General features: G+C 44.1%; 9 protein-coding genes across 11 annotated transcripts; 3 read left to right on the plus strand and 6 right to left on the minus strand.

Moving 5' to 3' along the window:
• Window positions 1–20,231: 20,231 nt before the first annotated feature.
• Window positions 20,232–28,866, minus strand: YWHAH (tyrosine 3-monooxygenase/tryptophan 5-monooxygenase activation protein eta). Its single transcript, XM_084271969.1, has 2 exons — window positions 28,467–28,866; window positions 20,232–21,656 (listed from the first exon to the last, which is right to left on the minus strand). The coding sequence occupies exons 1-2, from the start codon at window positions 28,551–28,553 to the stop codon at window positions 21,000–21,002; spliced, it is 744 nt and encodes a 247-aa protein (XP_084128095.1). The 5' UTR covers window positions 28,554–28,866; the 3' UTR covers window positions 20,232–20,999.
• Window positions 28,867–35,458: 6,592 nt separating this feature from the next.
• Window positions 35,459–48,962, minus strand: ANHX (anomalous homeobox; the record flags this gene model as incomplete). Its single annotated transcript, XM_084272060.1, has 11 exons — window positions 35,459–36,040; window positions 37,581–37,599; window positions 39,486–39,573; window positions 43,723–44,021; window positions 44,294–44,426; window positions 44,887–45,073; window positions 46,010–46,133; window positions 46,344–46,468; window positions 47,095–47,369; window positions 48,209–48,582; window positions 48,952–48,962. 11 exons carry the CDS (start codon window positions 48,960–48,962, stop codon window positions 35,459–35,461), a joined length of 2,217 nt encoding a protein of 738 aa, XP_084128186.1.
• Window positions 48,639–93,319, minus strand: DEPDC5 (DEP domain containing 5, GATOR1 subcomplex subunit; the record flags this gene model as incomplete). 2 transcript variants are annotated; one of them, XM_084271958.1, is made up of 42 exons in its annotated part: window positions 48,639–50,121; window positions 50,579–50,661; window positions 51,683–51,743; window positions 52,797–52,968; window positions 53,929–54,098; window positions 57,950–58,174; window positions 58,455–58,563; window positions 59,541–59,673; window positions 60,115–60,192; window positions 60,976–61,127; window positions 62,701–62,763; window positions 65,468–65,576; window positions 66,391–66,524; window positions 67,372–67,591; window positions 68,450–68,617; window positions 68,769–68,886; window positions 69,947–70,107; window positions 70,651–70,807; window positions 72,142–72,207; window positions 75,166–75,263; window positions 76,925–77,060; window positions 77,578–77,781; window positions 79,318–79,541; window positions 80,514–80,634; window positions 81,356–81,392; window positions 81,899–81,968; window positions 83,139–83,212; window positions 83,305–83,366; window positions 83,847–83,981; window positions 84,842–84,916; window positions 85,228–85,331; window positions 86,112–86,184; window positions 86,578–86,647; window positions 87,214–87,275; window positions 88,214–88,292; window positions 88,630–88,699; window positions 89,203–89,252; window positions 89,922–90,005; window positions 91,227–91,312; window positions 91,774–91,820; window positions 92,449–92,536; window positions 93,262–93,319. In XM_084271958.1, 42 exons carry the CDS (start codon window positions 93,317–93,319, stop codon window positions 49,826–49,828), a joined length of 4,782 nt encoding a protein of 1,593 aa, XP_084128084.1. In that variant the 3' UTR covers window positions 48,639–49,825. The 2 variants fall into 2 exon arrangements, with proteins under 2 accessions (XP_084128084.1, XP_084128083.1); XM_084271957.1 differs by having other exon boundaries at window positions 70,651–70,834.
• A 1,527-nt stretch (window positions 93,320–94,846) lies between these two features.
• Window positions 94,847–111,417, plus strand: PRR14L (proline rich 14 like). Its single transcript, XM_084272034.1, has 9 exons — window positions 94,847–94,887; window positions 96,274–96,783; window positions 98,305–98,386; window positions 99,270–104,943; window positions 108,218–108,274; window positions 109,055–109,223; window positions 109,506–109,612; window positions 110,335–110,406; window positions 111,065–111,417. The coding sequence occupies exons 2-9, from the start codon at window positions 96,319–96,321 to the stop codon at window positions 111,339–111,341; spliced, it is 6,903 nt and encodes a 2,300-aa protein (XP_084128160.1). The 5' UTR covers window positions 94,847–94,887; window positions 96,274–96,318; the 3' UTR covers window positions 111,342–111,417.
• A 4,975-nt stretch (window positions 111,418–116,392) lies between these two features.
• LOC311198198 (serotransferrin-2-like) lies at window positions 116,393–129,363 on the minus strand. The gene is made up of 17 exons (XM_084272097.1): window positions 129,290–129,363; window positions 126,915–127,078; window positions 126,088–126,187; window positions 124,848–125,024; window positions 124,217–124,379; window positions 124,050–124,114; window positions 123,225–123,382; window positions 121,850–122,036; window positions 121,533–121,681; window positions 121,224–121,314; window positions 120,857–120,925; window positions 120,380–120,562; window positions 119,967–120,123; window positions 119,113–119,195; window positions 117,987–118,171; window positions 117,417–117,603; window positions 116,393–116,668 (listed from the first exon to the last, which is right to left on the minus strand). The coding sequence occupies exons 1-17, from the start codon at window positions 129,339–129,341 to the stop codon at window positions 116,619–116,621; spliced, it is 2,220 nt and encodes a 739-aa protein (XP_084128223.1). The 5' UTR covers window positions 129,342–129,363; the 3' UTR covers window positions 116,393–116,618.
• Window positions 129,364–133,927: 4,564 nt separating this feature from the next.
• On the plus strand, window positions 133,928–159,157 carry PISD (phosphatidylserine decarboxylase). Of its 2 annotated transcripts, XM_084271981.1 has the most exons (8): window positions 133,928–133,992; window positions 137,452–137,546; window positions 141,573–141,748; window positions 155,026–155,262; window positions 155,386–155,524; window positions 156,347–156,493; window positions 157,627–157,787; window positions 158,111–159,157. In XM_084271981.1, the coding sequence occupies exons 1-8, from the start codon at window positions 133,943–133,945 to the stop codon at window positions 158,333–158,335; spliced, it is 1,230 nt and encodes a 409-aa protein (XP_084128107.1). In that variant the 5' UTR covers window positions 133,928–133,942; the 3' UTR covers window positions 158,336–159,157. The 2 variants fall into 2 exon arrangements, with proteins under 2 accessions (XP_084128107.1, XP_084128108.1); XM_084271982.1 differs by lacking the exons at window positions 133,928–133,992; window positions 137,452–137,546; window positions 141,573–141,748 and adding exons at window positions 150,704–150,915; window positions 153,070–153,235.
• Window positions 159,158–159,932: 775 nt separating this feature from the next.
• SFI1 (SFI1 centrin binding protein) lies at window positions 159,933–188,981 on the minus strand (the record flags this gene model as incomplete). The annotated part of the gene is made up of 32 exons (XM_084272061.1): window positions 159,933–160,686; window positions 161,049–161,183; window positions 161,694–161,796; window positions 162,509–162,632; window positions 163,338–163,479; window positions 164,120–164,426; window positions 165,039–165,134; window positions 166,042–166,283; window positions 167,262–167,450; window positions 167,803–167,877; window positions 168,144–168,218; window positions 168,627–168,787; window positions 169,350–169,446; window positions 169,865–169,955; window positions 170,602–170,678; window positions 171,096–171,191; window positions 171,928–172,003; window positions 172,264–172,442; window positions 173,303–173,384; window positions 174,353–174,450; window positions 174,830–174,922; window positions 176,046–176,116; window positions 176,557–176,718; window positions 177,722–177,878; window positions 179,044–179,146; window positions 179,411–179,528; window positions 181,076–181,167; window positions 181,471–181,578; window positions 183,697–183,768; window positions 184,813–184,998; window positions 187,649–188,088; window positions 188,610–188,981. The coding sequence occupies 31 exons, from the start codon at window positions 188,979–188,981 to the stop codon at window positions 161,076–161,078; spliced, it is 4,392 nt and encodes a 1,463-aa protein (XP_084128187.1). The 3' UTR covers window positions 159,933–160,686; window positions 161,049–161,075.
• A 977-nt stretch (window positions 188,982–189,958) lies between these two features.
• Window positions 189,959–212,198, plus strand: EIF4ENIF1 (eukaryotic translation initiation factor 4E nuclear import factor 1). The gene is made up of 19 exons (XM_084272114.1): window positions 189,959–190,027; window positions 190,599–190,722; window positions 193,938–194,011; window positions 194,790–194,917; window positions 195,921–196,207; window positions 196,819–197,020; window positions 198,246–198,421; window positions 200,809–200,944; window positions 201,267–201,446; window positions 203,536–203,765; window positions 204,935–205,006; window positions 205,380–205,563; window positions 206,033–206,112; window positions 206,466–206,605; window positions 206,765–206,849; window positions 207,865–207,997; window positions 209,163–209,501; window positions 209,700–209,864; window positions 210,308–212,198. The coding sequence occupies exons 2-19, from the start codon at window positions 190,627–190,629 to the stop codon at window positions 210,547–210,549; spliced, it is 2,949 nt and encodes a 982-aa protein (XP_084128240.1). The 5' UTR covers window positions 189,959–190,027; window positions 190,599–190,626; the 3' UTR covers window positions 210,550–212,198.
• Window positions 212,199–213,296: 1,098 nt separating this feature from the next.
• Window positions 213,297–218,564, minus strand: DRG1 (developmentally regulated GTP binding protein 1). The gene is made up of 9 exons (XM_084271913.1): window positions 218,468–218,564; window positions 218,118–218,241; window positions 217,284–217,459; window positions 216,823–216,892; window positions 216,234–216,403; window positions 215,410–215,540; window positions 215,024–215,191; window positions 213,916–214,038; window positions 213,297–213,430 (listed from the first exon to the last, which is right to left on the minus strand). Exons 1-9 carry the CDS (start codon window positions 218,507–218,509, stop codon window positions 213,331–213,333), a joined length of 1,104 nt encoding a protein of 367 aa, XP_084128039.1. The 5' UTR covers window positions 218,510–218,564; the 3' UTR covers window positions 213,297–213,330.
• Between the last annotated feature and the right edge of the window lie 5,392 nt (window positions 218,565–223,956).

The raw sequence follows: 223,956 nt of genomic DNA on the forward strand, positions 1-223,956 counted from the left end.
CTAAAGTAATGGGAAACTTCAGAAAGAGACAATTTCAAACACAGAACAAAAGACTGCCCCAGTGTCTCTTGGCTCAGAACAAAACAAAACATTAAACACATGGAAACAAGATCTAATAGATAGGCAGGAAAAAAGTAAGTGGAAATAGCACCACAACATACAATGGAACAATTAGTGTGAGAGACATCTCTACAAATCATATGGAAGAGAATTGAAATGAGTAAACAAGGTGTGCACTGAACCACTACAGGTGCCCTAGGGTAGAAAAGAAGATAACAAGCCTGCCTTTGTGCAAGACAGGCTTGTGTAGAAAACCCAGTTTAATTTCTCTCCTTTGTTCAGCCACATCACACCAGGATAGATCAGTGCAAGCAGGACTCCCCAACAGCTATTGCACCAGGGTGAGCATAACTGGATGTTAGGAATGTTAAAGTGCTGCTGCTTACTGATACTCAAAATCAATGTCAACACCGTACTACAGAGCATCACAGACATGTAGAGAAGGTCACTTCTATAAAGCTTGCAAACCAGTACGCCAGGCAGGTTCATCAGCAAATGCTGCCATCACTGCAGCATTCAGCCACTGGAAAGAAATCATTATTCCTAGTTTAACAGAGCAATCAATACATAGCAACTTTCTGCCTCAGAACAGGATTGCTCTCTGCTGCATCAATGACACAAGGGTAGAAAGTATGACACAGTTATGAATAACCAGCTAAAATCCTTGTTCTCCACGAACTGAAAAGTAAATTGATATCCATATGACTCAACTGCTCAAATAAATACATACCCTCCCTTCCTCCTGTACACATACAGACATTCTACTTCAAAATTATCAATATTAACTCCAAATTTAAGGAGCATCACACTATGTTCTAATATGGTATAAATATATTCTTCAGGGGAAAATTGCCTGGAAGAATTTTCTGCCTGTTACTTTGTCCAATGAAAAATTTGGTTTTGTGCACCTGGTCAAAGACAATTGTTGTGTCACAATTTTGTATTCATGTTCTTCATCTGCTAGGAAACCAGGTCTAAAATTTTATTTTAGATTTTAGGTCTAAAACATGACTTGAATTACATCTACCAGCACAGCATCACAGCATCCCTATGTTTACAACCCTAGAAGGTGAAGGACATAAGAAAACATAATTTCCTTGGGATATTACACTGTCCAAAGTTACAGCAACATCACATAAGAGAGAACTGAAGCAATTTTTAATGAAAATTAAAAGTTGCCAATTGTCCAAACCCTGAATTATTAATAATTTGAAGCGGCACGAGCACATTCATCCATTAACATTGACAGTAAGTAGCTTCATCTCAGTTCAAAGGTAGCAAAAAAAGAAATTAGAGCCCATAATGGGCAGACTTGCAAGTGAGAGTTACAGTCTGCTACAGCTTTAGATGGTATGCAAGCTGTAAAGATACCGACAACCAGAAGACTCCCGAGGCTGCAAGCACGCACATCAGCGCCGGAATGTGCTCATGGCCATTCAGAGAAAAGCATTTCTTCCACCTTTATTTGCATATATAATAACATGGGCTGACAGCCTTCTTTTTTATTAACTCAAAGAAAATCAGGTTTTATTGGATGACTACAGATATCTCTGCACCTGCAAATGAAGTAACACCACAAGGAAAACAATAGATGTCAGAGATTTTGCCTCCAGGTTCCACATAATTTCTTGAACTGCACACGCAGATCTGCTAATCCTACTCTTAGGCAGCTTCTGATGGCTGCTAAATTAAAGGATAGTGATTTGTCCACACAAATTAAGAACATTGGATGTAGGCTGTAGTGGTGCTACCACTCACAGATTCATTTCCCTACATTCAGGAGAGAGTAAGCTCTACCTATAAGTACTGAGCTGTTTATTTTTAGGTAAAACATAGAAACACCCCTACACAGGATCTATTTACTTATAAAACATACAGTATCAGCAATGGAAGATAGCTTGAGCTGTTTTTCCTTAACAGTAGAAGAAAAAACAATGCAAATCTAAAGTCGATGCTTTCTACCACTCTCATCCCTTTAAAAATGTGAAACCCATGAGGTCTGTTCCCATGCTTTGGTTTTTGAACATCATTCCAACTCCCTGCATTAAACCAAAGAGCACTTGGCATGGTTACTGCGTGATTAAGTTAAATACTCCAAGAACATAGCACCTTATCAACCACAGGCATTTCGAGAGGCTTAACGGTAACATAAAATTCAAGAGCTGCTGGGCTCTGGAGCTGGTTACCGAGGGCCAGCACGGAGAGCGTGTGAAGCTTCCACGTGAACAGCTGAAGATACTTATCACAGAGTAATAATGATCCCAAAGGGCACAGAATTGCACAGGTTGCAGGTAGGCAGGGGCAAGGTGCTCTTTTATAAAGGCACTGTACTATTCTTTATTTAGGAAAATATAAACATATTAAAATGAACAAGTGTTGCTTTGTATGTTAGCTTCATACAAGATTTTACTATATACAGAAATTTATACAGTTGGTATAAATTCCTCTGAAATTATTCCTTAAACCAGTATATCGTCCTACATATAAGCTTATAAATGCTATATATACTTTAAAACTTAATTTTTATATAAATTTACAATTTATATCTAATATAAGCACACTGTAATAATTTGTAATCCCACTGTGCTGAGTCCAAAGGTTTTCTGATACTATTACTTTTAACTAAACTGTGATAAATACCAGTAAGGCAGAATAAAATCTATTTATTCTCTGCAAGTGTTATGGGCTGGGTGGGGGCATGAATTTGTACACTTTTCCTACCAAATCTACATAAGAACAACGAATAACAAAAGGATAGAGCAAGAATTCTATGCTGTCCTTTCAATAAATCAAAGGATTAGCAGGAAAGAATGAGACCAATCACTCATTTAAGACAGAAAAGCAGGTTGGGCAGCACTTTTAGCTGGGCTACAGGTACATGTCTCTACAGACAGGTTAGTTTATTCCAAAACACTCTAACCAGGCACTTCAAGGCGCTCAAAGATTAGCTAACAAGAAAAACAGAAGCTACTATTTGTTCAGTTTCTTCTCAGCCACCAGCAGTAGAGTCTTTCTCTGCACTAAATGACAAACCAGTGCTGGCTACATCCAGCTCAGGGGGCAGAGACCCTGGTCTTCTGTAGCAGTAACACCGAGTGTACTTTCCTAGTCCCAGCACTAACACACATCACATCTCCATGGATATCTGTCCCCAGACTGTCTGGTTGTAAAGGGGCAGCTGTGTAGCCTTCCAGTCTCTTACTGGAAACGCTGTTTTGTGTCAAGAGACACAAAATCCCCCACTAGGAAGATACTTATAGATTCTCTGTTCTAATTGTTACTACCACTGTCTTAGATATTGTATTTCAGAATAAACCAGAGTATTGATTCCAGATAAGCAGGCAATGACACATCTTTCACCTGTGCAGCTATAGGGCACATAAGAACATTTTGTGTTGGCTACTTATTATCACAGAGGAACTCTTTAATGTAATAATTCATAATCAATACATCTCTGGGGTTTTAATTAAAAAGGCTGAATCTCGGAGTACAGTACAGAGTGAATGCTGTGAGCACAAAGCTCTCCAGCAGATGGAAGCATTAGTCAGTGCAAGCCGAGCTCACATAGCTCACAGGACTGTGCTGCAGCACTGCCTGCAGCCTCCCCTACTACACCCAGAGCTTTAACATGTGATACCCAAAGTGGTCGACACTGGTGGAAAACATATCCGTCATTCTCTACCAGCAGGAGATCTCCAGTATTGGTGTATCACAGCACACAATTATTGTTTAAGTATTTACAAAAACCTGACATTTGGAGGCAGGTAGCTGGAATCTGAATCACAAACCTGACTGCGGGTTCCAGGCAAAATTTACCAAAAAACCCATAAGCCCTAGTAACTCCCCAACATTTAAACACAGTCTAACTTGTTTCTTTCTTTCTTTCTTTCTCATATTTTAGCAATAAATGTAATCCAAATGTAAATGTTTAAAATATACCTAAATACAGTAAACTCAAGTTGCCCGGTATGGTGCTGAAATAAACCAAAGCCAAGCTCAGCTAACAGGAAAAGTAACAGAAAGGGTCATTAGTAGCAGTAGGATCAAATATCCCTTCCCTTATCAATGCAAAATATCCCGTACCAGTAACTGTAAGATTGTTCCAGCTCATTAGAGCCCAGGAAAGTTGTGTGATTACTGACCCATATTTCATAGTACTGCTCAAAATGAACAGAGCAGCCTGATTTGTGAACACTGTTATCAAGTTGGAATGTAAGGGTTTACACACAGGTCTGAAAGACAGGCCAGTGAGTACTCGCATCTCTCACCTGTTAGGAACCCCTCAGCACTCACTGGCTGCTGCTCCCTGACTCCATTCGCTGTTCTGTCTCATTGCCATCTGACCTCGCAATTTCCTGCAGCCCTACCTAGTCACAGATGTGAAACACCATTTTCTTTTGCAGTTACTTTGGCACAGAGGCTGAGCTCACTCTGTGCAGTACACTGAACAAACAGTTCTACAAATAGTATTTTTAAAGTACTCTAATAAAAGGTTTTTACTACTTCACCCCAAACCTGAAAAACCCCAACCCTTATCCCTTTGTTTCACCCCATAACTACATCTGGGAATTCTGTTCCCCACTCAAGGAAGTTATGTTTTCTCTTCCCAACTCTTCACCTAGTTCTGCCGAAACTGAGATTCTACACCTAATTCCAGCCTCCTCCCAACATTTCAGGAGCCCTAGATTTCAATCAGTACTTCAGGCACTGAAAAATCCTCAGATATCTGGCCTGCCACCAGCACTCACCATATCTTTGATATTTCAGTTGTCTTGTTTTCAGCTCAACAGTGACTGGAAGGTTTTCAACCCAAATGATGATTTTTAACTATTCGACATGTGGGGACAGTCACTCTTGCATGTGCATAATTTCACAAATATACATGAGACAAATTCACTTCAACTGCAGGAAGTGAAGAAAAGCCATTTTTCATAAAAGCTTATTTATCCATAGAACAAATTATTTGTGTGTTTATACACAAACCCAGCACTCTGCCAGAGCTACTGATCTGGCATCACAACATGGACTTCTGAAACGTGGTTCTAACCACTACTTACACTGCCATGTCCTTACATAAAACACAATCAGCCTCACACACATGCTTACACATTGTTTTATGTACTCAATAAGGGGTGACAAACTTGTTCCTGTGTACCTTCATTCAGCTTTAATAGCTGCCTCCTACGTTTTATTTAATATCTGCTTCACTCTCATTTCTTGGAACACTTGGAACACTTGGAATTACTAAAACAAGGCCGGTACATTTCCAGCAAGGATGAAAGAGAAAGTGGGAAAGGCAGGGAAGAAGTGGAAAACAAATTACAGGCAGACAGAGCCTGGTGTAGGTGAAGCAAGCTCAGGCATTTGACATTCACTGTACTGTCTCTGGCATCAGCTTGGGTAATAACTGGGCTGGGCTATTCACCACAGAAACAAAACCAGAAAAAAAAATCAAAGAGCAGTAGAAGATGGAAATCCATCTTACAGAGCAGCACAGGACAATTGCATGGCTCTAGGATGTGCAGTTTTTGGGATGGTCCAGCTTTGGGACAGCTCTGAGGTGTACGGCCTGAGCTGTGCAGTTCGGTGAGAAACTGCATCATGTATCACCAATTCCATTTATTTCAGCTATAAAAATTCTATTATTGTTATTTCTCTCTCTGCTGTCCTAGTAAACCATCCTTATCCCAAGCAAAGGTTTGGCTTTGGGTTTTTCCTTTTCCCCTTCCCCCCAGGGCGAGGGGCTGCGGGCGCTCAGCTCCGGGCTGCAGCAGAACCACCGCACTCTCCCATCGCACTGTGACGTTCAGGACAACATTCGACAGTAGAAGCAGGTGAGCAGGATCCCACAAAGCAAGGGAAAGCAGCCCGAACGGAGCACGTGATATCAGCAAAAGAAATGGGGTCTTTGCATCACAGGCAGACCTCCCAGTAACAGGAAAATATAAATAAAAGCCTCTTCTTTATTCCATTAATGGGAACATTTCCTGGCGCTGGTCAGATGACAACCCCCGTTTTCCCAGTTATCTCAGCCAATCCAGTAACCATGGCAACTGTCTCCAGTGCAATGACATCATACAGTTCCCTAGGCAACTGTTCCCAGTGCAATGACATCATGCGGTCACCATGGTGATGCTCCATGAGGCCAGGAAGAAAAGTATTTTAAGTGGGAAGATAGGTCAGGGAGGACAAAAAAGGACTCAAGGAAGAGCAGGAAAAAAGATAATGGAAGTGAAAATACAAACCTTGTGAGATGCAAGGGGAAGGAATAGAAGGCAGAGTGCAAAGGCAGACAGGAGACTGGGATAAAGGAGAAATTTGGGGAATTTAAACTACTGTTTGTTAAAAATCTATATCTTAATTCCATTATCTACTTTGATGAGACATTATTCAGGTCAGAGTTGGTGTACCACAATATGCACGGTCACATGAAGCTTAGACATGGTTTAAATGCTGATTTAGGGGAGACTCTTTTGGCAATCCATAGGAAACTGCCAGAAATCTCCAGAGGCACTACATGGAATCACACTATGTAGAATACACTAGGTACTTTTTTAGTACATTTTCTAATATATTCCCATTCTCTGACTGACCAACTACTCAGGGGCTCTGTCACAGCGATGCCAGTAACCAGATGTTCCTGCCATGCCTGCACAGGCCCCTGAGGAGAAGAGTCCTTTGCCCTTCTCTTTCTGATCTTTTTACTTGGAAACAAAAGAACAAGAAGCTGGACAACTGACAAACGAAAATCTGTTTTCTATGGACTTCACCAAGTAAAGAGTGTCTCCCTTCTTTTTCATTTACCAGATCTTCTTCCAATTCCATTATACTTTCAAATGCTTGAATTTGCTGAAGATAAATATCCTTTCTAAATTCAATTCTGTTCTAATTCCGGGTAGCCTCAGCCAGCAGACAACATTACTACCAGCTTTATGTTAAATGGCTATAAAGCCCCTGGGAAAAAGCTTCTTGGCAACAAAACGCTGGCAATATTGACAGAGAGCATTTTATCGGTGTACACAGCCTTGAGTGAAAGATAAGCTTAAATAAAAAAAAGGAAAAGAAAAGGGTAGTGCTTTGGCTTGCAGACTAAAAGCTTAGGACCATGGTCTCTGGAAGCTTCCAAGTCTACCTATCACATGGTATTTTTCTAGCCAGCAAGGCATGGTCACATTCTCACTAAAGCAAAACTTTAATTTAGTTTAATTGGCACAGTAATTGCCCTCCACCACTCATTTCAGGAGGAGTCAATGTAAACTCGCATGTAGCAATTGTGACTGTAACACAGTAATTAGCAACGTAATGTTGTAGCTGTGACATCTACTAAAAGTGACTCGTTTTTAACAGGTGAAGCCAAGATGAACCTCAGTCGGTCTATTCAGAGCCAAATCTCAAGTAACAGGAAGATTAGAAACCTGCCTATTTCCAGCACAGCAGTAGATGCAACGTTTGTTTCAGGCTAATCCACAAAACACAGAATCTCAGGGGTAGCAGAATGTCCATAGTTCGGCTGCCTCTGCATTTCACCCTGAAAGCACTTTTGTAGATGAAGGATGCTGTACGGTTTGTAGCAATGAAACGTTTTTCTGCTCCAAGACCTCATGCAGACTGTTGCTGCTATTCAGACAACATTTAATAGGCCAAGCGCTTTCAAAATCTATACACAGACAGGCATTAGGGTCTGCCTCCTCCAGAGCAGTGCATTTCAAGAGGCAGCCTTACTGCAGTAAATCTCACAGGACTTTCATTGCAAAACTCTGCAGTCATCAGGCTGGAAACGTGCCAGGTGCTTAATCATGTGCAGCAGTGTGAGAACCGGGAGAGAGAAAAGAAAACTCTCCCCGATAAGAAGCATTAGGAAGGATGTGGTGGCTGAGGGAGGGAAACAGGAAAAGGGGAGGAGGAGAGGAAAGGGAGAAAAAATATCTCATGCTGCGGCTGAGCAGAAACACAACCACCAGAGAGACATTAAGTAAGGCGAGCATCAGTTCCCCAGAGTTGTTCTTCAGTCCTCATACTCTTCCTCCCTAAATCAAAAGACATTGGCAGAACAGCTAACTGTGCACATCTCCCTCAGCCACCAGGCTCAGCTGGGCATTCTCTTACATTGAGAGCTCCTACCCACCAGTTACATCTTCATGCAGTAACCAAAATGTATTTCTTCAGGGAGAGTGGGGGAGGAAGGAAATCTTGGCAGGGTCAGCACAAAGTGAAGGGAAAAAATCTGCTGGAGGAGAAAACAAGTGGGAAATGGGGGGGAGAGGATTGGTTTGTGGTGTTTTTCAGGCTGAGCTGTGAGACTGAAGCATCTGTATTAACGAATGTTTCAGGCCACAGTCTTATTTCAAAACCAGTGGGGAGATACGAGGTGAATTGATAATGTCCATCAGTTTCACTTCTGGTAAATCCCTTTGCCAAGCTATGATACACACCACCATTAAGTCAAACAAAATGAAATGCTGACAGTCGACTTAAGAAACAGGGAAAAACACAGGGTAATGACTAATGGCCAAGTGAAAGAAGGGGGGGGGGGGGGGGAATCTATTAGCTCTTTTGAACGTGGTCCCATAAGTCATAAAGAGTAATACATACAAATCCCTAATTGCTCCATTACCACAGTAAGTGCTGTGCTTTACAATCGCACATACAGGTGTTCTGCAGTCATTAAAAACAAGAGCAACAAGAGCAATTCTGCTCTGATTAATGTAAGACAATAAAGCTCACAGAAAGGGTAAAACGCAGCTCACCAATACAGACAATATAGTGATTCGTAACAAAACACTGCAGGTGGCTTTCCCAAAAGCTCTCAGTTCAGCCTAAGCCTAAAAAGGTCATTGATTAACAAAAGTTGATATAGCACCAAAAAATGAGCCAAAGTAAGACTTACTTCTATTAAATATGAAACAAATTAGAAGAGCAGAAAATATATTTCTCAGCAGGAACTAAAGTGTTGAACAAGATATCTCCTGAGTATTCTTGACTTTGTGTCAGCCCATCCACCTGCTAATTAGCACCAAGGCATTACTGTGATTGCATTAGGATAACAGGATGAATAATTCATAACACCTTACCCAGAGATCTGGCACCTCAGTGGTTCTTAATCAGTTCTCAACCCCAGGATTCAGCACAAGTTTTATGGTAAAATTAACATCCATACACATATATTTAGTAAAAATGTTCAGTGTGTTAAACACAAGTAACACTGGGTTACTACTCAGCTAAAGCTGGGCTTTACTAAGTTAGTAACAGTTAATCCTGTCCACTCTTAGACCAGGCAAAAGTCATGGCACTAATATTGTGTCATATCGCTTAACTGTTGAGTTCTTCATTCCCAGCAATATGTCAGCAGACAATTTATGGTAAATTCCTACACCTCTCCTGAGGACAACACAGTGTAATAGAAGATTTTAGGACAAATCATTTATTGACAAAATGCCAACTTTACTCACAGGAGATTAGAGTTTATCTGCAACGATCATTTTATCAAAAGATCTGCTTTAGAACAATTGATTATTCCAATCACAAGGTTGGCATTATTCTTTATTAAATACCCTGGTAAATCTATCATAGATTTCCAAGCATACAAATGTTTTCTTTGTATGGGCTGGCTGTATTCACCATCAGAGCTGGTCTTAATCTATCATTTCACAATTCAAAGAAAAGAGCAACAGTGAAGACGTTCCCCTGCAACTCAGCCTCTGTGATTTAACGATGTTAAGTGTAGCTCATTAAAAACTGGGCTATTATCTTTTTTTTTAATTTGCATCTCCTTTGGATAAGAAGAACTTGACTACATAGTTTCATTATCATACATCCCTTCTTAAGTCCTGAGCATGTCAGAGTTAGCATAATAATGCAACATTTTGTTGAGGGCAGAGGAAAAAAGCAGCTTTTACAAATTAAGAGGAGATTAAAATAACTATTTCCTAACTTAGTTTTGTGGAATCATCAGTCATTTTTTTAAAAAAATGAACACTGACATGAATGAAGGTTTAGAAGGACAAGCAAGCTACCAGACAGATGATTGGAAAAATGAGAAAATATTTAATGGAAAGAACTATCCCCACCATTGGGATTTCAACTTTCCTCTTCAGGAAAATGATGTTCAACTGTCAACGGAAAAGAACCTTCAAAATTTAATTTATATGAGCAGTTTATAGAACTTGCTCCTATTTTTTTTCTTAGCTATATCAAACATTAAGTCAAAATAGAGCTCATACTGTAACAGGTAGCAATGTTAAAATTTTATGAGAAATCTTATAATTTGCTGATAAAGCAAAATTTTTGCCCCAATGATTTTGTCCAAATCAGCCTTATAATGAATCAATAGAAATTTTAGATGTGAGCTTTTATAGATTACCTTCCATCCCAGTGGCTCATAACAACTTGAAACATGAGGCATTTCCATTTATTGGTTACTATTAAACAGTTTTAAATATCTGTAATTAATGATGTTTACTGCAATGTTGCATACTTTGCAGTGTACAAAAAAGAACATCTTTAGCAGGAAAAGAGAAGTGCTGGGTCAGTCTCAAGGCAAGGGAATCTCAGCTGTGAAAACCAGGAGAATGAATCAGTAGTAGTACCAAAGGATTGTCATCTATTAACAATGTTGGACTTTGATGATACTTGTGACAGTAAATGTCTCAACAATCCAGATCCTTCCATACCATTTGATAACCCAGAGAGGCTTGACAGGCCTTGTTTCAGAAAAGGCAAATAGCAGTCCTTAAAAAGCTTACAGTGGCATGAGTAAGAGAGGCTCCCACCCTTTAGGGACATGCTGCAATGCACTGGCCACCCATATTGGCCAGCAAACAGACACTTGGAGTGAGCAGTGCCGCTCCCTGCCAAACACGGGCTGAGGCTTTCTGCTGCCTTCTCAGGGTTTGGGATGCAGAGACAGGAACAGAGGGTTGCTCCAGTACAGCTCTGGTTGCCATGGAGACAGGAAGCTGCTACAAATGGTCCCCAGCCATGTGGGATTGTCCAGCATGGCACAGACACACCTCTATGGCACACACCAAAAACTGGAGTTATCTCTGTGACATTTTCAAGTCCTAACACTGCTAATTCCAGGACTCTCCTGGACACAAGGACTGAAGTTCCAATTAAAAATAACTACCTGAGATTCTGAGTTGTTCTGGGAAACAAAGTAAACACAGGGCAAACCCAACTTTCTCATTGCAGAGGGAAAACAGTCTCCATTTAACTCAGCAGGGAAAACACTACTCAACCACTTTGTGACTGCACACACCTACCTTGCCTCTGCCCCCTGCAAGACTCAGATGTTCCTTTGTGATGCTGAGGCAGCAGCAAGTCAAAAGGCTTGTTAGCTAAATGTTTTTCTTACAACCTCTACAATCTCTGCTTCCTTCCAATGTGTGTGCTGCATGCTTGGGAGAGAAATCAGCACTTCACTGAGAGCTCTCCTCTTTCAGTAGCCTCTGAATAAGCATCATTCCTCAGGCATTCAAACAAGGATGCAGTTCTCAAAATGCCATAGCTTTTATTTACAATCACTGCAGATATAACTGGGTTTCCAGCACAATATCGATGTAAGTCATGTGGACAGTGTGCTTTGACCCATTTCATCCCTTAAACATATTGGTAAATCACATAATTCTTCAGAGTTCAGAGAGTTCAAATGCTAATAGATTAAATCCTAAAGTGGAATCAATCACATTATCAAATTATGTGAAAATAGCTCATACTAATATAAGTACATAATTGTACATAAGTGATTTCTTAATGATTACCTTTATAAAATGCTTTTACTTCTGGAATACTCCCACTGCTTTGTCCTAATGCACTCTGGGGTTTACAGACAAATACCTAACCAAATAAGAAGAATTTATCAGGCTATAATGTTTGAGTTAGGACAGACCAACTTCACTTGTAATAATTAGTTAAAATAATTTAGATTAAGATATGAGACAGCATGTAACACTGAAGATTCAGAAAAAAAGAAATATGCATGCTTGAATTATATATATGTAATATACAAAAAATTTGTATTTATAATTATGTAAGATTAGTTCACAATTGGCATATAAGAAAGAATTATAACATATTTAACCTTGTGACTAATGACAAAATGGAAAAAGCACTTGTACCTGCAACACACAGAAAGCTACACAGCTCCCTGCACAGCAAAGTGCTGCAGTGTCTTCATTGCCTCCAGGTTGCAACTGCAGAAAACAAACAAAAAAGCACCTTGCTGCCAATAGGCAAGCAGTACTGATACACACTACTCTCTTTTTATGAGGAAGGCATTGCTTCATTATCCACTTATTCTCAATCCCCAAGCATCTTTACTCTACAAGAACATTGAAAAATTATTAATTTTTTTTCCTGCCATGTTGTTCCTAAAAATTCTACCTGTTTCTCTCCTGTTCTTTTCATTCCACATCTCTCACAACTGTTCCATATAGCAACTTTCCCATAAATTCCTCTTCATGCCCTAAATTAGCTGTGATGTAAGAAAAAAATCTGACAGCATATAACCAAAGTGGGGAGCAACCAGGGAAAAGAGCCAGAACACATAATTAGAAAACACATATACTCTACATGTAGATATAGTATATATAATATATATATATATATATAAACAGTCCATCTTCAATTCCCCAGGCTATACACTCTTTGGGGCAGTGCACTTTATAGTATATTTGAAGTTTTAAAATCTGGCTACTCTACCTGTACCTTACAGCAAAGCACTGATATTAAATACTTTCTCACTTGATTGCATTTACAATGGCAGAGAAACAGTAACTGCACTGGGCTGCTTCCTCCAACTTGAAAAATGTGTTACAATAACTGTGCTATATGTTAATTCTATTGCTTTCAGTATGCAGCTTTCATATTTCTAGGAAATGTTTAAGCATCTAATTACACTACTCTAAAAATAAATCTTAAATATTCATGAAAATTTAAAGCTGACAATTCAGTTTGCATAACTGGCTGATGGAATTAATTCCTACTCTGTGACAGTGAAATCAATCTGTACAAAATCTACTTCTATGGAACACTCAATGTCCCCGTGTACATAACCTTCTCTGTAGTTTTTCATAGTAGCCAGATACTATTTTACTTTCATTTTGTAAGTATGTGATGAGTACAATTAGCCAGTCAGACTTTACTATTATTATTGCCTCCTTACCTACCAGGCCTCACACTCAGGACTTACAACTGGCAGACACTTCACACAGGACATCATCCATCAGGTGAAGTACCTGTTGCCAGTTTCAAAGACAAAGCAGGTCATTAAAACTGATAGTTCACTGAATCATTTTAAAGCAAACATGTAAACATATCCAGTCATTCAGTGAAAGTTCAGAATACATAAGTACATTGTGATTTTTAACTCTTGTACACATGTGTAACTAAGGAGTCAAATTTTATTTTTATAGGAGCTTAAGTTTAGTTAATAAAACAGCAGAAGAAAGTGAAGGAAAACAACTGATAAGGTGACTGTGTAATGAAGAAGAAACATGCTGAGTTTATATACATTATTTTTTCAGCATATTTATGACTACATGATATTTCTACCTAAACCACTACCATTTTTTTCCTTGAAATACTGTGAAAATCAGACCAAACTCATTAGGCATCCAAAGAGACCAGCATACTGTATGTAAGTTGGGGATAGAGCAGTCTTTGGACTGAAGAGTGCACAATTTAAACAGATGAAAAAACAAGGTAAGCAAGGTATGGATATAAGCAAAATGTAGAATGTACTACTTATGGAATGGTTCTGACTTTTCATACGGGATTTAACTTCAGCCTAGAGTACAAAGAATCTGTATGTTGAGAATGAAGCTCTATTTCTGAACATGTGACCGATTCTTCAATGAGCAGCCACTGAAAAATGACACAGGTAAGACTGCGCTCCAACTGCCCTATATATTTTGAGGAAAGGCAATGTCAGATGTAAGCTCAAGGACACAAAAGGAGAGTGCTCTATTGTATAAGACTTAAAAACACTGAACATTAGTTTTGCAATTAAGAAACAATGCTGCAATATAGTTATTTTTAAATAATAAAAAACCCAATCACAAAACCAATTAAATCTTTCTTCATAAGCATAACAAAGGTCAACTTCTAACAAAATTCATCCCACTTCTCTCAGACATGGACTCACTTTCTGTCCACTAAATCTCTCAGAAAAGATACTGGGGAGAATTTGCATAACATATGTATTTTAAAATATAAACTCAAGTATTAACAAATATGAATTTCAATGGGATATTAAATTAGCATTTGATATGAAATATAATATATTGATACTCAATCTGAAACAATAAACAGAAAGCAATTATTTCAGCTCTGGAACAATTTCTGCTGAAAGGAATGGCTATGTAGTCCAAGGAGACTAAAAGAATGGCTATATAGTAAAAAAGAGATCAGTTTTCCTGGAAATAATATGATGGATTTAAGGCCAGTCTACTAAGCATGTCTAACTGTAAAAAGTGAAATTATCAAAACATTATCGAAGATGAGAAAAAAAGAGGGACCAGTTCACTCTGCATTTTTGTTGCTCCTGTTATGTAATTGTTGACTGAATTTTCTGGTTTTCTGTTTTCTTATCCAGAAGAGTAATTGCAAGAATCTAATATTTTTCATATATTTCCTATGTATGTTTAACTAGCAGAGGACTATTACAGTGATAATTCAGATGCTTGCAAATTCTAAATCAGTTTATAGTCTTGAAACAGGATACAGTCCTCATTCATGTTTGACATTTTATTACTAAACAGAACAAAATACAGAATTAGATTACAAAATTACTTTCTAAATTTTTCCATTATAGTGTTCCCTTTCGTGGAAGCAGTTTTTTGCATTTATCATACTCTCCTGCAGCCTTTTTTGTCTCACCTGTCTCTGAAATAGCTCTTTTCTGATGGGATTTTTTGATATTCCAGTGCTTAATCTTGGTCTCTCACAAGCAGAAGACAGACTCCTTTAACTCCTAGAGGTCTCTTTCTTCCTGCAGCTTTTCTGGAAATATTTGACACTTATCTATCATCTTCATGCTACATAGGCACAAGCATAAAAATCAAATGAGAAGCCTGAATGATCGTACCTATAGATTATTTTCTTGCAGACTCGACCCTGTTAAGAACTGAGTGCAAGCACAGTTACCTGGGACTAGTTTGGGAAAGGAATTGTATCAATAAATTACTTGCCCGCTTGGGGGCATGCGGGTAAAGGTAGTTGGAAGCCTGACTAATCTATAGAACAGCTCAATTTCTGACACTAATTAAAAATCTACCTGGCCTGACCTCAGTGTTCTGAATACATCTTAATTTATCTCAGAAATCATTAAGTCTCAGAAATTAAACTATCTGCATTTATGTGGAACTTCAAGTACTCTGGGCTTGGTCAGAGAAAGCTCAAAACACCCAGTCAACTCTGAGCTTCTTCAATGAACCAAAAACACATCCAAGTATTTTTCATGTTGTTACACTGCTTCTAATTAACTTTTCTTGAGCAGCTATGTTATATTAGCTCAAATACATAGTACAGGCAGAATTAAAAACCAAGACTCCAAGGCACTGAAATACTGTCCCTGTTTTCTCTCTCTTTAAACTCGTGGTGGTTCAGCCCCAAACAGTGACTGAGCACCACATGCTACTTGCTCACTCACTCCCAGAGAGGAAACAGTCAGCCTCCTGGGCTGGAGTAAGGACAGTTTACTGACAAAGTCACTGTAAAAGGGGAACAATAACAGCACGTGGCAAATTTCACTTACACCCAGTGATAACACAGAGTACCTTACCGACCCAAGTACTGTATGTGAGGACCAGCTCTATGTGGCTACACTCAGACTATCTTGGAGACACCCAGAAGCACCCCTTCTGGGGAAGTGATGTCAGGTGTGGAAACAGCCCAGGCTGACTCAGCTCACCTGTGCTAACTCAGCTCACCTGTGCTGGCTGCTTGGGGAGGTTGGTCCTGGCCTGGCCAGAACAAAACTCCAACTGGTTTGTTGAAAAGTTTCAGGATGGTCTTGTACATTAACATTGGTTTTCACCCTTCTGACTTTCCTTAAGCCATCCTCATGTATGACAATCTGGAGTGTCCTAGCATAATATTTTTTGGATTACAATATCACAGCCAGTTCCAGCTGCTGAAAGAAGGCCAAGGGAGTAGGTCAGGAAGTACCCTCATGGTCCATTGGAAATACATTTGGCTCTAGGAGTCAGTCCATCCAATGTACAGGTTTAGGTCACAAGTTCAAGTATTAGGGATGGAATGCTATAAACAAAAGTTGCATGCAAAGGAAAGGTAACAAGGAAAACTATTTTCAAACTTACAGTTATACCAAAGGAGTCACTAGAAAAAATGGTTACTTACCAGGGTAAGTGTGTTTCTTTGATGCATGCTATCCACAGAGATCTCAATCTCATTATTCTGCTCAAGGTTTGTGCTTGCCTAAAACCAGTGTTCTTCAGTGTCATTGCTTACCTTGTACAATAAGCTCCTTAATACATACAGCTAAGTTTAGTTTCTCATAGCATTGGCATGTTGTTCTAGTGTGGGATTCAAAAGGGTGTTTGTATGTGTGCACTCTAAGACAAGAAAGCAATTGATTATATAAAATTTGAACATATTTGAGCCGATCAGGATATAAAGTATCACTGTCCCTATAAAGGCCCCACTTTTAATTTAAGGTCTGACTATCCCTTAGCTTTCAAGCTCATACAGTACCACATAAAACATTGCTTTACTAGTAGCAGCTATCAGGCTGCTAAAAATTCAAGGATACCCATATACCTTGCTAATATTATATCAACACTCTCAGAGTGATTTAACCTTTCACCAAGGTTTGCCTGTGAAAAGCATGGTAAAGATTGGTCCTGGATGAGAATAATGCTTCTGTAACCAAGATAACCCTCACCACATTGAGATGAGCAAGCATCCCACTATGCCTGAAATAAGGAAAAGGAAGGAAAGCTCCCCGAAGGGAGACACTCAATTTAAGTCTTTCCATTGGAATTACTCCTGCTTCAAAAAATGGTGTGAATGTCAACTAAGCCCTTTTGGTAATTACATCAAGTGTCTTCAAATAAATTGTGTGTAGCCTAAGATTTTATTTATATTAGAAACTCAGAGACAGAAAATGTGACTTGGGCTTCTGATGTAGAAGCAAGAACATGGATTGCTTTGGAGCCTTTCTCTTTCTCACGCTATAGAACACTCTCTACTGACGCCTAGCAAAAAGCAACATGCTCTCTGCCACTGGATCATTCACTGACGAGTAGAGAACATGGGATAAGTATCTGCTCTCCTACTGAGAACATAGTGCTATACTGCAAGCAGCAGAAGCAGGTGAAAGAATTTGACTTATTAGATTTCCTAAGCCTCATGAGGTGAGTGATCATCAACTTATGTGGAGCAACTGTGTCTGCTGACACTTGGTTTATGAACACCTAACAAGGACAGAAATGTTTTCTATGCCACAGAGCACCCAGAGCAATAATATTTGATGAATTTCCTAAGAAAAATGACAGATTATTTGAAAATTATGTATTTGCCCTCAGGGAAGCATGCACTGCTACAAAGCTAGATCACACAAACTAAGTCTTTTGACTGTATTAACGAAGCCAGAACTACTTCTGAGATTGTGACCTTGTGCACACAGTTACTTGAATACACCCAGTAATTTCACTCTGCCTTTAAGCTCATCACCCTCAAAAGAACTTGGTCCTCACTCAGGTATACTGAGATTGTAGCTTCAATGATCTTAATCCCACAGGTGGCCCAACACAAACACTGCTTGCAGGAAACATAACCTGTCAGCTATTCTCCATGATGAATTTCAGCTCTTCCATGTTTCAGAGGGAGATAGTCTATAAACTTGGGAATCTCCTCCTGTTCACCAAATTCTACCTTTCTAGGAACACTTGAGAATAAGCTGCCTGCATTCAACAGTTTTCTGACAAAACTTTGTACCACTGTGGTGAGTTTTATGCCAGGACATTCAATTAGGAAGCTCTTGATAATCCTAATTCTGCAGGAAGCTCCTCTGAAGATCTTGGCACAAGGTATGAATTTCTTAGAAGGCCATTGCAACTTTCCAATCATCTCTAATTATGCTAGTAGATCCTGGTACAAAGCCTATAGTTTTGAAGGATCGATCACCTTTAGACAGACCAAGCATACAAAGACCAGTAGGCAATACCCCACAGTCAGCAGTCCTATTTTCCACCCCCTCCAGGATCACTGAGGGCCTCTACATTCACGAGTGCTCAGAATGCCTTCAGTCAACCAGGCAGAACGTGTGACATGATAGGGTCAAGAGACATTGTCAAGAAACAATGAAGGAACTGCAACTTTTCACATAGCTTCTTAATATGCAACTATCTTCCTATCTGTTGATATTTATGGCTGTAACAGATCTATCCACTGAAATTTTATACTGCTTGGGAGCAGGGAATCTGCCCTTCCAGCAGAGTAGAATCTACTACTCTGCAAAGCAGAATTTAATACTTTATGATACCCAGTAAAGGTTTACCCAGACTAATGGCAATACAGACAACTACAGCATGCTGACTGGTCTACTTTATAAATGTTTCTACTGGGAACTGCACCATTTTCCAGAACCCCTTTGCTCTCGTATCCATTTTGGATCTCATGCACCAGGTCAATAGCTAATCTTCAACTGCCTAGTCCAGAGATGTCGGAGACTTGCTGGCTTTCTTGCACAGTAATAACGCGCAGTTTTGTACCAAAGAATCTGCACAAGACTAAGATGAGTAAGGACTCAGCTTTTGAATTAACAAAGACAGGAGTATTTCTATCAGCAGGAAGAAAATAAACTAGCAATTTATTTTCATTCACTAGCCAGAGTGTTTAACCGCAAAAAAAAAAGCAGTCTTATTGCCAAGTTTTACCTTCCCTCCATGGGGGCAAGTAAGCAGATTTGAGAAAGGAAAGGAAGTGAAACTGTGGGAATCTAGGAGACAGGTAAAGCCCAAGTGACTATCACGGGCCAAAAGATTCCTGCAAGGGTTCCTTGCAAAAAGGGGAACTGAAAAACAGGGACTCGTACCCTGCTTGATAAAACAGGAGCAAATAAGAGAACGTGACCTCCAGAATAAGCCCTGACAGGCAGTAGTGATTTATATTAAGTATATACTTCCAACTACAGTAGGTGAAGCACCTCAGGATTATACAATAGCACAACATGAAGGATCTGTATTTTCACCTTCTTCTGATGTTGCATTAGTCTTTCAATTGTCCTTAAATTTGCTGATGTAATAAAGCTAGAATTATCTAAAAGGCAATAGAATATATAAATACACACAAATCTACCGTTTAAAATTCTAATCCTCCAGACTCTTATAAATAATCATCTTGCTGCTTTTAAAAACTGTGTGTAGTTGTTGCAGGTATTCAAACCAGTAATAGTTATTACATAAATGAAAGAAAAATAGATTTAGGTAAAACAGAACTTACATGACCTTTGAGCTAGTTCAGGTGCTGGGAGCAGTCTGGATACAGCGATATCTAACTGTTAAGTTTTCCTCCTTCTGTCACATACCATTACAGAAGTATGTATGGAACCAATACAGACACACACTAACTGTTGGGGAAAAAAACAAACACAAAACCAACATAAACTTGGGAACTAGAGCTAAGTTAACTAAAATAGGCATCCTTTAAAGATTAAATACTGGCTTTATTTGAAGCAGGTAAATGTGAAATAAAAGTAACTAGGATTTTCATGTGTAAGTAAAGGTGATTTGGTGGTTAGCACTTCAGAACAAAAGGTTGAGGGCACAATAGCTGGAAGCGAAATCAAGTCTCTACATTGGAACGAGTAACTTTCTTCACAAATGTTCAGCTCCAGAGCAGAATTGTGTAACAACTGCTCTACCAAGCAAATAACCAAATGTACCACCTTAACACTGCTTTAACACAGTTGAGTCATAGAACATTCGAGATGACCGTGGATGTGTTTGGGCTTTGTGGAGTTTGTTTGGGGTTGGGTTTGGTTTGGGGTTTTTTTTCCCCCTTGTTCTCAGCATTCTGGGGTTTTGGGTTTGTTTAGCACGTGAGAACTTCTCATTAAACTTTTGATTGAATATGTTTTAACCCCGCAGTGATGTGTCAGGTAACTCAGTCTCTCCTCTGAACAAAAGACAGGACAGCTTATGTAGAGATAACATCCCTGAAGCAGCATTTTATTTTATTCATTTAATTCCAAAACATTTAATTTAGAAGTCTGGCATCTCAGTCATCCATCTTAACATGGGCCAATATTGACATAGTGTTGTCAGAATACACAGACAACTAAACAGCCAAAGAGTTTACAAAAAATAAATTCATGATTCTTCAAAACAACTGCAAAAGGTTACAAGTATCAAAACTCTTAGGTCGATGCACTGCATTAAAAGAAACTGTGCACATAATTCAGAGGCAAGAAAACCCAAATTGCTACTGAAACCTCACATTTCAAACAGTTTATTGTAAACTGATGAACAAGGTGGTCATTTCACATCAGCCTAACTGTTTTCATTGACAGAAAAAAATTTGGGGTGGCTAGTTTACTCTGCATGCACAAAATGTACTGCTTAACAGAACTGTCAGCTCATTTCAAATGGAAAAAATTTAACTGGAATCTAATTATCTTCAATAACTTTCCACTCTTTCCCGTATTTTCCAATCAACAGGCAAACTAAAAATGCCTCATTTACTATGCACCTTTCTGCACTGCTCAAGTGCAACTAATAGGGCAAATAAACCAATCAATCCATCAATGCCCATGAAGACTCATATGTAACTGCTTCTTGGTAAAGTGAACAGCAGATCTGAACAGCTGTACAATACAGATATGCTTAGCACTAGATATTTAGTGTGACTGTGGCAAGGAAATATTGGTGACAATGAGGATGGTGAAGTGGATGAAAGAGGGATCAGAGGAAAGCTTTTTAATTGTTGCCCTCTCCTGCTTCTTCATCTTGCTGATCACTCGTCCACAGAGTGAGGTTATCTCGAAGTAACTGCATGATGAGAGTGGAGTCCTTGTAGGAATCCTCATTTAGTGTGTCCAGCTCTGCTATGGCATCATCAAAGGCTTGTTTGGCTAAAAGGCAGGCCTGCTCTGGAGCATTCTGGATTTCATAGTAGAACACTGAGAAATTGAGTGCCAGCCCCAGCCTAATTGGGTGAGTGGGCTGCATGTGCTCTTTGCTGATTTCGAAAGCCTCTTTATAGGCAGCTTCTGAAGCTTCCACAACACTGTTCTTCTTCTCTCCTGCAGCAACTTCTGCCAAATAGCGGTAGTAATCCCCTTTCATTTTCAGATAAAAGACCTTGCTCTCATACTGGAAGTCATTGCAGTTCTTGATCAAGTATTTATCTAGGAGAGCCAAAACATCGTTACAGACTGTCTCGAGCTCCTTTTCTATCTTCTCCCTATAGGCTTTCACCTTCTCCAGCTTCTTCTCATTCCCATCTGCCATAGTCTTCTGCTCTATGCTGCTGATGACACGCCAGGAAGATCGTCTAGCTCCAACTACATTCTTGTAGGCCACAGACAGCAGGTTTCTATCCTCATTTGAAAGAGGCTCATTCAGCTCAGTTACCTGAAAACACAAAGATCAAATTTAAAGGGTTTACCTTAATGATGAGCATGCAAACTTCCTTTAATACTTCCAGCACAAAATGCAAGATTCAAAATTGTTTCTAGATCCCAAAATTTCATCTGGACAGGAATGACTTTGTAACATTTAAAGTCTAAAACTGTTTCTGCAGTCAAGACATAAGAGTGAAAACCCCACGGTTCTGTTGTAATAGAACATGTATTTAGAAGCCATAGCAAAGCACATTCACTGCATAAAAGTGAGCCAGGCTTGTGTAACAGAGAAGCACTCACAGCAGGAAGGCTCAGGTTTTTTAGGAAGTCTGCTAAAATTATGCAGACTACCCACTTAGTGATTAATTTAAATGTACCTAGAATACCAGTTCTATGAATCTGGAGCACAGCGCAGGCACTGGAAACTGCTGCAGTTCTTGCATTTCTTTCCCCTGCTGCTTTCTCTCATTCAATAGCGGAGACGGAAGAGCTGCAGACATTATGACTAAGCTCTGCATAGTACAAATGGAATTAGTGTTTCATAGTATCTTTCATTCACTTAGTGAGCACTTATACAATGTTATACAAACCTTACCCTGATTGCTGCTAGCTGGTGGCTGCAGACAAATTCTAGGGTGAGGACATGAAAGATGCTGCATAGAAACAGAACTGGGAATTGAGGCAAAAAGCTGTGACTGGCTCCAAATTCCTACTGCAGAAAGCTGAGACAGAGGCAGGATAATACTTCTAATACTGTATTTAAGCCTATTTAATTTGCTGTGTTAATTTATTCTATTTTTTCAAAATTACAAATATGAAATTAAACTCTCAGCAATTAGGACGGGAAATGCAACTCTACTACTTTAAGCATACTCCATTAAAAGTTGTCAGCAGAATTCCAAGGACATGTACTTTGGGTGAAAGTAAACTCATCCTTACTCAGACACTGCTAAAATCATGAACTATTTCTTTTAAAATGTGCATATTTACACTGCTTGACAAGTACCAGAAGGTTTACAACTAAATACTTACTACAAATAAGTCACAAATCTTTACACTATTTGAGACTGCTGGTATAGCCAGTGGACCATCCAATAAAGGTGCAACTTTCAAAGTCTAAAACATAATTTACATTCATTATAACAGTTACAGTAAGAGAGCCTGCATTATTTTCTTTTTTCTTAAAATACTCTAAATCATTATTTTTATGTCCAAAATGCCTCTTCCCCACAGGTCAGGAACCTAAACTCCCCAAAGACACTGCACTGCCTAGCCTAACACATTTAGAGACAATCTGCAGAGGGGGAAATGCACACGAATCAGCTCTAACATCATCTTCATAATCATCTTCACAGCTTCCAATCTTCATCCTCCCAACTATCCCTGCCTCAGCAATCTCCACTACAACCCACCTATATAATTTTCTCTAGTAGCAATATTAAACTCCTCAAGATCTAAAGGCTCAGCTCAGAACTTTTTCTTCCCTATTAGGGAGCACTTGCTTTCAAAGAAATAGTATTACCAAAAAAGATTAATAATCTCTTGGCCACTGATGGGAAATGTTGCTTGAAAGTTCATTGCAAGTTCCTAAACACAGCAGTTGATCTAAAGGAGTCAGTAATGTTTTGCTAAAACTTAAACATCATCTAAGCACACAAATAAATCCTTTTTTTCCTCATGTGTCTTCATTATCTTCACACTTTAAAAAATAAGATCTGATAATATACTACTGAGCTGTATTACCCATAAAAATAAAAACTGAGTGTAGAGAAGTATATAAGACACAAAAATAACTGAGGATGAGACTTAATGGGACAGGACAATAGAAATGCCACCTCCTAGCTTTGCAGCCTAGACCCCAACAAAAGAAATTAAAGCTACAAGACAACTGCAAACACAGGTATCCTAATTCTTCTCCTGATACATCACCTCTATCTTTCATCTCATGCTCCACTTACCACCTCTGTTCCTGACCCTCAGATAACTGCTAACAGAACTTACACTGACATAGCAAGGTTGAGCAATAGCAGGGAATACTAAAGATATATTAACACAAAGCACAACAGGGAAAACGTCACCTTTTGGGACTAACTGCAGAATAGATCATATGTGGAAAAAGAATGTTAACTTCTGAATCAAAACAGGAAGAAATCTGATATAAGGTTAAGAGGCTTAAAGAGACTATTCCAGATCATCACTAGATTGCTGGAAATTAATTGCCAAGACTTACAAGCTCACCTTGAAACCATTCCTTAAGGTAAAAAGAAAACATTAACAGAGAAGCTAATTCACAATGCTTAGATGTTTACTACCTTTAAGATGTATCAGAAGTTACTGGAAAATCAGCAACTACCATCAACTCAAGCCCATGGCAACTTCTTCCCCATACTAGCTAAAAAATGCTGAAACTCTATGTAGGTATATCTAAAAATCACATTTATCTCCCTAACACCTGTATTACAAGAAACCAGACTCAAAGGAAAGCAGGTGAAATTATGAGGCTGTCTGCTTTATCTATTTCGGATACACTAGCAAAGCTGATAAAACCAGACAGGCTTCTCTTCACATGTGGGAATGATGCAGAGAAAAAAGAAAACTTGAAATGCTGAAGGAAATTTATTCCTTCCTATCTTCCATTCTACCTATAGCATTTCCTTAATAGAACAGAACTTGGAACGCAATATTTTATTTTTACATTTTAAATGTAGACATAACTTTCTTATAATGTCTCTTTTTCTTAACAGAAGCTTTTTAAAGATGAAAGCCAATTGTAATATGACTTCAAAGCAGTCTTTCCTTACTTAGATGCTACTCTATACTTCCCTTATGCAAACACACCCCTCTCTCACCTAAATTTGGCATCATTTTTCTTCCTGAGCCAGACTATGGAGCTGAACACGGAAACTGCTAGTAATTTACATTCAGACTGACAGTCTGCTTTATATAAGAATACAACCCAAATAATTTCTCTCTGTAATACTTACAGGTATCTCCTCCTCTTTCAGTTAACTGGGAAAAAACAGTAGTTTATAAACAGAATCCTGAGTATTACCCTGGAATCCCTAACTACACATGCAGATGAGCGTGGCAGTACCGCATCAGCTCAGAAATTACTTCCATGTGTATGATCCCACATAGGCCATGCCAAGCGAAGTCACTTTCACATGGAAAACACACAAAAGTGAACATTGCACATTTGACAGCAGATTTATGACACACTGTCAGATTACCTAGTAGAATTTGACCCAGGTCAATTGAATGTTTGTGATTATACTTCTGTCTTACTAGCCAGAGCATTTAAGTCACAGCTACAGCCAATTCTTAGCAAGCCGCTGCAAAAATGACTGTAGTTGAGCCAGTATAAAGTCAGGTTTCAGTATTAAAACTCTCCTGATAGAAACCTAAACACTCCATGACTTTTTTAGCAAATAGAAACCAGACTAATGAATTTAAACCAGATCAGTTTCTTGCATCACATGGCTTCAGTGTTTTACACATCAAGCATGGAAAGTTCTATAGCTAGATTTACTGTACAAAACCACAGTAAGGCATCTCAGAGCAGGGGATATTGTTTGCATTAAAGGTTTCTCTTTCCTCCCTCCTACACACACACTTCATTAACCTAAACTAGACACTGATATGAAGGATAACTCAGCAATACAGTACTAAGCATATGGAACATCACAAACTTTCAAGCTCATTTATGTACACAGATAAACCCTGCAAATTAAACTAGAACCTCAAGCTACTTTGCTTAAAAAACTTTAGATCATTCCAAGACTTAAATTTATTTCACCCTGAGTAGTATTTCACACATGACTAACTTTAAAATTATACCTCTCATAACTCAGATTCATCTTACCCATTTTAAGGAGCGATCCCCTTACCTGCCATATAGCTATACTAGAAAAGCAACATCAATTAGAGCACTACATACTAGGGTTAATACTGTCTGAAATACTAAGGGTTTAACTATTTCTGGAATGTATCTAAAACCAAAGGTACTCAATGCTGTATTCTAAAGATGCTGGAGTATTTTTTGCATTGAGTGAGAACACTTACACTAAAAGCATGTCTTTCCTCCATGTGTTGAGAAGTAATTTTTTACCTACCGTATGGAGTTATTTAAATAGTTGGAATCCTGGAGCAGCATTTAATGCAATGAGAATGCCACACCCCTTGGAAGAATGCCATTTAGTAGAGAGATGTTTACATATGATTGCATTTTCTATTAAAATAATTTTGGCCGAAGAAGCTAAACTCATTCATTTATAACAGCAAACCAAGCTTTATTTTCCTTTCCTGTCTACACCTCATAAGCCAGAATACTACAATTCTTCCAATAAAAAAAAGATTAATACCAACAAAAAATGTATTATTACTTCCTTACTTAAGCTAGAACTGCTACTTTTTCTGGCTTTTCTTTAATAGGAGGAAGTGATGGGACTGAAAAATAAGTGTTTCTCCAGCTTTGCACTGACAGCTGAAATGGCAGTCTTGTCATACTTGTGCTTCCTTCAGTGCAGTCTCAGAAACCATGCAACTGTGCTTTTGCTAAAATAGTCCTTGTTACTTTGTTTTAGGACTATCAGGTTGTGGCTATCAGGTATTGTAAATGTGTGGTGACAAACATTTAGAATGAGATTATCCATTCAGATCTTTATTTACACTGAACGCACACTACTTTCATATGGCACCTTTAAAAAACCAGATACATTATAGTCAGATTTTTTTTTAAAAAAAGAAACTTTCCAAATCAAGATTTTCTGCATTGAAAATAGATATCTGAGTTTGAACACTGATTTTCTGTTGAAGAAAAGTCTAACATCCCTGGAGTGCATGATTATTTGAATATTATTCTACATGGATTAAATAATTAATAGCCATTATTTACAGTCACTGATCTAGAAGGGAATATTAGCTGTGTGAGAACAAGCAGCCCACATAACATTTCATAGGAGCTTATGCTCCAACCTACAAAATCAATTTCAAAGAGCATTCTAGAAATTGCCCTGTCAGAGTGAACACCTGTGAAGCCAAGTAAGCCATCAGTGGTACATTATAAGCATGCAAGAGCACAGGAACAGCTTAAATAGGGAAAGTGTTGCCTTTAAATTCAGCTCTACTTTTTGATTTTTTTCAGTATCTATCATGTAACATTTCATAAGTGCTCATGATTGCTCCCATACAAAGTGTTCTCAAGCTCCCAATTACAGAAGCTCCTCCTTACACAACTTACTCTAGAGCTAAAGTAGCATTACAGAAGTGAATACTGAGAACTTAAGATGAATAAAAATTGTATTGTAATTAGGACAGTTTAAAAAGACAGCTGGGCATACACACTAGTTACACACATTTTATTTACATGTTTCCTGAAGGATAGCAACTGCATTCTGTTTCAACATATGTTTAGAGCACCATAGTTGAAAGTGGACAAGAGTGTCTTTTTACTGCCCTTATTTAAGGGACACGACATACATGGCAGCCCCTGAACGACACCAAAAGGATTGATTGTTACAACAAAAATGTGAACTCCATTCGAAGCTGCTCTTTCAAACTAAAATCATCTCGTGTCTTGAAACAGCAGTACTCAAGGGAAGCTGTTGGGGCCTTTGGTGTTCACGAAGGACAGGCAGATCAGCAAGAACAAACCAACGGTAATCAGACACAGCAAAGACACTGCAAAGCATTTACTGGCATTAAGATTATGCTTAACATTCAGGTGGTAGGAATACTTTGATTTTAAGAAAAGGACTAGACATAAGAAGGTTGATCATTCTGCAATTTTATTATGTATCAGTACAGACAGGTTAGCACAAGTGAATTTCATAGCTTGGTTCTGAAAGGAACGGAATTGCAACTGTAACTGAAGTGTTTAAACACATGTTAGTATTCAGCTAGGTAAGGAATGCACTGAAAATTTGTTACCCTACAAAGAAGAGGCAGCATTGAAGCTTGGGTAGCGCTCTCAGTGCACTGGACATCTTTTTTACCCGGATGCCACACTACTACACCATCTTTAAGCCAGAGCACTGATGTTTGAGGATGAGGCCTCTATTCGTGCCTTTTATCGCATGGCAGAAGAAGCGTCTAGAAAAGGAAGGGGCTCGTCTTGGCGTGCGCGGTTCCTCCAGACACCCCCCGCCCCAGCGGGCATCTCACCAGACGGCACCCCCACCCGCTCGCGCGTTCCAGACTCCCCCAGAAGGGGAAACGCACCCCAAGGTCAAACCCGCCGCCCCCACCGGAGTGCGGTGTGTGTGCAGCGCGGGAGGACGGACCCCATCTTGAGCAGGGGCAGAAAAAGAATCCCCAAGGTTCCCGCCGCGCCGAGGGAGAGGCGGGCAGGATTCAAACTGCGGCACTGCGCGCCGGATTGGCGGCGTTGGGGAGAGAAGCGAGAGGAGGGCATGGGGACAGCCACACCCCCGGGGCAGGGACAGCCAAGGGAGCGGGAGGGCTGCAAGGGAGCCGTTACGAGGAAATGAAGAAAAAGCGAGAGACAGAAATCAGATTTTAAAAGGGGGAATCTATGTTCAGTTTGGAGCGGCTACCGTTTGTCTCATCTCTCCCCAAAGCAGGTAGTAACGGGCACCGCCCCACACGGCGGCGAGGTGTCCCAGCGGGATGGTCTGGCTCCTGCTCCCGCCCTCCTTTCTTCACCGCGTCGGGTGGGATCTGGCGGCTCGCATCCTCCCCGGGACCCAACTCCGCCTCGGACTAGCCCGGACTTCCTCTCCCTCCCTCCCCCGCCACTACCCACCCTACACACTCCTCCCCGGGTACGACCCACAGCCGCCACGCTACCAGCCCCACTCACCGACTTCATGGCCGAGGCCATGTCGTCGTATCTCTCCGCCTGCTCGGCCAGGCGGGCTCGCTGCAGCAGTTGCTCTCGGTCCCCCATAGCCGCTTCCGTGGTGGCTGCTGGGCTGGGCACTCTGCGCCCCTCAAAGAGAGAGGAATGGGGAGGCAGGGGGCTGCGCCTCGGAACGCGCGGCTGGCGCGAGCAGGGAACCTACAACGGAGCCGCCACCTCACGTTCGCTCTCCCGCTCTCAGCGACCGCCGGGCTCGCCTCAGCCGCCGCTCACCCGCCGGCCGCGCTTGCCAGGCGACGGTTGGCGCCTCGCGCTCACGGACCGCGGCAAGGTGGGCAGCCGCGCGCTCGCTGCGTCCCCTCCGCGGCGTGTGCAGCTCGCGCCTCTCCGCCCGGCTCGGAGCCTCGCGCTGCTGCCGGCGGCTGCGCCTGCGCGCTAGGAAGGCAACGAGGGGGCGGAGTTGAGGAGACTGCAGGGGAGGGGAGGGGGCGCTGCTCCCCCGCGTTCTATTTCTAGGTGACGTCACTTGCTATAAATAGCTATCCCGGGGCGCCGGCTTGGGGGAGGCGCATGCGCGCTGCGAATGCTGCATTTTACTGCTGCAAAGGTGGAGGTGGGCGGTGGGCGCGCGTATTGCGGAGCTTCAGGACGGGCTTTGGGATTGACCGCCGCCTCGCCTCTCCCCTCCCGCCTGCGCTCCGTCCCATGGCGCCTCGCCCGGGGAAGCCAGCGGAGCACGGCTGCCGCTCGGGTTGCGCTCGGTGGGGAAGGACGCGCCGCTTTCGCGTGTCCGACCCTGCCTCTGCGCCATTACTGCTTTGTGCTGCCACAGCGAGCGGGGTCCTGCGGCGCAGGCACAGCTGGGTGTCGGGTCCCAGCTGCTCGGGTCCCTGGTTGTAAGGGAGGCAGGCGCGGCCCAAGTCTGCTGCCTCGCCCAGGCGGGGCAACTGAACTCCGTTTTACTACGAATTTTAATCTGTCATAGTCAAGCTCTTCATAAACTGACAAGAGCACTGGCCTTCCATAAAAATCCTCTCAAATGGCTTGCTGCTCATGACTCCCTCGTTACTCACACATTAAACCATAGATTTACTCTCCCTATTCAACCCGCAGTCAGCATTTAATCATCAGGGTGCCACAGCCCGTATGGGGAGCTGCTGTACACCTGAGTGAAAGCTTTGCTCGCTGTCAGGCAGCACCCGTACCCCTGTCAGCTCCCACCGAGCAGGACAGCGTGCACGTGAGGACATGCTGGAGGCAGGGGACCAAAGGCTGGTCTCACCCATGACACTATTCCCCTGCTATCCTCGCTACTCTTGCACTGTTGCAATTGAGTAAATCCAGTCCCTCGTGTCAGCCAAAAGTGCTTAGCCTTAACTCTGCCGCTGCTGGCTCTTGTGCATGTCATGAAATATAAATGCTGCAGTTAGTTTTCAAAGGGACTAGAGGAATATTGATGATATTTTTAAAGGCCATACGTAAACATTATGACAAATAAGAACAAATGGTGATAAAACATGAAAGATAAAAATTATGTTTAGCAGGGTATAAAGTGATTGCCAGAACATTCAGGAACTAGCTCTTTGCAGCACACACTTGTATGTACATACTGGCAAGCTGCACAGTGCCTTTTTCCTAATGAGATTTTATTTTCACTGTTCCTGAGAGAAGGCAGTGACATATAAAACCTTAACAGAATGGATCCCAGTCTAAGGCATTGTCATCGTTAATGCAAAACTTGTACTGCTGTTACCTAAGGATGAAGTCTTGTCTGTGGACAACATGTTCTTGAAAAGGTATTATTCAATATAAAAATAAAGATTTGAATGTATCAAACACTTAGGCAAGAATGGTGAGAGATGAGCCAACTCAAAACACTCAATACACCACTCTGGTTTGGAAACTTGAAGTTGTAATGTCATCTTAGTAGAGACTGGTCAGTCTGCAATGCATTCCAAGAGTTCAGAAAATTTGTAGGGTCTACAAAAAGCTTTCCAGGCTCACACGGCGGTTTCAGACTCTCAAGCAAAACAAATTACAAAGTATTTTTAAAAACAGTTATTCACCCACCAAACCAGGCAAGCTGCATTAATCTGCCAAATATATGTGGATATATCTACACACACACAAAAACACTCTCATTAAATGCTTTTGGTTTTCTAAATCAAAGCATGCCTGTAAAATGGCTAGTTCTCAGTCTAAAGCATCTCAACAATTCTTAACCTTGAATCCACAAGGTGGTATGTCACCTCATTGCTCTATAACCAGATACATGTCAAAATCCAACAGTTGCAAGGAGAAGTGCTAAAATAAGTGCTAAAATCTTGTACGCAGCATTTCTACTGCCTGACTGTAACCTACAGAAAGTGAAGAGATTGCATTTCACACATAGAAGGTCTGTTGGAGAATACCTATGTTCTCCTGCGCGTTCAGTGCCTAGTGCTCTGGATCTTCAGCTGTAATAGTGGCTCCATGGATCTAAACAGGTACAAATAAAAACAAATTAGAGCTCGTGCAATGTGTATTAATCCGCTACAGTATTTATAAGCTGAGTAATGTCATCTTAAAAATAAAAATGGAAAGGAAATGGAAATTTCAGCAGGCTTTTTACTAGAGTGCTGAATGGGGTACAAAACCTAAGGCTGCGGTTCCCCTGCCGAGCTCAGATGCCAGGCATCATACATGACATCACAGAGCACCGCGATTCCCAGCAGAGCTTGGCAGGGGCTCAGAAATACTGCTGTCCCAAGGCAGGCCAGAGAGTTGTTGGCAAAGTGACCACACCCAGCAAGAATTTGTAGATGGAGAAGCTTATGGTACTGAAAACTGCACCATGACCTAAGGCAGTGGCTCTGCTCCACAGGCATATCTGATTATTGGACAGCACCGATGTTCCACAAATAGCTCTCTGCTGAAATGCCATTCTAGTTCACTGCTCGGCTCCACAGGGGCACTGGGGACACCAAAGCAGTCTCAAAGGGCGTCTCCCCAGTGCTGATGTTTAGCTGAGGGGACGGAGCTATGAAATCCACTGGTGAAGTGGAAACACAAGGAAACTACCCCATGGCAGAAAGCCTCCCCAATTCCTGAGGCTTACAGAACTAAAAGCAAAGTCCCTGCCACTAACATCCTCCTCATCCCCAGAGTAAACAACCTTCCCTCTCTTCTCTGCAGCAAGGAAATGTTTTATTTTAAAAATTGCTAAATAAAAGTCTTGGGGACAAGACACTGAAAAACAAAGAAAAGAGAAGGAACTACCAATTGTTAGGGAAAGTTAACCAGCTTCCACATCACAGGACAGGAGGTAGACATGGGTATGTCAGAGAAGAAGACATGGACAGTTTGTGGGCATCTGATCTTGGAAACTGCATGAGTGGCACTTATATGGGGCATGACGTTCAGATAGTGCTGTAAGGACAGATTGTTTCACAGCCTTAGGACTGTCTATATTTTTTATTGTTGTAATCCTGGCAGCACACACACACATATAAACACACACACCAGTAAAGTGAGATAAGTGTGCATCAGGGAGGAAAGGTGTTGTAACCAATGACAAGATCAGAACACGAGATAAGAGTGGGTGTAACTGAAGTGTGATGATTCTTTCCCAAACCACAAGGGACTATAATTTCAATGATATATTTCTAGTCAAACCATACACTGCAGTTTAACAAGCAACAGAACTCTCTAGGCTGTCACAGTGTGTGTGGAAATAGTCTACTATTTGTCATATTTCAATTTCATATTAATCTTGACTCATTCTCACAGAACCTCCCTCATAATTCAAAGGTAAAATCTAGAATGGAAGGAGAAAGATTACACTGCCTGACTGCTGCTCTGAAGCAGTGGCGTTTGTGCCATGAACTGTGGTAAAGTACATTGCATATCTATTGACTAACATGGGAAAATCCTTAAAACAAAAGGGCAGTGATTGGTAAAAAACCTACAACGCTCTTGCTCCCTGATGGGAAAGGTTAGGTCTGCACACTGAAACCAATTTGGGATCACTGCGATATATTTAATACCCCTCAGCACGCAAGGCTGCATGTTCCAAATCCTGTGCAGACATGAGTTGATAAATCCTCAGAACTCTCTGGCAAAATGTGCTATTTTCAAGTGCTTGCTCATTTCAGAGTCCAGCAAAGAATAAGCGTTATGTCTGAATAAAAGATTATGGCAGTGTTTTTACTTGCCAGAATGATTCAGGGATATGCACAGGAGGCTGTGAAGCATGCTCAGTTGTGGGGGTTTCTTGAAGCAGCAAGAACACAGAAGCTAATTGAAAGCAGCTTTAACTCTTCATGAGCTGCTTCAGACCACAGTGTTTGCTAGTCTTGTCCAGATCTAAGAATGTGGTTTGATTCTTTATGTAATCAAAGGAAAGTAACTAGAATGCATAAGCATAAACAGGAAAACGAGAAAGGCTGCTTATCAGAAGCTGTCACCAAAGCACCATATTGAAGGAAAGCTCTACACGCAAGAAGAAAATCCCCCAACCTATGTTAATACTGAAAGTAAAAAACCCAAACCAAACAAACTCGAATCCTACTACATCCCAGGGGGGGTCAGAGGTGCTGAGCACTTGTAGCCTACGGAATTTAAATGTCCGGCATCCACAGATCATAATTTTGATGTCCCACATTTCCAGAACCACCCAGAAGACGCCCCACGCTGGGCATACACAAATAAGGACTCAGCATCAGCAGCCAGATTTAAAAAGCCCAGAATTGTCTTAACAAATTATTTTTTAATGCTCTTCAAACTTAACCAAAGTGGATTAGTTCTGACTTAGAACTGGATTAAATCCCACTGAAAATGATTGATCTGAAATGACCTTTCACTGTAGAACATAACATGAAAGACTTTGGGGATAAGACTAATGAAGTGCAGAGATAAAACAAATGCTTTTGCCAACATTTTCAAAAGTGGCCTTTTATCCTGGGTGCCCTACTTGAGTGGCTGCAAGTGCTCATATCCTCTGAAAATGAGGCCCCAAACAAGTTGAGCCAGGCACCCAGAGCAAGAGACTGCCTGAAAACATTGGCCTTGAAGTTGTACCTCCTGACATTTGTCCCGAGTGGGCCTCAGATGCACCCATTCAGTAGCTGTGACAGCTAGTGGAGTTGTCAATAGGCCTGAAAACAGGGAAAGTTCTCATGCCATGAATCCTCTCTAGTACTGTATCAAATGAGTTCAGGGAAATTCTTCACTGGCAGCTGCCATGCAGGTCCTTCACATAGCCACCTCTCTACCACACTTCTAACTTACAACTGCTGATGGGCAGCAGCTCAGTCTCTGACCTCAGACCCTGCTGGTCTTAGGCATGTCTGCTGAACTGCCAAGTTCAATGGCAGCACTGAAAACCATGCCTACTGGGAAAGTTTCCTTTGTGCCTCTGGGACAGCCAAAGCAACAGAACTTCTGAAAGGACCTCTAGATTTCCATCTCCTTTCTGTGATCCATTAACACTCTTTGGGTCCTTCTATACATTTTAAGATAAAAATGACTTGGGTTTTCTTCTATCTAGGGCAAGCTCTTTCCTTTGATAGGCCATGACATGTTGAGGAGGAGGAATGACAACAGCAGGTACAGCACATTCAGCTCTGGGCAGGTCAGCCACGTGCTCAGTGCTTCTAATTACAGCTCCAAGGAAGAACAACGTAAACACATCCAGAGCTTGCTACATATGGTAGGATAGGGAAACCAGAACACGATGGGGATGCAAATCACACCTAGGAAACGAGAACAAGACAAGACACAGACTGAATGATTCAAATGCTAGCCCAATGTAAATACAATATAAAGAACTCCACTACACCATCCTTCAAAGACTACCTCCACCCAGCAGCACAGGCAGAGGCGGCCAGCCAAATACTAAGCATCACTGGTGTTCAGCAGGGATTCATTTGATCTCTTCCTCTGCTGTATAGCTATGCATCTGATCTGTTCTAGCTCATGGATGCGGAAGCAGTAGGCTACATCTGAACTCTTCTCAGCTACCTGTAAACTCAGGGTGGTAGAGTCCCGGGAGATCATTTGCAGGTACAGCTTGCAAATTTTTGCCCAAATGCAATTAGCTCCTTAAAAGTGTTTTGTGCAGATTCAATATGCAGGTGGAAAGGATGCTAGTGGGACAGAATATACAGTATTTCAACCACTAGACTTTACATCTCTTAAAGAGGAACACTTTATTTTGCTGAAATTCACATATCAGGCTTTGAATCACCATACATAAATTTCCAGAAAATAAGTTATTTCATCTGGGAAATGGCCTAGAAAATTCAATTGTCCTCCAGAGAACAACTGTACCAAATTTGGAAATGAAATTCATTAAGTGAAGTGCAGGAGAGAAAGTTCTAATTCTGCTTTAGTTACAAAGCCTTTTTCAGATTTAAGTTTGGGAAAGAGAGTCTCCTAGTTCTGGCACTCCTTAGGAGTTCTGGTGAACTAAGCTCTCCTTTTTTAATTAAACAGTCAAAACAACCGTGTTCTTTAACTATTTACAAATTTACAAGGCCTTAAGACACTTGCATTGTTAAGATGGTAGAACAAAGGTCAGTTATCTCCAAAATCAAAATCCCTGCATTCCCTAGCATTGCTTTCTTCCAAAATCGTTTCATTTTGAATGACAAGTATTTCTTAACAGGTGGAACAGTGTTAATCTAATGTTTATCCTCTTCCCTGGCAAGGAGCGGCACTAAAAAGGAACTGAAAATATATCACCTTGTAAGAGCAGCATCATTCCTCTTTACAATACATCAATCTTCAACAGTAGGGAAACGTAAGCACCCTGGCTTTCAGCCGCTTGTATGACATACCATTGACTAGCTAAATCACAGTAATCACAGTGACATGTTGTATCATTAGGGGTGAGAAATAAAATACTGTGTTTGGGATCTCACACAAAAACCTACCAAGATCCAGCGCGAATTCTGCTATCGGGCTGCGGCTCCTGTGCGAAAGCCGCGCCCCTGGCTGGTGCGTGACAGGGTCTAGCGGCCTTTCCACCGCAGCCCGCGCCCACCACAGTGCAAACCCTCAGCAAATGCATTTAAGGCAGCGTGGCTGAGCCCGCGGTACCTCTCCCCCGACTCAGCAGGAGGGATGCCGAGTGTAGCTGCCTCCCGCCCCTGAAGGGTTACTGCCCCGCCGCTCCCCCAGAACCGCGAGCTTCCCTCAGCCGAGGCGGCCGCGCTCGCTGCCCTCCCCACCCTTCGCGGGCCGCCAACGGTCGCCGCGCGCCACCTCAGGCTCCGCGCCTTCTCTCCGCTGTTGCTATGGCTCGGCGGGAGGCAGCAGCCAATCAGAAGGCGGGAGGATATATTTGTCGCTGTTGCTACCGCCGCGGCGGCAGGGCGGACCAATAGGGAGGCAGCAGTAAGGCGGCGCGAGTCTGCCGCAGCGGGCGGGCGGCGGGAGCAGCGCGTGGCCGTGTCTGTCAGTAGCGGTGGCTGCTGCGGCGGAGAGGGGCGGTTAGGTGGGAGCGGGGTCACCCAAGGCCCCGCTGCCGAAGAAGACAAGGGTGCGAACGTTTGCCACTGCTGGTTGCCATCCTCCGGCGGCAAGAAAACGGCCTTCCAAGTGAGATACACCAAAATAAAGGAAGCTGCAGGGTCTGATCACGCACAAGTCAACCCAGGACATTTGAGTGCAATTAAACCACTTCACACCCTCACACCTTAAAAATTGAACCCAGAGAAAGGGTAGTTTGTAACCTTTATTTGCTAACTTTATTATAATAAGGCACTGGAGGCATCTACTTACATATCTCAGGGCAGGAATTTTGGCATGGATTACCCCTTTTGCAATACAGATTTAAACCCCAGTAGTAATACTTAAGGAAAATACGCAAAAAACCTGCCCCTGACTTGCAGCATTAGTTTAAAACCTGCATCAAGGGTCTGCTTTGCTACTCATGCCTTAATTCTCTCATACACAATTCTGCTTTTTTCATCTCCAAGAAAAATAAAAACCAGGGCTCCCCATCCGTGAGCAGCACAAGATGGAGGAGTGTAAGAGGGGGCGCCTTGAGGCTGGGTGAAGAAAAGTACCAGGCAAAAGGAACCAAGTTGCGCAGGCTCCCCAGGAGACCTATGACACAGCTGACCCTTGCAGAGTAAGCAGCCTTCAGCCAAATCCAGTGTTAGCCCCACACTTAGTATGGTGTGTATGAAACAGAGTCTGCACAACTCACGCTGCTTCGCAGGGCAACTCGTCGCAATAGAATGTGCTTGCCTGCTGCTGCCTGGTATCAGACTGCCGCAGACCACCTGAAGAGTGACACAATTGCCTCAGCAGTTTCAGTCCGTCCAGTTCTGGGGACTGAAAACAGATCAAGAGGGTTCAGCAGCTCCCACCTCCTCCACTTCCTTCCTGGCCAGTCTCAGTTGCAGGTAGTATTAAATACCGACAACATTTGTATGGCCTCCCCTGGTCCTGCAAAAACACTGACTTTAGAACTGAAAATTCTGCCATGCTCCAGTTTGCATCATCTGTGGCACTATGGAGTATGGAACACTCCACAAATTATCCCTATCAGTACAATGGAAATCCAGGGATGAGACGTAGCAGTATTTTAGCAGCACTTAATGCAGACCTTATTTTCCAGGCTTGAGAAACAGTTACCCAATATCCACTGCTAGTAAATGTAACTAAATTTTACTCTTTCTGAGTACAGGAACTTCATTTACCTTCATGATGTAACGAAGGACTCAGATGTGACCAGTGCTGTGTGGTAGAAATATACAACTGCCACAGAACCAGTGACATCGTATTTTTAGCATCTACGGCACAGCCTCACACTGCTCCAGTAAAAACCCACACAATGCACCTTTGTTTTCCTATCCTCTGCAAAATTCTTAATAAAAAACTCTCACAAATACAAACTTTGCAACTATCAGAAAAAGCCTTCATCCTTCTACCCCACTCTCTGTTCATCTCCATGTCAAACCCCTCATTCATTTAAAAAGAAGGGGAAGAAACAGGAAAGGATGGGGTGTTTCCTGGGGAAGTGCAGACCACACCGAGCATCTCCGCAGGCAAGTCACATTCGTCCGCTGGCTGAGAATTCAAAGAGCAGCCATGCTGCCCAGAACGTGTCGGTTAATGGGTCACCAACTGGATCCTCCAGGACCTGAAAGACACAGGATGGAATCAGAGCTTCACCACATACGGTCTTTAACGATGTGGTCTTTAACAATGCGATTCATTGCTCATGGTGGAAGGGCAGAGTAGCACAAGAGGGTGTGGTGGGAGGGGATGTCAGTGGTTATGTGCCTGAAGGGACAAAGCCCTTGTTCCCCTCAAAGTTCAGGTAGAGTGATCCATCTGCACAGGATGTGGGTGTAAAAATGACAGGGCACAATTCAGCTCCTAATAATTCAGAGAAGAACAATTCCCTTCCCTTTGTCCAAGGCATTAGCTCTGATAAAAGCAAGTAAATGTCAGAGGGTAAGACCAGCATGAAATAATGAGAGAGATCACCTGGACTAAGTGAGCTCTGTTCAGAGAGGGAAAGAAATGTCTCCAAAATTAATTAATTTTTTGCTTGCTTGTTTTGTTTTATTCTTATTTTGGCTCTGACAGGATGCATACCTACAAATGGCAAATAGGAAGTCATGTATGGACAAAAGGAAGAGTACAGCTGTGGTTCAGACATAGGAACCAAACATCTGCATATTCCTGCAACAAGCCCAGGGTGAGTCGATTCGGCAAGAAACAGGGTGCCCAGGAAGTCTATAGAATGCTGTAAAATCATTTCCCATTCAAGCTCTTTCTTTTCCTACAGCACACATTAAAATATGCAAAAATTGCTTTTCTGAATTCCTGAACTGAGTAATTATTGCAAAGATCTGAAGATGTCCCCTTTTGACATCTGCAGGCAACACAGGGTCTCTTGGTCCCCAGCCCACGTCGCAGTGAGTGTCATGTTTCCGTACTGTTGCAAAATCAGTGCAAGAATGCAAAATGGCAAGATGAAAACTAGCTACAGAGACTGCATGCTCTGGAAATCTTAGAAAAGGCTCATTCATTATTAATGCTCAAAGCTTTCCTACTCATCTGGCTCACATTATGGCTGGTAAAAAGGCCACTTTCCAAGATACAGATCTTTATATTGATGCTTTCAAAGGCTCAGAAGAGGTTCTGTTACTGCCCTCAGAGCTGCAGCCGCTTCCTATAATGAGACCAGCAGATACAGTCTCCTGCTTTGCAAAATCTCTTTTTAAAAGGTTTTCTCCAGCAGCTTACACTGCGAGAGAAACAGAAATGGATGCTAACTGACTGGGAGACCAACACGTGTGAAGCTGAAAAATAGCTCAAGGGCTAGATAGGGCTTTCTTGGGTCCTATTTTTAGGTAACATTTAATTTGGAGATGTGTTCCCATCCCCTTGAAAGCACCAGATTTCTGACTTCTATTCTCTACTGCCTCAAAATCACCATAAGAAGGCGTGCAGACTGCATCCAGATCAAGGAAATAACTTCTTTTGTCATTTCCTATAATAATACTGCTTGGTACACTGCTACCAGCCATCACTGAACAGTCCAAAATCCCTTTTCCTCATCAGTAACACAGACTTGGAAATGAAAATTATGTGAAAAATTTTAAGACGTCTGAGAGCAGAGTCAAGCTCTGCAGAAGCCCCCAAAGTGGAGGACCCCCAAGCAGCCATCTCCCTCCACAGTGCTAGGTGAGCTCTCCATTGCTCAGAATTTAAACGACACTTTGGGTCTGCACAGGTTGCTTTAGCCACCATGTCAACGACACACTTGGTAAAATTATGGTCTGATAAGCAATCCAAGTGGGAGAAACCTCCACAAAGCCACCCTTCCTTCTAGCATCTTCTGGATGCTACCCAGGAGATGCCCAGCTTGCTCTGGATTCCAAAAGGTATGCTTAGATCTGACATGTTTCATACGAAATGCGATGCGAGATTTCACACCTCCTGTGTGAGAGGTACAGCTGCATAGCATGCACAGGGCTAAGCTCCTTTCCCTGCACATCAGGTGTGTCCTCTTACCTGGCTTTGTCCCAGGGCTTGGCTTTCTTCCACACAAGGTGCAGAAACAGGTGGGCACTGCAGCCTGCCAAACACCGTCTGACAGGAACTGGAAGAAAAGATGATATACAAATGCATTTATAGTTATGCTCTACTCCCTGCTTACTGTGATGTTTTGCAGCAGGACAGGAGAGAGGCAAGACAGAGTTCTCCTGTCGACAGACCTGACCCATTTCTCCAAATTGTTACAGCTGGAAAATACAGATTCTGCCCTGGGAGGCCTAGCCTGACCAGGAGCAGCATGCAGGAGTGACATCTCACTTTGCAGCTTTCCTTATGTCCCCAGAACACTCTCCATAAACAAAGAGATGGCTACCAAGATGTCTCTTTCCTGGAACAGATTTTAAAAACACAGATCTTACGAGTCAAAACATATGAACATGTGGCTTTAGACATAGCCACAACATTGGCTGTGATTCTGATGTGGCTTTTCAAGGCCACTCTGGGACATGGCTGTTCCATCCACACCTCCCTTGGGAGCTCTGCCAACCTCTCCAGAGCGCTCACAGTCTGCGGGCACTGGGTCAAGTAGGAGACACTGGGTACTTGAGGATGGGATGTTCTCTCCCTTCATCACCAGCTCAGAAATATCTATACTCAAATAATACTGTCCATACCACTTCCAGGAACAGCCAGACCTTCCTTGGAATGGCCCCCCTGTTCCAGCAATCAGTCTTGGGCCTCCTCTGGTGGAGGCTGCGCTCAGGAAATTGCATTCATTAACAATGAAAGGGACCAACACTGTCCTCCCCCAAGAATCTGCCTCACCTTTTTTCATAGCCCTCTGACAGTGACATGCACAATGTCCTCAGCAACAAATGCTGTCATTTAATTACACAACATGCCAAAAAGCAGCCTCCTTTTGTGCGTTTTGAACTTGCTGCCAGCCAGTGTTGGGGTGCTGGGTTATCCAGAGGGAGGGCCTCACAGCAGGAGGATTCTTAGCACATCAAGGTGGAATCCCAAAAATGCCAGCAGAAGCAGTAAGCTGCACTGAACATCTCAGCACTGACATTTCCTAAATCAATATGCTGGCTTATAAATGCTGTCTGTCTTGCTCCATAGAGTTGTGTGTGTGCTTTCCTGTTTGAAATGGGGGGCATGAGTTATATTCCATTCCCAGCATGACCCATTAGCTGGGCTACATTCCACCTGTCCCAACTCAAGGATACACCACCACTATCTGTAAAGGCAAGCATCTGTTTGCTGTCCCACAGGGACTTCCAGTTCACTAGCTGGATCAAAATCTCCTGTCAGGCAGCAGGAGCAGATGGAGACAGTCAGCTTCCAGCCTGGTTCCCCCTCACAGTCCTCTAGATCATAAGAGGTTTGGATACAACCCAAGTGCGTAGGACCGGCTGTAAAAAGCCCATGGAAGAAATCAACAGGAATTGTTTAACAGGCTTTCAGGCCAAGTCCTTTCCAGGTGAGCGCCTTCAAAAATGAGACAAGGGTCCTTGCCTGACTTGCAGCTCTACTGCTGCACTTAGGAAGCAGGGAGCCACAGGTACTGGCAAGGCAGTGAGAGCGTAACACTACATCCACCCAGGTGGGCAATGATCATGGATAAATAATGCCCTTCTCCGTGCTTTCCTCTTATTTGTAAAGCAGTGGTAACTTCACAGCCCTGTCTTTCCAGGATAGCAGGACTCACTTGCCTTACAGTTTAAGCTGTTGACCCCTTCATGAGTCCCCAGATGAGTGATGCTTGTTGCAACATTATTGCTGAAGATGACTCCGGTAAACACAATACTTCTCTCTTATCCAGTAACTCTGTTATCAGGCAGAGCCCTCTAAAAGGTGATATTCATTCCCATTCACTGAGCAGGGATCTTACCCAAGACAACCCACACAAGGTCTCCTGGCTTTCTAGGGAGAAACTGCAAAAAGCCCAAGATGAAGTTGTAGCCCAAGCATCGCTCATTTCTGAGGAGATTGCTGTTCCATAGTATCCACTGCATTTTGGGGAGTTCAAGGTTTTGGGAGGAGCTGGACTGGGACACTAAGCAGGGCTTACAAGTAGAGCTCAAATAAGTGTATCTTCACCAGAAGGTGTACACGAAGCAGCAAGTCCTGCCCCTGCCAGGAATACGATAAAGGGTGTGTGGATTCTTGGCAAAACTGCCATACCCAACAAGGAGACATTCACCATAGACTTCTACTGGTGCAACAGATTTTAAAAATAAACATGAGCTCACTCTACAGTCAGAACAGGCAATTTTAAATCCAGCCAAAACATTGCCAGCAAGCCTCACTGATCTCTCATGATCTTTAACCACTGTTTAAAAATGCGAATCCTAAACCACAGACTGAGGTGGGTTTATGATCCCCAGACCTGGGTTCTCCACAGCAATTCAGAGCAAGGAGTCTGACATGAATGTGAACAACTGTAGGCACTAAGCCAACTGGGAAACAGGGGTAAAAGGCAGAGATGTTTTTACCAGGGAACTGGAAGGCAAACCCCCCCCTGATCTTTATCTCCAGTGAATCACTACCTTCCCTTGTTGCTTGACAAGCCACAAAGTCTCTCTGTGCCTTTGCTCCCTCATCCCTAAGTGGGAATAAAACTGCTTCTACCTACCTCCTTTGACATACTATTGACAGTGCTGAACAGCGTCAAGCAGAAGGTTATGAAGTGGGGCTACTGCTCCTGCTCTGTCTAGCAGATCAGTATATTAAAGGAAGCTCATAATGTCTGTTTGGCAGTGTTTAATTTTTATGTAACATTCTGGAAGTTGTATAACACATGGAAGATGGCACGGATTTTTGTTGTTCTGCATTCTGTGAATTTATCTCAACTCCCAGAGAAAACCTGCAGTCTGAAACATTTGTTGCAGGGGGAAAACAGGACAGAACAGTGCCCGTCTTTCTGTCTTCCAATTTGGAAAGCTTGCACTATGGAATAATCTTGTCATGAGGTTATGAAGCTACAAACCCTATTTTAGGACTAAGTACGGGCCCTACCAACCCAGCCCACAGAGCAGCTCTCACTGCATCACTATAGGGTATGATTTTCTGCCAAAAAAGAAAAACAAGCAAACAGCTTATAAGCTAAAGCTGCTTTAAGGAGAGGGCTTCACAGCTTTTCTGATGAGGCCTGTTCCACATCTCCTTTGTGATACGCTGTAAGACGCACACACACTTACACAGCATTTCCCATTTCCACTGCACAGGCACCAATATCTACAAAATACGATGGACACGAGGACAGAGTTAGGCCCCTGGAACAAGATGCACCACCAAAACCTTTTGGTCAGTCTCAAGTGTCAGGACAAGGCTAGACCCACAGCATCATCTTTGCCTCTACTTTTGCAAAGCCCTGTGCTTTCCCCGCTCCCTTTACCTGTGGGGAAGAATAGATTCCAGGGTCCCTAGCTGTCCTTCTCTAAGGGTGAAGCTCTCAGCCTCTAAATCTGACTGCTGAATGATTCTTCCTGAACTGGCCTCAATACAGCCACCTTGGGCCACTCTGCTCAAGGGAGCTCTGATACCTGCTGAAATAAATGCTTGTGTTAAAGACAATTACAGACAATGCCCCCAACTTCTAACCCAGCTATTCTTCCCCTCCCTGCTCCAATTCACCAGAGACTGGGTGAATGGCACTTGCAGCCCTTTCTCTACTGTAGAGCTACAGCAAAAGCAGGCAGGCATCACTCATGTATCCTCTTAAGGCTCTTCTGAAGAACAGGGAAAAGAGATGGGGGAATGCTGAACAGGACTGGACAAGAAGTAAACAGAGAGAAAGAACAGCAGAGACGAGAAAGAAGAGTGAGAATGTGTTGCTGAAGACGAGCACCATGTCACAGCACAGAAGTTCCCAGCATCTGCTCAGGTAATCTCTTAAGAACGACAGGCATTTACAAACCTAGAAGCTTACAAACTGACAAGGTGAGCAGACAACACCTGAAGGGACTCTTCAAAGGGAAATGCTAAATGAATCCACCTTGCTGGAAAAGTGTCACCTTATGGAAACAGTTACAGTTTAACCAAAAGAGTAGGTAGGAATGTCTGTTCCCAACACCTCAAATCAACAGGATTTCTCACTGAGCAACTAAGGGAACTCCAGTGCTCAAGATAAGCTCTGCTCCTATTTGTCATGACATGGGAAAACCACGTAAGTGAGCACAAGTGTTTACAACAAGGAAAGAGAAGCTTGGAAAACTCTTAAGGTCAAAGATCTGGGGGAAATTTTACTAACCTTCTACACCTGGGGTCCACATGGAGCCAGAGACTCCTCTGGTGCTGGAAGGGGCCTGCCACATGACCAGCTGCTCATCTGGGTAGGGAAGGGACGCGCAAGAGCAGAGAACAAAGTTATCCAGCTGAGGGATGGCATCAGTACCACTTGCTACTTCTCTGGGCTGCAGAACAGCAGAGTTAAAACAGGTTCCTGGTTCCAGCACAGCCTCAGTGCAAAAAGCTACAGGTTGCTCTGCACTGTGAGTGGCCAAAGCTTTGCTTGTCCTTGCTTCGTGCAGCTCAGTGCTCTGCAGAAAGCTGTAATGATGGAGAAAGTAAATCAGCCAGACATGTTGCTTTGCAAAGAGGGGGCAACCCCAGCTAAACCTTTGAATCCTGCCTTTGATGGCAGGGAGATTAAGTGCTAGATGTTCTGACTGCCTGATGCAAGGCAGGGACCATTTCTGTCTATGGAGTCAGAAGACCTAAATCATGTACCCTGGGAACAGACATGAAAGCCGGTTCCCTCAACAAGTTTAAAGGTGGTTTCATCGCTAAACTATCCCTGTGAAGACTTTTTCATACATCACCTGGATTCCAGCATCTTTAAATAAGTTCCTTCAGGAGGTGTATCCAGATCTGCAGCTGACTGCTCCCACCCTGGGTCACAGGGTATGAGGGTTATCTCCATTTTCTCAGAGCTGATGCCTACACAAGATCCATCTGAAAGGTGCAGGCCAGGCAGGTGAAGGAACACTAACACTCCAAAAAGCAATGAAACAAGTCTAATTTGCCAAATGCAGCAAGACCCTCTTACTCCCCATGACTGAAGTTTGGTCAAGATTCTGCAAAGGGGCATGGAGATACTGGGTTTTACTGGAGTACTGCCCTGATCCCAGAATCTGAGCTAAAGACTGCTGCCTCCCATGTATTTGTTTTCATTTGGTGCCCCTGAGACACCCATCTCTCTTCACCTGTCCTTGTACAGGCCTCCTTCTAAGGAGTGACAGCCTCTAGCCAAACAACGAGGCACTCCACTGAAGCAGAGTCCTCCAACATCCATTTGATCCATTGGCATACAGCTACTGTTCTGGAGAAGGAATATCCTTCCCTTCCTGAGGGAATTTAAAATTGATTTTCAGCTTTCTGGACCACATCCCAAGCCCATTAGGAAAAGACAAACCTGCAGTTTGTGGAGTGTAGGATCCTTTATCCTGCTGCTCCTTTGTATGGTAAGTCAAAGCCCTCTCAGGACAGGAGTTGTTGAGCTTTTCCATACGAGGAAGGGATGATTTTTGACGCCGACGATAATTTGCAAACCAGTTATAGACCTGAGTTGGCTGCAGGTTCGTGTCCCGAGCCAATCCTTCCTGTAAAGCCATGTGCAGGGAGAGATCAGGGGAAACAGAATAAACTTCATCCAAATAATCAGTCTTTTCCCCTTTGTTCCAAAAGCAGACCAGCAAAGGAACCTTCAAAACCAGAGACATTTGTTTCTTAGGTCTTCGATAGATCTGCGTGGATCCCATTGAAGAGACCGATTTATAAACTCAAGAGCTGCAGGAAAACACACATTCCACCCCGCTCCACCAGGTAACTTGCTAAAGGAAACCATATACTACTATTTAAGAGTGCTGTATTTATGTGTTACTGCTTTGTGAAAAGGGTAAGAAATAAACCACCTTCACGCTGCAGAACTATTCACCAGACCATCTTGCCTCGTCTAAACGAGGGTGTTGGAAAAATTCAGCACCACAGAAGCAGACTTCAAAGTCCAAAGCCTTCACCTTGCAAGGTAATAATCAACAAGGATCACTGAATTAATTCAGATATCACTTTTATTACAAACGTGTCCCTGTCCAAATAAGCAGACACATGCATACATCAACATAGGCTACTGTGTTTGCAGATTCTGTTAATTTAATGTGATAAGTCAGTACAAAATATATTCTGGTAAGCAAAGTGCAATTTTATCCAGGCTATAACTCAGCCAGGCTATTTGTCACTGTAACATAGATGGCTGTTTCCCAGCCTATGCTCAATCACTACAAAATTAGAACTGTTAAAAGCCAACTGAGGGGCTTCTTTCCCCTGACCCTTTTGTCCAACACAAGTGAAATTATTCAGTGTGAACTTAATGATTTTTTTTAAGGAAGCCTTTAGTAAAAGATCAAATATTGGGAATTCCAGTCCCACTGGGGCTTCAGAAAACAAGGATTTTGAATGAAACCAGCTATAGACCCATGACTGCAGAGTCTGGCTTCTCTGTGACAAGGGAGACTTGGTTGGAAGTAACATAACCCTACCCGCTGCTTCTTGTTTGGATTTGTTGTCACCTCTGCAGCAAACCTGTGCAGCTGCTGGCGTACTTCATCTGAGTAGTTTCGATTCTTCAAACCTTCAGGACAAAGGGAAATAGGTGGAGGATTCCTGTACACAGGAGAAAACAGGATTAAAAAGGACCCAGAAGGAGACATCCGCAGGAATTTTTCTCATATTGCCACAAGTGGTTGAAATACCAAGAAAAACCTAGCTCCAAGAAGCAGCCATCTTAAGATGCAAAACCAGCCTCTGCATCACTACCCCCTGCATCTGCAAACTACAGCAGAGGAAACAAATCAGTTCCCCACACCGTGGTACCTCTTCCTGCAACGGAATTTCTGCAGCGGTGTCAGAAAATCCGTGTGGTGTTTCTCCATGGCCCTCCGGTAATGAATCTCGTGCCAAAGTTGCACCAACTCCTCCTTCTCTTCTGCCTTGCAGTACTAAAACAAAACAGCAGGTGAGCAAACCCTTTCCATGTAGTCAGGCTTCCCATAAAGGAGAAAACCCTCCACAACTACAACCTTACTCATAGAATCCTACTGGCTCAACAAAGCTGGTAGCATTATGCAAGTATGCAACTCACTGTACCTTCGCTGACACACAGAGGAGGTTGCCTAATTCCTTCTTCTGCCCTGGTGAAAAGGGCTGCAGTACCAGATCTAGAGGCCAAAATCCCTCATCCCTTCCTCTTCTCTTCCCATCCTGGCAAGCCCTCTGAACTTGGCCTATACAGGGCTTTTGCATCCCAAGCCCTAAGTTTGTGAAAAACTCCAAGAACTACCACACTAGAGAACAAAAATCCTTCTTTCACAAACTACAACCAACCCCATAATCACCTAATTACCTTCTTCACCTTGACTGATTAATGGTAACTGCCTTTAGCCAAGGCTTTATGCTGCTTTTCAGGTCAACCAACGCACAGGTATCACCTTCCACTGCCATGTGCCAGCTGGAAACGCTCCATGTGCTGCAGTTGGAGTACCTCTGCACTAACAGCTTCAACTACTACTTTCCTAATGCTGCATTTTGTCTCCATGAATATCTCCATGAAGAAACACATCCCTACCTCCAGGAGTCTGCAGGCTGTGTCGTGCTGCCCGTTACGGATATGAACAAACACACAAGCTCGGACAACGTGGATGTTAGTGAGAAAATACATCTTGTGTCTGCATCCCATCATGGCCCCAACCAGCTTCTCCAGACTAGGAGAGGAGCTCTGGAGGTCCTGGCAAAGCCGTCCTGCTAGATCCAGCAGCTTGGCGGGTGGGGGATCCTTGTTTTTATTCCTGTTTAACATGGCCATGAACTGCTTCATCCTTAATGTCCTGTTGGAAGCTTTTTCTATGCAACGCACAAAGTTGTGGTTAGATAAAAACTATTATCTCCTATTTTTAGCTCCTATGGTATGCTTTAAAAAAAAAAAAAAGGAAAGAACTTGACTGAGCTGTTAAAAGCAGCCCAAGGCCCTCTAAACACTTAAAATAAAGCTACAGCTGAAGCAGACCTGGAAGGCTAAAGCCAGACCAAGTTTGCAGCTGAGAAAATGGAGCTCTGAAACGTGCATTAAACTTGCCCCAAAACTCAGAGGCTGCAGGAGGTGGCCAAAGCAGGAGGGCTGCTGTGGGGAACCCTCCTTGGGCTGCTCCCTATCTACCCCGTGTTGGCCTGTGTGCGCAGCTGGGGGCACCGGGGGTGCTGGCAGCCCCGCAGCACTCCACGCAGACAGGATTGCCTCCCTCTGCTCCTGCTCAGACCAGGCACCCCCTTCCCGAATCACAGCACGGAGCTCTGCACCCGCAGCTTGCAGGGGAAAGCCACCAGGACACTAAGCCCGGTGAAGTTCTCCCCCAAACATGGTGGGCCAGACCGGGGGCAAATGGAAGCCACAGCAAAGCGTCACTCAATCTTCGGGGCAGATGTTCACCCATTTTCCTGGGGAAAGGGGGCCGGGGCGATGCCCTTGTGCAGGGCAAGTCCGCCCAGGGACACCCCAACTCCAGAGCCAGCTCCAGCCCCGCCCGACAAAAGGGAGAAAAGCTGTTAAATACCCGCGAGATTGGGGAGCGGGGACACTCCGGCAGCCCCCTCCCCTCCCGAGGCAGCGGGAGCGCAGCCCGGGGCGCCAGGCCCCTCACTCACCCCGTCCCTGGCCGGCCCCGCGGCTTCCCGGCCCCCTGTACCTGTCCGCCGGCCCCCGGTACGTGGCCGCAGGGCGCGGATGGGTCTGCCCTCTCCTGCCCTCCCCCCGTCCCTCCCGCCGCAGCGCAGGGAAAGGCCGCGCCGGGCTGCGCGCCCCGCGGTACCCTGCGCACACGGCCAGCGCTGCGCGGAGCCGCCTCTGCCCCGCACGGCCGCGAGCCCGGTCCTGCGGCCAGCCCCGACCTCACCCTTGGCCGCAGCCTCGTGCGGGGGGAGGGGGAAGAGCGCGGCGGCGGTACCAGCGGGGCCGCCGTCGGGCTCCGGGTCTGGCACACGGGGGGAGTTGCGGGGCGGCACCCCCGCACTCCGCCCCCCTGACCCTGCTCTGGCAGGGCACCTGCTGCCGGCACCGCCGCTGTCAGAAGAAAACGGCACAGAATAGACAGCCGCAAGTTGCTTTCGGAGGAGAGTATTTTTCAAGCTGTTAACAGGGACCAGCTGTGACAGGTGAACCGAATGAAGGGGCTCACCGCTCAGTCCCCCCTGTCTAGTAACAAAATGAGTCACCCTGGCCTGGTTTAGGGGATAAAACTAGAGCAGCTCTGATTTTCCATGAATCAGGTCTGAACACTGCCCGTGACGGTGTCAGCCCTCCGCTGATTTTAGTGAGGACAGGTAACAAGAGTAACGATCTCACTGCAGGAGTCAGCAGCTCCCCATGCACAGCACCACGGAGTGGGGGTCCTGAGCCCTCCCTGAACCTGCACTGAAATGACCTGCTCACACTAGGGCCATGGCACGTTCTCTGCAAAGCAAAGACTACATACTTGCGAGCTCAGGCATCAGCATTTTGCTGCACACAGATGTATCCTAAAAACCTGCTCAAAATCCATATTCCACTAGCCAGCACCTTCTTGTGTTCAGCTGCCCTTGTTTTCTCCTCAGGCTTGGATGCTGGCCACACAGGACTGTAACTGGCTTGTTGCTTCTGTTGTGTGACACTTCTAGATCCAGAGCTGGAGACAAAGTCCTGGATGCTTAAAGGACAACGCCCCACCACTGAACTTCTGAGCATTCATTAGCATGCTGGACAGAGGCAGCAGTACTTCCTTTTGGCAGTTGTTCTCCACTCCCCAGTTCTGTATTGTCTGGAGTTACAAAAAACTTCAGGTCACTTGATTATCTGCATTTTTACTTATTTACATGTATGAAATTTAACAAGTGTCTCACAATTTATCTTACATATTCACACAGCCAGGCACACTTCAAGAGAGAGGCTGGCTGCTGTCAAATGGCACCCGTCATTGCCAGTGATGGGAAGCCTCCACCGTCACGTGCTGTGCCAAACCTGACTGCCCCTGAGAACCACTTGCACTCTCCCTCCTTCACCTTTGCTCTAACTGAGGCTTTGGCAATCAAGGACTGCGGCTACTTGAAACCAAGCTGAGGTCAGGTGATAGATACTGGCAAGCCTAGAGCTCAGATTCCTTTTCCAAAGGCTTAATCTAATTCCGTTGAATATCAACAGCAATATCGATCAGGTTCTCCCGGAGCCTCAGGATGAATCCAGAGAGACTCTCTTCCAGTCATCCCTCACCTCTACACCCTTGCCACAAGGTAAAGCTTCTAGCTGTCTCCCTAAGAGATACAACCCTATTTCATGGAGCACTAGCATGCATCTTATCTAGACAGTCAGTCCAAAACAAAACAAGCCGGCTGTCTTTGTTCCAGCAAAAGTCTGTAAAGTCTTTCAGCAACCGGTCAGCAAACTTCTCATCCCCAGTGGCACTGGACCGCCAGGTTTTTGTCAGCATGGTGTTGTAAGCCCAGTTGTAGCCAATGCGCTCTTCACAGAACATGTTCTGGTTGGTGGAGCTGGTGGAATTGCGGCGGCGGCGCTGCTGGCCGCAAGAGAATTTCCGCTTGGAATACGGTAGCTGCAAAAACACCGTCCCTGGAGGAAACAGACAGGACTTTTAGGCAGCCCTAAGCCCCTGCACCTGGTAGCTGACTCATTAAATTCTGAAAAGGAAACTGGACTGAGTTTCATTTAATTGCCTTTTAGCAAGATAAAACAGGATACGCTTTTACATGCCACTTCTTCCTGCAAATTACAGCCCTGGGAGCGAGCACACTTAGTCTTGCCTTTCGCTTGGTAGAAGGGAATGAAGCAGAGACATAGGCTCTGATCCATCTTTCTAACTTTACATCAATTACCATTATTATCTGCAGCTTCCCAAAAACACTCCTTCCTGTCACTGTCTTCATGTCTCAGCACCCCCTCTGAACATGCCACGTTATTTCACTGTAATATGCCATGCATGAGAACCAACGTCACTGACACAAAACACAAACTTCTTTGGCTTCTAAAAGCCTCCTCCTTGCCCCAGGGCCTGACAAATATCGCTCACCTGTGACATGGATATACTGGGGCTTGTTCTCAGCTGGGAAGTTGAATGCAGAGGCTGAATATTTATCTTGCACAAATCCAAATCTGGAGAAACAAGCACCAGGGGAATTTAAAACAGAAAAGAAAAAACCCCAAACAGAAGAGCCACTCCAGCTAGCATTCCCTCAGTCCAAGGCAGGGGCACCAGGGCAAACCTTCCACTATCATTATTCTCTCAGGGCCTGAAGGCGAAGGGAGAAGGGATGGAGAGAGCTGAGCTTCTCCAAATCTTCTCTGCCCCTGCTAGTGTGAAAGCTCATGACTCCACACTGCTCTCTGTCCTAACTCGTGCCGGAAACAAGAGCACCAGCAGCTCAGTTTGGGATGGCCCTGAGCAGTCTGTGACAAAACAGGGCAGCTGCACACCAGGGAGGGAAGAGCAACAGTCAGGACAGGCATTCCTTCCACATGTGCCAAGCTGTGGCATGATTTGTTTGTATGCTGGGCAATACTCCACAGGGAGCTGCAACCCGCTCACCTGGCAGTTCTGTGCTGTTCGGAGCACACCTGTTCCTTTCCTGGTTTCTAAGCTAATGAAAGCTTCTTTCCAGGCTCAAGTCACTACAAAAGGCAGTCTCTCTATCATGAAAAAGACCTTGGCAGCAACGCCATGAAACAAGCTGGCAGCTCAAGCACACAGAAGGGTAAGCCTAGATAGTATTCAAAGTTTCCCTCTTAAACTGGGCCAAATCTCCAGCTGAAACCCCATTCTCCTGCCTATAGCCAATGACTGGTCACCATCCAGTTCAAGACCATGTTAAATACACATGAAGGATTCTCAAACAAATCTATTTACAGTCTATCTGCTTCTAACTTAGAATAACAGGGCGCTTTCCAAAGACAATGCCCTCCCTAGGAAGAGAGTATGCTTTGCTAATGAGTGACAGGCTGAAACACGAGCTACCTGCCCACAGAACCACCTCCAGACATTCTAGTGATATTCCAGATTTCAGAGAAGCAGGTGGCACAGAACCCATGCAACTCAGGAGTGGCTGGTCAGCACAGCTCTTCATCCCACATTATCCAGGCAGAGATGAACCTTTCAGTCCCTCTGCTCTGTACGTACCTGTATGCTATTGCTTCCTGGAGGAGATGCATGCGGTCCCAGTATGTTTCTGGTTCAAAGCCTGAAACGAGCAAAATGGTAACAACTACCTAGTAAAGGTACTTTATTTCCTTTCTTTTTCAAGACTTGGTTTTCCTCAGAAGGCCTCTGTGCACTTTGTTTTTCCAGCCATTTCTTTTGTCCTTTGAACACCATTTTATTAGAGCTGTGTCTTGTAGCAGGCTCATCCCTGAATGTAGCTTTTGTGTGTCCTGAGATGAAGGGGGAGGGGAGGAAATAACAGGGTGCATGCAAGGGGGCAAGGGAGGAGAGTGGGCTGCTGTGTACAACCACAGAGTGCTCTGAAAATACTTGGTTCAAAGTCAGTGGTGCCATGGTGACCTCACTGCGTATTGATTCGTCACTGATTGTTTTACATTTACACCTGGACACTGGGTCACAGGTTAATGAAAATAAAGAAAACTATTATCTTTACAGAGTGTTTTGCTAATTGTCCTTTCTCATCATGTGATTTTCTCTGCATGGGGAAAGAGTTCTGAGCTTCCACCTGAGACTTACCACAACAGCGTCACTCAAAAGGGTGAGGTCACACTGCAGAAAAGAAGATTGCAGCTTCTAGCTTCTAGCTCTTAATCTCATGTGCAAACACTCCTACTGTGAATGTAACCATGGCAACAAAAAAAAAAGAGGATGGCAGTTGTGAAAGCCTAATCTCACTGAGGGGGAGAATAAACAAATGCAGGGTATGAATGCAGAGCAGCGGCGTGCAGGGTCTCCCAGCAAAACAGACCATTACACTGCAACGGAGTAACTGCTTGATGGTGGCTCTGTAAGTGTATGTGAGATTACAGCACCAAGGATCAGTAGGGAGGCCACCTTTCCTGTGCCTTGGTAGTTCTTCCTGCCAGCTTTAACCACTGCTGCACGCGGAGTGGCCTGCCAACCCCGCTTCCTCCAGCCCCACCTTCCTGAGGGTGGCTGCTGAAATGTAAAACCAGGGCCCTGACCCAGCTAACGCATGTCTGGTAAACAAGTTCTGCGTGTCAGCTACATGCCAGGAGGGACCTGCTTGCAGGAAGGTATACCAAAGGGTGAAGCAAGGAACATTTCTTACCATCAAACAAATGCTCACTACCCTCCTTCAACAAGCAGCTAACGTTGAGTGGGATGAAGAGCTGAGCTCGAAGCGGGTCTCCATACAAGTAACTGGGCAACGCAAATGGGCCTTCCAAGACAGGAACGAGCAAGAAGCCACAGGATGTGGCTTTCCGATGCCAACCCTGAACCTAAGAAAAGATTCAAACAATGAATCATGCGACATATGTCAAACTGAAGAAGGGTGCTTGTGTGCAGGGGAGCAATTCGCTCCCCGAGAATAGATCAGACATGCCCAATTCTCCCCAGGCTCGGCTTGCTTTGCATGGCAAGCACACAAGTGTCCTTGTAAGCAAAGCAGTACAAGCACAAGACACCAGGCTTTCCTTTTTTAAGTGCCACATCAATCAGAAAGCACTTTAAAATAGGACATTTTTCAGGAACTGATTCAGCCTACTTATCATCGGTGGCTAAGCACTGCTGCTTTACTGGAAGAGTGGAATGGATTTTAAATAAAGGCCAACCCCATCACCTAGTGCTAGCTGGCTGGGTGGGGTAAAACCTGGTGGGAAATAATCTGAGTTTTACAGAAGCTACAAAAGGAAAACAAAAAAATCTAAAAATTAAAGAGTAACACAAACCACTTGTGTTTTCAATTCAAAATATTTTCAGCCACTTAAAAAAATGAGCTAAAAAGCACCGCCGAACAAGAGGACGACACTGCCTGGCAAGCATCACGAAAGCAATTCCTTTATCTGCCATGAAAGCAATCCCACTGAGGTTTAAAGTTTTCAACTTTGGGGATGGAAAAAATGCAAAGTGAAGTAAGATTCCTTTCCAAAGACCCAGTTCAAGGCTGAAGATCTGCCTAAGGGGGACTTAAAACATCACCTTGACCTGCACCGATCTCTGCGTAGCGTGCATGAAACCCACTAAAAGCAGAACACTATCTCTCAGACAAAATGACTAGATAGTATGATAAATGATGACCAGATGCAGCAGTGCTAGCCACCGCTAGTAAAGAGCACTTATGGAAATGCTGGCAGACCCAACCCTCTGTCTCTCCCCTAACACTTCCTATCGACATCCCCAGTAGTCTAAGGGGTACAGAGGCCAGGAGTGCATTGCTGCGGCCCCACAAGGACTCTTACCATCTCAAAAAGAACAGCTGCAGTCACTGCCATCCAGTGTAACTTGATTTCAAAGGCAGCATTCAGGGAGAAATTGCCATGGTAATAACAACTGCACCACTCCAGACGGTCAGTGCGGTTATTCACATCCACATCGAGCGTCACCGTCCGCTGCTCAGGCACCGTGGCAGCTACGCAGCCAGGGGACACGGGTACATTTAAAAGACGTGTTAAAGAGAGGGTGGAAGGCAGGACAAAGAGAAGAGACAAGACAAGCCACTTGAAGTTAATTTGTCCTCCCGCTCCTCCCCAGATACTTTTGGGCTAGCAGAACAGTCCCAGAATGCTGCTCATCCAGATCATGAAAGACAAAAAACCTGAGTTATCACTCACATCAGGGGTCTCTGCCACAGAATTGTCAAGAGACATTTCAGCTGCAATAAGGAGACAGAATCAAGAGTCAAGCAGTTAATAAGTGACTGGTGCCATAATTAAATATGGCTGGGTAACATCAGCTCCTTCATACCTAAGGCATTCCAAATTGGTTTTAATATTGCTATATGCCCTCATCAGAAATCACACAGGACAGAAGCATTCCAGGACTTTCCACAGCTAAAGGAGATTAGAAATTAAATTTCTTGTTTCTTTAGCCCCGTATCAATCTCACCGCGGTGCGAAAACTGCACACCCAACGCTTTTGGTAAAAGCATGAGGAGTCAGCCAAGACTCATGCAGCAGCGTTTGGAACACTGCATTACCTCCTATTGCTTTGCAGTAAGTGCTGGGATAGCGCCCAAGATCCAGCTCCCTCCGCACCCTACACCCCAGCACCCTGGCCACAGAAAATCCCAGTATCAGGCGAGAGAGGAAGAGAACGCAGACAGTGGAAGTGAGCAGCCCGGTGTCACACAGCAGGCTGCGTGGCCAGGGACAGAACCCAGATCTCCTGACTTGGAGACCAAAATCCCACTGTGAACCACGTTGTCACTTTCAACTTTTCTTTAGGCAAATACAGAATTTAACATTTCTATACAGTTAAAAATTGACACCAAACAAAGGGCTGCAGTACCTCCATGGAAACCCCCTCACCCTTTGTTTTATTCCCTGCAGATTGCTACTTCTTGTTTAAGCCAGGGAAGATGTGCTTTGTTACTCAGCCAGCTTTAAATGGCCTCAGAATTTACTGGCTTAATAGCATTAAAAAAAAGGCTGAAGTTCCTCAAAGTAGATTGAAAGTTTCCACCTTCACTTCTGCAAGTTTGCAGGGAATAGTTTCCAAGGTTGTAAGAAAACCCCTTACACTGCTGTTACTGCAGCTTAGGAATAGGGAAAAAAACCAATAAAAATGGAAGAACATCAACCCAGTTTCATTTTGTAAATACAATCGATGCATTTTTGTCTTTGAGAAATGTATAATATGCAATGAATGAGTTGGTCTGGTATTGTCAGAGCAACACCTTAATTTTTCTTGCTCTTTCCTGGTGGAGCATCACTGTCAATACCATGCCTGTGGTTAGGAGGTTACTGTGCCAGTTTTGTAACCGTGTATGAGCCCCGGTGCCAGTTTTGTAACAAAGTGTGTTGGAAAACAACATCCCAAAAGCTGTAAAGCAAAAGCAGCTCAGTCAGGTAGGTGTTGGTCATTAGCTAGGAGGTCAGTGGCAACACCAGAGTCCAGCGTGCCCAAACTAGCACACTATGAAGAATGAGCTCCCTGCTCCCTTAGACCCTTCCTTTTGCCAGACAAGGCAGACTCCCCATCACGGCTGGAGCTTCTCTCCACCTTGCCTGCAGCTGTAATTCACAGGCAAAGCAACAAGAACATGTCCAACCAGATGAGCTAAGCAAAGGGACCTTAAAAACTGATGAGAAATATCCATGTGTCTGAATTTAGAAGCTTTAGATTAAACCCAACTTAATTTCAGTAGCATAAACTCCGGCTTCCTCAGATCTGATTTTAAGAGGACTCACCTGCTTCCCAATTGTCTTGTACCACTGAGTATTTAACTAATGATTTACTGAGTGAATCGGAGAGGAGCAGGCAGGTTATTCTCCAGTCACAGACTACGCTACGTACATGACTACAACTGGTAGTGCATGCAGTGCTATAAATCAAAGGGGACAAGATTAGATATATCACAGGTCAGACTTCCACTGGGAAGGGAAAGGGGACAATCACTGGGCAGGTGAATTGGGAGGGATAAAGATTTTAGAGATACATGGAGCTTGTTCCCGAGCTCCCAAGGCTTGCATGCAATTTTATGTCACAGCTTGACATTTAGGGAAGGTGGGGAGGGGAAGGAATAAAAACCGCAACCAAATCAAAGCCAAGAGAGGAACAAATGAAGTCACGTGGACCAGAGGTCATCTGGGTTTAGTAAAGCTCTGCCTCAGATGAACTGGTAAAGGTGGTTTTGGAATACTGTTTGGAAGAGGGACAGCACAGAAATATCAGTTAAACAAGTTCCTTTGTAAGAAGAAAGCTCCCCACTGGATTTTTCTCTAAGTAACTATTATTCCTGGAATAAATAGACTGTATGTGAGCAATCTGGAGGCATTTTTCATCCATCCAAGGACTGTAAATTAGTTAAATCACAGAACAGCCATAATTCCAACTGAAGTGAAAAAGGAAGGGTGCCCAGGTGTGGAGCTACAGCCCATGCTGAGGGAATACACTCTTCCCTGGCCGGTGCTAAAGAAAAGGTGAGAGGGCACTAAAGCACCCGTCTTCCTCTGCCTGTTTCCCAGGTACAAGCTTACTGAGCCTCTGCCTTCTCACCTCACAACAGAGGCCAGACACAAAGAAGCAAAGTGGCTTTCTGGGGCTAAACAGTGAGTAGGAGATCAAAGCGGGACCAGGATCTGGCCCAAGCGCCTCCAGCCTTCACAATTCTTTCACGCCAGCCTACGTTCAGGCTTCAGCTCTGGCCAATCACTGAGCTAATGAGGTTGTACACTAGCCAAGGCAACAGATTTATTGTGTGTCAGGGAAAAATACCCTGCATATGTTGGCTTCAGGGAATTAACTGTTAGTTCAGACTTCCCCTCCTTAACACTTTCCCATTTCTGATGCTGTTCCTCTTCAAACAAAGCTTTCAGAATACACACGGATTACTGTAACTTCAGGTTTAAGAGATGCTAGACCAGCAGCACATCACTTCTCTCCAGAAAGTCAAAAATACAAAACAGGAGAACAGCAGAATTTTCTTTTTATCCTGAATTGTCAGGCCATTAAAAGATGCATCTAAATAAATCTGAAGTTGCAGTTCCACAGCAATGATTCATCTCAATTTTAAACAGGGAAGGAGGAACAAAAGCAAGTGACTCAGGCTGGCCTGGAAATGCAACAAAAAGCTGACAAAGCAACAGAGTCAGTCAAGCAGACAGCATGTTTCACAGGCTGCTAGTGGCATTCAGTGTTATACTTCACACGTTACAGAACTTATTACAGTGGTATCTTGCCCAGCAACAAGATCTTCCATATGCAAACCCTAGTGCAGTGATCATTTGTAGCTGGGCTTCCCAGACATCAATCTAAGGAGTCTGGCTATACATGACTCAGATTAGCTGAGAAGCCTCCAGCACACCACAGAAAGCTTCTCCAACATATCTGGGTCTCACTGTGGCTTTTTGCTATTGAGAAACAATTAGACTCATCACTTTAGGTACAGCTTGGTTGCTCTGCTGCTCACACAACTTATCCCTCCGTGCTCCTCACAGGTTGTGAAGAGTCCCTCTGGATCTGCAAGGAGACAAAGCCAGTATTTTTATCTCTGAATTCTAGAGGATGACATGGGGAGGACATTCAGGAACACCCTTTTTACTGTATGCCAGTACTTAAAAGCAAAAATTGCCTGCTCAGCCCGTGAAACAGACATCCAGCATATGCGAACGAGTCCACGTGCAAGACACATGTAAGGCCAGCATGAAATTTGCAGCTTTATTGCTGGTCCACGTGAGATCAGACCCTTGGCTGGCTGCTCTTCCCCTTGCAAACTATCCCCTTGAACTTCCCCAGCTGTCACCTGTGCTGTGCATCTACCTAATAGTGCAGCTGCCTGGCTCCGTCCTCCGAAACTGCGGCTAAAGGAACTGTGCCTACTTGCATAGGAGGCTGGGCGGCTGGGCAGCCAGGGCAGGAAGAACGCTGGGATTTCCGAATGCAGGAGCTCTTCTGCCACAAAGGCCACCTCAAACCATTTCCTCTGGAAGGCAGAGAAGTCATCCATAGCAGCTGTGTGCCACATCGCGGGCTGCTGCATGCCCACTGCGCAGGAAGCAAGGGGAAGGAGAGATGGCAGTTAGAAACAAGTGTTCAAGAGAGCTGTAGTTCTTTCTGAAAAAGGGGAAGGGAAAAAATAGGTTTTGTCATCTGCAACTGTTCTGGGGTTTTTTGGAACAAAAAGGCAGAGTTCCTTTGACTCTTCAGAGCACGGGTTTTGGTCGCTCCCCCAGTGCATTCCTGCTGCAGCACCCGTAAGAACCAACTACAGCAAGTGATTGTGCCAAGGGTAACGAAGAAAGTCTTGCAATGACACAACACTGACCTCGGTCTGGTTCCTTGTCCACAGCAATCTTATAAAAATAAAAGCCATAAATAAAGGTTCGTAAAGCTTCTCCAGATGCATGGACAATAAGCTGCTCTTCCAGCATTTTCTGAACAAAAAAAAGAGAACAGAGAAAAGATGATAAAAAAGAAGTCACTCTTCCAGTTACATAAAAAGGCTGCTAGAGAACATTAGGAAATAACTTTCTTCTTCTCAACATCTTTTTGCCCAGATAGGTCCCTAACAAGACTATCAGCAGTAATATCTCTTGCTATTCAGTAAATGTAGCAAATCTCCCTGAGAAATTGTGTTTGACCTTTCCGTGGATGTCTGCCTTCCTCCCTGCTCTGGTTTTATAGATGGATTTATAGGAAGGTAAGAGGCTGGAAACATTTTAGATTGTCTGTTAATTGATATGGGATCTCAGCAGAGGAACGAACTCCAAAACCTTTCCAACATTCTGCCCCTGACATAGTTTGATAGGGAAGAAAAAAAAATGAACATTCTCAGAATCACAAGGTTGGAAAAGACCTTTGAGATCATCGAGTCCAACCGTTCCTGTCCTATGCTAAACCATATCCCCAAGTACCTCATCTACCCTTTTTTTAAACATATCCAGGGATGGTGACTCAAACCCCTCCCTGGGCAGCCTGTTCCAGGCCATGACAACTCTTTCATGAACCAAGCAGCATATCTAGCATGATGTATATGTACTCGAGTGTCCCTAAAAGAGAGGTCATAGGCTGTTTGTATTACACCTTCATTAACCGGTTATCAGATACCCAAACCAAATCACACCATAGTGCCTCACAATTCTAACACAATGGAGGGTTCTTGGTGAGGACCAGCTGACTGGTAATTATTCACAGAACTGTCAGCATATACATGGGGAAAAACAGTATTTATTCCTACTGAAGAGTAAGTTGCTGTTTTGCAGTAGAGAATCCAAAAACCATCGCCATTGCCTCACATTTTAATACTCATCAGTAAGATTTTAGTAAGAAATAGAAGTTATCCCTATGCTTTCCTCAGTCATTATACCTTCTCCAGAGCAGGAGGTACTTCTGGCCCTGGAGACGTCCTTACCTGCATGATGTCAATCGCCATGGCTTGGGTCTGCACCCCCTCCACATTATTCACCAGCCAGTGCACGACCTCGGCACTGATGAAGCAGTACGGAGAGAGGCCCTTCTGTTCCGAGAGCAGCTGGATGCCTGTGCTGAATCGCAGCAGATCACAAGTTAACATGGACTGACTGATCGTTCTTGTGAGCTAAAGGCAAAAATCACTGCTTGGAAAAGAATTTAAAAGAAAAGAGGTGGGGGGGAGGATAAAGATATAGGACAAGAAACACACAACGTCCCCAGGGTGACATGTCATTAGTTTCTGATAACAAGACAGAGCTGGCATTGACAGCACTTCAGCGTCACTCCAGCTGACAGCTCTTGCTTTGACAAGATTCTGGGATTCCACTAATGAAAGTCTCTGCAGCAACACTTTCTGTAAAAGTCTGTGTTGGAGAGATTAGAACAAAATAACAAACAGAAGCTTAAAACTTGTCCACGTGTGACGCAGGGTTCTGCTTTGAGTGACTCCATGCCTCACGTCCTCTTACAAAACTTCCAGACAGATGTTAAGCATATTTATATTAAAAGCTTACGTGGGGTGTTTCATGGCTTCGAGAATCTCTATCAAGGTGGAGGAGGAAGTCAGAGAGCTTGCTGAACACTGCTGAGAGCTGGGAAGTAAACAGAAGCATGTTCAAAAAAAACCCAAGGAAGCTGCCAGATTTGATCAAATATGTACACTGAGGAAAAATGCTCTCTTTTATTATCCCAAAAATGACTCTGCCACATTTATTTCCCTTTCCATCTCAGGGACAACTAGAAGCATCAGACCTGTATTTTTCCCCCCTGAGGTCATCAGGTTGCTGCTATATTGACCCAGCACACACTGTATTACGTACAGCTCTGCTCAGGAGCAGTGGGGAACATTTTGAAGTTGGCTTTTTTATTTTTTAACACTGTAATATACAACTGCAGGAAACAGGTGCTAATACAGTTTATTTTTAATGTTGCTTCCTCCCTGGTGTCTTGCCTCCAGGTTAGAATCTCTTGGATTTCATCAGCTCACTTGATCCAATTAGACCTGCAGGGCCCCCCCCTCGTTAGAACAGACAGAAGACAGATGTCAGTTCCACGCCTGGTTCTGTGATAACAGATTTCAGGAATGGAATGTCTTTGTTCTTTGCTTCTTGAAGAATTAAGCTTTTTTTGTAGGTAGGGAAATCAGGCCTTGTGTTCATTTACCTCTGGAGAACTGCACTGCACAGCTTATTTTCTGCATTTCTCCTGCTGCGCGCAGAAGCGCTGCAGAAAGGTCGCGTGACACACGCCTTCTAGTGCTGACAGACACAGCACAGCTTGTTCTCAGGTTCCCCTTTAAGTGCCCATTGCCTGACACCCGAAAGGGGAATGAAACCAAACAGAGCTGCAGTACAGAACTGCTGTGCTTTTCTTACCCGCCCTCTGCAGCACCAGCTGTGGTATATCCTTGGTCTGCAACAACCTGGGAACTTCCCAAGGTCTGTGTGTTGCTCCTGTCTGGTAACTGCCCTGTGTTTATCAACATGTTGCCATCTGAGGTTGCAGGAACCGACTGATCTATAGAGACCTGGCAGGAATAAACACAGCAATATCTTTATGGAATTTATGATGCGATCTGTTTCCCATTTTCTCCCCTCCCCACACGATCTGTACCTCACCTCATGTTAGTTAACAACAAGCGATACTAGAAGGCAAGCACAAGCATATGCAGAAGGGATAAATACAGTCCTACTTTTGTCATCACTACAGAGCTACTGACAAACACGAAATTCAGTCAAGACAAGGATCACCAACCCAGCAACAACTGTGCTGAGAGCGCTATGGGCAAACCAGCAACACCAGTCCCAACCTGACATTGTCAACTCCAGTGAACAGTTGTGATTATAAACATGCAATGGACAGAACAGGAAACTTAATCACTATGGGAAAGTAGTAAGCAGTTAGTAAAAAAATAGTTTAAAGTCTAACTCTCAGACAAAAATATGCAAACGCATCACACAGAATCCAAGTTTCATAATGCACAAAATCAGCTCATCTTCCTTCGGGTAGTATCAGGAGGCTGGTTGGCACCCACCCACACCTATGTCGCCAAGACAACAAGAACACTTTCCTCCCGCAGGAACACTCGCACTACTCCAACGGTAGACTGAATAGTTCATAAAATTAACATAAAATCATTGCAGAAAGAACATGAATGCTGAAAGATTCAGCAAAGTACAGGCTGTAATTGCCATCTGTCATTAACACGTATGGTTTAGGAAAGGCATGTTATATAAAAGCTAGAGAGGTGGGGGAGAGGAACACGAACAGCGAGTAACTCAAGCTGGTGTAAATATGAGGGATGATCTGCCACAGTGAAGCCACAGCACACACAGAGCTAAAAATCACAAAGCTGGTGGCTTGCCTTGAGTCTGTGACAGCCAGACCAGAGACCTTTATTTATGCCATTTCTCACATCCCAAAGATCTCCCAGGTCTGCAGCTGCCCCTTTTTGGGCAGCCAAATCCAGCAGATGTTCCAACGTGGAGTCTACAGTCCCTACAGCCAGCTAAATCACTCTCCCTCCACAGAGCTCACTTCAGCCAGCAGGATTTTCTACAGACACAGTGTGCTACTGCTCACTCCCAACTGGTGTAAGTGTGCAAACCGCTCCTGCCACAGTGACTCGTTTAAACCAAGATGACACCAACATTTTCAGCCCTCGGTTGTTTAAGAATCCAGAGACACAATTTGACTTGGGTCTCCCCAGAGCCACCTGTCTGTCGGATACCACAGGAGAAATTTAGCCATGAAGGAGACAAGTAAGCTGTTGCCATTTTGTTTAGCAAGGGAAGATGGAAAGTGAGTACTTACTGAAACACAAAAAGAGAAGCTTCAGTAGTTGACAAGACAGTACTGCAAAGGACAGTAAGGCAGGGCACACGAACATCCAAAGCACATCACAAACATTGCATGGTGGAAGGAAATAGTGGCAGCCACCACCAGCAGCCACTCTGTCCTGCTAATGCTGTGCATCTCCCTCTCAACGAGCAGATCTGGAAACTGACACAGGTTCCCCATGTGGCAAGCTCAGGTCAACAATTGCTCTCCATCACCTCAGTCTAAAAGGCAGAGATGTCAAGACCCCATTCAAAACTAACCTGTGAGTAGAAGGTTGAAGCTGTACGTGGGCTGCGAACAAAATCCATAAAGAAGGCCCCATCCTGAAGGCATCAGAGGAAGTAGGCCCATTAATGGCAACAGCAACAGGAACAAGGAGTTGAAGAAAAGCAAATACAAGGTTGTGCAAGTATGAAATGACCACAGAGAGAAAGTATGAGGAGAATGCAAATCCCAAAGAGACCCGAATGCAGAGCATCAGGAGTTACTCACACGCATACCCTTACTTTCTCTCTCTGTAACAAGACATCACTCTTCCTTAGCACAGATGCTTTTCCAAAGTTTTGAAAGCCATGCTGATCAGAAGCCAATTGAAAGTCCAGCCTTCCCTCCACACTTCACAGGAGAAAGACTTGAGCTCCAAAGTAAGTGGCTTTCCATCCCAAACACAAAGCCAAACAGTGATACAGAACCCTGCAGACCTGCATGTACCATGACAGCGTTGTGCCGAGTCTATCAGTCATTCAAACAACAGGGGGATGCAAAGAAGCTCTTTTCAGGAAGCACGCTCTTCCTCCCAAATGCAGGTCTCATATGGTGCAAAGGAAAGGGACCAAATATTCATCACATAGATGTTTCCAGCATTGTGTTTAATGCTTCCTGCAAAACTAAGCAGATGCTCCCTGTGCTCTGCCCCCCACCCCCTGCAAACCCCAGGTGAATTTACCCCCAGCTGCTACTCAAAGATGTGTGGAGACTCTCTTATCACACAAGGCAAGGCAGTGGAACTCACCTAGACTGTTATTCCCTATTTGCACTTCTTTATTCTGTTCCCTAGGCAAAGCATTTTGTCTCACCTGCAGCTGAGAAGATGCTCACCCTGCTATGTACACATAAAGCATTTTCTGGAAAGAATCTGCACCAGGGTTCTACTGCTGGCAATTTATGCAGCACAGAAGCAGAGCCAAGCACCCTGTATCCATAAGGGGATCAGCTTCCCAAACGGATTATGCATCAAGCTAACTCACTGCCTTAAAATCCTACTGTATTGCCCAGGAAACGGCTGCAGTGACTTGCCAGTTCTACTCTGAAGCAGAGTAAAGGTGGAGCCAGTGGCTGTTTTGCTTTGGCCTAACTCCAGCATGGAACAGCATCCTAGAGCAGCACTTGCTGCCTTGGCTGCTGACAGAGCACACAGCTGTGACAATTTGTCAGTACTCTGGCCGCAGGTCTCCGGACAGCCAAGAGACATTCCCATGCTGGTGAGCCTGAAAGGGGTTGTGTTGTCCTGGAAACATGAGGCACAGGCTTGCTGATGTTTCCAAGTGAGCACAAAGTTGCCCGATATGGCTACCTGTGTGCTGGCCCCTTTCCAAAAAGCATGACCCATCAATTTGGAGATCCCAATTGCTTCTCTCCCAGTCCCTATGTGTAAATATTTATAGGATTGTTTACTACTGTAGTGTGAAAGGCTTTCAATTGCTAATGCACTCTTCCAGATTCTCCAGTTAGCTCCCCAGAAAGGCTTTTGAATATAGGTACTCTGAAAATGACACAAGATGGCTTTTGCCCTAGCACACTCTGCTATTTTGTTTCCAAGGCACTAGTGTACCATTGTTAGCAAAGCCCATTTCAACCTTCTCCCTCTACCACACCAAACTGAACACAATGTTCTTCTGCCCTGTGTCCTATGTGGAATTTTCACCAGTTTTACTGGTAGAAAGAGATACTTAAAATCTCTGTATTGAAAGAGGGAAGTTTGAACCAGTTGATTTTCCAAAATGGTAGAAGAGGAGAATACAAAGGCTGAATTGTGATCTGGAAGTTTGCAAACATGCCTCAAGTCAGTGTCTGCCCCTGCTTCTTCCAAGCCTAGCATGACCTGCTCCTGAATCTCACCTGTGATGTGGAAACACTCTCATTCTACAAATAGGTGTCTATTACTAAGATGATTGCAGTTACTCTACCGCTTCAACTAGCAATATCTAGGTCTCCAGAGTAACACAACGCTGTACTGAAAGAGATGGTTAAGTTGATAGTGGGGTGTCTGAGAACTTGTTCTTTGCAATACTTGAACCATTGAACTAAAAGACAGGTCTCTCAGCGTTGTATCTACCTTCAGTTCATCATCAGCCTTCTGGTAAAAGACCATTTTGCCAGAATACCGAAAAATAATCAAATATTTCTGGTTGGAATTGGGAGTTTGTGCTCTCCTGGCACCCACAGGACAGTTGACCGGAAGGCTGAGGGTGAGCAAGAGCTCCAGGAAGACAGTTTTCTCCAGCCTGGAGTCCAGCCAGTGAAGGAATGGCATCTGAATCACTACTCAGGAACACATCCTCTCCTCTAAGCAGATGCAAGCGACTGGAGTTCCTGCTGTTAAAATTCCACTGGAGCTTCACACAGTCATGGTCTAGAGCTCGATTCTGCTCTTAAAGGCAGCCTTCATATAGATGCAGACAGCATCATACTACTCAATCTAAAAACCAAGCCCTGACTGAAATGTAATGTGCTACCAGAAAAGGACCAATTAACAAAACCAACTCAAATTAGCAAAATGCACTAAGATAGCATCCCAGAGATTCCATCTCATCATCAGTGCTCGAGAATTGAAGAATGGTTGTGCCCCAACCTCTTCTCATGCCCTTGCACACAAAGACTTAAGGGCATCTCCGGTACAGGACCAGTCCTTGCTGGATTAGAGAGAAAGATGTGATGGGATGTAATCATTCCTTAGAGAAATACTTTTCTATTATTAGAGAAATTCTTATGTGAAAACAGTGGCTAAAGAAAGACCACAGTCTTTACCTTACGAGGGCTGTCCATATAGGTGGGCGTGATAGCAATGCTCCCACTCTCTGAGGGCTGCCCAGAGCTCTTCCCAGACAGCATTGCTGCTTGCTGCTCCCCCAGTGTCCTAAAACAAAAGGAAGGAATCCAGAGGTGGTTCAAACACAGTCTGTATCAGCTTCCACCTGAGGACAACATTGCATTAAGAAGTATTTTCAGATATTTGCTTTCCCACACTCTGCTGCCAAGAGCTGACCTGGGAATCCTTTTTACCCCACATAAACAACATGGTCCTTTGAACTCAGTTTTATTATGCATATGTAATATTACCTTATCATTAAAATTACTAAAATATCCTATGCATTTAATAGCAATGATGTTTTAAATTGTGTTTACACCATATCTGGTATTAACTGTCTGAGTTTCTTTGACCCATTGAAGATCAACACTGAGAAAGAACCTCAGAAGTTTCACAGGTATTTTCATAGATGTTATCAGTGCAAACAAGCTATTTTTCTTTAGGATGTGTTTGCTACCCAATGTTTATACAGAGACCACTCAGCTGGTGTGGTGTACTATGTACACTTCCATCACACTTACATCCCAGTTGTTCTTCTGTGGACACAACTGTACCAGCAAATCACAAACAGACGACAAATCTGATGTTAATGGGCTGAGATGCTACTTAAAAGATGCTCCATCTAAAGTACTGGACATGAACTTCTTTAGTTTCCACATTCCTTTCTAGTTTTTGGTATTCATTCTATTAAGGGAGACTAACACAAGCAAGTCACTGGAAAAGCCCACTATCCTGCCACAAGGATACTAAAGCAGCAGGATCCCACATCCCTATTTACAAGACAAAGTTCCCCAAATCTGCTTTAGTCAGCCCAGGTAGAAGGTTCTAGTGCTCTTCAGAGAGCCCAGCTGCAGAGACTCACTTCTGACTGGCTTCCATCTGCAGCAGAGCTGAGAGCACTGAGGTTCCTTTCTTCCCAATAGGAGGCCCAGGCTGCTCCAGAGAGTGGGTGGGAATTGGACCAGCAATCTGCAAGCCTTTCATGGCAGACCCTTTCTAACAAAGGAAAAATGAGAGCACAGAGTTAAGTCAAGCTAGGCTAAACTAGTAAGCAAGAACACAACACCCATGTCAGCAGGGCTTTATTAGGTACACTCTGAAAAGGGAGTTAAACCTCAGGTACCCAAGAAATGAAGCAGGATAGTGTCTTGGGTGGATGTTAACATCAAAATGAAATAGATGTTATTTTGGAAAAGGTGGATTTGCTCTGAAACAAATTACCCCATTCAGCACATGAATTAAAAGAGAACTTGATACACACAAACCAGTTTGTTATCACCCTCTTGAAACCAGTGTTCCCCAGGAATTCACTCATATGATTCTCATCACAATCCTCCTCGTAATCTGCAGTGCAAGCCATCCCAGCTAGATGTTACCAGCCTAACCACCTCCCATTTTATCAGTGCCCTGCATCACAAGGTGCAATAACATGGCCAGGGTAACCCTCTGCAGCACAAAGCAATGCACATTGCCAAGAGGTGGCATCAGGCTCGTGGTAAGAGAAAACCAGCTGAGGGAAAACAGCAGCAGCAGGCTAAGGCATGGCTACACCCTGCTGACCAGCCTGGCTTCTCACCCAGCGAGCTAACCGCTCTGGTGCTGGTGCCAGCCACAGCAGCGTGGGACACTCATTCCAGGTCAATTTAACTAGTTGAAGAATAAGAAGGTGTTAACAAGGCCACACTATCTGAAATAGCACTTCAGCACTGTGCTTTACGTATGGGTTACACACACACATACATATACACACACCTCCCCAACCTGCCCTGCTAATGCTTCCTGAGACGGTTCAGGTAAAACTCAAACTCAGCTCAACTTCTCACCCAACTAACAGCTGACTCACTCGGATCATTCGATCGGACCGGTGGCGCCGGCGGATGCGGTTCAACCCCTCCACAAAGCGGATGAACCCGTCGAGGAGCTGCCACTCCTCCTCGTCAGAGCGGGGCTTGTCGCCGTATACATCGCAGTGCACCTCCCCTTCCATGATGCGCTTGGTGGCGCTGATGCAGGCGGGCAGCAGGAGAAAGCGGGTGCGCCAAAACTTCAGCGACTCGATGAGGCTGAAGGAACAGGGAAGGCAGGGCAGAGCTCAGAATTTTTCTGTGAAGGATTTTACAGTAGGTAAAACATGTACCTGTCTGCTCTACGTTTCAGCACCTGTATTGTGACAATCTCCTCCTGCTGCCCCTGAGTTAGGAAGGGAAGTGGTCAGCAGTATGACTATCCCTAGGAAGTGTTAAAACATCAATAGGTGGAGGAGAAAACAAGGTTATCTTCAGAGTAACTGTGCCATAAAGATACATTCTCTTCTCCATAAAAGATAGGCCATAAAGGCTTTTTCTCTAACAATAAGCACAGAAAAAGGAATGTGAAAGGTACACATTGGAGTAGGAGGCATTTTGATTGAGACCTGAAAAGAAACAAAGATAAAGATGGGGTTTGTTAAGAGAAGATATAAAAAAGGCTATTGATACTAGAGGAGATACTCTACATTGCTAATAAGAAGCCCTGCTGTACACAGCTTTGGAGGAGGGCTACAGTCAAGCTAAGCCCAGGGCTCAAGCAAGCCTCTAGCAGATTTAAACCAAATGGAAGTTTTGAGTTGGATCCAGAAATGAGTAAGAAGCCAAGAAAAGCATCTCTGTGGTACAAAATGCCACTGTATTTCTTTTGCATTTGTAGCAGAGAAGGGAAAGTTCATACTGCATTTTATGATCAAAGATCAGATAATGCAACAGCAACACAGAGTAAGATTCCTACAAGGCAACAGCTGCTAGCACCACACAAGTGAAAGCAGGCCAGTTACTCTCTCTGGAGTACTGAGCATTTGTGGGTTGGAACTTGTTGAAGAAATTTTAGGTCAAAAAGTAAAAGAGGCAATTAGGACAGAACAGTCTGGATAGAGAAGGAGATCTCACCTAAAATCCTCAGAGCCAGCAGAGCAGATGTACTGATCCAAGTAATTCCACTTGTACTCTTCTAGTCTCTCGTGGGAAAATTCTACCCAGCAAGAGACAAATTCAGAGTCAGAGTGTGAGGGGCACAAGCTGTACGTGTAGTTTATCTGAGCAGATTCGTAAGGATACCTAAAAGTGGAAATGCAAATGTTCATCTCAGTACCATCAATACCAGTGTTTCTCTAAGGAGAAAGGTTCTTCCAAGCAAGCACAGGGAGCTGGAAAAGCCTGCTCATCTGAACACTGACACCAAACTGCTCAACCCCAGAGCAGGACTCACTTTGGCAGGTACCGAGTCACAGTAATCATCTTGTCTTTTAACGTGACTTTGTGGAACGTGCGGCCCATGCTCAGCCAGTACTGATCTTCTTCCTCAGGTCGGTTTCTTGATACAAGACCTGATCATAAAAAGCAAAACACGGTCCCTTTTAGCTCACTGCAGTAGTCACCAAACTGTACCTATAGAAAGAAACTCCAGAACCAGGCTTCTGAACTCAAGACAAACTAAAACCATCTCTCGGGCCACCTTTTAAGGAACATGGACACAATGAGCCTTTTGTTCTGACAATTCAGATCTGACAGTATCACAACTGAAGGAGAGGGGTATTTACAGTCCATGCACCACAATACTCACCTTCTCCAGTTAGGACACCCAGAGAACAGACAACACGAGGTGCTGAGGGACAGGTAGGTAGGATGGGCTGGGCTCAACTTTTGCTTCCCTTCTGTGCTTCACTCCTGGAACTAGCCACTTAACTTGGCACTTTAGTACCTAGCTGTCGTGTGAATTCCCTGCTCTATCAACACTGCATGATGCTGACTTGCCAAGACAACATCCAGAAAAGAAGTCAGAAGTCAAACAGCAAGTCAGATTTTCTCCAGGGAATGTGATACGCTTCTAACCCACTCCAGTCCTCTGGTTTAGCTGACTCATGGTTTCAGGACAATGAAGCTTTACCTGACTCCCTGGGATCTTCACAGCTATTTCAGAGTAAGAAAACTGCTTCTAGATATACACATTTGGGAGCTTTGGGTCTGTCATCTTCTAGAGATGTAGTTGTCCTGTAGTCACCATGTGAATTGTGTTTAAGATGCATTCACCCAAATGGCACTCAAGTCTTACTTCACTTGGGTTCACCATCATGAACATGAGGCCAGTTTCTTATTACAGTTCAAAACTCCTGCATCTGTCCCTTCATGGTGCAGCTGAATTGTCTGTGATGCCCCAGGGGAAAGGGAAAGGGAAAGGGAAAGGGAAAGGGAAAGGGAAAGGGAAAGGGAAAGGGAAAGGGAAAGGGAAAGGGAAAGGGAAAGGGAAAGGGAAAGGGAAAGGGAAAGGGAAAGGGAAAGGGAAAAAGGGAGCTTCAATGGGCATGTCTGCCCAATTCACAGAGGTTACTGGGATTGGCAGAAGGAGAGAAAGACAAAAGACTGAGTTGCCAATACAAAGTCACTCACCTCGGCTGTAAAGGGGACTGCTGCTGAGCGGGGGTGGAACAGTTGTGGCTGGCTTCTGTGGCTTGGATTGCACAATAATTTGATAGCCTTGCATGAGACGCTGACAAATAAACTCCTCAAACACCTGTTGGGCTGTCATCTGCACGCCTTCCTCATCTCTCCTGAACACAAAGGTTAAGGAGACTAGAATAAGGAAGCTGACCCCACACCTATTCTTAGCTCTGTTTCCTAACAGGATTCGTGCCTGCACTGGGCTCCGAGCAAGTGGAGCCCTCTGCCTGAGAAAACCAACTGCAGGAACAGGACACAAGACCAGGTACCGTCCTGTTTTAAACAGGTGATGATGGTGAGCTGCCTGGCAATACTTACTAACGCCTTTGAAAGCGGTTTTAGAACTGGTAACAGATTTGCTTACAACAGTTATCAAAGTCCCACTGAATTCACCCATGATCCCTTCCTCAGCGTTCTGCAGAGAATCTCGGTGCAGTCTGCACACGTTCAGCACAGCTCAGAGCTGTGAGTGTGCAGGCAATGCTCTGCACCCTCCTCAGAGGGAAGTCCAGAGCAGAGATTAAAAAGGCACCACTATGACATCTTACTACAACTACTACTGTTCTGAACTTTGCCTTCCTGTTCCATCAACTGCACCTTAAGAACTTTTAATTCAAAGTAAAAAAAAATTACAGAGAAGGTTGTGGCCAAACCTGTCAATGTCAGTTTCTGGGAGGAGATCATAGCAACCCTCTGTGTAATCGTTCTGCAGGCTCTGGCGGTCGGGGAAGTAGTCGGTGGTGAGAGGGAGACACGCCGGAGTAGTGAGGGATTTCCAGTCCACTCCCACTGTGCAACAGAAGCCTGGCACTACGGGGGGAGCAGACAGTGTCAGAACTGCCTCGGCGTATCATTGGGGGGGCAGACAATGGGGCATATGTGGTCACCCATGAAAAAAAGAGGGTGCAGAGGAAGATGGAAGAAACGTGTGAAAAGTTAGAAAGAATGAGGGGCAAAAAGAGTTGGCGTGAAGTCAACAGGACAAAAAGAGGGTGGAATGGGAATGGAAAAGGAAAGTAGGATGGGAAGAAGGGAGGGAGAGAAAGAGACAGAGTTTGTTAAACAATGCAGTGCACATGCTAATTCAATCCCATCATGCAAATGACATTCAAAGCTAAGCCATTTCATTTTCCATTGATTGAAAGCTAGAGCTGATACAGCCACCGCTCTTCCAAAATTACAGCGTCAGGTGCAGTAATTATTAATAAAACAGATCAACATTCCAAGTCTGAGCAAGAAAATCAGACCAGCTTTGCATCCCAGACAACTGCAAAGGAGCTGGGGATAAGGAGTAAGAGTGACAGGCCAGTCTCTTTCTGGCATAGTACAACAGCAGAAAAGGGAGTATTTCCACAGTTATAAAAACAGAAGACAGATCCAGAGGGGTGGGAAGACCGGGAAAACAGTAACTTGGAAGCAATCATTCCCCACACCCTTTCCTATTGTTATGTTGCAGTTTTGAAGTTACAGAGATTTAAAACTGGACATTAAAAGGCAAAAGCTAACCAAATTATTTCAAACCATCAGTTCACTACTGCACTACACTCTAACCTGCTCCAAGCAATCCATATCAAGGCACTCAGCCAACTACTACTTCTTAACTTCTTGTCACAGAGATCTTACAGTTATTTTACTATAAAGGTGCTACCATTCATGGCAGGAACACTGCACAAGTAATAAAGGACAGACCACAAGAAGGTATTTTCTTTAAGCAGTCACACGCTTGTTTCTGTCTCAGATGAAGACAGATACTTCTCAGTAAATGGTACCAAACTCGGAACTGACTGTGCTACTTCTGCTGCAGTTAGCTGGTGCCAAGCAAACTTTGCATCCTGAGAGGCAGGTAGAGTTCAGCAGCTTTGGCTTTTTAAATAATAGTGTTTGCCAAGGAAAGAACCTCAGATGTAATATGACAACCAGCTTCACATATTGGTGGGAGATACAGAGCCACAATCTCAGTGAGACACAAAGTACAGGGAGATCCTGCAAATTACTGCAGGGTGACATAAACTACTCCCAAAAAGCCAAGCAGACTCCACAGTTTCTTGCCTACTACTCCCTGATGCCTCTATAGCTGTACAAGCACCTTCCCTCCCTGACTTCCCACCTATGCCAACTCTTTCCCAAACCCTTCTCCCGCTTACTTGGATCCAGAGAGTTAGAGACAGCATCTTCCAAGGAATCCTTGTTCTGAGTTTTGAGGTTCATCCCTACAAGAAAGAAATGTGTATTTTAGCTTAAACCCCAACATTTTTAGGCCTAAACAGTGAGTAAATATTTCACCTCTCTGCCAGGGGATGGGGAGGAAACAAAACAAACAGCTGATCTTCCTGATTCAGGAAATAAAAAATACTTTTTTATACCTTGCCAGGATAAAAATTTGAAAAATATTAAGCCTTCAGTGCCCCTCAACAGGTCCAATGTATTAATTACACACTGTTTGAAACTACCATGTTCTGAGAAGGCAGCAGCTTCCTATATATATCAACCTGTAAGATAAACTTTGGTCCATGTGTCACTGAGAAAGAACAGTCAGGAAGCTTGTTTTTCATCATGAAAAGAAATAAAGGGACAGCTATTGGAGAGATGCTTGGGTTTTGAGCAAAATTCTGGTTTTACTAACCTAACTAAAAACTAATAAGGGACTTAAGACTATTGGAAATTAATATTTAAGGTTTGATTAGGACTCAAGACACTGATTTTTCTCACTGTCAAATGGATTCATTCTAAGCAGCCTGTTAACCCGGAAAACAGATACTAAAATGACAGCTCAGGGAACACTGAGCCAACATGATGCTATGGTACTCAACCAGTTCTCCCTGTTCCCCATTTCCCATCTGCCTGCTGTATCTGCATCAATATTTGTGTAGGTACTGTGAAACAATCCATACAGCAAAGCAAAGCCCTGGTTACCCTTCATTTGGATGATTTCCCTGAGCTGGTTCACTATGTAGCTGTATCAACAGCTGTCATGGCACATGAAAGGAAATGAGCAGCTAAGGAGACAAGAAAAATTGCTGGCTTAGATGGCATTTATCAAAATAAAAATTTTAAGAAGTGTCCAAACATCTAAAAAGGAGCCATTTTTATACAGCTAGCTTATGTAGATCGATCCAGGAAATTGATATCAACATCCTTTCTGTTACTCTAAATAGCATTTACTAACAGAAAGGACGGTTATCTGCTCCCACAATGATGCCAGTAAAACAGCAGAGGAGCTGGCTCACATCGGTATTTATCTTTCACCAACTCCACTGATGCCATCTGCCATCCAGTTAGGGAACTGCAGCAGGATCGATTTGTTCTGAACTGTCATCTCCCATCTGCTGGACAACAGAGACGACATACTGAATGTCAGCGTAAATAGATGGGGTGATTTTTCAGCGGGAAGCCCATGCTGCAGCAGAGCATGCTGTGGGCAGTGGAGAGCCAGGCTCACTGAGAAATCGTATTTTTGGAAATAAAAAACCCTGTTTGGTTTCACAGGTGACTCAAACCACAAGGGAGAAACGTAAGTGAAATCACTGAGTCACACTGTGGCAGCCACAGATGGCTGAGGGTGGTTAGCCAGGGAAGGGGCTCATAACTTTCTGAGATAGACACAGATTAACTTCCACCACATGATTTAGATCCAATCAGAAGAGTGACTTTTTACAAAAGAAATCTTTAAATTGGTTTGGAAAAAAAGAACAGAAGTCTTGAATGCTACAGTCCAGAAGACCAGCTTTTCTTTCTGCATGCCTAAGAAGCAGGTCTAGGAAACCAGAAGGGAGGTTGCAAAGGAACAACACAACACAACTCTGCCCTGGTCAGGCCCCACCGGGAGTGTTGTGTCCAGTTCTGGGCTCCCTGGGATAAAAAAAGAGAGGGATCTCCTGGAGAGAGGCCAGAGGAGGGACAGAGATGATTAAGGGCCTGGAGCATCTCCCCTATGAGGAAAGGCTGAGTGAGCTGGGACTGTTCAGCCTGGAGAGAAGAAGACTAAGGGGGGATCTTACTAATGTTTATCAATATCTTAAGTATGGGATGCAGGGGGGAATGGCCAGACCCTTTTCAGTGTCTGCGGGGACAGGACAAGGGGCAATGGCTACAAATTGGAGCACAGGAAGTTCCACACCAACATGGGGAAGAACTTTTCCCCAGTGAGGGTGAGGGAGCCCTGGGACAGGCTGCCCAGGGGGTGTGGAGTCTCCATCTCTGGAGATATTCCAGCCCTGTCTGGACGCCGCCCTGTGCAATATGAGCTGGGGAGCTGCTCTGGCAGGGGGGTTGGACCCGATGAGCTCTCGAGGTCCCTTCCAACCCCTGGGATTCTGTGATTCTATATAACATGACACAGTGATTGATGTGGCATGTTGTTCCACTTACAGGATGCAAAATGCTGAGAATTTCCACCAGCTCAGGTGTCTGAGAGACAGCACTGACCTTCAATTCAAAGTACAGAAATGTGTCTTTTCCCAAAAATGGGATGAAATATTTGGGGCTGTGTGAATAACCTTTAGTATAAGCAGCACCCTGGTCCAAGTGCTTAAAATCTGGAGAAGGTGCATTGGTAGACAGTGACAAGAAATGCCAGAAAACACCAAATCCCAGAACTTACCAGGCAAAATAGACCTGCTTTTTCACAGCTTCTCTCAAAACTTGGATAGGACCAAACTTTATTCTTCTCATCAGCTTGCATAAGTAAAATATATACATTTTTTCAAACAAATATCTTAATCCAAATGATGACACCTTAAGGCAACCTCAGTCAGGAAAAAAAGAACAGCTCTGAACAATACCAGCACACATTTAGTTATCTTTTGTATCTGGGTGTCAGGGCCTTGTTATTATGGAACTAAGTAACTGCCTGAGAGCTTATCATATGAAAACAGTGAGCATCTTTCCATATGATGGCTAGACAAGTACAGACATGTTAAAACAAAAAAAATCCCACCAAACCAAACCCCAAAAAAACAACTCACACCTCAACCACACACTGAGGAGTCCAAGTAAGAGCATTAACAGATCACTCAAAGTTGGAAGCTGGTTTTCCATCACTGATTCTTTCTACTTGGTAATGCCTGGTCCGCCTGGTTTCCATGACTTTTGGCTCTATTACTTTGTCACTGCTAACAAGGAAAGGTTTTCCCTCCCAACTCCATGCTCCATCACCACCACTTGATTACCTGCACCGTTGCTGCCAGCCAGACCATTAGAGTACTCCTCTGTTCCACCAAAGCTCAGGAAAGAGGTGCTGTCACCTGGATGCCGAGAGCTGGCATGTCTGGAGAAAAACAGAGCAGCATACATAATACAAGCTCCTCACTCATGTCATTCCTTGCTTTTAACAAGAGCTGATATAATAAATAACAAGCAATCAGCCTGCCATCTCAGCTGAGACAGGGGTGAAGTTTGCAGATGGTAACAGGCACAAAAGCAGCACAGAAGGCCCGGACAGTATTCTGTATCTGACCATACTGTTCTTTGCCTCTAGCAATACCTAGTGCACCATCTTTGCAGGACAGGGGAGAACCTGCTACTCGTATACCTCCCAGTAGGGAAATAAAACTTAACTAGTTATTTACAGATCTGATTTCACAGTCTGTAAAACCAGTATTCCAGACTGAGCAAATTGCTTTGGGTAAGTACAGCATCCACAGATACCACAAAGAGATCAAGAAAAGGAATTATCAAAAGTATGACACAAAAGATTGGTAATGACAAGATACTTTAGCACACCAGCATGTACTTATGAAGTAATAAAAAGGCAACTTTAAAAAAAAAAAAAAAGCAGAACTAGGGGACAAAGTTGGTGAGGATGATAAAATATTATCAACACAGATTACTGCAATGGACAATAAGAAGTACACCTTAGGAAAACAATGTCCCTATAAAAGGAGGGAAGCAAAAAAAAGCATGAAAGAATAATCAGGCAGTGCCATTTCCTGAAGGACTGCTCAAAGACAGCAGGAAAGAACCCTGAAAATTAAGGTGGCAGAGGAGAGCAGCCATTTCCTCACTCACCCTGGACATCCAGAAATAATACGCAATAAGAATTTCTTGAAGCATGCAAGATGAAAGAAACACATAGCAGGAAAGGTATCAAAGTTAATGATGAAAGAAACAAACTTGTTAGAAGTTCTACAGTTGCCTAAGCTACCAAAATATTTCTGGTAAATAACGTTTAATAAGGAGTAAAACCACAATTGACAAAATGTTGTCAATAAAAGAACGATCAGATACAAAGCAAGAAAGGCAATAGCTGGAGATTGGAGGACAACTGCACTACTTGAAAATGGGCCTAGGTGAACAATCAGATTTCCCTGCAAAACCTATCTCCCCACAACCATGCCACCTCCAGCAACACTGGCATCTTTTTAATTTTCCAGAGCCAACAATCAGTGTAAGCTCCCAACATTGCCCAGCATTTGCTTTCTGAAAGAAAACTAGTTTACAGCACAGGTATCTTCATTTGCATTCCACCCCTGATCCTTATGATTTCTTACATGGGGAAGACAGGACTGAACTGATAGCACTGAAATTGCCCAAGTTACTGTGAGGCAAAGTTATGCCCTGTGCTAAAAACTGTTCTCTCCTGGGATGAAGGTCACAGCTATTGGGGTAATAAGTCAAGAATCAGACAGAGGCTTTTAAAAGGCAATTTTGAACAATTCTGTGAATGATGCATTGTATTGCTCATGCACTGCAAACTTTCTGTGATAAACTACCACCTTGCCTAAATTAGGGGAGGTAAACCATCTCCAGCCTTGCCAAAAGAGCCTTGTATCTCAAAATAAAAACATATAAACATGTATTGCATACATGGTACCAACATAACATTCTTACATGTAAAGCACCCAATCTATAACTGCCTTACTCTAACTTACATAAAACTCTAAGGAAAAGGGATGTTCATGTCTACACAGATTCATCCTAAGGACTCACCTGCCAGTTGCCTCGTGGTAAGCCAGCTCCAGCAGCTCAGCAGAGGAATGTGTCAGATCCTGCTGCCCATTGCCCTGCATCTCTGCCATGTTCTGGCGGGTCTGGTGGTGGATCTGGATAGCTTCTCCCGACGGACCTACACGGTTACAGTTTGGTCATTCATCACCACATCTGCACGGCGTCCTCAGTGGCTGGTACCTTCCTTTTGTCAGTGCCACAAGCAATGCTAACTAACAGGAATCAGGGAAGTGTGTTTACAAAGCCTTTAAAGAGAGCTGCACCTCTGGCATCTTCTCTGAAGCCAGTGAAGCAGAATATTCTTTTAAAGATTTTGGAGGGCCTACTAACAAGGTGCTAAGGAAATGTGAGAATAATTCACAGCTGAAAACCAACCCCAATTACAATCATGATTTGCTTCAGCCTCTATCTACTGTAAGAATGTTCCACAGTACCCAATGCTGCAAGTTGGCCAACAGTTGGTAATATCTACAAGAGGAGGATCTCTGATTTATCATGCCCATACATTTAGTCCAGCCTCTGTCATAGTGCAGAGCACAAGACAGCAGAGCTCACATGGGTTCCCTTGTGTTAATGCTTGGAGCATTTTAATGTTAATGTTTGTAGCAACCTAATGTGGTATGAACCAGACTTACCCACAGGGAAGGTGTGCATCCAGCGCCTCCTGTTAGAGGTGAGTTTCATGGGCATGCGGGACGGGGCAAACGGGTTGATCAGCGCTCGCTGCGGGGTGTACCCGCCGGGCCGAACGTGCAGCATGGACTCTGCACTGCCAACGTGGAACCTCCCAGGGGCACTGGAGTCACGCTGCTGAGACTCCAGCATGTTCTCAAGGACATCTGGAAAATACAGCTTAAGGTGGGTGGGAGATCAAGCAGAAGAGAATGAGTTGCTGAGGGATGTAAAATTGCTCAGGGTAAGCAGGAATAAGGGGAGCTGAGGAGTAGGCAGGGATAGAAGCCAAAAGCAATATCAAGGCAGTCTACAAGTTACATGTAAATAAGAATCAGGACAAGAAAGAATATCATTTCATTACAGCATCACTCAGTACTGTGTCACTAAAGGAAGCCACAGAGAAACCACCTGCTAAGTCAACTCTGAAGAATTACTCAGCTTTCAGAATTCCTGAGAAATCAAGAGACTGACACACAAGAAACTTCAGGATGAGTAGCAAAGACATAAAAGGAACCATAATTAAGCAACATATGCCTTTTCTGTAATGTTCAGATTTGACCATTGAAGTAAGGGATTACTTCCAGCAGACCTGGGACACTATCTCAGCAAGGCAGCAGTTAGTCATTGCTATTCACTGCAGAACAGAAGCACAGTTATTTAGGAATAGTGGAGAGAAATAAACCAGATGACTAAGTAGCAATTACTCTGTTCAACAAATGGAAATCCCAAAGAGAAGACAGACCCTCACTTACCACTCTGTACTGCCAACTAGAACAGATGAAAAAGCCCACTTACTCTCTTCCCTCCCTGCCAGTCATATTCCACACACATCCCCATGCCTTCAGCTGCATCACAGAACTTACCCTTCAAATTAAAGGAGCAATAGAAATACCAAAAATAGTGTATATTAACTGACAGCAGGGGAAAACCTGCAAGGTAAATGTACTGTCAAGTATGCTGTGTGAGAGCAGTTTCACACCAGTAAATCCAACTCCTGTAACAGGATAAATACAGTATCAGATGTCATACAGCATGACGTGAAAAAAATCATAAAGACCCTTCAGGGACAGAATTTGACAGAAGATGAAGCAAGTGCAGGAGGAATACAGTTTACCTGGAAACAAGTTGGGTTTATGGAAGATACTGTGTACTGTCTGAGGACAAAATTAAATTGGAAGGGGAGAAGAAAGAGCCTGCCAGCAGTGCTAACACACCAAGACAGCTCAGCAGTACAGTGTCAAAAGAAAGGATCCAGAAAGTGACTCTTAATGACAAGAAATCCCCACAGAGAGAAGTTATAAGTAGGGTCCCCCAGGGCTCAGTACTAAGGCCAATTCTCATCTGACTGATTATAGGTGACCTGGATAATAAAAAGCTACTTGTGTACATCCACTCTTGCAGGCAGGCACAGGAGAATTAGTCAAATACTAAAGGCAGCAATAGGCAAGGGAAAAGAGTAAATCCATGTCAGGACACTTCTATTTAGGACAAGCCAATTAAAATGAAGTGGTGGAATTGGACAAGGCTGACAAAGGCAGAACACACACCCAGCCATAGCTGGAACTGTGGAAAAGGTGTACTGTGAATGCTAATACAGGCACTGCCTCCCCTCTGCTGGCCTGGCAATGGCCCACACAACCTTCCACCTTCTCTCTCCTCTTTCACCACCTAAGTTACTTTCCCATCTGCCTCAAGCTGACCTCTGGTGCTGGTGTAGCCCAAAGAGCTGCTGACTTCACACTGGTGCAGATGAGGCCGTGGGATCATCAGGATGTTGGAGATCTTGCCCAGTGAGCTGTCATCAGAAGCCTGGCTCCTCACCTCCTCGGGGGGCAGCGTGCGGCTCTGCAGAGAAGGGCTGCACGAGACGTCATAGGAACTGGAGCTCTTCCTGGTACGACTTTCTCTCTCTCTCACAGACCTGCTGAAAACAGATATGGTCAACGATAAGAAAAAAAGAGATTAATTCCTGGATTATCAAGGGGACTACAAGGAAGCTATCACCATTTTTTTGGGTACTATGTACTTTTCTGCATCATACAATAGAAGAACAGGACAGTAAAATGCTTCCAGCACAACAGCTGTGAGAAGAGCATAGAAGACTCATTACGCAATTCTACAGATGCCACACCAAGATGGTAATATACATGTGGTTTAGAAGATACCAGACCTCAGCTTGCAGTGCTAGGAGCACATAGCTATAGGGAAATTACAATTAATTAACTACATTAAATTATATTAGCATCTTCCAGGGTGGATTTCTATAGGCTGCTCATATTAACAAGTGAGTCCACATGCACAGCTTCCTCAGATTTAGACAATGTTACTGAAAGAAGGAAAGCAAAAAAATACTTCAAACAAGTTCTTCAATCCTGTGTTTTCAAAAGAGCACTGGAATGTATAGATGTTCAATTAATTTGGTCAGGATCTGAGGATAATCAGCCTTTTTTCTCAGAGGAAAGGCCATTGGATATTTGAAAGCCTGCATTCAGCTTCTCTGTTTCCTCCTTCATTCAGAAAGGCATCGTTCTCAAGGAAGATTCCCACCACTCTGTGTTCAGCACCAGTTACTAAACAGCGCATCAGACTAATGCCATTTCTACAACTCTGTGCAAGTACTTTCTTACCCAGACTGCAAAGTCTGCTAGAAATGTGGCAAGGGAGACTAGCTTCAGTCTACTTCAGACAACCCCAAAGATGTAAGGAAAAAGTGTACTTATGGCTTTGCCTAGATTCCACACACTATCTGAGGAGTAAAGCAACAGGCAAATAGCCACAGATACAAGGTGCAGATAAAGCTTTTCCTTCAGTTGTAAGCAGGTGGAGATCCATTCAAGAGCATTTAATGCATCCAGAAATACAACATGACATGGCTACACACTCACAAGCTTCTTACCTGAAAGTAGTGCAGCGCTGGGCTCTGGAAGGGCCTGGCAGCCTGAACACCTGGGCATCATAGCCATCGTAATCTACCTGGATAGGCAGGGCATTCTCAGCATCTTTTGGAGCCCCTAATGCTGAAATAAAAATCATATAGCACTAGAATTTCTCTGCAAGTTGGAAGTAGCCAACTCTCACCACTAAGACAAGTATCTATCCCAAAAAGAAATCCCATCCAAAAGTCTCAGGAGCTAAACAGCTGGTACAGCCCAATTATCAAAGCTGGTGTCTCTGAATCTGGCCCTAATATTTGTCCCTCGTATTTCCAAGATATTAAATGAATAATCATCAAATCAATCCCTGGATGAAACGATGCCTCAAATTCCCTCACAAGGGAACTGCACATTTTAAAGCATCTTTGAATGAATGGACAGCCTCACAGACCTGTCTGAAACGAGGTGGCATCAGAAGAACGCAGCTTCCCCACCGTAATTCTGTGGCCACAGTGCTGATAACACACCAAGCCAAGGAAGGCCTTCCTGTCCTGCTCCCCCAAACAGTAGGAGCACACCAGCCTGATACCATCTATTCCCCTAGCCAGGTGACAAGCAGCCAGGACAGAACCTCACCCCTCCATATTAGCTATCTGCCAACAAGGCAACTGATACATGCACATTAACACCCTGGATAATGACTGTGTGGTTTTAATGACTGTGTGGTTTTGATGGGTTTCTGTAACAATTATCCCTTTTTTGCATCTCATCAGAAGTGCTTTTGCTAAAGTGTCATTGTCTTACTACAGTTGTTTACTAGTCTGGGAACCAGTGGGATAGATCATTCCAGAACACAATTACTCACAGGCATCTCGGTTATTTTTCGCTTTCTCCATCAGTGGCTGGAGGGCCCAACAAAGGAAGAGTGAAGTGACCAAAAAAAAAGAGAACAAGAGAAAAGACAGAGAGAAGGGAGACAGTCAGCATGTTCTAAGGAAATATCCCCCAGTGTGATCAAACATCAAACTTTAAAGTTCATCTGGCTGACTCAGTGAGGCAGTCAGTGCTCTTCAGAACTATTAAATACTGATAAGTAGTCACAAAGCTGTGTGAAAAAATGTCTCTTTGTCAACACCTTTCTTCCTCTCCATGGAGTTCTTTGTTACAGAATGAAACTCTGATTTTTATGGTGGTTAAAACATTTCTCACCTAGTTTCATCCTAGAAAGACCTAGAAACTAATCCTTCATTCACAATCCTTTCAGCAGTCGCTTTCTTTTAACACAGAAACTCAGTTACAGCTGTTGGAATATGTTGATGCTCAGCTGCTAGAGCAATTCTGATGCTTGGCTGAGAAAAGATATTCAACAAGGTAGCAAGAAGAAATGCTAAATCAGAAAGATACCTACTTTCCTTCCTGCCAGCTTGATCCGTGGAGTGAAACTGTTACACAGGAGCTGGCTTTTGGATGTGTAGAAACTGGAAGGGAAAAAACAGCACAGTTCAGCGGTCTTCCAGGAACTGAACACAGCTGGTTAGCTGCCCAGCAAAGAGCCTGTGAATTGGAGCTAACCATGAGCTGGAGAAAAGGGGATACCTTTCTCTGCATAAAACAACATATGTAAAACTCTGATGGATGGTTAACTCAGGAGAAGCTACTCATTCCTGTCTTCGGTTCCCAGACCACCTCAGTCTAGACCTCTTATTAATATGCTTACACTTGCAATCCCCAGTTTGCTCCCTCTTTCCACAGAATGGTACCCACTTCCACTGTCTGTACAGCACTGTGCAGTTTACACAGTGCTCTAAGTCACAGGACAGTAATGACTCACATCAGCTACTTGAAAACTACAGACCTCCTCTGATTTGAAATAATTTATTCATTAAGATGTATTTCTTGTCACCTGACTCTTAAAACCTACCTTATTCTAAGCCTCCAAACACCTTTTTCATCAAAGGCAAAGACCAGACACCTTTGAGCCACTTGAAAATACTGTGTATAAGTAACCCATGAATGGTAATTGGTCAGGACAGTCAATTAATGCAGACAGATAAAATGAGTTATTAAAAGAGTGAAAAAGTAATAATCCTACAGCAGAACAAGGACTGAGGAGGTATTTTCCATCCTGCATCCTGATGTCTATGTGTAGGGAAAGAAGAGAGTATTATTGTGGCACAGACCATTTAAAACAGAAAGCAGAAAGGAAACCTACCATGCCTTGGAGTGGAGCAGTGTAACACTGAGTCTCAGTGTTTCCTGCAACCAGTCCAATATTTATCCATGTTATCCACATTTTCTCTACCTATAACTGTTGATTTGAAATGTATTTGCTTTCAATAATAACCAATCTAGTTGAAGTGACTGTATTTTATTTTTTTTAGCTTCCTGACTTCCATTAAGCACAGCTAAGGGCTAGAACTAAGTAAGCTGGAAACAGAGCTTAAGATCAAGACCTTTTCCTCTGCAAATTGCCTACCATCTCTGTTGCATTAATGCCCACAGAGTTCTGCAAGACTATTGTAATATATGTCTGCTTCACAAAGAGAGCAGAGGAAATAAATGACAACAGAAGAAAAAGAATTCAACAGTTTACATAAAAAGGAAACCAAAGCAGAAGTGCTTAGCAAAAGCTGATTGAGTTCACCTACCTATGGTTTATCCAGTGTGGAATATTGTAGTCATCACCCAATCTGGAGTCTCCAGGTCCACAGCGATTATGGAGCTGTGAGGAATTGAGAAGCAGAGCAACTAATTGTATCTAGCTAGTCACATTTCTAGCAGGAGCAGAGAGAACGGATAAGCAGCATGCCTTACCTTGAAGAGAGGAACAGCGTGCAAAGGTTGTTCTCCCATGCATACCAAGTCGACACCTATCCCTGTAAACAAACAACAGTAGAGTTTGGCTATTTACCAAGCAGGACTGACATGCTAAACTGATCATCAGTTTCATCTGAAAGCCTAATCTCTCTTTGTATCAGGTATTTTAAGATGTAATGACACTGAAAACGGTAGTTAACAGTCCTGTGGTGTGGAGACAAAACAACAGCACCACTAGGAATATATAAATATTTCTATTTATTCTAAACTAATGCAAATCACACAAGATCATCCTTTATGGGCAGGTTATGCACAGACAGATGAAGTTCTCTATCACAAACAGAAGAAATTAAATGCCTTTATGTTCTCTGTAAATCCAGCCATTTCATTGAAGGGTGCACCAAGTCTTGCAGCTGTAACCCCCTTTCCACACCACACAAGTTAGAGCAGATGCTTTTTCACAGCAAAAAAGGGCTAGAGCTTTGCCAAACACCCCTGTTTGCCTCCACAAAGACTGCATGGCATCACCAGTTATTTACCATTGTCGATCATCCTCTGTTTGGTCAGAATCATAAGGAGTCGATCCACTTCAAACACCCCCACCCCGGGTGTGATCACCACCGACATCTGGCCGGTCCGGTCGAAGTTGCGGTTTATGTAGTGCTTGTCGAACACTGAGAGGAAAGAGCAGGGAACACTTTAAAAGAAGACAGATGCTGGATGGTTTGGGGTTTGTCTTTTCAGAGCAAGGGGCGTTACTCTCTGACACTGATATTAAACACGTTTCCACAAAGCACATGCAAGCACTGAGAGGGCTTGTATATAGGTTGGTCCACTCAAGAGATGTTAAAGCAGCTACAGGTGAGAGAAGAATTAGGGCAGAAAAAAAGATGAAAACCAGATACATTAAAAAAAAGTATTTTTCTCATATGCTCTTCCTTTATAACATCTAAAAAAACCTCACCAAACCCAAACCCAACAAACAAATCCCCCAAAGCACCCAACAAGATAAAGCCCATTAACAATAATTTTAAGTAACATCCTGTGTTCCCTCACAGGGGAATAGCAAGACAACAATTCAAGTGACAGAATGACATCTGATGTACAGAATCACAAAGAGCTGATCTTTGAGGAGCCCTTCCAGCCCATCAAATCCATCTCCCTGATAAAAAGATGCATCAGCTTCACTTAAATGACATGTAATCCAACCTGATTTTGAAATGCTTCCATAATTTAAAATTTCAACTTCTATTCCAAGAGATTCTCATAGAAATACACAGCTGGAAGAAAATTTTGTCCTAACAATGCCACATAAATGGTTCCTATAGCCAGAAATACCCAATACTCAGTTATTTTAGAGCCACTGTTTTTTCAGAGATAGCCTCCTTTGTATCTTTTGACAATTTAAGCACCTAATAGTCCCCTCCTAATATTCACAGTGTTAAGGAACAAGCAACAGAAGTCTGCATGCATTTATTGGCAGTTGGTCTAACAGTTCCTCCCCTGTATATTTTTATCCATTGTCATAACTTACCATTGAATGAAAGATTTATGGCTTCCAGGTAGTTCCCTTGTGCTGAGGTAGAATTGTAACCTGGAGGAAAGCCCTCTGGACAAGCGTTCAGAAAGAAAAAGAGGGGGAAAAGGTCATCTCTATATAGAATAGCTTTAAAAAAAACCCAAACAACCCACCCTAAAAAGCCTCCTGCATTTGTAGTAAATACTTTCATTCCAACAAATCACAGAGAAAACTGGTATTTCTCACAGAAAAACCCAATCAACATAACCTAGCCACGAGAGACCAAACAGAACAATACCAGACTCAACTGAAACTAGACTCTACAGGGAGTAACAACAAAAAGAAGAAAGAAAAGGGCACAAAAAAGGGTGTAAAAGTGTGGGAAAAGAGGATTCTTTTACCTGCTTGCTCTAGTCGTACCAACACAGGATACTGGATGAAAAGCTTTTTAATGGTCACAAGCAATGAGGTCCATTCTTCTCGTCGCTCATTCTGAACTACAACTCTAGAAAGAGCACAACTTAATGAGGATCATGAAAGTAAGCTATAAAGAGGAAGCTAGAAGGGATGAACAAGCTGCAGAAAAAGGAATGTATAATCACAGAATTGTAGGGGTTGGAAGAGATCATCGGGTCCAATCCCCAAGGCTGGAGAAGAAGGTGAGTATTTCTTCTGCTGGGCAGCATGTTAGAATTGCTACATACTACGTATTTCTAGCAACCACTAAGGTGTAGATGCACACACAAAGCTGGGCACATCCCCAGCCAGAATAATCTCCTGCTTCTAAATAGGTGATGAGCATTATATACCATATAGCATCACTGCTCTGCAAAGTGGCAGGATCACTAACAAGTCCGAGCTCAGAATCAAGCTACAGTTTCAACAGCTACATCTGCTGTGACCATCAGCCAGAGCACCAGTACCTAACTGGGAACACATGTGGTTTCAGCAATGGCACCATCTGTTCTTCAACTACTCAAGAATGCAAAGATGTGTAAACCAGCCAAAGTTTATGCAAAAGCTACTCCCAACACTACCAAACTTCTCATTTTATTGGCAATCCCAACAGAGCACTGCCAACACAGTACTCACATGAAAGATTGACTTAGCAAATACGAGTGTGCACTCACAGATGGAATGGGACTACCCACCAATCCACTGCAGGTTTCAGACAGTTTTTCACTATCCTTATTCCTTGCAAGGTCCTACAGTTAATAACATGATCCTCTCCACACAGGTTGTACATACACTGTGGGACAAGAGGTGAAATAACTGTAAGACATACTTGTAAAAATCTTCATAAAATCTTCCCTCGTGATCCTGCCGGATTGATGCGCGGTGCGTTTCAGGAAACTCATCTGAAACCAAAACAAAAGGGTGGATATCCTGTGCTCCTCTGTAGAAATGACTCATCTTTTCTAACAAGGAGCTCTTATTTCCATGTAAAAAAAACCCCAACAACAAATAAACACCCCAAGAAATACCTCATCCCCTACACGATACTAAAATTGCTTGTAAAGCAGAATGACAGCTTGAGTCTGACAGGGAAAATCTGCCATTTATTCTCTGATGTAAGGTTCTCGCTGTGGTGCTTTCATAAGGATCGCTATCTATCCACCATGGCTGGTAGGGAATAGTTTAGAGCATAAAAAAAATAGGGGGGGAAAAAAAAGACTGGCAGCCTGTGACCAACTTTGAAGAGAGGAAGAGATAAGTTTAAAACTAAACACAAAAATACAGGACTTCTGTACCTATAGATTTTGCTTCATAAAACGTTCTAGAAAACAGGACCACTGTCACTTCGTGGCTGCAATTCTTCTCCTGTCCAGGAAGAACAGATGGAAAAAAAGAAAACCTTTAAGGGACATACTCAGTAGAAATCCTTGTATATACACATATAATGACACCCTCTTTCACCTCACACCCAGGAGCAAAGGTAATTAGTAATAGGCTGCTGCATGAGTGCTGACTATGCCCCTATGTACTGCAAGAACGCTCTCCCCTGTAGATTCTCTGCTTCTAGGCTGTATCACATTTAAATGGGAGCACTCTCTATTAATCTCCAAAACAACTTCTCTCTGCAGTTGCTAAGATACAAGATTTTTGTTTTAAAAATACAGTTGACTCAATTTGCTTATACATACAGCAATTTGATATTCTTGTTTCTGTTTAGAGACATGTCCCTAAAAGTTCCAGAAGTAAAGAATTAAGACTTCAATAAACAGCTAAGAGTGCTAATGCATGCAGTGAAGTTAAGCACTGGCCACCCCCTCCAAAGGAAACACGTGAAATGCTGCTCTTGAGCCTCAAACTGGCACATCAAGGGGCTCACTAAGATGGCAAGGACTTGTTCTTTCAGAAAAGGATGAGCTCAGTCAGCTATTTACCTTCCATTTTGTGAAGAGGTCAGCAAGGAAACCATTCACAGCTTTCTCAAAATATAAGTCCCCTGCAAAGTAAACATCTCTGAAGCATCAAATAACAGCAGTTATTTCAACTATATTTAACCCTGAGATTCTGGGACAACTATTTTGATTAGAATCACAGTAGCTGTGTGCATAAAGAATGCTAGCATCATTACAGCAAAGATGATAAAAAGATTTAAAAGCATGACTGCTTCAGAAATGTAAATAAGACTCTTACTGTCAAGAGGATCTGACCTTCAAATTCATTTTTCCAACACATTCACAGCATGCTGGGAAAGCATCTGTACTATCTTTTAGGCATAGCAGGCACAACGGATGCCCTGCTCAGTTTTGAGTAGCTGCCCAGTTACATATGCCTAAACACATGCTCAAAGGAAGTGGCAAGAGGTTTGCTAAATAATTAAGCCAGAAAATAAATAGGACAATGACACAGAGAAATGACTCATTCTTAATGCTGAAAGTTTTAATACTTCTAGCTGAAGTATTCTTCTGCCTGAGCTAAGCAGGGTTTTTGCTTCCTTGTTAAGCCAAAGTTAAGAGAAATCTAAAACATCAAAGTCCACTTTGCACAGGACTTCCATACATTTCTGGTTTCAGGATTCCCACAGGCTTGGACCTGCCCTCATCACCAAACACATCTATATCCACAGAAAACCTTTCCAAGGTTCACATTCAGTTGGTCCCCTTGATTTCATCACTGAGATCATGGTAACCCAAGCTCTACAGTAGGGGCAGGAAAATTACAGAATACCCAGGAGACAGAAAAGTGTGGCACTGGAAGTAAGGATCTAAGGTGGCCCCCCCCCCCCCTCTCAGAGCACTGCCTAGGCCAAAGGTGGGATATTTGAGTTTTCTAGTAGTGGCAGAAATAAATAGTGGTGGCAGCAGTGGCACTTTTCTAATATGGGCAGGAAGGAGAGCTGCTGCCTTTCAGTATCAGGCAGGTCAGTTACCTACATACCATAAATATCAAAATCCCACATTTCACAGCTCATCTGGATAAAAATATAAACCATGGCAGAAGTGGAGCGGAACACCACCTGTGAAGAAACATAAGATGTTATTTAAAACAAGGAACATCCAGAAAAAGGGTCAAATGCAGAAGTTAATTACAGAGTAACACGATATGATTGTGCCCACTGCATCATTGGGAATTTCCCCTCTAACAGATGGCATTTCAACAGCCTGAGTAATTCCTAGTCCTGCCAGCATGGAAGAGTTGAAGTTTACTAATCATTCATTCTCCTGAACTGATTGTCTTCACCTTACAACACAGCCAAATCAAATGATGCATTAAAATCTGTAAGCAAGACAGAATTACAAGAAACCCATCAAGGAAAGGAGAAACTTCCTTTCCCCTGCTTCCTGAAACCTTACCCGGGTGTCCTCACTGATGTATCCACAAGTGACTTTCTCATTCTTTACCCACAGTTCACCTGCCTGCGCTCTGGAAGAAAAGGAATGCAGAACATTTGCTAGCCAGAGTGAATATGGATATTAGAGAATCAGTATTTGAGCAAATAAGGGATGTACCAAAATCTGCAGCCAAGGGTGACTTGAAGACAAGAGTAGAAGTTTATTTGGTTAAAATCTGATCTTTAATCCAAAAGAATTCAAATAGCCTCTGCACCTGCACATGTCCTTGTCCCTTTATCATCTCACCAGTAACTGAAGAAACCCTCATCTAAACTATTAATAGATATTGAGAAGGAGGGGAAATATAACAAGAAGTAAAATTATCTGGCATTCAACAGAAGCAACAAGTGTGGTTGGCTGTCCTACTATCAGTTTCTCCCACCCCAGATCCCCACCCCATGGTGCAGACAGAAATCTGTGCAAGAGTCAGAGAACAATAAAATGTAAAGAGTTTTTCAGAGAAGAGTCTCCAGCTGTATACTCTGGACTCACTGCAGTCACAAGTAACAGCAAGCCTTCAGAGGAGGCACTGACCTGATACCCGCAAATTCAACTTTCTGCGTGACGTATGCACATGTGCTGACCTGAGAAAGAAGAGTTACAGGTGTTAGAAGCACAGCAGGCTCTGAGTGAGCAGACCAATTTATATAAAAAACCCCAACAAACCAAAACCATTCACTCAAACACATGGCTTCTGCCATAAAACCACAGACCACATTCACTACTAATACTTCAACCTACAGAACCGCTACCACAGACAGACAACAGAAAAGTTTTTAACACATATGAACATTAATTGGGTTCACTTTCTAATCTACTGCTCTTAGAACAGCCAAAGACTGCACTTCAGAGATGCAGAAACAAATACTAATGGTTGCTTTTTAAGTGGTACTATCAGAGAGGGGATACTGCAGCACATTTCTGTTTGAAAAACTTTTGGATTCAATTGCTTCCAAAGGTAATAAAATATTAAAATTCAGAACACAAGAAAAAACCCTCTCAAAAGCATTTTCATTGTTCAAGCCAGTAATTAATATTACTGCAACAGAGTAGGAAATGATGGAACTAATTCTGTTCTGCAGCTCATTTGCATCCATTTCCCCAGCTGTGATGTACCACTTGCAGCACAAGTCCCCAGGATGAGCACCAGCCTCATCTTCAGTCTTCTGTATTTTGTAAAATGCTTACTTCCTTTTACAGCAAGCAAGGTATGTCATCTCCTCCACCCTACACAAGGACAGTAGAGGACTTACTAAACTTTTTTTCAGTCGCCACATGTCCCCACGACCAATATACTGATCTTTGAAGGTCAGCTCCACCAAGTCCAAGGTCACCTCCTGGGAAACCGAAAGAAAAACAAGTGCTTAGATTTTACTGGATGTTTCTAAGTAGTGCCCTTCAACCTGTTCTTTTAAGAACCAAAATGTTACTGGGAGAGCCCTTCTAAAGCAAGTCAATACTGCTAATAGATGTAGGATAAAAGGGAAGTCCCATGGGAATAACTGCTGAGGTTGTGTGTGTACCTGGAACCGTGACATGCTGCGCAGTGTGACCTGGAAACGCCAAAGGACTCAATTCATGCTGCAAGTCTCAGTGCAAATTGGAAGCACAAATAAAACAAATTACTTCTGCCACTCATGACATTAAGGAAACCTCACTTCCTGAAGATTTTTGACTTGTGTCAAATGAAAGCTCTGTCCAAAACTCTTTTCTATCTGGGACATTTACAAGAGATGCCTCTCTTACAAGGCCCTCTGGTGTCAACGCAAATCCATGACATGGCTCTTCTTTTGACTAGGCCACCTGCTGTTCCTCTTTACTCTGCCTGGTTATAGAATCATAGAATCACAGAATCACAGGGGTTGGAAGGGACCTCAAGGGATCATCGGGTCCAACCCCCCTGCCACAGCAGCTCCCCAGCTCAGATTGCACAGGGCGGCATCCAGATGGGGCTGGAATCTCTCCAGAGCTGGAGACTCCACACCCCCTGGGCAGCCTGTCCCAGGGCTCCCTCACCCTCACGGGGTAAAATTTCTTCCCCATGTTGGTGCAGAACTCCCTGTGCTCCAACTTGCAGCCATTGCCCCTTGTCCTGTCCCCACAGACACTGAAAAGGGGCTGCCCATTTCCCCCTGCATCCCATACTTAAGATATTTATAAACATTAATTAGGTCCCCCCTCAGTCTTCTTTTCTCCAGGCTGAACAGCCCCAGCTCACTCAGCCTTTCCTCATAGGGGAGATGCTGAATTTCTGGAAGTTAGAGATATTTGAAATTTCTAAATTCTAATTTTCTGATTTCTAAATTTCTACTAAGCTGTGTTGCAGCTGGTCCACAGACTTCAAGAAGAGAAGAGTGGTGGTAGGGAAAGAATGAAGAGGCACATAACAAACAAATGGTTCAATTGCTCAAGCCTTGTTTTCTTAGGAAAGAAGGCTAAATACCTTTCAATAAAAAAATGCCTTTTATTCCTCCAATACTACTGTAGATGGAAATTCACAGGGCTCTGATCTGAGCTACATGAAGGGCCAGACGGAATAAAGCTGCAAAACCACCCACCTTTGGGTCAACAACATTGACGTGGACATCCTGGTAGGGCCGCAGTCGGAAAACTTGTGCTACTGTTTGATCCACACTTATAGTTTCTGCCACAAAAATGAGAAGAGACAACAGACAAGTGAACATCCCCAGAAGGTTTGAAGTGGTTTACAAGTACAAAAGCAATACAGTGAGCCCATCATCAAACACTTAGGGCCTCTGCAAAATAAAAACAAACCCTCCCCAGCTTATTTTCAGCTACAGCCCAATTTAAGAGTTGTTAAAACAGGCAAGATAAACTCAAAGTTCAGGGTGAACTAATTCTTGCAAGATACACAGCTGGTCAGAGAAGGCAAAAACAAAAAATTCAGGCAAATGTTCTTTAAAGCATACCCCATGTTACTCACAGATTAAACAGAACCTTAAAATTTGTTAATAAAATTGTAATCCTTCTATTCCTTGATTTCTTGCCAAGTCACAATATATGCATTAGTCAATCACAGGTTCAGCCCAGCACATAATCTCAGCCTGTGACTTCACTAGGGACACTGCAAGCCCAGCATTTTACCTTTCTGCAAATCTTCCTTAAGTGACTTCACTTGCAGAAGCAGGGGACTAGCATATGAAAGAGAAAAGAGGTAGACAAATTGAAATACCAATAATCCACTCTGGTAAATCACTCTCAAAGCTATTTAGTAACACAGAACATGCAATAAGCTAAAGAGAACCACTAGCATTTGCTAGAGTTTTGTACATAACCTTGTCTTGCTCTTTAAACCCCTTGTAATTACAAGGTAAAGATGATACTCTAAATGTGAATGACACAGGAACTTCTCAGAAACACATACAAGTATACTCCTGCTCTTTAGATAAAGGCTGCAGGATGAACAGCTTCATATAGGAAGGTTTATGTTTTATAGCCAGCCAGGGTGCCACCTTAGATCCTTACTTCCAGTGCCATGATCATTAGGTAACAAGTACCTCTATTAAGAGGATAAACACACTGTAGGTTCTATATTCAGGTGCCACCTGCCCTATGGAAGGTCAGCAAGCTAACACCAAACACAAAGAATTACACCAGCTATAGCTGTCCCCTTTTCTTCAAGGAGGAAAAAAACATGTCAGCATTGTGAAACAAAGTTTAATCAGCAGCAAGAACCTCTCCCTCTAGAAGCCACTGCACCAAAATATGGCCTTCCAGTGCTCTAACCACACCTGACTGAGAGCAGCAAAGAGAATTCACCTGTATTCATCGTTGGGATGTGCGATTTCCACTACATCTCCCAGCTTGATTTGAAGAAATACTTTAGGATTCACCACCAATTCATCATCTAAGAGACAGAAGTGAATGAGGAAAACTGCAGAGAACAGATACGTACCAAACACAGATGCTTGCACAGTCAGATGTAATGGCTTACTCTACACTAATAGACTAGCCCAGGATTAACACCTCAGCAACACGTTATACTGACTATGTGACAGTGCTCCTATCCCACCAGCTCAGTCTGGGCATTCCTGTAGGCAAAACTTTCTCTTTCAAATTACAGAACTTTCACAAAAGATTTGTGCAGCAAAAGAACGTGTCTTAACTGGGTAGGCAGGCTCTTCCTTTAGCTTTTTCATATAACAAGCACCAGCAGGAAAGTAAATAGCTATGGGACCTTAACGAGCTTTATTACACTGTGACTTTAAGTCTAGAAGTAGGAAATAAACAGAGGACATTTTTCTCAGGCCACAGAAACATGTCCACATGCAGTCACAGTCATTGATTTGTCTGTCACTTATTAAGAGTGAAACATAAGGTTAAAACAAATGTGATGCAACAAAAGGGGAAGGAGAATAAAGCCATTTGGTTTTATAGGTGTGATCTCATTCTGTTTTGACAAATGCAATTTTATTCTGCTGTATCTTGCTACTAAAAGAGCTCTCCTAAATCTGGCTGGTAATACCACTCATAACATCAGAGTTTCATCCTCACTGCTTTCCTAAAAAGACCAGTAACTCAGCTTTCAATTAAGAGCCTTGGTCTCATGGTTATGAACCAAGAGATACTGACCACTGCCTCCGAACCCCTTCTTATGTATGACGAGCTTGTACACCTTGTTGGTTCTCATCTTGAATTCCAGTTCTTCTCAGCTGCTTTGAGTTGAAGACATCTAGCATGGAAATAAAGGCAAACACAGATTTTGTCATTACAAACCCATTTTTTATGCTCTGTGCATGAACAAAGGATGTCACACCACCACATAGCCAAGAATGTGACACCTGAAAGGCAGACACATTACAGAGTTTAATAACAATCCCTTCTACCAGAGCTCTAGGAACACTGCCTAGAACTACCATGCCAGGACCACTCTCTAAAATCATACCTTTGCTATTTCCAGGATAAATATTGAACATTGTGTTAAATGCATTAAAATGAATGCCCAGACTTATGCCCACCACCACTTCTATCATCTGGTTTAGCCAGTATGTCTCTCTCACATCTTTTCCCACATCTTTCAGCCTCTGGACCCCAGGGTGGGATGCTTTAGTGCCGAGGCAGAGCCGTATGCTGCAGAGGCACTGGGACAGGAAAACATCTCAGTTGGAGGCACCGCTTCACATCACGTTGCATTAACTGCATCAGCCACCCTGATTTTCCTTCCTAACCCTGGAATTTTACATAGAGCATGTTTTTAAATGAATCTTTTCCTCTTACAATGCATCTAAACTGGAAGCTATCAGTAGGAACGAGGTTTTACTCATAAAACTATAGCCACGTTATGAAAGTCTTATGCTCTCCTAGTTATACTTGTTGTAACTGTGCCTTTACACCGAATCAAAACGCAGAGGAACTTCAAAGTTCACCTTTCAAACAGGCTTGGGTACCGCGCTCGCAGGCTGCCCTCCAGAAAGCCGATTCAATTACCCAGCTACAACGACACGGCGGGGAAAACAACTCCTACGACCGCAGTTTATTAAAACAGACTCGGAATTGCGGCGGGTCTGGAACGTGTGGCGGCAGCACTCGCACCGGGGGCGCTGCGCGGAGGGACCCGCCGCCCCGCGCACAGCCCGCTCTCACGGCCACGGGCACAGGACGCCCGAGTTCCTCCCCCGCAGCAGCTGCTGGGCGGTGAGGCAGCAACGGGGCCGCTCCCCTGAAGGGCGGCAGCGGCGCGGCGGCCCGCGCCGGAGCCCCGCCAGCCCCAGGGAGAAGCGGAGCGGGTGCGCGCCGCGCAGCCTCAGCGCTCCGGGCCGCTCGCCGGGCGCCGCGGGACGAACCGGCCTCCCTACGGCGGCCCCGACCCTCCCAGCGGCCGCAGAGCGGGATGAGCGCGGGGCCCTGACCTCCCGGTCCCGTGTCCCCCGCCGGCGGCCAACTGCAGCGGCACCGTCCCGACGCGACGCCCCGAGCAGCGCTCGCCGCTTCCGCATCCGGGGCCGGGGAGGCACCACACGCGCGTCGCGTCGCGGCGCGTCGCGTCACGCCACGCAAGACCCGCCGCCGAGGCGGGTGGGAAGGCGCGGGCCGGGCCCTGGAGGCGGGGCCGCAGCGAAGGCCGTCTGGGCCAGGCGCGCAGAGCGGGCGGGCGGGCGGGCGGCTGGCCCGGATGAGGAAGTGATGTGACCGCAGAGGGAGGCGGCGGGCGGCGCGACACGGCGCGGCGGAGCGGGGTTGGCGGCTGCTGCCGCTAAGGTAGTGGGAGGCGAGCTCGGGGCGGCGCGGTGGCTCCGCGGAGGTGCGGGCCGCCGCGCTGCTGAAGAGGGGTCGCCGGTGCGGCCCCGCCTCGGCCGGCGGCGGTTGGGAGCCGGCAGCGGCACCCTGGGGCGCGGCGGGGGGCGAGTCGCTGCCGGGAGGGACTGCCCTGCCCTGCCCGGGCGTGACGGGGCGGGGGCTCTGCGGGACCGAGCCCGCTCCGTGCCGGCACCGCGGGAGGCAGCGGCGGGGCCGGCGGGCACCGGCGGTTGTATAATTACCGAGAACGGCGGCCTCCTCCGCTGCGCTGCCTCGGGGCGGGAGCGGCACATCGGGGACGGGCGTAGCGGATCTCTCCTCCGTCGGGCCGCCGCTGTCCGCGGTCGAAGCGGGCGTCTCCGCCTCGAAGGAAGGCTCGGGGCAGAGGCTGTCGGCGCCGCTTGGAACAAAGGAGCGCTCCCGCACCGCCGCGGGGATTAGGCAGCGGCGCTCGGAAGGCGATCGTTGTTCTCGCGTGTTCCTGTAAGGCCAGGCCAGGTGAAGCCTCTCTAGGCTGGTCCTGCTTGGGGAGCAGGAAGATCAATGCTGGGTTAATAAGCCCGTGGGTTTGTAAATGGAGCGACTGGTGGTTCTGTAAAACCCTGCCATGGCCATCCCTGTTCGTGCCTGTCTTCAGGAGCCATGAGGTTGTAGCGTTTTCACATCAGGGTTTTCCTTGACGGCGCTTGTGTCAGGTCGGCAGGAACTCCTCTCCACTGTCATGTGCGTGGTGCTGTGTGACCTCGCTGGCAAAGCAGCCTGCCAGGGAGCAGTGCCTTCAGTTCTGGGCTGGAGCATCCCAACATCAGTACCAGGGCTCTGTGGAAAAGCGGCGTTGGCACGACACATCCTATACTTGGATGGGAGAAGCAGTGAGGCACAGTGCATGCTGGGGGATGTCTTAGAAAGTGTTCCTTCAGCACAGGAAGGATAAGATGAAAAGTTTTGAGGGGCTTTTTTTCACCCCAAAGATTAGAAAATAAAGAAAAACGCAGGAAAACAAATTATCAAATGATGCTTTAGTTTCAGCTAAGGAGTAGGATGTCTCATACAGGCCCTAGCAATTTGCTTTGTAGTCTCTTTTGAGGTTTTCCAGAAGATGAGGTTCTGTCTGCAGGGAGAGGTTTGAATGTGGAAATGAGGCTTGAGAATACCTATTTATCTGTGCTCTCTTCTTTGGCTAATGAAGCATTGGCTTAGATACTCAAAACATTCTCACCTTCTTTCTTTAAAACTTACATGGAAGTACCTTTCTTGCTTTAATCTTGAAGAAGGAAGCTTTTTTAAAAAAAAATAATCTAGAGATGACTCCTATGTCCATTGATGTAACGGTGCTTTTGTTTTTAGGGTAAACTGTGAAAAGTTCAGGCCAACCGATCTTCAGCTGCCCTGATGCTATCAACTGGGGTGGAATCTCTCCTTGATTCTTCTGCCTCTGCTGTACTGGAGGAGTTGTACACTGGACTGCCAGAGAGCGTCTCCACTGAACTTATGGCCGTATCGGAGCCTCATGTTGGATTAGATGCAAAATCGGATGTACCCACGCCTGTGCTAGCGCGCAGTGATGGTCTGTCAGCTGAGCTCTGTAGGACTTCTGGAGCAGAAAACCTTTGCCAGAAGACAGAGGATTTGAATGATACACTCGAGGTGATTTCTCATGGGCCAGCAGAATCCCTCACTGAAGAATTACTAAAAGCTGGAGACCTTGAAGAGAATGAGAGAAACAAAAAAACAAACTTCAGGGATTTGGACTGTTGTAAGGATGGATACCAGGAAGAAGACACAGAGACACAAGATGCTGAGGGGCATCATGCTGATTGCTGTGCTGTAACACCTGGGGAAAGTTGCTCAAAACAAGTAAGCAAATGCAAAAATTCATCCTTGCATGGTATTTTGAGTTTAGGGTTAGAATGCCAAGGCAGAGGTGTTTGTCCGGGGGGTTTCTGTGTCTTCAGGCATGTGTGACATAATTTGGATTAGCACAGCTGCAGTGAAAAATTAGACTATACCTCAGGAAGCCAACAGTATTTTAAAATACCAGGCTTTATTCTCACTTTAATGGGATGGTGTGAGGCAGCTATGTAAGAGACTGAAGAACAAAAGTGACTGGTGACTAAAAAGCTCTTTGCCTGTATCCATGTTCTGTGGGTACAGCATGTTCTACTGGTACCATCATCCCCTGTCAAGTTACTAACTGTGAAATAACAGTTATTTCAGCCTGGTCATAGTATTATAATGCTCCAGGTAGCTCTGGTTCAGTATTTCAGTTTTTAATCTCAAAGTAAAAATTATTCTTAATTTTTAGAATTATCATTTGTCATTAGAGAGGAACCCACTCTTAATCTCCTATTTCAAAACAAGAGACTCACATGGGCGTAGCTCTTTTTTTACCTCCCCTCTAGCAAACCCTGATGATTAAGTCATTTCTGGACACAGGCTGCTGAAAAATGTGCTAAAGAATACTGTGTTTAAAACACTGTATTTAAAAATTGAGATATTTTAGTGACTTTCTTGATCAGTTTTCTTTAGTTTGTATGTAGTTTTCAAACGTCTCAAAAGAGCATCAGGGAGAAATAAAGTATTGCAACTGAATACATACCAGCCAGGAAACGCCTGGATAAGCTGCATAGATGTGTGTTTTACATTAATTACTGGATGATGTATAATACTAAAATACTTTGTGGTTTTACCTCTGGATTTTGATATGTTTGATTTGAAAGTCTGTGAAAACAAAATTCATAAAATTTTCTGTAGTCATTCAGTTAACCAAGATGAATTTTTACCAATTTCAAAATGCAGGTAGTTTGGTTGGGGAGCTTTGGGTTGGTCTGGCTTGGGTTTGTTGGGGTTTTTTTGCAAGTAGCCCAAGGTCATCTGTTCCTGGGTTTGTTTTTGAAGCAAGGGGAGGAACGGTAGAAGGCAAATTCTGATAAAGATGAGAAAAAGTGTGCCTCTTGCCAGAGGTTTACAGCAATGGTTTGGGAGTATGAGAGAGGCTTGGAGGCTGAATTACACTTCTACATCAAATTTGCAGCAGTTTGCATTTTAAGCAGCTTACCTGTTAGCTGTTTGCATTGCAAGACTTCATTGCTGCTACATACAAATCGTTGCTGGATGCACTGTTGTTTAACGGTGAGAAGATGGTGATGGTTGGACTCGATGATCTCAAAGGTCTTTTCCAACCTAGAGATTCTGTGATAGGTGCTTGTGGAGGCACTGGCACTGCAAGGCTGCCTCTGTGCAAGGGCTGATGTGTTCTGAGGTTTCTTAGTGGTTTTCTTGCTCAGAACAAGCCTAGCTGAGCAAGTGCAGTCCCTAAACATGCTAAATGTTTCAGAAAACAAATCAGTCTCCACTAATATTTCTGTCTTGTTTCAGGAGGACCCTTGCTCAAACCAGCCTGAGGTGAGGTCTTTGAGAACCTGTTGCACTGAAATCCTGGGATCCCTGAAGAACTCAGGTGCATATTTTAGTTGTACATCCCTATCTACTCCCACTTCTCTCCCAGGTTTCTTTTGTGTACCTTAAAATTGATGAGTGATTGTAGGAGAGCTCACTTATTTTGCTTTACAGTAGGAACTATTACCCCACATAGGTAGAACAATATGAGAACTTAATCCTCTGCTTTTTTCTGATACCACATGTACCTTTCTGAATGAGATACAAACTTTTATGTATAAGACATGTTGTAGTTTTTTACTTTGAATACTTCTTTACCCCAAAGCAGAAGGTGTAATTAATAGCCCATGTTTTGCATTTCCCATTGCTTTGAAGTTGGGTTATATGAGAGCAGTAATAGGAAAGATGTGAAAAAGTACAACTTATGCACTTTCTGATGTTCTAGAAAACAAAAAGTGCAGAATCTAAAGAAAGAGGACAAGAAAATTAACCCTTGATTTCATTATGGTCTGAAATAATCTAGCTCCACATGCTTTGGTCACTTTGCCTGCATCTAGTAATTATTTTCTTTCTCTTCTTGCTCTCATAACCAAAACTGAAGTTGAAGAAGGGAATCGGAAAACATGAAAAAGATCTGTGGGAGTCTGAGCAACTGTGTTCCCTATAAAGTTTTGAATATGCAGCTATTCTACAGTAACTGTAATGTTTTTAATTAGTAGCTTCTTCAGGATTTTACAAAAAGCTTATTAATAATCATAATTGCCTGGAGAGAATGAGATGTACATTGTCTGCCCATGGATAACTTACAAAAATGCCGAGCATCAGCTCTCACTTCTACAAACACTGTACACAATATGATGCACAACACCAAAAGGGATGTTGTAAGCTGAGTGCCTTCTGAATTCCATAAATGGTTCTGATCTGCTTTATTTTGTCTTATGCAGAAGAAAATCAAGCAAATGTTCAGGTGACAGCTGAAACTCTTCCAAAGCTCACTGAAGACATACAAGGTATGAAGGCTGATGGGGCTAGAATATTTAGCAAAGCAGGATACAGGAATGACAGAGTGAGTAAAGGTTTTCTGCATGAGAGCAATGAATGCACAGACATAGACACAGTTGTGGCCAGAGCTGGGGTTTCAGAAACCAGTGTGATAAATTTTTTAGAGCCTTTAAAAGTCACAGATGTTGAATTGTCTACAGAGCATCCCCAGCAAGCAAACAAACCTAATGCATTGAGAGCCCCTACTGCTGTGCCATTGAGAACAGCTGGTAATGGTGAATCTGTTTTGGACACTAGAGAAGAAAAGTTACCGAGACAAAATCCTGTTGATGAATTCAGTACATCGCTTGCTAATTGCCAGGCTTATCAGCAGGATGAAGAAAACAATGCTCATGACTTCTGTACAAGTCCTGTACCTAAATGTAATGAACCTCATAGGTCAGCAGCAGCAGAAATTTGTAGAACACTCTCCAGAAAAAGTTCCATTTTGAAAAGTATCTGTTATCTGGACTTTAGAAATATGCCACTAGGAAACAATAGTGCTGCAGTCCATGGAAGTATCAATGAATGCCCAAAAAAGTATCTGCCTGAAAACATACAAAGTCAGAGTGATTATGGTCATGGAACTGGGTTTGTAGAAAACCAAGCCTCCACATCCATACCAGTAGAGCAGATCGCAGTGGTAAGGAGTGAAGAAGTATCTGGTGCTACAGTTGATCGCAGGGAAGTGTGTGCTAGTGTAGGGAAATCATACAGCTCTGAATTTGAAGAGGCTGCTGAAGTCCGGAGAAAAATTGCTGTGGGACATAACGTTGAAGCTGGTAGCTGTCCTGAAGCTCAAGAGGGTGCTAATTCTGAGCATTGTCATTCTTCAGATTGTGGTTCTGTTGCTTCATCTTCTGAGGAGGTCTTAAAAGAAAAATTGAAAATGGTCCCATCGGAAGGTGGTGACTTGAAAAAGGACCAGCATCGATTCTCTGTCAGTGATCTATGCAAGGATGATATAAAAGAAAATAGTCTGTTGATGAAAGTGAGCAACACTGCCTCCCGTGAAATCGGGCAGATAGAAAGATGCTTTTATAATGTGTCAAGTAAAATTTCTCCTCCTGGTAGCCACAGCTGTCTGGATGTTAGTATCAAGCTAGAAAAAGGCTCACTTGAGGCACCCCTGCTTGAAAAGGAATCTGAAAGCAATACATCTGAAGAGTTGGCTGGCAGTGTAGTTGAAGGTACAGAGGCTAATGGGAACAGTAGCTTGTCCACTGGCAAAGAAACTTACTTGATTTATACACAAAATGTACCTCTACCTCCTGTTGCAAAAAAATCAAGAGAACCTCATTGTAATGAGTGTCCTCCTTCTCTCGTTAATAAAGTTTCAAGCAGGGACAAGGCTGAGGATAATCTGTCTGGAAAGGAGCCAGTTGGTGCTTCTGAAACAACAGGGGAACTAATCACTGAAATTGTGCTTCATAAAGACAAATTCAAGTCTTCGGTAAGGACTTCTGATAACCCTATTATGACAAGCAAAATTTCCCAAAAGAACACTAAGTCTTCAGTGGGAAATGCAGAGATTGTGGTCACTGGTTTAGAAAATGAACATAGTGACATGTGGAATTCTAATACGCAGAGAATAAAAGACCAGCATCCAGCTGCCAGAACTTCCTGTGTTTTATCAGGGAGTACACATGTGGATGATGTTCTTGTGAACAGCCATTTTTTTAATGCTGAGGTTGATAAGAATATTGAAGAAAATGATAAATTGGAAGGAGAAGTTTCAGCTGGATGTAAGAGAAAGAAGGCAATCATCTTTCCAGAAACACACTTCCCTTTGGCATATGGATCTCTTCCTTGTGAAGATGACTCGAGTGACAGAGGTGTAGATCTGCATGGGATAAATAACATTTCCACAGCAAAAAACAGGCTTTGCTCAACTTACACTGCAGAGAAGTCTGTCGCTACCTTGGTAGGAGATGAGATTTCAAGTAAGACTATGGAGGTTGTGAAACAATTTGAGCTTTGTAAAGTAACAGATGGCCATGAAATTGTTTGTGACAGAGATGAGTTGAAAGAACAAATCTGCAGGTGTGTTCTCCAGACAAATGAATTTGATAAGCTAAGAACTGTGGATCCTCCAAAGGCTCCTGAAGGCCATCAGAGAAATAAGACTAGTGAACAGCTAAAAGTCAGATATTTGAACAAAAAAAACTATGTTCATAATTTTGGATTTTGCAACTCTCTATTAGGCCCAAAGAAGAGAGAAGTAGGCACGTATGAGAAGAAAGAAGTGTCATCGCTCTCAGCCAGTCGCTCCGGGTGTAGTGCTTCAGTCTGTGATACGTGTCCGTTGCTCAGCAGCGTGAATATTCCAACACAACACGCTAGCCAAACAGAAAACACCCTTTGTCCAGTGGAAAATCAGTGTCTTGCACATGGGAGTGAGTTTGATGGCCCAGTTCCAGGCAGCAAGCAGTTTTTAGAATGTTTAAACAATCAACGAAACACCAGCTTACAAACTACAGCTACTTCTGTGGAAGAAACCAAAATGGCAATTGGCTCTAGTCACAGTGAAGAGTTACTGTTACAAACTGGTGACCTGCCTCTGTTAGTTCAGAAATGCACAAGAGCAAACAGTTTTCAAGGAACTCCAAAAGAGAATGTAGTTGATTTGGACTCTTTAAATGGTGCAAAAATTGATGATGGTTCAGGATACATGGGCTTGGTCAGTGATGTAATTGAGGAGAAGACAACCAAACTAAAAGAATACAAGAATGGATGTGAAAGAGAAGATAAAGAAATTCCTGAAGAAAGCTTTTCTGGTAGCAAATCGCATTGCTCACAGCATGCCTGCTCCATGAGATGTGCAAGGGAGAAAGCAAAGGTCGTGTTTGCAGGAAACAAAATGCAGCAATCTTTGCCAAAGATGAAGGAGGTGGAGGACCCAGAAAATGTTAGTGCCCAATTTTTGCCCTTCTCATCAATTGTGAATGTGCTTTCAGAGACAGGAAACGAAAGAAATGTGAGAATTAAGCCAGTCAACACTGTCTCGCAGTTAAGGATTGAGCCTGATAAAGAAACTGATGTTCAAAAGGGTATGGGTACATCCCATCTTGGAAAATGTGACATCCAAGAATCTTTTAATGAGACTCAGGTGGATCCAGAAACACTGTCAGCTCTGAGCTTGGGAATCTCTGTGCCTGAGAAAGAAAAGCTCTGTGTGTCATGTGAGAATACACAAACAGATAATTGTGATTTGTCTTCAGCTGCAGTTCTCAGCAGAGATTCTTCAGTGACAAAACCTCTTTCTGTTGAAAGAAAAGCCAGCAATACTGAGGTTTCATCTTCAGGGAATGAAACAGCAGCTAGCCTTCTGAAAGGTGCAAACAGCTCAAGAGTTTGTGCACACAGCAAAGAAAGTCTGAGAGATGAGTGGTGCAGCAGGCCACATGTAAAAAACATGGATATGAGCTTACCAAAAAGTACTCACTGTGGAGAGAATACATCAGTAGAAGAGGAGATGGGAAGAGAAGTAAATTCTAGAGTAAAGTTGCCTGTAGATTGTTTCCTTGATGGAGAAGATTGTCTGTGGGCATTGTTGAAAGATTCAAAAGAGTCTGGTAGCAAAACACTCTCTCTCAGTACTGAGAATAATGAAAAAGTTTTGGAAGGAGTCCCAAGATCTAACCTAAATAATCTTTCAAAAGAAAGAAAAACTACTACGAAGCTCAAACACTTAACAGGTACCAGTCTGCTTTCAGAAACTCTGTGTGGTTGTCAAGCTGAAGATGTGTCTGATGCAGAAGCTTCACCAGAATTGCAGTGTAATACAACACCCACACTTTACCCATGTGTGAGTATGTTATCAAACAATTGCAAAGAATCATCCCCAAACTCTGGGGTTTGCAGTGAAGCAGATGTGCCTTACAAATCAAATGTGCAGAGCAAAGATAATATAAAGGAGATGACAGAAGGGCAGCCCACTACACCAACTCATTCTGTTTGCAAGGAAAATGAGGCTTTAAGTTCAGTGAAACTTGATCAAACAGAGAAATGTAAGGTACTTAAACGAAAGAAGAAGGTGGAAGTACATCTGTCAGACAAGGCACAACAGGAACACAAGTCAGAATATCCAGAGAAAGCAAAAATGACTCTGCAACCAAGTATGTCACACAGTTCTGATCTCTTACGCAGCTCTTCAGATGAGCTAGTGACAGCAGGAAAAAGTCCTTCAGAGGAGACTTTTGCCGTCAGAAGCAGTGAAAATGAACCACATAGCACTTTACAAGAAGTCAAAAGGCCAAAGATTACCACAGATATTATTAGTTCACAGTTTTTGAAGACTCAGGATTCAGAAATGGAAAACCTGAACCTTAATTTAGGTTATGAAGAAATCCCTGGTGCCTTTGGAATTAAAAAAAAACCAAGAGGACCTCTTCCACTAAAAAGACAGCCTGGAAGGGCGTGCAAAAATGTTCCCGTGACACATCAGCTAAAAGCTGTAGGAAGAGGCAGAAAAAGTAGAAGTTCACCTTTTTGTGAGATTCCCCCAGAATTACCCCCTAAGCAGGAAAACACACTTCTCAAATCTTTGTACTTTCCACGTAAAGCACCACCAATGGAAACAGCAACAGCCACGAGGTTTGTGCACGTGCCAGGGCAGAGGGCCAAGAGTTGCAGTCTGCTGAACCGCTTGAAATTCAGAAAACGTACCAAAGAACCAGCATTGCTGGGGGAGCTGTCTGCAGTGGCTAGCAAACTCCTGGCACCTGCCAAAGGCATCCAGGACTTAGAACCTCTGCCATATTCTTCTGAAATTCTCCCAGTGGCTGAGTGGTGCAGCCAACGCAGATGTAAGAATCTATTGGAAGCCTTTTCTTGCATTAACAGGAACTTACGCTCACGCTGGGCTGACAGTTGGTGCACCAAGATGTTCAGCTTTCAGCCTTTGGCACTTTATCCTGTAGAATCTACCAAAATACTTTTTTCAGACTCGAGCCACAAGCCTCCAACCTCTTCCCTGGATACCCCAGTTTTCCCAGTTTCTTTTCACATAATGTTGGACTCCAGTCCTGATCTCCCAGGGATTACATCCCAGCACTCTGTACATCACAGACCAGTTGAGGGAGAAACGCCAGCACCGTCTTCAAAGTGGATTTTCTCTTTTCGTCTGTCTCAAAGCTGTTTAGATACAACTACTTTCAAGGAAGATTCCAGTCTAGATAATGAGCTGCATTCCTCTCTCCCAAGTGCTGTTGCCCTTCATCCTGACCGTGGAAGAAATGCTCTAGCTGAAAGAAGAGGAGGTTGCTCCAGGCTTGGCCTTCACACAGTGTTAGCACTTTCTTCCCCTGGATGTTACAGGATTTGGACAAGAAGAAGAAACTTAACCAGTCATATTCCTACCATCCAGAGACTACTTATATCACAATTCGCACAGGGTTTGAAAGGGGCAAGGTATCCAACTTCTGTATCAGATGACCTCGTCTCTTCATTGCCATACTCACTGGGCAGGGTACTATCCATATGGAGTCAGCATGGTCCTTCTGCCCGTCCCTCCGAAATCACTCCTCTCCATCCCAGTTACTGCAAGTGGCAGCCAAATGTGGGCATCGAGAACAGGTAAAAACCAACTTATTTCTGAGATTAAATATGTATAGGGTATGTACTTGCTCCTTTTTGGGAGGGAGAGGGTAACTGCAGCTTGCACTGGAGGGTCAGTTTCCCCTGTTCCAGATCTACACATTCTGTTCCAAATATGGCTCAACATGGAAGATTCTTCCCTACAGAACAGTCTGTTAGCTGAATTTAAAGATATCTGCCTTCACTTCTGTAATACTATCCTGTTTTGTTAGAATGGCTAACTCTATTTTCTTCTCCCTTGCAAAATATACACACCATGCACCAGAATATATAATGCAGAAAGGTGAGCTACTTCGTTAGGTCTATTCAGAGTGACTGCAGAGCAACTGGATTTCTGAGGTAGGAAAGTTTTTTTCAGAGGTCTGAGACATAAGTGCCACTTGGAACCACTGTAAAATGCTCAATACAAGATCAGGAAGAATCCTAAGGGGTGGGGAGTGGCATCCAGTTAAAATTTTTAATTCTGTTCCATGACTATTCTATGCTAATTGAAACCTCTTTACATGTGCAATGCCTTTGGATAGTATGTGCCCAATACACTGTTGGTGCAAGCAACTGTAGCTTCACTTCAGGTTGGTAATGAATTTTTGCCTGTGTATGTTATGAGTGGGAAGAGGACTGAAATTTACTCTGTATATTTAATTTCACTTTGCTATTGGCATTTGATATCTTTTTACTAAGAAGCTGAATGAGAAAAGAGGTTCCTAGCTCAGTTACAGGGTTCTTGCATGTTGGTGATCAGATTTTGCCCTTTATGCCTCAGCAACCTGGGGCAGTTGAGTCTTGAGATTTCTGGACAAAGTTGAGGCTCATGAGCACTGGAGAGAAGTATGTTTGATTTTGTTTGTAAGTTTGTTTTCATATGGTACTCTCTAGAGAACTTGCATTTGGTTATGTTGTAGTTTGACATTCTGTATAACTCTTGCTGGATAACTGATGCTGCATTTTGCTTTGGATAAACAGATAACATACCTAAAAGTTACTTGTTAGTATAAATTCTAAGGTCTAGCAAAGATGTGAGTGAGCATATAAAAGTGCAGTTCTGTTCTGGGAGCTGTCTGCACTCAGAGAATGATGTTGAATACCGGCACAGGGAGAAATTTGCAGCACATTCTCTTGGACCTGCATTCTTTTTCATTTCATGTGAGCCAATACATCAGGCTGAATTTCCTAGTCTACAAATCAGTACTCTGGAAGTAATTATGCCAGGAAACTGTAGTTTGAGCACTAAATTTTAAAATGTTCTTTAAAACCAAAACAAACACCTTGTCCAACCTTAACTTCTGGGTATGAGGTGACTTTTTTGTTTTGTATTGTTGAGGCATCTTATTGTTGGACTGGGAGGTCAGAGCTGACCTGTGCTCTTGTGTTTTCTCCCATACTTCAGCCTCCTAGGCAGCTTGTTACAGCCTATCCACTTAGTTAAGGTGTAAGAGGATTTAATTCCTTGACGTAAAGGGTAATTTGAAAATCAGATGTTTTGCCGTGAATGATCTTTATGCCAAAGGGAGAGAAACCAAATCAAACCTTATAATTTCAAGTGAAAAAATAACCCAAAGTTAAAATTGTCTAAAAACTCAGGGTTTGGGGTTTGTTTGGTTGGTGGGGTGGGGTTTTTATGGGGGGTTTTGTTGGTTTGGTTTTGTTTTTTCAAGAATACCTCACAAGTAAGTGTTTGAGGTATGCTTAATTCTTTTCCCCTACTCAGATTTTCTTTAATGTGAAGCTACTGCAGTGTGCAAGTAGTTGAAAAGAAGTTTAAAGATGTGCAGCAAATAAATTCTATTCCTAAAACAGTTAAGCAAAAATTAATAGTAAAGGTTTGGCTATAAACCAATAGAAAGAACAAAATCCTAACATTTTAAATGTTTAACACCATTTTAGATTCCGTTTTGCTGAAGATTGACTACCTGTTCTTATCAAGCAATTGACTAACAGCAACAGTAATGAGAGGATAATTCAGTAAATGTCTGTTAAATTTGTGTGTACTCAAAAATCCCTCCTATGAAATACACATCTGTGTATAAGCACAAGAAGTATCTTTGGTGCAGTATAAAAGCATTTCAGCTCCCAGTATGACAAAAATATTTGCTTGTTTTGACTAAGATTGTTAAAACATCACTTCCAGCTACATATTAATTTTTCTGATCTGTCCTCTTTGTGTTTTTAATAACCAGCAAACCAAGGAGCTAGAGTAGCTCTCCTGCCTAAAAACCTTCTGTCACTTCCACTGCCAGTAATAAAGCATTCTTTAAGTGACTTTTTTTTCCTAATTAATGCTTATTTGGATTAAACATTTCTGAAGTGTTTCTTTTTCTCTCCCTGTAATAATTATCGTTACTATTTTTTATTATTATTACTGCATAAAACAGTAAGCCCTGCCTCTAGCATGGATACTGAGTGGAACACTGAAAGAAATAACATGTTGTCATTCTGATATTAAATGGCAAACACAAGAAATGGGTCTTTCTGACCTCCTTATATTTGGACTTGTCTGTACTTGCCAGCATGGATGGCATTCATTTATTTTTGTAGCATTCCAGTTTGGCTCTAACTTGTTTGCTTTAGAACAGTGAAGGACATTTAGTTCATTTGGGAGAACAGCAAGTAGAAGATTTGCTGTTCAGTGTAATAAAAGCTGTCCTAACTGATAGTTTTTTCCTGCTATTAATAGTGTGGGCCTGAAAATAAAGCTTAATTTGAAAGGACTTCAAGCTACTCTGGTGATTTATGCCATAGAATTATGGTAATTATCAACTCTCATGGAAAGACTGTGGGAGTTAGAGACAAGGGAGAGTTAATCTTATGAAAATCCTTCCTGAATTCACTTGTTACTGCTGCCACTGTGCACTTTTTTTTTAGTAGCCAAAGCCTTTGAGGTTTCTGGTTAATTTAAAAAAAAATGAGGGTTTTGAACGAGAAATGTGGACTTTCATACAAAAAATTACAACTTTCAGACTGATACTGTCTCCCTCTCATTCTATACTCTTCTTTCCATTATTACCACTTTTAAAAGTGAAAGTAGGACTATTTCCCTAGCAAACTATCGCCAATATTTCCTAGCCTCAATGGCCAATGTGGACTTGCTCTTGTGTGCTTTTAGTCTTTCATTCGCATTCCTGAAACTGGCATTTTTTGTCTTACAGGCCAGTTCATACTAATAATTTTTCCCTCATCATTTTATGTCATAGAACTAATTTCTGTGTGTCTGGTTTTGTTGGTTTCCCCCCCTCCCACTCTCTCTTTGCCCCAGCTACGCCATGCTACCGCACTTACCTGAAGCGCTACAGACTGCAGGTCATGAGATCCGGTGAGTCTCCTGGACTGTGATACTTACTCTGAGCAGTGGGATCATAAGCTTTCTGCTAAATATGTTGCTTATGTCATCTTGGCTTTCAGCTTTTGGCAGTTCACTTCAGGAATAGCTTCCTGATTAAAATGATAGTGAAGCAAACTGACTGGGTCATGTAATGGAGAAGGGCGGAGGGGCGTTAATGTGAACACCACATAGATTACCGCACAGAACAGTTAATTCTGTTACTTTCAACCATGTTGTGCCACTTATGGTGAAATGAATATGGGAAACTCAGAAGTTTATTTCCTTACTTGGATGTATGTTCTTTCTGTCTGAGCATCTGGATGTTAAGTGCTGAAACTTCCTTACATTCTTTTTCAGTGTTGGAATCGCAGACATAAAAACTATTTTAAATTTATCTGTGAAGACAAAGTAATAAGTTGTGTCAAAGAAATTTGATGCAGAACAGGTGGATTAATCAATTTCTATCAGTAATTACTAAATACAGCTGTAAATTCTTTAACTGTACAAAAAATAAAAGGCTGCCTTTAAAATTACATGTTCAGCTGAACTGGCAGTTCAGTTTGTTTCAGTATCAGTGCGGGCTGCAGCAGTTACTGACTACATGTATGCAGCAGAGAAAGTGCTCACTCGCTTATTTGGGCAGTTCCTGTGCACTGCATTGCTTTTAGTTCCTATTACTGCAATTTAGGACCACCACCAGAGAGCACGGAATGCTGTTGCAGCATTAATTGGGTATCAATCTATGTATGTTCCCTTCTTTCTCTGTTACAGCCTGGAAGCTTCATTCCCTCTTCTGTTACCAAAGTCTTGCTCACTTCCAAAATTATTGCCATCTCCCCCAAGGCTTTCAGCATCAGAGCGCCAGGTACCTGCCCTCGATGAGGCTGATGCTTCTGTTCCAGCCTGTCTTAGATCCCAAGATGACACAGAACTGAAAAAAGTGAGTTTGTTTTCAATACCTCAGACTTCTGGTTCCCCGGAACTTGAAGCTGCTTCTGCTGAATATTATCTAATTGTTAAAGGTGACAAGAGAAAACAGGCTGCTAGTTCTAGTCTGTGCTGCTGCTTTCTTCTATTCAAGCAGAAAGGAGGTGGAAAAACAAAGAGGAATGTTGATTCTGTAGATACTGTATACTCAACAGGAAAGGGAATTCTGTTGACTAGCATGGTCTCTCCTTCATTTTAACTTTTTTTCCCCCCTTTTTTTCTTTTTTTCCTTAAGACTGAGCCAGAAAAGAGGCCAAAGAAAGTCTCACAGATCCGAATCAGGAAAACTGTTCCGAAGCCAGACCCAAACCTTACTCCAATGGGACTACCCAAACCAAAAAGGTGAGCAGTATCTTTTCAATGGACTCATAGTAGCTTTTTTTGCTTACATTTCCTGAATAATGCCATCATTTCAATAAATGCTTCTCTTATCATCAGTATGTTGCACCCTCCCAGTTGAGTGATGTCTGACGTTTGCTTCCTCTATGAGAAAAGACTGGCACAGCTCTATCAGCTGTATAAAAGGCTGAAGAAAGAAATTAGTCTTTGAACATAACTTTTTTCAAGTGAGCCAGGATAAATGAAGGACTGTGGGATATGAAGTACTGGCTGGGTTCTAGGCAAAATGTGAAAATCTAAACTGAAATGGAATGTTTTTTCTAAAGAAGAAAGTTGATAGTGATAAACATACGTTGAAAAGAAGTCATTGTGTGATGCAGTGTGAGGTGAAGGGATCTGTTAGGAACTTCTGTTGATACAATTTATGTTGGAGTTCTTCACAGTTTTTGTTAGTGGTGTACGATCTTAGGGGAATACTAGTTCAGTGTCAATGTGGGCAATCAATCACAGGAGCAGATATTGATAAAGCTTTTCCATTCAGCCATCTAGTCTTTTGTTTGCAAAGCACAAAAGAGCTAACTTTTAAAATGAGTCTCAAGAGGTGAAATGTTAATCTGCATTTAAGCATAGAGCACCGACCATACTTGTTTCTAGTAAATCTGATTGTTGTGAAGAGAGGTAGTTTTGAAATTTCTCTTTCTTGATTTTGTTCATTACTTTTTCAGGCTTAAGAAGAAAGAATTTAGTTTAGAAGAAATTTACACAAACAAGAACTATAAATCCCCTCCTCCAGCCAGGTTGGTTCTGCTTCCTAATGAATTGTAAATTACATGGGCAGAGAGAGAGATTAAAGGTGTCTGTAACCCAAGAGGGTGATACATTTTTAAAACTGCTGTAGTTAAAGGTGGTAGAGAAAGTTAGTTCAAAAATTGTATGGAAATGGATAGGAAGCAGTGAAATAGAATATGAACTAAGAATTTGCAGCTCTTTAAGTATGGATTTGCATATTTTTCATTACTTGTTCATTCCAGCCTCCATCCAAGCCCAGTACTTTCTAAAAATTTAAAGGCAAGTAAATATTATTTACAATGCTAAGAATAACTGTGTCATCAAGTATAGTGCAGTTATCATGCCTGCTACATTGTTGCTAATGTTCTAATCTAGTTCTTCCATGAAATAAAGATTTTCTAAGTGTGCATTTAAAGTGAAATATCCATAGAGATTCAACCCAAACGTCAATGCACCAGTAACAGATTGATTGTTGAGCAGTAAAGCCCAGTTGTAGGAGGCGTGAGCTGTGGGTAGGTGTGGGTTACTAGAGGTGTGAAGGGACTATAAAAGGGTGGAAGTTAGAAGTGTGTTTATTTGGATTATGAAACCCACCAGTCTCCCTGTCCTTGTAAGGTGGTTAACTGTTTCCTGACTATTCAGAGTTCTATCTTTTGCTTTTACCAGGAGCTTAGAAACAATCTTTGAAGAGCCCAAGGAGAAGAATGGACGTTTGATTTCTGTCAGCCAGCAGAAAAGAAAGCGGATCCTGGAGTTCCAGGACTTTACTCTTCCCCGGAAGAGGAAGACACGAGGCAAAATCACAGCAGTGGGTAGCTTCACCCGAGCAAAAAAGGCTGCACTGCAGAGTGCAGAGTTAGATGCTCTTCTGAGTCAGAAGCTAATGGACCTTGAAGCCTATTTTGCAAGGGAGATGGAGCAGGAGCAGGATTCTAGCATCTGAGGGAGCCACTTAGCTAAAAATGGTCCAGTTGGCTCCTGTAGTATTTTAGTCCTGTTGGGGGTAAAAAAAAAATAATCTACTGACTTCTTCATACGTTACTCTACCACCCTGCTCTAATACCTGATGATGAGTTTTTGGCTGTTCTCTCTTTAAGGTGCTATTTTATTTTTTTTTAAATGCTACTGGAGGGATTTGTTTAGGTCCCTGTGTGAGTGTAACACAGCCACGTACCATTTACCATTCCTTCCCCAACCTCTGGAAATTACTGCTAACATTTTATTATTTTTAAATACCTTTTTGGGGTAGAGTAGGAGTTAAAGGGGGAAGTAGAGCACCTTCAGTGATGCTAGAACTCTGTACTCCACATCGTTTGCACATTTGAGTCTGCTGTTGTTACTGTAATGGCTATTTTGAACAACCTGACAGAAGATAAAGGTGAATTCTAGCAAACACGTTCTTGATATACCACTAACTTTTTAATAATTAAAAGTAGCTGTCTGGGTTTGCTTTCAATCGTTTCTTCCTTCTATTTACTTAGAAGGTTCCTTCTGAGTTTCTGTGCCCTTCCTGGCTTCAGGCAGCAGAAGCCCCAGGTAACTTGGGGCTTAAATAACTTGCACTTTGTATATGTTTGTTTATTTGCTGCATGAGGACACCTTGTAACAGGATTGAGCTCAAAAAAAAAAAGGGTAATATTTTAAGAAAACAATTGTGCCCAGTACTAATTTTTCCCAAATAGTATTTTTGCCTACTTGGCCAATGCCAACCTCTTCTCCAGAGGAAAAGATAATTGGCCCACGAGGATGTTTGGGCTGCAAGATATGTAAGTAGAGGGTTTTATTTAACTGAGCTGAGCTGCTGCACACAGAGAACACCAGCAAAATATTTAAGACTCATTTTTAAGTGATTTAAATTTCAGTAAAAATACTGACTTGATTTAAATGTCACAATAAACCACTTTTTTCCATCTTTTGCCATTTTAGATTTACAATTCGTGTAGCTCATAATTAGGTATTCTCTGTACAGCACTCTTGTACATAACGGTGTTGTACAAAGAGCCTCCTAGAATAAAAAGTCTTAATATTTTTTCATTATGTAATGCCATTTTTAATTATCTGATGCAGCACTGGGCAATTTCTCAGCTATACCTTTTGCAGGAAGAAAGCTTCTTTCTGGGATAACTTCTGTTAAACTTACTTGAAGCATAATTCAAAATGAATGCTAGCTGCAGTTCAGGTAATTTCTGTCCTTTAGTGCCTATAGAAGTTATTCAGGCCAAGCTGTCATTGCTGTGATGCTCAAATTTAGTTAGTCTGTTCTTTCTTTCACTTGTCACTTGAAACTTGCACTTTCTTATTTACCTACCCATATAGAAGAGTTTCTATTTACCTGCAAAATGAGCAAATATCTAGTGGGTGGGTATTTTTAGTAAAGACCTAATAAATGCAGGACTAAAAATACCATCGTTCTATTCCGTTGCTCTGTCACTGACTGAACAGAAAACTCAAAATGAACAAGCAACCTGTTGAATTCCAAAGCTCTCAAAGTAGAGAAATGGAAGAGGGTTATTACACTCTGTGTGCCCAAGTCTTTAAAGAAACGTAATCTGGGCTTGTCTTGATCCCAGTTTATGCACTGGGATTCCTAGAAGTTTACATTCTTTTGGAAGCTAATTATCTTTAATCAGGAAGTCTGAAGAAGAGTGAGGAATGCACACTTGAAGTAGAGGTGTTTGGGTTTTGAGGGTAAAACGAGAAGGCAGGCAATGTTTGAACACAGTGACAAACTATTTCAGCAGCCAGGTCTGGTTAACCTATTTGGGCTGCTGCAGAACATATTTGTAATTGATCCTCTTTATTTTTATAAAAAGAAATCCTTAAAAAGTAAAGGTTAACTGACTTTTAATAATGTTTGAAACTTTCCCTATACTGGTTTATCAGCCCAATTATTGACTGGTTGGAAGCTGTAGCAAGAGTGAGATATATATTTTTATGGGTTTATGCTATAGAATGGGATTGTTACATGGCATTCACTCTCCTTCTGTTAATATGGAAGGCTTCTAGTGCTGTGAAACAATTAAGCTGTTACCTTAATGGGACTTTTAAGGATATAAGAATATGGGTGGGAAGGGAGGAAACTGGGGTCCAGGCAAAGTTCTGACCTCCTATGTGCTACAAAACATGGAATATGTTGGGTGTCCCTTTAGGACATGGGGGTGGGGGGTGTTTGTTTTGTGGAGGTTTTTCTGTCTGCACCCTATCTCTGTCTTGTTTCTGATTGCTTTGAAATAACATTTATTATCTTAACAGCTACAGCAGAGAGAGCAGAGCAAAGACCATTCTCTTATAAGTTACAAAATGTTGCAGTTGCCCAGACCTTAGTTAGTGGAAACCCAAATACACAAGATTATTCTGTTTTGGTTTAGTGTTTGTATGATGATAGAGATGTAAGTTAACTGAGAGAAAGCATCTCTTCACCCCCTCTAGCATACAGATGTCAGTCATGCTTGTGCACTTTCCCTTTTTTTCCTCTCCCACCTCTGTTCCTGTTTACAGCACTCATGGAACAGCCTCGTTCCTTGTGGCTGCTGCTTGTACACTGGGAGTGATGACTGTGCAAAAGCCGGGCATTTCCCACTCTGAGCTGCTGCTGTCCCAGACAACTGGAAGAAAAACAGTGCAGAGGATGCATGTTTTGGGGTCTTGCACATTTCCCAGGCTGAAGGATATGTACAGTTGCCTTTGCATTAAGTGAGCCCTCTCCAGTGAAGCTTTTGTTGTGTTATCATCATGGAAAGACGTACCGCTCACAGAATGATGGCTAGAGCAGCTTGAGAAGAACTGCAAAGCTTTTACCTCGTACTGTCTCGTAGTACTAAGTTTTGCAGAGCCAGGCAGCTATTTGCTAAATTTGCTAATGGGGTGAGATAGAAAGAAAGATCACTTAAAAAAACCCAAAGACCCAAACCCCTCATTTTAATTTCCTTTTCACCATACTACAACTGGGGCAGCTAAGGCTACTTAATGTATGTTACAGCCTTTGCCTGGCTTGGCTGGCCGTGTAGCTGCATACATTTGAGTTCTGATGCGTGCTGGATATGATTTTCTGCAAACAGTTCTAATTTAGTGTATTTGATTTGAGGTGGGCCTTTGGTGTATTTTGTTCCAGGTGCTCTTCTAGAATATGGATGGTAACTGTGGATTACAAGTCTGTATGATGCTATCAAGTTAACAAATAGTTCGATGAGAATTTGTACACTTGTGCCATTAGCCTCCATCATGCTCTTGGCATTTTGTTTCTGTTCAATATTGTGTGAATCTAAAACTTTACTGTTTCTTTTATGTGTGTTTTTAATTTATGGAAATAAATTTTTTTTGAGAACATTTCAGGTTTTCTTAAAGTCTTCTTTAGACTCGTATCAGTAAATATGCATGATGGCTGTCCTGCATGTGTGGTGGGGAGAGGTCACATTTCTGACAAGATAAACATTGTTAAGGAAGTGGATGGGCTGTTGGGGAGGCATAGAGCAGCAATTCTAGTCTGCATTCCTCTGTAGCCATTCTTTAACAGGAATGGACACAGACCAATCCAACAGATTGATTTAACAGATTTCTTTTTGTTTTCATAATTCCCATTACTGAAGTGCAGTGGTAGGTGGGTCCCCCACATGGCACGTCAGCTCCAGTAAAGAAGGGGAGGACCTTAGAGACCTAGAAGAGCATCCTGCTGTTTCCCTGCTTCAGGGCTACAGCTTGCTGGATGCAACACACTGTATGAGGATTTTGCTCTATTGCCACACTGGAACTTGCTTCAGTCACCATTTACCTCTCCCATTTTTCTCTGAAAGGTAGGTGAGTGGGGATTTGTATCCTCTTAGCTGTTTGATTAGTCAAACAATGGGACAAACACGGTGGGCACGTTCAGCTAAGATGCCCTGAGTCTAAAACCCTTGCTGCTCATCGGTGGGCAATTTTTTTCTTTCTCAGGAAGTGAAAAGTGGGGAGGAGAGGGACAGCTATGTCAAACAACCAGACAGGCAAGCGCAAACTGTTTAAAACCAAGTATACTTAGTGTATTTTACAACTGAGTACTTTACTGCTGCCTCACTTCATTATTTTTGATGGAGGGGTGTGTTTGTTTTTTCCTTCAGAGGGCAAATATATTGACTTTATTGGAACTGGGCTGCCTTTGCTATTTGCATCTCATTTCTGGCTGACTGAAGTTAATGCAACTGGCACATCTGTAGCAAGGACTGGAAAGTTTTTTGTGAAAGATAGATATATGTATTTTTAATTATCTTTTAAATTCACAATCTTAACTTTGCCTGGTTCAGGGGGCATGGGAGCTGAAAGTGTTACTGCTGTTGCAAACTGAACTGAGCCGTGCCCATGAAGAGTCATTCGCTAGAAACCTACCCAGTAACAGCCAAAATTAATACAGATTATGTTCTGTTTGAAAGGTTTCGCATCCTGTTCAGACAGTTTCTGCTCATGAAGCCAACATTATTTAATGATAAATCCTATTTTGACACTTGACAGAATCATAGATTCAAAGTGTTACAGTACTATAAAATAATGGTTTTGACAAGGTTGATTATTCGTCGTTTTTCTTCACTTTAAGGCTGCAAGCAGCCAGTTCTGATGGCTACCAGATGGCTATCAGATGCCTTAATACCATCATTTATGAGAGCAAAATATGTTGATTTATTAGTATAAATGCTTGGTTAAAAAAGCCAACACATTCCTCCCAGTTAAAAGCAGAAAAGACTACTGATGCTGACAGCGATTACATATACAACCTATATAGTATGTGTATTCAGGGAGGACTATCGAGCAAAATCACAGGTAGAGGAGGACAGCGCTGCAACTACAAACAAGTCAGTTGATTAATTTTGCATGGAAAGAGTTTTTAAAAGACAAGCAAGGCAAACTGCTGCTGACTAACCTGTGCTACTCATGACAGTCTGTATTTTAGTCCACAGAAATGCTGATTTCTCCATAGCAGTTGGACAGAATTGCTGATCCCAGTTCTGTGCCGTGGGTTATGCAGCCTGGCCTGTGCTGCTCCACATGATGCCATGCTCCAAACAAAAAAGGGTTTGACATGAGTGGTGTTACACTGCCTTTAACAAAAAATCCACTTGAGAAAAGACAAGACAGCATTCAGCATACATTTCTAGAGATGATTGGTTTTCCTTCTGTGGATGGGTTGGACTTGCTTGTTTCCTTGTTTTCAACATGGATGGTGGTGTGTGCCTTGCAAAGGCTGTGTTAGCTGTCAGTTAGCTGCAGGTGCACAGATATCCTGTTTGCAGAAGTCTAAGATGCCTACAAACCAGCAAGAAAGTATAGACTTAAAGAGGTTATCGATGTTAAAAGTAACAAATTTAACAAATCCTACAGATACTATTCACTAAAACAGAAGAAGAGGTAAAATTCCTCTGTTGAATTTCAATTCTTACACAGTTTACACTCACAGAAGTCTAAGTTAACTGTGTAATCTTCATTTACTTCAGTAAGAGTTTCCCAAAAGAGCTTAACCCTGGCTTACAGACAGTTTCAGTTTTAGTGACAGCTAAATGTATTTTTCATTCACTTTTCAATAGAAAATAGTGAAAAAAGCCATCCCTTAAGTTTATAACAGGTTTCATCTTGAGTTCTTTAGTGCCCTATGTTTAAAAAAGAAGTTACTTATTTTGAGGTTAATTCAAGAATTAAATATCAATTTTCTAATTTTTTCCCAAGTCTGGCATATCCCCTTTTCTCAGTACTCATCTTTGGAATTGAAGGAAAAAAATTCAGAGTGAGGCCAAACCCGTCCTATTTCGATAACCTCATATTTGCTCTAAAAATGTATCGGTTATTGTGCTCCTGTAGAGCTCCAGTTTCACTGCTTTTGGATAGGAGTTCTAAAAGGCTCCACTGGAGCTCCAAATACAGTACTCCTTGGAAAACTGGTACTAACAGGATTATGTAGAATATGCTTTTCTCCATTCACTCTAAAGAAAAGGGCAGTAGCTATGCACAGAAGGCTTCCCACTTTGCAGTTTTCCCAAACTCAATATTGAGAGTTTACCTGCAGGTGTACAATTAAACACTGATTCAGCCAGCTGAAAGAAAGACACTCCAAGAATTTCCTGATAGCTCATGTGGTTTGCATGAACAAGGTACTGAGTAGTATCTTTGAAAAGCAGATCACTTTCACCATATTTCCACGACTGAAAGAGATGGAATTCAGAATCCAGCTTGCTTCCCAGAGACTCCTAAACAGAAAAGCAGTAAATTCCACAGATTGGATCATAACTAGCAAGGTTAATCTGGGGACCCTCAGCTTTGTAGCAAGATCTAGCAGAAAAAGGGTTCCCACTATCCTTATTATGTACAAAAAAGATGCAGGATTGCAGTGGCTTATTTCTCAGCCAAAGTACTACCACTGCAGAATGGCAACTAGCACCACAATGCCCCTTTTGAGAATCCAAATAATTATTTTTGCAATGTCCTATGCATGCACAATCTTAATTCTTTCATGTTAGACCTGAAGGCACTTTATGTATTTTATTTATAAAGCTTTTGATCTTGAGAAGGTTTTTCAGCAGTCATACACAAGAAGTGATCACATGCTAACTTCCCCTATTATCTGCCTTACCTGGGATTTCATCAGAAAGTCATGGATTTTAGTGACAGACACAGGTCGAGTCATGACTGTGCTGGGGGGAATGGGACCCAGGTTACAGGCTGCCCATTCTGTGACTGCAGCACGGGTTCCATCCGGACACAGGAGTTCGAAGTCCATAGCGGCGTAACCTTTCGCCCAGCCGGAGCTGTCCAGACCTGAAAAGAAGGTGAAGTGAATGCAAATCCTTCTGCAAAATAACAACAGGAGACAGGGGGAATCTCTTGCAAAATGTTAGAAGTTGAGTGGGAGTGTAGTTAGTATGTTCAAAGTCAATGCCACATGCTACATGGCCACTTATTAGGAACACACAAGGAGCAGGGTAGTGTTTTCACTGAGGAAAAGGAGTCAGAGAGCTTAAGCTGCAACTGTCAACTAAAACCCAAAGTAAAATCAAGGCATATGAAGAGCTGATCACAGATTCATAGAATGTTTTGGGTCAAAAGGGACCTCAAAGATCATCTAGTTCAAACCCCCGGCCATGCCTCATCTTCATCTGTAGTCAGACAGCTTTCTGAAAACAAAGCAATTTAGCTTGCATGTCCTTTGCTTCCCCAAATTGCTCATTCCTGTGGTTGCCAGGCCCTTATACCTCCACTTGATTTTAGAGAGAATCCTCTCTTAAAAAAGTCTCTTCTGTCACTGAAATCACCTGAAATAGAATTTCAAAGTGCATTACCAGGCTGAACAAAATAGGGGGTCTCTTTCTCTTAACTCTATGAAAAGGCAGCATATTTTGACTGCTAGAGCAGGAGGCATAATTTAAGAGGCTGAGGGAATTGAACCAACTGCAACCAAACTGTCAACAGCAAAATCATGTGAACTATTTTCACCTATCAGGCTATTTGGACTGTTTATTCCATAAGCGAAATGATATGAGGAAGTTCTTCCTCTTTCCTCTCTAAAACTGAACAATATCTGAGCTTTACTGGAACAACTACACACAGGAAGGATCTTGTAATTTTCCAGTCACAACTACAACTTCATGGATCTAGATTAAACCTGTAAAAAGCTGATCCTCACGAGTGATGGTCGCTGTGTAGGAAGTAACTGACACTAATGAACATTCTCAAAGGAAAAGAGAGTATCTGCCTCTCACTCTGTATATTCTGGAGTAGGTTAGAATGTTCCAGGAAAGCTACATCTCCGAAGCTTCTTCCACTGGGATTGCCAACTAGGCATCTAGTGCAGAAGAAAAAAAAGAAAGAACAAGTTATCAGAGGCAGACACTACATGATGACTGATGCTTGGATGGTCACCTGAAGCTAAACCAGGAGTAGCTGGAAGTATCTGCCTCATCTGTAATTCCTTGGCTGTTACATGGAACAAGTTATATGGAACAAGTTAGTGATGCCAGTATAGAGGTTGGTGGACAGTGTTCATACATTTGATAAGACAATTCTTTCATCCCTTAAAGCAGGTCCCAAGTCAAAGTTGTGGCACTATGTCCGTGCAGCTTCACCCATGCCTAGCCAGGAACAAGAATGTAATTGAACTAATGCATTATATGTATTCTGTAAGAGTGCTTTCACCTTTAATATTCTTCTCTGCCTCTGCTTCAACTATTTTTTTAATATCTCCAGTCTACCTAATTACCTCCTGCACCATAGACAGCTTCTTACCACATCACCTCTGCTCTCCAATCCTCTAACTGTTTTTCATACCTTCTCTTTAATGAGTCAGTACTAATGTTCTAAGCTTTGCAGGTTTGGAAGCACTGCCCTACTCTGGAAATGGTTGCATGACTGTTCTAAAGCACCAATCAGCTGAATAACCCATAGCAACTGCAACGAAACCAAAACACACTCTAGCAAAAGTTTATACAGCCAATTGCTTAACAAACAAACCCAGACTAAACAAACAGAAACACCAACCTCCAAAGAAAACCATCAGCGAAATACTAAGCCAACTCTGGCTATCACTCTGCATTTCTGACTCTGACAAAAGGCTTACCTGAGCGCTCCCATATTGCCGTAGTAACGTTCGTTGTGACTTGCAGCACACCTGCTAGATACTCGAGCCCCTTCCACCTCACTGTCTCCAATGCACACCTTGCACAGGTTTCCATCAGCTCCAGGCATGCAGCCCTTCCAAAAGTAATTCTGATAAACTGAGTAGAGAAAACTGAGGTGAGAAGAGGGCAAGGTATTCCAAAGCCTCTTCATGCATGGGAAAAGACAGGAATGGAATTCCATTCCAACAGCTAGCAAGAAGAGGGCTAAGTAGTGTGAAGAATCACACAGAGCTGCTTCAACACCCTCTGAGATTGCACCCATCATTTGCTGGCCCCGTCTCCATTTTACTCCCAAATTCGAGGCTTCACATTTCCAGGGTCTTGTCAAAAGATAGCCCAGAGCAGCCCTTACCAGAGCCAATGTCACAGTTTCCTGTATCATTCTCCAGAGCTCCCACTGTGTATCTGGAAAGCAGTAACCATCCTCCAGGACTATACAGGTGACTGTGGCAGGATCGCCTTCCCCGGAGGTTATGGATGTTAATCTGTTTGGCATTTGTCTTAGCTAGGGCAACAGCATAAACTGGTGGCAGGGCTGTAAAGCAACGACAACAACCAGTTACACCAAGGCAATTTAGTATTCCAGACCAGTCCCCCCTTTTCCTTCCCTCATCCCACCACGGTATTTTCAGCTACAGTAGAGGATCTGCATTCTCTGCTTATCCACAAAGCTCTTGTCCCAGCTGCCCAGCATGATCTGCAAAGCTCTTACTGAACATGCACAGCATTTTTTTTTCCTGAACTAACATGGAAATACATTTCTACATAAATTCTAGAGGCAACCACAGGAAAATCTAAACCTTTTGCCTTCTCAAAGTTGTCCTGTTACCTTTGCGTCTAAGACGTATTTGTTTCCCTGTTTCCTCTGTGCCCTTAGCAGCCAGGGCACAATCTCCCCCTGCAGAAGAGAGATAAGCATTAAAGATCTTGTGACTCCTGTCATTCCTACTACATGGCAGCACCCAACCAAAAACCTTGCAATCCTCTTGAGCTGTCAGCATCGCTGTCCCTTTTTACAGAAGAAATATGATAAACAGACAGGGCAAATACTAGAGCCAGTTAGTGGAAGAGCTGGGAAGAATATCTGGACATTGATATAGATTCTTCCTTTCATCACAAACTGTGGAAATTTCACTGTAGTTTTAACTGTACTTTTTTGATTCCCTCCCTTATGCTAAGGACACATGAGAACTCACCATAACATTCTGTAGCTACAGGCACCAATCCACACCTCCCTGCAATGTAGACATGTGTTGCGTCCAGGGTGACTGCATCAGCCTCACTGCTCTGGCAGCAGCATTACAGAAAGATAACAAAACAAGCATCAATTGTGTAACCAAGCAGCTGTACTTCTTCACTCATTCGAAATTCCCCTGCAAAAATTCCCTCTCATTCCCATTGGTTCCTCCAGTGTACAAGCTGGTTTTCCTCTTGTTCAGCTGAGACAAGGACATACACGCCCTGTGCAGTCATATAATATACTCTGGCCAAAGGGAGACTCCTACCTTGATCATTTCAATGCATTTGGTCATGGAAGTTGCCTGGACACAAACTAGCGGGTCAGATTTGATGCTCAGTGCCCACTCCTCACATTTGCGAAGTTCAGCATCACTGATACAGCACCAGCGCACAACACTGTTGTCCAGAGAGCTCCCTGCATTAGAAAGAAGGAACACAGTGAGATGGTGTCACCTATGCACCAATCTGTTCTCTGCTAAAGGGATGATTAGGTCTATGCATTTGTGCCTGGCAGTGAGGAGTAACATGGAAAGAGAACTTTTTCTTCCCTTTCCTTAGCTCCAGTCCACTGCATGCTTCTCACCTTCATGGCCAAGTCCCTTAAGGAGAGCTACATAATCCAGACCAAGGACATAGGCAATCTCTAGCTGCTCCTCAAGAAGCTCCAGGTGCTGAGTGGCATCTCGGAAAAGCAGGTTCCTTCCCCCAAAGGGTGCTGAAGTGAAGAGTTCAAACCTGGCTCTTTCCTTTCCTTTTCGCCCAAAGAGGCGCTAGGACAAGAACAACACTTTTAATTGCAACAAGTCTGCTCATCCTGCCTGTAACAGGCAGCCCCATGCTCTCCCCTCCCTTCCTATCAATAGTTTGTAGCATAGCACTCAGGGTTCCACCAGACAGAGACAAAGCTCACAGGTACTGCGGTGTGTGGACAGTTCCAGTCCTAAAAGCATTATATGGTTCCCATCTTAGTTATTCCAATTTATTATGCTGTGTTCAATGTCTCCTACCCTGGAAAGGCAACTGAGGGAGCACAGCTGAGGGAGAAACATTTATAATCAATATCAGTGCAGTAAAGGAGTGCAATAGATATCACGTGCTCTGTGACAGGGAAGTACCATGTGCAAAGTAGCTCTGTCCAGCCTGATGGTACTGGAAGAGAAGAAAGCCCTGAGAAGCGTACTAGGAACACTGGTGCATAGCTATAGCTATGTGTGGGGAATATAGCTAAGATCATGGAAATGGTTATGTTGGAAAAGACCTTTAAGATTATCTAGTCCAACTGTAAACACTGCCAAGCCCACCACTAAACCTTGTCTCTGAGTGCCACTCCCACACACCTAGAGATCAGTTAATAACTGACCTGACAAGGGCATACGAAGACCTCTCAGTAAAGAAAAAAAACTTGTATAACTGCTATCTGCCAGAGCCCACATTGACAGCACAGCCCAGTCCACTCAGTTGAATTATTCACTATCTGCTGGACTACTTTAAGGGCTAGATGGCTTTATAAATTCTTTAAATTTGCATTTAAATATTCATTTTGGGTTCAGCTTCAAACAGATTCCTAGATGTCAAGGTAACAGATACCATTCCTAAGTTAAGAAAAACTGAGGAACAACGGTGAACTCTGCCTGAACTTATTCATCTCCCTCAGATACATGAGAATTCACCTAAGTTCCAGGGCATTAGCCATTTTCCAGTTTGGGTGTTAAGACAATTTCTCCTTCTTTATTATTTATACCCAGCCTTCTACAGAAGAACGCTTTAGAGAGAAGTAAAAACTTCTTCCAGAAACCAATGCAGGGTCCTTCCCCAGAAGAAAACCCCCAACAATTTCTTGCCCTTTTCCCCCACAAACTAAATTTCTCAAGAAAGAAGGCAAACTGGATGACAATCTTCTCACAAATATGGAAGAAACACCTGCGTCTGGAGATACACAGCTTAGCACATCCACTCACTTGGATCATGGTAAGAAATTTGTTGGTGATCTTCTGGAAGTTGTGGCGAGTGATGATGCCACGGCCAGGCCCCTTGCCCAAGTTACAGGTGCTGTATTCAGTCAGCTCAGCTGTAGTCCCATCAGGACATAAGAGTTCATATTCCTGTTGTTCTGACTCTGAAACAACAGGACACTCATGAATCCATGAAGTGAGACGTGACTTGGCAGCAGGCACAGAGATGGAAGGTAAAACATTTTTTCAGAGGAGGTTGCTCAAAGATTATGCGAGCAGCACAGTGTACCCAGCACACAAGGGAAAGTTGTCTTTGTATGATGTTCTTTTAACAAAGAGAGGGACCTCAGCCACAGGTACTCCAAAATACTCTTTAAGCTCTACCCCTGAAAATATGTTTATTTGAAAACACTTCTCTGCAAATGCTACTGCTAACCATCTTCAAAAACATTGATACAGAGCTTGACTGAGTTTAAAAGTACAGAAGAGGTATACAGAAACTGCACATTCTAGGTATCCAATAAGCTGAATTTTAAAAGGAATCTTATAATGCAAAGGTAATGCAAATACTGACAGCTGTGTGAGAGACTTCATGCTAAAGAAATCACCTGCAGAAAAATCTGTCTGCTCCCATTCTAAGAATCTCACATGAGCAATGATTGGTCACTAACTCTTTCTTTTTCCTTCTAATGTGTGTGGAGAGTGAATACCACTGAACTGCTTGTAGGGATTGAATTTTCCTTGGAAACAGCAAAAATATAGGCATATCCCCCAAACTCTCATGCAGAAAAGAACGTAGCCAGAGGTTAAAGGGATTTTTTTCAGGATTACCTGTGGTACTCATAATTGTTAGATGATCTAAAAAGGCAACATCTGCCACTCCATTCTTCAAGCACCTGCAGGGGGACAAAGATATATTAGCACGTCACCTGGCTTTTCTTCCTTCACAAGTGCTTTTTTCCTGAAGGTAAATTCAGTACCAGTGTCAGTGAGCTCACCTGAAGGCTCCCTCAGAGTCATAGAATGGTTCGTTACTGCTTGTCTCACAGAAGTGGTTCTTGTCTCTGACGTAGGATTTTTGCCCTTGGCAGAGAGAACACAGTCGAGGAGCAGCAACACCAACCCCAGGGATGCAACTTGCATTGAAATACTCACTGATTACTGCAGGTGTTGGGGAAAAATAAGCAAAAAGAAAGGAAAAAAAGAAGTCAAATGGGAAAAAATGGTAGAAAGAAGAGCGGGCAAACATATCAAGGGCATAACTAGGACTGTGGTGCTTTAAAGCAGCAAATGCTGCTTGCCTGAACTTGAAATTTGAGACATTTGATAGAAATAGAGTGATCCAATTTTGCTTGGTTAAAAACATCTTTGAGCTGGATAGCTATTGCAAAGATTCGTTCCTTGTTGCATACAGAACACAAAGATCTCCTGTTTTGGGGATCTATTTTGCTGCTCTGAGATCAATAGAAATGTTATGAAGAGAGCTAAGAGCCAGTATCAAAGACACACCAAGAGGATCTCTCATCCACAAGGCCCTGCAGTTTCCACATAGCTCAGTTCACTCGGCATCTGCTTGCATTTCAGTCACTATTGCTGAAGGCAGAGAGCCCCATGGCTCCTACCACCCACCTTGGCTCAGAGGTTGTGCCTCATCCCAGGAAAGATCATTTCTTGCAAGGAGAAAGCCAAGTGGAATATTCCAGCCTGATGTCCATCTGGCTCCATTGTGGCAGCTGCGTGCACCTCGTAGTCTCTGGACATCCAGAGTTCCTCGTTTGGCAATGGCCACAGCAAACACACAATTTCCTGTGATAGGATAAAATATGTAACAGAAATAACTAAATCCCAATTCTCCAGCTTCCATCTGTGCACAGGAGTTCAACTACTTCTTTGAACATGGCTAAGTTAAAACAAACTTTTGGGCAGAGGAAACATTTGTACTCACGCTGGGAACTTGACTGTATACTGGCTACGTGGACCTTGTCAAACTGAGTGATGCCAGTGATGTGCAAAGCAAGAGTGTAAAAATCTGGTGGCAAGGGCCTACAAAATCATCCAGCTCCACCATCCAAGGCACTTGTTTCTCAAGAATTTTGAACATTGGTATCACACTGTTTAGATATTGTAATGGAAAGAACTCCTATGCCTTATCCTCAGAACATGCTTACCACCTGAAATATATCAATTCTGCTACGATTTCATCGTTTGTCAGCCAAAACACAATTCACTTCTGTTCTCGTACCATCCCCTTATTAGTCTCTTCCTATATCCATCTTCCTTCTTGTTCAGATTCATGTCCCATGAGTACTTTCTACTGTATGCTCAATTTTGGCTCAGACTTATTCTTGACATAGAAATTGCAGAGACTGTTCAGGTCTGCCAGGAATTAAGAGGAATCTTGCCATAACGAGATCCTCCACCTTATATTCTTGTCACTTCAAGGGGAAAAAAAGAGATTTAATTCATGAGAGAAGCTAATCTCTTAACAAACCACTAGTAAATGTTCAGTTATACTAGTAAAGAACACAGTATCAGAATCAACAGAGACAGAATAAACCCCTTCTTATTCCCTACAATTCGTAGTGCTCCCGAACCCTATGCTGCAGGCTGGGGTAGAGGCAGACAATTTGTCATAATGACAGTACCACAGGTAGAAAGGCTACTAGATACAAAGCACCACTGGTATTTTTCTAATCATCATTAAGTATTTTAAAAACAGTTGTTAGTCACCTCCATACTCCTATAAAGTTAATGAAAACATATACATTTTTTTTCAAGAATTCTTGAGCTTTGCCTTTAACTGCAGAACAATTTATTAGCCAGATCAGAAGTACAGCTTATTCCTTAGTCTTTGGCTTAATGAACCTACCTTGATCATAGATCTCCTTTGCCACCACTGTCAAACCATATAGCTTTACTGCAGAGTAAACATCTCCAGCATCCAAGGAGGCAGCGTCTGCTTTATTTGCCTTAAAAACAAGAGTAAACACCTCAAAGCAGGGAAACAAGCAGAGCAGCTTCAAGAGCAGAGTTTCTGCCCGAGAAGTAGCAACCAGTGATTTCAACAAACATTTGCTATGTTTTAAATTGAATCCCTGCCACTAAGCATGGTGAAATGTTAGCAAAGAAGGGTGAATTAACTTCCAGAAATACCAGTTATTTTCTGGTAACACCCTTTCTCACATCTTATTTGTGCTTTCCATTCTAAAAACTCAACTCTGATGCCAGGTGAAGAAAAACACAACCCCTATTTCTTCCTACTACTCCCCTAAGACCCCAAATCCTTCTCAGAGCTCTCCTGGCTACAATCCTTCCATAACCCAAGAAGTGGAACTGAAGTCTATTAAAAAGGGTTGCAGGACTGAATGAAAACACAAAATAAATTATCCCCTGAACAAATAAGCAAGAGGAATGTTCCAAGCAAGTCTTAATTTAGTAGTTTCGGGTTTTTCTGTTTATTTCCAGCAACTATCTATTTATTTCCTGGAGACTGCAAAGTTATTAGCCGGGGTAAATAGCGTATCAGGCAGAACGCTCCAGGGTTTTAATTCTTGCCTCTCAAGGTACCATGTACTTTGTCATATATGCAACACCACCATCTCATTATCATCTCATTCTCCCACGGATTCTGTTTACCAATCGCTTGTTCAGAAGAGGATTCGATAAAATCAGTTTTTAAAGTCTCTGTGAACTCACCCTGATTTTATCAATGCAGTCATATGTATTGTGGGCTCTGATACAAGAAATCCTAGCAAATGAATTGGCAGTAGCAAGGGGTAGCACAGCCGTAAGTGCTTTGGACAGTTCAGCACACTTTCTCTGTTCTAGGTCAGAGAGGGTGCACCAGCGGAATTTCTTCCCTGTAGGAACATAAAGTAAGTTAAGATTTGTAGGATTTAGTGAAAAAAAAAAAACAAAACAAACCACAAAACAAAACAAAACCCTCAGTTTCAAACCTTATGGAAGAGGGGGCCTCTTTTATTTTATTTAACTTCACAAGTAACTTGATTCTGCTCACTCACATGCACACATCCACAGACTTACAGACACCCAAGAGATGTGCCCAAGCACTCTGACAAAGACCACTTTTGCCCAACACAGAGGCACTTCCAACATGGGGTAACCTTGCTACAATCTTCCTGTTACCAGACTGCAGCTCTTCTCCTAACAAGCCAACTGGGACGTGACCTGATCAGAGCACAGACTTTCTGCTCTTGATGTAAACAATGCATTCCCCAGGGTTTATCAGTTTTATTGCTGTCAATTGTGCCTTTGTTTGTCGGTACAGGCCACTCTTTTAACCTTTGCTCTGCTGTTTCCTCCAGTGCTTTCACACATAATTATTACTATGCATAATTAATTCATACTAATCTTAATATTTCTGTTACAAAGGTCTACAGAGTCAGAACTAAGCCTGCAGAAGAAGGCAAATGGAGGGAGGATGTTGGTAGGGGATTAAGTTGCTCTAGCTTTGTTGAATTTAGTCTTTAGAGAAGGGGTGGTTGTTTTTAAACAGAAAGTAACTGGTGCTCCGAGCCCCAGCTGTCTCACAGCACTGAGCTACATGCTTTGGTAGAATAGTATTTCCTGCCCCATTTTCTTTTCTGATTTTAAATAATAAGATCCACATCAGAGCTCCAGGGTCAGAAAACCTTAGATCAGAGAAGTATGAAAATTTTAAGTTGCAAGAAGTTCACAGTTAAGTGCTACCTTATAATAAAGTTAAACAAACCCCCCCCAAACCAGGAAGGGAGGATCTGGGACTATATGAAATTATTATTGTAATTCTGTGACTTGGATCTTCTTCTGTTTTTAAACAATGTAGTAAGTGTTGCCCCAGCAATGACAAATAACTTGCTGCTCTTCCCTCTAGAGAGGTTCATCTTTCATGACAACACCCGCCATGAAAGACAGGAACCAGGAACAATTTGGTTATTGACAATGAAGAATCATGCACTATGTTGAACAGAGTATTGAATAAACATCAACAGCAAAATCCTTACAACCCTACCTCCTTCCTACAAGCAGGAAGTTAGTAAGAATTCTCTTCATTTAGGGATGCCGAACAAAGGCATTAAACAACCTCTAGAAGAACAGTCTAAATTTGTAGCAGAACTACACTATTCAGTTGTCAGATATTTTCCAGCTGAAAATTTAGTAACCAACAAACCCCTTACTCCAAAAAAACCCAACCACCAGTGCCAGCACAAAGAAGGAAGATGCAATTAGAAGTTGAGGAGAAAGTGAAACTTCCTTTTCCAGGGGAAGTCAGAGGTCTGTTTGGTTTACACTGACTATAAAGCTATATCTTAAGATAGTGCAGACACGTCAACAAAAGCTCCTCTTTTGCTGAAGGCTCTAATTATTCCATCTTGGATGTACTATGACTTACTTTGCATACTTCCTATTAAATGTCTTCTACTCAGAAATAGATCACAAAGATACAATGCATTTAAGAAGAAAAATAGTTGTTATTATTAGATCTAAAAATAGAATGCAATTGTATAACTTAAGAGAGTCTTATAACATGTAACATAAACCAGGACTGAACACACAGAAAACACAACATCTCACATTGTCGTTTCCAGATGTTTAAGCATTTGAGTCTCTGGTAATTTAATATTAAACAAAAATATTGCCTGAAAAAATGTTTACAGCTAAAATGTTGTTTGTTTTATTTCAGCATAGCATCAGCCATTATATTCTACTTGTTTTGATGTTAATTCAGCACAATTCCAAAAAGAACCCTTTGTGGTTTTAGAGGGGAGCAGTCTGAAATACACTGATTAATTCTGACAGCGTTAATGAGTACACAGATCTCAACTATTCAGAGCAAACAAACCTTCACTGAAGTACTAAGAAATTAGTGTATCCAGCTGCTTGAAAACTAACAGGGTCACCATCTGCCAATGATCAAACAGGAAAAATACAAGCAAATGGAAATCACAGACACAGTTCTAGCTGCAACTTCTTTGCACAGAAGAAAACAAATCAAAGCATGTATTAGAGTTTGTCTCCTGGTAACCCAGCCAGAGATCCCCTTTCTCCTTCCCTCTCTGCACCAGTCTTACCTGAAGACAGCAAAATAAAGACGATTAGGACAATTAAAACCACTGCCTTCATGATTATAGCAGTCCAGCAAGGATCCCCTGACGCTCTGCCTTCTCATACCAGGAATTCCACAGTGATGACCAAAGCTCCTGGAAGATAAGAAAGGCATCAACAAGGACAAACCGATATCTAAGACAAAACCCGAACCGTCAGAGGATGGCGTATCTTTGTATGCAGAGGAGAAACAGATCAGTCCTGCTCCTATCCACAGATGGAAACTATTTTTACTTTGTTATGAACAGACATAGGAAGAAATGTTAAGCCTCTGCTTTTGAAACAAATTGTGCTTCTCCTGTTTCAAAAGGCATCAATGTGCCTCCAGCAGACAGGTAAGGCTGACATCAAACTTACAAAAAGGGTACCTAAAGCTAAGTGAGTTGTCCAAACTACAGAATTTCTCTCTCTACAGAACATTGAAGCATACTTCTTCATTTTTTCACTGGATAATGGTTTATCTATTGAGTAATTTTAACAGAAAGTAATCCTACCTGCCCCTCAGAACTCCGAACACTGCAACACTGTTGACTTTCTTGACTGTTCATTCATTCCACTCTGTCACAGCAGTCTCATCCAAGCTGGCTTCTTTCCCTGTTTTCTAACACTTAGCCTGGAGTATTGCCTTTTAACTACCCTACAGCAATCATGAATAACATCATCAATTCTATGTCAGGGGGAAAAAAACCAAAATGCATATATATATATATATGTATGCAGAAATTAGGATACTGAACCAAACTGATAATGCATAAAATATTGAAAATTTGCTTTCATCTTTCCTATTGAGGGAAGAATTGGCTATTCCAAAAGTCCTGGAGAAAAAAAAAAGTCTTCAGTTTTGTTTTCCTTCACCATAAGGATTTTCTTAGTACATTCTCTGCTTCATTTATTTTTGCCAACACTTCTCCCACATTTCTTTGGTTGCCTTATGTACTCTTCCCTAGTGATCCACAGTCCATATTCCCCACTTGCTCCTTTTGCATTCACCTAGATGGAATGCATTATTTACCCCTGGGTTTCATAAGTTCCCTCACTAGATCTGCAACATTGGTTGAGGTGTTATGCCTCCCACTAATGCAATCAGGGAAGGAGTTACATTTCTCACTACTTCCTGCAGTTCCTGAACAAATGTTCTGAAGCCTCAAGATCTCGGTTCTCTTGTTTGCTAAGAGGACAACTGTGGTATTGATCTGAGGGTATAGAATCACGATTATATATATGTAGTGTAGTATAGGAATTGATCTGAGGATATAGAATCACGATTATATATATAGTGTAGTATAATTATGGAGAGCAACTCTTGCTCAGCTAGATAATTATGTGGAACGGCTTGTGAAGAAGGGGAGTCTTTTTGTTTTTCCTTTCCATAGCAAAGGGATTACTTCTGAAGGCCTTGTACTATCTCGAGGAGAAGATAAAAGAGCGAGAACTCTAAGATGGAATAATGTCCATCCCATTACCTCCTTATTAAAGAAAACAGGTGGCTGATAAAGGACGCGAATTGTATTCGTAGACCTCCTTACTGGAGGAAAGCGGATAGTTAACAAGGCCATAAGTTAGTTCAGACTGATAAGACCACTGCAAGCTTGCAAGATCAGCACATTCCAGGTGAGAGGTGAAAAGTACATCATGAGGAGGACTCGGGGCCTTCCTCCCAAGGACCACCAAGGACCCTTGCCCACAATTTTTGGAAGAAACTGCGCAATCGCAAAGGACTGATAAGCTAATTAGCATAAGAAGCTAGAGTGGGCGGGTTTATGTAATGAATATGTATAGGCGTTAATTGAATATTCATTGATTCATTGTATAAATATGGGACGGTTTTGTTACTCCAGGTGTGCACGTCTGTGGTGGAGCGATCCCCCATGCATCTGCGCGCAATAAAACATACCTACTGTATAACTTTCGAGTTATAGAGTCTATTTCTGTACGTCAGTATTATCCCACCTTTCCACTTTCCTCACCTGCGCAGACCTAGCACAGCTCTGCATGTTTTTTTTAATTCTTCTGGGAGTACAGTTTATACAATTGTTGTAGTTTTGCGTGGCTGGGTTCTGGTGGAGAAGCGGGGTCTGCAGGGGTGGCTTCTGCAAGAAGCAGCCAGAGGCTCTCTGTAGGCTCCAGAGAGCAAACACCAGCCGACTCAAGGCCGGAGTCATTGCTGACCAAAGCCGAGCCCATCAGTGACGGTCACAGCACCTCTGGGAATCACATTTAAGAAGATAAAGACCACAAGCAGGTTTGCCACCAGAGAACAGAGTGAGAAGATGTAAGAAGCCATGCAGACACCAAGGTCCATGAAGAGGTGGGGGGTGGAGGGAGGATGAGGCACTCCGGGTGCCAGAGAGATGCCCTTGCAGCCCGTAGAGAAGACCATGGTGAAGCAGGCTGTCCCCCTGTAGCCTGTGGATGATGATGGGGAGCAGAGATCCCATCTACAGCCCGTGGAGGACCCCATGCCAGAGCAGGTGGAGACACCTGAAGGACACTGTGACCCTGTGGGAAGCCCTCGTTAGAGCAAGCTCCTGGCAGCAAAACCTGCAGCCCATGGAGAGACGCCAGAGCAGGTTTGCTGGGGGACTTGTGACTCTGGGGGGACCAGGCTGGAGCAGTCTGGGCCTGAAGGTCGGCACCCCATGGAAGGGAGTCGCACTGAGACAGTTGGTGAGGAGCTGAAGCCCCAACAGTAAGGACTCATGCAGAAGTTTGTGGAGGACTGTCTCCTGTGGGTGGGACCCCATGCTGGAGCAGGGGAAGAGTATGAGCAATGTCCCCCCTGACTAAGGAAAATAACTCCCTGTGCCACAAGAAGAACGGAGCAAAATCCCGGCTAAAGTGCAGTCTGCTAAGAAAGGAGGGGTGGGGGGAGCTGCTTTAAGATCTGGTCACACTTATCATCCGACTCTGATGTCACTGGGGCTGCAGTGTAGTGTCATAAATTAGAGAGTTTTCTTTCCTTTATTCCGTGTTGAGTCTGTTTTGCCCACAATGCTGATTGCAGAACAATCTCTCCCTGTCCTTATCTCAACTCCTAAGCCTCTCAATAGATATTTTCTCCCTTGTCCAGATAAAAAGGGGAGTGATAGAGTGGCTTCAGTGGGCATCTGGCCTCCAGCCAGGGTCAAACCACCACAACAATCTTTTGGTACAATATATTATCAGATGTTAAAAACACACCCAAACATAAGAAAAAAAAATACATTATAAAAGTATTTTTTAAATAGTTATGGGTCCACGCATTTACTTGTAATTCCAGGGAGAAAGATTAGCTCAGGGCAGATCTTTAATCAGTCCAATGTCAAATTTACACTATAAACAAGTGTGTTTCATTTAACTACGCCTTAACCTGTGAATCACTCCTGAATCACTGCTGGGGAAACTTGTCCTTCAGGCCCACCAGCAGGGTGCAGTTACACATCAAAGCTAATGGCTCTCACAACGCGTGTAGCAAAGCGCCTAACAGGATCAAATCCCACCTTCTTTGAGGTTGTACTTCCTGCCAACCCTACTATTATGTTAACCCAGGATATATGTACAACCCAACAATTCAGCTACTATTACTACTGTTACAGAAGGGCTGCATCTGCATCTCTGCTCAAGTTTTACATATTTAAAAATAAAAGTCTTTCCTGCATATGTCTAAGATACTTGTACAAAACCTGTGCTGCTGCCTGGGGTGAGGTGAAAAAATACAGAATGACATGAAGGTGGTGTAGGCTTCATTTAGGCCTGCTCAGGTAAACAAACAAATATTAACCACAAATATGAACAGGTCAGCCGAGAGGACTGTGTCCTAAAGAATTGAGGATGTGGAAACACAGCAGCAGGATTCTGGAATTCTTTTCCTACTGATTCACCCTATGAAACACCCCCTACTTCCCTCAGAAAAAAAAGGTCATTAGCTACTTCCCACTAATATAGCATCTTGGCATCTACCTGGGGATGCATCTAAGAGGGTGTAAACCAAATAATTGCTATAAAATCCCTTCTGTGCTGCCAAGATGAAGGCAAGGGACACCAGAGCAGGAACAGATATTCCTCCATTATTACCCTGCCCAACTCCTCACTAGCCAAAACAGTGTTGTACCCATCCTGTGTCGTGTCCCCCCCACACCCAGTAAAATTTCTGCCCTGACATCCTTAGTGCTCCCACATCTGTAGTTGTCAAGGACTTACCCGTCCCTCAGCAGCAACGCTGAGAAGCAGATGAACCCCAGCTGCCTCATCCTCAGCTCCCCAAGAGGCAGTCCTCTCCTCAGACCTCTAAGGAAGAGCTTTGTCCCCTTCCCGAGGCAGCCTTGGCCCCCACACCGCATACCCTCAGCTCAAGCCTGTCCCCACAGACACCTCCCGGCAAACAGCCCTGCCCTGACACCATAGCCCCCTTTGGGGAACAGGCTCACAGCCATTCCTGAAGAAGCCCTGTCCCCACACACCATTTCCCCTTCAGCTAACGCACTCTCACCCACCCCAATAGCCCCCTCACTCCTCCCTTCCCGCTCTCCCCTGAGGCGCGCCGGCCCCGCCCCCGCGCCGCCGCCTCGACCCGCCCCCGCCCTTTTCCCGCCCTCACGCGCGGAACGCCGCAGAGGACGCGGTGACGGCGGTGCGGGAAGATGGCGGCGGCCGTGGCGCGGGGTGGCATGGCTGCGTTGCGGCGGAGCAGGTACGGGCACGGCAGGCGGGATGGCGCCGCGCTGCACGGCGGCCAGGGGGCCGGGGCCCTGTGGACCCAGTGCTGTCCGGGCCTGGCGCAGCTGGGGGAGAAGCGGCGGCCGCTGTCTTGACAGCCGGCAACCCGGCGGGCGTGAGGAGGAGCCGGACGGTGGGTCAGCCTCCCCCGGGCCGGGGACCGCGGCCGCTCCCGCCTCTCCAGCCGCCTCGTTCGCCGGCGTTTCCCTGCGGGGTGAGGGTGCGGTTGTGGCCGGTGCCTCAGCCCCGGGCATGTGCAAGGAGCGTCGCCCTCGCTCAGCGGGCTGGGGCGGAAGGTGCAGGCTGTGTGTGTTTTAGGGGAGAAAAGCCGTATCTCGTTTAATTCGATTCCGTGGCCTGCAGCTGCCGGCGTCTGTTGGGCAGAAACCGGCCCCTTGGGTGCAGGGTTATGTAAGCCCCGGGCAGGGCCGCGCTGAGGAGAAGCACCTCCGGGGACCGGCAGCCCTTTACCGGCGGTACTGCGTTAAGGCGTGTGTTTCTCAGCAGCGGAGCGGGCCTGAGAGCCCCGTTGCCAGGGCAGAAATCCGGCTGAGAACACGCCACCCCCTCGCTCAGTCCTTGCTCGCGAAACCTGGAGAAAGCAGCCGGTGCGAGGGGCCGGGCCCCGTGCGCAGAGCGTCCCAGCACAGGCCGGCCGGGGTGCCTGGCACCGGGCCGACGTCCCTCGTCCTGGGTGGCTGAAGTTACCACGGGATCCCGGCAGTTCCCGCCCCGAGAACCCCCAGTCGTGTGGCACCGGCAGGCGGACAGCGTTCTACACGCTTGTACCCATCAAGGTCAGGAGCGGCGAAGGTGGAGCTGGCAGCGAGCTACCTTCTTTTGGCATCTTTACCTACTTTCAGACAGGTTGCAGAGTAAGGAGGGGATGGGTTTTCTCATCTTGAACATCAGAACCAGTTTTGGCAAGAGCCATGGGTCTGTCTGCGCTTAAAGGTTTCCTCTGTGATCATGATCTTGGTGAAGTACCAAGTCCTGAGGCCATGCCCTGCCCTACCTCGGCAGGGTGGATGCTCCTGTGAAGCCAACACAGCTAGTTTGGTCTGGCTATGCTTCTTAATACTTTTTTTTAAGGCCATTAAGCATGGAGACTTGCTACACATCTTGAGAATATTAATGCTTTAGGCTGCACCTAAGTTTTAATATTTTAAATTATTTAAATTGTTTATGGTTCTAAAACTTTCTTGGTGGATTTAAGCCTGATGCTAACTGGACAGTTTCTTTATTTAGAAGTAGCAGACACGCTCCCAGTTTACTGATGGGCAAGTACTCCTTTCATCCCAGGTGTTTTAATATGTTGTAAAGCAGGCCTTGTAATACCACAAATTAGCGTAGGTCTGGTGTAAGACCCGAGTGGGTCAGCTGACCTCATTGTTCATGATAAAGTTACATCATGTTGCTATGTAAAACATACAGGTTCTGCAGCAGCGTGGGATGCTTTTTCTGTCTTACTAAGGAAATAATCACCTGGGAGGTGATGCAGCAGTGTGACATGTTTAGCACCTGATTACAGGAATCTGTGTTTTGGGGAGGGACTGTCCTGTTGCCTTTGGGTTAATACAGTGGCTTTAACAGAGACCATGAAGCTGAAGGGTAGAGTTACTGACACTGTTACGAGGGTGAGAGAAAACTGTAGCAGCTTGCCCTTGACTACCATAAAAACATAGTTAGCAAGTGTCTGCTAGTACCATTGTGTGATTTCTAGACAAGAAATGTGCTCTTTGTAGACTCTTTTTCTAAACAAGGAAATAATGTCAGTATGTAACTCAGTAGACACCTGAAATTAATTCTTAAAATTCTACATAATCACTTCCTGGAATTGAATCACCCTAAATGATGCAGTAGCTTGTAAGTTAATGAAGTAATTCTGTACTCTGTGTATATCTGATCAAGAGCAGATGAAAGGTCAGAGGGCTGAATGAAGACATCCCAGCTGTAGCACTTACATCCCAGGAATGGGCAGGTTGCACAAAGACCTGCCAGACCTGGTTCTTCCAGAGGAACCATGACTGCTGGTGTGAGGGCACTGCCCCTCTCCTGCCCTGGCTTGGGGCCCTGGTGTTCTCTAACAGTGGGATGTGGAATTGCTGTGCTGCCTTCAAGGACTTTGTTTAAACATGCTTTGTATACATGCTTTGCACAGGAATAGTTCTTGGATGGATGGATAGATCTTTTTCAGATTTATTAGAAACGTGAAATATTGTATATTAAACACGTGAAAAATCCATGTTGAACCTTTTCCCTGCATTGCACAGTTATGAGGCTGGTTTAGGTGTTTTCAGAGTGGCAGAACCACTTGGAGTTACAGTTCACCACCATCCAGAGTGGTAAGACAAATTCTAAAGAAGAGCTTCTGTGCCTGGCAGCCTCTCTACTTTCTCAGCTGTACCATTTGGTGTAATAAATGACATTACTTCTTGATAGAATCCATAACAATTCTATGTACTCCTCCCCTGACATCAGCATGGTGAGGAAGGAGACACATAAACTCCATTCATGAGCGTGCCTTAAGGTAGTTGGTGTTGTAGGAGGTTCCTGAAGGACACAGCTCTGTATCAGCCTGCTGGGGATGGAATAATCCCAGGTGCTAAACGATCATTATATCATTATAAAGTTTACCATTACATTTGCAGGCAGAGCTTGTTTTGATGAGCCTGGCTGGATTAATTTAGGTGGAGGTAAATACACGTTAGCTGTGTTTTACAGTAGATAATGATGCTTGTGCTGTGTACTTTCCCTGTAAGTAGAGAAATCTTGTTTTAATGTTGTTTTCCTGGCAACATGCAAGTTATTTACTGACCTTAAAGGGGCTGTTGGCATGCTGTTGGGTATAATTGTCTGTCTTAAACAGGAAGCTGATACAGAAAGTGTAACTGTCATTGGTTCTAGAATGACTTATTTTAGAAATAAGAAGTAACAGATTACTAAATATGTAGGCTGGGACAGAGCATAAACTGAAATTACATGATAGTATCTTGCTTTTTTAAAAAAGACTGAGGTTCTATTCATAATCACAAACACTTTAGAACTCCAAACAAGCCAAGATATGATAAATAGCATCACATATCTAGTTGCCTGAAAAAGACTATTGCCAAGAGACAATACTCTTCAGAAGAGTGCCATCGTTACAGTAGAATTAATCACAAGAGGAACGTGTGTCAGTGTTTTGTAAGAATAAGATAAAATAGAAGCATCAGTAGGTATCTGCAGGAGCAGTTGGTTGGTTGATTGGTTTGGAGGTTTTTGTTGTTTGAGGGGTTTTTTTTTTTAAACCCTCCAGAAAGAAATGATACTTTGAGAAGACTTTTTCCCTCTAGGTTATCCAACTTCTGATTCTCTACACACTGAACTGCTTCTGTTTGCATTATTAAACATTTGTACTTAAGCAGCTCTTTCTTGTTGGTTGTATTTTCAGTTTGCTGAGTAGCTGTAACGTCCTTCTACATGAGAACCTGTGTGTTAGACCTGGTGTCCTGTGGAAGCAGCCACCTTCAAGGACATTTTTCAGTGGTAAGTTAAGGCTTGTATCTACTGTGTTTTTAAATTCAAGTTTACTCAAAACCAGGCAAATTACAGTCACGTACTGGTGAATATGAAGTTCTTGAGGTGAAAACAGAAGTGGGAGTCCAGCATCACACACCTGTTCAATTCACTGTGTTTCCACAGACACAAGCTTGCAAATTATGCTCTACTCCTTTGGTGTTTTGTTTTCCAGAGAGTAAAGGAAGCCTATTTACTGTATTTACTTATTTCTTCTGTAGTGTTATTCATAGTTTCTCAGCTATTTTGGAATGCTTAGGTAGCAAATGCTGTAGTAATAAAAGAAAAACAGCAAACACACCAGAAATAATGACCTTTAACAAGAGGAGCATTTTAGACAAATAGCTTCCCTAGCAGTGGTTGGAAGCTTCTCTGTTCTTTTAGAAGTATCATCTCTTCTACAAAGATTTTATAGGTATGAGGAGCCTTGCAGAGACAATATTTTATAAAGCAGTTTTAATCAGACTGTGATACGAGTCACAGGGCAGGGGCGACAGGCAGGAGAACTCTGGGGACAAGCATCTCTACCTGCAGCTTTCATTTCAAACACATTTTTCTAGTGAAGATATATAGCAAATTAATACCCATTAACCATATGTTTGTTGTTAATTAACTTCACATTATGTAGTTTTCTGGGGGGTCTGCAGTTGAAGAGTTACTTTTTTAAAGCCACAGTACAGTTTAAGAGATGCATGTTATGACAGTGGTTTTATATTAAAAAAATTACTTTCATGAACTTGCTGAGCCAGTAGTTCATGTACTTCTTGCACCTACATTGTATTATTCTCCATAAGGTTAAAATTTGAAGCTCTTTTTAATATCAGTTTAATGGTTTCATGTGTCCTGCAATAATTTCAAAGTCTTCTGTTGCTCTGGAGTGTTTCAGCTGAGCAGCAGGACAGGCAAGCTTGTGTTTTTTTGCTGGACAATGTCATGAAGGTGATGTGAACGAAGAGCCTGTGGAAGTTGGCAAAGAGATCTGTGTAATAACAGTCATGAATAACGAGCCTGACAGCTACAACCAATACTGGTTATCACCGTGAAAGCCAGTGAGATAATGTTAGATGTGAAGTGACTGGCAGAGAAGGGCAATGTCAAGCTTCATATGTAAGGGATAAGAAAGTAATAGCATGTACCAGGTGAGAGTTTCTTCAAAAATGTTCAAGTGTGTTACCTGCTTTGTAGTGCAGCCTGTTATCAGCTGTCTGCTGTGAGAAGTCTGAGGAAATCAGACCTGGGCAGTTTAACAGGCCTGTAAGAAAGGTATAAATACCCGTTGGTATTTCAATTTCTACTTGTAATTTTCATCAGGAAATCAAAGTAGGTTTATGTGAAATGTTTAGGATGGTTAAAATGGTGTTTGCACTTGGATTTGCTCTAGCTAGGTAAGGCTGCAAAGGTCAAATATTATTGTTTGCTTTTAATAAATATATGTTTGTAAACCTGTAGCATGTACATTGTCATATATTAGAGTAACACCTGCATACAGCCTTCAGTTTTTGTTTCCTTGCCAGCTGAGGTATTGATTCCATTTTCTGTAACTGTTTCTTTGGGTTAACCTGCCAGTCCAAATCCTTTTCTGGCATGTCATATATGGGGATTTCATTGCTGAAAAATATGCTTACACAGATGAACAGAAACAACAGCTCTCTGTTGTCTAGAAACCAAAGTTAGTCCTTACAGGGGAAAAAAAAATCTCAGCTAGAAAGCTGAGCTCATGCAGAATGCAAAAGTATTCATCGCGTGGAAGAAAAGGTCATTTTAAGCTAGCTCTGAGTTTTGAACAAATTAGCTGTTTAGCCAGCCATTTTCTAACCCATTGATATTGCAGATTCTGATTTGGGTTTAAATCTAGATGACTTGCAAAGTAGGAAGAGAAAATAACTCATCTTTAGTTTTATCTCTACCCCTTATAACAGCCTCCTCTGTCTATCCTTTTCTAGAAGAAATTCTTGATTTGGTCAGAGTAACAAAGCAACATTTATATGATTGCATCTGACTGCATAGACTAGAACATGCCTGTGATTATGCAGTTTGTTTTCTCATCCAGTGCTTTTTAATATCTCTGAAGGAATGAGTCTTTCATCTGTTCCAGAGAAGGAAATTGTTACTTTCTTCTTACTCTCATTTGCTGAATATACTCAGTGTTTAAGAGAAATCTGAAGGTGGTTAGCCTTATCTGTAAGGAGTTCAGATTTAGGATTCAAAGCATCTAGAAGTAAGTGTGTTAAAAAGTCCTACACCTCTTTCCTCTTGTCCTGGACTTGTTTCTGCTGGTTCATGTGTCCAGACATAAGCTTTCATCCCATTCCCATGCTGCCTGGCAGAACACTGCAGTAGTGGCAGTATCCTTAGAGAACATGATGTTCATCTGAAACCCCCTCAAGGGTGCCAACTGCCTGAACGTGGTAGTGTTGCCAGAATTGGTAACTAATCTTTCTGGTTTGGAATCTGTAAATTTGTGCTATTTTACTCTTGTCAGGGGGAAAGAAAGACAAAAGCTTAACAAGAACACATTGGATGTCTTTGCCAGTGACCATGTTTTGGATGCCAGTACAGAAGTGCTGTTGTGTTAATGCTGGGGATGGGGGGAAAAGTCAGCGCTTCAAATCATTTATCAACAGAGTAAATGGTGTTTGCTGTGGCTTGTAGAACACCAGTAGTTTCATCTCTAGCACAGGAAGAGAACTGTTCTCATCAGTGTAATCAATAGAGGCTCTTGAGGCAGAAACAGCCTCTCCCTGGATGCAGACCAGAAAGAGTTGAGGGGTTTTGGTTTGGAAGTTTGTTACGCTCTGATAAAAGAGCTGACCAGCTTTGCTCAAAACCAAAGATGTGGTGGGAAGTGAGTTAAGGGCTTTAGGACTAAGGGTATTGTTGGTCTCTGTACAGACATTTCTTTTGAAATAGTGATGCAAAATTGAAAAGGCTGGAGTCTTTTTACATCCAAAATAAATATAAGACTTTATAAACATTTAGCTGTTCTAAATGATCCCTATCCTTGAGTGTTCTTTAGGGTAGAATATTTTCTAGAATCTTAAATGTAACTGCAGTGGCTGCCTTGTTTGTCTGTGGGGTTTTTCCCCAGTAAGAATAAAGCTTTTTCATATTATGATATATATTAAGACCTATCTTTTGATCTGTAGGAAATAAATGAGCAAACGTTTTGGTAGAGCACAATGTGAGCAAGACTTAATTTTACTGGTGCTTTTTTGTAGCATCATGGATGAAGAATAACTGAATGCTTCTAATCGCTCTTCTAGTCGGAACTAAAGCTTTTCAGATTGCTAAACCATTAAGCTTTGTCTCTGTTGGTGCCTAGAAATAGTTTCAGTGTTTACTGGATTCTTTTGCTTGTTAATGCATCTTTTCATAGTCGCACCCTAAGCCTGACATAGATGGAACAAGATACAGTCCATTGTTTTTGATTCCAGCTCATCCATGTTAATGACTGTTGTGGAAATGACTCCAATCAGTATCCCTGAGAAATAATTCCTTTGGGCATTTTCTCTGTTGTGGTGACTTCTGCTTGTTGAGAACCTTCAGACTGACTGTAGTGTACAGCTGGGAGCAGCACAGTCTAATGCTTAGCCCGTTATGCCTGAGCATACTTGTTTTTTTCTGAAGAGGAGATACTTCCCACTGCTGCAATAGCCCTGTGCTGCTGTCCTGTTGCTCAGTGATACTGCTGTATGCTTGTGTGCCACAGATGGCACTCAAGGCTTGGCTTCTGGGGGAGCTTGGTAGTTGGAGGGATGGAGGCAAATGGGATGAGGTTAACAACACAGATGACCAGTTAGTGTTTGTCAGCTGAGTTCCAGTAACTTGGTAAGCTGCCATAACTGGAGTGCTTAGGAGCATCTTTACGTACTTTCAGAGCCATAGATTTCTGATGGCATTTTCATCACCTAGCTGGCACCCCTCACTGCACAGAAGAGCTTTTTCTTGACTGTGTAGTTGTTCTCTCTCCTGAAGTCTGCTTTTTCTCCCTTACAGACAGGAAGAAGCTTCATACTGCTCCAGTAGGACAAGTCTTCCGCCTGCGCCCCTTCCATGTCCTGGTGGCTACGGGTGGGGGATATGCTGGATACAGAAAGTATGAGGACTACAAGTTGGAGCAGCTGGAGAAGAGGGGCATAGAGGTGCCTGTGAAGCTTGCAAGCGAGTGGGAGGTAAGAAATTTGGGACAACTTTGCTTCTGCCACGTTTGATATGCAGCTCCTTTGCCTTCATTCCAAGGGAATGTTTAATTCGTCCTCTGCTGCCAATGTGCTTTTGACAAATGATGGAAGTAAAGTTCCTGTCACTTAAGTAACTCCTTTTGGCTGGAGTCAATGTAATGAAACATTAAGGACTGCTGGTGTCTCCTCCATCTTTTAGTACAGCTGGCAGTTTATTTTTTTTAAATGCTTGTCAAATTGGAAGCAGAGGACATAGTTAATGATGTCTGGTAAGCTTTGAATCGTTCACATAGAAGTCATGTAGTCCAACTTCTTGCATAAAGCATGGCCAGCACTGGATTCAGACCAGGTTGCTCAGAGCTTTGTCCACTTGTGCCTTAGAAATTTCAAAGGACAGAGATTCCACTGTGTCTCTGTGCAGCCTGTTCCAGTCTTTAATTATCCTTATAGTGAAAAATACATTCCTGTATCCAGTTAGAACCTTCCTTGTTTCAATTTATGGCAGTTGTTTACATCTCCCTCAGTAAAGAGCCCGGTTTCATCCTCTCAGTAACCTCTTCATGGATGTTGGAAGGCTTTTGTTAGGTCCCTCCTAAGTCTTCTTCAGCCTAAACAAGCCCAGTGCCCTTAGGCCATCCTCACAGGCCATGTGCTGCAACCCTTTGACCATCCTCCTGGCCCTGCATAGAATAGACTCCTAAAATGGTTTGGGCTGGAAAGAAGCTTAAAGATCACCTGGTTCCAGCCCCCTCCCCTAGACCAGGGTGCTCAAGTCTATCAGCATCTCTCTTGATCCTAGAAAACTGGACACGGTACTTCAGATGTGGACTAACATGCACAGAATAAAAAGGAATGACCTTCACATGGCTTCTGCTCCTCTGTGCTGTTGGCCTTCATCACTGGCAAGGCATGATGCAGACTCATCTTCAACCTGCTGCCTACCTGTGCTCCTCAGAGCACAAGGCAAGAGCATCTGCAGTAACAGACAGAGCTGGGGCTCTGCTGAGTCCAATCCGTTTTCTCCACCTTGCATTGCAAGGGGTCAAATTCAGCATATTATGCAATTTACAGAATTAAATACATCAATCAAAATAGGAGAGACTAGAATGACATAGAATATTTTTAAAAGCTCAGTGTTGAGGTTTTGGGGGTTTGTGCAATAGTTGTAGGGTTTATTTTCTCACTAGCTGCTCAATCTGTGCTGCTTTGCACACCTCACTTTCTCGATGCATTCATGCCCTATGTAAATTACAAGGAAGCTAAAACTGAATTAATACTTAGTTAATAACAATCTACTCACTTTCTTGGTGAATATGCAGCAAGAGCTTTTTTCTTGGTTACACCTAGATGTGTAATGGCTTTTGCTGATCCTGGGGGATTTGTTGTGCTTTCCTTCTGGATTCCAGAGAGTTTTAGAAATACATGCTGCAAGTCCACAATAATACCAGATTCATAGGTCAAGTATCCCCTGCAGCACTGAAGTAACAAATACTTCATGACTTCCTATAACTGCTGTATCTCCTTTGAAATATGAAGTGTATTGTAAAACTGTGCTACTAGTTTAATGTACGTGTGGGATTCTTCAAAACAACCAGGTGAGTGCCTGCTTCAGTGCCTTTTCTGAAGGCAAGGAGTTAAACATTCAGGGATTGTAGGATTGTGTAGGAGATGCTTCAGTATGACCTTTAGCATCCCCTTTCTTTGCATTCCTGAGCTGCCCTGTGTGAGCTGCTTGGCCACGTGCCTGTGGGGGGACTGGGCTGGAATCCCTAAATTGTGACCCAAATCAGATACGATCCAGCCAGTCCAGCTGCTGACAGCCAGGGCTGTGATAGCTCCTGAGGAATTTGTTTGTGAATCAGTCTTCTGCATGTTCTTGTCCTGCTGAAGCTTGTTTCAGACAGGTTTTAGGTTCTGATTAAAAAAAATGGTGTCAGTGGAGTTGTTATTTTAAAATGCAATGTCAGTTCAGTTTTGATACTCAAAACCAAGTGTGATTCGTTATTGTTCAGACTTCTAGGTATGAAATTGAGTAATCTGTTATGCTGATATGCTGGTTTGTTTGGTGTTCCTACAAATGCTGCTTTTGATGAAACAGCTCTACAGGGTTTGATTTTTGCAATGGAGAATCACACAAAGACTTTCAAACTGTTAAGCAGGACCCTGCATGCAGCAGGTAATGGTAGAAGCCACTAACAAAGGTTCCTAGTCCTTCCAGTTTTACTCGAGTTCTGTTGAATCCTTCTGTGGGAGGGAAAGCAAGCTTGACAGTTACAATGAAAAAGAGAAACTGTGTTCAGACATTGCAAGAAACATTCCAAACAATCAAGGATTCAGGAAAATAAGAGCTGCATTGTTCCTTTTTATTGGGAAGTAGAGTGTCTTTGTTGCTGACCTATCGTTTTCCATTCTGGTTTTTTGCATCCCTGGAAGCACACTGGGCAGGTGGAAAGTGATGTCCTTCTGGCTTTAGAGCAGAGTAAGGCTTTACATGGGCAAAAAGAAACCCAGAGTGATTGAACAGGCTGTGAAAGAATGCTACAGCACAAGAAACTGCTCTCACTGGGAGCCCCTGGCTCCTGAGCAGGAGAGATGAAATAGGTGATCATCATCATCATGGGATGTGAGCAGGGAATCTCTCCCTGTTGCAGAGCTGTGTACCGGATTCACCACAGCAGTGTGTGTAGGTGCTGACTGAGTTGAAAGGCAGGTGCTTCTGCAGGGCTTGGCTTTGCTCCGGCTTCAGAAAGAAAGGGGAGGGGGGCAGTGGGGACACGAGCGAATCTGTTCAAATCAAACATCCCTTAAGCTTTCCCACAGGGAAAGATAAAATTATTGTTTCTTTAGCACAGATCTTTTCTTAACTGTAATTTTCTTAGAGACATTATGGAGCTAATAGCTTGAGCTGATTAACGCCTTAGTGTGTCTCCTACTGTGAATACCGGGGAGGATCAGCTTGCTTTTAATTAGATGAGGCAAAGCAGAGGGCTTGGAGGGAGACAGGTAGATGTTTATCAGATGGATGGAAGCTTACTGTTTCAAATCCTTGCTGTCACAGAACATTTCCTGGCTGGGATCTGCATGCATAACATGTCATTCGTATGCTAATGGAGGCATTTAGCTGCTGCTCACCTGGGTGCTGGTACAGGATGGCAGAATTACTCAGGGAAACCTTGACCAAAGGGTTTGGATGAACGGGGTGACCAGATGAACAAGTTTTTCTCTAGAGAGAGGAACTTCTTGTAGCTGTCCTTTGCTTCCGCGGTTTGTTGAGTTTTGTGTAAGCAAAAAGCAGTGTTTGTTGGCGAGACATGCACCAGGAAAACACGGTGAGCCTTTAGGGGAAGTGAGCTGTAGGGACATCTGATAGCACTGATGACAGATTAATACACAGTTCTCTTCTGTGCGAACCTCAGTTCACTGTTATGGGCCACAGTTTTCAAAACCAGCTTAATTCAGTCAGGAAGTGCTCGTGCATGGGTTTGGGATCTTGGTAAGGTTTGGGATTGGGGGAAGAACAACACAGTTTTTCCTATTAAGAACTGCTCATATATATGAGAGAGGATACTGGGTGCTGGTTTTGGCATTACAGTACAGAATCTGATGCTTTTCTTGGCCCAGAGGGGACAGACTTTTAGTATTATGGGAAGAGGTGTGTATCAAGCTCAGGAAAGAGCTAATAATGGAAAAAAATTTCTCTGGTTACTTTTTAATCCAATTTTGGAAGAATGATCTATAATCTGCAGTTGATTGGTCTCTTATTCTTCGTTCCTGCTCCCGTGGGCTGATGTTTGGAGCTTTATTTGGGCAAACATGTAATTGCAAAATAATTTATTGTAGAGTGGCCCGATGCAGGTGACAGATGTGACAAAAAAAGCTTAAAAGGGGTGACATTTCAACATCAAAATGTGTGCAGGGTGTGGCAGTGTAAGTGTTTTTCTCAGCTGTCTTGGAAAATTGAACTGAGTAAATACAACCAGTGGGGTTTTTACCCTGAGCAGCGGGTGGTCTGTTCTGTCTTGCACAGCGTCCTCAGCATCTTGCTGGGATTATGGAGCGACTTCTCTGTGTGTCTCAGGAGCACTTTAGGAGGCTGCAGGGTACTTACTTTCCTGCTCTGGCTGCGAATGCTGTGTCAGCCTGTGCTAACGCACCAGGGGCCGCGGTGGGCAGCGCAGTCTCCCGGGCAGCTGGGCGAGGGACAGGGATGTAGCGCGCCCGCCGTTCCCTGGCACGGTCGCGTACCCTGCTGCCTTGGCCAGTGGCTCCTGGGCAGAAGCGGTGATGAAGAGACCTCCTTGTTCTCTGGCAGCGGCTGGCTGCCCAGCCTGGCAACCTGGGGGTGCCTCCTGCGGGCCCCCGCCCCGTGCCGGGGTGCGGCCGGGCCAGACGGTGGTGCCGCCGTGTTCCGGTCCACGCCGGTTTCTCTTTTCGTTTCTTTTGCCCTGGCTCCTCCTCCGGAGGGGGCCGGGGCCCTGCGGGGAGCCAGCCGCCTCGGGGCGCCAGTGGCTGGGACGCGAGGCGGGGGTGGGCCGCCTGCCCCGCGCCGCTTCCTTAAGGCGAGGAGCGGCCGGTGCCGGCGGGCAGCGAGCGGGAGCGCGGGGCGGCTGCGGGCCGGAGCTGTCCCCTGCCCGGCCGGGCCGCGACCGCCCGGAGGTAGGTGGGGACCTGCCAGGGAGGGAGCGCGGGCGGGGTTCGCCCCGTCGGAGAAGGGGCGCGGGGAGTTCGACCGGAGCCTCCCCCCGCCGCCGGCCCGGGCACGGCGGGTGTCCGGGGGCGGGAGAGCCGCGGTCCTGGGCTCTGCGATCCGGGGCTTTGTTCGCGTGTCTGAAACTGCTTTACAAGGCGGGCGAGCATCGCGCTCCGGCCGGTGAACGCCCCGAGCCGGGGAGGAGGAGGCGGCCACGCTCGGCCGCTGGCGCTGCCGGCCGGCATCAGGTAAGAGAGCTCGGGGCTTGCGGGGCAGATGCGGGAGCTCTGGCGACCGAGGGGATGGTCTCGGGCTTGTTGGGAGTTCTAGCAGCGATGCTCCAAAGTCTGGACTCGTGAGTAATCGCTTAGGGGATTTAAACGGCATCAGCCTCGGCCCAGAGTTACCAGCGGCCGGAGTCCCGTGATGGGCTGACTGCCCCGCGGCAGCGCCCGGGAAGGCAGGGGCGGCCGGCAGCCCCCGGCAGCTTTGTTCGGCTTCCGCCGTCTCAGCTTGGGGAGAGGATGTAACGTGGTTCGTGCTTCCGTTAGAGATCCCCCAGAAACAGTCGCGTTACGGGTACCTTAAGCTACAACACGTGGTTTCTTTAAAATAAGGCAGCGGCAAGTGTTACTGCAGCTCAGTAAAACAGTACCGTGTGTGAAGGCGCCACCAGTTGTCACGCCGCTTTGCAAAAGTAAATACAACTTTTTTTCCTTGCTTCACAGAAGAGCCCTTGGGGAGTATGTAACCGGCCCCGTGCCCAGAGTTTGGGGTTAGGTTTAAAAAACCGCCCAGCCTTTTACAGCTAGCTTAAAACACAGCTTTCCCTCACCCTTTATAGAATGCAGCTAGAGCAGCGATGGAAAATTAAAGGAGAACTATAAATAGTGTCCCCTTAATAAATGAAGGGGGAAATTTAGAAAGGGTCCCTTCATGTGAAAAGTCAAGACTCTGTGAAATGATGGGTGGGTAAGGCAGGGCAGGGTAAGTCTCCTCAGCCAGCACCAGTGAAGTGCAGAAAGTGGCAGTTGGCCAAGTCTCCTCCGGCCGAGCTGGAAGTGACCGCACCACTTCCACATCACATGGCCTTGGGTTTCCCCAGCAGCAGGAGAGCGGGTCTGTTGTGCTCAGGAGCTCCTGGCTGGCTGGGGAGCATCCAGGGTGGCTCTTGCTGGGCTGGCTCTGGAGGTGGCTGGGTGGGAGCAGGGATTATGTGTCTGAAGTTAAACAGATGCTGCTGGGAAAGGAATGGAGCCTTTAGTAAACGGTCTCTGAGTACCTCTCCCCTGGTTGCATGGCCTTATTTTTGCTGGCACTGAAACAGAATTCAGCGTTTGGATGCATAAGGTGCATTTTTTAAAACACAGCGGTTCTGTTGCCATAGAAAGTGTGACCAGAGGGCTTCGAGCATTCCAAGCCTGATGATTCATGCTGACCTCATGCTTACGATTTAAAGCTGAGACTGTGGGTTTGAAGTTCAGTTGCACGTTAGTCTTTCTGGCAGATGTCTTGCTGTTTTGATTTTGTTGTTGGGTTGGGTTTTTTTTAAACTTAAGGGAAGGGCTTGAGGCAATAATGACAAGTAATTAAACGGGGTCACTGGATTTGACACTTACTTGAGCTGACAGAGCAGAACAGTGTTGCATAGCTGGCAGATTAGCAGTTCTTTAATAGATAATAATTCTCTAGGGATTTATACCTGCTGGTAACTGCTGCTTTTATTTACATAACATGGAAGCTGGCTGATTTTAGGCAGATGGGGGAGTCTGGTACTGATGCCCACCCTCCTACAAACCAACAGTCAGAAGATTCTATAGCCTAAGCTAATGACACAGGCTTTGTGGCACTGCCTGTATCTCAATAAGTCCATCTAGTGAGATGCTATTACACAAGTTCCTTAGTGAGCTGGTTGATCAGCAGTTCTTGTCCCTTTCCCCATGGAAAGTAGGTAAACTCAGGGTTGGGTGTTTTGGTTGTTTTTTTTTTTTTAATTTCCATGTCCATTTGTTTTTTTAGGGAGCAGGTGAGCTGTTGGGCTTGTTGCACACCTGCACAGAATGAGCCTTGTTCAGGCTGGAATAGAATAATTGCTTGAAAATGTTATGGGGGGTAAGATTGAATTTCTGCTGGAAGAGCCTGTGGGGTTTTGCCCCTTCAGGCAAGAGGGCTAAAGAAAACGTAGATAAGACACTTCTGTTTGCTCTGGTGTCTCTCTGCAACATCATGCACAGGTGAAGGTCCTCAAAGGGAAGATAAGACCTGGGCGTGGGGTGCCAGTCTGGCGGGGGAGCTGGGCAGGAGGCCAGGCTGTGTGCTGGGGTGCTCTGCCTGCTCCTGCCCAGCCTCTGCTGCTGTGTGTTCAGCATGAAAACAGTTTTCATTCCATGAAGTGCCTGTTGAAACCATCCTGTCGATTTGGCTTGTTTCTATTTAAAATTTAGTACTTAATGCTGGTCATTTCTCATGTTCCTGGCAAATCAAGAGAAACGGCTCTCCTGTGCTCCCTGTTGTTTTAACTTGGGTTTTGATGGGATGTGGGTAACTCTACTATACAGATGGCTTCGGTTTTGTGTAGGAGTTTCTTGTGCCAGCCAAAGACTGAGCAGTATTTTTAAACGGGAAAGCAAAGAAAACGTTGGCACAGGGCTGGGGGAGGAAGGAGTATATTTTGAGTGCTTTCAGTTGATCCTAAATTTACTGTCTTTCATTGGATGATTTTTTTTTACTATGCAATTGTTAAGATTCAGCTTAACACAGACACAAGTCCCACAGCTTCCAGACGTGGCATACCATGCAGCAGTTTTCTCCCTGAAAAACAAAAAAATCTCATGCAGGGACCCCAGAGGCGTTTCTAGCAAGATGTGGAATATTTGGAGTGGAATGCCAATCAAAATACATGATTCTTGCTGGAGTATTTTCCTTCAAGGCCTGAACAGAGTGCTATGAGCTAGTCAATTCAGGCTTTTCCCCTGCCTTACTCCTAGTACAAAACAACCCTTTTCCTCACATCAGAGCACTGGTGCTCTCTTGGATCTATTCTGTTAAGCACAAGGCTTTAGTGGTGTTCAGGGAGCTTTAGAGACAAGGACTTCTTTTTTTTGCATTTCACTTCTTCTTTTTTTCTTTTAAACCCAGACTTATATTTCCTGTTAAAGTGGCTTATTTCCTTACGTATCTGGGTGTTTTGTTTAGTCCTGAGATGAAGCTAGCTGATTTCCACTTCCTGAAGCAGGGGTCCAGTTTCAACCCAAATCGAGCCAACAGGAGATGCAGAAAATCTGTGTTGGAGATGTGGTCTGCAGGGTCAAAGAGGGAAATCTCCTTCTCTGTAGATAAAGAATGCTCAGACAGAAATACTGCAGCTTTTTGTCTTTAAAAAAAAAAACCCAAACAGCTTCTTTTCTACCAGCATAAAAACTGTGACAGCACTGAGAGGTGCATAATAGACATGTTCACACTTCTTTGATACCTGCTTCATACCTGCTTCTGGAGTGGGCCCTAAAACTGGCTTATTTCCTTGTGTACCTGAGTATTTGTAGAAGAATGTCCTTTACCTGCTCCCTTTGGGAGTCTTTTGAGATGAAAAGAGACTGCAGAGATGGATGCTGGTGTCTGGCAAGGGTTGTAGAATAGAAGGATGTTCTTTCTGCCAGTCTTTCCAAGCCAGACGTTAGAGCAGGGAAGGATTTTTGGTGCCCAGCAGCCCAGAACTCCTTCAGCGGCAGCTGCTGCACTGCAGAGTTGAAGCTGGGAATTATCTCCTCCTCTTCCCCGCCCCACTCCTCCTCCTCCCAGCCTCAGATTCAGCCGGGCTCTGGGGTTTGCTGTGCGAGGCCAGCTGGCTGCTCGTCTGCCTGTGGTGCATCATCTGCCTGTAGTGCATCGCTGCCCAGCAGCCCCAGACTGCAGGGTGTTTTTTGGAGAGTCGAGTTTCCAATGGCCACCCCGACTAGGAGGCAGCAAGGACTGTTTATACGGACAGCTGGTTTTTATCCTGTGCAGAGTCGACTTTGTAGTGGGATGTTGAAATATGACACAATGCCTGTTTGTTTGCAATAGCTGCGACCCTCCTAGCAGAGATTCAAGTTGGAAGCAGAGGGGCAACCCAGAGACAAGCGAGCGGGGGAATTGGGAACTGTGACGCCGGGTCGTCTTCTCTCTGCAGCAAAGAGAGGTAGAGGAAAAAAAGACTGAGCCTTGCAAGCAACCATCATCTTGACGATGTGTCAGTCAAACACCCTGCAGGGACCAGATCTGCACACAGGGAAATGGTGAGATGCTATAAAGCTTTATCTAACCCTCCACCCTCTTGCTACAACCTCCGCAAAGTTAAAATTCATGTCCGGAGGCTCCGTTCAGGGACCGGCGGCAGCAGCAGCTGTGCCGGGGACCAGCACCCACAACTGGAGAGCCCAGGCCCGGCTGGCTCTGCCGGGGGTACACCAAATAGGAGAACTCGTTTCAGGTACTGTTCTGTGTTTTCTGCTTTGCAGGAATGGTGACTGGAGGGAGGGAAGGAGGGAGGAAGGGTTGGGAGGCTTTCTGGGCAGAAGGGAAGACGGCCATCTGCAAAGCTTTTGTTTGGCCTAATTACTATAAAGCTCCTTATGCATTGAATTGGCAGAGAAGGGCACGCTGTTATTTGACAAGGGGAACCAGGAGGCTTTCATTCCTTCCCTTTCGACTCTCCCTCGGTAGGGGAATGGAAAAATTAGCGAGGGACTGCTCTGAAACCAGGCCAAGGCAGTGAGAAGCCCGAGGGCTCAGCGAGCTGCCAGGATGCAGCTCTGCGGGGATTGGTCCGTGAGCGACTGCAGTGAAGGGGGGGAGAGCAGCGGGAGGGGGAGCAGGGCCAGGACCCGGACCTCTGCACTCCTGCTGGCAGCCCGGTTCTTGCCCCTCCAGACTGCAGGCTTAAAGGGTGGTAAGGGTGGGGGGAAGGACATAAAGTGTCCCTCCCTACTCCCATGTGGAGTCAGGCCCACCTCCTGCTGTGGAAGCCGGCTTTACCTCTGCTGAGACAGCACTTCATCTCCTCAAGGGTCTTCTATGGTGGTTCTTTTGAGGGGAGGGGGTTCCCCTTGCAGAAATCGTTCTGGTTTTTATTTCTTAAATCTTGGGAGGAAAAAAGTTCTGTTCACTGCAGGAAAAAAAATCTCTGCTCCAAAAGCACTACCTTGCACCCCAGAGTGGTGACAGTTGTACCCCTGCACAGCATTTCAATTCTGATCTGAGTTTTGAAAAAAAACACAGTGGCAAGAAAATTTTAACTTCCCAGCTCCTTTCCACACTGGAAAGACCTGTGTGGTATGTTATAGTTCAATCTTCATATCATATAGTGCAGTTAGGGCTGTTAGAGCAGCCAGAGCGCACCGCTGCGAGGCAGCGTGTGTGTGTAGCTGTTACCCTGGTTGCAGGCATACTGCCTTCATCACAGGGGAGAACTCTCAGCCAGGATTGCAGTCAGTGCCCAGCAGACTTGAATATTCTCCCCTCAGGTAGGCACACTTGCAGTTGATAATGTGACCTTGGAAATGGTCTCTCCATGAGTAGAAAGAAGCCAGAGAATAAATGGGGACCTGAAGGGCTCCTCATCCTCCTACAAGTGTCTGAGCTGAGGCCCATGATGTCCTCTGCTAATGGGCCAAGCAGCTTTTCTCTCAAAAGTTCAACTTCTGCCCGTGGCCATTTATACAAAATGAGTTTCCTCTCAGGGCATCCATGTGACCAGTTGGGTTTTGGGCAAAAGGAGTTGGTTATTGGGCTGCAGAACCTAGAATACCTTGCAGCATGAGCAATAGTGGCTTTGTCCACATGTTCTCTGTTCAGAATGAGGGTACCCAGTGAAGGTGTTAAGACCTGGAAAGATGGCTTTTGGACTCAGTTATTTGTAAATGGTATTCATTAGCTGAGGGAGAGACAGTCCTGTTGGTTCACAAGTGCTTGTTTACCAAATTGGTGAATGACCAACAGGTCTCTGCAGATTTGATTCAAACTGTAACTTGGGGCACTATCTAGTCAGGGTGCCTTTGGCACCTGAACCTTCTGAGGTCCCTTAACTTATTAGGTATCAAGGATTTCTTTGATCAGAGTATCTGCCTTTACCTTAAAATTGCCCTTCCATACAGTTCAATATTTAAGTCCCATATCAGAGATTCCTAGCTCTCACAGGAGAAGCTTTGCTGTCTGCTTTGGCTGTCCCACAGCAGGAGCAGTCACAAGAAATGCTTTCTGTGGGTGTAACCTCCTGATATTTGGAGAACCACCTTCACTCTGTTATTTCCACTGTAAAGTATCTTGTTATTTGGTTAGGTGGATGAACCAGTTGGATGAACTTTATTTTCAAATGTCACCTGATCTTGCCTTTAATTTTTGAGGGTGTCAAAATGTGACCTGGGAGAGTGAAAACCATGTTTTGGGTGGACTTTTTTGTTTGTTTGTTTTTTGAGGTAAACTGGTCTTTGGGGAGGGGAAGAACTGACCAAAATAAAGGTCTAAGGACTTGCAGAATCAATGTTTAAGTGAAGATGAGCAGGAATGAATCATCCCCAGCTCTCAGAAGCTGGTGGTTCCGAAGCGGAGATGGCTGACCCTCTTGTGTTGTGTATGAATCTTTCAGGTTGCAATTTCCCCAGCTGGCCCTGAGGCGAAGGTTGGGCCAGCTAAGCTGTATGTCTAGGCCTGCTCTGAAACTCCGTTCTTGGCCTCTGACTATTCTCTATTACCTTCTGCCTTTCGGTGCTCTTAAGCCCTTGACCAGAGTGGGATGGAGGCCTATGAGCAGGGTAAGTGTGCGCAGGTCTCTTGCGCTTCGTGTGTGGTAGCTGGTTTATACCCCAGGGAGCTGGGAGCAGCTGGGTGGAGATGGGTGGCTGATGCTGACCCATGTGAAAGCAGAGATGCATTTCATGTGTTTCCCTTTAGTTTTTGCTGTTCTTAGATATGTTGACTAATTGCATCACAGACAGGTGATTTATTTTTTTTTCAGTACCAGAGAATTTCTTTGTCCTCTGAGGTCAAAGGTCTGCCCAGGAAAATCAATAGAACTAATTCAGTCACCATAAAGTACCAGGGCTAGGATGCAGCAGACCAAACAGCTTCTCTGGTTTCCTTTCCTGACTCCTGAGTGAGTCTTTTGTTTTCTGTCATTTTTCACAGAGAGGGTTTGTTCCTCATGATAAGGAAATCTCTGCTCTGCCTGTAGAGAGCAGGGTGTAGGGAGCCTTGCAGGTGGGTACTTTCCACACAAATCATGCCATTTCAGAAGGCAGTGGCCAAACAAATATTTTGGTTGAAAACTGACAGAATTGCCAGTCGTGTGCCTGTGCCACTGAGCAGTGATTCTGTTTGATCCCATCAACTTGAAAACCAGGCTTTTTGAAGAGAAAGGGGGGTTTTGTGATGTTACAGTTATATCTGCATATTCTTGGTGTCTGTGGAAAATCAAGCAAAATGGTGTTTAGAAGTATAAAGCAGGTCAAATAAACCAGCAAAACACCTTTTCTTCAGTATTTCAGCTTATATCATCTAAGGTGTGCTGTTGATTTAGAAGGTTTCATTTGAAGTAAGACTAGGTTGGTGTTTTGTCTCTGAAGTAGCACTTCTTCAGTGCGATGCAGCGTGGTGATTTGTGAGTGAAACCTGAATTTGCTGTGTCTGACAGGACAGACAGGCTCCCTGCCAGCCTGTGCTTCTGTCTGTGTCTGTTGCTGTACTCTGCAAGGCTTTATTATGAAGGATATGATAACAGTGAGAATAAAGTATGACTAAGAAAAAGAAAGAAGCCCAACTTCTAGTTGGGAGTGAAATGTAGCTGAGCTGCACTGTTCAAAAAACATTGTACCAGATTCAGCAGATCCCTCCTTTGGCCAAACTGGTTTCAGAGGGTTCAGCTCCTTTGTCCGCAGCCCCGATTACAGCACAGTCATATGAGCTGTTTGGCTGAACTCGGTACCACAACCCCCAGCAGAGTTACCTGCTGGAGCTGCCAACAGGAAGAGAGTCATCTGTCCTGTTACATCCAACAACATACTCCTCTTGCCAACACTGCTTCATTTGGTTTTCTTGTTACCCAAACTCGTGCTTTGGTGCAAGCCCAAAGGAGTATTCCTACAGGAATAAAGGCACTTCATAGGCTTGCAATTAGCAACTCTTGATGTTGTGAGAGCAGGAGTAAGGCTGGTGTCAGTTTATACTGGTGTAGCTGCATCCACATGGGTATGTTCCTTCAGTTGTATGAGTATCATTAGAGCAGTACAACACGGGGATGTGGAAAACCCCCTCATTAGTAGATGCATCTGAGAAGCATCTCATCACAGAAATTATTTTTCAATCAATTTTAATCTGGTTATTCACTAAGTGAGTGTTCTGCTCTGTGAAGCGTGTGGGGTCTTTCCTGTAAGCCTCACGTTGGGCAGTTCCCAGTGACTTCACTGTGGAGCTGCAGCCTGCAGGCAAGTGGCGTTTTCTGGCTTAAGTAGGACCAGTTTGATCCTTTCTGTTTCATGGGGACAAGTAAAGGAAAAGCCATTGGCAGGAGGAACTGAATGACGTGGTGCAACTCTGCTCTCTCTAGGTTGCTCTATACAAATCGGTACCGACTCGGCTGCTCTCCCGAGCCTGGGGTCGCCTGAACCAGGTGGAGCTGCCTACATGGCTCCGGAAGCCTGTGTACAGCCTGTACATCTGGACTTTTGGAGTGAACATGAAGGAGGCAGCTGTGGAGGATCTGCATCACTACAGAAACCTCAGCGAGTTCTTCCGCAGGAAGCTGAAACCGCAAGCGCGGCCAGTCTGCTGCTTGCACAGTGTGGTGAGTGAAAGGAAAGGAAGGCTTTACCGCCTCCCCACAGCCCCCAAAGGAGCAGATCTGCTGCATGAGGCATGAATGAATTCCTGATGTGTGGGCTTTGGGTTTTTTTCCTCTTTGCTGTAGATTAGTCCCTCCGATGGAAAGATCCTTAATTTTGGACAAGTGAAAAACTGTGAAGTGGAGCAAGTAAAAGGGGTCACTTACTCTCTGGAGTCTTTCTTGGGACCTCGCATCTGCGCTGAAGATCTGCATTTTAGCCAGGGTGAGTTCTGCATTTATCTGCTCTGCTCTTGCAGTGTTCTCAAAGACCAAGAGAAAGGAGGTTTTTTTATTTATTTGGGGATAAACCTGTCACTGGTGTAGTGCTGCTTCTCACCAGCAGCTTTATGCTGTCTTGCCGGGTTCATCAATTCCTTGGTTCCTTTTTACATGGTTATTGACAATTGCAGTTGACTCCAAGATCTGGTGCTCTCACAAGTCTGCTGTCAGACTGAGATGTGCCCAAGCAAAACTTGCACAAGCTGCCTGGAAACCAGACAGACTCAAGCCCTGTGCTCTAAGGGCCTGCACTGTTACTGCTCCGCTGCACCTCCAGCACAGTCTCCAGGGCCCTGAGTTCAGATGAAAGCAAACATGTTCTGCTAAACTGGCAAGACTGAGCTCTGCCAGCAGTAGGGTTAGTTTCAACAAAAGCACAAGTGTGACTAATGCATTTTATTAAACTTCACAAATTCTGTTGTTAAAGCTACCCTTTTAAAGAAAAAAATCCCGTTTTGCTGGATTTCAGTGTCTGCTGTGCTGTTCAGGGAAAGGCAAAGGATCCAAAACTAAGGAATTTCCAAGTTTTATTTAAACAATACAGGATGCAATTTTGTTGTAAAGGGGAAAAGAACACTTTGAAATACAGGATTCCTGGACAAAGCATGGAGATTGTTGGGACTACAAAACACCCCTACAATACACATGGACTGGATTTAGTCCTCTGCTGTTCCCCCCGATTCTAACAGAGAGCGCTCAGCTAGGGTAGATGACTACATGAACCCTTTTCTTTTTAACCCCTTTCTTTTCCCTGGTTTCTTTGCAGTCCCAGATGGTAACTCTTTTCAGCAACAACTAGTCACAAAGGAGGGGAACGAGCTCTATCATTGTGTAATCTACCTTGCACCAGGGGATTATCACTGCTTCCACTCGCCCACTGACTGGAGAGTGTCACATCGACGCCACTTCCCAGGTAGGTTTCTGTTCCTAGAAAAGGTGCAGAGCAGCTGTGCAGGGAAGCACTGGTGTGGCCATTGCTCAGTGAAACACCCCAGCAGAACAGTCATACAGCCACAAGAGAGATAATGGGAGAAAAGGGATTTGTTGCAAATGGTGATGGATGTGATGGTAGTACAGTTTACCAGAACAAATGACACACAAATGGTGAAAAGTGCTGTACTGTTCAAGCCAGCTGGCTTTCTTGAAAGAGCTGCCTGCTGACCTGACTTGTTCCCAACCAAGCACAGTTTGTTTGGTTTGCCCCTGAAGCACACAGGTAGTTCTGCAGCTCAGAGCAGAGAGTGGCCTAAGCTCTGGCCTCCTTTTCCTGTGCTTAGCAAAGAAGATGCAGCTGAAGAGTTATACTACTGGAGCTGGGATCAGATGCTTTTGTCCCCTCCATTGCAGACCTTCACACAGTAGTTCAGCAGATCACAAAAATGTTTTACTACTTGGTATCTAGCAAAAACCTCACTGTTTGTATTTGGTTTCAAACACCATGAGGGAGACATGATGACCTGCCATAAGGTTTGAGAAATCTGTCAAGTGCCAGAGTGAAGCACAGGAGTTTTAGTGAAATGCTACTATCAGGTTCAGTGTGGCAGAGAGATATGTCTTTTTCCTAAAGTGTGTGGAGTGAATATACGTTACTAAATGATTTTAAGGACTATGTAGGGGTGTAAATCTTTGAGTTCTTCTGTAAGTTTATTTTGAAACCAATTATTAGTATTTCCTGGTCAGCTCTAGCTATGTAACTACTTGGTTTTCAGCCAGTCTCAGTAATCACTTCTGTGCATTTTGCAAAGACAACTGGAAGGGTCTGTTCTCATGTACTGGTTAGTTAACCACTGAAACCTGCTCCTCAGCTGTAAAAAGTCTCTTCAGCTTCCTTTTAGGAGTCTGTAGCCTTTTGTTAGATGGATCTTATCTACTTATTAGAAGACTTCTTCCAATGTTATCTATCAGGGCTGAGACCAGGGACAAGCTCTGCAGTTGTCCATACCCTCATCTCTCTTAAGGGCCCTTGAGGAGGTGATTAACCATTTAGATGGCATTGTGCAGCTGCTGCAGAACAGACACGGTGGCTGGAACATGTCACTCTTGCAGGCTCACTGATGTCTGTGAACCCTGGAGTTGCTCGCTGGATCAAGGAACTGTTCTGCCACAACGAACGGGTTGTCCTCACGGGTGACTGGAAACACGGCTTCTTCTCTTTAACAGCTGTAGGAGCCACAAACGTGGGCTCCATCCGCATCTACTTTGACCAGGTGAGCAGAACAGTAGTGGGCACTTTTCTGGTTCTGAGAGTTGGTGAAGTATTACAACAGAAAATCAGGAAAAAAAAAATGTAAAAGTCTCTTACTACCCTAAAATGATGATGTTTCACACTGACTTAGTCTGTTCTGTGGCTGAGTTAAAAGGAGTCATCTCCAGTATAGACTTTTTCTTTCCCCTGTAATCCTATTGCACTTTTGCAATGCAGGTATGTTCCTACACTGAGGATGCCTGGATATCCACAGCCTACAGCTGTGCTAATGAGTAGAGAGACTACCAGAATGCTTGAGTAACTGTTCCTTCCTTCTCTGTACAGGACTTGCACACCAACAGTCCGTGCTACTCTAAAGGTTCCTACAATGACTTCAGCTTCATCTCTAACAACAACAAGGAAGGAATCCCCATGAGGAAAGGAGAACATTTGGGGGAATTTAACTTAGGCTCTACAATTGTACTAATCTTTGAGGCACCCAAGGACTTCAAATTCCACCTCAAAGCCGGACAGAAAATCCGCTTTGGAGAAGCACTGGGTTCTCTATAGAAACTCTCTGCAAGGTTTTCTATCCAAAGGGACTCTTGACACACCCCTGTTTCACGTAACAAGTCTCTATCACTCAGCAGGACCTGGGTGAGGAAGACAGAAGATGTCATTACTATGTTAAACTTGAGAGTATTCGGTCTGTATTTACATGCTGCTGAGTGCAGGAAGAATTTTGAATGGCCATGTATGTATGGGGTACAGCTGCCTTTAAAGATGTTGACTGAGGAGGTTTCTGTCCCACCCTGTGCCTGTAGCCTTTCATGTTCTCCCCTCAATGTGCCACAGGATCATTGTTCTTTGAGCGTGCATGTCCCTTTTAAGCCTTCCTGGGCTCTGCAGGTACACTGGGGAAGGGTGGAGGTACAGACTTAACTGTATTTAAAGGGACATTGAGAGTCAGACCTGTACCTTATCTCTGCAATATCTTTTTTCAGACCTTGATTAAAGAAAAGAATGTGTTCCCATATTTATTTTATTCTAAGACACTGCTGAAGTTGTTCTAGAAAGGCAGCCTGTGAGTGCACAGAGCTCCAAACAGTTACAGGGGCTCCTGTGGCTTCACAGTCTGAACTAAGCAAAATGTATGTGACAGCATCAGTACACTGAATTACACTCAGATGGGTTTTCTACTGTAGGACAACTTTAATTCTTTTACCTGACACTGTCCCTTTACAATGGACTTTGCACTGTATTTTGAACCTGAATAGACTGTGTCTACATTCCATATGATGAAGCTGGTGATCTTGGGATTTTCTTTAAAAAAAAAAAAAGAAAACCAGACAAAGCTTGTGTGTCCTAATCCAGGGGCTTATTTTACTCTTCTGGGCCTTAACATTTTGTTTGTATGAGAGTTTCTTCACCTCCTGGCTGAAGGGTTAGAAAACATAGGGAATGTCTTTGTGTGATGCAATGAGACACCAGCCAAACTACATTTTTACATTCTGCTGTGTATCTCTGCTATTGCTTTGCCCCTGAATTCCTGAAGAATTAATCCTTCTGCTTACAGAACAGTTTCAGATACTTCAGGACCATTTTTTATTGCACAGAGTGAAATGCTGTATGCACTGACTGTGTATAAAAATATTCTGGATCTTTGAAACCTGCCAGGTGCCAGCCTGGCCCTGCTATAATGGACTGGCACAGAGTTCATCTTATTCAGGGTATAAAACACCCCATACCTGCTCTGATTTCTGCCCCCATATTTAACACTAGGAATGTGCTGGGGGCTGAAAGCTCTACAACTGAAGCTTCATTCTGCAGCAGAACTTTAGAGCCTCTTTTTAACACGAAGTAACAAAGACTTAATCTAATATGCTGAATGTGGCACTGAGGAAAACCAGTGCCAAAGCAGAGAAGGAATGGAGTCAGAGCACTGGAGCTGTTGTTTTTAGAGAACAAAAGCTCAAGTCCAGGCACTCAAACATTTAGAACTGGCGTTGCTGTGCAGAGTTTCTGCAGTGAGTGTGCTTGTGAACCCCCTGCCTTTCTGCTCTCTGAAAGATTCCTTGTGCTACTTCCCTGCTTGAGCCTTGGCTGTTTATTCTGTTCCTTCAGGGAGGTGTAAGCTTCAACCAGCTCTGATTTCCTGAAGAAAAAACAACTACTTTCTAGGCACTGCAGAAAATAGAAATTTTATTGTACAAATGTCCATTTTGCCAAGTCCTGTATGCTTAGCTTGTCATCAGGAAAGACAGGATGATAAACTGCCTCTACGTGCTGGAGCCCAGCCATGACTCAGACAAGGGTGGCTGTTTGGGTGACAAGCAGGAGAAAATTAATTTGGCTCTGAGAGTCAATGTTTCCTCCCTTAACACAGGGAGGGGTTTGAAAGCTTGAAGTGGCTGTCAGCCACCTATCTTGTTAAACTTCTTGGCATTAGTAAGGTTACTCCTGCAGCAGTATATTACCATAGACAGGTTATAGAAATGTGCACTTTCTAACACCACTGAGAGTGAGAAAAAGCCAAGGCAAGCATCAGCCCCAAGAGGATGAAGTGATGACCAGTCTTCTGGCTGAACTTCAACATCATGTTAACAGGAGAAAGCAGATTTGTTCCAGTGGGTGAGAGGACAACTGAAATCTTTTCCCCCCTTTTGCCAGTGGGGCTTATGACATCCAGACACAGCCAAAGCAACTATAAGCTTTAATTTCCTCCTCTTCAGTATCATCATCCACAGTATCTGAAGGTTGCTGTTAGCCTAGTAATGGAAGATGGGTTACCTGGTGTTTGTTTTGTTAGGAATTTAAAAATGAGAGGATTCAGCACGCAAGTGGCTGGTTTTGTGATGGTCTCACTACTGTGCAGAGGTGGCTGATTAACAACCTTGTTATGCAGCAGTCAGCAATGCGCCCTGGAAGTGAAAGCAAAGTTCCTAGAGGGTACTGATAATGCTGTGAATTTCTCCTCCATGGAGAATCCATTTAATTCTTCAACTGTATCAGTAGCACAGTATTTTTGTATGTCAAAGTGTATGACTAACTCATTTAACTGCAAACATTTTGAAATAAAGAGTCTTATCAGTGTTGCTTATCTTTCTGAAATGTCAGGGCAACCTAAACCAGGTACTGTGAGCACAGCACAAGGGAGGTTTAGCTCTGCTTTTGTTTTTTAACCCACTGTGGCAACAAAATAGAGCAAGCAATAATACCATACATAGACTAGACTCTCTAGACTATCCTCCCCTGCTAGGAAAGGGGGAAAAAAAAGTCCTACCTGTGAGCTGGAACCAGTACTGGTGCACTATGTAGTCAGAGTCATCTCAATCTCATGCAGGCGGGCAACCAGCTTCTGCACATGATGTCTCTCTTCTAGTTGTGCTTTGGTGAGAGTGTGGATCCTCATCTGCAACTGACAGGGAAGACAACTGCATAAGCTGTTAGTGCAGGATTTTCACAGAGGAAGAGTGAATGAGCTCTAGCAGCCTTTATGTTATCCCACATAACAACCTTTAAGTGACAGGACTGTGCCATTGAGGAACAGACAAGTCCTGGCTGGTGTCAGAGGTAACTGCTGGCCCTGTGGCTGTGTGAGCAGTGTAACTGCAGCCAGTGTAGCTGCTCCACCCGAGGAATAGGAGGTTGGAGACCACATCTGCTGAAGCTACAGCTGCTGTGTAGGTTGGGAACAGCCTGAGGGCAGTCAGTGGGAGCTGGAGTTAGGTTTCTGAACAAGAAGATGCATCTATCCCCACAGCAGTCTTCTCATCAACAGCCCACCTCTGGCAAGAAGCTTCACTTCTCTTGGCCTTTTCATAACTAGTTACTCCACAATTCCTGACAAGCCCCACAGCTGCTGGGCCACGTGCTTAGCAGAGTGATGGCCACTTCAGGAACTTCAGTCTCTTTGCTATTTACACACCTGAGCCAATTCTTCCTGAGCCCCCTGTACTCCATCTTGGTCCTCTGGGTGCGTGCTTGTTTCTAGCCACCTCTGTAGAATCCGTGCCTGCTGCTGACAGGACCTGATAAAATGGATTAGAAGGATTCTTATTCCAATTAGCAGCTCAATGGTCTAAGCCAACTTAGACCTGCAAGTGATACCTGCAATAGGACCCAATTCTTTGTCTCAAACCAGTGAATGGTGAAGTCTTTAAAATGAAGAAATAAAAGGATGCTGGAAAGCTGAGAAGTCTGGGTGAAGGGTGTAGTCTCCCTTTCCTGCTCCTAGTTCCTGACTTCCTCCTTTCCTGACAGTTGAATCTCCCCCCAAGCTCTGTTTTCTTTTAAGCATTTCTGTAAATGCCCTCTCCTTCTAGCAGGGAAGCTGTCTAGCCCCAGACTTCTTTTTTTTAACAGTTGGAAAAACTGAGTCTTCACTCCCTGTGACACCAGAACTGAAAGCTAAAATTTCAGCTGTGCTGCCACCTTCATTTGTCCTGCCACCTTCATTTGTCCTGCCTTCCAATTACAGCCATTAGCACCTCTGTCACTCTTTATCCAAGAGGTATAATTAATTAAACTGCTGAGTACAAAAGACACTGCACATGGACTCTCTCCTACCTCAAGTGAAGTCTTAAAATTAAGAGAAAAAATACAAATCTCTAGAAGCCTTTTCTATTTCATTCACCGTTCTGATGTGAACAGGTGGCTATTTAAAAAGTAGCTACCTAGAAGCATGCAGCATGGAGTTGCTGGCATGAAAGGAAGGCTGGCCACAGGGGCTTTGTAACATACTTGAGTTCCTGCTTCCTGCTGAAGTAGTACTGCATCTGCTGTTGGATGTGTCGGAGTTCAACTTCCAGCTTCCTCTGGAACATCATTTCTTTTCTGGCACCATGCTCCCTTTCTTCCCCTGCAGCTGAACAGAAGGTAGTAGACACAAGCAATGAAGTACAGCAGTTTCATGGAACCCTTCTGAGTCCTTTCCACACATGTACCTGTCCACCCAAAAGGTGGGGTATAATCAGAGGGCAGGAGTCCTGACAGCATTCCAAGCTCTCAAGACTCAGTTTAAACATACAAAAATAAGTGTTCTAATGAGTAGCCTAGTACTACAAATGATGTTTTGGCCTATCCATCCTTCAGTGTTTTACTTTAGAAGTACACAAGTAGTTCCATAGAACACAAGTGTCATGCTCTTGTATAATTAAAACCCCCATCTTGAGAGGTCTTAGACACCATCTGTCCCACTTCCAACCATACTGTAAGTACAGGGAAAGCTTGGAGAACCTTACTGGGTGAATTCTTCCCTTCTGAATCAAGTGCTACTGCACTTCCAGCCTTGTGTACATGAATGCCCCAGCATTTGAGCGCATTCTTGCTGGAAGCAGTCAAACCCTACAGTTCATGTCCTTCAGTGCCTAGATCAGGGCTTTAGCCCCCTGATTTAGCAGAGTCCATAAAATCTTTCCCATCCTAAAATGAAATGACTTACAATCTTCACCTCCTGACACAGGCATACAAGACTGCCTTGTCTCCCTTACATTCTGTGCTGACTTGTGGTCCCACATACGTGGGAGGAGGACACACACACAACCACTATACTTTATATCAGAGGGCCCACCTGTAGTTTGATGACTCCATTTTCTCACCAAGTCTTCAGGTGACAGCAAATGTGGCTGTGGTGGCAACTTCTTCCCCACGGAGTCCTGTTGACAGTCTTGGGAACGGGCTCCTTTGTGACCACTCTCAGGCTGGCCAACTCTCTACAAGGTCAGAATGATACTCTTGTGGGTTTTTTCCTCTAAGGGCTTTCTTGAGTAAGCCCTACAGGTAGGATGTACCTGACCTCCTAAGTCCCTCTGCCACTCAGACATCCCCTGTGGTCACTAAGCCCCTCATGTAAACTCTGCTGCTTCTGTGGTATTTTAAGTAGGCTCTTTCCTTTCCAGCATGGGGATCCTTCATCAGGATTCACACCTCCTGTTCTGTGTGGAACAGGGGAGGTTAAAATGCAGGCATCTACTTGCAGGTGGAATGAATTTCAATCTGAGACTCGGCCGTAGCCACTGGTACTAAACCGAGTTACTCTTCAATCCCTGTAATGCAGGTGGCAAACTGTGAGCACTGAGCTCTCTGAAGGAGCAGCATTCTCCAGTCAATTGCTGGAAAAGCATCCTGCTAGGAAGGAAAAAGGGCATGAATTGCAGTACACCATGCACACAGACTGGCCAGCTAGTGAAATACTGCTACAGTTCTTGGGCATTCACAGCCAGTTAATTTGGTCAGGGTTTAAGATGACAGCCCCATGACCAGAGAGGAGCCACGGGAGGAGAGTGGTGAGCAGCATCCATGTCAACAGCAAACCAGTAAGCACAGTAGTGTTCCCTTCAGCAGTACACTCACCAGTTTGGCTCCAGCTCTCATTTGGGGCACAAAAGATGGGGACCATAGCTGTGGCCTCTGAGCAGCACAGTGCACATCCCGTGTCCACAGTGGTACAGGCTGGAGAGGAGCACGTGTGAGAGATGGATAGGAACGAGTGGTATTGCCCACCTGACATTTACAGGCACTATCTTCCACTGGAGGTGTTGGCATTAAGTCCCTGGTCTGTGCAGAACATTTGTTCACAGATGTTTGCTGAAAGGGTGCCTCTGACCTGTGAAGGCAGAAGGACAAGGTCCTTGTACATTGCAACCTGTTGGTCTCGTCCCTTGCAGTCAGCACAAAGAGAGAGGATCTTGTTATTCCCTTGCACAGAGGTGTGCAGTAGCTGCTTTACCATGAGGGGGAACCCCCAATTTATGGAGGGAAAAAAACCCCAGAGAGAAAAAACCATCACAATAGTTTAAAAAAAAAAAAAAAGGAAGCAAAACACTTACAAGTTTCCATTACTCCTACCTGCCCTGCAGGCTGAAACAAGTTCTTGAGAGCTGTGAATTCAACCCATCAAGAACATCCTGCCTTATTCAGGCTTGGGGACAAGAGAAAGCAGGGAGCAGAAGCAGCAATCTCAGGCTTTGACATGAAATGGATAGGTATTTCCCTTCTCTCAAGCTTATGACAGAACAGTTTCACAAATAAAGAGCTGTCTAAACATCTGCTTAAAAGCAACTTCAGCTTCTATAGTAAGAGCAGTTTGAGCTGCTTTTTTATATGAAGCAGGCAAGAAACATGGAGTTTGAGGTCACTATGGCCTTTTGATAGCATACAGCAGGCCCATGATTACTCAATGTTGTGTGTTACAAAGGCACAGGGATCAGAGGGGATAAGCATAAGACCCACTGTAAGTCATCCACTTCACTTTTAAAAACAGATTTCCTACCTAGTGAAAGGAGGTTCCAGCAGTTCCTTGTTTTCTGGGCATTCCAGAATGAAGTCAGGCCTCTCTGGGGGTAACCTCACCTGTCGAATAGCACTTCTGAAGAGAACAAAACAGAACCTGTTATGTCCCAGCTTCATTATTATTTTAAATAGGCATAAAGTGGTGGCATTGCACCTAAAGAAACAGTCCTATCCCATCATTCACCCCTGCTCTGCAACATTCCCCTTGCATACAATGATAATTTTTAAAGATTAAGTTTCAGCCTGTATTAATATCACAGTCTGCTTCACCATATGGGTAACTGCCAACATAAGGAGTGGCAGAAGGGACAGAACTGCATTTACCTGCTTAAAGAAATGTCCAGCTACCACCTTATTTCCCTGTAAAGATCCTGTTCTAGACTGAGGAGCTTCACAGAAGGTTCTTCCTTGCAATTGCCCCAGTAAGAGCTTTTTAAGGAATAGCTTCCTCAGAGGAAAGGAAGGGGAAAGAAGAAATTTCAGTTTCTATACAGCTGGCATCTTGATGTTAATCATTTCATCAGGACCTATATATGACTTCAGTGAAAGAAAGAGGAGCTTCATGACAGCTCCAGGTTGCTCAGGCAAGAGAAGTTCTCTCATGATGGTAGAGGTTTCATCACATGCATTGTTCAAATGTTTGTGTAATTCTTCTCATGCCAAACGACCAACACTCCATGAATTCAGAGTTTGATACTGGGAAATACAGTGTAGAGCTGAGCTGACTCTACCTGTGTAAGTATAAAGTCTTTTGTTGTTTGTGGGCTGATGCATACATTATACAGCCACTTGTGCACAGCTCTGCAATGCCAGCTGTATGGTGCAGGGTCAGAGAAAGAGAACTAACAGAACTAACAGTTATCAGTGTGGAAACTTAGAAATACCAAAGTGAGAGACAGAGTGTGCATGAGAGACACACTACATACATGCAAAACTACATATATCCCAGAGAAACTCAGGAGGGACTAGAATCTTACACTCACAGATCACTGAGCATTGAGTCCCCATCAGCAGACTGAAAAGGTAGATGACAGTATTTTGAAGGCCATCGTTCTTCCTCTACTGAACGTCCTCTTGTCTCAGGGCTGACATCAGGTGCTTTAAATATGACTTGTTTCTTCAGTGGTGGCAGAACAGAACAGGGCTTATGTAATTTCTTGGAGAGTGCCTTCTGTTTCCACAGCATGGCACAACAATACACTGACTGGTGAAGGTTGTGGGCTGCCTGCCAACACAAAGAATAGATGGCTGAGAATAGGAAGCAACACCATGCCACCCAGTGAGAACACCACCAAGAAAGGAACAGAGATTTCTGATGACCTCACACCCACACCAGCTCTCTAAGCTAAATTAGCAGGTCTACTGCAGTAACATTTGGGTAAGGAGAATTATCTGAGTGTTTCTTGCAACAATGCAGGCTGCACATTTGCAAACAGAACAACTATTGCCTTGAAAACCAGGAAAAGAGCTGGGAAAGCTGCCCAGGAGCAGGAAGACAGCAATCAGTACAGGACCCCATCGTCTTTTCCACACACAGGGCTGGGCTGATACTCAAAGAAGTGACACTAACCCACACTGGAAGGTATGAGTGGTGCTAAAGCTAAGACAGGACAAGGGGGAATGGATTAAAGCTAAAGGAAGGAAGGTTTAAATTGGATATTAGGGGGAAAGTTTTTTACAGAGAGAGTGGTGAGGTGCTGGAACAGGCTGCCCAGAGAGGTGGTGGATGCCTCATCCCTGGGGGTGTTCTAGGCCAGGTTGGATGGGGCCCTGGGCAACCTTGTGTAGCTCCAGGCCTGGAGGTGGGTGGCCCTGCCTGTGGCAGGGAGGGTGGAACTGTGTGATCCTTGGGGTCCCTTCCAACCCAGACCAGTCTATGATTCTATGATTAGATGCAGCCTCTAATACCTCATGCTAGCACAGAACTGAGAGGCTCATACCACAAGCAAAGGTCTCATCCAGCTATATTGTCTGCAGTAGGAATTGGGCAGTTTTGAAGCAGCATCATTAAGAAAGGTTCCCAATTAGCAGAACAAGTCTGCAGTGCTCTCGTCTGGGACGAATGAAAGGACACAGCGTTTTGCTTTGAACCTCAAACAAAAGGGGATGTCAGACCCAAACAAGAGCTGCAATGGAGGGCTCCAAAACACAGACACACACAGAGGATCAGAGCAGACCAGTCCTGGATGTGTCTGAGCAATACCTTCTCCTTTGCCTTCAGCTGGCACTGGGCCCAGCCCTGCCCCTGCAACTGTTTCACACCAGAGGTGTTTCCCAAAACCCAGGCTCCACCTTCTCTCAGAAGAACAGCAGGGCAAACTCCTGTGGCTTTTTCAACGCCATCATTCTTCTGCTTTTGTCCCTTGGAAACTCTGAGCCAAGCATCAAATACCTACAGCACGAACAACAGACAGCTGCGATTGTTACCGAGACCAGAGCTGGGCCAGGGCCTCCCCCTGCAGACAAGACATGGACAGCAACAGGCAGAGCTACAGCAGGACACTGCCTGCTGCAAGGACAAAGGGACAGGGATCTGTGCCAGCTGAGGCTGGATGGGGAAAAACGTGCAGGGTTTTTAATCTGATAAGAGGATCTAGGGACAGTTTTCCAGCATCCTAAAATAACATATAACACCCCAAAGATGAAAGGCAACTGATATTCAGCAGGGGCTCTGCTGTCTGCAGTCAGATCTGCACAGGACATACGCATCTGCAAATGCTGCCCCTGACCCCACACATCCTTACCTTCCTCTGCAAGGAAAGGGACCAGTGCCACAATGCTTGCACTGTCTTCTGCTTTTCCCATTGCTGCTGCAGCATCTGTCAGGGACAAAAATATTGCACAGCAACCAGCTTAGGAGTTTTCATATCTCACACCATGAAGGAGCCAAAAGGAGCATCAACCAAACACGAAGAGCACAATAACCTGCTCAGTTCAGCAGTATATGGCAAGGTATCTTTTATGCCAGTGGAACCAAAAACACAGAAGTGTTTAAGGGAGTCTTTGTGGTCCTCATGTGTAAATGGAATATGAAGGAGAAGGGCTAAGCAAGGAGCTTGATAACTACTAGGGGACAGGTCCTCACCCGGATCTTCCAGCAAGAGAAGGAAGCAGAGCAAAGTCTACGAGTCATTAGCTGATCTCCCTGTCTCTGTAGTAGCTGTAAGGCAATCAAAACAGTGAGTCACTTGCAGACAAACCCCACTTATCTGAGCCAAATTATACTAGAGCAGAACAGGTACCAAACAGCCTTCATCACCTTCCCTTTGTTCTGTCAGGGGCACCCTCAATATTTAAGGGCTCTATGGTGTAACCCCATTTGCACACCTCTGTGAGCCCAGCAAGGACTTCATTAACTGTGAATGATCCCACTGGCAAGCCCAGCTTGTCATCTCCAGTATCAAAGCTGCTTCAGGTAAAACACAGGCTTGTTCCTCCCCAGTGCACAAGGCTGTCATACTCCTCAGCCAAGGCTACCATCCCCTTCACAGGGAATGCAGCCTGCTCCTCCATACCCACAACCTCCCACCCTGGGTCACTGGCTGGGGAGGTTGCTGTTCCTTCTCACCATTTTCCCAAGGCACTGCTGATGATATTTCTTCCATTTCAGCAGGTATTTCTGCAGGAGGTACTGCTGGTGGTGCTGTGCTGCCCTGTGCTGCTGGGCCCTCAGCACTAAAGAGTCCCTTGTTAACTTCCTCCAGTGAAGAAACAGGGTCTGTAAATGCACTGTTAGAAGATAAATTAACTATTGTGCCAGAAGGAAACTGTTACTCAGAGACTATTGAGTGACCAGCTGCTCTTCCAGACTGATTTAGCAATACTTAGCACCAACAATGCTCAGCACTAGGAGGAAGGATCATGAAACACTTCAGGTAACAGTGAGCTGTGACTTGCAAGTCTTCCCTGCTGCCTTCAACATACCCTAACATCTTTAGGAGATGATGTGCCTTTCTGCACTTATGTCCCCATGTCCAGAGCACAGCTGGGACCATGCAAATGCTGCAGACTTTGAGGGCCTTTCTTAAAATTAATAGTGGAAAATGTCATTGAGGAAGGAAGCGTTATCATCCCTTAGAGAGAGAAGCAAAAGTCACACAAGAAGCCTTCAACAGATCACTGGAGGCCCAAGTCATTTCCCATTCTATGGGGATGTCCTTTGTAGGCTTGATAGCCCATCCACTCATTGTGTTTGTACAGATGACACAAAAGATTGCCCTACTAATCCATGTCTGTCTGAGGGTCATACACAGATAACACTTCTGAGAGTTTAGTAGCTCTGCCAGCTCACCTCTGTCCAAATGTTTTCTGGCCTCTGTCACAGCTGCCACCTTCTGCTGACGACACCACACTTGTAGGGAGGCAGTGTATCTCCACTGCAGCAACACCTGAAGACACAATGCAAATGAGAGACTGGATGCAGACTGACACTACAGCATTCTTTGGAAGGGAAAGCAGTGGGCTCCAGTTTGCTGCCACCAGAATCATTCCTATCTCATTTTTCACATAAAGCTCAGGAGCACAGCACAAACTTCCTACAAATTAAATACAGCAGTATTCCAGAGAGTCCTCCCTGGCATTTTTCAAGGTATTCTTCTTCTCCTCTGCCTACCTGTTCCCCTTCCCAAGTAATACCACTATGCTGTGTCATACTTCTGGTTTTCTCTGCCTTCTAGGAAGTAGGGCAAAAGAAAGGAAGAGCGGAAACCATGAGCTCAGAGAAAACAGTTTCAGAGATGCATGTAAAAAGAAGATAGAACTCTAACATGTATGCTTAGACCTTGGTATCTGCTGTACAGACCCTACCTTTGACAAGATTGCTCTCCTGTAGTGCTCATCTGCCTTAGCTTCACACAGAAGTGCAAGGGCATTTTCTCTCCATGTACACAGCAGCTGTCTGAAGGCAAAATAAATTAAAAATTAAAACAACACACACAAAACATTAAGAATGATTCTCACTTGTTCATTTGGCACCTTCACCACTCACAAGGGAACTGAAACTAGCTGCCTCTATAAACTCAGTCTTGTAAATCAACTTCTGCCCCTTGAGGTCTCCATTGGAAAGATTGCAAAAGCAGAATACACTCTTAAACCTAACATCTTAAGCTGAGTCAGTCAGGCTCTGCACACGACTGAAGCTCTAGAGCATAAAAACAAATGATGGAGTTAAAACTAAAGCAACTGCAACCAAAGGGATACTATCTTTAATTGCTCTCCTCACTGTAATGCAAGACAGCCTCTATATCTTTCAAGTTGCTTTAGTATGACAGCAGTCAGAATCCAGGCACCACAGGGAATGACACAGTTTACTGTCTGCTGTCTCTCATGGGACTAAACAGAGATTAAAAATAAAGTACAGAGCAAACCAGGTGTCAATCCAGGAAGAGGTTAACTTCTTTTAGCTAGATGGCCTGCACAGAAACAGCAAGGCATGGCTGAGTCAATTCCCAGCACTGAACAGGCAAGAACAGCCAAGGGTGGCAGAGTGAAGGCAGGCAGTAACTGGACTGCAGCCTGTGCTGCAGCAGGAAGCGCAGGCTCACCGCAGCAGTCGTCTCCTGTGCCACTTCTCCTTTTCAGCTACTTGGTGTAGAATGCACTTTATGTTACACTGGTAACTCTGCAAGAAAAGCAGTGAGAAGTAAAATTTCCCTCAACTGTAAACATCTCTGAGGAGAGAAGACATCTGGAAAGTCTTAGTAGCAGCTTAGGAGAGCACTAGCTGCAGTACAGCATAGAAAAAACCCAGAGTGACAGCCACTGAAATTGAATGCTGCTTTTCTGAGCTCAGCAGTCATTACACACCAGTTACTACCAGCTGTTATATACCCTTCACCAAAGACACCAGATTAGGTTGGTTCTTTTGCTCTCAAAAGAAACATTAGAGCTTATACAGCCCCACCTATGATAGCCTGCATTCTACTTCACACCCTTGGTGTGTAAGCACCTAGAGTGAAACAGTGTGGCAGCTCTTCGGTTCTCACTGAAACATTGAAGCACAGACAAGTCTCACAAAGAAAAGGACATCCCTTCCTACCTTCCAGGCTGCCAAGGTCTTGCTCAGTAAGGTGTGCTGATAGTGCATGTCTGCTTGCACCAGCTTCCTCCATTTCTCACGCTGATGTGCCACGTACTGTAAGAAGAGAGGAGGAAAAAAAACCCCAAAAACATACACACAGCAGAGGAAAACAGGCACAGCAGAGAGCAGAGGGGAAAGGACCACTCACAGTCTCTGGGGAAACATCAATCTTTTGCCTTGCTATCTCTCACTCAGACTGGTGCTGTACTCTGCCAGTCCTCCAAAAGGCCTAGTTGAGACTATTTTCTCCCCACCCCACCACCTCTTTAGGAATCCTCTTAAAGACTCAAGTTAACATCTCCAGACCAATGGGCTAGCACAAACTCCAAAATTTCTTGTAGGTTCTCAAGCCATGCTGGAAGGTGCAATTTGTACCTTGTGGCATGGCAAGGAAAAGGCCCAGGGTAGAAGTGGAATGCCACCTGACAGGGCCTGATGGGCCTTGTACCGAGCACACACCATGGCCTTGCTGCCAGTTTCTAGCTTGAGTAAAGTCTGAGGACATACACATTATTTCATCACACTGATTCCAGGCACAGATAAGTCTCCTGAGCTATAGGCCCGTTCTCACTACACCTGGGCAAGTGAACAAGAAGTCAAGGAACTCCCCCTCCTCCCTACCCAACTCCTGTTCCACCCACGCTGAACTGGTTTTATCCACCTGGAAAGGATGAGAGCTTAGGAATGACTAGTGTTTAAAATGAATGATGTAATCTCTAGCCATAGGGTACAAGCAATCTGAACAGTACAAAAAGGACTCAAAATTTTCCCCATCTGTTAACTCTCTCACCTCCCTCCACTTGTTCCAAGACTGCTGCAGACACTGTGAATAGTGAAATCTTAAGGCTTGCATCTCCTTGAGCCTCCTATTGAAAAAAGAATTGAATTATTTCTCCCACAATGCAATCCGTGGTACTGTTACTAACTACAATCCTCTCTAACAGAGGCATGAATCCACACTTGCAATTTTCAGGAAGTCATTTACTGAAAGACAAATCTGCAATTTGTCTCCACAATTGAGGAGTCAGAGTCCTAGTGAATTCAATGCTGCTTTGTCAAAAGTAGGCCATCACAGAGCCAATCCCAATAATTGCCCCTTTTGAAAAAAAACAAAACACCTTCTTACTCTGTTTTTCTCTTCTGAGTATTTTGCTTCCACAGACAGAAAGCCTTTAGCAGCAGCAGGTTACTATAGTGATCTGTTGCACGAACCAAACCCTCTTGCTCCTCCAAAGACATAGCTGTTCTTCTACGCCAGATGCACCAGGAGCAACGCAGTAATTGCCTTTCAAAATGAAGTACAGCCTACAATGGAAAGGAGGTGGCAATAAATTCATGACACAGACCAGTTCCAAACAACAGAAGAAAATTCTTTCAAGGTGACAGCCACAGAACTGTCCAACGTTTGTTTGCTCCTCACACTGAACAGCAAGGGACATAGGTTAAAGTGAATGTGTTCTACCTATATGCATGTGGATAGACAGTGCTAGAAGGAAACAGCCAGCCAAAGAGAGGAGAAACACAGGCTGACAATTAGCATGTGAAGGACTCCCAACCACTGATAAGCTCCAGAAACCAGTCCTGTTCAATTCACAAGAACTGATAGTCTCAGAACACCAAGAGTCAGCCCTATCTGCAAAAGGCCACCCACCCATGCTACCATCACCTACCAGTTGTGCAACTTAGACAACACAGCAGGCAGCAGTGGCTGCTATACATGAAGACTGTGAGATTATATATAGTTTAGGAAATGAAGGACCCCTCCAAGGGATTTTCTGGACATCTACCAAGAAGCAACTAGTTTATGCACTTCTTGAATAGGTTGGGGTTGGCTCTTTATTACTATTATTGTTTCAAGCAGGTAACTATGAAAGGGTGTGAGAAACAGAGCTCATGGATATTTGTTGAGTGAGGGAATGGGTGAATGGACTGTGTGAATGGTTCTCCTCTAGTAACAACAGCTTTATTCTATTGTTAATGAGCAGCTTGATTTAAAACAGTGACTAGTAAATGTTGCTTGTAATCTGGTTCCTCTGACTTGATCACACACACACACACACACCAAAGTACAGGGAATTTACAACACCCAGGTCCATCTCATGTCAGCTGATGATGAAATCACCCCCTCTCTTTCCTAAGCAAGGCCAGGTGGAAGTTACATTTACCTTCTCCTCTCCCATTCGGTATTCTTGCTGCTCACACACCTTCAGCAACCATGTGTCAAACACTTGTCTCATCAAAACCCTCCTGCAAGCAGAAAGGGAGAATGTCAGTTCTGGGGAGAACTCCTTCAGGAAAGAAATTTTATGAACATCAACAGGTCAATCCAACCCATCTGTAACTTAGTTACTTCATTTTTCATATCACACAGGCCCTCTTTGGAAATAAGGCAGCTGTATGTCCTCATTATTCTCTGGGTTAAAAACCAGACAAAGTGACCCCTGAAATCTTACCCAGAATACATGAGACTTGACTAATGAATTTTCTGAAGTTACCAGAACTCCCTGCTTTCACCCAGGTCATTCCAAAGACCATTCTGACTTCTGACCAACTCATTTTATTTATAAACACGAGGAATAACTTATTATATAACCTTTTATTTCTTCTCTACTGTAAATACAATCCACTCCTTCCTCCCTTGAAAGAAACATACTCTATTAAAAAATATAAACCAAACAAAAATAAGCCCATTGTAATTGGTTTCTTTTTATTTTTTCAAACCCAATTAAGAACCAACAGACAGAGGAAGTACAAGAATCAAACATATACCCTTTCAACTCCATCATCACACACAGGCACTCCCCATCAAATTCCACAGGTCAAGTTTAAAAGTCTTTTGACTGCTTTATTAAGGTTGACTTATTCCTAGAACTAAATAAATTTAGGCTCTACCAAAAAAGCCTCACCTTCACTCTCACAGTACCTCTAGCATACATGAGCCATCAACTCCCCCACTCCTCCCTACAGTAAGGCAAGAGGAAATGTTCTGAGCTTTGTCCATGCTCAAGCTGCAACGTTCTGCTCTGACCAAACATCCAGCTCTTAAATCCCAGGAGACTCAGAGCTGGGCTTAGTCAGCTCCTGCTCGTATTTCACAGGAGAAACCAGAGATGTAAATTGTCCATTATTCACAGAAAATAAGAACAATTGGCACTAGGATGCTCATGCTCCCAAAGGCCCCAATATCCCACATTTGTACATATTTCTCTGCTTACCTATACCGGGCATGAGCCACTGATGTTAAGGCCTGCTGCAGCTGTTCCTCCTTCTCTTCCAAACGGGACTTCCAGCGGTTCCAGAACTTCCGAAGCACCTGAATCCAAACACCAAAGACATGAAAAGACACCAGATATCAAGGAAGAAAAAGAATGCAAAGAAAGAAGTTACTAAATGTCCTACTAAAACCACATGCTGCAATGCTTGCCTCCTGCACTGCCTCATCTACCAAACTTCTTGAACCAGAAAAATTCAGAGCAGGTTATACAAGAACAAGTCATCATAAATGTAGGAAAACAGAAAATGAAAATAACATGTTTAAAACTGACAGCTGACTTACACAGGAGATGTTCTGTGGCTATTAGTATTTAGGAACAAAGCCACTAATGGAGTAGAAAAGTGTTTTGTAGGGGAAAATGGAAGCCAACAGCACAGCTCAAGGAAAACTAACACAGGAATAAAGAGGTGAAACTCACCGTAACTTGATGCTGATGGTAGGACAGATTTTTTCTCATTTGCTGCAGTCGAGTGTTCATGACATTCTGCCAAAGACCCTTAAACCCAAGTTTCTGTAAGGAGAAATGTACACAACCAACATAATCCACATCAGTAAGTACAGGTACCTATTAAACTGGCTGCTCTTCCAATTTATCTATGATGCTACCCCTAGCAATAGGTAATAATTATGACTTTGTCAAAGCCATGTATTAAATTCTTCTCACAAATTGTCACTTCTCCAGCTAAACTAAAATTCCCTTCCACTTGTCCAGGGTTTTATTGCCAAACATCTAACCCCTTATACAGCTATTAACACCACTACCCAAGCCCTTCCCCATTTTATCTTGTCCTTCAGTTCAAGATTCATTAACTTGCTCCTTATCAAGCATAGGATAGATTCACTTGCCTTTTAGGTCTCCAATCCCACAATACTTTGATTCAGGGATGAACATGGTAAATTACATGATGAGAGCATCCTTCCTGCCTTAAAATGCTCTTATAGTCACTAATGGTTTCTATCATTCTATGATTCTATGATCTAAACAGGTTTGCTGCCATTCTTTTCCTGATCCGTACTGTTCCACACTTGAAAACAATTCAGTTCAAAAAAACCTGGAGGTTTGTCTGTACCCACTTTTCAGACAGTCCTCAAGGATTTTAGTTTAAAAAAAAAATACCACACAACAAAAAAACCCTCACCCAAATGCCCACACATATGCAATAAACTATCTGTGGACTCATGTGAAAAGAAGGAAACTACAGAAGGAAAGAACTACAGAAGGAAAAAATAACTCCTGTGGCAAAACAGTGTAAGCAGGCAGATACATTTAGGGTGGAGGTGAGAAGCAAACAAAAAAAAAAAATCAGGGAAAATCAAGAGGAAAATGCAGTTTCATGGTGAAATGGCCAGGGAACATGGTAGCCATCAAGATAAATCTGTCACTTCACCAGTTTCCAAATTGGAAGAATAGCTGCTTTGGAGAGCAGCGTTGTTTCCCCATTTGGATTCAACCAGCAGATTCCAGAGTAGTTGGAATTTAGAAACCTGATACCAGATCCAAACTCACCCTGGCAGAAAATGGTGGATCCCCACATACCACCCACACACCACTGGTATCAAAGGCACACTGCCAGTCAGAAGTATTCAGCTTCTCTCCACAGTCTCTTCCGCCCGACACATCGCAGTGCTCTTACCAACAGATGATGTTTGTAGTGGTTTTCAGCCAGCTCACACAGGCGAGTCTCTTCCACACACAGCACAACATCTGTCACTGAGTTAAAGTATCTTTTACACAGGAACATCCTTGCTGATACACACACAGCCTTCTCCCACAGAGGGGCACTAGATCTCCATCTAATTTTGCTTTGGCATTTGAATTTCCTGCACTGAGATGTGCAAGCTTTGATTACAGCCAAGTTTTTAGATTCTGCTGGCTTGCCACAATACATTTCTGAGTCACTGTTAAGTAAGGAATTCCTCTCCAACCTTAAATTATCTTATGCAGGCTCTTAGCTGTCAACAGGCTAGCACACTGTAATTGCAACTCTTTATTCATTGTTAGTATGGCCTCACATACATCTTTCTAATGATAATGTTTGCTGTCACTGATGCTACTGCACGACATTCCTGCTTATTAACCAGATCCTTCCCCTGAGGAAATGTTTTTAACTGGTCCCTGTTAGGGACTAAATACAAACTGGATACAATGCTTCCAGTGTAGAAAGGCTCTCCGCACAGCAATCCTTGCTGCTAGTTTTTCAACATCCTTTTGATTGGCACGCCTCCTTCTCCTGCATTGCCATGACAGCCGCCAATCCGAGAAACACCGCCAGACTATCCTGCCCTGGTGATGCTCTTGGGCCAGATCTAGAAAACAAACATACTAATTACTCATGAAGCCATGACATTTAAGCCACTGTTTTGGATGTGACAGAAGCTCTAACACTGAAAAACGGTGGTTAAGAATTCACAGTAACAGTCAGCTGTGGCCTGTGCTTCTTACTGCTCTCAAAGGCAGTTTTAAAGCAGTAACATTCTTCCCTTCAGAAGGGAAGTTAAGATGCTGTGTCACTTGTTCAACCTAGAGTCATAGAATGGTCTGGGTTGGAAGGGACCCCAAGGATCATAGAGTTCCAACCCCCCTGCCACAGGCAGGGCCACCAACCTCCAGGCCTGGAGCTACACAAGGTTGTCCAGGGCCCCATCCAACCTGACCTTGAACACCCCCAGGGATGGGGCTTCCACCACCTCTCTGGGCAGCCTGTTCCAGCACCTCACCACTCTCTCTGTAAAGAACTTCCCCCTAATATCTAATGTCAACCTTCCTTCCTCTAGTTTTAATCCATTCCCCCTTGTCCTGCCATTGTCAAACATACAGAAACTTGCTCATATTTCAGCATACTCCTGTTGCTGGATGCCAGATAACCAAACTGGATTCCTTTCCACAACCACCAATCAAAAGGGAATTCACACAAACGTCTGAACTCATTGCAGTGACTCCAAAGAAGAAATAAAAGTAGTGGTGTAATAGTCTTTACCATCCTGTATGAATTGTGATTGTCTGGTATTCAAGAAAATCCAGACACAGACTGACTGGTAATAGTCCTGAGTATGTCTCCTGCAGATATCACTGTCAGAATATAATTAGCAATGTGCAAGTTCTCATCAAGGGCACCGTGAGGTGCTTTCTTTTAAATCACACAGAAAGCAGGTGAGCTTCCTGACCATTCAGGATACAACCTGAGGCCTGTGACAGTGTAGAGTTCAAGTTGCATCTCATCCTCTGCTGAGCAAGCAGAAATATTGCAGCATCTGTGAAACATCACTGTGCCCTAAGCAAAAGGCTGAGACCTGTCCTGCCTTAACTCACCATTCTGATGTTTCTTTGCTCTGTGGAGGTTTGAGTATCCCAGCCACGCTTCCATGCACCTCTTCAGCTCCTGGTGCTGATGGTGAGTTACTGCCCTAGTCTCCTTCTGCTTGTCTTTCTGGCTGCATAAATACATCTCTCGCCACTGCAACCAGGCCTGACAGAGCAATGGAGGAGGAAGGGCATAAGTGGAGAATAAAACCAGACAAGATTAGGGAAGTACAACAAAGGAAAGCAGAAGAACACAAGCGATAGGAAATTCCATGTAAAATCTCAAGGTGAAAGCCCTGAGCAATGAGGTTCCACCCCACAAGGGGAAAAAGCCACCACATAAGCAAAACAAAGCAAACAACTGCCAAAGGAATGTCAGCACCAAAAAGGTCAAAGACAAATAATGTCAACATAAAACTTTTTTCCTTTTTTGATACTTTTGCACTTATTCCATTACAAGGCCAAAATACTTCTTTTGGACAACAGGCTTTCTTTCAGACCAAGTATTTTCATGTAAGAGATTCGCATCTTGAGATATAAGATTTTCCAAGTCAACAGTTTATCGTAGTAGAATACTGGCCTCAGGCAGGCAGCGCTGCCACCTCACAGCAACGTCTCCACCTGACAGGAGAGTGCACTGGACCTCTGTGCCTTTCTGGAGATCTAGATGCAACTAGTCTTCGTGCCCTGCTCAAAACACCACAGCAGCAAGCTCACAGGCCTGCTTGCTTCTACCTCTTATTTACTGTGTTTGGTCCTCTAGTGGAGACAACTCCAGTAATTTCACTATATCATATAAGACAGTAATAATTCCTTTGGCCAGCCTGCTTCCTAGCAAGCAGAAGGCACAGATCCAGTTTGCTTTGCCTAGACTTCTTGTAAAGAAAATTTTCTTGAAAAAAAAAAAAAAGAATTGTTTTGACTTTCACAGAATCATACAATCTCTCAAGCTGGAAGAAATCCATAAGGATCATGAAGTCCAATTTCCTGCTCGCCATAGGACTACCTGAAGTTAAATCATATGACTAAGTCTTGCCCATAAGCTCCTTGAACTCTGACAGGCTTGGTGATGTGACAGCTTCCCTGGGGAGCCCATTTCAGCAATCAACCACCTCAGTTAAGAAGTTTTCCTTATGTCCAATCTGAACTTCCCCTGACAGAGCTCCATTCAATTCCCTCACATCCTAATACGTTCTTCTATCAGAAGTCCTGTAATTTGCAAAGCAAGTGAATAAAAGACCCATTTTTTAAATTAATCTGCAACACACCAGTCACACATGCATGCACTTCAAACATTGGAAATGGTAGTGGTTGAAGGTCCTGGGACTTACTCTGAACTGCAGACTCTGAGCCCAGTGCTGCAGAGCCAAAGCATTCATTCTATGTCCAGTGCAGCTCTGGTAGTGTCGTCTTCTCCACACTGCCCACGACACACTGCCAAAACAATGGGACCTGCATTTGAACTGCCTGTAACATAGTTTGGTGCAAGAAATCCCCTTCCTCTCCCTGGAAAAAGGTACAAGCAGCTATCTCCTAATTCATGGTGTGTGGGCTTACCAGAAGAACTGAGACATAGATACACAGAAAAATATTAAAAAATAGTCAAACACAGAACAATCACTTCAGGAAAGGAGAACACAGGTAAAACCCACGGCTGTACAGTCAACCCCTCTCCACTTGTTTCTACTCCGTTCTTACCGCAAACAGCTTCTCTCCCTGAATGCAAGAGCCACAGCCAGCATCTCCTGTTTTGTCCTTCGAACAGCAACATAAACCAGCCAGCACTGCCAGGTCCTGACCAATTTTTGCTTCTTTGCTGTGCACAACAACAAACACACAACAGCATCTTCAGTTTATGCAAAGATCTGGCATTTTGAACCACTCCATAACACCACTTGTCCCTGGCCTCCAGTCCTCTCAACCCACGGTGACACCTGGTGGGAAGCCCTGAAATGACAGCCACCAGAGACACAGCCACCACCATCCACCCTGGCTGAGGGTGTCACACTGACAAGAATCTCAGAAACGCTGACAGCATCATGCCACTGGCTCAGAGCAGCGTGAATTATCAGACAATGTCATTGCTTTGTCTTCAGTGCTTACAGGATAGATAACTGGATAACAACATTCAGTGTAACAACCTCATTGAGTAAGAATTACAGGATTTTCTTTGGTTTGTTTAAAAAAAACAAGAGTTCATCAGCTTTTCAAGAGTTATTCTCTACCACATGCAGAGAAACCAACCAGAAACAAGTTTATTTAGCAGGCTGGTCACAGCTAAAACCAGAAGTGGTGTCACAAATTCCAGGTTACCGCTATCTGCAGTGCACTGCACTTTCTCCTCACAACAGTCTGGCTTGCCAGAACTGACACTACCAAAGCAAAGTTATTAGAAAAAACATATTTTATTTCATGCTACTTCACACTTACACTAAGCCACACTTTTCTTAAGATTTCCTTGCAATCTGGTGAATCAAGTGTTAAACTACCTTCAAACAGGTTACTTAGCCAAGAAGATGGGAAAATAACACAGAACTGCTTTTTTTTTAGGTTCTCTGGCCTCACTCATTAAGAGAGGGAATATCCAGCTAGCCCATCAGTTTGTTTCCAAAGGTGCCAGTCTATATAATATTCTGAGGTGGCATTCATATGCAAAGGGTCCAGTTAACATATTTTGCACATCAGCATGGAAAAACGCCACAGTACCATCTTTAAAAGAGGGTCATCCTCCCCTCCAGGGGAACAGATATTCCCTGAAAGCAAAGGAAGTTGCAACAAATATAGGCAACTTCACCAGTAGAATAAATCCACTGTTGAGCAAAGAATCTACACAGTAAAACAAAGGGCACTTCAAAACTTTGGGCTGCTCTTCAATTGCAAGACACGAGCTGGAATAGCGAATACTGATAAAATATGTGCAGGCAGCACCACAGAGCATTATTATCTAATCTCTATAGCCACAGTAGATCAAATGTTTACTGGAATTCTCAGTCAAAACCCATCTATGTGAATGCATATTGTGATAAAGTAAAAAAGCCACAAACCACCCCAACAAACAAAACCTGCCAAATGACCCCTGAAAAAACAAACAATGCAACTGAGAGCAGATGGAGAGGCCCCTAAGCATATTCACTGGCATCTCTACCTAACTCTACAGCTACACAGCAGTGCATCAGACAGAACCCCTCCCTGCCTGCTTTAGACAGACAACCATCTGTACCTAAAAGCATTAGGCTTTTGGGTGGGAGAGGTCAGTGTGCAAGGGACAGAGATTCTGTGTAAGCATTTCCCCTTGGAAACTCCCATCTCAGAATGTCCCCAAATAAAGGTAGTTACCACCAACTACCAGTAAGTTACACTTACCATGTGAATCTGCAACATAGTATTTGTTCCTCTTTCCCTGTTGCTGGCACACAAAGGCTCTCCAAGCCTTGAATACCAAATGGAGTAAATGCCTGAAAGATGGAAAAAGGGCTGTTCAGTGAAATGGCTACTAATGCCTAGAAGGGGGATTCTTTCAAGCTCAAGTTGCACTCTAAAGATATATTGGATAGGAAATTTTTACATCACCCTAAAATAAGGGCTACAAAACATAAGAGGGGAAGCAAAAGATGAAAATAAGCAGTGAAGACATTGCTCTTGTCCTAAGAGGCACTGCTAGTGTTACTTGCTTAGTGGTATTAATAATTCCTTCAGCATCTAAGGAAAAGCTCTCATACTGCTATATGCACACAATAATCAGAAGTCCTTTCACAAACCTGTAATGGCTGTCTGCTCTGAGGCTGAGCTGCCTTTCTCTGCAAGAAATCCACCACTCCTTCCACTCTCCAAAAGTTCTCTGAAGAATCTTCTGCTCGTAGAAGCATCTAAACAGTTCAAAGATTTGGACGTGGGAAAATTTATACCTGTTTCCAGGCTGAGCAGAAGTCAGTGTTAATGAAGATTATGCTCCCTCTTTTCCAGTCTTTTCTGATTAGATAACAGCATCTAATTGCATTTATAAACCACTACCTTGCAGTGGCACTTTATTCCAAGGTCTGTGAAGCCTGACAAGAAGCAACAGTTTCCTGACTGTAAATACTTCACATAAAGTCAAGGAAGGAAAGAGAGATGTTGTTAACTGACTTGCCAAATGTCTGTGCCAGCTGACGTCAGACCTACAGACAGCTCATACCTTTTATCTGCAGTTCTGTGTTTTACTCACCCAGTTAGCACAGTTAATAATCAAACCTGAATTTTCCTTGCTAATTTTGTAATTTTTTAGCACAACATATTTTATGTGTAGAAATAAACACAAGAGCTGCTTCAGATTTTACAAAGCTTTGCTATTTCCATTGTGTTACTAGAAACAGCATGCTGATCTTCAGTCATCCCAAATTTAAAGCTCTTGCCAAAGAACACTTAAATAGGCTTAAGAACTCCTTCAGCAAGTCACACATTATCTATACCCAACCTGAGGCTGTTCATCTGCTCACGTACCTGCTCCTTCCAATGGATGCTAAACCATGCACAAAATGGATTTGCAGCTCACACAGCACTTGCAAATTCTTTAATCTCAGTTGAACAGTTCCTGCTTTTGTACCCAGATGTAATTAACACAGACCTGACCAGGTAAGAAGTGATCATACATTTCAACTGAATTGTGGACAATTCTCAAATATAGGAGGGCCTGTGTGAGGGAATTAAGATTTTGATCCACTAAAGCTACTGGCCATTATCTACCGTTTCAAGCAATTTTAAAATATTCTCTCATGCATTTTTCCATGTCAAAATGATCTAGAGAGCAGCCTAAGACTAAGTACCAGGAAGTCTCATCAACTGCAGTATAAATACTTTCCAGAAATTTTTCATCTCTTTGTATTTGCAACGGAGAGAAGGAAAACAGAAAGACCCTTGAAAACATACAAGATAACAAAAAAGAAGCACACAAGCTCAGGCTCACAACTTTGGATGACAACTAGCTTAATGAAGTCAGTTGTGTCCGTAGTAACAACAGGATTAAGCCAGAACACTTAGAGATCCCACAGTGAAACACGTATGGCTCCTCTCAACAAGTTGCAATTCACAGCTACCTACCCCAAGCCAAGCTGCTAAGTCATTCCATGCAATCAGGCACAAAAGAAAACAGAAGAAAAAGAAAGAAGAAATGAGCTATACATCAATGTTTTGGACTTGGTACATTAACAGAACATTGCAAACAGAAGCTATGCAGAACTGGAGACACTTAAATCTAAAAAGGCAATTAATTACTGCTTATGTTGCTTGCTGGACTTCATAGGATGGATTTCCCCTCACTCATCCTTCTAAAAACATAAAATAGCTGTTGTCTTGAAATTACACAAAGCCAAGTTAGTGTAAATTCAGTGTATGGGATACAGCAAGAACGTTCACAGGACAGGTTCTGTTCAGCAACAAAGGCAGGCATGGTCAGAATATATCTGATACAGCCCAATGAAACTGGAGAACTAAGGGCCTGCTCTTCCTCTGACTAACAAATGAAGGTCTTTCCACCAGGAATTGCCTCAGTTCCCAAGGGTGTGCTCAGGCAAGAATGAACATGCAAATTACAGCAGAACAGAAACAAGGTTTCCACTCACTGACAGAACACTAACACCAGAAGAGAATTATCTGCCACAGGTATTTCCAAGTCAGATATGAAGCATACAGACATACATTTAAGAACAATAGTGCAAACACTGAAATTAAATCTCCAGTTATAACTTTGAAAAACTGTTAAATTTAAAGCAGGCATTGCAATCATACCCCAGCTCAACTTCATAAAAAACCCCAAAACTTCTATGCATTTAACTAGTAAAGTTTAACTATAAAAACAAACAAAAAGCAGGAGCAAGAAGGATATCTAAAGAAGCCTTCAAATGATCCTAAAAGACATAAAAATATTTTCTTGGCAGCCAGTACTTCCTTTTAAAGACATAAACAAATAAAACATGCCAAGCACTCTTGATTTCCAGAACTTCATCTACCTGACTTTAGAAGGAAGAACTTGTCCAAATGTCTTTTTTGCCCACAGACAGAAGAATTTTCTTGCTAGGTATCTGGAATATAAGAAAAGGTTACTTGTCTTTGTATTCATTCTCTGTTAGTCACCAGACAGCAGTACAAATAGAAACATTTAAGCTAGTTTTAGTAATAAAACTAAGGGTCTGGTTTTACAGAGATCAATATATATATATATATAAAATACTTTGACTCTGAAACCAGTACCTTTAACAGCACTATTCTTCCAGCATAATCAGAGGCACATGTTGCAAGACCTGAATTGGGACATACTTGTTTAGGAAACCTAGGCAGCTGCACCAAGTGACACTAACAAGCTTGCTGCTGATGAACTGGGAAGCCTTTTTGTGATTCAGAAGCAATAATATAACTGTTTCCCCTGATGTCAACCAGCTGAGTCAGACTTGTTTCCAAAATAACTGAGCCAATCTAGTGTTCACCCCTGAAACCAGATCTTCCTTCTTCCTAGCTCCCCCAGAGCAGTTCCACTTCTCTCAACAAAAAAACCCCAAAAGAGGTTCAACTCCCTAATCTGCAATCATGACCCTATCACCCATTTCCACCCCCCCCCTTTTCCAAATGGATTTAAGAGTTAATTGGCTCTCAGAGGGCCCTAATAAGCACCAAACCCAGCACAAGGTAATTAATTAAAGCACACAGCCATGAACAGGACTTCCCTCTTTCAGCAAGCCTGAGTTGTTAGATCACTCCTACTTGTTCAACAAATATTGGGCTTTTAATCTCTAAACAATTACCATGCCACTTTTGTCAAGGTCGCTTCAACAAACAAAAGAAGGCAAGAAACAAAAGAGGAAGACAAGACTAAATCATTACACCTGCCAGTCCCCACCAAAGCATATTGTTAAATAGACATTTTTTAACTTTACATTAGAAAATCAAAAATGTACACATCCAACTGTTGCAATGCATGTCCCCAAGTTACCTCAAGGCATCTTCAGAACTGCCTGGCACACCTGGGAATAAAACCTTGCCCCAGCCTGCACTTGCACCACTAAACCCAGACTTCTTTGGGTCTGATTCCCCTGCTCCATTCAGTGAAAATTACATTTTATGCTTTTCACCTGATTTGTAATTCTTTCAACCTTCTTCCTTGATGACAGGTATACCCAACTTGACCCAGACTATCACGACCTCTGTCCTGAAATAGATGCCAGGCAACTGATGTCTGGGGAGCAACAGATTGCCCAGCTGCAGGCATTTGATGCCTCGGTAGCTGTTGGATTTCATGGATCTCCAGAGATTTTGAACTTTAAAGGAAAGCAGAAATATTTTGTATAAAATCACATGAACTGCAATGAAGAGGCATTCTTTCAATAAATTAATTTATAACAAAGTTACACAATCACATACAGAAGTTGACAGCTATGAGGTGTTAAAATATGTTTATTGCCTCTTTATCAGGCATTCTTCACTGTGGAGTTTTAAAGTTGTTTTCCCCAGACAAGCAGGAAGATACATTTCAGTGCAATCATGTCATGGAGAATTCCTCTCTCCTCTGAAGGTGAAATGAAAAAGCACTAAAATTAATTTGTGCCTCCCCTCACATATGTAAACACAGCAGGGCCTTCAAGAGAAGACCTGAACGTGGGTCTTTTCTGCCTTTTATTCTCAAACATATCATGGTTATTCTGTCCATTTTCCTACTTTAACACGAAATGCATTTATATACACAGTTCTTTTACAAGGAGCTCTACCCTATATTGCTCATTTTAATTAAATGCATTTCTTCTTTAAAAAAAATGAAGTCTAAAATCTGTTTCTGTTTTTACATATTCATCATTAAAAAAGCAAGATTTGGCATACTTTTCCATCATAGTTTATTTTCACATGTAGCTCTAAACTGAAAAATAACAAGGACCTTTTTACAAATGTTAAGTATTTGGTCTCAGTGATTTTCTGAAAACAAGAATGATTTGAAAAATCTAAGCAGATAAAGCTTGCTGAACCAGTTGTACTGAAGCTTCTTTCCCAAATCAAATACTACCACCACCCTGAAAATTTACACATTACAACTACAAACACATTCTTGAACTCCATAACAGGCAAGAGCAGGAGAGTCTCTAGTCTCCCTCTAATAATTAATCACCTGAACTGAGCTAGGAAGAATACATGAGAAAAACAAATAATGTTGGTTTCACAAAGTTACTGGAACAATCCAAGTTTCAGATCTTCAGCTGAGTAACTGCTCACAATATTAACAAACAATTAGGAAGGGGAAAAAAAATCCCAATATTACTCCCAAAACAACTCTCATAGGAGGAAATACAGTGTTACTGATTGTTCCACTTCTGAATTGGTACAAAATATCTTTCAGCACAAGCTCCTGTACATGTTTATTAGGCCTGATTCCCTTTAAACTGTCTAATCTGCTCCAAAGATAAACCTGGTCTGACCATATGTAATGACAACGTAACACTAAGTAGTCAAAAAAAATCAATCTTGGGTAGAACATGTAGAAGTTTTACTTTAAAGTTTAAGGCATGGGAATAATGATTTTCCTACATACATAATTTCTAACAAATTTTTCCTAAATTTGAAACACTGTATGTGCTACACACATGTAGTGCTGACATCCCACATCCAAAGATTTTATGGGAAGTAAGCACAAAAAGTAAAGAGATGAAGAAGGATCATTTTTCCCTTGTTAAATAAGAAAATAAAAGCACAGGAAGAGTAAGAAAACTGACTAACACCACAGAATAAATCTGTGGTCAGGCCAACAACTATATCCAAGTATCTTATGTTCCACTCTCATACCTCCAGCTCCAGAATATCAGTTGTGTATTTGAATGATAATGTAAACCCACATAAAGTTGTGTTTTGTGATGGGTTTAGGGGTTGGGTCATGTGTGTGTTTGTCAGGTTTCGTTAAGAGGAACAATGGTTAACAATGTTTCATGGAGACTCCTAAGGTCTGATATGAGAATAACTCAACTTTCTTCTGTCCCGTGGAAAGCCTGAGATGTCATGATTAGAAAAAAAAAAGTTACAGCTGAGGTCCTTAACACTGCAGCATCTTACACCTGCTTACCTGCTTCTGGGTTTCTCCATTTTCCTATAGTTCCAAGTCTGCAGCAAAGAAATACACTCTCTGCACTGCAGTGTTGTGTATTAGTCTTGGACAAGGTGTAAGTCAGTTCCTGTTACTTGTGATGAATCCATCAAATGGATCCAGGCTAAATGTAGTCTGTGTCTTAGCGAAGACAGGAACTCCACTCACTCAGCCTGCATACAAACAGAACAACTCTAGGTGTTCAACACGAGCAGGATCTGCCTGCACACACTCAGAGCCTCGCTGGCCTGAACGATACTCTGCTGACATAACCTATTGACAGTAAAGTCAAACTGTTTGAATCCTACGACAGCAGCTGTGCCTGCCTACAGCCGTGCTAGGAGGAGGGTGCAGAAACGAGATGGTCTGAAGTTACGATTCCCTACTTAGAGATAAATCCGTAACTAAGGGCGACAACACCAGCACCTAACGCAAGGGACTGCTTTTCCCCTTCCAGAGCCGCTAAGCTCTCCCCTCACCAGCCACAAAGGAAACCCCCAATCCCACACGGCTCCAGCAAGGCCTTCGGAACGCGCTGCGCCTGCCAGAGGTCCCGGGGGAAGGAAGCCCCTGCCACAGCGCCGGGCCTACGAGGAGCAACCCCCACGCGAGGGCCGGAGCAGACGCTGCCCTAAGCAAGGCCTGGCCGCAGGAAAAACAGCCCCATCCACGCAAACTTACTGCAGCCCGCGCGGAGCCTCCGGCAGAGACCCACGCTCTGCGCGGGCATCCGGAACCCCCCGAGGCCGCTCCGGAGCCCCGTCTGGGTGTCGGAGGCCGCGGATTGCCCCCCCCCCCCCCCTCGAGCCCCCTCACAAACGGCTCCCGCTCCCCTGAGGCGCTACAGGCCCCGCGGCGAGAGCAGCGCAGCCTCCCCCTCGGCACCGGCCGGCTGCGGTGACGGCCGGGCGAAGGCGCCGCAGGGGACACCAACGGGGAGCAGCGGGGGCTCTGCCCTCCCTGACCGAGACACGACGCCGTCACCAGGCAAACCACCCGCCCGCTCCCTGATCACCCTCACAGCGGGAGTGCGACAAGCGCCGCCCACCGCCCCCAAGAGGCGCCGGAGCACCGCCCGCTCTCCGTGTTTCCCGCGGCGCCCCCTGGCGGAAGGGAGGAGCGCGTGCCCGCCCGGCCGGTAAGGAGCGGCCGGAGCGGCGCTGACCCGCGGCCCTGGGGCTGCCCGGGGGCCGCAGCCGCCGCCAGGACGCGCGTTCGTGGCCGTCCCGAGCTGTAGGAACAGGGCCGAGCGTGCCGCGCCGCACACTGCGCAGGACGCGCAGCACTTTCCCAGGCACGGGAATTACTCAGAACCAAGCCCTGCGCCACGGTCCCCACACGTTCGTGACCTGAGCGGGTTTCACGGACTCTCACGGGACTGCGGGGGGTGGGAGGGACCCCCAGAGGTGCCGCTGCGAGCGCCCGTGGGCAGCGTCCTACAGACACACGGAGGAACCGAGAGAAAAGCATTTCAGGGCAGGGCAGTGGTGGGCGCTGAAGCGAAACACGCTGCCTCCGAGTCTATGCCTGTGGCGTGTGCCAACAGCCCCCTGGCAAGACACCGCGGCCCACTGGTTGCTCCCGACTCTCTCTGCCTGCATTTGGAGGGGGAAACCTCGCCATAGCTACAGCGTTGCGTTGTGTGTAACGTGTAATACAGCGCTTGGGCGTCTCAGAAAACAACATGGAACGTTTATTTGTTTCATTGCCCCGGTAACCAGCTTTTAATGCCGGTATTCGGTAAAGACCGGGAAGCGTTTTATTCACTGGATCCTACAAGTACTTCCCCCCCCCCCCCCCCCCCACCTCCACTGCCCTCTCTGCCCAAGGAGCCGGGATAACCTGGGCCTCTGCCACCTTTCCGTGGGCAGTGGGTACCGCGGGGCTCCCCAGCACCTCCGCAGGAAAACAAGAGCGACGACCTCGCTCGCACAGTGAATTCCTTAAACTGGCGTTGCAACAGCATTTCTGATCCTTGCCGGCAGCACGGGCAGAGACTTGCCGGGTGCCCCCGAACACGCCACGCTGCCCTGCACACCCATTCGCCTCCCGCCGCCCCGCGCAAACGCCGAATTCCCCATCTGACAGGGGACGGATGGAGAGTGTTTTAAACCACACGCAACCCGACGGGGCGGCGTGCGCGGGGCGCCGGCATCGGACGCCGGCGGTTCTGTACATCGGCACCGCTGCCTCCGCGGGAGAGGGCCGAGGGCCGGCCTGGGCGGCGGAGGACGGGCCTGTCGGACCCCCCCTCACGTCCCGCGGGGGAAGGGCCGCTCACGGCGGGAAGGCGAAGGCCCTCGGCTGCTGGCAGGAGCTGCCGAGGAGACCTCCCCGGGCCCGCGAATGACTTCGTGCCAGCGTGCGGTACGAGGCGGCGGAGAGCCCGACGAGCGCGCTAACGACGCTGCCGGCCGCGCCGCCCGCCATGACCGCAGACGTCACGCTCGGCGCGAAGCACCGAGGGGGTCGCGCTCGCCCCGCCGCTCCCCGCCCTTCTTTCGGCCCGCGCCTGCCCCGCAGCCGCGGCCTTGCGGCGACGCGTCCCCCGCCCGCCGCGGAGTCGGCCCCGGCCCCGCTGCCGCCCGGCACATGGCGCGCACCACGTCCCGCCGCCGCTGCTCCCGTCGGACACCGCCCCCGCGGGGCTGCCCGCCGAGACTGCCTGAGAGCTCTCGGTACGCCCCGAGCCTTTCCTCACCCACCGCGGCGCTCGCAAGGTGAGGTGAACGGCTGGACGGCCTAAACCCGGCGCGGGAACGCGTGGCCGGACAGCGCCGGAGCGCGGCCCCGCCGCCGCCCGCCCGCCTGCCTGCCTGCCTGCCTGCCTTCCTTTTCCAGTCAGGCGTCGCGCGGGGGAGCCCCGGTGCGCGCGCCCGCCGCCGCGCCTGCGCGCGGGCCATTAAATGGGTGCGGGGCGGGCGGCGGAAGGCCCCGGTTACGGCGGCTGAGGAGAGACAGAGTCGGGCGAATAGGGAGAGGGCGCGCGAGCCAGCGCGGAGGGGGCCGGAGCCGCAGCCGCACGAGCGGAGGCGGGCGGGGGACGGCGCCGGCCCGGGGCGCGTGTGGCGCGGAAGGGGGGAGCGAGCGCGGGGCGCCGCCGGGGGGGGGAGGGGGGCGGGCGGGTAGGGGCGAAGCGGAGCCGGTGGCCGGGAGCAGGAAACGCCGCGGGCGGCAGTAAAGGCCTTCGGTGGAGCGCCGTCGGGAGACCCGCCGCCGGCGCGGTGAGTGCGACCGAGCGGGAGCGGGGCTGGGAGCGGCCGGGCCGCCGGCGCAGGTGAGGATCCGCTGAGTCACCTGCTCCGCCGCCGTCCTCCCCCCCAGCTCGGCCCCCGTGCTTTGGGACGGGGCCTCGGCCGCGCGGCGGGCCGCGCTGCCCCCGCGAGAGGTGCGCCCGTCCCCTCCGGGCGCCGCGGGGCCGGGGTGGTGGTGGCGGGGGGGGGGGGGGGGTTGGGTGTCCCGGCGGCCGCCGCGCTCGCCTCGGCCCCGGCGCTCGCCACCTCTCCTCCCGGTCGTGCCCGCGGGGGGATCTTTGTTGTGGCAAAGCGGCTTCGGAGCCGGGCTGCTGCTCGGGGGCGCGGGGCGGGTCCGGCGGGGCTCCGGGAGCGGGCTCGGTATTGCAGCCAGAGCCCCTCAGCTGGGGCGGGGGAAGCCGCAAGTTGGGGAGAGGCGCGGCCGGGGAATGCGTCTCTCTCTCGGCTGTAGCGAAGCTCTAAATAGTTCTGGGCTGGGAGGAAAGTGCCCCCGCCAGGAACGCCTGCCTGGAATCTGACGGCTCCGTTTTGTTCTGCTCAGGTCCGCGGTCAAAGGCTTCGGAGGAACCATGGATAAAAGAGGGGGCATGCCAGAAACGGAAAACGGTGATGCCTTCCCGGAGTTGAACAGAGTCACAGCCAAATACCCACATCGTTACACAAAGGTTGGTGCTCTCCCCTCTCCTCGGAGAGCTCTGCGCGGAGCCGCCGCTCCCGGCAGCGGGGTGGGAGGTGGAGGCTGTTGGGGAGCAGTGAGGTGGAGGCTGGGAAGCCTCTGCCTGCATTAGGACTTGCTGGGTGGTGTGAAATCCTCTAACAGGTTAAATGTGGTGCAGCTGTGCAATCGTGTCCTCGATACACTTCTGATTCCCACCGCCTTATTTTAATACTTGAGCATCTCACAGCATGTGCTGGAGCGATTATGAGAGAGGCTGAAGTATGTTGTTCTACCAGCTTTCTCAAGCTCTTGCCTTTGCAGTTCTAGCTCCACTTCCAGCCATGTTCCCTTAAGCAGTTGACCAAAATGTTTCCTTAGAGTGGATGCCACTTCCTTGGGACATGCAGCATGACAGATCTTATCAGGAGCTTTAAGGTGTTTACTGAGATACCTTCTGTAAACTTGAAATTGCTCACATTTGGCTGCAGGAAGCCTAAGCACTAGGAATCCAACCAGTGTTAAAACTTGAATGTAAGTGCTTTTGTGTAGCTGTGATACCTAAATCTGTGTGTGAGTGGAAGAATAATAGCTAAATAACTCACAAAGATTCCTTCAGTGCTCACTGAGTTTGATCTGCTATGCTGTGGTGTTTCAGGCTCAGAACTTGTTTGGTGTTTTGGTATTGCTGCTGAAATGTGTTTAGGAAAAGTCTAGAGCAGTGGCTGATTCTCCCAGTTGCTGAAAGCTGGGGGAACAGGTGGTCCTTGCTTTGTGGAAATCTATTGAGCTACTTCACAAGTGGCCCAGCCCGTGGAACAGAAGGAGACCGTGTACTGTTGATGACTGTGTTATCTTGCTGGAGGAATTATGAGCTGTTAGGTTCCTAGTAGGTTGTTTTTTTAAAGAAAAAACTTATCACTGTGGCTCTGTTCTGCTGAGATAGCAGGGCTAGCTTATTCTAACTGAACATCAACAATGAGCCACGTACTTCAGAACTGGCAAGACTTACGTGGGAATAGTGTGGCTTCCTAATTCTCTCTTGCCTTCTAATCCAAGATGTAGGCTTAACCTAAATGCAAAGTGTACCACTGTTCAGACCTTGTTATTCAGGGAACTCTGAAGTGAAGGAGAGGAGCTGTTGTTAAACTTCTGCTGTTGGGAAGGTGTTATCTATACTTGCTCAGTCTTGCCCAGCTCCTCTTGAGTAGTAACTGAATGCAGCTCTTGCTTTTTGGGGCAATATTCAGCCAGTCCTGGTGGTGGCTGTACACTGAAACTGGTGCTTCACTTCTGTTAATTCAGTTCCTTGCAGTTTCTGTTCAGGGTAAAGTTGCAGACCTAGTGCCAGAAAGCATCTGGTCTTGTTTATCTCTTGGTTTCCAAGGCAGTCTAAAGTCAAGAAATGCCAGAAATCAATCTGTGTTGAAGTATTTTACATCATCTGTGTGTTGTTTCTTTTTCACAAGTAGCATCTTAAAGCTGTGGTGTGAGGTGCTCATGTAATCAACATTGTAAGCCATTTTCACATGTTCTAATTTTCTACTAATTAGGGATGGGAGGAACATTGTTTCGGGGCATGTGCTGCCCATTTGGAGAGGGGACTGATTTCCTCTAGCAGTTACATTAATTTACTACTAGCAGGAAAACAATTGGCTCATGCTATGAATCTTTCTGAACTGCCTGAATAAAACTGTTTAATGACAGCTAAACACACTTAAAAGTGTTAGTGGTGTGAATTTAAAAACACATAAACACACACTCTGGAAGGGCCAGTGTTAATCTCCTCTCTTCTGAGTGCTGCGTAGCCCCAGCTGTATCTTTTTTTTTTTCTAGCTTGTTGGAAGCACTTGCTCCAAGGGCACACAGTTAATGAGTGAGAGCCAAGAAACAATTCACATTTTCCTCACTTCAGTGGACAAATTGCAGTAGGATCTGATTGAGAGTCTCTGGACTCCCTCTCATGTCCAGCAAAACACTCAGGTCTGGTGATGGACAGTCCTGCTCATACTTGTGAGATCTGCATCAGGCTATGGTAGTGTTACAGCACCCATGTTCCTCATAGATCAAAGTTTATTTTGGGAAGCTGTGGGCAGAGAGGCCAGGCTCCCTCCCTTTATGGAACTCCTTTTGTTGAAGAGTTGTAGTACAGGGTTATGCTTGGAGATATGTGTGTGTCTGCCCATATTAAGGCTTTGTCCAGCTACTGAGCTGCCATCTGAAAACTCTGAAGTATCAGGCTCACATAGCTGATGAACTGATTTTAATCACTCAGGGATAATGATGTAAAAGCTCTAGAGGATACTGTATTCTTGGGAGAAAGGTAAAGAGATTGCCTCCTGCAGTCTGGCTGATGTGTGGTGTCTGCTACTAGGATCCCTTCTGTTTTTCTGCTGATTTCTGAGGAGTCCTGAATCGATTCAGTACTGTGGGGAGTGATGGAGACTAAGGAAGAGTAATCTAGGGAGAATGAGTAAGTTTAATTAGAAAGATGCATCTTCACTGCAGCCACTGTAGTGGTGATTCAAACCACTGATGATCACACCATTAATGATGCTTTTTGAAATGTGGCAAACTGCAGTGAGACTGTGGAGTGAATGTCTCCCTCCCATGACTAACTGCTCAGGGGTGTGCAGTGGTGAACTAAGGACTCTGAAAGCTGGTAGGAAGTGGGAGAACTAAGCAACTTCAGCACTGAGGGTAGAGTGGGTAATTGTGTAATGTATGTTTAAATGTCTTGGAATTGGGGGTGGTCAGTGGCAAGCTTGTCTGGAATTTCCAGACCTACCTTAACTGATGCTGTGGTAATGCTGTTTCACCTGCTGAATCTTGTATAGCACTAAACATGGCAATTCTGATTCCATCTTGAGAACTTGCTATGATACCAATGACATCTGTCTTGCTTCTGAGTTGAACTGTCCAGGGAAATGGATAGGTAAATGTGTGTGATGTGAACAGCCTTTCAGGTGATAACACCTGGCCTGGTGAGCCTTAGTTCTTCAGACAAGTGTTTGGTCAGTGGCCACTGGTAGAAAGAACTAGAAAAAAACCCCCTTGCTGTCTGATGTCAACTTTTCACTGCACTGTTTCTCAGGAAATCAATAAATGTATTGGGAAACTTGAGTTGTCAAAGCAGTAAGTTGAAGAGGCAGTCTGGAATAGATAATTTGGGTCACTTGAATCTTGCCTGGGTGAAAACTGGAACTAACTTCTTGCTTTCTCTAGGAGGAACTGCTGGATATTAAAGAGCGTCCCTACTCTAAGCAAAGACCTTCTTGTCTCTCTGAAAAATATGACAGGTATTTTCTTGATTATACAAAACTATATGCATTTCTTGCAAAACAAAAGGTTAAATAGCAAAAAGCTCTTAGCAAAGAAGTATGCTTATGCTGTATCAACATGTACAAGCTCCAGAGCTTGCTGTGTGACAGTGTTTACAGGAATACTAATCTACTAGGAAAGGCTTAATACTCTAACTAGGAATTTTGTGCTTTGAACAAAGATGATGAGATCCAGAAAAAAAAAAATAGCTTTCCACAACCCAGGGTTTACTGACTTGCAGGAGAAACTGCCAGGAGTATAGGTGGCTGTATAGCACAGCCTGGCTAGGTCATGTTGCAACAAGCTGACTTGCTTGATGGATTACTCTCCCACGTTCACGGTGTGCCTCATTTAAAAATGGTGAGAGTGCTCTTGGCTTTGGTTTCTAAGTTTGCCAAACAGCTGTATCTTCACTCTCCAGATTAATTTATTGTACAGGTATGAGGTAAATCTTTTTGAATGTATAAGAACAGTGGTGTTGGATTGGCTTAAGCTATTTTTCAGTGTACCAGGCAAAGTTCACAGATGATTTTTAATATCTGATGCTGGGTATTACACTTCCTTCCCATTACAGAAAGGATCTAGAATACCATGTTATGAGGTAAAGTATAGTACAGCAAATATGTGGAAGTTTGGGTAGGACAGATGTTGCACTTGTACAGATTGCTGGTCAGCAAGCTCTTGGTACTGCAGCCGTACTGTGAATTATTTATTAGGCTACAAGGAGTAAACAGTCCTGCAATTTTATTTTCATAGTGATGGTGTCTGGGATCCAGAGAAGTGGCATGCATCTTTATATCCAAGTTCAGGAAGAACTTCACCAGTGGAAAGCTTTAAAAAAGATTTGGATTCAGATCGGACTTCCCTTATGCGTAGGATAGTAGGTAAGTGTGTTCTCATGGCACAGGCTCAAAACTGTACATTGTTGGCAAAACTTTTGCTTTGGGGTGTCACATAATCACTAGGTTGGAAAAGACCTTTGAGATTGAGTCCAGCCATACCTGTCCTCTACTAAACCATATCCCTGAGCACCTCATCTACCCATCTTTTAAATACATCTGGGTTTGGTGACTCCACCCCCTCACTGGGCAGCCTGTTCCAATGCCCAATAACTCTTTCAGTGAAGAATTTTTTCCTAATGTCTAATCTAAACCTGCCCTGGCACAGCTTGAGTCCATTCCTCCTTGTCCTGTCACTTGTCACGTGGGTGAAGGGACCAACACCCATATGTCTGCACTCTTAGGTAATTGTAGGTGGCAGTAAGGTCTCCCCTCAGCCTCCTGTTCACTAGGCTAATCAACCCCAGATTCCTCAGCTGTCCCTTGTAAGGCTTGCTCTCCAGCCACTTCACCAGCCTGGTTGCCCTTCTCTGGACATGCTCCAGGACCTCAATGTCTGTCTTGCAGTGAGGGGCAAATGAGACTAAAAGTCCCCTGAAAATTGTTTGACTGTGTGAAATGAGTGTCAAGGACACCTTGGTTGCCCTGACTGTAGTCTGATTTCTGCTGGCTGCTCTCTAGCAACAAATTTAGGTAGCCAGTTATATCCTACAGTGCTTGCTATGTGACGGTGAATGCATGTGTAATAAAGCAAGTGCAGGGGACAATTTCCCTACAATTCCAGGCTGAGTACTTAGATCTAGAGTGGGAGAGCAGGTACTTTCTAGGAGATGGCAATGGTTCCTAAATATCTAACTGTAAACTTTTTTGCCCTCTGTGCTTCTTGTGGTTTCAGCTAGATTAGTTCTTCAAAAATAAACCATGACTGTTTTTTCTCCCAAAAAGCTCTGGGATGGCAGCAGAGCTGTGGAACAGGAAGCTGCTGTACAGATAAGGAGCTCCTATGTACATCAAACTCAGTGCTCTTTGTGTGCTCTTTGATTTGTAGATCCTAGAGAGCGAGTGAAAGAAGATGACTTGGATGTAGTCTTAAGTCCCCAGAGACGAAGCTTCGGAGGTGGCTGCCATGTGACCGCAGCTGTCAGCTCACGCCGGGCAGGGAGCCCCTTGGAGAAGGAGAACGATGGTGTCCGGGTGATCGGTGGCCGTCGGATCGGCAGCGGGAGAATCATCTCCTCTCGGAACTTCGACAAGGACCACCGGGGCGGTGAGAAGGACATCCGGGACTCCAGAGACAGAGACCGCGAGAGGGACTACAAAGACAAGCGCTTCAGGGTTGGTTCTGTCTGCCTGATTGCACCTTAAACCAGGGGGGCTGGACATCCTGCACTAGAAGCAGGGGCAGGCTAAGTGCACACAGCAGTTGAGTGTTCCATGCAAGCAGGCTGAAGTACCTTTATGGCTCAAAGCATGGGCGCTCGCTGCTTCAAAACCTTCAGGAGCTGTCGATCCTTCTGACAGCAGAACTGGGATGCATCTGATGCTCTGTATCTCACAGGCCTCTCCTCTGGCAGGCTTAATAGCAAGATAATAAGATTGATGGCTTGTTCATAATTCTTAACCTAGCAGTTGTCAATAAGCATTGGCTTTAACCTCAGCAAATAGAAGCTTTCAGGCATTTAAAAAAGAACCATAAAGCCTACCTCTCAGGATACAAAACTGGGTGCATACAGGTACTTGCACACCAGTGGCCTTCAGTGTGAAGTTTTTAAACTGTAGAAGCTGGCTGAGTGTGTGTTTACATCTTAAAAAAGCCCTACCACACAAAAAATCAAAACCAGAAATCACCCCCAGAACTGGTATGGCAAGGTTATCATTTGCTTTGGTGGTCAGAGATGAATCTTATGAAATGGTATTTAATGTTTGTTTTTAATATCCCACTTCAGAGGGAATTTGGTGACAGCAAACGTGTCTTTGGGGAGAGAAGAAGGAATGACTCTTACACTGAAGAGGAACCTGAGTGGTTCTCTGCTGGCCCTACAAGTCAGTCTGAAACCATTGAGCTCACAGGCTTTGATGATAAAATTCTGGAGGAAGATCACAAAGGGAGAAAACGTACAAGGCGACGCACAGCCTCACTGAAGGAAGGTAATGGAGACCTGACACAGACTCTGCTTGTCTGCTGGGACAGCATATTGCTGGTGCTTGTCAGAGACCTGAGGAAGTGTAGAGAATACTGCAGTTTGTTAGTGTTGAATTTTAAACTTCCATGGCTTTTGGTCACCCTGAAGCCCAAGACAAGGCCCACAGTTGATCTTTCAGACTGCAAATACCTTTAAGTGATAAACAGCTGTTTTTCCAAAACAAAGGCAGAAGTGAGAGGCTGGGAAAAACCTTGAATGGATGCTGAATGATATCAGGAATTTGTAGGCTGTTAGAAGTGTTTTGTCTGTTTCTATATCCTGCTGGCTGCTAAAGGGTTGGTTTAAGCTAAGATATGCTCTGAGGTACTTGAAGTGGGTTTTTTCTCATAGTAATTACTAGCAGTAGGTAGACTGATTTGGACATCCAGCTGCCAGTAATACATACAGCTTTAAGCTGAATTTGGAGACTGTCTGGATTTGTCTGCTGAAGTCATTTGACTTCAAGTCTACTGTTATTTCCACTGTGAAAGCTGTAGTAAGAAATTCTGTGAGGCAAGAGAGAAGATGCCAACATAGTGCTAGAAATTCCACAGGTGGACAGTGACTTGTCTGGGTTGAGTTGTGCTTTCCCTGAACTGAAAGGTAGTACCATTTGTAGCTATGTCACAGCTTGCCTTTTTTTTTAGCACCTCTGCAAGCTTGTTAAGTGTCTAATATGCCACATGCTTTGCTCCTGCTGAAAGAGTAGGAGCAGTGTCTGTCAAGTCTTGATAGTATTAAGCAAACTCCTGTCAAGTACCAGCTTTCAGGGAGTTGTCTTGCTGGGGGAGATCAAAAGAAGGCAGGAACTGCCAAAGGACTCTTGATGGAGGACCACCAGCAGCTGTAGCTTATTGTAACAGCTCTGCTTAGACTGACACTACATCTGATCTGTGTACTTCTGGGTTGATCAGGATGTGGTTGGCTGCACCTGATTCAATGGCAGCTCTTACCTTCTTGAGGTAGATGACCTTTATTGCAGAAGCTCTGTGTTAGAGCTTAGTGGGCCCTGGTTTCTGCTGTGGCAGGCTGCAGCCAGCACAACAGAAGTGATGAGCTATCACACAGATGGCTGGGTTACTTTGGTCCCCTGCTTCTGACTCCTGGGCAAATGTGTAGCCTCTCAAGCACCATTCCTGCAGGAAATCATCCAGTTCAGTGACTCAGCCATCACTTGATTTCTTTTGAAGGGATAGAATGCAATGGTGGAGTGGCAGAAGAGGATGAAGTGCAAACTGTCCTTGCCAATGAAACTCCAGCAGATCAAGAAGTTCCTCGGGAAGCTGTCTTACAAGAACCGGCTCCAGGAGAGTTTGACTTCAATGAGTTCTTCAACCTGGATAAAAGTGTTCCTGGCCTGGCTTCGGTGAGTGATGGGTTTTTAAAGGCAGGCTGATAACATTAGAAGCATTTTTGCTGCTGATGCATTCAGTGAAGGTTAAAGCTTCTTGCTTTGCAGTAGTTGCTTTGTGCAGTGTGTAAGCCTGAAATGAATTTGCAGAGGTTTTCTTGGAGTGTTGGTGTTATCCCTAAAATGTTATCCCTGGGACTGGCTCCACCTCTAAAGAAAGTGTAGAAGGCACACTGATCACTTTTCCTTTCTTTTGATCATTAGTGAAGACTCAGTCAGCATCCTGGATGGATCATCTTTGGAAGTGTTACAGATAGTTCAGAGAAGGTTCATTGTACAAATCCAATATAGCTGGAAACAACCTTCTGCAGCTAAGTCTGGGAATCACAGCAGATAGGTGTGTGTGCATGCTTCCTGGGAGGCAGTAAGCCTGGAGCTGCCTGGGTATGTAGTTGCATTGCTATCAATACCAGTAATGTGACTGTAAGGATGAGAGGGTTTGAATCTTTATTAAACCTCTCTATAGTGGTTAAATCATTGTTTTAGGAGTATTACAAAGTTGGAAAAACAAATGTGGCTTATTAATTCAGTCCAAACCATGTGTAAGTGACCTTATTGATGTGACTAGTCGATATACTGTGTAGGCCAAGTCACATGTGGGATGCTTCTGATACCTAGGAGCTAGTAAGGAGATGATGATGATGAGTGAGTGCTACTTGCACCACAGATTTCTTCCATTAGTGGAGTTTTACTTCCAGCTGTGACTTGATGGGGATTCTGGCACTGCTGTTGGTGGTGTGCAGTTCTTGAACCTCTGATCTCTAGAAGTAATTGTGGGTGGCTGGTGCTCACTGGTTTTAGTCTGAAAGCTGTGGCTGGTCTGTATCCCCTTCACCCCAGGAAGGGGATGAGCAGGTCCAGCAAGTACTGACTAAGCATGGGCCTGATTTCTAAACTGCTGATGTGTCCCTTCTGGCCTCTCCATCACTAGGAAGAAAAGCTTTTCTTGGCTGTTGTAGATGGTGTAACTGATTAGTAGATAGAATTTGAGTAAAAAAAGACCTAGTGGCATAGAAAGGTGAATGTGTTAAAGTATTCTGAAAGCAAAGAGACATAGTTCAGAAACATTCATGTTTAAAAAGTAGCATCCTGACCTAGTCTTTGTGTAAAAGCTGCATGCATTTAAAAACACTTACACAGTGCCAGTAATTCCACAAATACATAATGGAGAGTTTGTTCTCCCTGTAGAAAATGTAAATGGTGTGCCAGAAAACCCTGAAAATCTGATTTCAGTTTGTCTGCAAGTAAGTGACTCCCTTCAAAAGCAGGGACTTCACAAGGCAAAGTATCTGCTGATGAAACTTGAGTGGGCAGATGTTACAACTTGTCACAAGTGGGTTTCAGGTGACAAGTGTTACAGAGGACTTGTGGTGCTTCCTGCCATAACTGGCTGAATTCTTCTAAATTGTTAGATTCAAACAATCAGAACCAAGTGGATCAATGCAATCTTGTGTTGGCTGTTGTAAATAGTGTTGACTGCCCCTTGTTTTCAGAGAAACAAAGCTGTGGTTCCTTTTGTCTAAAAGCAAATGCACTGCATGGTGAAACTGCCTCAGTGCCCAGTGAGCAGGTGCTTAACTGGGAGTCTGGCAAGATGGGAAGGACTTCAGTTGAATTTTATGATGTGCTGTTCTTGAAATACATGGAATGATTAGCAAAGAAGTAAACAGTTGCTACAGACTGTAGTGACTCCAGACCAACTCTGTCAAGTACTGGTCGGTGACCCCAGGGTCTGCAGGGAGGGAGAAAGTGCTGTGGCCAATGACATGGGCTCATTGACTGGAAATGTAGCCCTCCTCTCAGTCCTAGAATGGCTCAGCCCTTAGCTACTGTCCTCCTCCCCCAGCCTTTGTGGGACATTCACAAGTCAGGGAGCAATCTCTGCACTTCACTGCAAGCACCATCCCTGGCCAGTGCTGGAACTTCATTGAATAAAGACTGCAGAAAATACAACTCATGAGATTGCTCCTTCCACACCTTGGGGCTGGTGGTGGTGGTTGTTGGAACTTGGTTTAATTCTTGTGGCAAATGATTCTGGGTTTTGCATGTCAGCTTTAAAATCCTGTAGCTGATGGTCTTTGGATGTTCTGATTATGCAGTTTTGGTTCTAGTTTTACTCTGAACAAACATTTGCTATACATAAAAGATTTATGATGGGTTATGCTGACTGAGCATACAAATGCTGCCATAGTGGACAGAGAAAAGCAGCCTAATGCTTCTCAGCTCTGGGAGCAGCACCTACTTGTCTGTAGCAGAAGAATCTTGGTTGTGCAGTAAAACTTCTCAAAAAATGTTGCTGGTCTTGCTTCTGTTAAGGCTGTGTATTTTTTTCCATAATCTAGATGATAGAGGACGTGCTGGGGGAAGGTTCAGTGTCTGCCAGCAGGTTCAGCAGGTGGTTTTCTAATCCTAGTCGTTCTGGAAGTCGGTCAAGCAGCTTGAGATCTACACCACATGAGGAACTGGAGAGGCTAGCAGGTAAGACCATAAGACAATACAAGGTCAGATAGCATCCTTCCATATCCCTTCCTACTCATTCAATAAGACCATGGCTTCAGGATAGTGAACTCTCCCACAGTTTAAGCACTTGATGTTCTTTTGGAAGCTCTTAGAATAAGCAGCTTTAAGTTCTTTTTATTTATGTTCTTGTCATGTTCCTGATGACTTTCAGCTGATCTCGGGCAAGGGTGTGAGGCATAACTTTTCAGTGACTTATTGAAGTTGGTTACCAGTGTATGTTCATCTGGAGACATTGGGTTGGTAAACTGATGTAGTAGTGCTCCTGGTTTTGCTGTTTCAGGTCTAGAGCAAGCCATTCTCTCCCCTGGCCAGAACTCTGGAAACTACTTTGCTCCCATTCCATTGGAAGACCACTCTGAAAACAAAGTGGACATCCTAGAAATGCTACAGAAAGCCAAAGTGGACTTAAAACCTCTTCTCTCAAGTCTTTCAGCCAACAAGGAAAAGCTTAGAGAGAGCAGTAAGTGCCTCTTCAGATATTGTCAAGTTCTTGTGATGCAGTATCTCAAGACAAGAGGCTTGGTATTCTGGAAACCTCAACTGCCAAGTCCACGAGTAGGAAGGACTATAGGTTCACTCACACCATTGAAACCCCAGTATTCAGCAGATCTGTTGTGTCAATATCATCATTGATTCTTTTCATCCTCATCACAGGATGACATCAGGACTCTATCAGACAGCTTTACAGGCCAATAATAATCATAAGCTAATACGATGCAAATCTGGAACTGAGTTTCCAGCTTTGTCTGTGGCATTTGCATAAGCTTTTCATACTGGAGACTGGTAATGTCAGGTCTGAAACTGTGGCATTTGAACTCTGGCTTTACCAAAAGTTAATGCAAGCCATTGATGCAAGGATCTATAGTGGATCACGTTGATCTGTTCAGTGTCAGTATCAGAAGAGATCAACAGTGGCTTAAGGATGTCAGTATTTTTTCAAGTGCATACTGTGAGCTTGAGCTTAAGACTTGCACTTGAAATGTAGTGGTCTGCTCACTGTTCAGTGCATGAATTAAATAGTCAACACTGAGCCTACAACATAGTGTAACTAAGACAAATCTGTTCCTAACTTGGCGAGACTTGTGGGATTCCAGAGGACTTAGTCTGTTAGCAGTCACTCTTGCAAGCATTAGCTGCTCTAAACAGAGTTCAGGGCTGACTCCAAACTGAATGTTCAAAGGCATCTCCAAGTTAGGGACTTGCATGTTTGGGCAGGTAGTGTGCATGGAGGGTACACAACGCATGTGCTCTTTGAAACATCGAGGTCTAATTCCAAATTGGCTTCTCTTTGGCAAGCAGCATGTATTGCCATGTAAACTGGGCTGAACAAAAAGTAAGGTCACTGATTTGTGCAAAGCAGGAGAGCATCCAAGCACTGCAGGTATTCTCAAGCATCCAGAATGGGAGCAGGGAGCATCAGCTAAAGGGGAGAACTTTTTCCTTAATTTGACTTAAGTAGAACTAAAAGTCTTCCTGTGTTCTGCATAGTCTGACTTTCCAGCTAAAAGCTTTTAAAACTTTGATCCTCACAAATCAAGAATGAAGGAACAAAATGTGGTGGGGAATCTTCCATTCACTCAAAGTGCCTGATGTGGGTTCTCTACTCCCATGAACACTGAGTGTTTCTCAGGTGGTGTGGCGTTTTCAGGTCAATCCCTCTCCAACAACATCATGCTTTTCCTTGTGTTCCATACTGCATGTCTGCATCATTGTTTCTTTTCTACGCATTCTTGCCCAAATTCCTCGTAAATCTTACTATTTTAGGCCAACATCTGCTGCAGCAACCCATGGCATGCTCCTGTCTCCTCTTCCTTCTCTCTTAAGGCGTCATACCTTGTGATGTGTGTCAGCTGATCCATAAAGCATGTCTAGCCTTGATGTTGGGCATCAGTAGACTTTTATACATGTATACATAGGAAAAAAGTACTGCTTAACATCCATAACTTGTTCTGGTTGTGCCCATGAAGCCTTTCTACAGGGCCTTTAATTTCTGAGCAAAAAAAAAATCTCCTTAACTTGGTGCACACCAAACTAAATGTGCAACCAAGTCACCAACGTTTCTAAACTTTCCAGGTATGTATTGTCTCTGCTTAGGGTAGCTTCAGGCAGTTTGTTGTGCACCCTGTGGCTGTAACACTCTGATCTCCTGGAGTATAACACAAATGGAAGTTTTTTGACTTGAAAAAGAACAAACTTGGTTGTTGGGTGATTTATTCTCTGTTAAGAGCAGGTGAAGTTGTAAAATGTAGTGATGACATGTCTTGCAGATATGTGAAAACTAGTGAGTACTTATCAGCTGAAACCTGATCAGGTTCTTGTGGAGTCATTCATGCCTGTAGCAGAGCATGGCAATGCTCCTGCTTTGGTTATTAGAATATAACCTAAGCACAGCTCAGATGGGGTTTGACAGCTGGTGTGGATATCAGGAGATAAGTTTTTCAGCTGTTCCCTGTTTTCAGACAACTTGTATTCAACACCTGCACGAGAATTAGGAGCTCATTTGTGAACAGCAAAGGGTGGTTGACCAGTGTTTCTCCTGTGTTTCTCAGCACATTCAGGAGTTGTACTTTCAGTGGAAGAAGTTGAAGCTGGTCTAAAAGGCTTGAAAGTGGATCAGGAGGGAAAAATTGCTACTCCATTTATGGCTGAGCAAATGGAGGAAGCACTGAATGTTGCTGGCTCCAGACAGATCAAGAAAGATGGAGATATGACTGCATTTAACAAACTAGTCAGCAGCATGAAGGCAAGTGGGACCCTACCTTCACAGCCCAAAGTCAATGTAAGTAGCAGACACCTGGCTCTCCTGAACTGTGCCAAAACATGGGGAACAAAGCAGAAACTCCCTGCATGACCCTTCTGGTAGTCAAAGCTTGAGTGTTGGGTACAGCAGCATGATACTAACTGCAGGCATACACCTAGAATGTTGCTGCTTCAAAGGGAAAGCAAGGGAGGTGTATCTCCTACTACACAGGATGTTTTGCTTAGCTTAAGTTCAAGCACAGAAGAATGTTGGGCACTATCTGAACCTTACTTAATAAAACCAAATCCCTGTGTAGAAAACATGCTGCCTGTGTTTTGCAGGCATCAATCCACTCTGGGGAAGGCTTGTTAGTGTTAGTTTGGCTGCCTCAGTGCTGATACTAGAAGGCATCTCTACTAAAATGGTTGTAGTATGGGTACAATTAACACTTAGTAAAGATGCCTGAGTTTCAGGTGACTTCTTTTAATAGAAGTGAGTGCATAATCTAATATTTTTAGTTGTATTTTAAAGTAATTTGTACTAAAACCTAAATGCTTGTTGGCTGAAAGAGTCATATTAAACAACAGATGATATGAAGCTTTAGACTGGGAGAGACTGTAGTATGAAATTTCATCTGGCCACTAACTGCTTAAACAGTATGTTTGGCTGAGAAGCTGTTGATAACTACTGGCACCATAAAGTATTTCTAAGAACTGAGCAAGTTCAAAGCAGGTGTTTTTTCCTGCTGAACCATACCCAAGGACTTTGTCTCATCCCACTTGACTAAAAGATAGTGAAGAATGTAAATTTGTCTGAAGTTTGCAGGCTAACATGAATTTTGGTGCAGAGAAGAATAGCCTAAATAATTTCTCAAATAGAAGAACACTGTTCAGTTTGTGCATAGCTGCAGCTGACCACTTAGCCCAATGCTTCATCTCCACTTTATGCAATTATATAAATCAATATATCTTGCTCAGACTTGAATAAGGCACACTGAGCTACCTATTTGCAATCTAGCACTAGGTGATTTGTCGCTGGTAAGATCGGTGAGCCAGCTCAGCCCTTTGCTTGAATCACATTTGCTGGTTGTGTAAACTATGGTTCCAAGAGAATGTGAGAAATCATTTCTGTCAGACAAACATGGGTCATGCCTTAATGAGTCTGTTTGTTGTATCTACGTTGAATTTACAGCGGTTTTGTTTCCTTAGCAGAGCCTTGAGAGCCATTTGATGTCACCTTCAGAGATGCCAGGCCAGCCCCTATCAAAGAATATTCTGCAGGTATTTCGTTTTGGGTGGGGGGAAGTGCCTAAAATCATATCCCCAATGGGAAAACAAACATGATTTGACAACACGACCTTTAAGGCAATTATGAGGTCAGTAGTCAGACATGGCTCCCTATAGAAGAAAGAACTATTCCCTAGTACAGCTTGCTTACAAACTTGTCGTGCCATTTCCCATGATGACAACTTGAACATAAAAAGTCTGGCTGAAGTGCCTGCTTGTAAGGGCTGTCCTAAATTGGCATATCTAGTTACACAAGTCCTCCTTGTCTCTACCTTGCTATAAATAGTGTATCCTGTAGCATAGTAAAATGAGCTCATTTGTATAAATTGCATTGTCTTCTCAACATTCTTTCATTACTTATTCTTAGGAACTTCTTGGTCCACCCATTACCAGACCAGCTTCATCGAATGTCTTAAGTGGCCTGATAGGTGGTTTGGAACCTGCACCCTCTCTACTGACACAAAGAGCACCTTCTCCACCTATTCCACCAGTGTTTCCAACTCGAGCTGCCTCTGCTGATTACCTGCGCCACAGGATATCTTCACCCATTGGTGAGCCTGGCTGCAGAACAGCTTTTATGACTTGAGTTCCTTTTATAGACTGCTTTACAGGAGAATAAGAACTTCCTGGCACTTGGTGGGCAGCTAGATCAGTGTCTGCCTCTTGTCTCCAAGATGTCTCTATTTTCTAGTCTCTGATATTAGTCTCCAGAAAATGTAGAAGTTTGTGATGGATCAACTACACTTCACAGTAAAGTCTGGTGTGGAGAGATACACTCATACTGTATAAAAATCAGTGTTCAGGGACTAATAGGCCATTTGTGTTGCAAAGCAGTACTGGTAGCCTTCCTGCAGCCTGGTGACTAGGAAGAGACAAAGCTCTGTGTAGGCTTAAGGGTTGAGCTGAGAGTCTTCACAAGGAAACCTCAATTCCATGTAGAATTGTTTAACTTGGGGGCGTACACTGTGAATATTGAAAGCAATGTAGTTCATTTAAAAGTAACTGTTGAATGTTCTTTAGGTTTTGGACAAGGTTCTCAGCAGCTGCTTGGTGATCCCTTTCCAGGTGTAAGGAAGCCCATGAGTCCAGTTGGTGCCCAGGTTAGATGAAATGCTTTTGCTTAATGTGTGTCTGTCTCTTACCATGTGGTCCAGAGCAAACTTGTGGAAACACACACTTGCCTGTTCTGATGCTTCAGCTGAATTAAGGGCACTCTGAGTGTGAGGATCCAAGCCTAACTTAGCACAGTTTCAACTTCATTGTGATTGGATCCATCATAGAGTACCTCAAGTACAAGACTTTGAAGCTTCTGTGGTCTATCAAAATGCAGATGGCTGTTAGTGGGCAGACACTTTGCAAAGACATTACTAGCCATAGCAGTAAATCTTTATCTTAAACCTGTACAAGTTGTGACTTGTGGTTTTGTTTTGGTTTTTTTACCACTCTACATCAGATGAGCCCCTTGGAAATACAGCAAGCTGCCCTGGAGGGACTCACATTACCCCATGAGTTAGCCATACAAGCAGCAAATTTCTATCAGCATGGCTTTGGTAAACCACAAATGGACAAAGGCAGAGATGGCTACAGAACCAGGTGAGTGTCTGGCTGCAAAATCAAAGGGCTGTGCTGTCAGCTGATTTTTGAATGTGTCTTTCACTAGAAATTGATAACTGTGACTCAATCTTATATTGGCTCTTGGCCTTCTGTGCCAAGAGTAGAGCTGCTTCTTACTGACCCCCTGTCCCTTAACAGGCAGCAGCGAGTGGCTAAATCACCTGCGCCAGGACACAGAGGGAGTGCGTCTTCCCCAGCCCCGGCAGCGTCGGTTACGAGCATGGTCAGTACTGCATGTGTAACAGCTGTACCTGTCTGCAGGGACTGGACTACAGCAGCTGCAATTGGTGGGGAAAAAGGGAGGCTGCAGAGTTGTTCAGTCATATTCCTGTTGTGTTGCTGGCCACGTGATGCAGGAATGAATTAGGCTTCATTCTTAACTCTGTCTTCACTTTGTAAAAGAGCCTTTTCTGACCCCTGTCTTAGCTAAAAACAAAGAAGCACCATTAATATTAACCTTGACCTGGTCTTCTGAAACCAAAAAGGTAACAGAAAACTCAGGCCCTCGTAATTTGGTACTTAAGTTTTTGGAAGATGAGTGCTGAAGGCCATTAGCCATTTCAGAGAACATTGCTCTTTGGATACTGACTGAAGTGTCTGTAGGTTGAAATACTACCTAGGAGCTCTAGCATCTCTGAAAATAAACAGTCTCAAAGCCAAGCTGTTGCCTCGCTGCCCTCAGTGCTATGTAGGCTGTTGCTTTGATCTAAACTTTCTACTTAATCAGTTGAGTACTTGCTTGCAGCTCAGGACTAGCAGACTATCAGCTGCTAAATCAAGCAAGTACTTCTGTTTGTATACCAAATGTGAGTGGCTTCCACTGGTGCTGTAACTTAGGGGGACAAAATATGAATGTAGCAATTGTTCATTGCCTGTCCAAGAGCCCTGAGTTAATGCAGGTGAGCACTCTGTAGGAGCTGCTGTTGAGCTCCTGTTCTGAACCAACAGCTGTGACTTAATACAGCTCATCTATTTTGTTTAAAGCCTGCTAAGGTCCACTCAACTTTAAGAACATCTGCTGGCTTTAACAAAGGTAATAGACTTCTGTGAAAGGCACAGAAGTGCTTAAACTACAGAATAAAGTTATGAAATGAGGTGAAGTGAAATCATGGGCACATGGATTTGAGAGCTCGAAATGGAAAGGATGTGCTGGAATTGGTGTCCACCCACAGCTGAGATAGTGTGGCCTAAATAATCTGCACTGAGTAAGGCATTGCTGCTTACTGTGTTCTCTGCAGCTGTCTCCTTCCTTTACACCTACCTCGGTGATTCGCAAGATGTATGAGAGCAAGGAGAAAAGCAAAGAGGAGCCAGTGTCTGGGAAAATGAAAGTTGGTGATGGTAAAGATGAAAATCAGAGACCAAATGAAGGTATTGTAATGGCTTGAAAATAACACCCATGAGATATGGAATAAAATCAAAGAGCTGCAGCATATAATATGCCCAGGCTAACTTTAGACATTCCCCCTTTGTGGGTACAAATGGGGTGTAGACATGAGCCTATAATAAGAGGAAGGGTTAGCACTATGGAGGGGGGATGAACTTCCAAGTCTTCTAGCCTGCTGGGTTTAACCCTGTCTCTTCCTTATCTGACAGTGTGGGAGCAATAGTAACACTGAGGCCTGGGCCAGAACTGTGTCTTTGACTGGTCTTCATGAATCAACATATTAACAATAATGCTCTGTGTCGCTCTACTCCACTAATTGAATAGAAGGAACTACTGGTCCTCTTGAGACACTGTAACTGAACAATCAGAGCTGAGACCAATTAAGTGCTCTCAAATGTAGCAGGTTGAGGAAGTGTTTTGTCACCCTGACTGGTGAGAGTGGCTATTAAAAGGAAATGCTCAATACCAGTTGCCTGCCCAGCAAGACTGACATACCTCATTGCTGTGACACTGTACTTTGATACTGGTGGCTTGCAGTTCCTGTGATAGCTTTCTTTTTAGCACTCCCAACTACTCCTGCTATCTCAACTGGTAGCAGATGACTCAAGATATTGTAGGCCTTGTTTTAATTGATCTAGATGGTCTGTGGAAGCAGCTTCTTGAGGTGTTTTTCTGTTCCAAGTCTTGCTAAGCTATGTCAGACATGGAAGGCTTCCCTGAACCCCCAGACACATCTAAACTGAGAAAACACTTTGGGCTAGATGGCTGGCACAGCTCCAACTTTAAATTATCTTGTCTATGGTGGCTCCCTTGTACCTCCTGTCTCCTTTGGGACTGACTCATCCATGCTGCCAGTTCAAAATGTCTAAGAAAGGAGAAATAAAAATGCAAAGTGGAGTTAGTGTTGATCTGACCTGATTTAAGCTTGCTGCCAAGGGATTTCTGTGGAACATATTCCTTCTCGTTACTGTTTTGAAATAATTTGGCTAAAAGCATCCAGGAAAGATAGATGCTTACTATTAAGTATGTATATGACTAAAGTTCAGCTAGTCCTGGAATCTGGCTGTCAAATCCAGTTATTAGCTTTAACTCTCATTAGCGTAACCTCTAGCTGTGGACGATAATAGTTGTATTCAATTCTAGCTACAGATAACCTACTGTCTAGTTCTCTGGAGAATGCAGATCAAGAACCTTTGCCCACCTTAGGTACCAAACTACCTGCACTGCAACGCTCTGCATGTTCCACACCTCTTACCCAAGCAAATCGTTGCACCAAAGAGCAAGACTACAGGCCTAAATCAGCTGGTAGAAAGACTCCTACAATGGCCTCCCCAGTCCCAGGAGGCCCTTTTCTTCGTCCTGTTCATCAAGTACCCCTTGTTCCCCATGTACCAATTGTACGACCTGCTCATCAACTGCACCCAGGATTGGTCCAGAGAATGCTGGCACAGGGGGTTCATCCGCAGCATCTTCCGCTCCTGCAAGCAGGTAATCCATACATCTTTCCTTTAATGCATGGTCTGTATAGGACTGACTGTGTTAAGAGTACAGACTGATGCTCCTTACTGGTGATGCTTATTTAAAACCAGGCAATAAATTCCAACCCATCTAAATATATAAATGTTGGTTTTGCTTTCAGCTCTTTATGCTTATTAGGTAAGAAGTTGCCTCACTCTTGTTCAACAGGTATGCTTCCTCCTGGAATGGACCTGTCTCACTTGCAGGGAATATCTGCTCCCATCCTTGGCCAACCTTTCTACCCGCTACCAACAGCCAGCCATCACATCTTAAATCCACGCTCTGGGACACCTTTGCAGCTAGCAATGATGCAACAACAACTACAACGATCAGGTAGGCTACAATGTAAAGTGGGAGTGTGAGTTTGAGAACCCCGACCAGCCTGCTGTGGGTGCTGTACTTGTTGGCCTGTGTCAGCACACTGGGCTAACAGGAAGCTGCTCTGGTGATTTAGGTGTCCGTGATCACTACTCTTGTGTGGGTGTTAGAACACTTCACTTGGACATGTTCTGTTTCAGGATCTGTGTCTCTAGCTGCCTGTTGCAGCATGGGTACAGTCTTTCCTTCCTTGCTGTGTGAGAGGCCACCTGTGTATCTCAAAATACTGTCTCATGCTGATCTTCCAGTATGGAGCACTAGCAAGCGAATCAACATGCAGGGTCTGGATTTTCCAGGGCTGATAGGATAAGGAAAGGCTGCATTCAGCTCACATGCCTGATCAGGTGGTTGCTGTAGGGCAGATCTGTCAGTTGCACATGTTCCTGCACCTCTAACAGCTCTACATTTCACAGGCACAGGAGCGCAGGGATCACCCGCTGGTGCACAAACAACCCCTCAGAATGTGCTGTCTCGGACTGGATTATCTCATGGGCACACACAGCTTGACCATCGCCCCAGCCAGAGAAGTGGCTCTCCCATTGGCCTTGCAAAATGGTTTGGTTCAGATGTCTTGCAGCAGCCTCTCCCTTCCATGCCCTCCAAAGTCATCAGCGTAGATGAACTGGAATACCGGCAGTGAACAGTGACCACTGGGTGGGACGCTCACAATTCTTTAGACTGGATTAAGATGTCCATAGTCAGGACTTCACCTCTGTTTGGGTTTTTTTGGCTTTTATTTTTAGCACTCTGTGCAAAATTTCTTTTTGAGAGACTAAAGCACATGGCACCTGTCCTGGTCTCATGTCTGCATCAAGACTAAAGGATCCATTATGGCTTGAATAGTGAAGCCTGAAGAAATTTAGATGCAAGACAAAGCCAGTTTAATCCTGGAAGTGTCTATTTTTTGTTTTTGTATGATATGTGAATGAAGTGCTGATATTCTCTAGTGTAGAGGTAGCAGCTATGGATTCCTCCTGCAGAAAACTAAATGTATAGACCCTTGTGTACAGACTTGTGTATAAATAATCTTTTGTATATACACACACATAGAATAGCCTTTTTGAATCTATACAGCTGTACATAAGAGTAGCTGGTAAGTTGAGCTTTAGTTGTGCCTATGGTTTGGATATTTCTCCATTGTACGTGTGGGACTTTCTTTAAGATTAAAGTTGCATATCCTAAGTGTGAGTGAACAGGATAAAGTTGCTTTGCCTTTTCTCGCTGCTCATCTCTTCTAGGTCTCCCTCTCACATCCTTCTGTCACGTACTGTGCACTCAGTGTAGCTAAAGTGTCAAAGTAAAAAGCCCACATCTTGCTGTCTGTATAACAAAGGTCTGATTCCTTGTGTGTAAGGCGCTTGCCATCAGATAAGTTGGTTGTAGTCTTCAAACAGCCCTGAGGATTGGACCTGGTACAGAAGCGGTAAAGCCAGATCTTCAGTCTGCCATAAGCAAAGAGACTGTACGTACCTCCCAGTCACAGCTCTTTCAGAAGGGCTGGTGCTGGTCCCTGTTTAGCTGCAGTATTTTCCTTGTTTTAGTCTTTCCCAACCAGTTACTGGAGGTCATCAAAATGGAGCCTTTGAATCCTCACCCTTCAACTCCTCAGTCATAGCTGTGGTACGTTCTGTGCTGCCTTCGGTTCTCTATGGAAGGGAGTCCCAAGAACTGTCCCTGATCTAGTGTGTCTGCTGATGCAGTTACTGTGAAACTTGCCTTTGGAGTCTTGTTCTGTGGCTTGAAAGGGGGAGGATGGGGGTAGTTTTGTGATCTTACTGTGTATATTTGGTTTTAAAATACTATGTTCCTTTTAAGCCTGTTTCACTTTCCTGAGCAGTGTTCTCTTCCATCCTTTGGCTGCATGGTTCCTCACTTCACTTCCTCACTCGTGTCGAGTCTAGTACTGCTGTCATGTCCTCTCTCTAGCTTAGGCCGTTGTGCTCTTTTTAAAAAGGTGAAAGCAAACCCACATTTCTCACAGACTTGCTCTTTCTTAAGTCTCACTGAATGCAAAACCAGCAGCAGAAAAAACAAAAATCACTTGACTGTATGGTAACAATTGCCAGCATGCTGTGGTGGGTTTGTTGCAGTCCAGCAGAGACAGTGTTGTACAGAAATAGCAAGCGGAGATCTCCAATGTGGAATCTGCTGAGGGTCTTCTAGTGGTTGTTCCTGCAACAATCTGTGTAAAACATGCAATCACCAGCTGGTCCTTGTAAGACTGTTTTCGTACTTTTTTTAACTTGACACTTTCCCAGTAACATTCTGTAAATAAAGTTGATTCTACCAGCTGTCTGTATCAACTGCTCTTGAACTCAACTCTTGTCAGAATATTGATCAACTCTTGTGTATGCTGAAGTTACCTACAGGTACTTTCAACTTCTCTTCAGTGTGGGGGAGAGCAGTCTGCTCTGAAGGCAACTGGCCTCCCTGAAGCAATGCACTGGAGTTGCTGAGTTTAAATGTTTTTGTACAGCCACAGATTCCAGGCTGCTAGAAGAATTCATGTAACTAATTGGCCCTGATGTAGGGCTGAATGAGGTTTGCTGTTCATAGCTTCTACTCTAGCCCTTGTGCTGAAGGCTGACAGCCCCAGCACAGGTGCAGGAGTTGAGCTCCCTGGCAAGAATCTACATCTAAGCTTAGAAAAACTACTGGGGGAAAATGCTTTCATACCAAGCAGAGTCGCACCCACTGCTCCAAGGATTTAGTGCTTGAATGGGTATCTGCAATCACTGTACTTCTCCCTTCACCATGAGGTGTGGGTTTGACACATTTAAGTAGGCACCTCTGCTTTTTAGAGGAGAGCAAGTGCTAGAGCCTAACAGTTGCTAAGCTTCTAGCTTTCTATGAAAAAGCAGTAGGACTGCTGCTTTGAGAGCAGCCTGCTTCTCTGGTGCAACTAACTTGATTTCTCTTTGCAGGAAATTGTTAAGAAAGCTTAAAACACCTAGTTTACTCAAACTGAGAAAGTGACTGTTTGCAAGCAGAACTCATTTCCACAACTGCAGGACTATTCATAGCCTTAAAGTATTCAAACAAATACATTTCAAATTAAAGCAGCCAGAACTAGAACTCCCTGTCCTTTATCCAGTTTTGTAATATAGAACTCTCCAGCCTCTGCTTTTTCATGTTTTGTTCTAATTTAGAAGAAAATAATTCCCGGTGAGTGAACTCTTTCCAATTTGGAAAGATGTGTATGTGCATGTGTGGCAGAAAACCATCCCAGGCATCAGTTTCCTGTAGGATTCTGCCCTTGTGGAAGTTGCTTCATGTGAGTGTTGCAGTTCTAAGTTCTACCAGAACAGGACACTGCCAAACAATGGGTATGACCTCACAGTAAGGTAAGAACCAATAGGAAACAACCACTTAAAGCTAATGACAAATTTCAGTCACAGTGCCAAACTGTGTCAGAACAACTTTATTTCTTCACAATCTGAATAACATCCTCATCTTCCAGAGTGTGGTCTTTACCCACTTTCTGAGGGTTGTGTTTAACAGAGGAACCCCAGACCAGCGCGCTGTAAGGAGAAAAATCAAGTTCAAAAGGATAAGAAGTGTAACAGGCAGAGAGCAGGAGACGCTATTTCTGTCACAAAGCTCATACAGAAAGTAATGCTTAAGAGCTATTTTTGTTCTCCTGCAAGTACCTGGGTGAGTGGTCTCTGTGAACCAAAGTACAAGCAGATCAAAACAAAGCATGATGTCATCCCAAATACTTGCACATATAGGACAGCGGCCAGTAATGCTGCAGATAGCACTGCTTTCAAATATAAAGAAAAGCATTTTCCCTAAAGACAAAATGTACCCAGGAAAGATCACAAGAACTTCAACTACAGTAATTTCAGTAGCACGTTTCACTGTCAGAAGATCTATTCCATTCAATGTTATATATAAGAAAATAAAATCAATCCCTGTTTTCCCTAATTTATAAGAAGTGAAGGAATATACCAGGAGGTAGATATTTTGTATTCTCTCTAAGTTACTCTTTTACAATAATACTTACTATTTAAAGTCTTTAATGAGATTTTTGTGGATCTTCATGCAAAAATCCTCCACTGTGGTCTTGCAGTAAGGTAGTACTACAGGAGAGGTGTAGTCTGGGAGCTGCCCTTTAGGTTTGGTGTAGCTGTAACACAGATGGAACAGTCAGTCAGTACCACAACCTCCTCTTTCAACACATGAAATGACACAGGTTATTTACACTGTCATTCTAGATGCTTGTGCCAGGTTCCACTACTTCATTGTTGACAACAGATATTCTGTAACTTGTTTGGTGGTGTTAAGCAGGAAATGCATCCAGGTAAGCCAATGGCTGTGGCAGGTTGTCCCTTGTAACTGCAACTGCTGATCCCTAGTGAGCTTTCTGCAGTTGCTTAAAAGAGTATGTGACAGGACTAGTTGATGGAAAAGAACATCTACTGTAGTATGGTGGTGATTTGTCCTTTGTTTTTTCCCCTGTAAAAAACTCACTGTATATTGGGGGGAAAAAAATGGGAAAGTCTGCAGCCCAGATACCCAGACAGACTAAATCCCTTTTTACAATAGATACTGTCACAAGATAGATACACACTCACAAGACTACAATTACTGTGTTACAGGTATTAACAGATGCATCCAGAAATTCATCCAAAGAAATGCACTAGTAGTACAAGGTAAAGCTGTAATAATTTATAGTAAAAATAGCTGAAAGGCAAGATGAAGGACTCGGTTCAGTGGCTAAGGGAGCTGAATGCACGCCATTCATGACCAACTGCAGAGAAGTACCTCTGAAATTGTTCACTTTGCACTGAATTTGACCACAAGTCTGTGTTTTCAGGGTTTTAAAAAACTTATTTTGGATTTGATTTCACTGGGTCCTCATTTAATTCCCATACAAAAAGTTCACAGCACTTGTGAATGTTAGGAAAGTCTCCATCACACAAGAGACAGGAGGAGCAGTCTCCAATTTACAGAGACTTCACATACTTCAGTGACAAACACATCATCAATTGAAAGCCAAGAGTTCTACAGCACTAGAAAACAATTATAAAATAATCATTCATCAATTCTTGAGACATCTTTTGGCCTCAGCCTCACACTGAGCTCCACACAAGGCAGCAGCTGGGACTCACATTCGTACTAGCTTCAGGTAGTCCCAAATTTTCTCCAGCAGATCATCAAAGTTCCAGCGATGATGAGCTGATATCGGTACACAGTGGGGTACTTTGTAAATAATATCTAGTTCCTCGATGGAAATCTGGTCAATTTTATTTAAGACATAAATACATGGGATGTAAACCCTGCAAAGAGAGGGGAACACCATTATAGCAACGGAGAAGCAACACACTGTTCCCTTCAAAAAAGCTTCATTTTTTAAAGAGACAGCAAGGTACTAACAGCATGTGTTGATACAACATTGCTGGCTTAGCTTCTGTGCAAAGCAAACCTGAGAGACAATGCTTTTCTCTTTTCTTTGGAATAGAAATTGCAGGTGTGCCAAAGCCAGCCCCAGCAGTACCTGTTCCCTTCGACAACGTCAATCAGGTCATCAGCAGTGGCGTCGCTGCGCAGCGTCACATCAGCATTGTGAATTTTGTACTCTGCTAAGATGCTCTTCACTGTTTCAGTATCCAGCTCACTCTGAGGACACTGCACACAGACACAGTGTAAAGGAATGGAAGAGTTTACAGCCAAATCAAGCATTACAATTAATAATGCTACCACCTAGCACCTGCTGTATATAGGTTCCTAAAAGTAACAGCTGCATTGTTAAGTTACTGGATTTGACTGTGAATTTACCACAGCTCGCCTCAGGAGAGGGGAAAAAAGATTTAAATCATTACAGCTATATTTATATTACCACTGACAGCAGCACTCAGACACTTCAAAAGTAACATTTCCTGTCAATCTGGGACCAGTTGCAACACAAACCTATGTATCTACCAGGTCGGTGCCCAGGTAACTGCACGTTAGGCACCAAGAGTCCCGAGCAGAGGTCTGATTCTTGTATCTCTGGGTAAATGGTTCAGTGGTAAATGGAAAATGAGGAATATCCCAGGTTGCAAAGCCTGAGCTCTGTCTTCCAGAAGAATGCTATAGTCACCCAGCAAGATGCAATTTTTCCACACTTTCCTTTGGAGCAGCCAAGCCTCTGATGGGTGGGGAGGTGGTCAGGCTCCTAGGGACAGGCTCCGAGAAATTTAACTGACTACAGCGCAGTACTGCAGTTCAGCTTCTAAAGAAGTCACAGCACAGAAATTGTCCTAGGCCTACCATTAACTGCAAATGCCTCTTTCTTCAAGCATTTTTTTAAGTGTTAGTTAAAGAAAACTTCCAACTTACTGTGGCTGTAAGGTTAATGCCTCCTTTATCCTTTTTTTTAAAGCCAATATTGGGGGGCTTACTATTCAGACGAATTCCAAATCCCTCCAGTTCATTCTCAATGATTTTCTTGTGACCAAGGGGTTTCAGCACATCCAGAACAATCAGAATGAGATTACAGGTTCGAGCGACTAAGATTCAGAAAAAGAAAATCATCCCTCAAAAAGGTCTGCTCACACAAAGCAACACAAAACATGGCTCAGTGGCTGATGTCGATATTAAAGCCCTGAAGGCTGGTACATGGTTTATTTTTAAATTCCAGGGCAAGACTGAACTGTAGTGCTGGCCAAGCATCACTGATGTTTAATATGGGATCACATCTGCCTTCAAAATTGGAAATACACCTTCACTGCAGTGCCAGCATGGGGCACAAGCTCAGCAAATGCATAAAGCCAGAACTGAAACCAGAATGAAATGAAAGTGGATACTGCTTCACAGCAAGCAGCTCAATTCCAGCAAACGATTCAGCATATGATTCAACGCTTAATTCTCACCAGTGGTACTAACAGGACCAGTAATAGGATGCTGCCCCCAGCTCTAATATACTCACCTGCAATGACTTGGCGTCCTCTACCTTTACCATCCTTAGCACCTTCGATAATTCCTGGAAGATCAAGTAGCTGTTTGTTCAGAGGAAGAAAAGCAACTCATGAGAAAAATGTTTCTCTTCATGGAGAAAAATCCTACTTTTTACCCTCCTCCAAAACCAGCTGACTCCACTACAAATCTGATTAGAATATTGCAAAATCTCTCCTTTGACTCTTATGCTATGTGCCCTGTTGGTACAAGGGACAGACCATCTCATAGCAAATATGAGAAGGGCCACAAGAACTTCCCAGAGCACAGTGAAAATCAGGGTAAAATTAGTATCTCACAGAAGCAATTCCAATGTATTCTCAAGCACTTCTAGGTGTCACTTCTAATCTGCTAATGTCAGGCTACACCATTAAGCCATAACACCACTACATCTATATATACAATCCTATCCTCACAGACATAAAAAGGTCTCACCTGTATCTTCGCTCCTTTGTATCTAATGACTCCAGGCACAGTAGTGAGTGTGGTGAATTCATATGCTGCCACTTCAGAGTATACACCAGCAAGATTACTTAGAAGAGTAGATTTCCCCACTGATGGAAAACCCACAAACCCAATTCGGGCATCACCTGTCTTTGCAACATCAAAGCCTGCAAATAAGGAGCAAATACATTTGTTTAGAGATGGCCATTTTCTATCTTCTAAGGTCCTAGACAACAGTCCCACTATCACTTTTAATATCGCCTGAGTCAAAGCCAGGTAAGTATCCCTACAAGCAGGATGAGAGTATGAAACATGAAGTTCACAATCTATATTGCCTTGCACCACTTTGTTCATATAACCCTCCATAGCATGGACATGTCAATAAAGTGTAGGCTGCAGTGGGCTATGTGGGTGGAACATTCCCTTTAAGCACTGCAGCTTACACAATTCCTAGCTTTATACATAAAAATAAGTGCCTGCTGCAAGATGCTTCTTCACATAAAACCCCTAATGCTTCTGCAAATACAAGATTAGCCAAAACACATCAGTCCTTTCATATGATTCATCAAGTGCTCCACCCCAAAGCCCTAGAAAGCGCCACAAACCACAGCCAACGTGCTGTACTGTGAATGACAGGAGGGAGAGAAGGAAGTGTCAGGCTTCCTTCTCTCCCTCGGCACACAGCCTGACACGATCTAAGCGGACTAGAGCCACCCGCGCCGGATCGATTTCCGTCACACACCCCGCTCTTCAGCAGGGAGGCGCGGCCACCACTTCTGCAGAGGCCGTCGAGGCGGCGCGGGGGCTTCCCGCAGAACAACGCACCTTCCCCGGGGCCGCCGCCGCCGCCTCCCTTGGGGGTGATGAGCTCCCGGCGTAGCTTGGCCAAGCGGGCCTTCAGCAGCCCCAGGTGGTGAGCCGTGGCCTTGTTCTTCTGCGTCCGGGCCATCTGCAAAAGCGGGGAACCCAGGACTCGACATCGGGAGAGGTTCTGCCGGGCCGCACCGCCCCTCGACTCCCGCGCGGTGCCCCACGACCCCAGCAGCGCCGGCAAGGCCCCGCCGCCCCGTCACGGATCCCGGCCGCGGCCGCCCGAGCCTCCCCCGGCGCCCCGCGGTGGCTCCGTCCGGCACTTCGCGCCTGTCCCGCGACCAGGCAGAAGGCCGACACGTTACCTCGGCCTCGATCTCCGCGATCTTCGCCAGCGTCCCGCTCATCTCTGCGGCAGGTCCCGGCCCCGGCCGGCAGCCACCACAGCAGCGACCCCGCTCAGGCCCGGCCGGGCAGCGCGCAGGCGCAGGGCGGCCTCTCGCGGGAGCGAGGCCAGCGCTCGCGAGAAGCGGCGGGCGCGCGCCCGCCGGCAGGCGGGAAAAGGTCCGCGAGGCGCGAGCCTCCCGATCCGCGCGCCTGGCGCCCGCGCGCTGGCCCGGCGGCGGGTGTCGTAGCGCCCCCTGCGCGGGCGCCGCTGCCGCCCTCGCGCTGCCTCACGCAGCTGCCCGTGTGAGGGGGAGAGGCTGGGGAAGACGCGGGGGTCTGGGGCCGGCATGAGCGATGCCACCTGTGCGAGGGAGCCGATGGGAGGCTCGGGGCGGGGGGAGAAGCACGGCCCTTGTGAGGCTGAGGTGCCCGCCTGCGAGAGGGGCACTGGCGCTGTGGTGCCGGGGGTGAGCGCGGCAGCCGGCGTTAGGCCGAGGCTCTGGCCGGCGAGGTGTGGCGATGAGAGGGAAAGCGGCAGTGCCGTGAGGCGGGGCGGCTCGCAGGTGGAGCCGTGAGGGGAGCTGGTGTGTGCCTCTCTCCCTGCGGTTAAACTGGACCTGGCGCTTCGACGTAGGCGGAGATCTGCCTCAGCTCTGGTCTTCCTTGCGGTTCTCTTGCAGTACTGCTCATCGCCAGGTGTGTAGGTGTGCGTATGTGTTCCGCAGCCCTGCTGAGTCGCGTAGAGCTGCTCACGGGAGAGCCTTTACCCCGTGGCTTACAAAAGCTGGGCTCCCATACCGTAGCCTTCTCACGGCTCCGTTCAGCTCAGCTCAAACCATACCACTTTGCCCCAGAGACAGCTGTAACTGTCCACTGAATGCAGGCTAATTAAATAAAGGGGGGTTGTAAATGGCCCATTCAAAAAGCTGAGTATCTCCAGCTTTTAACAGTACCTCAAGAAGCCAAACAGTTGGCTTTGGAATAAAAAGTATCTTTATGATGTAGGGCAATATATTTTTATAAGTTTTCAGGATTTTACAGTATCCTAAGTTTGTTTCCCTGTCATACTTTTTCTGAATTGGAATAATTTTGAGACACCTTTTTCTCTAGATCCAGTAGCCTTTCCAGGAAGGTTCTTCTGTCTCAATTTATGTAACACTTAATATGTTTGGGTTTTTTTAAAACTAAAATATACCCTCCTGGACCCATACTGTAGAGGTGTTTATAGATGATACTTGCAGAACCAGCTACCACATCTTCAGACAGGATTCTGAGAATTGTAGGATTCACAAAATTTAACTAACCTTATAAGAGTTCTGGTAATAGAATTGTAACAGATAATTAAGTCTTCTTTAACTTAACAGTAAAAAGAAAGGAAAAAACCCCCACTAGTTCAGTGTAAACCACACTGCTATTTGCTGTCCCTTTCTGCCTCTGCTTATCCTCTGCTTATCTCATTTTAATCAAAAAAAGCAGCCCCTAATGTCATAAACTCTTTATAGTAGGAACTGTCATTAATATAAGCTTATACAGTGCTTACTGAAATAGAATCTCAAATAAAATGGGATTACTGTTCCTCGGAACATTAGTTCGGCTAAGCTAGGGTAAATATAAACGCACCTACCACTGTGTATTTGTTCATGGTTTTCTAATTATTCCTTGTGAACAATATCTGTTTTCAGCATAGGACATAGCAGATTTTGTCCTGCTATATTTTTTTCCCTACATACTCCAGATGGAATTGGACTTATTTAAGCCTCGGCTGAATTCACCCATACAATCAGTCCGTCTTTGTGTTCCCTTTTAGTAACAGGAAAAACAATGAAAAAATGAAAATTCTTAATTCTCAACCAGGGTTTACCACCACCTCTAGTTGCAGTAGATCATGTCTAACTTCAGAACTTGTTGCTAGTTCTTACGAGCTGACTCCAAGTCTCATATATTGACCCTAACTAAAAAATACCCTTCCAAGTGTTGACAGGATGAACAAAAGATGTCAGTAAAACATACAGTTTGAAATGTAGTTACTGGGAGGCTTTTATTTTCCTGGCTGAGGTTTTCATAGCTCTAATGCACAGTATATGCTCTTAAATCCTTTTCTCCCAGAAAGTTACTCAAGCAAACATCCAAAGCGGAATGTAGGCACCTAAAAATACACCTAAAAATATCTTTTAGTGTTGTTATCCTTAATGATGTGAAGGGAGCAAGAGTTTAATTAATAGAGATTGTCTGATTTTTTTTCCAGCCAAATTAACACTTTATACTTGGCTAGAATGTTTAAAGTAGTTCATACTGTTTGTAGCAGCACCCTCTTTTACACTTCAGAAGGACTTGTTCAGGTTGTGAATAAGGTGCAGTTATTTTTATTTATTGTGATTTTTTTAATGTATAGGTGTTTTATCCTACGTGGTGCATGGAGAATAGCGTGGTTATGACAGTGGGAAGTTTAGGTGTGACAATGGGGAAGGTGACTGAAAGGTGGATAATTGGGAAGGCATAAATGATACCCTCTGAGGACAGCAGTCAAAACTAGAAAATGGAGAGTAAATGATATTTTATTTAAAAAAAAAAAAGGCTGAGAAGGGAAAAATCAAGAAAAATATTCCTAGGAAATGAGATATCATGTCAAAAGAGGAAAAAGCCCCTGGTGGAACCAGAGGGAAAATGAGAGGGGATGCAAGAGACTGAGATCTATTTGAAAGGTTAATTGAGCTTTATAGTGGGCACTGATGGAATGTGTAGTATGTAAATTCCCTTCTCTTTTATTAAAATGTATATGTATGCTTTTTAAATTGAGAGCATTCCATTTAGGAAATCTAAATGAAGTGCAAGAAGGGGTATATTTCCAAAGGTTGTACAGTAGCAGACTCAATCTCAGGTAGACAGCTGCCTGTGTCAGACAACACCGAAGAAAGATTCAAATGTGGAGTAAAAAAGCCCAAATAATCAAGTATGGATCAATGATATGAATTACTAACTGATAAAATGAAAACACTTTTCTAATCGTATTTTTAATAAGGTAAAGAAAGTAACATACTACAGTGTGTTTAGAAAATGCCAGAAAACTGCATCTGAAATAAAGGCTGTCTTATCAAACAGTTAAGAAACATGACACAGTATGGAATCAGTGACTGGGGAAATACAGGAGTTTGAGTTTCATCAAGCTACGACGACAGGAATGCGACTGAAATGGCACGTACCTCATTAGCAAGATATGACTGATGGAGGACTGTAGCAAAAATGGGTGCCAGAAAATCATATTCTGTGTACTTCAGCCCTGCTGACTCACTAATTTTGAGCAAGTCATTTCCTCTACTTGTGCCTCAGTTTTATTTTTGCACAACAACAATGTGCAGTTGCCACAGAATGATTGAAACTCTGATATTTCCATAGCACTGCGAGCATGCTCACTGTAGCTCACCTCAACAGGAGAGCTGTGTAGTTAATGCATTTAGTGTGTTTTCTTTCCACTACCGATTTTAAATAAGCTGCTTCATTATGGGTGAAATTCTGAAACAGCTATTACTTTAGCCTGTGTAAGAGTTTTACTTGCATGAAATGCAAACTAAGTATGTTGAGAAGAGGCTGGCAAGTCTTTTGGATAATGAAGTAAAATTTACTATTGTGAAATACATGGTAAAAGCTGTGAGTATGAAATGAGTTGTAGTAACTCAGGTAGCATATGCTTCATTAAAATCACATGAAGACCATTCTTCAAAACAAGCACTGCATGCTCCCTGACTTAGGAAAAGAAAAAAATATATATGCCTCCTTTTTTTCTTTCTAATAAATAACTCAAATGGCAAACTACTTGCAGATATCAAGTCTGTTCACAGTGCACTGAGAAGGTCTCTTTAGCTGAAGAGCCACTCGGGTAGTGCAGCACTGGTGGTTTTGGTAATTCACCTTACAACAGGAGCTGGCAGAGCGCTACACTAACACTGCAAGCACATGCACTTGCTCAGGACTATGTTTCTAGTTCAGCAGTGGGGATTTCTGCAGGAATGAAAGATGTGGGAAGGAGGTGATGGAGTGGAAATCAAACTGTGATTGCAGGTGAAACAAGGCTCTTGAAGTTTTATATCTTCTCAACAATTATTACCAGTGCAGTGAAAAATAATCTGCATCAAATGATAATCTCAACCTGGGTATTTACTACTTTAAGAATTATGGGTGTGGGACTATAATTAACCTCCCTCATTAAAAGGGTAACTGTGAGTTAAGGCATATCTGTTCATTTTAAGGTAGTATTTCTCTGTGTATGTTTGTTAGCTTTTTGGGGTTTTCTTTTTAAAATTTTGCAAATACAGCTTTGGGTTTTGGTTATTTTGGTTTTGTTTTTCATTAATTGTACTTCGATTTGAGAACAGACCGCTAATTAACCCTGTTATTGTACTTCAGGGAAGAACTGCTCATGCTGGAGAAGACACAAACCTTTTTAAGGTGGTTAAAATGAGCTGACTAATGGCCAGCCTCATACCCCATGGAAGAAAGGGATTCTGAGAACTCACAATCAAAAGGTAAGATTGAGATCTATAGTACTGAGTCTTCAGTGGAAGTAATACTGATTGCCTGAGGTGAAGCCAAGTGTGGAAGCTGAGACAGTTCACATCTTTGTTGACCCTTGAGGCAACAGACAGAAAGTTGTGTATCTTTTAGGCATTCTAAGAAATACAGATATATCCATTCTTAGCTGTCTTCCTGGATTAATTTTTTTATGCCAGTTTACTAGGTATTTATGGAGAAGTACTTCTCAGGTCAGCACAGTGGTTTAGCTATTAATCTGTAAATACAAAACATTTGCTACTTGCATATTTAGGATTGTATTGTAATGTGTGTTTTACATGAGAAAGTTGACTCTCCGGTTTGCTTAGCTAGGCATGGATGTCTAATTCGTGGGGAGTGGATCAGATGGAATCCTGTGTAGTATTCCCTTTTTGACCAGATCCTTAATTTGGCAGTCTTGCTTTGAATGGCTCCAGTTGCTTTGGTTCCAGACAGTTTAGAGTAAGTTTAACTGGGCAGAGTGAAGAAATTAGGGTAACAAAAGGGAGATTAAGTATGGAAGGTTAGCTTCCAAGACTGTTTTAAATTAGTTTAACATCAGGAAGTTCTGTAGTTTAGCATCAGCTCCCCAGACTCTGTTGCCGACTGCCATGCAACAGATGGACTACACAGCGCGTGAGTGTAGTGAGGAGAGTGATCAAAAAGAAGAAAAGCAAACTGTGTAGTTTTCCCATTTTAAACCAACTCTTTTTTGTGCTCCCTGTTAGAAATTGCTGTCGGTTTTGTGACAATGGTAGGTATTTTTAAACAAGAGGATAGTTTGTCTGTTTCCAGAGGAGAAAGCTGATAAATTACTAACCCACCTCTGGATTAGAGAGGAAACTGTGCTATTTTCAAGTCTGAGAATCCTTACTGCTAAGGATAGCATTCTCATGGGATGATTCCAAATAAAAATTGAGCA

Source organism: Gallinula chloropus (genome assembly GCF_964237585.1).
Source record: "Gallinula chloropus genome assembly, chromosome: 17".
NCBI lineage: Eukaryota > Metazoa > Chordata > Aves > Gruiformes > Rallidae > Gallinula > Gallinula chloropus.

Coding starts and splice junctions, on each gene's coding strand:
- EIF4ENIF1 (XM_084272114.1), top strand. CDS start 190,627: ATGGATAAAAGAGGGGGCATGCCAGAAACGGAAAACGGTGATGCCTTC. Junction 203,766..204,934: donor CTTCACAGCCCAAAGTCAAT/GTAAGTAGCAGA, acceptor TTGTTTCCTTAG/CAGAGCCTTGAGAGCCATTT. Junction 206,113..206,465: donor TGAGTCCAGTTGGTGCCCAG/GTTAGATGAAAT, acceptor ACTCTACATCAG/ATGAGCCCCTTGGAAATACA.
- LOC311198198 (XM_084272097.1), bottom strand. CDS start 129,341: ATGAAGGCAGTGGTTTTAATTGTCCTAATCGTCTTTATTTTGCTGTCT. Junction 124,115..124,216: donor GACTCTGAGGGAGCCTTCAG/GTGAGCTCACTG, acceptor GTCCCCCTGCAG/GTGCTTGAAGAATGGAGTGG. Junction 120,563..120,856: donor AATACGTCTTAGACGCAAAG/GTAACAGGACAA, acceptor GTTGCTTTACAG/CCCTGCCACCAGTTTATGCT.
- PISD (XM_084271982.1), top strand. CDS start 150,719: ATGGTGAGATGCTATAAAGCTTTATCTAACCCTCCACCCTCTTGCTAC. Junction 153,236..155,025: donor GATGGAGGCCTATGAGCAGG/GTAAGTGTGCGC, acceptor TGCTCTCTCTAG/GTTGCTCTATACAAATCGGT. Junction 155,263..155,385: donor TCTGCTGCTTGCACAGTGTG/GTGAGTGAAAGG, acceptor TCTTTGCTGTAG/ATTAGTCCCTCCGATGGAAA.
- YWHAH (XM_084271969.1), bottom strand. CDS start 28,553: ATGGGGGACCGAGAGCAACTGCTGCAGCGAGCCCGCCTGGCCGAGCAG. Junction 21,657..28,466: donor TGGCCTCGGCCATGAAGTCG/GTGAGTGGGGCT, acceptor TTGTGTTTTCAG/GTAACTGAGCTGAATGAGCC.
- DRG1 (XM_084271913.1), bottom strand. CDS start 218,509: ATGAGCGGGACGCTGGCGAAGATCGCGGAGATCGAGGCCGAG. Junction 215,192..215,409: donor GACGTTGTCGAAGGGAACAG/GTACTGCTGGGG, acceptor CTCTCTTTGCAG/GGTTTACATCCCATGTATTT. Junction 213,431..213,915: donor CTCATTAAAGACTTTAAATA/GTAAGTATTATT, acceptor TTCTCCTTACAG/CGCGCTGGTCTGGGGTTCCT.
- PRR14L (XM_084272034.1), top strand. CDS start 96,319: ATGCTATCAACTGGGGTGGAATCTCTCCTTGATTCTTCTGCCTCTGCT. Junction 108,275..109,054: donor ACTGCAGGTCATGAGATCCG/GTGAGTCTCCTG, acceptor TCTCTGTTACAG/CCTGGAAGCTTCATTCCCTC. Junction 109,224..109,505: donor ATGACACAGAACTGAAAAAA/GTGAGTTTGTTT, acceptor TTTTTCCTTAAG/ACTGAGCCAGAAAAGAGGCC.